Source organism: Gasterosteus aculeatus, chromosome 16, assembly GCF_964276395.1.
Source record: "Gasterosteus aculeatus chromosome 16, fGasAcu3.hap1.1, whole genome shotgun sequence".
NCBI lineage: Eukaryota > Metazoa > Chordata > Actinopteri > Perciformes > Gasterosteidae > Gasterosteus > Gasterosteus aculeatus.
The window spans coordinates 20028127-20303536 of NC_135704.1; the positions used below are offsets into that span (position 1 = coordinate 20028127).

The 275410-nt window shown below is 45.8% G+C and overlaps 5 protein-coding genes and 3 long non-coding RNA genes across 21 annotated transcripts in view; 3 read left to right on the forward strand and 5 right to left on the reverse strand.

Moving 5' to 3' along the window:
* Positions 1 to 7569: 7569 nt before the first annotated feature.
* On the forward strand, positions 7570 to 25308 carry LOC120833691 (bone morphogenetic protein receptor type-2). 7 transcript variants are annotated; one of them, XR_013453060.1, is made up of 21 exons: positions 7570 to 7799; positions 8474 to 8635; positions 10138 to 10326; positions 10406 to 10615; positions 11068 to 11169; positions 11244 to 11356; positions 11917 to 12147; positions 12499 to 12613; positions 15444 to 15604; positions 15683 to 15830; positions 15920 to 16056; positions 17619 to 17755; positions 19515 to 19704; positions 20251 to 20335; positions 20416 to 20513; positions 20588 to 20692; positions 22446 to 22637; positions 22843 to 22905; positions 22975 to 23911; positions 24013 to 24798; positions 24945 to 25308. XR_013453060.1 is itself a non-coding variant. In XM_078091033.1 (20 exons), exons 2-20 carry the CDS (start codon positions 8569 to 8571, stop codon positions 24291 to 24293), a joined length of 3561 nt encoding a protein of 1186 aa, XP_077947159.1. In that variant the 5' UTR covers positions 7570 to 7799; positions 8474 to 8568; the 3' UTR covers positions 24294 to 25308. The 7 variants fall into 7 exon arrangements, 5 of the variants coding, with proteins under 5 accessions (XP_077947159.1, XP_077947160.1, XP_077947156.1 ...); XR_013453059.1 differs by having other exon boundaries at positions 22843 to 23911; positions 24945 to 25080; XM_078091033.1 differs by having other exon boundaries at positions 24013 to 25308.
* LOC144388807 (uncharacterized) lies at positions 8650 to 10519 on the reverse strand. Its single transcript, XR_013453068.1, has 2 exons — positions 10380 to 10519; positions 8650 to 10273 (listed from the first exon to the last, which is right to left on the reverse strand). It is a non-coding gene; the product is annotated as an uncharacterized LOC144388807 (long non-coding RNA).
* A 2664-nt stretch (positions 25309 to 27972) lies between the features above and the next one.
* Positions 27973 to 29078, reverse strand: LOC144388808 (uncharacterized). Its single transcript, XR_013453069.1, has 2 exons — positions 28941 to 29078; positions 27973 to 28068 (listed from the first exon to the last, which is right to left on the reverse strand). It is a non-coding gene; the product is annotated as an uncharacterized LOC144388808 (long non-coding RNA).
* Positions 29079 to 30894: 1816 nt separating this feature from the next.
* LOC120834350 (titin) lies at positions 30895 to 195362 on the reverse strand. Its single transcript, XM_078091003.1, is given in 213 exon segments — positions 30895 to 32159; positions 32758 to 33018; positions 33209 to 33362; positions 33451 to 33716; positions 33819 to 33975; positions 34072 to 39125; positions 39225 to 39830; positions 39950 to 40255; positions 40338 to 40913; positions 41053 to 41352; positions 41548 to 41850; positions 41935 to 42519; positions 42605 to 42907; positions 43095 to 43397; positions 43490 to 43789; positions 43950 to 44237; positions 44442 to 45035; positions 45173 to 45454; positions 47350 to 47652; positions 47776 to 48081; positions 48206 to 48505; positions 48589 to 48879; positions 49013 to 49318; positions 49405 to 49707; positions 49878 to 51944; positions 52034 to 52333; positions 52439 to 52723; positions 52849 to 53142; positions 53256 to 55019; positions 55155 to 55460; positions 55549 to 55851; positions 56025 to 56330; positions 56424 to 56711; positions 56805 to 57101; positions 57230 to 57532; positions 57857 to 58444; positions 58620 to 58916; positions 59009 to 76369; positions 76466 to 76768; positions 76893 to 77480; positions 77592 to 77888; positions 77969 to 78166; positions 78551 to 78655; positions 78756 to 79063; positions 79265 to 79547; positions 79763 to 80050; positions 80134 to 80424; positions 80531 to 80818; positions 81388 to 81693; positions 81819 to 82121; positions 82330 to 82632; positions 82756 to 83043; positions 83193 to 83492; positions 83620 to 83922; positions 84012 to 84311; positions 84397 to 84672; positions 84891 to 85128; positions 85318 to 85481; positions 85587 to 85892; positions 86012 to 86296; positions 87374 to 87694; positions 87776 to 90745; positions 90853 to 91146; positions 91388 to 91687; positions 91815 to 92096; positions 92215 to 92523; positions 92871 to 93173; positions 93418 to 93529; positions 93657 to 93844; positions 94085 to 94366; positions 94460 to 94762; positions 95105 to 95407; positions 95497 to 95778; positions 95864 to 96014; positions 96100 to 96248; positions 96329 to 96643; positions 97482 to 97781; positions 97943 to 98239; positions 98416 to 98567; positions 98706 to 98871; positions 100209 to 100356; positions 100445 to 100596; positions 100698 to 100827; positions 100925 to 101106; positions 101397 to 101702; positions 106723 to 107152; positions 107464 to 107654; positions 107730 to 107859; positions 108178 to 108362; positions 108453 to 108752; positions 109524 to 109817; positions 110198 to 110482; positions 110739 to 110916; positions 110996 to 111114; positions 111573 to 111872; positions 112161 to 112463; positions 112706 to 113008; positions 113011 to 113166; positions 113256 to 113558; positions 113869 to 114168; positions 114423 to 114701; positions 114781 to 115089; positions 115172 to 115368; positions 115530 to 115635; positions 115985 to 116284; positions 116715 to 117014; positions 117173 to 117288; positions 117373 to 117559; positions 117814 to 118110; positions 118274 to 118561; positions 119286 to 119407; positions 119486 to 119663; positions 119948 to 120095; positions 120384 to 120535; positions 120971 to 121258; positions 121375 to 121489; positions 121622 to 121809; positions 121895 to 122197; positions 122280 to 122579; positions 122664 to 122933; positions 123200 to 123466; positions 123554 to 123678; positions 123939 to 124347; positions 124462 to 124740; positions 124839 to 125105; positions 126490 to 126759; positions 127110 to 127278; positions 127366 to 127463; positions 127923 to 128189; positions 128384 to 128507; positions 131706 to 131848; positions 132605 to 132731; positions 132814 to 132953; positions 133163 to 133429; positions 133568 to 133834; positions 133922 to 134188; positions 134519 to 134645; positions 134729 to 134868; positions 134964 to 135227; positions 135778 to 136044; positions 136149 to 136415; positions 136573 to 136699; positions 136806 to 136945; positions 137049 to 137318; positions 137845 to 138123; positions 138926 to 139324; positions 140019 to 140069; positions 140750 to 142408; positions 142577 to 142612; positions 143100 to 143189; positions 143352 to 143390; positions 143553 to 143615; positions 143743 to 143829; positions 143984 to 144064; positions 146696 to 146785; positions 147142 to 147285; positions 147972 to 148028; positions 148305 to 148376; positions 149181 to 149448; positions 154063 to 154143; positions 155789 to 155972; positions 156066 to 156348; positions 156567 to 156692; positions 157115 to 157402; positions 157762 to 158052; positions 159914 to 160192; positions 160319 to 160606; positions 160690 to 160968; positions 161055 to 161336; positions 161418 to 161696; positions 161775 to 162056; positions 162260 to 162826; positions 163047 to 163325; positions 163914 to 167606; positions 167749 to 167799; positions 168289 to 168792; positions 169058 to 169549; positions 170940 to 171128; positions 171460 to 171579; positions 171781 to 172065; positions 172309 to 172540; positions 172994 to 173162; positions 173281 to 173422; positions 173586 to 173846; positions 173974 to 174234; positions 174392 to 174652; positions 174737 to 175000; positions 175890 to 176150; positions 176248 to 176508; positions 177188 to 177451; positions 177537 to 177809; positions 178164 to 178430; positions 178834 to 179112; positions 179199 to 180892; positions 181082 to 181250; positions 181343 to 181507; positions 181596 to 181828; positions 181912 to 182153; positions 182237 to 182464; positions 182642 to 182775; positions 182928 to 183070; positions 183466 to 183675; positions 183827 to 183896; positions 184061 to 184319; positions 184408 to 184470; positions 185486 to 185692; positions 187253 to 187481; positions 187924 to 188138; positions 188236 to 188321; positions 191638 to 191925; positions 192027 to 192230; positions 192526 to 192629; positions 195149 to 195362. Coding segments are annotated over 212 exon segments (86487 nt in total). The 5' UTR covers positions 192617 to 192629; positions 195149 to 195362; the 3' UTR covers positions 30895 to 31866.
* Positions 195363 to 218046: 22684 nt separating this feature from the next.
* On the reverse strand, positions 218047 to 234922 carry gtdc1 (glycosyltransferase-like domain containing 1). Of its 5 annotated transcripts, none has more exons than XM_040200813.2 (11): positions 234606 to 234922; positions 232467 to 232648; positions 230534 to 230701; positions 226625 to 226798; positions 223343 to 223408; positions 222868 to 222996; positions 221186 to 221295; positions 220289 to 220430; positions 219248 to 219318; positions 219076 to 219167; positions 218047 to 218664 (listed from the first exon to the last, which is right to left on the reverse strand). In XM_040200813.2, exons 1-11 carry the CDS (start codon positions 234615 to 234617, stop codon positions 218590 to 218592), a joined length of 1221 nt encoding a protein of 406 aa, XP_040056747.2. In that variant the 5' UTR covers positions 234618 to 234922; the 3' UTR covers positions 218047 to 218589. The 5 variants fall into 5 exon arrangements, with proteins under 5 accessions (XP_040056747.2, XP_077947177.1, XP_077947176.1 ...); XM_078091051.1 differs by having other exon boundaries at positions 222871 to 222996; positions 226670 to 226798; positions 234606 to 234727; XM_078091050.1 differs by having other exon boundaries at positions 226670 to 226798; positions 234606 to 234727.
* On the forward strand, positions 234518 to 236021 carry LOC120833587 (uncharacterized). The gene is made up of 2 exons (XR_005714353.2): positions 234518 to 234676; positions 234824 to 236021. It is a non-coding gene; the product is annotated as an uncharacterized LOC120833587 (long non-coding RNA).
* zeb2a (zinc finger E-box binding homeobox 2a) overlaps positions 235450 to 275410 on the reverse strand; it is a 42076-nt gene continuing 2115 nt past the window's right edge. For 2 of the 4 annotated variants that reach the window (XM_078091035.1, XM_078091036.1), the window contains exons 3-10: positions 247640 to 247867; positions 247024 to 247074; positions 246757 to 246945; positions 246319 to 246539; positions 244068 to 244173; positions 241830 to 243721; positions 241192 to 241294; positions 235450 to 238498 (exon numbers count right to left, since the gene is read on the reverse strand). In XM_078091035.1, the coding sequence (XP_077947161.1) occupies positions 237909 to 238498; positions 241192 to 241294; positions 241830 to 243721; positions 244068 to 244173; positions 246319 to 246539; positions 246757 to 246945; positions 247024 to 247074; positions 247640 to 247867 (3380 nt within the window). In that variant the 3' untranslated portion in view covers positions 235450 to 237908. Of the gene's footprint in view, positions 238499 to 241113; positions 241295 to 241829; positions 243722 to 244067; positions 244174 to 246318; positions 246540 to 246756; positions 246946 to 247023; positions 247075 to 247639; positions 247868 to 275410 lie in introns of all 4 variants that reach the window. The other 2 variants (XM_040200810.2, XM_040200811.2) reach the window with 1 other exon arrangement.
* LOC144388805 (uncharacterized) lies at positions 238498 to 240776 on the forward strand. Its single transcript, XM_078091053.1, has one exon. It carries the CDS (start codon positions 239897 to 239899, stop codon positions 240455 to 240457), a length of 561 nt encoding a protein of 186 aa, XP_077947179.1. The 5' UTR covers positions 238498 to 239896; the 3' UTR covers positions 240458 to 240776.

Here is a 275410-nt window from a genome sequence, read left to right on the forward strand (position 1 = left end):
ACACACACACACACACACACACACATCGGAGGGTAAACAGTGCAACCAGCTGGGAGAGGAAATACTGACTGTGATTGGTTTGGATGATATGAACGGATTAGAGGAGCTTTATGGGAATCTGTGGAGACAGAGAGACAGACAGCCAGGGAGACAGAGAGACAGAGTCATGGAGACAGAGAGACAGCCTGACTGGGAGACAGAGTCAGGGAGACAGAGAGACATCAGTCTCAATCACAGTCTCATTGATCTCAAACATCAGGGCTCGTCCTCTGAGGAGCATGAATATCTGTAGAGACATGATGCTAAGTGCTTATAACAAAATAGGTCTCACCTGACCTCGTCTTCTCCCCGTCCTCTCGTCCTGTCTGTCCCTCCAGTGCCCCACATTGTTCCGGACAGACAGAAAAACGGCAGCTTATACTTCACTTTATACTCTGTGTCGTACTGCATCATTACATTACATGTCATTAGACGACCTTTTATCCAAAGCGTCTCACATTGCTTTTTGCATTACGTTACATTGGTTTTACATTTGTCCCGGGGAGCAGGTAGGGGTTGGGTGTCTTGCTCAGGGTCACATCAACATGGGACATGGAGCAACCGGGGCTCCCGGTGCACCTTCTCTACTCCACGCACCACCGTCGCCCATCACACACTATACAATACTGATACTCACACGTGTGACTCCTAATAAATACTTCCAGTGAGCCTTTAGAATGGAGACAGGGTGTGGAGGATGGATTATGGATAGAGTATGGGTAGAGTATGGGTAGAGTATGGGTAGAGTATGGGTAGAGTATGGATAGAGTATGGGTAGAGTATGGATAGAGTATGGGTAGAGTATGGATAGAGTATGGGTAGAGTATGGGTAGAGTATGGGTAGAGTATGGGTAGAGTATGGATAGAGTATGGATAGAGTATGGGTAGATTATGGGTAGAGTATGGCTAGAGTATGGATAGATTATGGGTAGAGTATGGATAGAGTATGGATAGAGTATGGGTAGATTATGGGTAGAGTATGGATAGAGTATGGATAGATTATGGGTAGAGTATGGGTAGAGTATGGATAGAGTATGGGTAGAGTATGGATAGAGTATGGGTAGAGTATGGGTAGATTATGAGTAGATTATGGGTAGAGTATGGGTAGAGTATGGATAGAGTATGGGTAGAGTATGGATAGAGTATGGGTAGAGTATGGATAGAGTATGGGTAGAGTATGGGTAGAGTATGGGTAGAGTATGGGTAGATTATGGGTAGAGTATGGATAGAGTATGGATAGAGTATGGGTAGAGTATGGGTAGAGTATGGGTAGAGTATGGATAGAGTATGGGTAGAGTATGGGTAGAGTATGGGTAGATTATGGGTAGAGTATGGATAGAGTATGGATAGATTATGGGTAGATTATGGGGGGAGACCAGTGGTTCCTCTTTTAGTTTAATCCTCACTTCTGTAGATCATAGAGGAATATTTCACCATGTTTCTGTCCACTCAACATCCATTAATACTCCTACTATACAGTATATATTTAAATATATACAGTACTACTTCTACTCAGTCAGTATGTTGAATACTACATGTATGTACAATGTCCTGATCAGGTCTCCAGCACGATGCCTGAGGGGTAGAAGAAGGACTAGTATTCGTATTGTTTTTAGGGGGTGTGGGTGGTCCGGTCGACAGTCATCTTCAAGCAGGCGCCAGCATCGAAAAGGTCTAACACAGGGGTCCCCACACTTTAACGCCTCGTAAGCTCCTCATGGCGGTCTGCCCCCCCTCACCCCCCCCCCGCTCCGCCCCTCGTTGGGTTTGACTCCTCCTTTAGATGGATGGATTGTGTAGAAGGTGGATCTGATCAGCAGGGGTTTGACATCTCCTTTCTGTGCCATGTTTTATCATGTGCCCCAGTGCATGATGGGTAGAGGCTGGACTGGTTCCGGTCCTCTCCGTACTGGTTGCAGACTGGACATGAGTGAGTCCCGGTGTCCTCGAAGAACACCTCCTGGATCAGAAGGATGCAGCGGTTCTCCTCCTGAGGAGCTGCAAGTCCTCCGACTCCATCACTTCCTGTCCGTCATGGGGGGGGGGGTAACCTGGGGCCCACAGCACCTTCATCAATACCGGATCAATGGAGGAGCAGAGTGCTGATCACTGGTTATCGATCAGTGAGACAGAGCAGCTCCTTGATAAAGTGATGAAGCAGTTTGGTGACAAACTGATTTCAGGTAGCAGAGCTTATAAGGAGAAAAAACCTCCGTGGAAAATAGTTATGTAACACACACACACACACACACGCACACACACACACACACACACACACACACACACACACACTCTGCTGGGTTCATAATGTGAAGCGTTCAGATATAGTTCACTTCTACAGCACTAACACACAACTTTAAACTAAGCAACTGCTCTCAGATGAGTAGAAGAAGAAGCAGAACATGAGCACACACACACACACACACACACACACACACACACACACACACGCACACAGGAAATGAAGAGGCTACACTCACACAGAGTAAATCTGTCCTCATCTCATCTCGGACGTCTCCCTGGAGATGTGACAGGAAATACCACAGCTAACACACACACACACACACACACACACACACGCCGGGACCTACCGGTCAGCTTCACCGTCATGGTCACTCTGCTGTCCATCACCTTCAGGTCTGCGAGGCAGTGAAGGAAGCGTGGAGCTTCTCACAGGCTCTGACCTTAGCGACCTTTGACCTGCGTCTGCCTTCAGCGCACAAAGAAGAAACTCGTTATTTTTTTACAACAAAGTGACGCTGATTTCTTCACTGATGAACTGACTGAGACAGAGTCCTTCTTCTTGTGTGACTTTATTAAGTATGTATCTGGTATTCCTGACATGTACACAGAACACACACACACACACACACACAATATCTTCACACATGCACACACACACATGTTAACACACAAACACACACACACACAGATGTTGGCGGAGAGAAAAGGAAATCCAAACTCCATATAAGGAGAAGAACGAGTGAGAATCAGACTGGAAACTCTCTCTCTCTCTGACACACACACACACACACACATTTACATGCACACTCCTGCGCACACACAGAGACACACACTCCTATCTAGGCCTCAGGGTTCCACTGAAGTGTTCCATTGATGCTTCGTTCAGACCATCGGAATCAGGGAACCAATGACAGGCAATCAAAATGTAGCCAATCAGAAAACATCACTGAACAAAGAATGTCCAGGTCATGTCCATTATATGACCTACGCAAAGTACAACATGTAGAAAAACGTATATTTATAAAAAGAATAATGATATTAATAACAATATATGATTAAGAATTCCAATGAAAATGAAAAAAGGGTAATAACAACTATGATGTCAATAATTAAATTGATAATAACAATAATAATAATATGAATTGCCATAATTGTCATAATAATATTGATATGAACAATCATGGTAGTGGTAAATAATGGTAGTAATAATAATAACGTTTTGGGACGGACTGGGATGGGCTATGTGGACCACATGGGGAGGATGACGGACGACATCTCTGAATATATCAAATTCAAACCACCATCCCAGCCAGTACGCTGCTTTCCTGATAACAAGCCGTGGATACCAGTGACTTGAAAGCTCTTCTTAACAAGAAGAAGGCAGCTTTCAGGTCAAGAGACAGCGAGGAGCTCAGGAGTGTCCAGTGAGACCTGAGGGTGAAGCTCGGAGAGTGCAAGGTCTCTTACAGGAGGAAGCTGGAGACCAAACTCCAGCAGAACAACGTAAGGGAGGTGTGGACTGGGATGAGGCAAATAACTGGCTTCAAGGTTGGAGTAAGACCACCGGGGGGGCTCCCTTGGAATGGACAAGGAGCTAAACTGCTTCTTCAATAGGTTTAGTTCAAAGTCTGGCTGTCTCCCCCACACATCACACCTCCCAAACACCTCCTCCCCTGTCCTCCCTGATGAGCAGCACAAGCACTGCTGGAACAACTGCTGGAGAGACTCCATCAAGGCAAAGCTGAAGGACCCGATGCCATCAGCCCCAAAGTACTGAAGACCTGCGCCACCCAGCTGTCTAAAGTCCTGCAACGTCTCTTCAACCTGAGCCTGAAGCTGGAGGACGTCCCGGTGCTGTGGAAGACGTCGTGCCTGGTCCGTCTACCAAAGAAGTCAACTCCATCGACCAGTCGCCCTCACATCCCATGTGACGAAGGTACTGGAGAGGCTGGTCTTGGCCCACCTTTGAAATCAGTGAAATCATCACTTGACCCTCTGCCGTTTGCTTACCAGCCTCGTGTGGGGGAGGACGACGCCATCACCTACCTGCTGCAGCGAGCCCAGTCGCATCGGGATGCGACCGGTGGCTCTGTGAGAATCACTTTCTTTGACTCGCATTCACCACCCAACCACTGCTGCTGAGTGAGAAGCTGCGGGTGGGGTTAACACGTCCACCATCTCCTGGATCACTGACTACCTCACAGTCAGACCGACTGTCTGATGTGGTGGTCAGTGATATTGGAGCCCCACAGGGAACTGTCCTGTCTCCCTTCCTGCTCACCTTGTACACCACTGACTTCCAGTACAACTAGAAGTTCTCTGAGGACTCTGCAGTGGTCGGGTGTATCAGGGACGGACGGGAGGAGCACAGGGCCGTAGTGGAGGACTTTGTGGAGTGGGCCGGTAGAAATCACCTAACTTTGAACGGCCAAGACCAGAGAGATGGTGGTGGACTTCAGGAGTAGGACGACGTCTCCACAACCATTGAGAGTTCTGGGTGAGGAAGTGGACACAGTGGTGGAGTACAAGTACCTGGATGTCTCCATTGACAACAGACTGAACTGGAAGGCCAACATCAACATTAACTTAATTTTCTAATTTAATTTAATGTAATACATATTCCACTGTACATACTCCTTTCACTTAACTTAATATGTTCTGCTCTGGTATTTTATTTTATGTTATTCTTCTGCACTCTGTATATATTATGTATATTTTTAATTTCTCATTTTACTTACTGCTGCTATTCCCCCTTGGGGATTAATACAGTTTATATCTTTCTATCTATCTAAAGTTGATGATAATAATAGTGCTAATAATGCTCATAATACTAATAATATGGATAAGAAAAATAATAATAGCGATAATAATAATATCCACAAAAATAATGGTGATGTTCAATGATAATGTGATGTGATGATCCTGGTGATCCTTCACGGGTTCATTGAGATCGATCACAATCAGACTCACGACTGACTACATGGTAACGCCACACTTTTCATCCCCCAGTGCATGATGGGACCTGTAGTTTCAAACCGTTATATTAATTATTTACTGTTGATCTTTTTCGAACTACTTTATGATGAGCTCAACTCAGATTATTTACCTAGAAACTAAATAGTAAGGGGGCCCAGGACAGAACCCTGAGGAACGCTGAGAAAACCTCCTGCACACAACCAACTTGCTGCCCTTGATTTTGAAAGATTATGAGGCAAACAAAAGTACTTGTGTTGTGTAGCATAAGTATGTAGTAAAAGCGTAGTATGTGGGTAGTTTAGTATATGTCTAGTACTTGTGTTGTGTAGCATAAGTATGTAGTAAAAGCGTAGTATGTGGGTAGTTTAGTATATGTCTAGTACTTGTGTTGTGTAGCATAAGTATGTAGTAAAAGCGTAGTATGTGGGTAGTTTAGTATATGTCTAGTACTTGTGTTGTGTAGTATAAGTATGTAGTAAAAGCGTAGTATGTGGGTAGTTTAGTATATGTCTAGTACTTGTGTTGTGTAGTATAAGTGTAGTACTCGTTTTATATGTCTAGTCTAGTATAAGTGTAGTACTCGTTTTGTATAGTACTTGTGTAGGTTGCATTGTGTGGTAGAGGTGTAGTACTTGTGTTGTGTAGTACAAGTGTACTACTTGTTTTGTCTCCTCGTAAAATGTGAAACATTTGGTTGTCGTTGGAGGAGAGGAGTCCCCACAACGTGTGCACGCACACACACACACACACACACACACACACACACACACACACACAGGGTGGATTCCCTCATGCCCTTAATGGGTCGGCTTCAGTGTGTCTGTCTGTCCGCTGCAGCAGCATGTTTTGTCTTTATATGGATTCCAGCGCTCATATTTGTTTAACAGTCGCACAACACCAGAGAGCCCCCCCCTCTCTCTCCTCGCCCCCCCCCCCCCCCCCCCCCTCTCTCTCTCTCTCTCTCCTCGCCCCCCCCCCCTCTCTCTCTCTCTCCTCTCCCCCTCCCTTCTTCTCTCCTCCCCCCATTCCTTTCTGTCTCTCTCTCCCCCCCTCCCTCTCTCCCTCCCTCTCGACTCTCTGCTGCCTCCTGCTGGTGACGTCACAGCTTCACAGCCTCCTCACGTTAAACAGAGGACCAACTGAATGAAACCAACTTCACCAAAGACGTAAAACATGAACTGCACAGGAGTAGCAGCCCATGACGTCATAACTAAAAAGCATTAACTAAGTCAACAAATAGATATTCAATTCTGTTGATTTAATCTTGTTGTTTAACATCTTCTTGTCCCTCAACATATTTCTAGGCGGCGCTTCATTCATTCATTGCTCAGATTCATTAATCAGAATAATTTAAACTGTGATTGAAGACAATATGGTGGTTATTAACGTTTACATCCTCGCTGCACTTCATGTCCTTATAATCTGGCTGAGGTTAAATTAGACAGATAATTGAATTCAGTCATATCTTTATTTACACATTTGCTAATTTAATTTCAATTCAATTGGTCCGTCTACCAAAGAAGGAAGTGGACATAGTGGTGGAATACAAGTACCTGGATGTCTCCATCGACAACAGACTGAACTGGAAGGCCAACATCAACGCTGTGTACAAGAAGAGGATGAGTCAACTCTCTTTCTAGAGGAAACTTCGGTCTTTTAATGTATGCAGCAAGATGTTGGAGATGTTCTACCAGTCTGTTGTGGCCAGTGCTCTGTACTTTGCCATTGTCTGCTGAGGGAGCAGCATTGGAGCTGGTGAGGGCCAGCTCCATCATTGGCTGCCAACAGGAGCGAGAGGAGGACACTGAAAAAACTGTTGTTGGACAACTCGGATCACCCTCTTCCCCACCCACTGCAGGGACACGGAGAACCTTCTCCAACAGGCGGATGAAGCTCCGCTGTCACAAGGACAGATACAGGAAAACATTCCTGCCAACGGCAATAAGACTCTACAACAAAACACAACATAACACCTCTGGATAAATCCTCGTTTACTTGAACTACAACACTACTGTCTTAATTTAATTTTCTAATTTAATTAATGTAATACATATTCCACTGTACATTCTCCTTTTACTTAACTTAATATATTTGCTCTGCTATTTTATTTTATTTACTGTGTATATATTGTGCATTTTTCATTCTCACTTTATTTACTGTACTGCTGCTATTGCACACAAATTTCCCCTCGGGGATTAATAAAGTTTATATCCTTCTATCCATCAATCAAGCAGCTCCTTGGTCCGCCTCCACCAGAAACCGGATACGGGATGCTGCGGCTTTTATTCTGACAGAGACCGCCGGAAGCTCAGTGCGTGGTGGCGTCAACACTCTGTTGCGTCTCTGTTGCTGCAGACGAACCCAGCCTCATTCCGGTCTCTGGACCCTCTGGTTCTGATCCACAAACCTGCTGCTGATCCGGAGCCAACACGCAGAGGAGAGTCCGAGCCGAGCCGAGCCGAGCCGAGCCACACCGAGCCGTAAGAGGCAGACAGCAGACAGGCTGCTTCATCTCATAGCCGCCCGGAGTCTTCCTCCCGGTAAGAACGCGCGCGCACCGGTCAGTCGGTCGGCGGTCACACGTTGACCGTCCGATGAGCCACGCCCTTCCGCCCTCAGCTGTCAATTCACCTGCTGATCAATAATTCGATATCGGTGCTGTGATCAGTGACTCTAAAGGGCGCACACGCGCCTCCACATGTATGATGCAGGTGTGTTGGAGAGAGAGAGCATGGAGCATGAAGGTCACACTGAAATATTACAGTCACAGCTGATTAACGGTCAGCCCATTTGTTTTATATTAAATATGATAACTGTATATATTTCACAACCAGAAGCCATTTATTGCCACATATGGTACAGAGAGCAATTTGACTTGGTTCCTTAGTGTAATATAAGAATGAAAAAGAATAAAAATAAAATGGGCCCTTACATAAGCCCGCTCCTCTTCCATAGGTTACATTACATTATTACGTAGCGTAGCATTGTCAGTTGGCACAAGCATGTTTGTGCTATGCTAGCTGCTGGTGTATTTTAATGATTGTAAGTAACAGTGGACAAAATAACCTCAATCGAGGAATAGTTTAGGGAAATGTGTAAATAATTGTAATCATAGATATTAAAACAAGTGATTAGCCTATAGATGGACGTTTAATTAATGTAAAAAGCTTTTAATTACTATTCTATTATTCTCTGTGTTTTCTCTCAATATTAGTGTGATTTTCAGGATAATCTGAGCGACGATCAGTGACGCTCACCTGCGTTTCAGTGAGACGTCGCTGGGACTCGAACCAGCGAGGTGGATCCATCATGGCCGCTGTGGGCGGAGCTTTGTTGACAGTGCGTCTGTGTTTCCTGCTTCTGCCCGCCGTCAGTGGTCAGTTCAGAGGACATTTTCATACTGTTTATTTCACTATACAGTACAGGCTCATTTAGCCTAGCTTAGCACTGACTGGAAACAGAGGGAAACTATTAGCCTAGCTTAGCACTGACTGGAAACAGAGGGAAACTATTAGCCTAGCTTAGCACTGACTGGAAACAGAGGGAAACTATTAGCCTAGCTTAGCACTGACTGGAAACAGAGGGAAACTATTAGCCTAGCTTAGCACTGACTGGAAACAGAGGGAAACTATTAGCCTAGCTTAGCACTGACTGGAAACAGAGGGAAACTATTAGCCTAGCTTAGCACTGACTGGAAACAGAGGGAAACTATTAGCCTAGCTTAGCACTGACTGGAAGAGAGGGAAACTGTTATATGCAATATGATCAGTCTCCTCGGGACACACCTACATGAGAGACTCCAGATAGGGTTGCCACCCGTCCCTTAAAATACGGAATCGTCCGGTATAATAATAATAAATAAGTAATAAAAAGTAATAGATAATAAATAAAATAAGAATGAAATAACGCATCCGGGGTTTTCCCGTATGTTCCGAGCTGTCTTCAATGCAGCATCCTATTGGGCCGTATTGGGTGACACTCTGCCATCGTTGGTTTGATTGGCCCTGAACCTGAAATTAACCAATCAGAGTCAGAGGAGGTCGGGACTCTTGATGGAATGTCAATTTGAAAGAATGGAGGCCGTAGCGTCCCTTATTTTTCTGTACTAAAGGTGGCAACCCTAACTCCAGCTCCCATCATGCACTGCTGTGAGCTCACAGCACGTGAGTTACAAGAACACGGCTCACATTCCTGTTTTATCCAACTAATTCCTTCTGCAATTATCACACACAGACACACTCTCACACACACACAGACACACATTGACAAACAGACACACTGTCGTCAGCCAGTTTGTGTTCATCATGTGATTTGTTTGATAAGACACACACACATTCCACCTTCCTGTGTGCGTGTGTGTGTTACAGTAGACTAAACAGCGGTTGGGAGGGTCAGTCAGATTCCTGAGACGCCGCCGTGAAGGACTTTAGGATTCACCGCAGACGTTTGATCATTTGCACATCTGAAGCCAGATAAATGAGAGTTAATCCTGAAGGTGTGCTAGAGGAAAGATCCGGAAGGGTTCATCCTCTGGAGAGATGATCTTGACCAAAACACATTGTTTAAAATATGTTCATATGAAATATTTAGTGTGGATGCGGGGGTCTTGGACTTGGGTCTCTGTGGAGCTCTGAGGCCCGGGTCTTGGATTCGGGTCGGGTTCATAGTCAAAGCTCAGATCAGCTGTGAAGAGTTTGTGTTGCTCAGACTGGAAATCAGTGGAACAATGTCTTGAGAGACGAGATGTTAGGACATTGGAGTAATAGAGAGAACATCGGCCTGAGGCAGCTTCTATCATGTCATCGTCCTCTTGAAGAGAAGAGGCGTTCTGGTGTGACCCTGTTTCCAGAGACACACCGGTTAACCCTCTGTGTTCAGGCCTTCAGGAGGAGGACAGACACTGTGCCTTCACTGACAAGCTCCAGGGGGTGGAGCCTTTCAGCGGACCGGCCAATGAGCTACGAGGAGCTGTGCAAGACAACGGCACGGTCCACTGTGTCCCCGGCTCCCGCTGCTATGGATTGTGGGAAAAGAGAGCAGACGGGGAAATGCACCTGGTCAAGCAAGGTGAGACACACACAAACACACTTGTATCATAACATATGCTTTCAGATACTTACAGCATGCGGTTTTTCCCGTCCTCCAGGTTGCTGGACTCGCATTGGCAACCAGCAGGAGTGTCATGGCGACCGCTGCCTAGTAACCGCAACGCCCTCTCAGGTCCAGAACGGCAGCTACAGGTTCTGCTGCTGCAGCCGAGACCTCTGCAACGGCAACTTCACCGAGGCCCCGCCGACCGCCGACACCCCGGCGCTGAGGCTGCTGAAGGCAGACGGGCAGAGCGACAGACAGACAGGTGAGATGCTTCCCGTGCTAAGGTTAGCTTAGCTTGTCTTTCTAATAATGTTAACGTTAAACACCCCAGAAACATGTTGCTTAGTGGTTTCTCTCACCATGGAAACATGGACATACATGCTTGTTTTAACGTACTTATCTGTTTGTATTGTTAATTCTTGCATGTATATCTTTATCTTATTTTACTGTATCCTTCATTTTATAAGTCAAATTCCTCATGTGTAACACATGTGGCAATAAATGGCTTAATAAATGACTGTGTGAGCTTTGCTTGTGTCCCTGACAAGATCCAGATTTTCCAGGCTAACGTTAGCTTAGCGGGTTTCTCTTCTCTTAGAAACCTTTGGAAAACATTTATAAAAATCTAGTATGAAATGATATTTTAAGGAGACAATATAGTAAACCGTTAGTAGAAGAAAGATGAAGCTTAGTGATGTCGTCGTCATCCAACAGAGCGCGAGCGGCAGGAGGAGACGGCGCTCATCGCTCTGGTAATCGGTGCCATAGCAGCTGTCGTGATTGTGGTGTTGTTCCTGGGATACCGCACAATGAAAGGTGGCCTTGCGCACACGCACGCGCACACACACACACACACACACACACACACACACACACAATGAATTAAATAGTGCATTTGTTTGTGTATTCAGGGAAGCAGAAGCTTGGTCTGTCGGCTCTGGATGTGATGGAGGCAGCAAACACACACGGCGCTGTGGACCTGGATCATCTGCAACTACTGGAGGTACACACACACTCACACACTCAGTACCTGAACAGCTAGTCTGTAGTGTAGACATCATGATTAAATCATCCGGTTTTTTACGTAGACTGGCTCAAACATTATTTTCAAAGTTTAAGAAACCGATAAAAACAACTTAAATGTAAAATTATATAAGATTATAAATGTAACATAACACAGAAAAAAGCATATAAAGAAATATAACAAAATATACTAATGTAAAATGAAACATAATGAATATAATATTGTAGCGTCGGGGGGTCGAGGGTCACTCAGCACACGCGAATGGACGTTCTGGAATCCTTCATTTGGTTCTCCAGCAGCAGAGAACTTATCGGTACACTCCCTCGATACTCACAGACAGCAATAACAACAACATAGAACTCTTCTAGCCCCCCAAAACACGGGAACACCCGCCTCCCCCAATCACTGGCATGGACCGCAACTCCCCCCTGATTGGCCAGCGTGAGGGGAACGACGTGACACCGTACAGAACACCCTGCTGAACACATAAGGAACCACAAGCAGCTTTTCTCTGACGGCGCTCTCCTCCCTCCTGACAGCTCATTGGTCGAGGGCGTTACGGCACGGTGTTCCGCGGCTCTCTCAACGAGCGCTGCATTGCCGTCAAACTCTTCAGCTCAGCCCACCGGCACAACTTCTGCAACGAGCGCTCCATCCACGGCCTGCCGCTGCTGCAGCACCCCCACCTCGCCGGCTTCCTGGGCGCCGAGGAGCGGGCGGCGGCCGACGGGAGGCCCGAATTCCTCATCCTCATGGAGTTCTACCCACAGGTGAGACCCTCGAAGGCCGAGGATGTACACTGGAGGGCCAGAGGTTGAAGTACTACAATTAACTGCTCGGGGCCGTCTGACTCCTCCCATCCTGTTATTGTGATGGGAGTCTTCAGCCCCACTTCCTGTCTGGAGCCACTGAATCACAAACACACATATGGGCACACAGAGACACACACACACTCACACAGGGAGACACTCAACTACACACACATACACAAATTAAATCTTCATTATCACTACGCGTCATTCACTTACATAAAGAATGCTTGTTTATAACCACCTATGTTTATCTATACACACACAGCATTATTTATCTATTATTTATAATATACTGTCTCTCTGTCTCAGGGCTGTCTGTCTGGCTTCCTGTCTCACCACACGGTGGACTGGTCTACCTGCTGCAGGATGACTCACGGTGTGACGAGAGGACTTGCCTTCCTGCACACTGAACTCTACAAAGGAGGTATTATTCTCCTTGTTAGGGCCTGAGCCGACTATTGTGTTTTGAAGAATTCTTCTTCTTCTTATTTCTCCACTTTAATTTCACTTTTGAGGCCTTTATCATATACAAAAACTTGGCGTGCGAATCAGAAGTGCAAAAATTGGGGATAAAAAAATGACTCTCTAGTGCCCCCTGGAAGTGCTCCCTTTAGAGAGATTTTTTTCCTAGTTTCAGTGATTGACTTGAAATTGTACTCACCGGTTCTCTTGGATGTGCTCTACAAAAAAGTCAATCATGGTATGCAAGTGCGACTAACTAGATTTTCCACCATTTTGAATTTTTGTGAAAAAATGCGAACTCCTCCCAGGCGCTGGGTCCGATTGTCATGAAATTCTCAGGGAATGGTTGTTGGCTCAACGCCATCTGAAGTTAAAAGCTTGTTGATATCTCATTTTTTATCAAAGTTATGGACCAATGAAGTTTGTAAGAGGTGTGGCCTAATAGACATATAACTTCAAAAGTAGTCATAGTTTTTGCTCACCAAATGTCTAGAATATGTTCACATTAAGTCTACCCTGATTTCTTCAGAATATTTGAACACTAGGGGGTGCTGCAGTCATATGTCCCTAGGTCCCTGAGGGCTGTGTTGTCGGGAACCTTGTGCTCCTGGTAGGGTTACCCTTGGCAAAGTGGTCTCAGGCGAGGGGCCAGACTAAGAATGGTTCAAAAGACCTTATGAAAAAACGGAAGAGGGAAGGAGTTACCCGGCCCGGAGGAAGCCCAGGGCCCCCATTTTGAGCTGCTACAAGGGTGGCAGTGACAGTGGGGGCTTAGAAGGAACAGACCTGGGCGGCAGATGCTGGCCGACATGGAACGTAACCTCTCTGGGGGGGAAGGAGTCGGAGCTTGTGTGGGAGCGTTACCAGTTGGATCTAGTGGGGCTTACCTCTACGCACAGCCTCGGCTCTGGAACCACACTCCTGGATAGGGGATGGACATTCTACTCCGGAGTGGCCCATGGTGTGAGGCGCCAGGCGGATGTGGGGATACTCATAAGTCCCCGGCTGAGTGCTGCTACATTGGAGTTTACCCCGGTGGACAAAAGGGTCGCCTCCCTACGACTTCCGGTGGTGGGGGGGAAACTCTTGACTGTTGTCTGTGCATATGTACCAAACAGCAGCTCACAGTATTCTGCCTTATTGGAGACCCTGAATGGAGTCCTGCATGGGGCTCGAGTAGGGGACCCCATAGTCTTACTGGGAGACTTCAATGCGCACGTGGAGATGGACATAACTGGAGAGGCGTGATTGGGAGGAATGGTCTCCCTAATCTGAACCCGAGCGGTTGTTTGTTACTGGACTTCTGTGCCAGTCACAGATTGTCCATAACAAACACCATGTTCGAACATAAGGATGTTCATAAGTGTACGTGGTACCAGAACACCCTAGGCCAAAGATCAATGATCGATTTTGTAATCGTATCGTCTGATCTGAGGCCGCATGTTCTGGACACTCGGGTAAAGAGAGCGGCAGAGCTGTCAACTGATCACCATCTGGTGGTGAGCTGGGTCAGAGGATGGGGGAAGACTCGGGACAGACCCGGTAAACCCAAGCGTGTAGTGAGGGTGAACTGGGAACATCTGGAGGATATATGTGTCTACACATGGAACGACGGACTAGCTCTTTACTCTTTCTAGGATCATGGAGGGGGCTTGGGAGTATGCTCATCCAGTCTACATGTGTTTAGTGGACTTGGAGAAGGCGTATGACCGGGTCCCCCGAAAGAAACTGTGGGAGGTGCTGCGGGAGTATGGGGTGAGGGGGTCCTTGCTTCGGGCCATCCATTCCCTGTATGTCTAAAGCGAGAGCTGTGTTCGGGTGCTCGGCACTAAGTCAAAGGTGTTTCCGGTGGGAGTTGACCTTCGCCAGGGCTGCGCCTTGTCACCAATCTTGTTTGTGGTCTTCATGGACAGGATATCGAGGCGTAGTCGGGGGGAGGAGGGTCTAGAGTTCGGTGCGCTAACATGGCGCTATGCTAGCTAACATGGTGCTAGCTAGCATTGCACAAGCAATAACAGGACCAAAAGGCTGACAAGTGGCTAAAACAGCCAGTGAAAATCTCTCATGTCTTTAGATAGCTAGCTAGGCTGTCTTTGATTGCCTTTGTGGCACTGACTCATGCAGACATAATACTACTGGTATTTCTACTGCTATTAATACTTCAACAACTACTAATTGTACTACTACAACTAGTAGTACTACTACAAATGATACTATTACTATCACTTCTACTACTAGTATTTCTACTGCTATTAAAATGACTCCTAGTAGTAGTACTAAAATACTACTTCTAGTAGCGACTCTGCAACTGACACTACTAGGAAAAAGTACTACTAGTATTTCTACTGGTATTAATACTACAATTACTACTAATGTTACTACAAATACTACTATGACTAATAATATTAGTATTACAGCTGTTTCTACTGATATTGATACTAAACTAGCTACTAGCTAGCCTTTGTGGGTAGGCTTCACTTGCCTGCTTGGCCGTTTCATGCACAGGCACCTGCGGGCAGTCTAGGCCACACTCTTAAAATTACTGCAGAATTTTCTAGTTTATGTATATCCTCTCAGACCAGTATATATTGGTTCCTCCTTTCACAGCAGTATAAATACTGGTCACCCTCTCAGAACCAGTAAAAAGACTGGTCTCTTCTCTCAAAGTAGAAAGACAGGCCCCCCTCTCAGACCAGTCTGTATACTGGTTCCTCCTTTCTCTAGCCTCAGACCAGGCTTGTCTCTTCTCTTGGACCAGTCTATATACCGGTCTCTACCGCCTCTCCCCTCAGACCAGTACAAACCGGCGGTGGCCCACAGGGACGTGACCAGTAGGAACGTCCTTGTCCGGTCAGACCTTTCCTGCGTCCTTGCTGACTTCGGCCTGTCAATGCGGCTGACTGGAAGCCGTCCCTGTCACCACGGAGACGAGGACACCGTGGCTATTTCTGAGGTTAGGAGATGCGACAGCTGCAGGGGATGACTCCCGCGGGCTTAAGGGGGGGGGGTTCACCTGTGTGTGTGTGTGCAGGTGGGGACGGTGCGCTACATGGCCCCGGAGGTTCTGGGTGGAGCTCTGAACCTGAGGGACTGCGAGTCGGCGCTGAAGCAGGTGGATGTTTACGCTCTGGGGCTCCTCTACTGGGAGAGCTTCAGGAGGTGCTCTCACCTGTTCCCAGGTGGGTCTCAGCAGCGCAACGCAGTACTACAAGTACTCTGTGTGTAGTATCAATACTACAATAGTATTTTGAACCTGGTGTGTGCTCAGGTGACCCGGTACCAGAGTACCAGCTGGCCTTCCAGGAGGAGCTCGGGAACCATCCCAGTTTTGAAGAGATGCAGATTCTGGTCGGCAAAGAAAAGTTCAGACCCAAATTCCCCGAAGCCTGGAAGGACAACAGCCTGGTGGGTGTTCCTGTCCTCCCCCCACCCGTTCAGGCCTGTCCTCACCTGTACTGTCCTTAACTCACCTATTTGGACCCGTCCTGTCCTCACCTTTGCTCACATTTCCTCATATGAGATGACTCCGCCTGTTGACATGATGAGGCGTTTCTTTCTCAGCAGTTGACTTTTCCTTTGGGTGAACTTGTGGTACCTGGAAAACTATGTACACTCAAAAAAATAAGTCATTGGAAGAACTCAATTTATTTGTGTGCAGGATTTCCATCCAATACATATGTGTAGACCCGACTCAATCTAAGAACATTCACAAAATAGGATTAAATAGATTTAGTCCAACTCATTTTGATCAAATTCATCTCAAATGACTAGATACCATTAATCAAATATAAAAAAATGTTGTTCGTTCAACTCAATCTAAACTCAAAAAGTAAGTCATTGGATGATCTCAATTTATTTGTGTGCAGGATTTCCATCCAATAAATATGTGTAGACCTAACTCAATCTAAGAACATCCATGCAATATGATTACGTTGAATTAGTCCAACTCATTTTATCAAATACTAAAACAATTATTTTATTAAACATTTCTTATTTGATCCCCTATTAAGACACATGAAACATAATGTAGTTAAAGCGTTTTTATTGCAAATTCTCAGTCAGAACTGACCATCCAATACAACAAATACAAAATAATAAACCATCTCATCAGGAAATTAATTAACAAAAGTCCAAAAATGATCAAGTGCATTGTGTATTTCAATGATTGACAATGTAAATTAATATCAACCTCAAATCCAGATCCAAACCGCATTCCTTACACATCTGCGTGCAGAATCCTATAAAGGAGAACGGGATAATTAGCACACATCCAACTAAACAAATGACAGTGAAAAGCATTGCGCATACAGACTATTGCTTACTATCATACAGAGGTTTCCATCAGAGCCATGGTGATGCTGAGCAAACTACAAAAGATGAGATACATGTATTAGAGAAGTGGAATGCTGGAATACTCCAAATGTCACAGAGAAGTCAATGTTTTAAAAAACTTACAGGTGAAACATGAAGACTGAACTTACCTTAAGAAACATGCGCTGCTCTAGCTAGCGCTAGTCAACGTTAGCTAACGTTAGCTAAAGCGGCGAATGTTGGTCTTGCTCTGAAGCCGTGGTAAGTGACAGGGAAGGACGCTGACAGGGACTGACTCCCCTCGTGGTTTTGAAGATGACTGACCTCTGGTCATGATGCTAAACACGCTCAGCTAACTAGCTTGAATGCTGCCAAATCAGACTTTAGTAAAATGGAGCGGAATTTCCCTGGTTTAACTTATTAAGAACGTTTCACAACTTGTGTGCAAGCGTTATTTAACAACGTAACAGTTGACGTTACTTACCGAATACGGATTTCCACCCGAGCCATAAAAAATGACGTTGCAGCCAATTTCAGTCAGCAGAACGACGCTAAAAGCGCAGAATGTGGCACATGTATCGTTTTTTTGAGTGAAGTCGTAGTAATGTCAGTGGTACTCTGTGTACTTGTGAGCTTGAGTACTCGTGTACTTGTAGGCCTTGCGCTCCCTGAAGGAGACGATGGAGGATTGTTGGGATCAAGACGCTGAAGCTCGTCTCACTGCTCAGTGTGCTGAGGAGAGACTGTGTGACCTCACACTGCTGACTACACACAGCTTGGTACACAACCAGAGGTACACGCAGACACACACACACAAAAGGGACACACACTGTCAGTGGCGGCTGGTGGAATTATTTTTGGGTAGGGCCAGCTAATCAATTTCAGTAAACATCCCCAGTATGATTCAATGCAAAAAGGTATAAAAAGGTATCACCACTTCACACAATGAATTATTTTTGATAAAATGTCCCTGTTTTCATCCATGTGCTCTATTTGTGTCCTCACCGCAGTCCTGTGTGCGTTGCAGCTGGGTAGCGATGTTAAGTTTAACACGGCGACGTGACGGAGTTTATCGCTGCGGTCAACCAGCCTTCCAAACACAGTCAAGCCCGCACGTTATTCACGCTGCGCCTTTATACTGGAGCGTACGGTAGTGGTGTAATCCGTGTGTCTCGCTATTCTCTGTAGTTTTCTTCGGACAAGAGCTTCATGTCCCTTACTCGCGTATCTGTCCATGCTCGATTCTGTCCCCGTTGATTTAAAAAGGGAGCATGGAAGCTGAACATGGCGTTAGCGCGTAGCTAACTAGCTAGCTAAACGTCCGGGCTGCTCGTGGTTGCTCTTATTAGGTTGTTAAAACGGCGCCTCTCGAGACTCGATCCAGCCCCAAGAGCGCCGCGTAGGGCGGCAAAGGGCCCTAAACTGAATGTAATTCAGGACTCTAAAATTATATTTTAAGTCACTCATTAACTGCTTCTTATGGTACGTCCACACCGAACAGGACTACGTACAAAGTCTATGCACAGAAGTCAAACGCCCAAACGCAGCAAAACGCAAAGTTGAAATATTCCATCTTTGCCAACAAAACGCTGGGACGCTGCGGCGCGATGCTCCCCATCGTCCTGCAGACACCCGTATCCCGAGCTGTACAATACATCCTCGTACCTTTATTGCGACCGGTCCGGGAAAGATCTCGCACTTTTAACAAACAGCATACAGCCATATATGCATTTTTACAGCATCCCATCACTGCACTGAATTTAGTACAATAAAGTGTAGGGTAATTGTATTGTTAAACGACACACTGCTAAATATTAAGTAATATAAAGGACGTTTGCTCAATGATTTGTGTGTCTGGCTCTTAAAAGAGCCGTTTGGTTGTGCTTGAGCATACGATGTCTCTCCAGGGGACAGTTCCGTCGGCTTGGAAGTATAATGTGAAGGGGGTGAAGTCCGGTGCCCAATCCGAGCCAAGGAGCTATCAAATGGGCTAACGGCTAGAACCATGAACCGGCAGTCATCCAGACGCAATTCCTGTAGAAGCTGTCTGCGCCTACGGATGCTTTAATGGAGGAAAGTAGATCTGTTTCAGGGTGATAAACCACGCCCCCTCTCAGTCGCCTTGGCCGCGAATACGCGATACATGCAAACTGACCACACATGTACTCCGAGAGTCCTGCGGCGCGTTTAGAGCGTTTGAGGTGACGCGACACATTCGCGTCATGTTCGGTGTGAACGTAGCATCGGACCCGCCGTTTTGGGACCTGGCCTGAGCTCAGTTGAGACAAGCGGCGAGGTGGACATGCAGGAAAAGCCTATATTTTGCACAGATATCTTACAAATATTACTGGGTATATTCCATATTTCAAATACACAAATATTAACTATTTGTTAAATGTACTTTTATTATAATATATATATATTTTTGTGGCTCAAGGTGGGGCCACGACCCATGGCCCTCTATGGACCAGCCGCCACTGCACACAGTGCACTAGACAACCAGAGGTACACGACTACACACCCATATACAGTAAAACTGATATCTCTCTCAGGAATCGGTCTCAGGTCCGGTGGCCTTCTCCGGTTGGCGCCGCCTCTACCGACATTGAGGATCTCAACGTGGGCGTGGCCAACAATCTCCTGGGAGACGGTAACACAGCAGCGGTTGTCAAGACCACCATGAGTGCAGCAGAAGGCTGTGAAAACCGAAACGCCATCAACTATGAGCGACTGCAGGCACAGGTACCACCTTTCATCATATTTATATTCATCCATTGTCAAACCGCTTATCCTGCAAACAGGGTCGCGGGGGGGCTGGAGTCCATCCCAGCCAACTTCGGGCAAGAAACGGGGTTCACCCTGGATTGGTCGCCAGCCAATCGCAGGGCTACACAGAGACATTCACACTCACATTCACACACCTCCGGGCAATTTAAAGTCCCCAATTAACCTGATCATGTCTTTGGACTGTGGGAGGAAGCCGGAGAACCCGGAGAGAACCCACACAGACACGGGGAGAACATGCAGACTCCACACAGAAAGGCCTCTGGGCGGAGTGGAATCCAGGACCTTCTTGCTGTGAGGCCACAGTGCTGACCACCACGTCACCGTGCCGCCTATCATATTTATATATTTAGTGATATTAAATCATATCTATTGTATTTATTTTATGTAATTGTATTTATATATAGTAAACTATATTTATTAAAATACATTGTAGACTTTATTATACTTTATTATCTAACTATATTTAACCTTATTTATTATATGTCTCTCTATCTGTCTCAGACTCGATCATCCACATCAGATATCTATATGTTTTCCAACACCACCCTGACACCTGCCTCCAACCTCTGCTCGATTTTTGAGCCTGGTAAGTCTCACACACAAAAAAGCGCATACACACACCAACATGGATGTGTCTTGTTAATCTAGAATGGACGTTTTCCACAGGAATTGAATGTGCCCCTGATGCAGGTGTCCCCGGGTCCAAAGTCCTGGTACATCTGTCCGAAGAAGACCTGGAGGCCGTGAAACTGAAGCCAGAGGAGGTCTCCATCTTCATGGTCTACTGAGCAAGCTAGGTGTCCCCACAGCCATTACACATCTTTCCCTGTCTCCATAGGTCCGGAAGAACCTGAGGGAAGGTTCTGACGAGATCCTGATGGAACATTCACAGAAGCAGTTTGGCCCAACTGAGCAAGAGACTCACAGCCTGTCGCACAATCAGGTCTGGAGGCTTATAGCACTACTACTACTTAAAGTACTAATACAGTTATGATCAAAAGTTTACATACACTTGTAAAGAACATTCAGATTTTTCTCTGATAGTGATTGGAACAGATACTTCTTTGTCACAAAAAACATTCATGAAGTTTGATTCTTTTATGACTTTATTATGGGTTAACAGAAAACGTGACAAAATCTGCTGGGTCAAAAATATACATACAGCAACATGAATATGAACATGAACATGACTCAATGAAATGAGCTTCATAGCATGGCCTCTTAACTTCTTGTGAGTGACTACAGCTGGTGACTTCTCTGAGGCCATTTAAATAGGGCTCATTGGACACAAACGCCCACAAACGCTACAATGGGAAAGTCAAAGGAGCTCAGCATGGATCTGAAAGAGCGAATCATTGACTTGAACAAGTCAGGAAAGTCACTTGGAGCCATTTCAAAGCAGCTCCAGGTCCCAAGAGCAACAGTGCGAACTAGAAAATACAGCAGAGTGTGGCCTAGACTGCCCGCAGGTGCCTGCGCATGAAACGGCCAAGCAGGCAAGTGAAGACTAGCCACAAAGGACAAAGGCTAGCTAGCAAACTAAAGACATGACTCATTTTATTCTGGCTGTTTTAGCCACTTGTCAGCAGTTGGGTCCTGTTATTACTAGTAAAATGCTAGCTAGCACCATGTTAGCGTCATGCTAGCGCCCCCCCCCGCCGTCGGCCGTATCGTCGCCTCAACCCCCATCGTAGCCCCGCCCCCCGCCATAACGTCCGCGCTTTGCCCCCCCCCCACCCAGCGTCTGCCGTATCGTCGCCCCTCACCCCGCCGTAACGTCCGTGCCTCGCCCCCCCCCCACCGTCGGCCATATTGTCCTCCCCATCCCCGCCTGTCGGATAGACTTGCATTACAAAAGAAAAAAAGAAAGCAGATAGGTACGTGTGGGATTCGAATCCGGGTCCTCCGGGTGCATGGCACTGTTTTGTCACTGCCACGATCAGGAAGAACATCATGCCTACCGTCAAGCACGGTGGTGGTAGTATTATGCTGTGGGGCTGTTTTGCTGCCAATGGAACTGGTGCTTTACAGAGCGTAAATGGGATAATGAAGAAGGAGGGTTACCTTCAAATTCTTCACGATAACCTAAAATCATCAGCCCGAAGGTTAGGTCTTGGACACAGTTGGATGTTCCAACAGGACAATGACCCTAAACACACATCAAAAGTGGTAATAGAATGGATTTAGCCATTCTATGGGGTTTTAGAATGGCCTTTCCAAAGTCCTGACTTAAATCCCATTGAGAACATGTGGACAATGCTGAAGAAACAAGTCCATGTCAGAAAGCCATCAAATTTAACTGAACTGCACCAATTCTGTCAAGAGGAGTGGTCAAAGATTCAACGAGAAGCTTGCCAGAAGCTTGTGGATGGCTACCAAAAGCGTCTTATTTGAAGTGAAAATGGCCATGGGACATGTAACCAATTAAAAAATGTATATTGTTGACCCAGCAGATCTGATCACATTTTCTGTTAACCCATAATAAAGTCATAAAAGAACCAAACTTCGTGAATGTTTTTTGTGACAAAGAAGTATCTGTTTCAATCACTCTTATCAGAGAAAAATCAGACTTGTAGAAATAACGGAAAACTCAAGAGAGCCATGACATCATGTTCTTTACAAGTGTATGTAAACTTTTGATCCCAACTGTACCTTTCTGAATGTGCCATGTAACATTGCTCCTGTCCTACCTATAGGTGAACTCGGTCCTGGATCTCCAGGGTGAACATGGGGTCGTAGGTTGGCTCGACTCTCCCCCCTCCTCCTTTCAGCCCTTTTCCAAACAGCAGAACCCGCCTCACAGGCCCACCAGTCTCCAGCTGCTCCCCAGAACCAGTGACGCCTCTTCTCGACTTAACCTGGGAAAGCTCAAGTCATACCACAGACAGGTATAGGAGGATCTACTAACACATGAAGCTCTGACTTCACTTTGAAGAACTGAAAGGTGGATAATTGATTGAAACCCAAATCAGGACCTTACTAGAGTTCTAGAGTTATTTAAGGCTTTGGTGTTTTTTTGGTTGATAATCATAGCTTCAAAATAATTAACTTATGTTTAGTTGTGTCACTAATCCATAACTTCCTGTATTTCAGGTGGAAACAGGCGTTGCTAAAATGAACACTGTGATGGTCGCCATGCCTGTAGCACCCATTCAGGTAACCACGGTGACCAAAAACATCAGCGCAAGAGGCGCCCTCTCCCCTAACGGTCGGGTTTACTCCAAGGTGGACCAGAACAGCTACAGCGCCAGTGTTCCCACCTTGGTGACGAGCGGCATGACGGGAGAAGGTCAAACCAATCAAGCCGGTCCACAGCTGGAGGAGGAGGAGAAGATGGAGGACCAGATGGTCGGATGTGACAACCTGAACCTGCTCAACTCTTTGGACGAACACAAACCACTGTTGAAGAGAGAGCATCCACTGGCCGAAAGAGAGCTTCTTCTCCTTCCTTTTCATCATCGTCATCATCAGTCACAAATGGGCATAATAGGGTCGGGTCAAGGCTCAAACTCCAACAACAACAACAACAGTGCGGTGCCGGCATCCAATGTGACAATCCAGGGTTTGAAGGTCACACATAAGAAAATGATTGGTTCAGAGGTCCACCAAGGTCCAGAACCAGAGCTACGCCCAGCAAGTCAGCAGATGAGTGAGTCTCCGGTTTCAGCGGACCTTGACCCAACAGCAAAGGATAGAGGTCTTGATGCATTCCCATGTGTCCAGACAGCCTGTTTTGCACAACCAGCACCGAGCCCTGGATCATCCAGAAGCCCAGAAGCTCACCTGGTCCGCTCCATTACCACTGCACTGGTTCCAGACCGTAGAAATCAAGATTCTTGCTCAGCTCCAGTGCCGGCACCAGAGGGCCCGGGATCTCCAGTTTCACAAGACCCAAACACCTCATCTTCAACAGCTCTGTTTCTGAATGCCTTGACCCATGGTCCAAAACTTCAAGCTCTAAGACCTCCAGTTTTACATCTGGAAGCTCCAGTAGTGAATCCAAAAGCTTCAGTTTTTGAGGTTAAATTTCCAAAACCTGCGGCTCCACATAGTCCCGTCTCGGATCCAGAAACTCCAGGTGTGCTGCGGATCCAGATGGGAAAGGCCCGAGCCAAGAGGCCTGAGCGTCCCCTTTCCCTGGACCTGTCCTGCATCTCCTCAGGTGAGTCCAGATGAAGTACTGAAGAACCAATTAGTTACTCACATCCCTCCTTAAACATGTTCTACCTGTGACTTTAACTCATGTTGCGTTCCCCTCGACAGATGACGGCAGTCTGAACTCTTCGGGAGAGAAAATAAAACGTCGCGTCAAGACTCCGTACACCCTGAAGAAATGGCGTCCCGCCTCCTGGTTCGTCTCTACAGACACAGCTCTCGAAACGGATTTTGAGTTCTACCATTTACCTTCCGGTCCTCATGGAGCAGGAAGCCTCCCCAAGATCAATCAGTCCAAATCCAGCATGGCAGTGTTTCTGGTGGGAGGCGGAGGCACAGCGTGCACAGCGACCACAACCTCCGAACCCGACGGAATGACCCGCTTCTAAAAGAAGAGCACATTTTGTTTTTTTCTTTACTTCTTTCCTTCTATTTTATGGTAGAAAATTGAGTGAACAGGACACCTCCAGTAGTTTGGGGGCTTTACCCGGGAAGAGATTTGGGGCTTTTTGAGTTATCAACCAATCCAAACCAACCTATCAGGCCAAAATATCCACACAATGTGTTGCAGTAGGAGGCCAGACATCTACGAGAGAGGAACGCACGTTATCAGCCTCATGGGTAAAGTTGTTCCCCAGGAAGGGTCAAGGCCTTACCTGGAGCCAGTAAGCCACGCCTACTAGTAACAGCAGCCAATCACCTAGGAGCATTTCCTGGACATCATGGGCCTTTACGCTACAGGATCCAAGCTGAAAGTCAAGAGGATCAATAGAGCATCAGACACAGCCTCTCCGTGATAGGCCTTCCTGGGATGCCAAATACAGCCACTTATAGGTTTGACCCCGATAGTGTCAGTAATCCGGGCCAGGTGGCTCCTCCCAGCTAGATGTTCAGGTAAAAGCCATCAGTAGCTTGTTGGTGAAGATCAGGTCTTCCACTGTATTTTGAAGAACTTTAAACAAAAGTTAGCATTATCTAGAGTTTCTACAAACCATACTATATTAATCTGGGTATTTATTTTGGAATCTGTTGCTTTCAAGCTTTCAAGCTCTACTATGCAGTCAGCTCATATCACCACGTTCTTCACCTGCTGGGAGGAGAGAGGAAGTGGAGAAGATGGAGATGAGCCACGTTCCACCGGCCTTGTGACCTGCGTGACCTGCTCAGGAACCATTGGCAAGAGCGCTCTCACGTTTTAAATCTTTATTTAGTGTATGAAAAGATGAGATTATATCAGAAGAAAGATGGAACCCAGAGTTAAAGCACTCATATATTCTCAGTGGGTCTAAGAAAGTACCACGAGAAGAGAATTAAAGATCCTGATCTTCGAAAACTTACTATAACTTACTGGCTCTACCTGCTTGCCATCCAAAAGCTGTTGGACCCAAAACAACTTTACATAAATTAAAATCTAAACAAGTGATTCTCTTCTTTGAAAAGTGGATCCATGAAACTTATAATTGTATGGGTGTAACACCGGTGTGTTGGTCTTGTCATTTCCTGTCTTATGTTGAAAGTCTGTTCCCTCCTCTCGTTTCAGATCGCTTGCCCTTCCTCTCGTATCACCTGTCCAATTACCCGGATCCCTGATTGTGTCCACCTGTTTCTCATTATCCTCATGTGTTTATTAGTCAGCGTCTTCCCTCGTCTTGTGCCGAAGTGTTTTCGTTCCCATCGACTTCGCCAAAGCCATTCTCGCCACGATCACGCCAAGATTAAGTTAAGATTATTGTTGCCTGTTGTTTGATCTTAGTTTTTGTAGACCGGGTTATTTCCTCCGGACGGAGTGATTTTGAGTTTGTTATATTTCCCCTCCCCTTCTTGAAGGACCGTTTGCCCAAGAAGTACTTTCGTTAATTATTAAATAAACCTCTTTTTTTTGAATCCTCTGCATTTGAGTCCTGCCTTCCATCACCCGCCTGACAATGGGATTATTTACGAATGCATTCAGATGCAGATTTCTACAATATCAAAGTTTGGCTTGACATTTTACAAAAGAAAGAGAAAATAAAATAGACTAAAATAAAAAAAAGACTAAAATAAAAGTTGCATTTTCTGCCTTTTCATATTTATGTTCTGAAATGGGTTTTTTTAAATGCTAAGTTGATCTTTTGAAGTTATATGTGTCAAAGCTCTAACTGATTCTTAAAACGTGCAATTACAGATATTATACTTAATATTTTATTATATTACACACACAACTTCTGTATCAGGTCATGTTTCTCCTTTACCTCAACATACATATAATCATTCTTTTGTTTTACCTTTAGTGTATTTTAACATACTTTTTAAAATGTATTTGTTTTCTTATTTTTGTATTTTCTACCGTTTGTACTGTTTTTAGATATGCAAATGATGTACATACAGATGTTTCACATGTGTGAAGGCAGATATGTTGGTTTAGCTGGTTAGCTGGCTCTGGTTCATCTAGTCGGTTGTCAGCTAGCCCTGGTTTAGCTATCCAAGCCTTTCTAGTCTTGCTCTGGAAGCCGAATGTTTAATCTTCACAGTATCGGAGTACACTTTGTGTGATCAGATATTCAGCTTGAGAGTGAATCACATTTTCTCCTTGAGGTCAATGTGCAATATAACAGACAGCATACATAGCTAGCTAGCGATTAGCTAACTAAGTATGCAACCAGCTTAGCGGGACTTCTCTTATCGTCATATCTAACTAATCCCAAATCTAAAGTGTGTGTGCTCACATTTAGCTTCCTGCTAACTGGTTCTAGTGAGTGGTCTGGATCGTCCCTTTAAAGTCACGGCCTGTAGCTCACATAGCCATCAATGCAGAGGACACATTTAGATATAACCATGTTCAGCATGGTTATATCTAGGAACACACTTGCTTTTAAGCATTTTATTTCTGACATCTCTTTGTCTTCTAAGCTCTGCTGCTCCGTTACTGTTTAATATTCATTAATACATATTTATCTATGTATGTTGGTGCACATTGTTGTTGATAAAACATTGTAAGTGATATAAGTCTTCTGGGATCTTGTTGAAAATGTTGTGTATTACTTCAGTATAATGTAGATCGTTTAGACTTGATGCAAAGACTCATCACAAGTTACGCCTTTATTATAATGTAACTATAATGAAACTAAACTATGAAATTAAAAGTTCAGAAACAACATGGCCAAGTTCATTAAGAATTCTGTGTTTGTGGCCCATTTGTATGAATCTTTGGCACTTCACTTTCAGATTCTGTAACCAGATCTGGCTCTGAGTCACTTGAATTGGGATAGTATACCTGAAATCAGCTTGATGATTCTTTGTGTAAAGGGAGTCAGTTTGCACAGAACCCCCCTCACGTGCACATTCCTCTGGTCAATGTGTTTATTCCAGTCAAATCATTTAAATTTTGTTCAGCCCAAAATCAAAAATAAGAGAGTCTGTAAGCATGCGACATCCTGTCCCAAAAGCATCACATCGCATCCCATCACAACTCCCCCCAAAGTGAAGAACAAAAAACCTTCAACTGGGAGAAACCAGCAGAGAAGTTAGGATGTACAGTATGAACAACTTAAAGCTGTACAGTGCATTCAAATCCTATGACAGAAATAATCCTAATATTGAGAGTAGTAAGCCCGGTGTAATGGTATGTTCACACCAAAAGCGAAGCAAATTTTCGCCGCGCATTACTCGCGCAAGCAGGTGAGGTCGACGGTGGTGCGTGGAGTAGAGAGGGTGTGCCGGGAACCGCAAGGTTGGCGAATCCAACAAATGTAAAAACTGTGGGTTCAAAATGTAATGTAAGTGTCATGGCCCCTCCTCTCCTGGCAGGGGCGGTTCCTACTGCAGGCAGAGGAGGGTGGTTGGTGATTGGAGCCACCTGGGCTCAGGGTATTTCAATCCGGAGAGACTTGTTGAAATCTGAACAATACTTTATTATAACAGGTATAATATGATATTGCAAGTTGTTTGGGGCTTGGACTCCATCCTGCCGCAGAATAGACCCGGGGCCGGGATCTCGAGCCGAGACGAGGCATATCCCCCCCTTGGGAGTCCAGACACTGGTGGTGGTGGTGGTGGTGGTAGAGCCCAAGTTGCATAACCCTCCTGCTATGCCAGGTTCTGCTGTAGATTGGAGGTGTCAGGGGTGGTGGCGGGTCACCTTTGGGGGTGGTGGCGGGTCACCTTTGGGGCGTGCTGAAATGACAACTGACGGCAAAAGAGAAGAGAACAGTTTTTTAACGTTTGCCTGCCCCAATGCGATTGGTTTACGGTAACGACACCCACGTCTGATACTACCCGCCCCCGCCCCTAATCAGCTGGCCGTGCGCCCCCAGGGAGAGAGGAGGCCCCCAGGGAACGTCCAGTCTTCCTGACTGAATTTTCGCCTAAGGTTCATGTAAACTGCTTCACTAACCGTGCTCTGTCTCTCTGCTCCTCCAGGTATGATCCTGTTTTGTTTGTTCCTTTGTAGTTTTACACACACAGATTCCCGCATCCCTGCACTTTACCTTACATTATGACATTTTCACACCTCATTCCTTTTTCTTTGTTTAAAGTTAATAGTTTTGGTTTACAATAAAGAAAACCTTTTTGATTGGCCTATACCTTTTGTTCGTGTCCCCACATTTTTGCCACAGGCTATGAGCCGGCCTGTGACATAAGTCACTTTGGATAAAAGCGTCAGCTAAATGACCTGTAACGTAATGCCGCTTCATTCGCGTATGAATCAAAGGACAGGACGCGTGGGAAGCAAACAAGCGAAACGAGCGAATAAATCGCTGTGATTTAAAAAAATATATATAACATAACAGTACCGGGTGTGTTAGAACCCTCATTTATAGATGTCTCAGAACCCTTGTGTGTAAAAGGTCCCTCTGGTTCATTAAATGGGTACAACAACCACGCAATCGCAAAACAAAACACACGGAAAATATTCATCACGCTGAACGCTAGCATGCATACAAGCTAACGTTATGCTAACTAGCAAACTACCTGGCTAACAGCTTTGAGTTGGCACCACATGTAACACAACTGGTTATAGTTCCAGGTGTGCTTCATTCAAACACTCCCGTACTTACGGAGCATTGGAGCCGGTAGTCGTGGTTCTATCAACCCGTTCATGTCGCTCTGTTCCCGTAGAAACTTCGCCTCGTGCTGCATTCGGTCGAAGCTCTGCAAGCGTCTAAGAACTAGTTACAGATGTGAGCAGAGTTACGTGTTTAACAGAAGTGTTTCAAACTACCTGCATTACTATGTCAAAAAAACATCTTTTTAACAGCACATAGTCCGTAGTTTCAGATTTATAACATTTTAAGTGAAATATTAAATACATTGAAATCATGTCAAATTTCGCCGACCAGTTCATTAGTTATTATGAAAATCTTAATGTTAATATCGTCTCTCTTTCAACCTTACTTACAACATGACACATTTATCAATAAATTGACGTTTTTTGGCACGTTGATGTTTCACGGTTGAACAGACGTAAGTAGACCACGGTATCCATCACAGATTTACTGATGCAGAAATGGAGAAGACGTGCGCAGTATATTTTATAACTAATTATAGAAACTTATGAGGAGGTGAAGCATATAAGGGAATACGGCAGCTGTAATTAAACAGAAAAAGCCTGGCAGACAATCGCGATCCGACTGAATGCGGAAGGATTTTGAATTGCTTTTAATGATTGTTTTATGCAGGGGTCTTCAACGTTTTTCAGGCCAAGGACCCCCAAACTGATGGAGCAGGGACCCCCTATTCTACAGAGTTTCGTCCGCCATCTTTTATTTTTGAGCTTTGCGCTTTTACGTGAGCATGAACGTGATCTGATTGGCTGGTGCCTGTGCTGTCGTATCAGCATGAAAGGAGCTTTGAATGAACCGGTGCCCAGCTTCTCCATTAATTTATCCATTCGCTACAATATGTTGGATTTATGTTAATGTGTAACAATAAAGACAATAAATACAATTCTGATTCTGAAGACATTTAAATTTGTAGAAAAAAAATTGTCTCATCAACCAAAAATTTCGCGACCCCCCTGCAGTACCTCCGCGGACCCCCTGTTGAAGACCTCTGGTTTTATGTGTTGGTTTATTGCTGTGTTTGTGTGCTAAATGTGCTGGTTTTACTGTAAAGTGTCTTTGAGTAGCCTAACATGTAAAGCACTATACACATAAAATGTATTATTATTTTGCCTACTTTGCCTTAAAAGTGAGCAGAGGGAATTAATGTTCCTCTGGAAATTTACTCAAAAGACTAATTTCAAACACTTATTCACGATGCGAGAATATGTTTTAGAACAAAATATCTTTCTACAATTAATGTTCATACAGAACAAACAAGACTGGACAAAAAAGATCCTGGCAGCAGGTCAAGATAAAATATAAAAACATTTTGCAGGTTCGTAGTTTGAAGATGGTGTGGAAATGACTTACAAGATGCCTGCTCACATATTTTAACATATATGGCTGTATGCTGTTTGTTAAAAGTGCGAGATCTTTCCCGGACCGGTCGCAATAAAGGTACGAGGATGTATTGTACAGTTCGGGATACGGGTGTCTGCAGGACGATGGGGAGCATCGCGCCGCAGCAAATATAATTTTAGAGTCCTGAATTACATTCAGCTTAGGGCCCTTTGCCGCCCTACGCGGCGCTCCTGGGGCTGGATCGAGTCTCGAGAGGCGCCGTTTTAACAACATAACAAGAGCAACCACGAGCAGCCCGGACGTTTAGCTAGCTAGTTAGCTACGCGCTAACGCCATGTTCAGCTTCCATGCTCCGTTTTTAAATCAACGGGGACAGAATCGAGCATGGACAGATACGTGAGTAAGGGACATGAAGAAAAAGAAAACTCTTATCGCATTTCACTTTGTAATTGTATTCATGTAAATATGAAATATTTTTGGGAATTTTGAAACTCGAGCCAGTTGATTCTTTCGGCTTGGACAAAGAGAGAAGGGAGCTGAGCCTTGGTTCTTCTGATCGACCCACACATTTAAGGAGTAGAACACAGAAGGATAAGGGGAGAAGGTGAATGGTGCTGAAATCATGCTTTATTAAATCAGAAATACATTAAACTCAAGGAGGATGAGGTACAGATATTCAGATAAATCAAAGTGCAGGGCCTCTCGTCTTCTCTCAGGAGATGGTGTCGCTGTGGAGAACAAAGACTACCCTGAAACCACTAAAAGCTACACACACAACACTCTGAACACACAAACTCAAGATTAGCTAGCTAGACATCCTCCAAGAGGCAGCGCCGCTTCCTCTTCACTTCTTACTCATTATGGCCAGGAGGAAGCGGTGCTCCTTAAACTAAAATAAACCCGCTGCTGGACGGCGGCGAAGCGACTTGTGCCGCTCGCGCCCCGCCGCCGTCCTGGCGTCAGTCGGTTGGAGCTCTAGACGCCGCTAAACGTGAGGGTACGCAAACGGCGCCTGGGGCCTTAACACTAGCGGTGCGACTCGTAGGAAAGTTTAATAAATATGTGTGCCGCTCGCGGGGGAGCGCGTGGGGACCTTTGTCGTGGTGTAACGTCGTCGGGGAGCCTCTCGACCCGCCGAGGCAGCTTCAGACTTCAACGTGTGGTTGAGGCGCAGTTTAGTTTCTCCGTCTGACGGGGTATTCATTCCTTGAGGAACTTTCTCCCGTCAAACTACACTTAGTTTCACTTAGTTTCAGTTCATATATTATTGTCATAAATAACAATGCATACATTTCCCATAACCGTTCAATTCGGCTATATACATTATGTACATGTCAGAAAAGTTGTTTAAAAATCTTTTAAAAGCCTTAATTGTCCAATATAACACATTTTATAACAACATTAGACTTGAGTCTAGTTTGGCATAAATTAATGTCAAGTTTGGTGCAAAAATAGTTCATATTTACAAGAACAGGAATCCAGAGCTTTACTATGTAGGTTATCGTTGCTAATTCACTAAATAAAAGGTTCTGGTTGAGGGAGAAAAACTGGGGGGGAATAATAAATTCTTTTTTTTTCTTCACATGGAGCGGACGTGCACATTGACAGTGGCGGAGGCAGAGCCGAGCTCGTTGGAGAGCCGAAGGGTGTAGGCGCCGCCGTCGGCCTCCTTCACCGCAGAGATCACCAGGGTGGAGAGGTCGGTGCCGGTCTCGACACGGCACCGGCCGTCCCTGTCAGGGAGGGGCTGCCCCGAGCGGACCCACTGGACCGAAGGTGCGGGATCTCCAGAGAAAACCCCAGCCACGCTCAGGGGCTGGCCCGGCTCGGTGCTGACGTCCCGCGGGAGGTTCTCAATCTTCGGGGGGGCGCCTGGAGACGAGGAGGAGGATGAGGTCAGAGGTCAAGAATTCAAATGTGTGAACAAGAGCTTAATTAAAATAATCATAAGAAAAAGATAATTATTAACCTTATTATTAACTGTCTTTAATGCAGTCTTATCGGTTATCTTACTGTTGAACACTATAATTTAACATGTAATGAATCATAAGAATAATAAGAGTAATTTTCTCATCATCACCTGCAAATTTGGTGGCATTTGGATAACTGGAGAAAAAAAAAATCTTTCTGGCGGCCTTTTTTTTGGTTTGTTTGTTTGACCAGTTTCTTAACTGTTATCATAACTTCATGTTCACTGAGTCCCATCTTATGGAATGAGTCAATAACCTACTACATTAGCATTGCTTATTGTTTATAATTCTTCATAACCATCACTGAATATTTATTTTTAAAATATTACAAACATTTATTTTTTATGACTGGAACCCTTGATGCAAAAGTTTCAGAATCCAGTTGATGATATGAGCCTTATTGTTAAATGAGCAGGACTCATTATCACCTCTTTACTCACAAACATCTCTACATCCTGTTATTTCGAATCAAAGTAACCATACACATGGAAGCATCTCACCTCGTTTGAGCCTCAGTGAGGAGGAGGAGGAGGAGGAGACATCGGCATGCGAGTGAGCAGACATTTCCATGACGTGGCTGCTGGAGCTCATGGACACCACTGACTCAGCCGTCATGGCCGACATGCTAGACGCAGACATGCTTTGATACGAATACTCGGCCGCCCCCGTCAGAACGGAAGAGTTCGATATACTTTCCTGCATACTTGCAGCAGAAACTCTTTGTTCCACAATTAGCATTTGTGTTGGTTCTTCAACAAGAGCTGCAAGGATGCAAAAGGACAAACACATTTCTCACATCACAATGTCCACGAGTTCACGGGCGGATCGAAAGCTAGGGGGCTCAAGCTCTGTCCTTTGAGTGGAATGTTAAGGGTTTCTTTGGTGTAGGGCAGACGACATGTTAGACACAGAGTGTGTAACCGTGTTAGTTTAGACGCAGCAGAAACTCACTGGTTACGCTGAGAGAGGACGTCGCGGAGCACTGCCCGAACTGATTGGTGGCTTTTATGGTGTATTTCCCACTGTCTGCCACCGTGGCTTCACAGATCTCCAGAGTGTGCACAGCCAGGGACGTGCTCAGTCTCACGTTGGACGACACAGATATCTGCAAAGAGAAAGTTGTGTTCACTATTTCTCTTTAAATAAATTTACCCAATAAATAGACCACAAATTACTTTCAGTAGACTACTCACCGTCATGTTGTCTTTTAACCACTCCACCTTGGGGGAAGGATCTCCTACAAGTTCACACGTGAATTTGACTCGTTGGCCCTCGTTGACGTTCTGGGATCTGGGCCGAACCAGGATCTGTGGCGCGTCCGACTGCTCGGACACGACCGTCCTATCAAATGGACAATGGACCTTCGCCTCCTCCACAGCGGACAGGACCTCATCGTGGACTATTTCCTGTTTCATGACTTCCTCTGAGACTTCCGCTTTGGTGTTGCAGCTTTTTGAGCCTGAAGAGGGGAAATAAATGGAAGCGTTAGGAAACAATCAGAATGCTTTAAGCTGCAGGGTTTATTCGGGCTACTTGCTTCCACCAGCAAGTGTGTTCCTACCTTGTACAGTGACTGTGCAGCTGGTCGACACTACTCTAGCACCATTGCTGGCGGTGCACTTGTACAGCCCGCTATCAGAGACCTCCATTTCATAGATCTCCAGATAAGCTGAGCCATGCTTCTCAAAAATGTCATACTTTCCTCCCTGAGACAAAGCCTGTAAATCGTGACAATATGATTCAGTTACTCACCAACTCAAATGACACTTTTGTATATGAACAGTAGAACATTTTAAATGGTTATAATCAGTTACCTCTCCATCCTTCATCCATGAGATGGTGGGTTTGGAATCTCCTGTCACCTTCACAGAGAGCTTGACGATGGAGTTGGAGGCGGCAGTGACGTCGCTTAGCCCGACGGAGAAGGACAGCTTCGTCTCGAGAGTTGGTGACATCACGCTCTTTGGTGACTTGATTGGAGAAGTGCACCATTCCTTCTCGGTTGGAGTTGGGGATTTGGGAGTTGGGGACTTTGGTGAGACCGGTGACTTGATTCTCTGAGGTGACTTAATTGGTTCGGGAGACTTGACCCTTAGAGGAGATTTCACCGGTTCAGGGGACTTTGTAAGAGGCGACTTTGCCTCTGGGGAGGTGATCCTGGGAGGGGCGACCACCTTCTCCATGGACTCAGACTTGCGAATGGCCAGAGAGAATTGGGTCTCTTGTTTGCCTCCGGCATTTTCCACCAGCAGAGTGTAGCTGCCTTCATCTGACGCCTCAACAGCTGAGATCTCGAAAGAAGAGTTGTACTGAGTGGAGACAATGTGATGTCGGACAGAGGAACCAATAACTTCTCCTTCGTGCAGCCAGGTGATAGAAGGTGCTGGCTCGCCATCCACATCGCACTCAAACCTGGCGAGACTTCCCTCCTCCACAGTCAGGGATTGGGGCTTGCTCAGGATCTTGGCAGGAACACTAGACTTTTCAACAACGGTGGTGGACTTTTTCAAAGTTTCAGTAGAACTTTCCTTAACCATTGTCTGAGAGGAGGAGACGTGATAAACCTCTGTTCTGGTCATTTCTGGCAAGTGGGAGGATGGAGGCTCCTCGTCTTTGCGGAATGAAGAGAAGGCAGCATATTCTGCTCCTGCTACATCCAATGTGGCATAGTCAGAAGTTTCCCCTTTGGCATTCTTGCAAACCACGCGGTAAGTGCCGGAGTCTTCAGTCTCACAGTTGCTGATCTTGAGAGTCAGAACCCCATTGATGTTAGTCATGTGGTATTTGCTGGTCTGATGGATCTCTTTGTCATTGTGGAACCACTTGACCTGAGGCTCTGGTTTGGCCTGGATATTCAGGGTGAATTTTGTGACGGAGCCGTGAGGTACTCGATGAGATCGCAGCCTGATTGTAATACGTGGGGTGTGGTCAAGGCTGAATGGAGGCTGTGTCCCCACCTTAATGGTCCTCTCCACCGATCTTCTCTCTAATCTTAGAGCCTGCTTTCTCTCCTCATACCTGGAGGCAAAGTCCACCTCAGGAACGGTCACTTCAGTCTTGGCAGCCTGATCTGGGGTCGTAGTTCTTCTGACAGGTTCAGGTATTTGGAGCTTCTTGATTGGTTTAGGAACATATTCGCGGGTGAAAGATGTCAGGTGCTCAGATTCAATGGCCTCAGAGAATTTTGCTAAAGTGTTGGTTGATTCTTTTTTTAATGTCCGAGTCTTCTCCTCAAACTCCATGCGCTTGATTTCACTCTTGTAAGCGGACATTCTCTGAGCGGTTGTGTGTGGGCGCAGCAGCTCCTGTTCCTCCCTCTCATCATACACCTTCTGATTCTGTCTTGGAGCTTTGTATGTGGCTTTGTCGTGACGCTGGCGGAGGTCAACAAAACTTGTGCCAGCATCGTATTTAGACGGAATCCGGTAGGAGTCATATCTGTAGATTTTGTCTTCCTCTGGGTCATCACTGTAGACCTTTCTCGGAGAGGAAGGACGCAGGGCGGACAGTTCAAAGCGAACAGGACTGTGCCTCGGTGGAGAAGCCGAGAAACCAAGCTCCAGCTCTTCCTCCAGACGCAGCCTCTCCTCCTCAGTTCTCTTCATGGACAGGTATTCATTCACAGGAAGCAGTAGCTCCTCGTCCGACAGGTCGCCCAGGGACCTCCTCCTGATCCTGTGGTAGGCCTCCATCTCAGGGGAAGGGGTGCGATGCCTTGCAGGCCTCACAGTCTCCAAGTCATCCTGAGTCAAGAGCGAGATGCGCCATTTAGGCTTATAGTGGTCCTTAATCCGGATGGGCACCTCGTAGAACTGCTCCCACCTGGAGAGGCGGATACGCTTCATTCTCTTCTGCTTGATTTTATCCATAGGCTCAGGGAACTCGTACTGATCCCGCAGTGTCTTGTACCATTTCATGTCAGAGAGTGGCTGGAAGTGTTTTATTTCTATATCCTCCTCAAGAGCCGCTGGGTTCATGACCCGAGGAGGCGGCACGTCATAGGGCATACGCAGCCTCTTCTCATCAGCCCGTTTCTTCTTCTCCTGTTTTTCTTTCTGTATCTCAGCCTCGGTCTTCTCGCCCTTCTTAGTCGTCACAGCGGGTTTGAACATGGTGGCTGCCTCCCTGACAGCTTGCACTGCTGCCGGTGGTAAAGGTATGAAAACGGTGTCGGCCAAAATCTGTGACAGACGAACCTTCTTATCTAACTCCATCTTCCCAGCCATTAACTTCTTCTCCTTTTCACTGGGCTCATATTCCTTCTTCACATGGGTGACCCGTTCTACTTTGAGTGTTGCCTGGCAACTAGCAGATCCAGCCGAATTGGTCGCAGTCACTCTGTACACACCAGAGTCCTCGGAGAGAGTATCTCTCACATGAAGGATAAAGTAATCCAGACCCTCGTGCACAACCTCAATAGATGGTCCGAAGGCTAAAGGCATGCCATCCTTCTCCCACTTCAGGACAGGATGGCCCGATACTCTAATCTCAAAGCGTACATTCTGGCCCTCTCTGCACTCGACATTTGCGAGCAGACGTTTGAACATGGGCCTCAGGGTGAGGTCTGCCGGTTTAGGTCGAGGAACAACGGTAAGGCGGGCCTTGCAGCTGTCGTCCCCAAACCTGTTACGGGCCACAACGCTGTACTCTGCATCATCCTCATTCTCAAGTTTGTGGATAATCATTTGGTACAGACCCTTGTCGCTGATGAAAGTGTATTTTTTGTCATCTTCTCCAGGGATGAGCTTCTGTCCGGATTTGTGCCAGACGACACGCGGTTCAGGGTGAACGGTGATGGTTACGCTAAAGCGCACATCCTCACCAATGTAGGATGTGCGATTGACCAGAGGAAGGGTGAACTCCGGTGGCTTCTGAAGCATTCTGGCAGTGTCGACTCTGCGCTTTGTCTTTTTGACGACTCGGGTGGTGAAGAAATCACGGTAAGATCTAACGCCGTTGACGAACAGCTCTGCATAAGCACTATCCTCACCATACTCATTTACGACCTTACATCTGTACGTGCCGTCATCTGCTCTTGTGACCTTGTTGATGGTGATCACAGCCAGGCCATCCTCATACTCGGTTTCATACTTGTCACCAGCCTCAAGCTGCCTGACGCCACAGTACCAGGTCACTTCAGTCGTGCTATCGTAGTTTTCAATGTTGCAGATGAATTTCACAATGTCTCCCTCATTCCCCACTACATGACCGACCTGGCCTCCAACAGGACCGTGTTCAAACGGCGCGATCTTCACCTTGGAGACGAAGACGCCACGCTGGGACCTGATGGAGCCTCCGCTGGCCAAGCGAGCTGCAGAGACAACAGTTTTCCACTCTTTCCTCACCATTGTCTGGTAGTACCTCTTGTGTCTTACGGTCTGGATGGCCCTGGTGCTGATCTCCTCTGCGGGTTTGGTTAACCACGCATGTGCCAGAGCCTCAGCAGCAGACATACGATGCTTTCGTTCCTTTGTCATCAAGCGATCGGTAAAGTCTAATGCATCAACACTGACCTGCTTGAAGGACTCATCGTCGTAGCTATAAGCAGCGTTTGAGATGTTGTCAATCATCTGTTGGTTGGTCTCAGCTGTGAATGGATTCAGTCCACTGAGGAGCACATAGGCGAGGACACCAACCGACCACATGTCAGTAACGGTGCTAACCATGTCAGACTGGTGGATCTCAGGGGCAGCATACTCTGCAGTGGTATACTGGATCTTTATTTGGTCTCCAGGAGTCAGGTGTCTGGACTGGCCCAACTCAATAATCTTTACATTACAGCTGGTTCTAGTTGTGTACACAATGTTTTCTGGTCTGATATCAAAGTGACCAAAGCTCTCAGCATGCAGAAACTCAAGCGCTGAGCAGATCTGCCTGATGTAATTAGTAATCTCCCGCTCATTAAGCTCAAAATCAGCTGTGTTGAGGCGCTCGAAAATGTCAACGCCAGAGATAAAGTCATAGATCATCACCAGCTCCTCAGGGCTTTCGAAAGACTCGTGGAGGAGAAGGTAGTTGGTATGTTTGGCAAGATTCAATGTGGCGATTTCCTTCTTGACAATTGCTTGATCGGCGCCTCTCACCTTGAAGAATTTAGCCATGTAGGTCTTCTCAGAGCTAATGTTAACACAGCGGTGGACAATGGCAAACTGACCTCTGCCCAATTCCTCTGCAATGGCATATTTGTTGTGCATGTTCTTGGCCTCAGAGTGAACCTTGCCCCTGGGGACGTGGCCACTGTCGTCAACCTCCCTATCATAGAGCAGAACTCTTGATTTGTCCTCTTTGGTCATCACTGGTCCACTGGACTCAGATGGAGCACTTTGTCCAAATTTATTCTCGGCGATAATTCTGAACTGATAGCTGGTACCTCCAAAGAGATTGATCACTGTATAGTGGGTGTCACGGGACTGGGCAACACGCTCCCACCGCTCGGCAGTGGTGGGGCACTTCTCAATGATGTAGCTAATGACCCTGCTGCCTCCGTCGTTGGCCGGGGCCACCCAGTTCAGCGTGACCGAGTCTCTGGAGACGTCACTGGCTTGGACTCCACGCGGAGGATCGGGAACGTCGGCTACGTCCAGCTCGACCGTTTGCTGGTCAATGCCGAATCTGTTCTTGGCGCAGACAATGTAGAAACCGGCATCCTTCTTCTCGACTCCATTGGTAAACACCAAAGAGGTAAACGATCTGGTGACAATGACCTGGTAGTGGCCATTGCTGTCAATAAGATCTTGTCCCTTCTGCCATGTGATGACAGGATCTGGTTTGCCACTGAAAGGAATCTTGATGTTGATCAGCTCTCCACGCAGGGCAGGGATGGCTTCTTTGTCCTTCAGGTTCTTCGGGAGGTGAATCTTGGCAGGGACTGGAAATGAGAGAAATTGTTTGAGTTTGATATGTATTGGTTTCACATTTCAGTATTAGAAAAGATTTAGTTGGAAAAGGTGGGTATCTTTGTGCTTACCTTCCACATCCAGAGAGACTGTAGCACAAATGGAACCTCCCTGATTGGTGGCTCTGATCTGGTACACAGTGGAGTCTTCCTCATCAGCCTCAGTGATGACCAACTGGTGGTAGCCTCCCTTGAACTCTTGTATCTTAATCTTCTTGCCATCAGAGGGAATCTCCTTTCCTCGTCTAAACCATTTAATCACAGGCTTCGGCTGCCCTATGATCTTGCAGACGAGGGTAGCCTTGCTCTTGTACTTGACGCTCATGTTCCTCAGCTCCTCTTTAAAAGCAGGAGCACGAATCTCTAAAGCTGTGGCTGGAACAATAGGAGCAGTCTCCTCACTGTAGTTGCTCTGTCCACCAAGGTTCTCACACTTTACACGGAAGATGCACTCGGCACCTTCGGTCAGATGCTTGACGGAGATCACCGTCTGTTTGATCTCATCAGTGGTTACCGGAGTCCAACTGCTCCATTCCTTCTTGTCCATCTTGTGCTTCTTCTCAAGGCAGTAGCTCTTGATCTTGGACCCGCCATCGCTAAGTGGAGGCTTCCAGGAAACCACACAGGAGTCTTTGGTGATTCCAGAAACAACTGGTGACAGAGGTGGTGATGGTTTCTCTGTGTACCGGAATATAGAAATCACAAACCATTGTCAAAACGTTTGCATCTTTTAAAATTGTCTTTGATCTCACATTGTGAAACATGACATTATAAAGTATTCTGAAGCATTTATTTACCAGGCTGGCTCTTGATAAGGATTGGGGACGCAAGTTCCAGTGGTTCACTGTTGCCATAGCGATTCTGGGCGTACACACGGAAGAAGTACCCTGCGCTGTCAACGAGGTTGGGTACGCGGCAAGATATGCCGTTAATGGATGACGACACTAGTTCCCACTCAGTGCAGTCCTTGTCCTCCCGTTTCTCCACAATGTAGTTGGTGATCATGCAGCCACCGTCGTCCTGCGGGGCCTTCCAGCTGATTATGACGGAGTTCTTCAAGAGAGCATCCAGCACAATGGGACCCTGAGGCATCTCAGGTTTGTCTGGAAACAGTATTGTGTAATTTATAAATCTATCACTCTATCACTCTTAGGCACGTACTTCAATTAATGGACACCAACATACCGTAAATCTCGACATTGAATGCGGCGTCAGCTCTGCCAAAGTGGTTGTGCAGTCTGATCCTGTATTTCCCGCCGTGAATTCTGCGCTGCACATTCTTGATCACCAGGTGTGTGTAATATTCAGTGGTCTCGATGCTGAGGTCCTCTGTGTTCTCCAGGGTCTTTGCTCCATGCAGCCACATGATCTTTGGCTCTGGACGGCCAATGTAGACGGCATGGATACGCAAAGTGGACCCCAGGCCGGCGAAGTAGGTTTCCTTTAGCGGGTAATCAGGGTGAAAGGATGCAGCAGCCTCCAGCACCAGAGGGCCCGTGGTCTCGGCTTCTCCGGCGTCGTTGATGGCCTTGCAGGTGTACTCACCCTCATCTTCCTGCTGGTCCGTCATAATGGAAAGCGAGTGGTTGCGGCCGTCGGAGCTCATCTCATACTTGCGGGACTCAACAATCTCCTTGCCGGCATGGTACCACTTGATATCGGGGAGAGGTCTGCCAATAATCTGGCACTTCATGACGGCAGGTTGGCCAAGCTTGGCAGTCACTTCATCCATTTCCTTTCTCAGGCCTGGTTTAGTTTCAACTGCACATACAAAACCAGAATGAATATTTGGGGAAAGTGTGCTACATTTTGTAATGTCTCATAGTAACGGTTACTTTAGAAGAGCAGGTTGGGGAAATGCTTACAAAAAGATCCCCCCAGTATACTTCAGTGTACTCACCACTCAGTTTGGTCTTGATGCACGTGGCAGTCCTACGAGGTCTACTCATTCCGGTCTCATTCTCAGCAAACACTCTGAATTCGTACTCTGTTGCTTCAGCCAGTCCAGGCACGGTAAACTCTTTTTCTTTCAGCCTCTGCTTGTTGGACTTCTTCCAGTTACTCTCAATGGACTTCCTGTACTCCACCCAGTAGCCCATGACCTCCTTTCCACCATCGCACTCTGGAGCTTGCCAGCGGATGGTGATGAAGTTCTTTGTCACGTTCACTGTGTCAATTTCGCCTGGTTGACTTGGTTTGTCTGGAAGGAAAGAAACAATTCAATTTCGTGACTGAATGACATCAAAAAACAATTTGCCTTTTTATTCTGATGCTGTTTTTTAAAAACGTTCTGAGCGAAAGTGAAAGAGTGACAGTATAGGTCTACTTGATTAACTCATTGATTGGAGAAAGTCCCATTAACTGTAGCAAAGCTTTTAATTAAGTGGAGACTCACCAAATGGATCCTTGCATGTGACCGGGTCAGACACAAGACCAGCCTCGCTCTCACCGATGTTGTTGACAGCAACAATGCGGAACTGGTATTCTGCATCGGGGGTAAGTCCGGGCAGGGTAAACATGCTGGAAGTGATCTTGGTCTGGTGTCGGGACCATGTTTCAGCGGACACAACCTTGTACTCAACAAAGTAGCCAGTGATGGCAGAACCACCGTCTTCCTTTGGTCTGGACCAGGCCAACGCCACTGAACTCTTGGTGACGTCCATGATCTCTGGTTGGGTGCTTATAGGCTCAGGGGGAGCTAGTTTAAAACAATGGTGAGGGTTTTTTTTAGTCTCTAATACTGATCAAAGGAAACTTAAGAATGACAAAGAGAAATACTTACAGAGAGGAGTCTTGGGTACCAGTGGCTGCTCTGACTTCAGAGAGGCGCTGATACCAAAGGAATTTTCGGCTGTGACCTTGAAGTGGTACTCCGTACCCTCCTTCAGGCCCTTGACGACCAGCTGAGTGTCGGTCACTCTAGAGTCCACAGTGTACCAGGCATTTCTGGCCGCCTCGCGTCTTTCTACGATGTAACCCAGAATCTCTGAGCCACCGTTGTCTGCGGGCATCTTCCAGGTGACCTTGACAGAGTTGGCCTGAATTTCCTCAAAGACCATTGGTCCCTCCGGAGCACATGGGCGGCCAATGACCTTCACCTTGATTTGGGCCTTTTTCTTGCCAACCCTATTCTCCAACAGGAGCTCGTACACTCCAGAATCACTCCTTTCGGCTCCCTTAATCACTAACTCACTCGCGTCCTCCGTTGAGGCAATCATGGCCTTGGTGGAGACTGCACTGCTATCCTTGGACCATTTGCAGGATGGATGAGGTTTACCCTTGATGGGCACGGAGAGTCTAACCACACCTCCGTGGCGTACAACGTACACATCTTTGTATTTCAGCTCTAGGTCGTAGTCAGGAGATTCTGGAGGATATTGACAGATATAAAAGTTAATTCTCTGTGATGTTGAAGTACAAAAGACAGCAGTTAATGTAACCTAAATTCTTACCAAGCATCTCAGTCACAGACACAGTTCCAGGAACTTCAGCAGGTTCTCCGGAGCCGCCGGCATTACAAGCCATCACACGGAATTTGAACTCCTCTCCTTGTGGCATTTTGGTCAATGTGTACTCGCAGATTAAAGATGGCGTGGTGTTGCACTTGATCCAAGGTATGGTTCCCACCTTCTGCATCTCAATCAGGTAACCATCCAGCCGGGCATCTCCCTCATCATCTGGAGGACTCCATGCCAGTGACACAGAAGACTTGGTGGTATCTGTGATCCTCGGGTTCTGAGGACAGCCAGGTGGATCTGAGCGGGGAAGAGGAGCATGTCAGTTTCACTTTCACAAAAGATGTAGTGAGTCTGTGTCTCGCTACGGTCGACAAGGGAGGTGGGGGGGCTGAGCTGACCGAGCGGGCACTCATAGAGTCCCGGTGCGTTTTGCTTAACAAGCGGTTCAAATGTAACTAGGTTGTCTTTGAAACGTTTGTCTTACCGATGGGATCTGTTGCCACTGCTGGTTTGGAGACCAGACTTGGTTTGCTGTGTCCTCTAACATTGATGGCAATGATTCTGTGTTCATACTCCAGGCCCTCGATGAGCTCTGTTGACCTGTATCTGGTCATAGTGATGGGATTCTTGTTGGCACGCACCCATCTGTCTGACCGGACTTCTTTGCGCTCAATAATGTATCCAGAAACCTCAAGACCACCGCCTTCTTCTGGCGGGTTCCAGGCCACGGTCATGCCGTCACGAGAAACATCGAAGATGGTTGGACGGCCGGGAGGTCCGGGAACATCTGCCGGGGGAGGAGAAAGAGAAACATGTTACCATACCTCTGTTGACACGGTGTCTATTATAATAATTCTGTAACCTTTTTAAAAGTCTTACTCTTCAAGCTCTTGCAGGTGATGATCTCAGATTGAAGGAATTCTCCAGTGCCATAGCGATTCATGGCAGCTGCACGGAAGACGTACTCATCTCCCTCAATCAGTTTCTCAAACTTGAAGGTGGGTCGGCTGACAGAATCGCAGACAGGCACCCAGCCGGGTCTGTGAGCATCACGCTGCTCTACTGTGTAGCCACTGATGGGAGCTCCGCCATCTCTGGCTGGAGGATCCCAGCTGCAGCTGACGGTGGTTGCGTCGATTTCATCAATCCTGAACGGTCCGGTTGGTTCATCAGGTTTAGCTGGTAAAAGGGGATTTACAGGAGTGATTGTTATAGCCGATGTGGTGGCCTGAAACCTTAATGTTGTACATTTAGAAATGACTTTATTGGAAGCAGCAGCATTGATGAGCATCAGCAATTTTTTATGAAACTAAGAAACAAAAGATGGATAGTTCCTTACAGAGGATGATGATCTTGATGACCTCGGTAATGACACCCACAACATTCTTCACCTCCAGCGAGTAGTCACCAGAGTCGTCGATGGTGGTTTCAGACACGGTTAGCTTGGAGAACTTGCCGGTGCTCTTGATCTTGACGCGATCTGTGTTTTTCATCTTGTTATCTCTGAAGTACCAGGAGCAGACTGGAGGAGGCCTGCCAACGAGAGGCAAGTCCAACTCCAGAGTCTTGCCGGCCACAACCTTGACAACCTTTTGAGGAATACTGGAGAAGTCCACCATGGGCATTACTGGAGAAGAAAAGGAGATAGAAATTGAACTATTAGTTTACATTGTACTTGTTGTTGTATATCTGCAGACCAAAGTAGCAGCTTCCCGGTTTCCTTGATAAGCGTGCATTTTGCTCTCTTCCTCTTTCACATCAGCTTGATTAAAAAGAGGGCAATGTTTTTACAAAATGTTTCTGCTTGAAACAGGCTGTGTTTAACTGTTACCTCTCTGTTCTTGTACAGTGATGGCAGTAACCAGCTCTTTGGGCTCGCTGGCTCCTCTACTGTTGATTGCTTTGATTTTAAACAAGTACTGCTCGCCCTCGTTCAGCTTCTCGATGGTGTGTTCAAAGTCAGTGGTCTTCAGTGTGGCCACCTTCATCCACTTGTCGGTGCCAAACTTGCTGGCCTCGATGGCATAGCCCGTCAGTCTGCTGCCGCCATCGTGCTCGGGCTTTTCCCAGCCCAGGGTTACGGTGCTCTTGGTGACGTCCATCATCTCCAGTTTGCGTGGCGGCAGAGGCACCTCACACACCAGGATGACGTCGGGAGTCTCGCACGGCTCACCGATGCCATAGATGTTCTCTGGGAGGACCCGGAAGTAGTACAGCATGCCCTCCATGAGGCCGTCGATCTTGTAAGAGGTCTTACTGCACTTGGAGGTGACTGTCTTGTAGGCCCTCATGGAGGCCTCACGCCTTTCAATGATGTAGTTGTTAACAGGAGCACCGCCATCAACAGTTGGGGCTTCCCAAGAAATGGTTGCAGACTCTTTGGTAAGCTCCTTAATCTTAATTGTTCCAGTTGGTCCAGGAGTATCTAACAATGAAATAATACTTTGTCAATATATAACACTTCCAAAAGCTCCTGTGTCAGATTATATCTTAATGTTCTAGAACAAGTCTTAAAATCGAAGCCCCCATGTATGTATGTATGAATTCAATCCATTGACTTACCATAGACCTTCACCAGAATGTTGACTTCCTGTTTCCCGGCAGAATTCTCCGCCACCAATGTGTACTTGCCGGCGTCGTAGCGGTGGACCCTATCGATGATGAGTGTGGTAGATCCGGTTGTGATGTCGATGAAGCCTCTGTTGTGGAGGTCAGCACCTGGTTTGCTCCAAGTGATGGCGGGAACGGGACGACCGCTAACATTCACGAACAGGCGGAGGGATCCACCAGCGCGTAGGCAGATGGTCTTCTTCAGGTCATCATGGAGCTCGAAGTCAGGAATTTCTGGGGGAAATAATTAATATGTTATTTTCAATGTTTTCCATAGTAAATGCTAACAAACAATGAAATACGTATGTTCAATTTATTGAAAATAGTAAACCTAGTGTACATGTTAGCTTTTTAGCAGTATTATGAATGAATGACTTCCGCCTGGCAGAAAGAGTTCTACTGCAGATTTGCATAGACAATGTCCTGACTCCATCCCCACAGCTCCACCAACCTGCCCCAGCCCCCCCTCCACCAGCCCATCAGGGGCTCATGCTTCTGTATCACCTTCGCCCCCCGCCTCACCAGCAACAACCCTCTCTATTCTGGAGAGAGATGTTAACCGGCTCTTTGAAAGACAAAAACCCTGTAAGGCAGCCGGCCCGGACTCCGTCTCTCCCCGCACCCTGAAGCATTGTGCTGACCAGCTGTCTCCGGTGTTCACTGTCATCTTCAACAGCCCCTTGGAGACATGCTACGTACAAGCCTGCTTCAAGGCCTCCACCATCATCCCTGTTCCGTCGCCCTGACCTCTGTAGTCATGAAGTCTTTTGAGTGGTTAGTCCTGTCCCACCCGAAGACCCCCACTGACCCCCTCCCAGACCCCCTGCAGTTCGCCTGCAGAGCCAACAGGTCTGTAGATGATGCAGTTAACATGGCCCTCCACTACATCCTCCATCATCTGGACTCCCCAGGAACCTACGCCAGGATCCTGTTTGTGGAATTCAGGTCTGCCTTCAACACCATCATCCCGTCTCTGCTGCAGGACAAACTACACTGCCCGACTCCACCTGCAAGTGGATCACAGACTTCCTGTCCGATAGGAAGCAGCACGTGAAGCTGGGGAAACATGTCTCAGCCTCCCGGACCATCAGCACCGGTTCCCCCCAAGGCTGCGTTCTTTCCCCTCTGCTCTTCACTCTGTACACCAACAGCTGCACCTCCAGTCACCAGTCCGTCAAGCTCCTGAAGTTTGTGGATGACACCACCCTCATTGGACTGATCTCTGGTGGGGATGAGTCTGCCCATCTGGTGTCATGGTGCAGTCAGAACAACCTGGAGCTCAACGCTCTAAAGACGGTGGAGATGGTTGTGGATTTCAGGAAGAACAGAGTCCCACCTTCCCCCATTACCCTGTGTGACTCCCCAGTCACCACTGTGGATTCCTTCCGTTTCCTGGGCTCCATCATCACCCAGAACATCCGCTCCAAGAAGGCTCAGCAGAGGTTGTTCTTCTGGAGGCAGTGGGAGAATTTCAACTTGCCAAAGACGATGATGGTCCACTTCTACACGGCCATCATGGAGTCCATCCTCTGCTCCTCCATCACCGTCTGGTACGCTGCAGCCACATCCAAGGGCAGGCTGCAGCGTGTCATCCGCTCTACAGAGAGGATGGGCTGCAATCTGCCGTCCCTGCAGCACTTGTTCGCTTCCAGGACCCTTAAGCGAGCTAAAGAGATCGTAGCCAACCCTTCTCACCTCGGACAAAAACTGTTTGTGCCCCTTCCATCTGGCAGGAGGATGAGGTCCATCAGGACTAAGACCTCCCGCCACACGACATTCCAACATTCCAACGGACACTTTCTTTCACACTGCACACGTCACTTTCACTTATCACTTTCTGTTCGCTGGTGCACTTTATTTATTAACATTTTTAACTTTTAGCTTTTATTCGTTTATTTTTAAACTAATCCATAGCCTTATATTACTAACCCCTAGCATTATATTTTATTTTATTCCTCTTGCACTGTTGTCTTGTCGTCGTCTGCTGTTATGCACTAACCACCAAGTCAAATTCCTTGTATGTCTGACATATTATGGCAATAAATGTTTCCTGATTCATGAAGGTACATATTTTCTATCTCATTCCTCTCTATCAATGTATCAGATGTTTGTTTTTCCAGTTTCCTTACCGATTCTCTCTACTGGCTCAGTTTCAGCGCATGGTTCACTGAAGTCTCCTGTGCCGTTGATGTTGAAGCCGGCCACTCTGAAGCAGTACTTCTTGCCCTCTGAAAGTCCAGTCACTACGTGCTCTGCAGCACGTAGCGTCTTTTCGTGGGCCTTCTTCCACTCCTCAGCTCCGGCCTCCTGCATCTCCAGGATGTAGCCCATCACATCAGCTCCTCCGTCGTCCACGGGGCGGGACCAGGCTAGGCTGATGCTGTCGGCGTGAGTGTCGGTGATACGAGGGATGGAAGGAGGAGCAGGGGTGCCTGAAAGGAGAGTATACAGGAATCAGGATTAATAGGTCTGGTATGTTTATAAGGCTCTACCTTGTTCGTAGACGTTTTTACCTATTAGTCATGTGACAAAAGACCTATAAAGATCTCACTTACATGTTGGCTCTCTGCAAACAACGTACAGAGAGACCTCGCTGGGTTCGCTCTCTCCGGCCTTGTTGATGGCCGTCACTCTGAACTGGTAGATGTTGCCTTCGGTCAAACCCGACACCTTCAGCGTGGTGTCTAGGAAAGCCCCATCCCTGTTCACCTTTACCCAGCGGGCACTCTTTCTCTCGCGCCTCTCCACAAGGTAGTGGACGAGTGGGCTGCCGCCATCACTCTCTGGCTTCAGCCACTCAATGGTGGCAAAGTCTTCTCCTGACACCAGGATCTCTGGAGAACCAGGAGGGGTTGGCACAGCTGGGGGAGGGGAAAGGGGTTTCAAGTGTTGGACAATATGAGTATTTAATTCACTCTTTTATCTTTAAGTCCATTGGTATATTACTTTTAGATTTTGGAAATATTATCAACAATAATCACTCACTGAAAGTGTTTCTGGCGACCATAGGCTCCGACTGCAAGTGGACTCCGGCTCCGTATTTGTTTACTCCCCGGACCCTGAACAGGTACTCTGTGTTCTTGAACAGGCCCGTGATGTTGCATGTCGGCTCTTTGCACTCAGCGTGCATGATGACCCAGTTGAGTCTGTTGGTGTCTCTCCTCTCAACAATGAAGTGGGAGATCTCGTCGCCGCCGTCCTCGAGAGGAGGCTTCCAGCTCAGTACACACGACTCCTCTGTGATCTTGCTGATCTCAATGCAACCTTCACAAACGCCGGGGGTGTCTGGAAAAACAGATATTTTTGAGACTCTTCAGATAACTACTGCAAACTAATACTTAAAGTATATTGCAAGCGATCTCTCTTACCAAGCACTTTGACGTTGACCTCAGCAGTCTTCGTTCCGCTAACGTTACGGACGGTGAGGATGTACTTTCCGGTGTCATCTCTGTCACAGAACTTGATGATGGCCATGGCCTTGGTGGCTGTGTACTGCAGGTTGTACTTTTCACACAACTCCAGATCCCTGGTGCCCTTCGACCAGGAAGCCTTGGGGTCCGGTCTGCCTCCCACTGCCGCATCCAGAACCAGGTCTGAACCGGCTCTGACCTGGACGGTCTCAGTCAGGAGTTTGCTGTCCAGCTGGGCCTTTGGAGGCTCTATTGGGTGGAAAAAGGCACAATTGAATTAATTCTATGTCTTAAGCCTTAAGGTGTTGATCACGCTAACTCAGCCGGACAGACTAGACTTCAATGTTATTGTTTGGTAAGTAATTCAAGTGGTGAATCTTACCAAAGTCGGTCTTGCACTGCACAGAGCCGGTGGACTCTGAGGGGATGCTGAATACCTGGTTGACATTCTTGGCGATGACTCTGAACTCATAGGGCTCTCCTTCTCCCAGGGCGGTAACCGTGTAGAAAGTGTCCATCACATTTGTGTAGTTGCACTTGAGCCAGCGGCCTTCACCGGTCAATGTGTACGGCTTACGCTCAATGATGTAGCCTGCAATCGGACTACCACCGTCGTTCAGTGGAGCCGACCATTTGAGGGACACAGTGGTTCTTGTGACATTTGTGACTTCTGGCTTACTTGGTGAATCTAAAAAACAGATCAAACATGTCAGATTTATGGAGTAATATCTAAAACACCTCTGGATAGTGTTATCCTAAACTGTAAATACTCACCAACTGGGTTTTGAGCAATTGCTCCCTTGGAGGCCTCGCTGGCTTTGCTTAGCCCGGCACTGTTCATGGCGTAAACCCTGAACTGGTACTCTAGGCCTTCAACAAGGCCTTCCATGTTGCAGTAGCACTCGAAACAAGGGATCTTGTTCTCCCTCACCCACAGGATATTATTCCTTTCCTTCTTCTCGATCCAGTAGCCTGTCACCTTGCTTCCGCCATCATGGTAGGGCTCCTCCCATTTTAGGGTCATTGTGTTGGAAGTGGCATTGAAGACCGAAGGCCTTGTAGGAGGTCCAGGAGGTGCTGTAATGAAATTTGACAATTTGTGAAATTGTCACAGTCCCTTTTAATGTCAGCCTGATTCAGTGAAATACTTTTTACAGATATTGACAGTCTGAGAAAAGCTTAAAATCTGCATCTATTATATAAAACAAAAGTCAATTTTCTTAAAAGGTTTGGGAAGTAGTACTTACTGAAAGGATGCTCTGCAACAATAGTCTCCGACTCGGTGTGCTTGCTCACACCGAATCTATTCTCAGCAGAGACCCTGAATGTGTACTGCATGTACTTGGTCAAGTGACTGACATTGAGAGATGTGCTCTTCACGCTGGAGTTGATCAGCTGCCAGGCAGTGGAGCCAGACTCACGCTTTTCCACGATGTAGTTGGTGATTTCAGTGCCACCGTCATCCTCTGGTGGTTGCCAGTCAATCACGCAGGACTCGGATGTAATGGATGAGATTTCGATGGGTCCGGTTGGAGGACTGGGTCTGCCAGTGACATTAACTTCAATAGTGAAGGTCCTGGTTCCTGCCACGTTCTCCAGAGTCAGGTAATATTTACCACCATCTCCTCTCATGGCCTCCTTAACTGAGATACTGGTTCTGTCCTTTGTTGTTTGGAGGGAGACTCTGTCTGAGTTCTTTAGCCTCATCTCTTCCAGCTTCCAGGAGACCTTAGGAGCAGGTCTACCACTAATGGGAACATCAATAATGAAGGTTCTGCCAGAACAACATGTGACAAGCTGGTTGGGGATCTCACTGAGGTCAGCAGCAGGCTCAATATGAGGCTCTTTGACCATCACTGGAGCCAGAGTTTCCCTGGGTGTGCTGGAACCCGATTCATTTTTGGCCTTCACACGAAAGTCGTACTCGTTGCCTTTGTTGAGCTTTTCAACCACATAGGTGAGATTACTGGTGTTTGCAACCACTACCCATTTGTCTGTACCCTTTGCCTTGGCCTCGATGATGTAGCACTGGATGCGGCTCCCACCGTCGTGCTCAGGTTTCAGCCAGCCCAGTGACACAGAGTTGTCTGTCGTGTCCAGGATGTCCAATCTCTTTGGCGATGCTGGCTCTGCAGTGGCAATGACGGGCTCAGTGAGCTCAAACGCTTCACCCATGCCATTCTGGTTCTCGGCCGAGACCCTGAAGAAGTATGGCACTCCCTCCAGCAGGTCCTGTATCTTCAGGAACTGCTGCTTGCATTTTCCACCAGACTGCAGCCATGTGCGACGGCTGGCCTCACGCCTCTCAACAATATAGTGATGGATTCGTGCTCCACCATCATTGAGAGGAGGCTCCCAGATAAGTGTGACCGAGCCTCTGGACACCTCCTTTAAGGCAACAGCGTGTGGAGGTCCAGGACTGTCCAGGACTTTTACTGTGAATGTAACGGCCTTGCTCCCACCAGCGTTCTCAAGGTTAACAGTGTATTTGCCTGTATCATTTCTTGAACAGTTTTCAATCATTAATGAACTGTAGCCATCTGTAGTGTTGACCTCTGACTTGACACCCAGCTCGCCTTCTTCCTTTACCCATGTGGCATTGGGAACTGGCTTTCCTCTGAAGTGGATGCCCAAGCAAACCGAGCCTCCAGGCTTGACAATGTGTGTCTGCTTGAAGGTGGCGTCCAGATCCACCTGTGGTGGTGTTAGTCTGTCCGCAGCCCGAGCGGGCTCTGGAATCTCTGTGGCATCGCCTCTGCCCACATGATTTACAGCTGCAATGCGTAACATGTACTCGGCTCCCGTCTGTAGACCAGTCACCGTGTAATTTGTTTCTGCCACCAGCTCCTCGTTTACTCTCTTCCATTCAGTTTCTTCTCCCTTCAACATTTCAACGATGTAGCCCATGACCACCATGCCTCCGTCATCTGCGGGCCTGGACCATTCCAGGCTGATGGAAGTGTTGGTGGAGTCAGACACGCAGACCACAGATGGAGCACAAGGAATGTCCTTTGGCTCAGCAGCCTTGATGGGCATAGAGATGCTGCTTGGAGCTCCGACACCAGCGTCATTTACGGCCATGACACGGAACTCGTATTCCATGTCCTCCGTTAGGTGAAGCACTTTGTGAGCACATTCAACGACGGGCTTCTTGGTTGTCACCTTATAGAATCTGACAGTCTTCTTTTCCCGTTTCTCCAGGATGTAATGCTGAATAGGGTTTCCTCCGTCACATGTTGGAGGAGTCCACAACAGTGTGATGCTCTCTCCTGTTGTCTCAGTGGCGTCAGGAGTGCCGGGAGCATCTGGAGTAGCTGAAGGAAAACATTTTGTTAGATTGGTAAATTATTTGCGAAATATAGAAAACTAGAAAATGGATATAAAAAGAAAACTTTCCACTTACTGTATTGCATCTGTGCAATGATGGGGCTGGACTCCAAAGGTCTACCAACTCCAAACTTGTTAACAGCCGAAGTCCTGAACTGGTACTCATTGGTCTTGATGAGCTTAGTTACATTGAAAGTGCACTCTGCACATTCGTCGGACACCAGAGACCAAGAAATCTTGGCGGTCTCACGCTTCTCAATGATGTAATGCGTGATCTCTGAGCAGCCGTCGTTGTCCGGTGGGTTCCAAGTCAGAGTGCATTTACCTTCTGAAATGTTGCTGAAAGTTATGGGTCCCACCGACTCCCCAGGTGTGTCTGCATCACACGGGAGTGTGAGGTTGAAGTTATAACATGAATAAATAAAAAAGTGGTGTACAACTTCACTGCGTTATAAAGCGTAAGTACGTCAAAACTGCGTACCTTGGACTTGGACAAGGATGCCCTCCTTCCTGCTTCCTGATCCATTAGTAGCCTCCACAGTGTAGTGGCCACTGTGTGTACGATCGGCGTCCCTCACAAACAGGGTGCTGGATCCAGCTACGTTGATGATGTCCATCATCTTCTTGGTGACCTCCACACCATCTCTAAACCAAACAACCTTGGGAACGGGGCGTCCGGTGATGGTCACCTTCAGCCGGATGTTGTCTCCTGCTTTCACTGTCAGACCCTCAAAGTACTCCGGTCCAAACTCAATGTTTGGAGAAGCTAGTTTAAAGGATAAGGGAATGGATAAGTACAGCATTTTGCCTTTAACTTGCCTCCTCAAAGACAAATGACAAAAGAATAGATTTAAACTGCTAATATTCATCCTCCAAGTTCTTCTTACTCACCGTTCTCACTTCTAACCACAATCAAACCAGAGGAGTTGGAGGGAGGACTGACGACCCCGATTGCATTGCGGGCGGTCACTCTGAACTCGTAGCGCTCGTTCATTGCCAACCCGGTGACGGTGTAAAGGCAGTCGTGCACGTCAGTCAAGTTGGCCTTGAACCAGCGTCCATGTCCTTGCCGTTTCTCAAGGTTATAGCTGGTGATCTTGCTACCACCATCGCGTTTGGGAGCATCCCATTTCAGTGTGACCGAGTCACTTGTCACATCCGTGTAGTCGGGCTGTCCAGGAGGATCTGCAGGACATTGGATGATTATTTTCATTTGCGCTTTCACTCTAGTCCAAAACTAAATTTGCTACGATACTTTATTGGACTCTCGCTTTTATAAAATTAAAATCTCCACTCACCAACAGGACTGACAGCCATGTTTGGCTTGCTCTCATCACTCATCCGACTGAAGCCAGCATCATTCTGTGCGTAGACTCTGAAGTAGTACTCCAGACCTTCTATAAGCTCCAAGATTCTGAAATTGGTTTCTTTGATTAACACAGTGTTAACCTTTTGCCACATGAAGCTGTTCTTCTCCCTCTTCTCCACATGGAAGCCCTGGATGGGGGTACCACCATCATAGATGGGCTGCTCCCACTGGATGGTCATGCCATCGTTTGTGACGTTGTACACAACGGGCTTGCCTGGGGGGCCTGGAGGACTGAACTGGTGCTTGGCAATGACCATCTGGGAGATGAGAGGGTCGCTGACTCCGTATCTGTTCTCAGCACAAACTCTAAACTGGTATTGGACACCCTTGATCAAGTTGGGGACCTTGAACTGAGTATCTTCCACACTTGAGCAGACCATCTTCCAGTTGGACTGGGTGGCATCACGTTTCTCTATGGCGTAGCAGGAGATATCTCCACCACCGTCGTCGTTGGGTTCATCCCAGGAGATCATGATGCTCTCAGCTCTCACTTCATCCAGGCGGATGGGTCCAACAGGCTTTGATGGAGGTCCAAGTGTGACGACATGGATGTGGAATGATTTCCTACTGATTGTATTGTCAAGAGTCAGAGTGTATTTACCCTCGTTCTCCTTGGTTACATTCTTGATCATTAGAGTGGCTTTGTTGTCGGTCTTTTTGAAGCGGATTACGTCGCTCTCCTTCAGAGGCAGGTTGTCCTTCAGCCACAGGATAGAAGGTTTGGGTTTACCTACGTATGGCAGCTCAATGTGCACATTGTGACCCAGACGAACATTGAGGCGGCCACTTGGGTACTCTGCAAGGTTTGCCTCAGGTGTGATGATGTAGTCAATAACCTTGATAGGCCCAATCCCAACAAAGTCACTCTTACCCTTCTCATTCCTTGCAGCAACTCTAAATAATACTTCTGAGTGCTCCTTGAGTTTCTTGACTTCAAACTCACACTGTCGGCTCGTTCCTGCCATTGACCAATCCCCATCCTTCAGCTTCTGCTCAATGACATAGTCAGAGATAATGCTGCCGCCATCGTAGTCAGGCTTAAGCCACTGCAGAGTGACAGAGGTCTTAGATGAATCCTTCATAGAAATCTCTTTGACTGGTCCTGGAGTCTCTGTTGCCTTCACAGGCTCAAGTGTTTCACACGGATCTCCAACACCGTTCTCATTCTCTGCCAACACGCGGAAGAAGAAGGATGTCTTCTCTGAGAGGTCTTCAATGGTGTATGTGGTGTCCGTGCATTTGCTTGTCACTGCAGAGTAGGATCTCTTGGAGGAGTCCCTCTTCTCAACAATGTAGTTTGTGATCTCAGCACCGCCGTCAAGAAGTGGAGCCTCCCAGCACAGAGTGACTAGCCCACGGGTCACATCCTTAAGGACCAGGTTCCTGCAGTGAGCTGGAGTATCCTGAACCTTCACGTGCAGGGTTAGCAACTTCGGCTCTCCGACACCATTCTCGATCTTCACAGTGTACTTTCCAGTGTCCAGTTTGGTCACCTCACGCATAACAAGAACCGTAGCAGTGTCTGAGTGGTGGAACTCATATTTGGGGTCATGATCAATGCATTCTTCTCCCTTACTCCAGGAAGCACTGGGAGCAGGTCTGCCCTTCAGAGGAACCGACAGCTCCACATCCTTGCCAGCCTTCACAATATAGTGTGTTCTCATAGCCACATCTGAGTCGATCTGGGCCTCCTCTGTGAAAACCATGAAAAATACCCATCGTCACACAAGGACTATTATATTTGAGCAATGTAAAAACAAACCAGGCATACATGTCACATACTGAACACATTTCACAATTTCAATTTCAAAATATATCCTTAATTTACCCAGGATATCCTTGGCTTGTGTTGGCTCCATCATCGCCAGAGACTCTCCATGGCCAGCACAGTTGACAGCAGAGACTCTGAAGAAGTAGTTGACGTTTGGTTTTAGGTCGTGGACTGTGTATTCTGTGGTCTTGACCTCTCCCCTGGAGGTAACCATGGCCCATTCTGTCTCTCCCTCTACAAGCTTCTCCACCATGTAGCATGTGACCTCACTGCCTCCATCCCATTCTGGCGTGGACCAGCCCAAGGTGATGGAGGTCTTGGTGGAGTCCATCACCTTCAGCTTGCAAGGCTCATCTGGTGGATCTGTAAGCAGGATTTGTTTGCTTAGTGGAAGTGTACCGTATTAATCTCTCGTTTATGATGGAAAATCTGTGAATGTTGGACCACTTACCCACTGGGTCGGCAGCCTTGTAGTAGTCTGACGCATCGGAGAATGGTCCCTCTCCGGCCTTGTTAATGGCACAGATGCGATATTGGTACTCGTTTCCTTCTGTTAGATGGTAGACGGTCTGTTTGATGCCAGTGACGGGGTCTTTGTAAACTCGGATCCAGCGCAAGCTCTTCTTGTCCCGTCTCTCCAGGTAGTAGCCCATCACATCGCTCCCTCCGTCTACACCTGGTTTGTCCCATTCCACCACCATGGTGGACTTGGTTATGGTGTTGACCTCAGGAGTACGAGGCTGTCCAGGAGTTACTATAGCAATGTACATCAAACACATTAAAAAAAATAGTTCTGCAGAATAGCGTATTTAGCTAACGCAGACATTCAAAGAACCAGAAAGCTAAAGACAATCAATCATAAGACTTCCTCTAACTAAAGCTGACATTAACAATGAAATCCACAGCGTCCTAGAGCCCAAAACTCACCGAAGGCGTTCTTTGCGATGACAGGTTCCGACACCAGTGGCTCTCCAACTCCGTACTTATTAACGGCCATCACACGGAACACATACTCGTTTCCACGCAGCAGCTTGCTGGCAGTGACGTAAGTCTCCACATGCTCCTCCGAAATTGTCGACCAGACTACTCTGCTGGTTTCACGCCTCTCAACGATGTAGTGGGTCACCTTGAAACCCCCCTGGTCGGACTCAGGCACAGGCTGCCAGCTGAAAGTTATCTTGTCTTCTGTGATGGAGTTGAATACAATGGTGCCAGCAGGAGGTCCGGGTTTGTCTAAGGGTCATATACGAACACGAATTAATGTAGACCAAAATTATGTTCGGAATTATGTAAATATTAAAAGGTGAGGCAAGAATTTGTAAATACCTAGGATTTCAATCCTTATAGTTGCAGATGCTGAGCCCAGAACATTCTTGATCTTGATGTCATATGAGCCGGTGTCAAAGCGAGCTGCATCCTTGATCAGCACAGCAGAAGAGTCAGTGGTGCTTTCAACAGACAGTTGAGAAGATGTCACAAGCTCCTTTCCGTCTTTGAGCCACTCGATGGTCGGCAAAGGTTCGGCGATGATTCCAACTCTGAGCTTGACTGAAACTCCTGCCTTGAACTGAACCACGTCCAGATACTCTGGAGGAAGGTCAATGACAGGGGCACCTGTGGGAAACGAGATATCGAAATAAGTAATGTATATTTGAATCCATGAAACTAAAAAAGAGATGCAAACTCAGATCTAAATCAAATACACACCACATGCGTCAACACAAGTGACTGGGCCAGCGATGAGAGATGGGTTGCTGACGGACCCGACAGCATTCTTGGCGTATACCCTGAACTCATAAGTCTCGTCCTGGTTCAGTCCAGAAACCTTGAAGCCCAGCTCAATAATGTTTGTGAAGTTGGCCTTCACCCATCTGCCACTGGATGCTTCCCTCCTCTCCACACTGTAGCCGGTAATCTTGCTGCCACCGTCGTATGGAGGCCTCTGCCAGGCCAGTTTGATCGAGTTCTTGGTAACTTCTGAGATGTGGACATTTGCTGGAGGCTCTGCAACATTCAAGTGTGAACGATACAATGTTAATGAAACAACAGTCTAGTTGTGGAAGCCTTTGTATTATTTAATGCTATGGGTCACAATAAATCTGGAGACTGAGATCTAAATTAAAAACACTTACCACAGGCATCAATAGCAAGAACCTCTTCAGAGGTCTTGCTCAACTTTCCAATACCGGCGGCATTTTCAGCTGCCACCTTGAATTCATAGATGAGGCCTGGGCAGATGTTTGTGACTCGCCACTGGTTTCCTGAGATTGGTGTCTTATTGACTTTCTGCCAGAGGATGCTGCTCCTTTCCTTCATCTGGAGATGATATCCAATCACAGTGTTTCCACCATCATTGACCGGCTCATTCCAGCAGACCGTGAAGCTCTCTCTGGATACAAAGTCGAGCCATGGTGTGGATGGAGGCCCCGGGATGGCTGCAATAATAATAATAATACTTTAATAAACTATACTACAATAAACTTTTATATAGCACATTTCTAAAATACCCAAATATGCTTTACATAGGGAAAAAACAACAGAAACAAAAAAAAAGAAACAAACAGAACTTTTTTTTTTAAACAAACAGAAACTGAAAAAAAAGAAATTATGCAGAATTTGTCATGTAGTGGGCTTTAAGGGCTTAATGGACAACGCTGATGTCTATTCAGAAAGAAAATCTATATCCTCGGTCAAAGGAAATTCATAATTAAAAGAGTAAGACCCCCCCACAACACACATAGAGACACACTATTACTCACTGTATGGAAGCTTGATCATGATTGGCTTAGTGTCAATGTGGTCACTGACACCGAAACGGTTCTCAGCCTTGATCCTGAACTGATACTCCTCTCCCTTGGTCAGTTTAGTCACCTTGATTGAACTTCTGGCAATGCTAGTTGACACCTCTGCCCAGTTGGGAGTGCTGGTTTCACGTTTGAGAACAATGTAGTTGGTAACAGGACTGCCACCGTCATACTCTGGAACCGCCCATTTCAGACATACTGTGGTTTCTCCGACCTCACCAACCTCGATCGGACCAATGGGAGGTCCGGGTCTGTCCATCACAACAAAGATCAGGAAGATCTTGGTGGTACCTCCGTCATTAGAGGCAGTGACTTCATATTTGCCAGCGTCAGTTGCAATGCTCTCATTTAGAGTTATGATTAGGCTGTCTGGAGTTACTACAGTTAGCAGCCTCTTGGATCCCTTGATGACAACATTGTTTCTGGACACAGTGACTTTAGCCATGGGCCTGGCATTAAGAGGAATCTCAAAGGTAAGGTTGGATCCCGCTCTCACATAGACTGTGTTCTTGGGGTAATTCTTCAGGTCAAATTCAGGAGCCTCTGTTTAAGAAGAAAACAGAAATGTTGAAATTCCATTGCTTTTAAGACCCATACATATACATGTTCAATACAAAATTGCCTTTGAAAGAAAATAAATCAATCTTCTTTTATGCACAAATTCTTGTTTTCTGGGGGCATAAATAATTAATCTTATCTAAAAGTCAAAAGATAGTACCGTGTATTTCCTTGACGATAACTGGTACAATCATCTCCTTTGGTTCACTGAGTCCCGCATGGTTCTCGGCACGGACTCTGAAATAGTACTCTGCACACTCCCTCAGGTTTTTAATGGTGTGGCTCATTGTCTTCGCAGTGGCACACTTCACCCACTTGGTCTGTCCCTTCTCCAGGGCATCAATGAGGTAACCGGTGACTCTGCTGCCGCCATCGTATTCCGGTCTTGTCCAGGCAATTGTAACGCTGTCCTTGGTAACATTTGCAACTCCAAGTTTCATTGGTATACTTGGTACCTCTGGAAAAGATAGTGGGACATTTCATTTGGACAATTTTGTCAAATGGTAAAGATTGTATGACATGAATTTTAACTGTCAGGTCATATATTACCTGTGATTTTTGTTGCAGCCTTGGCCTCCTGAGGAACACCAACTCCATGCTCGTTTTCTCCAATAACTCTGAAGTAATACATGGCTCCCTCCTGCAGGTCTTTCACTGTAAATGTCAATGCGTGGCAGTTGCTGGTCACTGACACCCATGCCTTCTTACTGGCCTCGCGCTTTTCAACATGGTAGGCCTTCACTGCATCACCCCCATCATTCTCTGGTGCTTCCCAACTGAGGGTTGCTGAATCCCTGGTCACTGCTGAAACTTTAACGTTGACAGGAGGTCCGGGCGAGTCAAGCACTGTGACGACCATGGGCAGTGTCGCGGATCCCAGTGGTGATTCAATGGTGACGCAGTACTGACCAGATTCGTTTCTGGATGACTTTTCGATGGTCAGTGAAGTGCTTGACTCTGTTGATTCAATGGTTCCTCTGACCTTTAAATCAACGCCCTCTTTTGCCCATGCCACCGATGGAACGGGTTTCCCCTTGAATGGTACCCTGAGAGTAAATGCTGTGCCATGCTTGACAATAAGTACTTTACGCATCTCTATGTCAACATCAAATGATGGCTCTGCAGTTCTGTCCATTGCTGTGGCTGCGTCTGAATACAGGCTACGCATACTGCTGCCAACTTTGTTAATTGCCTTGACACAGAATTCATATTCTGCATCTGTCTTCAGTCCAGTGATTGTGAATTCAGTGCTCTTGGTAAGAGGGATAGCCTCAACCCATCTTGCAAGTTCTTCGGCCGTTTCGGTTACCTCCTCTTCCTCCGCCTCCTCCTCCTCCTCCTCCTCCTCCTCATATTCCTCTTCATATTCTTCCTCTTCAACAACCTCTGGCTCTGGTTTGCGGATGTACTCTCTGTATTCTACACTGTATCCAAGGATCGGAGTACCACCATCCTGTCTGGGTAGTTTCCAGGCAATGGACACACTGTCCTTGGTTGAGCTGACAATCTTTGGCTTTGTTGGGCGGGAGGCAACGACCAGAGGATCGACTGCTCTGAACGATGCAGAGCGTTCACTGGGAGGACTCAAACCAGCTACATTCTCTGCATAGACTCTGAAGTCGTATTCACAACCCTTCCGCAGTTTGGTTGCGATTGCGGTACATTCAACCACTGGATTTTTGTTCACACGGATCCAGCGCATACCAGTCTTCTCACGGCGCTCAATCACATATCCTGTGATGGGGCTTCCTCCATTGCTGACTGGCTTGAGCCAGGTGAGGGTCATTGAATCACCGCTTATGGCAGTGACATCCACGTTAGTTGGAGCAGTGGGAAGCGTGTATGGATCTGTTATCTTTACAGCATCACATTCCAGAGCCTCACCAGGTCCGTGCTTGTTGACAGCCAAAACCCTGAAGATATATTCGTTTCCCTTGAGCAGTCCTGTGACTTTGAGGTACGTTTTTGTGACATCTCCTTTCACCACTGTCCATGCCAAGCGGCTGGTCTCACGTTTCTCAACAATGTAATGTGTGATTTCAGCACCGCCGGTTTCCTGAGGAGAACCCCATGACAGAGTGCACGTGTCAGCTGTGAGACTTGTGATCTGCAGAGGGCCTGCTGAGGGTCCGGGCTTATCTAGAATCATGCAGTTTATTGGCATGTTAACTGTTCCGCCGATATTCTGTAGAGTCAGAACGTACTGTCCGGAATCTTTTCTGATGCTATCCTTCACAATGACAGAAGTGCTGGTATCTGTGGAAACAATCTGGATCCTGGCTCTCAGCTCAATCTCTTTCCCGTCCTTGGTCCAGGAAACGACAGGGGCGGGACGTCCAGCAAGGTCTGCATTAATCTTCAGAGTTTCTCCTGCTTTCACAAGCAATGTCTCTCTGAACTTGACATCCATCATGATGCGTGGTGGATCCACATCATCCTTGACCGTGATGGGGCCAGTGTTGTCAGATGGTTCACTGAACAATCCAGCTGCATTCTTAGCAATAACACGGAAGTCATACTGACTACTCTCCGTGAGGCCCGTTGCATCATAGTGGGTCTCGGGCACGTTGGTGAAGTTGCATCTTGTCCACCGTCCTTCCGGAAGGTCTCTACGTTCAATGGTGTAGCCAGAAACCTTGGCTCCACCATCATACCCTGGTTTATCCCAAGACAGGGAGACAGATGTTCTGGTGACACTAGTGACCACAGGTGTGCCTGGCGGGTCACAAGGATCTCTGGCTGCCACAGCTTCACAGGCCTTGCTGCATTTACCAATACCAGCAATATTTTCAGCATAGAGACGGTATTCATACATCATGCCCTCTTCAATTCCATTGACTTTATATTCTGTGTCTTTGATCATTCCTCTGTTAATCTTTGTCCAGAGAATACTAGTACGCTCCTTCCTCTCCAGATGGTACCCCAGAACTGGGCTTCCACCATCAATGACTGGCTCATTCCAAGTCACCAACATGTAGGACTTGGTGGCCAACTTCACTATAGGTGTGGAAGGAGGTCCAGGTTGTTTGAAGTTATACTGAGCAGTGATTCCAGGTGAGTCCAAATATGTACTCTTTCCATAACGGTTGACAGCATAAATACGGAATTGGTACTCTGCTCCATGTGTCAGGCGGCCAGCCTTAAAAGACGTTCGGGCAACATTATTTGCCACCATCTGCCATTCTTGGCTATTTGTGTCTCTCTTCTCCACAATATAGTTACTAATGCAGCAGCCACCATCATAATCTGGAGGAGACCAGGACAGTGTGATGCTGTCGGATGTCACCGAATCCACCTTGACACCTTTAGGTGCACCTGGTTTATCAAGGACAACAACTCCAATATCCGCTGTGACAGTTCCTCCTGTGTTTGCCAGGGTGATCTCATACTTGCCAACATGTTCTCTACCAGCCTCTTTGATGATAATTTTGGACAAAGTCAGACTGTTTAAGATAGTAACTGATGATGTTTGTTTCAAAGGAAGGCCATCCTTCTTCCAGGACACAACAGGCTTAGGTCTGCCTCTAACTGGAACCTCAAAAGTAAGGTCACCTCCAGCCTTCACACTGTACGTGGTAAAGAGTAAGTTGACTGATGGTTCAATAGCAACATCCTTTGCGACCACAGGCAAACCAAGATCCCTTGGCTCACTCTTTCCCTTCTCATTGATTGCAACAAGTCTGAATAAATAGGTTTCATTAGGAGTCAGGTTAGGAATCGTTGCTTCAGTTACCTTAACTGTGCATGCTGTGCCCCATTTATCTCCACTTTTGGGCTTGAATTCTACATTGTAGCACATAACTTTACTTCCACCATCATGAGCAGGTTTGTCCCATGTCAGTGTCACGCTGGTCTTTGTCAAATCTACAACCCGAACCTTGCTTGGTGGCAGCGGTACCTCAGACACTTTGATTTCCTTGGTTTCAACCATCTGTCCTTGGCCATATTTATTAACGGCACAGACTCTAAAGTAGAACGTTCCACCTTCAGGCAGCTCTTCAATCTTGTATGAATTGACCAAGCAGTTGCTTGTTACAGTGGTATAGGCCTTCCTGACAGACTCTCTTTTCTCTACAATGTAGTTTGTGATTTTAGAACCACCATCAGTAAGTGGCGTATCCCAGACGAGAGTCACCGAATCCTTCTTAAGCTCCTTCACAGAAAACTTTTCAGGTGAACTTGGTGTATCCAAAATTCTAACTGCAACGATGGCAGATTTTTCCCCACTGCTGTTTGCTAGTGTGAGTGAGTATTTACCGCTATCAAAGCGGTTAACATTATCAATGACAAGCATGGTATATGAACTGGTAGTGTCAATTCCAGCACGCTCTGTAAGAGTACCATCAACTTTCTCCCATTTCACAGCCGGTTCCGGCCTTCCCCTGATGGAGACGAAGAGACGCAGAGTTCCACCTGCGCGGAGAGACACCACCTTCCTGAGATCAGCGTCCAGCTCGATCTCCGGTGCTTCCACCCTGTCAGAAGTAACCACGGTGCTTTGGACATTAGCGGCCTCCCCCACTCCCTCTGAGTTGATCGCACAGACGCGGAACTGGTACTCTCCGCCCTCCTTCAGAGTTGTGATGGTGAGTTTAGTGGCTTGTGTGCCAGTGGGTGGAGTACACATGGTCCATTTGTTTTCAACTGGTGCATCTATTGTAGGTGCTACCTCCGCCTCTTCTGCTTCGTCGGTCACTGGTGTATACTCCCTCATTTCAACGATGTAGCCCTTTACATAGGCACCACCATCAAAGTCGGGTTTGCCCCAGGACAGAGACACAGAAGACTTAGTGTAGTCCATCACTTTAGGATGGTGTGGAGGTCCAGGTGGTGTTGTGGCATCACAAGCTCTATGAAGCATGGACAATTCACTAACGTCTCCTATTCCAGCCTTGTTTTCAGCAGCGACACGGTACTCATAGAAGTGGTCGGTCATCAGACCTGTGACGTTGAAGTGGTTGTCAGTCAGCTTTTGTCTGTTGCATTTGGTCCACCTCACACTATCTTTGTCACGTTTTTCAAGGTGGTAGCCTTCAATTTCAGCTCCGCCAGTCTGTTCTGGAGCCGTCCATGACAGAAGCATGGATTCCTTTGTGATCCGACTTGCTTCTGGAGTTCCAGGAGCACTGGGTGGCTTGTAAGGATTGCGTGCAGTGATGGCTTCACTCTCGAGACAATCGCCCACACCATATTTGTTGACTGCCTTGACCCTGAAAATGTATTCGTTCCCAGGAAGCAAATTCATCATTTTATGGTACAGACCCTTGACATTTGGTGCAGCTACTGTCCATGACAACCTGCTAGTCTCTCTCTTCTCCAAGATATAGTGAGTAATACTAGCCCCGCCATTCAGAGTTGGTTCAGCCCAGGAAAGGACGCACCTGTCAGCCATGATTCCTGTCACTCGCAGAGGTCCAGCAGGTGGACCTGCTTTATCAAGGACTTTAACAGTGATAGGGAAGGTTTTTGTACCACCTAAATTTTTGAGGACGAGGTCATAGTGGCCACTGTCAAGCTTGGTCACATCCTTAATGGTCATGGCTGCTCGTTTCTGTGTAGTTTTCACTTCAATGCGTAGGGCTTTGTCCATTTCCTTTCCCTCTTTTAGCCAGGCAACATCTGGAATTGGTTTTCCATAGATGTCAGCATCCAGAAGCAAGTGTTCTCCAGCATTGATAACAATAACATCCTTGTATTTAGGATCCATTGAAGCTCTTGGTGGTTCAATTTCATCAGTAGCAGTAATAGGACCAGAGCTGTCGGATTGCACGCTGTAGACTCCGGCTGCATTTCTTGCAATAACTCTGAATTCATATTGTTCATTCTCTGTCAGGCCAGTGATGGTATACTCAGTTTCAATTATATTGGTGAAATTAGCTCTTACCCAGTGTCCATCAGGGGAGGAAAGATCTTTCCTTTCCACAATATATCCATTCACTTTGCTGCCACCATCATACTGAGGCTTGGTCCACTGAATCTTGATTATGGTCTTAGAAATAGATACAGCTTCAGGAGCACCAGGAGGATCACATGGGTCCCGAGCAACAAAGGACTCAGAGACTTTACTGCACCTGCCAATGCCAACAATATTTTCAGCATAAACTCTAAATTCATAGCCAATACCCTCCTCTAGATTGGAGATCTTGAACTGAGTATCGTTGATGAGGATCTTGTTCAATTTAATCCACATGATGCTGCTTCTCTCCTTGCTTTCTAGATGATAGCCAATAACTGTACTTCCACCATCATTTACTGGTTCATTCCATTCAATGATCATCATATCCTTTGATGCAGATTTGACATATGGTGTTCCTGGAGGCCCTGGTGGTTTGTATGGATACTGAACAACAACGGACTTGGAGTCAAGAGATACACCTTTTCCATATCTGTTTTCAGCTATGATTCTGAACTGGTATTCTGCACCAGTCTTCAGCTTGGTGACCTTGAACGCTGTTCTAGCAAGCTGCGTGGTGACTGACTGCCATGTTTGGGTGGTGGTGTCCCTTTTCTCCACAATATAGTTCTTTATCTGGCATCCACCCAGGTACACGGGTGGCTCCCAGGAGAGATGAACAAAGGTGTTGGTCACTTCAACAACCTTTACTGGACCTTTCGGTTGACCAGGCTTGTCCAGAATAATGATAAACACATCCTTAGTGATCGTGCTGGCACTATTGGTTGCTACGATGGAATATTTTCCAAAGTCGTCCTTACATGCCTCAGTAATTTGAATTCCAGTTGTTGTTGGCTTGTTTACGACATTGATTCTCGATGTCACCTTTAAAGGCTGACCATCTTTGGACCAGGAGACTCTAGGTTTGGGTCTGCCAAGCAAAGGGAACTCCAGCTTCAAGTCCTTTCCAGCTAATACACTGTAGGTGTTAAATTGCATGGTAACATTGGGCTCCATGGATATATCATTTGCAACAACGGGTGCAGCCAGTGCCATTGGTTCACTTTTGCCCTTCTCATTGTAAGCAATGATACGGAATAAGTATTCTGTTCCTGCTGTGAGGCCCGTGACAGTGCCGTCGCATGTCTTTGTATTTGTTGCAACTACCCACTTTTCTGTACCCTTGGGTTGCATCTCAATCAGGTAGCCTCCAATCCTACTGCCGCCATCATGTTCAGGTTTTTCCCAAGCTAGTGAGATAGTGGCCTTGGTGACATCAGTGACGGAGATTTTTCCAACAGGCAGTGGTACTTCGGAGGCCTTGAAAGCTGCCTTTGTTTCAACAGCCTGTCCGATTCCATAGTCATTCTCAGCCATTACCCTGAAGTAGTACATAGCACCTTCAACCAAGTTCTCCACTTTGAATGTGGTCTTGGTGCATTTGGTCGAAACATTTGCATATGTCTTTCTGGTTGATTCACGTTTGTCAATGACATAGTTCTTGATTTTGGAACCTCCATCAATCAGCGGTGCATCCCATACAAGAGTGACACAGTCCTTTTTGACTTCTTTGACCACAAGTTTCTGTGGGGATCCAGGTGTGTCCAGGACTTTCACAGCAACAAACTCGGATACAGTCCCACTGCTGTTGGTCAGGCTAAGAGTATATTTTCCAGAGTCGCTCCTGTCACAGGAGTCAATGGACAAGTGTGTAAAGTTGAGAGCTTTCTCAACCACCGCTTTTTCAGTCAACTCTCCCTCATCCTTAGTCCACTTAATCTCAGGGGTTGGCCTGCCCTTGAAGGGAATATGGACTCTAACAGATCCACCGGCTTTCACTGTGATGCCCTTCCTCAGCTCAGAGTCTAGGTGGATCTGTGGTGGCTCCAACCTTTCCTCTGGCCTAGCTGTTCCAGAGAGAGCTGCTGGCTCACCAACCCCCAACTTGTTCAAAGCACACACCTGTAACTTGTACTCCTGACCCTCAGTCAGTTTGGTAATTTCATACTTGTTGACGCGCAGGCCAGTGGCGGGTGTAACCATGGTCCATTCCTCCTCCTCAGCCTTGCAGACTTCAACAATGTACCCTTGAATGGTGCTGCCGCCGTCAGACAGAGGCTTACCCCATGACACTGTAATGGAACTATTTGTGGAGTCAATCACATTCACATATGCTGGGCTACCAGGCTTGTACTTAGGATCACTGGCCTTGTAGTATGAACTTGGAAGGCTTGGTTCTCCTGCTCCAACTACGTTCTCAGCAGCAACTCTGAATTCATATTCATGGTTGGTGGTTAGGCCTGTAGCTCTAAAGGAGAGATCAGTGACTTTCTGTCTGTTGCATCTTGTCCATTTTATTCCATTTCTGTCCTTCTTTTCAATAATGTAATTAGTAATCTCACTGCCACCATCAGTGTCAGGGGCGGACCAAGTAACGGTCATACCATCATGAGCAATGTTGGATACATCCTCAATATGAGGTGAACCAGGAGGAACAAATGGAGTCTTCATAACCACTCCACTAGACTCCAGTGGCTCACTGACACCAAAACTGTTGACTGCCATGACACGGAATATATACTCATTGCCTTCCAGCAGTTTGGTGACTTTGTAGCATGTAGTTTCACAGCTGTGGCAAACAACAGTCCAAGCTAGACGGCTGGTCTCTCGTCTCTCGATTAAATAGTGCTTAATAGGACTACCTCCGTCGTGAAGAGGGGCATTCCATACCAGTGTGCATCTATCTTGAGCTACTGCAGCGATGTGGAGGGGTCCTTTGCATTGGCTAGGCCTGTCCAGGACTACAACCTGGAATGGAACCGTTTCAATGCCAGCCACATTTGTAAGCTGGAGTGTGTAACAGCCACCATCAATTCTAACAGAGTCCTTAATGACAATCATAGCACGGTTATTTGTGTTTTTAATCTCTAGTCTGAGTGTATTCTCGATTGGTTTTTCATCCTTGTACCACTGGATTGTAGGTAGCGGCTTGCCGTGGACATCAGCATCCAGCTTGAAGGTCTCTCCGGCGTTGATGGTAATGGTCTTGATGAATGCTGGGTCAAAGGAGAATTTCGGTGCTTCCCACTCATCACTTACAGTAATTGGTCCGCTGTTGTAGGACGGCTTACTGACGGTGCCTACTGCATTTTTAGCAATGACTCTGAAGTCATACTGTGCCATTTCAGTCAGACCAGTGACAGTGAACTTGGTCTCAATCACATTAGTGAAGTTCGCTCTTATCCACCTTCCCTCTGGCAGATCACGCCTCTCCACAGTATAGCCAGTTATGTTACTGCCACCATCGTACTCTGGTTTGGTCCACTGGATAACAATTGTGTCCTTGGTCACACGGACGGCCTCTGGTGTACCCGGAGGATCACATTGGTCACGAGCAACAAAGCCCTCTGAGACCTTGCTACACCTGCCAATGCCAACGATGTTTTCAGCATAAACCCGGTACTCATACTCAACACCCTCTTCCAGGGGTTGACTCTTGAAAACAGTCTCGTGGATAAGTGTCTTGTTGATCTTGATCCAGAGGATGCTATTCCTCTCTTTCCTTTCGAGATGGTAGCCCAGAATAGTGCTGCCTCCATCTTGGACAGGCTCGTGCCACTCAACAATCTGGTGGTCTCTAGATAGAGATGAGATGAAGGGGGTGCCTGGTGGGCCTGGCTCTTTGTATGGGTACTGAGCCACCACACATGATGAGTCCAGCCCATGGCTCTTGCCATAGCGGTTCTGAGCAATGATTCTAAACTGGTACTCGGCTCCAGCCTTCAGTCTGGGCACTTTAATGGTTGTTCTGGCGTAGTTGATGCTGACATTTTCCCATGTTGTTGAAGTAGTATCTCTCTTCTGTACGATGTAGTTAGAAATCTGGCATCCTCCATTGTGCTTTGGTGGATCCCATGAAAGAGTGATACTCTGTGTTGTGATTTCATCGAACCTCACAGGGCCAGATGGAGGGCTGGGCTTGTCAAGTACAATAATTTCAACTGTTGTGTCTTTCTTTCCAGCTGGGTTAGCAACATGTATACTGTACATGCCACCATCATCACCTGCTGCCTCCTTAATGCTCAGGGTTGTATGCGTTAGTGTGTTGTGAATGTTGACTCTGGTAGTAAACTTCAAAGAGGCTCCATCTTTTGTCCATGAGACAGTTGGTTTAGGTCTTCCAAAGAAGGGAATGTCAATGTTCAGGTCTTTTCCCAATTTTACACTGTAGCTGCTAAATGCTGGCCGAACATCTGGCTCATAGACCAAGTCTTTGGTTATCACTGGACCAGCAAGGACTTTGGGGTCGCTCTTTCCCTTGTCATTTATTGCTATAACTCTAAATACATACTCCTCTCCTGGGTTCAGTTTAGTTACCGTAGTCTCCATTGTCTTAAATGTGTTGACACCAGACCACTTTTCCTGGCCCTTAAGTTGCACCTCGAGCAGGTATTGAATAATTCTGCTACCACCATCATACTCAGGCTTCTCCCAAGCCAAAGAAATGCTTGTTTTAGTTTGATCTGTAACAATCAAGGTCTTTGGAGATTGGGGCACCTCTGACACCTTAAGAGGATCGACAGTTGCCACAGGCAGGCCGACACCATGTTCATTCTCTGCAAGAACTCGGAAATAATAACTACAACCCTCCTGGAGAGAATCAATCTTAAATGAAAGAGCATGACAATTTGTTACGACAGCTGCGTAAGTCTTGCGTGTGCTCTCTCTCTTTTCAATAATGTAGTTCTTGATCTTGGACCCACCATCCAACAGAGGTGGTTCCCATACAAGTGTCACCGACTGGTTGGTTATCTCTTTCACTTTCAAGTTGACAGGGTCACTAGGTGTGTCCAGAACACGGACAACCACAAATGCGGATTTCGTTCCACTGGTGTTCTCTGCAGTGATGGTGTATTTTCCACTGTCATTTCTGCTCAACTTGTCAATTACAAGGGATGAGTAACTGCTGGTCACCTCCACTTGGGCTGTCTCTTTAAGTGCAGCTTCATCTTTGTCCCATTTTATGGTAGGAGCGGGCCTTCCTTTGATAGGAATAAACAGCCTAAGAGAAGCTCCAGCTTTAATAGTCACAATCTTTCTCAGTTCTGGGTCAATGTCCAGGTCTGGCTCCTCTGCCCTGTCCTGGGCAACAATAGCTCCAGAAAAATCAACATTCTCACCAATTCCAACTTTGTTGATGGCACATACTCTAAACTTGTACGCCTGGTTTTCTTTCAGGTTTACAACTTCAAACTTGGTCTTCTTAACACCTGTTGGAGGTGTACACATTTTCCATTCCTCGGTAGGGACATCCATGTCGGATGCCTCAGCAGCTAGGACTTCCGCCGGGGCTTCAGCAGGAGCCACTGCTTGCACCGGTGACTCTGTGGTAGGGCAACACTCAACAACGTATCCCTGAATCTCACTGCCTCCATCACAGACAGGCTTGCTCCATGACAGGAATACTGATGTCTTAGTTGTGTCAGTGACTCTTGGATTATGTGGTGGGCCGGGCCTGAAGATGGGATCAAGTGCTTTGAAGAACACAGTTGGGGAGCTTGGCTCACCAACACCAACCACATTGTCAGCAACAACTCTGAATTCGTAAATATGGCCTTCCATGAGTCCAGTGACCTTGAAAGTCAAGTCAGTGACGGTTTTCCTGTTACATCTGGTCCATCTTACCCCTTCTTTGTCATGTTTCTCAATTATGTATCCAGTGATAGGACTGCCTCCGTCTTCAGAAGGAGGCTCCCAGCTGAGCACCATTGAATCCTTCTTAATATCTGAAACTTCCAAGCTCTTGGGTGTTCCAGGCACCGTAAATGGATCTATAATTACTGTAGGTGCAGACTCAAGTGGTGCTCCAACTCCAAACTGGTTGACAGCCTGGACTCTGAAGATGTACTCGTTTCCTTCCAAGAGCTTTGTGACCTTCAAACAAATGTTCTCAACTTTTGGATCAACGACAGTCCAGACCAGCCTGCTTGTCTCTCTTCTCTTTACAACGTAGTGAGAGATCTTGCTGCCACCGTCTTCTAGTGGTGGTTTCCATGCAAGGCAGCATCGGTCTTTGGTTATTCCTGTGACAACAAAAGGTCCTTGTGGTTCGCTAGGTTTATCTAGGACAACAATATTGACCTGTACAACCTTTTCTCCTCCCGGATTTTTCAGCAGCAGAGTGTATGGACCTCCATCTGAAAGTTTAGCTTCCTTGACAGATATATAAGCTTTGGTGGGTGTGTTATTAATTTGTCTATGAATAGTGTTGCCCAACTCCTGCTCTCCCTTCATCCAGTGGATAGACGGCAATGGTTTGCCATGAACATCAGCATCAATCTTGAAGTTATCTCCGGCATTAACTAAAAGAGTCTGTGTGTACTCTGGGTCAATGCTGAAGTGGGGTGGTTCAATTTCATCCATGGCAGTAATAGGACCGGTGCTGTAAGAGGGCATACTGAAAACACCAGCAGCATTTCTGGCAATGACACGGAATTCATACTGATGGTTCATTATAAGTCCAGTTGCAACGTACTCTGTCTCAATCACATTGGTGAAGTTGGCCTTCAGCCATCGACCTTCAGGAAGCTCCTTCTTTTCCACCACGTAACCAGTAACCTTTGCACCACCATCATATTCAGGCTTTTCCCAGACAATGGTAATGGATTCCTTTGTGATATGTGAGGCTTCTGGTGTCCCAGGGGGATCACATGGATCTCTGGCAACCCTTCCCTCAGATACTTTGCTCGCTTTGCCGGTTCCGACAATGTTTTCTGCATAAACTCTGTATTCATATTCCATGCCTGGTTCAAGATCAGCAGTCTTGAAGGTTTGGTCAGTAATAAGAGACTTGTTAAGTTTGACCCAAAGGATGCTGTTTCTCTCTTTGCGTTCTAGATGATAACCCAAGATGCTGCTGCCACCATCATTGACAGGTTCATTCCAGGCCACCACCATGCTGTCCTTGTTGCAGACTGCAATGGACGGTGTACCTGGTGGTCCTGGGAGCTTGTATGGGTATTGAGCTACAATGCACTCCGAGAGAAGTGCTGGGCCTTTACCATATCTGTTTTCTGCTGTGATTCTAAATTGATACTCAGAACCAGTCTTCAACCTCCCTGCCTTTGTTTTGGTCCGAGCAAGGTTAGGAGAAACAACCATCCAAGCAGAAGCAGACGTGTCTCTCTTTTCCACAATGTAGTGTTTGATTGTGCATCCACCATCATATTCTGGTCGGTTCCAGGAGATGGTTACACTGTCAGAAGTGACCTCCTCCAACTTTACCGGACCACCCGGCTGTCCTGGTTTGTCTAGTACAACGATGCCAATGTCCGCCGTTGTCTCTCCAGCTGCGTTGCTAATGGTAATATGATACTTTCCAACATCAAATCTGGTAGCCTCTTTTATCTTGAGGTTCAACATTGTTTCTGTGGCACTAAAGTTTATTCTGGTAGTTCTCTTCAGAGGCTGACCATCTTTTAGCCAGGAGACAGCTGCTTTGGGACGGGCAACGTAAGGAATCTCTACTGTCAGGTCTTCTCCTGCTAACACACTGAATGTGTTGAACAACATCTTCGCAACAGGTGCAAACACAAGATCTTTTACAATCACAGGCACACCAATCTGTCGTGGGTCACTTGTTCCCTTCTCATTCCTTGCTGCGACACGGAACATGTATTCTTCACCTGCATTGAGTCCAAGAATAGTAGCTTCAGTTTCCTTTACAATCACTGACTGGGTCCAGTTATCGACACCCTTAGGCTGGATCTCAACAACATAGCAGCCCACTCTGCTGCCACCATCATGCGCAGGCTTCTCCCAGGTGAGGGTGACACTGCTCTTGGTAACGTCCTTCAGAGAGATTTTTCCGGGTGGCTGTGGTTTCTCAGACACTTTAACAGATTCACCAGATTCAATAGGCAGGCCAATGCCATATTCATTTTCAGCCAAAACTCTGAAATAATAGTTGCATCCTTCCAAGAGCTGGTCAACTATGAAGGTGGTGTGATGGCAGTTAGCACTGACTGTGGCGTATGCTTTCCTGGTGGACTCACGTTTTTCAACAATGTAGTTTTTAACCTTAACTCCTCCATCATTAGTAGGTGGCTCCCAAGTCAGAGTGACAGATTCCTTTGTAATAGCAGTAATCTTGAGAGTCTGCGGGGCACTTGGTGTGTCAAGCACCCTGACTTGAACTGTCACTGTCTTGGATCCAGAGCTGTTTTCGATTGTAAGATTATACTTTCCACTGTCAAATCTGTTGACATTTTCAATTACAAGTGAGGTGTATGATGTTGTGCTGTCAATTGTTGCCCTTTCGATGCGTTCACCATCTCCTTTGGTCCATGTAGCCTGAGGAGCTGGTCTACCTTTGATAGGCACAAACAGGCGGAGTGAGCAGCAAGCTCGAAGACTTACAACCTTGCGGAGCTCAGCATCCAACTCCATCTCAGGTGGCAGGAGCCTGTCTTCTGCTTTGGTATTGTCAGGTACAGATGCTGCCTCTCCAACTCCTTCACTGTTGAGGGCAGATATGTTAATCTTGTACTCCTGGTTCTCTTTCAGGTTAAGAATGGTGAATGAGGTGGCAGTGAGTCCTTCTTTGGGTGTAACAATGGTCCATTCCTCCTCTTCAGATGGGATGCACGTCTCCACAATGTAGCCAGTGATGTCAGAGCCACCATCATATACGGGTTTGTTCCAGGCGACAGTGATCGAAGACTTGGTTGTGTCCAAGATTCTTGGGTTGCATGGGGCCCCTGGTATATACAGTGCATCAGTGGCCGTGTAGAATGGACTCGAGACACTTGGAGCACTCACTCCAGCAGCATTCTCAGCAATAATTCTGAATTTATATTCATGTCCGACAACAAGTCCTGTTGCCTTAAATTGCAGATCTTTGACCTTCCTTTTGTTGCATTTGACCCAGCGGAGGCCTATTTTGTCCTTCCTTTCAATGTTGTAGTTGTTGATGGGAGTTCCACCATCACTCAGAGGCGCTTGCCACATAACAAACATTGAATCTTTAGTAATAGCTGTTACCTCAGGATTCCCTGGGGGATCAGAAACCACATATGGGTTGTCTGCAATAGTAGGTTCTGATTCGAGAGACTCGCCAAGTCCATATTTGTTTACTGCCATAACTCTGAAGATATATTCATTTCCTTTGAGCAGCTTGGTCACCTTATGTTGTGTAACTTGCAAGTCTGAAACAACATTGGTCCATACTAGTCTGCTTGACTCACGCTTCTCAATCACGTATCCTTCAATCTTGGCACCTCCATCGTCTGCTGGTGGAGCCCATGTGATCACACAGTTATCAGCGTTGATATTGGACACCTCAAGAGGTCCAACTGGTGGTCCAGGTCTGTCAAACACTTTAACGTTAAAGATGTGCTTAGCAAATCCACCAACATTAGTGGCAGTCAAAACAAATTCACCTCCGTCTGATCTAATAGAGTCCTTGTTGCTCAGAGTAGTTGTCAGTTCTGTGAACTTCACATCTAGTTTCATTGTGTTCTCAACTTCCTTTCCATTCTTGGTCCAAGTCATAGATGGGGTTGGTTGACCAGCAATGTCAGCATCAAGCCTAAAGGACTCTCCTGCCTTTAGTAGAACAACATCCTTAAAGATGGCATCAACCATAATGCGTGGCTCAATTATGTCATCTTTGCAGGTAATTGGGTCTGAGGACTCAGAGGGCAAGCTCACTGCCCCCAATGAGTTTCTGGCTATAACACGAAACTCATAGGAGACATCTTGACTCAGTCCACTGACTGTGAATGTGGTCTCAGTGATGTTGGTAAAGTTGGCTCTGATCCATCGCCCAGCAGGCAGTTCTTTCTTCTCCACTGTGTAACCAGTGATTTTGAAGCCACCGTCATACTCAGGCTTTGTCCACTGAATGGAGATGACATTTTTGTTGACAAATATTGGCTCAGGCTGACCCGGTGGGTCTACAGGGTCCAAAGCAAGTATTGGTTCTGAGGCCTTGCTAGGCTTACCGATTCCAGCCATGTTTTCAGCCATGACACGGAACTCATAGGCGGCTCCATCTTCAAGGCCTGAGGATTTGAATAGGTTTCCTTTCACAAGACTCTTGCTGATCTTCTGCCACATGATGCTGCTTCTTTCCTTCCTCTCAACATGATAACCAATTACTTCATTTCCACCATCAACCACAGGCTCATTCCAGCCAATTGTTATGGAGTCCTTGGTAAATGCAACAACACCAGGAGTACCAGGAGGCCCGGGGACTTTGAAAGGATAGGCAGCCACCACTGACGATGAGGTAATGGGAGGTCCGACCCCATATCTGTTCTTAGCCTTCACTCTGAACTGGTACTCTGATCCAGTGTTTAAGCGAATGGCTTTGAATATAGTACGGATGACCGTGGAAGACAGCTCTGTCCATGTTTGGGATGTGGTGTCTCTGATCTCAACAACATAATTGTTTATTGGAACACCTCCGTCATTCTCAGGAGTGTCCCATGCAAAGATGCAATAGGTGCGAGCTATCTCCACAATATTAATCGGCCCCTTGGGTGGACCAGGTACATCATGTACTTTGACAATGATGTTGTCCGTCACAGAACCAACAATGTTCTTTCCTGTTAAAGTGTATATACCACTGTCAGCTCTGTTGCATTCGCCAATGCCGAGTACAACTGTGGCAGCCGTAGTTTCCACATTGGTTCTCTGTGTGAGCTTCAGCGCCGTGCCATCCTTTTGCCAAGAGACAGTTGGTCTTGGACGTCCCATAACTGGAATTTCAACCTTGATATCATCTCCTGCCTTGGCAATAACGGTCTTCTGACACACACCACAGAGATCAAACTGTGGCAGCAAAGTGGAATCCTTGACAACGATTGGTTTACTCTCACGTGGAGCGCTTCTACCTGAGCTGTTGACAGCCATTACCCGGAAGCTGTACTCCTCCTTCTCATTAAGATTCTTCACTGTAAAGTCCATGGTCTTGACTGATGTTACATGGGCCCAGGGATCAGTGCCTTTCTTCTGGGCTTCGAGGACATATCCCGTAATTCTGCTTCCACCATCGTGCTTTGGTTTGGTCCAGGCCAGGCTCACGGAGGTTTTGGTGATATCGGTAGGAATAATGCTCTCTGGAGGAGTTGGTGCCTGTGATGCACGGATTGGATCAGCGGTTTCAGCCACCTCACCAATGCCGTACTCATTCTCAGCAGACACTCTGAAGTAGTACTCACAGCCTTCACCCAGATCACCAATCCTAACCGAAGTGGCTGAGCATTTTGTAATAGCGGTAGCAAAAGCCTTTCGCGTTGATTCTCTCTTCTCAATGATGTAATTGGTGATCTTGGCTCCACCGTCAATGAGAGGCATCTCCCACTGAAGGGAAATGCTTTCCTTGTCAATCTTGACTGGTTTTAGGTTAAGTGGAGGACCAGGTGAGTCCAGAACTCTCACTTGTATATCGGCACTCTTCTTTCCAGCTTGGTTTTCAAGGGTCAGGGTATATTTACCCACGTCAATCCTGGAACTCTCAGGGATGATCAGCATAGTGAATGACTCAGTGCTGTCAATGACTGCACGTGGGACAGGACCACAATCCTTTGTCCAGGTGACAGTAGGTGAAGGGCGTCCCTTGATTGGCACAAAGAGACGAATGGAGCAGCCAGCCCTGACGACAAGGGTTCTTCTCAGCTCAACATCCAACTCCAAATCCGGTTCAGCTGCACGCTCCACAATCTCAAACAGCTCCTGGGTTTCGGCAGGTTCTCCTGCCCCCTTAGCATTCACAGCGCTAATCCTGAAGTGGTATTTTCCACCAGTTTCCAGCCTGCTAACAACAAACTCTGTGATCCTAAGTGGAGATGATGGGGTGTCCTTCACCCATTCTTCTGCTCCTTCCTTCTTGTGTTCAATCACATATCCACTAACTTCAAGTCCACCATTATCAAGAGGTTTCCCCCAGTTAAGAGTGGCAGTGCTCTTGGTTGTGTCTGTGACTCTTGGATTGATTGGAGGTCCAGGCACATCTGTCAGGCATAAAATAAATGGTTAGGTTTCTTTAAAACAGTGGTGAATCAATATTCAGTATTGTATGTATTATTGGACTAACTGTGTTTACTTACAAGCAGCAACTATTGTTCTGACAGGCATAGATGGTTCACTAGGCTCTCCGAAGCCAGCTTTGTTCTCAGCAAGAACACGGAACTCGTACTCTAAGCCCTCAATGAGACCACTGACGTCATAGCTGAGCTCAGCAATGGATTTCTTTGACGCCCTGACCCATCGCATGCCCTTTTTCTCCTTCTTCTCAACACAGTAACCTATGATGTCACTTCCTCCATCCTCGGCCGGTCTCCTCCAGGTCACAGTGACCGAATGTCCATCAACTTTATCCACTTCTGGTTTAGAAGGTGGACCAGGAACACCTACAAACATAATTAGAAGAAACACATTCACAATTTAAAATAGTCTGACATTTTTAACTATATATAGATGAAGCACAAATACATAAAAGGATGCAAGATGAATTGAGAAACTAACTGCACATACCAAATCTGTCAACCATCTTGACGGCCTCAGAGTGAGATGCCTCACTGGCACCGTACTGGTTGACGGCAGAGACTCTGAAGAAGTACTCGTTGCCTTGGATGAGCTTGTGGGCAACATAGTGACAGTCGATGACCTTCTCTTCCAGAATAGTCCAGAGCAGGCGGCTGGTTTCTCTCTTCTCAAGGGTGTAGTACTTGATGGGAGCGCCTCCGTCCTCGGTAGGAGCTGTCCAGGTAAGAGTCACCTTTTCAGAGGAGACACCACTGGTTTCAATGGGTCCAGGAACTCCAGGAACATCCAGAACTGTGACTTTGACGGTTTCTTCCTTCACACCAAAGGGATTGCTGGCAGTGATGATGTACTCCCCAGATTCCTTCCGGCTGGCATACTTGACGGACAGAGTGGAGGAAGTTGCAGTGGTCTCAATGTGAACAAGATCAGAGGGTTTGAAATACTTTCCTCCCTTCGACCAGCATGAGGTTGGAGCAGGTTTGCCTAAAATGCTTGTGGCCGTGATGACAATAGTGTCTCCTGCTCGGACAGTCAGACCCTCCTTCACCTGAGCTTCAATAATAATGGTTGGGGCAGCTGTCGGTGGAAAGAAAAATGACTTAAATAATCATGCATCGGGCCAACATAATCATTGAAGGTATATTGGAGATGTGAGAACGACATCTTAGTGCTAGTTTTATATCTCACCATATTCATCAGCGCAAATTATAGTGTCTGTCTGTTCAGAAGGAGGGCTGATGGCACCAGCAGAGTTCTTTGCCCTGATTCTGAACTCATATTTGCAGCCCTCCTGCAAATCGGTCACAGTGTATGCAGGCTCCACAACATTGACGTTGTTGGCCTTCACCCAGATCTTAGAGGGAAGGTCACGTCTCTCAACGATGTAGCCTGTCAGCCTGTGGCCGCCATCGAACTGTGGCTCGGTCCACTGGAGGGTCACTGTACTTCTGGTGATGCTGACCACTTCAGGTTTCCCAGGAGCATCTAGTGATTCAGATATAAATATATTAATGCATCAGTGCATACATTCCACAATTAGTTTAACCCGCCACTCTTACACTTACCAATTGGATCCAGGGCAACCTGTGGATCCGTGGGACCACTTGGTCGGCCTATGCCAGCCAGGTTGTTTGCCATGACTCTGAACTCGTATTCCAGACCTTCAGTCAGTCCGGCGACCTTATGTTCCCGCATCCTCAGGGCGGACGGGCTCGCTCTCTTCCACAACATACTGTTTCTCTCCTTGAACTCAACATGGTAACCTGAATGATGCACCAAGGGGAGAAAACAAAATCCACGTCACGCTTACTTTAATGGCCGGGCTGGTAATCTTTTGTTCACATTCTCATTACATCCTAAAAGGAATCAATGTATCAAATGCATAGAAAATGCGTAGCTGTCGTTGCAGTGTGAGAATCAGTCCAACTATTTAATTCAGAGAGAGGGAGTGATAATTGGACGGGCTACCTGCCTGCACTTATTCTCCAAATGCACTCATTGTTCATCACTGCTAACTTTTTCAGCATCTAGATTTAGTTCATCATGATAACCCTTGCTTTAAAGTCACATAAGAATAAATGTATGTCAACTAATATAAGACAAAAGAACATGGATATTTCACAGGTAGTTGAAATGTTCAAGCTGACCTGTGATGGGAGACCCGCCCGTCTTTCTGGGGTCAGACCAAGCCAGGTAAGCAGAGTTGTGGCGCATGCTCATGATCTGAGGTGGAAGTGGAGCATCGGGAACATCTGAGGAAAAAAGTGAGATTGTAGTCAGGACAAGCTCAATTTGTGAGTTCAACCTTTAAACATCCGTCTTTTAAAATCTTAGTTTATCTTAGTCACTTACTGAATGGATGTTTGGCAATGATTGGCTCGGACTTGAGTCCCTCTCCAACGCCGTACTTGTTCTCAGCACAGACTCTGAAGATGTACTCTGTGCCCTCATGGAGACCGGTCACCCTCATGGTGTTGGTTTCCACACTGGAGCACACAGTCACCCACATGTTGGTGACGGAGTCCCTCTTTTCTAGGATGTAGTTGGTAATTTCGGAGCCACCGTCGTCCTTCGGAGTGACCCACTTCAGCGTAGCACCGTCGGCCGTAACATCTTTGAACTTTATGGGACCAATAGGAATGCCGGGCTTACCCACCACCCTGAAAGAAGAGACGTGACAATAAGTGCATTTGACCATAAGGATACAAACTCAAGAAAACAAGAAAGTGCAATTTCATCAAATAAACCAATTTACAACTTGCTATAGATAAGTTCCATTATAAGTACAATGTAAGTGCTACAATTTGTTAGTCTTTTAGTTAAGGTAGAGTTTGAGGAGTCTGTAACAGTTTGATTCCTACCTAATAAAGATGGTGGACTCCTTGCTTCCTGCGCTGTTCCTCAAGGTGATGGTGTACTTGGAAGCATCACTCCTCTGGCAATCCCTAATCAGAAGGGTGGTGTTGACTGCGGAAGACTCGGCACACACTCGGCCGGTGTCCGTCAGGTTCTCCTCTTCTCCCTTTTTCCAGGAGACCTTGGGAGTTGGTTTGCCGATGATCGGGATTTTGAGACGGACAGTGCTGCTTTCCTTGGCGATGTAACACATGTTGGGAAGCTCCCTTAAGTCACAGCTGGGAGGAACTGCAGAAAGAAGGAACACGTTTTACAAAACTGTACATTAAAAGGTTCTCTAAACAATATTTAGATCATTCATATCTCATCAAAGAACTGTTTTCTATGATTGACAGAGAGGACTCATCCGCCCAATCGATGAAATCGAATTGAATCCTTTGCCATGGTGAGAGCCGGGGGGAGGTAACCTCTATTGTCTGACTAGTTATTTCTCTGTCACTTACTGAGCTGATCCCTGGCGACCACCTTAAGCTCCTTGGCAGCACTCTCTCCTGAGTCATTCACAGCTGTGACTCTGTAGTTGTACTCTTTTCCCTCCACCAGATCCTTGGCACTGTACTGCATGTTTTTGGACCTCATTAGCTCCTTGTACTTGTCGTCGCCGTTGAGAACCTCCAGCACGTAGCAGATGATGCGACTGCCACCGTCAGTGAGGGGCTTCTTCCAACTTAGAGTGCATGAATACTTGGTAACAAGCAGAGTCTTGAAGTCCATGACGGGCCCGGGCTCCTCTAGAATATTTTAAATGAGTGCAGTCAGTATTTGCAAGAACAGAAAATGAAAGAAGCAACAAATGTGCCAACATTAAACCCACCACATGCTTTGACTGAGTCGGCTGTCTCACAGCACTCTCCAGCCCCAAGCTCGTTAACTGCCGACACTCTGAAGCTGTAGCACCGGCCGGCGTCAAGGTCTGGCACCTTGAACGATGTCTTGGTGCAGTTGTTGGCAACGATGGACCAGGCCTTCCTTTCAGTGTCACGCTTCTCCACGATGTAGTGGGTGACTTCAAAGCCACCGTTAATCAGAGGGGTGTCCCAGTAGATGGAGGCACTATCTTTGTTTGACTCCTTCACCATCAGGTTGACTGGTGGTCCTGGAGTATCTGGATAAATACAACATCACAGTCTCTTAAAACCACGAGTGGATGTCAGTCAGTTTCTGCAGAGAGCAATCAATGCAAACACACTGAGATGAATATATTTACGTACCAATAACCTTGACAACAACAGTGTACATCTTAATGCCAGCCAAACTCTCCAGGCTCAGGATGTATTTGCCAGCGTCGTATCTGTTGACATTCTCCACCAACACCAGGGAGTCAGTGTTGGTGGACTTCATGACCACGCCCAGGCGGTCCTTGATGTTAGTGTTCATCTTGGCCCAAGTGCTCCTGGGAATCGGACTTCCCTTGATGGTGGCATACAGCCTCATGGTGGCCCCGGCACGCAGCTCCAGAACTTCCTTCAGCTCCGCACTCAGCTCTGCCTCGGGAGGAACTGAGCATCGAGTTTCATGAGTGAGGTAACGGTCTCATGTCATCTTATTCTCTTTCTATTCTTGTCTTTAATTGATCATTTCCGCAATACGGAATTTCTAACCCACACTGTAAATGTTGTACTATTTTTACTTAACTTTTGTACTATTTTTACTTTAATGACTGTTTTTCTGTTATGTTTCAATCAATGTTGTTAACTGTTTGTATATCTCTTTACTTGGATGTTGGATGTTTGATGTTGAAATGTACTATACAAATAAAATTGCCTTGCCTCACCTCTAATGCCTCATATTGAACATGAAAATGGAGCAAAACCAGCTCATTATGTGCCCTTTTATGCTAAAAAAAACATCACGAGAAGACAATGCTTGGCTCAAGTGATATAGTACATTTTTACTTTTTGATTTAAAGATGGCCTACGTGATCGGGCTAACGTTACAGCTTACAATGAATGAGCTAAAATTCAAGAAGTGTGGGACAGTTTTTGACAATTGTGTATAATTGTTACGTCAATGATAAGTTGTTCTACTTCCAAATGAATGCAAGTGACGATATCTAAATCATACTTACTGATGATGTCCTTGGCAACATGCTTCTCAGGTACTTCAACCGGCTCGCCGAAGCCAACCTTGTTGACAGCAGTGATGCGGCACTGGTACTCGGCCTTGTGTATCAGGTTCTGGATGGTGTAGCTGGTGTCCTGCAGGTTCCTGGGTACGTTGCAGCGGATCCAATCCGTGGTGTCTGTCCTCTTGCTCTCCACCAGGTAGCCGATAACGGGGCTTCCACCATCGTTTGTGGGGGCGGTCCAGGTGAGTCTAATGGTGCTGTTGGTTGTGTCCGTAACACTAGGGTTCACAACAGGGCCCGGAGGATCTGGGGAAGAGAAAATTGACACATGTTAGTTTAAATACAGGTAATCTTTGATATTTGTGAGCAACCATAACAATCATTCAGGGGGAAAATAATTGACCACATTTTTCTGTGGTTAGAGGACTCACTGATAGGATTCTGTGCCGTGGTGCCAGCAGAAGGCTCACTGGGTTTGCCCACCCCAGCCACATTGACAGCACTGACTCTGAACTCGTACTCTGCTCCTTCCGTGAGGCCTGTGACGTCCAAGCTCCTCTCTGTCATTGGCTTCCTAGTCAACTTGGTCCAGTTCACCTCCTTGGTCTCTTTATTTTCCAGCAGGTATCCCAGGATGGTGGACTTTCCATCATCGGCAGGCTCCTTCCAACTCACCGTCACACGGTCTTTGGTCACATTGGTGATCACTGGGGCCTCGCAAGGGCCAGGGACAGCTACAGAGTTTAGAAGTTTGAAATAAGTCTGGACTCATTGTGATGAGATATTTCAGATGTAGACAGGAATCATGGTTTGGTTCAGATGTTAGTTGGCTAATTTACATCGCAGTATGAGACACACTTTAACCCGTAGCACTGATTTCTAATGTTTCTTCACTATAATGTTGTAATGCAAGACGCAGAGAAAATGGTGGTAATGACTCACTGAATGGGTTCTTGGCGATGACAGGGCCGGTGATTAGGGCATCTCCGACTCCACAAGTGTTCTCTGCACGGATTCTGAACTGGTACTCGTGGCCCTCAATCAACTTCTCCACATTTATCTCAAAGACATTGCCTTTGATCTTGGCGGAGATCTGGGCCCAGTTGGCCCTGCTCGTCTCACGCTTATCCACAATGTAGTTGCTGATGGGAGCGCCACCGTCCTTCAGAGGAGCCTCCCAGGACATCTTAATACTTGTGGCAAACACCTCAAGGCATTTGGCACTGGCAGGAGGGCCAGGCACATCTAAGGAGACACAAAACAATGACAAATCCCCCAACTGAGCACTGTGTGCTAATTGTGATGATGTGTGTCCATCATGCATTTATGTGAATACAGCTAATACACTTTAAATAATAGAGTACTTACCCAGAACGTTGACCTGGATTTCTGCGGTCTTGGAGCCGCTTGTGTTCTCGGCCAAGATGGTGTAGGTTCCTGTGTGGTCCTTGGTGACTGCTGTCATCTCCAGCTGGACGTGATTCCTTTCCTGGTTGAGAATCTGGCCTTCACCTGATTTCAGGCTGTCATCAGCTCTCTTCCACGTCACTTTGGGCATCGGCTTACCAAATATCTCAGCCTCTAGAAGGATGGTGCATCCGGCCTTCACCTTCATGCCTTTCTGCATCTTAGCGTTAAGCTCCACCCTTGGAGGAACTGCGTTTAGCAAGAGAAGACGAAGAAGCGTTAAGACCTGGATCAGAGTGGGTTTTAGTTTCAAAGTCTGGTGGTTTAGTTCAACAAACAGAAATGTTGAGATGGCAGTGACTGGTTAATCAGCTCAGTGTAAAATCAAAACCTCTTACCATTCTCAGCACAGACCAGCACAGGGTCTGTGGGATCGGAGGGTTTGCTGATATTAACGGCGGTTTTGGCGATGACTCTGAACTGATACTGCAGGTCCCTCTCAAGTCCGGTCACTGTGTACACCTCTCTGGGGACATTCTGGCTGCTGGTGTTGCAGCGTATCCAGGTGTCTCCTGGGAGCTGCATGGCCTCAACGTAGTAGCCAATGATCTTGCTCCCACCGTCATTCTTGGGACGGGTCCAAACCAGAGTAACTGAATTCTTGGTTACATCCAGGATCTCAGGTTTACCTGGAGTGTCTGCAAAACAAATAAATCAAATCAACAAACAAATCAAATGTGCAACACACTAAGGAACCCGGATTAACTGACTAACATGCAGGGTGTTACTTCATTTTTTATGTTGTTGTGTCAGGCACAAACGTACCAACAGGCGTTCTAGCCGTGACAAAGTCAGTCTTCTTGCTCGGTTTGCCTTGGCCGGCGCGGTTGATGGCGGACACCCTGAAAGTGTACTCCAGGCCTTCGATGAGGCCAGCACACGGGTACTCTGTTGTGCGTACTACAGTGTCGTTGGCCTTCACCCACAGAAGACTGTTCCTCTCCTTCCGCTCGATGTAGTAACCCGTGGTGGGACTGCCGCCGTCTGTGTCGGGCTTGTCCCAGGCAACAAACATACAGTCCTTGTTGGTCTTGTTTATACGACAGTTGAGAGGCTCACTAGGAACATCTGGGGAGAAAAAAACAGGGAAAAAATATATTGTTAAAACCTGTCAACTTTAGCCAGATGTTTATATGTCTAATGGTGACATCACTTACCGAAGGGGAACTTTGCAACCATCCTGTCGGACTGAATGGGGTCCGACAACCCGAAGCGGTTTTCAGCACGGATACGGAATCCATACTCTTTACCGGGGATGAGCTTCCCAAGTCTGCAGCTAGTTTTCTGACCAGAGGAGGTCGCAGTTACCCAGTCTCCTCTACTCACATCACATTTCTCCACCACATAGTTGGTGATATTGCTACCGCCGTCCTCCAGTGGTTTGTGCCAGGACAGAGAGCAGGCATCTGAGTCAATGTCACTGACTACCACAGGGCCTTCTGGAGCACCGGGGATGTCTGACACACAGAAAAGTCGGATTTAAACGTGAATAATCCCCACCATTAAGTCCTTTGGTCAGTAATTTGAGCTCCGAACACTCACCTCTAATGACCATTTTCAGAGTCTCGACCACCTTTGCAGAGCTGTTCTCAGCCACTAGGCTGTACTCTCCGCTGTCGGTCCTCGACACGCCTTTGATGATCAGAACACACATGCTGCCTGACTGGTGCACGGCCAGACGGCTGGACGGGACCACTACGTCCTCACCGCGCATCCACTTGCAAGTCGGGGTGGGTTTTCCGGAAACCAACGCCTCCACTCTGAGCTTGGCTCCGGCTTTGGCGCTCACCGTCTCTGGCATGACGATCTTTGGATCCACTGCAGATATGGACATTTCGAAACATTATTGAAGGAAGCTGAGAGCAGCTTGGAGATAGTAAATAGTCACCATATATCTATAAATCTATTCCTGCACATCACTGTTACAGCTACATGCTATCGGTGTCACCAGCTCCTAACCAGTAACAATTAAATCCTGATCATGAGAAAATTACCAAACAATTAATGATCTTTTTCAATATGAAGTAGAAACTTACACATCTGCTCCTTGATCTCGATTGGCTGCCTGGTCTCAGTGAACAAGCTCTGGCCCATGATGTTCTTAGCAGCCACTCTGAACTTGTACTTCTTGCCCTCCTTCAGGCCGCTGATACTGATTGTCAAACCTTTCACCGTAGTGTAGGAGTTCCATACTTCTTTTTCAGGTTCTTCATCTTCCTCCTCTTCCACTGGAGGCGGTGGAGGTGGTGGAGGAGCTTCTTCTCCCTCTGGTACCTGTGGAAATTGAGTGTTAAAGAGCAAAATGAAAAAAAAGCTTAAGTTTCAAATTCTATAAGATCATATTGTACTTGCAGAAAGGAGGACTGGGTTTTTAGCACAAGCATCTTAAATACTTAAATTTAAAATTAAATGGACAAATCTTTGCAGCAGTCAAAATAAAATCTGTTTGAACACAAGACAAACCTCCACAGGTGCTGGAGTCTCTGGAGAAGGTTTGACCTCGATATATTCAATGACATAACCATCAATCTTGGCACCACCATCTCTGGCAGGCTTCACCCAGCCGACTGCGGCACTGTTCTTAGTGATCTCAAGAACTTCAATCTTCTCACAGGGATCCGGCTTGCCTGAAAAAGTAAAACAGGCAGGTGTGTTCAAGTGGTTCTAGCAATGGATGAAAAAGAAAGAGGGTAGGGCTGAGTGTGACAGTGTGACCAGTAGATGATACGTACTGACAGGATCCGAGGCCAGGTAGGAAGTGGGTGACACCTTAGGAACCCCAGAACCATACTCGTTGACAGCTGTGACTCTGAAGTAATACTCGGTGCCCGGTACGAGGCCGCTGACCTTAAAGGGAATCTTATCCTTCCCTGCTTCAGCCTTAACGGTTGCCCACGTCTTGCGGTCCATCTCGCGCTTCTCAACAATGTAGTGAGTCACTTCGCTGCCACCATCGACATCCGGAGAAGTCCAGGAGAGCATAGCTGATGTCTGCTTGATGTCGGTAGCTTCCAAATTCATCACAGGTCCCGGAGTGTCTGTCAAGATAAACAGATCATAACATTCGTATTGCATTCTCATTCAGCGGTTACACCACTTTATCATTTCGTGATTATTGAACTGATATATGCATGACCAGCAAAAGACCAGGACTGACCCAGAACCTTAACGCTGACAAACACAGCTTTCTCTCCAGCAGGACTGCGAAGCGCCAGGCAGTATTTGCCAGAGTCATCGCGGGTGCTGTCGGGGATGACCAGGAAAGTCATGGTGTCAATGATGTCGACCTTTCCCTTCCTGACCACGTTGTCGATACCCATCCTCCTCCAAGTGACCGTTGGAGGCGGTCTTCCCCGGATGGTGGCGCACAGTCGGATGGGACAACCAGCTCTTACAGTCAGGCCTTGCTTCAGATTGGCGTCCAAGTCAATCTCTGGTGCCTCTGTTCGAAGGAAAAGTGGAGGTGTCAGTTTGATGTTGCGATTAAAGATGTCAATCCTTAATTCCTCATCATCATCATCATCAGCGTTGAGATACTCGTTTGTCATCAACGTCGTCCTGCTGCCCAAACATGAATATACTGCCAGTCTCCGGAAACAGACAGGCGCTCTGAACGGCTGTAAGTTAGTTGTGTCTAACCGAGAGACGCTGGCACCGATCCGAGCCACCAGGTCATCAAACTGGCTACTGGTTAGCATGAAGTAGCGCTGGAAGCGGCAGTTACTTCCTGGAGGAGTTGGTAAATTCACTGAGCTGTGTGCGGTGATGGATGATGTCATAACCAAACACAACACTGTTTGCGTTTCCGACGTTTGTGTAATTTCCACAACAAGTACAGAGCAGAAAAAGTGGTTATTTCCATCCTGGATAGGGGAAATATTAACAGTCTTCACTTCACTACATCAGCTTGTCCCTGGGGTTTTTGTGCTTCCCCGCCTTGCAGGTTTCCATGAATCATGGTTATATCTGGATTGTGGTCCTGCCTCATGCCGTGGCCCTGCTGCTGCTATCATTATTAATATTATTCACATTACGATTACTGTCATCATAATCCAACATTACCGACTATTCTTTCTTGAAGTCTTTGTGCTTTCGCTCCCTATAGGTTTCTGTGGATGGTGGTTCTATCTGATGGTGGTTGTCCCTTCAGTGGCCCTGCCTTACACCTGGTTTACTACTCTATTTGAATCATTTCAGTCATATGGATTGAATGTATTGTACATCTTTTACGTTGCTCATTCTCTACACATGACATCTTTTGAATTCTGTCCATCCTGATAGAGATCCTCCCAAGAGGTTCTCCCAAGTTTTCTTCATTTTTTCTCCCTGTTGAAGGGTTTTTCTTTTTTTTTTCCTGTGCCGATGTGAGGGTTTCAAAACGGAGGATGTCGCATATGTACAGACAAAGCCCTCTGAAACAAATTTGTGATTTTGGGCTATACAATACAATACATTGCATTGAAATAAATCACGTGGGACTATGAACTCAAAAGCAATCCACATTCACGAAAGTGCTCACCTAGAATCTCCCTGGGGATCACAGCACCGTCTAGGTCACAGGGCAGGCTCATGCCCACCTGGTTCTGAGCCGATACTCTAAACTCATACACAAGCTGGTCATCCAGACTTGAGACGGTGAACTCGCACAAGACCAGCTGAGCTGCAACGTTGCACCTCTTCCAGCTGTCTTCTCCTTTCTTAGCAGTCCCCTGTGCCTTCATCTCCACGACATAGCCAATGAGGGGGGCTCCACCATCTGACACTGGCTTGGTCCAGCCTAGGGTGATGCTGGACTTGGTGCTATCAAGGACTTTCATGTTAGTAGGTGGCGCAGGAGGCTCTGTAAGAAGACATATAGATTTTGCCCTATGAGTTATAATTGTTAACAAACATGTTAAGACTATGAATAATTGTTACATACCAACTGTGTCCTTGGCAGTGATTGCCCTTGAAGGTTTACTTGGGGTTCCAACACCAATTTCATTGACAGCCTTGACTCTGTACAGGTAGTCATGGAGAGGTAGGAGTCCGGTAACCGTGAAACGAGTTGAAGGGATTGCATCCTTGTTAACGGGGGACCACCTAACAGCATGCTCCTCCCTCTTTTCCAAAAGGTACCCTGTGATTGGCTTTCCACCGTCTTTCTCGGGCTGTGACCACTGCACAGTCATCTCTACCTTCGCAATCTTGGTGACCTCTGGTGCCTGCGGAGCGTCAGGTACACTGAACTGGGTGCCGGCTACGATGGCTTCACTCTGCACCGCAGGGCCAGGACCCATCTTGTTCTCAGCACGAACTCTGAAAATATACTCGTTGCCCTCAATGAGCCGGGTGACATTGGCTTTGTTGGTTATGACGGCATTTGAGTGGACTGACCAGACTCCCCTCTTGGTCTCACACTTCTCAATGATGTAGTTGTAGATGTCGCAGCCACCATCATCCTCTGGGACTTCCCATGCCAAATGGCACCTGTCGATGGTGATACCGGACACGTTGAGGTCCCTGATGGGACCAGGTCTGTCCAGTACATTGACCTTAGCATGAGAAGATCTGGTTCCTGCACTGTTTGAAGCAGTAACAATGTATTTACCACTGTCAGTGCGCCTAGCGCCAGTAATAAGCAGTTTGGAGAAGTCAGCACCAGTTTCGATCTTAAGCCTGGGGCCCCTCCTTATCTCCGCTGTGCTCTCATCTCTAGTCCATTTGACATCAGGCTGGGGTTTGCCCTTCACTGTTGCCTCAATAGCAATGGAGTCTCCTGCTTTGACAACAAGCGTTGCATCCAGCTTTATCTTGATCTCAGGCTCAACAAGCTGTTCCCTAACCAGGACTTCAGGTGTGGTAACCCAGTTACTCTCGCCTCCCTCATTCTTAGTCTGAACTCTGAATTGATACATCTGGTTTTCAATGCAGCGGTCAGCCATGAAGTATGTTTCCTTGATAGCACCCTTATGAAGTCTCTCCCACTCCTCAGCCTCCTTTGGTTTCTTCTCAACATGATAAGCCAGGTTACGACTACCTCCATCATAGTCAGGCTTCCTCCACTTGAGGAAGCAGAACGTCTTGCCGATTTCAGAAATCTGGAAGTCAATGGGTTCACCGGGCTTCTCAATGGGATCAACTGCCAGCACGGGTGTCTTGGTCTCAGTGACAGGACCAGCACCGATCTTGTTCTCCGCACTGACACGGAAGAAGTACTCACAGCCTTCGGTAAGCGGGGCTTTTATTAAGCGCTTGGTGCAGTCGTTGGACACCACAGACCATGCTCTCTGGCTGGGCTGACGGCACTCAATAATGTACTGGTTGATCTCAGTTCCTCCGTTGTCTTCAGGGTTCTCCCAGGAAAACATACAGGAGTTCTTGGTCACATAAGCCATTTTCAGGTTCTGGCAAGGCCCTGGTGTGTCCAGGACATTGACAATAATTGTGGCTTGTGCCTGTCCACTGCTATTTTTGGCATTGATAGCATATTTCCCGTAGTCTGACCTGACTGCTTCAGTGATGACCAGTTCACACAGGGGGTAGTTGTTATTCATTTCAGTGCGCTTGTCCCGGGATAATGCTCGGGCATCCTTGGTCCATGTGATCTCTGGGTCTGGTCTGCCTTTCACCCTAGTGATCAAACTTATGATCTGACCTGCTCTCACAGTCAGAGAGTCGCGGCAGGATGCGTCAACAACAACCTCAGGGGGCACCAGGATGTCCTTTGCCAAGATGGTCTCAGACAGCTCCCTGGGTTCACTGTCTCCAACCTTGTTAGTTGCTCTGATGCGAATTCTGTACTCCATTCCTTCAATGAAGCCTGGCACTCTATAGGCACACATTTTGATATGGTCCTTATGGATTCTGTCCCACTGGGCAGACCCTGACTTCTGTAACTCAACAACGTAGCCCAGGATGGGGCTGCCTCCGTCTCTTGCCGGCTTGGTCCAGCAGATATCAGCATAGGACTTGCTCCAGTCTTTCAATTTCAGATTGCCAGGCGGTCCAGGTTTGGTGATGGCACGAGTTGCCCTGACGGGGTCGGATGTAGGAGAAGGCCCGCTGATACCAGCAACGTTTTCAGCAAATACCCTGAATTCATAGGTGTTGCCTTCGAACAGGCCTGAGACTCTGTATCTGAGGTCCAGCACAGGAGTTTTGTTGACACGGATCCACTTTCCTGTCATTTCTCTGCGCTCAATTACATATCCACTGATGGGGCTGCCTCCATCATAGTCGGGAAGGGTCCATTCCACTGTCACAGCATTCTCAGTGATGTCTGAGCACTCTGGCAGGCCTGGTGGACCAGGAGGGTTAAACATGTGCTTGGCAATAGTGGGGGGACTCTCAAGGCCTGCACCAATGCCAATCTTGTTTTCTGCGCGGACACGGACAATGTACTCACGGCCCTTCTCTAGCCTGGATACTTTGGCCTTGGTGCTAGTGCCGCTGGAGCTAACAACAGACCAGGGCTCCCATGGCTTCTTCACATCCTTCTTTTCCACCACGTAGCTGATGATGGGTGTGCCACCATCATCCTTCGGTGCTCTCCATTGGATCATCATGTAATCAGGGGTGACCTCTGAGATATTGATGGGTCCAATTGGTGGACCTGGAAGATCCAGCACTGTGACATGCAGGGCAACGGTCTTGCTGCCTGAAGGATTGGCCACAGTGAGAATGTACTCCCCAGTGTCTCCTCTCTGGGTCTCAGGGATGCTGAGGATGGTAGAGCTCCCAGCCGTCTCAATGTGATGGCGGCCCTCAGATGTAATTTCCTTGCCATCCGTCATCCATTTGGCAGTGGGAATGGGAATGCCTGTCACATTGGCTGGAAGCGTAATAGCAGTACCAGCTTTTACAACAAGACCCTCAATAAGCTTCACATCAACGTCAATAGTTGGTGGCACTGAAAGAGAACAAAAGAAAAAACATTTTTATGATGTTTCTGAGGCTTGTGCATGAGAACATAAACAGAAATTCCAATGACAACTCCATGAGAATAAAGTTTCCTACGTGTCTTTTCCTGACAGGTGATGGGGACACTGGTGTCAGGACTGCTCACACCAATGGCGTTCTGAGCCTTGACTCTGAAGCGGTATGTCTTGCCCTCCTCCAGAGCGGTGACGTGGACATGGTTGTTGCTGACAGTCTTGAATGTGATCCAGTCGGTCTGGCCCTCTTCCTGGTGCTCAACAATAAAGCCGGTGATTTCACTTCCACCGGTGCGGTCGGGCCACTCCCATGCCAGCCACACTTCTGTCTTGTCTGCATCAGTGTGGTGGAGGTTCTTGGGGGGGCCAGGAGGATCTGAAACATGTCCAGGGTAGAACGAATGATTGCTGATATTTGAAATATATATATTAGCCCTCTTATAAACAACACTTTTGGAAATGAGATAGCACAGAACTATCTCTGACTTTCTCAAACCCAAAGAGCCATTATTACTACTCTCTGAGACCTAATTATAATGGCGGACACATTCTTGAGAATGAAATTGTGAAGCGCCAACATCGTTAATTTATTTAACATAGTATTGAATTTTACTCACAGAGAGGATCCAGAGCCTTGATGGGTGTCCTGGTTACTGCATAGTCGCTTCTACCAAACTGGTTCTCAGCAGCCACCCTGAACAAGTACTGGATTCCTTCCATCAAGTACATAGCCATCAGACTCGGCTTCTTGTTGGCTGGGGAGACCGGAACCCACTGCTCGGCAGCCACGTCCTTCTTATGCACGACGTAGTGGGAGATGACGGCACCGCCGTTGTCCTCGGGAATCTTCCATGTCAGGTAGGCCGACTCACTGGTCACCTCGGAGATCACCAGGTCTCTGGGAGGAGACGGCTTGTCTGGTGGAAACAAAAGAGTTCATGTCAAATTTAAGTTTTTCCAAATTCAAGTAACCTCTTAAGAAATGATTTCTTACTTCCAGGACTAAAAAAGTGCTATTTTTGTGTCGGTGGATGTTACACTCACTCAAAACAAGTACAGCAACGGTTGCTGATTTCCTTCCAGCAGCATTCTCCACGGTGATGGTGTAGTTGCCTGAGTCCGCACGAATGCTCTTGGGGATGAAGACTTTGCTACCGGTGGGGGTGACAGCAATGGTGATGTGAGAAGGAACGTCACCGTCATTCTTCTTCCAGCTAACGGTGGGTGTTGGCACACCCTTAATTGTGGCGCTGAGGGTAATATCGGTGCCCAGCATGGCCAGGTGGTCGCGGGCCATGTTGGCATCCAGCAGCAACTCTGGCTCCTCTGTAGAGGGAGAAAAATGATTTACAAAGAGTTATAGGAAGTGAGATTTACTATCTCTAAGAATGTTGATTATTTGTTTTAGATTAATTTGTTCTAAAGAAAACTTAGGAAGCCTTACCCAGTCTGTCATGGACTTTGATGGTCTGTCTTACGTATGCAGGGTCGGATTTGCCAGCAGCATTAACGGTGAAGATTCTAAAGTTGTACTCCTGTCCATCGGCCAGCCCCGTCGCCACGTAGTAGAGGTTTGGGCACTGCTCTGGGGTCTCATTGGCTGGATTCCACTCCACGCCACCCGGCACCTGGTACTCAACGAGGTAGCCGAAGATCCGGCCCTTCCCGTCATGACGGGGTAACTTCCACTTCAGGCTGACCGAGTCCTTAGTCTTATCGTAGGCCTCAGGGGTCACTGGGGGGCTGGGACACACTGTGAGGAGAACACATTAGAGACCTTGAATTTAAGGTCTTTTACTAATTTATTAAGAAGTTGGAGTAGGTTTTCATGTTGCTTTATATTTTTTATATAGCACGAAAATATGGTGACAGCTTTTATACAGTGTATATATGATAGTAAATATCAATATATGTCTTTTTAGCTATGCTGTTTTGATTATTAATGAAGATATGTGGTCACTCACGTAATTAGAGACAATAATAAATACTAAATGAAAATGCCAAATGAACACATTTGGCACATAAAAAAACTGGCTTCTAAATATAAAATAGAATCTAAGATACAAATAAAGAAGAAAACACAGTTTGCGTTGCACAAACCGATGGGGTCTTTGGCGAGGATGGGTTTGGAGGGAACACTGGGGTCTCCGGTTCCCAGCTCGTTCTCAGCCATCACGCGGAACTCGTACTCGCAGCCCTCCACCAGGTCCTGGACTCTGTACTGAGTGGCCGGGTACAACGGGTCCCTGGTGGCTCTGGACCACCTCTTTGCGTTGGGCTCCTTCTTCTCGAGGACGTAGTTGATGATTGGCTTCCCACCATCGCGAGGCCGGTTCCACAGCACCAGAGCGTTGGTGGCGTACACCTCCCTGACTGTTGGCATCTCAGGGGCCTCAGGAACTCCTGCAGGGGGGTCAATGAAAGAGTTATCAGAGCTTGTTTTATTGTTTATTGTTTTAGGATTAACTTTTTTTGTGGAAGTATGTGTTAGTATATTGTTGAATTAGATCAATTCTAAAATAAAATAAAGTCCCATTTTGTTGAAATGGGATATAAAACTAAAGTCAACCCCGATTCAAATTCAATTGATCAATAATGAAATCTCCTGAAAAGCATTGGGGAGAAGTGAAACATGAGCAGAACCTACTGAAGAGATCTTTGGCTCTCATCTCCTCGGACTCCAGAGGGTCACTGATGCCGTACATGTTCTCTGCTAAGATCCTCATGACATACTCCCTGCCCTCCGTTAGCTTTGGGATCTGAGAGGAACAAATGACATCTCTGAATTTCAGCAAAACCTTCAGAAAAACCTTCCTTGGTTAAAGTACACGTTGATGGACTCCTGAATGACTAAAATGAAATAACAGCCAATCCAGCTGGACCGACCTTGCATATGGTCTTGGTGGAGGCTGACGTCACCGTGGTCCAGGCTTCTCTGTTGGTGTCTCTCTTCTCGATGATGTAGTTGGAGACGTCAACACCGCCGCTGTCCAGAGGAGGCTTCCAGGAGACCACCATATATTCCCTGTGCACCTCCTCGAACACCACTGGGCCAACAGGAGGAGTCGGCCGGTCTGCAGGGATTAAGGAAACATTGTGAAAAAGAAGTCAACTGCAAACAACAGGCAATATTCTATTCTTCTAGCTTCACCTATACATCTACTGCATTTTGCTAATGACACTGACTTCCTGTCATGGTACCAATGCCAGAGTTGACCGCTTTATATTCACCATTTAGTTAGAAGACTTAGTTGCTGAATCTTCCTCTATAGTTGCATGATTCTCCGCAGAGGATCCAAGCCTTTTCTACTTACCGACCACTGTGATGTTGCAGACTCCCTTCCTGGATCCAGTGCTGTTCTCCACCACCACCACGTATCTGCCGCTGTGTTGCCGCTCCGCCTTCATCAGGCCAAGCGACATGGTGGTCAACGTGTTCTTGAACATGACGTGCTTGTCGGCCTTCAGCTCATCGTCGTCTCGGTACCACATGATGGAGGGAGAAGGTTTACCGGTGTAGCGGCCCTGCAGCAGGCAGCTCTCGCCCACGCGGAAAATTATCCTATCGCGGAAGTCCAGCTCAATGGTGGGCGGCTCTGTGAGAAGAGAACACAAGGACAAAGTCAGATTCTGAGTTCACTTCGAGGACTCTCTCGAAAGACAAAACAAAGAGAAGCATCGGTCCTCACCCAGCTCGTCCTTGCAGGTGATGGGTTTGGTGGAGAACGACGGCTTGCTGGGTCCGACTTCGTTGACGGCGATGACCCTGAGCTCGTAGCTGTCTCCCTCCCTCAGGCCGTCGTAGTTGTACTTCCTCTCCATCAGCTTCTCTTTCGTCACTCTGGTGAACTTGTCTTTGCCAATCATACGCGCCTCCAGGATGTACATTGTGATCTCCGAGCCGCCGTCAAACTTTGGTGCCTTCCAGGTGACGCCGATCAAGTCCTTAGTGACCTTGGTGACCTCGAGCTCCTCGGGGCGGTCGGGCACACCTGAGACGAGCACAGATTGCGGATGGTTACTTATATTTGGTGATCGATAAGGGATACATTTCTGTTCACTTTGTTGGATAATGTTCATTTCTTATGTGAGGGCTACGTTAAAAATGATACTTAGTTACTTACTTACTTAGTTTACTTATGTTACTGAGAAATTAAATCCTCCAAAACTCCATCTAAGTTAAAATTCCTACTTTATCTGCAAAATTTTGACTTGACTTTATTATCGTGTAATTCTGAAGATTCGTAATGTTTCTATCACATACCTTTAATACTGAAACAAACTTTCAAAGTTCAGAACCACAGAGACCAGCGGTCGCCATTATTTAAACTCACTGATCGGTTCCTTGACGATGAGCTCGGCTGCGGTCTCCATGAAGGGTCCTACGCCGATGGCGTTCTCTGCAGCTACTCTGAAGAAGTAGGATTTTCCGATGGTGAGGCCGTGAGCCACGGCGTTCTGTCGGCTGGCGGTAAAGTGCAGTGAGGTCCAGGCCTTGCGCTCGGCCTCGCGCTTCTCAATAACGTAGTTGCTGATGGGAGAGCCGCCGTCATTCTCAGGAAAGAACCAGTTGAGCTTGCAAGAGTCGCTGGTGAGGTTCTCTGCGGTGAAGGGGATGCCGATGGAGCCGGGGACGTCTGGGTGTGTCATTGGGGACCACAGACGGGTTTTACTTAAAGAACAAAAATAACCCAAGACCTGTTTTGACACAAAAAAAAAATCTTACCCAGAACCTCCACGGTGATGTTCTTGGTCTTCTCCCCTCCAGCGTTCTTGGCGGTCAGAGTGTAAACGCCGATGTGCTTCCTGGTGCAGGGTTTGATGACCAGAGACGAGCTGATGGCGGTCGTCTCAACTTTAGCGTCGGGGGGCAGCGCCGCTCCGTCTCGGCTCCAGGTAACCTCTGGGGACGGCTGGCCTGACACATAGGCGATGATCCGGATCACGCCGCCGGCGTGTACCACCATCCGCTCCTTCACTGAGGCATCCAGGTCGACCTCGGGGGCAACTGTAGGGAGGAAACTCAACGTTACAGCCTGTACTGGATGGGATCAATGGGCTCATAAAGATCAGGTGACGAATGTGTAACTCACTGTTTCTGTCGTTGACCTCCAGCACCTCTGGGACTTCCCCCGGCTCGCCGTTACCCGCAGCGTTAAACGCAGTGACCCTGAACTTGTATTTACCGCAAGTCTTTAAACCGGCGATCACCAGTCGGGTGCCTCGAATTTCCGTTTCCTTGGCCTGAAAAACCAAAACGAGAGTTCCTGAAGTTGTTCCCTCTAAAACCAGTTCCTGTTGACCAATTACAATGTTAACATCCGGTCACCTTGACCCAGGCCTCGGTGCCCTCCTCCTTGTGCTCCACCCAGTACCCGATGATCTTGGAGCCTCCGTCTTTAAGAGGAGGGATCCACTCCAGTTCCACCGAGGACCTGGTCCAATCGGAAACCTTCGGTGTTGGAGGAGAGGGTGGAGCTAGGGGGGAGACAGAGATTAACCCCCCTGCTCTGTGTGTTAAAACATTAACCTGTGTGATTTCAGGGTGCAACTCTTACAGATGGGGTCTCTGGCGAAGATGGGTCCCGTGGGGGGGCTGGCGAGCCCTGGTCCTGCGGCATTGATGGCGGACACCCTGAAGAGGTACTGCGAGCCCTCGATGAGCCCGCTTACCATGAAGGACTCGCCCATGCCTGTGGGGCGGATGGGGTCCCGGGTGACGCGAGTCCAGCGCTTGCCCGTGGTCTCCTTGCGCTCCAACCAGAAGCCAGTGATCGGCGTGCCGCCGTCGTCCTCTGGCTCCTCCCAGCTGACCGTCATGGAGTCCATGGTGACGCCAGACACCGTGGGCTTCTCACACTGACCGGGGGCGGCTGCAGGAAGGGCCGAAGGTTGAATACATTCAGTAATTAGTCTAGACCAGGTGGGCCCAATAGGTCGATTGCCAAGGCACTGCCGGTAGATCGCCTGCTAATAGAAAATAAATCACGTCGGGTCACCACACATGCGGCGTCGACCGTGGGAGCTAACGGAAACCTTAGGGCCTGCTTAGCTTGGTTAGCGACCCTTGCTTATTTTGAATACGTCCGTTAGTAAGCAAGGATTGCTAACCAAGCTAAGCAGGCAATGCCAATTCATTTTTAGATTCAAATGCAAGTGCAAGTCATCCGAGTAAGTTAATGACCAAGAATGTCTGTGACGTTCCCTCCCTATAGTCCAACAGGAGTGGGGGGGGCATGACTCGCCAAAAAAAGTGTGGGCACCCCAAGTCAAGACCTTCAGTATCTGTGGTGCATCCTTTAGTATTAAGTATTATTGCTTCTATGAGATCTTGATGATTTTCTCCCGAGTATTGAATTTGCTGAATTAAAAAAAAATCTCCCATTCTAGTGATATTTTACCCGTAACACAAAATGAAAATGTTATAATGAAGTAATGAAGACAGACTTACTTCTTACAGTTAAATCACAAAATAATAACTCTTTATAACTACTTTATTTTGAAATAAAATGTATATATATGCAAATGTTCACATTCGCTGGCATCAACATTTCTTTGATTATTTATTCTTATTACATATAAACAATATTGTATAATTTCAATATCAATATCAATTAAAAAATCATGTGATGATGATTTTACACAAATCTATTTACTCAAAGAGACACGTTTTTGACATTATATTCATCTTGCCGGTCCGGTAGTACTCACTGTAGAGGTTCCGGGCGACCTCGGGCACACTGTCCAGCGGCTCTCCAACTCCGTACTTGTTCTGGGCCATGATGCGGAAGACGTACTCGTGCCCGGCCATCAGGTTCTCCACCGTCCACACCCGCTCTCTCGGCTCGCTGGTGACGGGCACCCAGTTTTTCCTGGTGGCCACGCGCCTCCAGATGACATAATTCGTGACCTTGGAACCGCCGTCGTCTTTGGGCGGAAGCCAGGACAGTGTGATCCTCTCTGCACCGATCTCCTCGAACTTGATGGGGGCAGAGGGAGGACCAGGTCGGCCTGAGGAGGGAACAGGGTTACGGGGAGGTTAATTGGGCGTCCGCGGTCAAGATTTGATATCGAATTGAACAGATGAACATAATGAGACGTGTCGGGATGTTTAATCTGTTACTAAGATTAATGAACACACATAAACCAGTCACTGAGATTAACATTCCTACCGAGCACGTTGAGCCTCATCTCCCTGGAAGCCTTGCCCACGCTGTTGGAGGCCACCAGGGTGTAGAGGCCGGTGTCGGGACGCTTGCCCTGCTGGATGAGCAGTGTGCAGCTGTCGTCGGACACTATCTTGTTGATGTGCTCGTCGTACTGGAGCTCGACCTTGTCCTCGGACCTGTGGGGCGGAGCTTTGTACCAGGTGAGCGTTGGGAAGGGACAGCCGCGGACAGATGCCACGATGCTGATGTCGGCGCCCTGCTCAGCCTCAATGAACTCTTTCAGCTCGATGGATGGAGCGCCTGCAGCACAGAGGGGGAGGGGTTTTTCACAGGTTTTTTCATGTTGTTCAACTAGTTTAATAGTAGAATACTGGTAGGATGCTGAGAGTTCCTATAATGGGCTGAAATTAAACTGAAAACAAAGAAGTGTCTCTTAAAGCAGCTGGACACATCTCTCACAATGCGGCTGGTCTTACAGGTCTGGTCTTGGACGACAATGGGTCCCACGGTGGAGGAAGGTCGGCTTGATCCGGCCTCGTTGTGCGCCACCACTCTGAACTCGTACTCGTCTCCCTCTGTCAGGTCCTCCACCTTGAAGCTGGTGGTATCCACGTCCCTCCGGTTGCACCTGAAAAAAGAAAAAGTTCTCCAGAATGGCTTTTGATCTGAAGTAAACCGATCAGAAGCCAGAACTTATTGTAGCTTGGACCTGGTCCTACGCATCCCCCCTAGTGGACTTATGCAGGCCTCCGGGGTAAAGGTTTACCTCCTCCAGGACTCCTTCTGGGCACTGCTGGCCTCCCAGCAGAGCAGGTCCACGCTGTAGTGGGTCACAGGGGAACCACCGTCGTTCTTCGGCGCCTTCCAGGTCAACTTCACAGCACCCTTCCTCACAGTCTGGATCTTCAGCCTGGTAGGAGGATCAGGAGGATCTGCCGACAGAAGAAGACCAGGGGCCTCATTTATAAAACCTTGCGTAGGATGAAACGTAGGACGTGCGGACGCACAGAAACATTCAGACTTATAAAACGTCCTACGCAGTTTCCCCTTAATAAATCACAATCACTTCTAAATGCAGCGCAGCTTTTGCGGCTTCCTGTCACGCCCATAGTCGCCCATATATAGTCTGTGGAACGCCCACAAATGAATATTCATCGATTGCGAAATCATGACAAACACTCAGAGGAAAACAAAGAAACGTAACTTCACTCAGTGTGAAGTGGAAATGATCATTGGGAGGTGGAATGGAGAAGTCTAATGCCATTTGGAGGGCACAGTGTGGATCACTGATGCCAAAAAGGCACCTGAGTGGCAAAAGGTTGCAGAGCAACGCTGCAGCCTCACGACCTCGGACCGTGGCCCAAATAAAGCAAAAATGGTCTGACATCAAAGTGGGTGCAAAAAAGCGTTTAGCGCGCCATCGCCAAAGTGTGTCCCCACGGGGGGAAGGGGACACCGGAGCTGTCCCCTCTGATGACAGACTGGGGGCAATGATTGGGGTTCGGGGACAGGGTCTGGGCCAACATCGGCGTCAGGGGGTCGAGGCACGTTTGGAAGCTGTGCCACATCATGTAGCACAGCACATGCAGCACGATGTTTCACACCTTTTCAGGAGTAAACAATAACCTCCCTCCAGTGCAGTCGAGGCGGCGCCATCTGCCCTTAAACAGGCCGATGGTGCTGCACTACAGCGCGAATCCTTCCATGTGCCACGTCTTCTAAGAGCGAAGATCAGCCATCAGCGCCATTACGCATTGTGATGCATCATGGCATTTTATTACCGTCCAGCTGTGTTTTGAGGATGAATTTAATAACATGCTGATATTATTGCAGAACATATTTCACTTTTCTTTTTGAAAATGTTTTAATTTGTATTTCTGTTTGTTTTACGCTGCAGATCGATCAAACCGGTGTTGGTGTTATTTATGAGAGGCATTTCTTTTACAACAGTATAGTTTTACACACACGTTTGCGTGTTTCTTGCGTTTGCCGACGGTTCTCATTTCACCCGTTTTTGTGCGTACGCATCGGTCCGAGCTTGCGTGAAGGACGGCACATTTTTCCGTCAAGTTTGCTTTTTATAAATACCAATTATTGCGTAGAGAGCGGCGTACGCCTTCTTTTGTGCGTACGCAAAGTTTATAAATGAGGCCCCAGGTGTTGAGAAGAAGTGCGGCTGGTGCTGGTTGAGTTAGTCAGATCGGCTGGATCCAGATCAATGCTGTAGCAAAGAGATATAAACGGTCATAAATCATCTGAACAGACTTACGGATTGGATCTCTGGCCTTGGTGCCCTCTGTGGTCTCGGCTGGCGGGCCGAAGCCGAAGCGGTTCTCAGCACGGATGCGGAACAGATACTCCTGACCATTGATTAGGTCCGGAACCACCAGGGACTGAGCGGCACAGGCCGGGTTCACCTGGAAGCACCAACAGAGATATTGTCAGTGGTTGTTTGTTTCAGAGAGCGAGAACGACTGTGAGCCGTGGAGGAGGGGGGGGGCGGACCTTGGTCCAGGCTTTGCCATCCACAGTCTTCTTCTCGATGAAGTAGCTCTTCACCCTCTCTCCTCCGTCGCTCTCCGGAGGTTTCCAGGTGAGTCGGCAGGTTCCCCTCGTCACGTCGCTGACCTTCAGGTCTCTCGCCGCTCCGGGCAGGTCTGTAGGCGGAGAAGCGAGAACAGGTCTTCATTTTCTAATTCGGTTTCCTAATCGTTATTCTTTATGGAATACCCGTAATTGAACTCCATGATTTACGTACCGAGCACGTTGACTCTCACTTTGACCACCTTGTGTCCGGCCAGACTCTCTGCGTTGATGATATATCGGCCGCTGTGGCTCAATTTGCTCTCCAGGATAAGGACAACCGAAGTTGTGTCGGTGGACTGGATCTGAGAGGAACCACATATGTTTAATTTAGTTAAACAGACAATCAGAATGGTACATGCAAAGAGCTGGTGCTTAAAGCAACATTAACATCCATCTGACCTCGGAGTCAGTGGGCAGTATGTGTAGGTCGTTCTTTTTCTCGGTCTCTGCGGTTCCATCGAAGGTCCAGGTGACTTTGGGAACGGGTCGGCCTGCAATGCAGGCGGCAATCCTGATGGGGGTTCCGGCTCTGCAGTTCAGGAGGTCCTGGGCGGTGACGTCCAGAGACACAGAGGGCTCGACTGGAGAACAGACACCAATAAACCAGTTTGTAAAAAGGACGTGCTCTGAGATGTTTGTTTAGGTTCACTGAGAAAACTTGATGCAGATTCAGTCTTTAGTCTCTGAACCAGATCCATCAGAACCCAGTTAATAAAGCATCTGGTTAAAAATCAATAAGCTTAAGATGTGAATCTCTTGGAGCTCCTGGTTCAGGCACTTGAACGATGAATGACTAAGTACTGCCTGAGGACAATAATACATTTTCATTATTCTCAACAACAGGTTTCTGCACTTGGAGCCGCTCTCTTACTGAGAATGTCCTGAACCAGGATGTCTCCCGTTTTGGCGGGCTCGGAGTTTCCGGCAGTGTTCACCGCGTAGATCCTAAACTTGCACTTCTTGCCCTCCTTCAGGTCGGTCACAGTGATTTCGGTGGAGGGGTGGAGCTTGTCGACCGGGTTGACCCGCCTCCAGTCGGGAGAGCCCTCCTCGTGGACCTCGACGATGTAACCCTTGACAGGGCTACCGCCATCTCGGTCTGGTGGGCTCCAGGTGAGCGTGATGCTGCTTTTGGTCTTGTCTTTGACCTCGGGGTGTCCGGGAGGGGTGGGAGGTTCTAAGAGGAGGAGGGGTGGGGGTGCGGGGGGAATTAAGAACCAGAGAAAAACCTTCTCATCCCTTTGTACAATCATTTAAAATACCCCTAAACTTTGTTTAGACTAGGCCTGTCGCAATATGCAATATATTGACTTATCGCACACTATATGAAAATAAGTGTGATCATTTGTGGTGGTGCGATATTTATTTTACATATATAAATTAACGTCACCAACATGTTAGTCGATTCCCTCTCTTTTGCTTTCATTGTCGGGGGCGGGGCTTAGGCAGCGCCTCCACGTGCAGAGCGGAACCGACAGGTGAAGGGAACGCGTGAACCCACCGTGTTATGAAGTGATATTTTTTGTGACATCTACAGACGATTCGGATAAACAGGTCGAAATGGAATTTGTTACGCTGCTGCAATCTTCAGCTCGGCTGTGGGAACATTTGAGCTTTAAGCCGAATGAGAGAAGAGAGCCGGCAACACAACTAAGCTAAAATCTCCCCTAAAACAACAACCATCCGCCCGCCTTCAACCTGAACTACTGTCGCTTCCTCCGGACTGCTCGTTTGCCTCTTTGCCCTCCCCGGCTGCAGCGGCGCTTTTTTACTGGACACATTTTCTCAAACCCGACTGCATTGCACCAAACCCGATGCAGTGCATCCATCCCACTTTGGACGGAGCTGAACTTCTTTCTAAGAACCTGACCCAGTTTCTTAGTGGACTTAATCCATGACCCAGAGTTCAGACCAGGGAGCAGAGTCGCAGTCTTACACACTTCTCTGCGCTTCCATCTGAGCAGTCACTCAGCATAATGAACCTTATAGAGACCTTGTCTGCCCCACGGACACACTTATCTAAGTTAAAGGTAAACAACCGAGGAGTTGAAGTAAATAACTTAATTAAAGTTAAAACTAATAATGCAATAGTGCAACAAAATAGGAGAATTAAAGGGGGTCTTTTGAATATCACATCTCTGTCATCTAAAGCTGTTTTGGTAAATGAACTAATATCAGATCACCATGTCGATGTATTTTGTCTTACTGAAACGTGGTTGTTGAATGGGGAATATTTCTGTTTAAATGAAGCGACTCCTCCGAGTCATGTTAATACTCATATTCCCCGAGGCACAGGCCGAGGGGGGGGAGTGGCAGCTATTTATGACTCCTGCCTTTTAATAAACTTTAAACCTAAGGTGGATTATAACTCATTTGAAAGCCTGGTTTTCAGTCTTTCGCAACAGACCTGGAAAATAATCCAGCCGGTTCTCTTTGTAATAGTGTATAGGGCCCCAGGTCCTTATTCAGAATTTCTTTCTGAATTTTCACAGTTCTTAACGAGTTTGGTCCTTAAAACGGACAAGGTAATTATTGTGGGTGACTTTAACATTCATGTGGATGTCGACAACGACAGCCTTAGTACTGCATTTCTTTCATTGTTAGATTCAATTGGTTTCTGTCAGTGTGTAAATAAACCAACTCACTGTTTTAACCACACTCTCGACTTGGTTCTTGTGTATGGGATTGGGAATTGAAGATTCAACAATTTTTCCACAGAACCCTCTCCTGTCGGACCATTGTCTGATAACCTTTGAATTTCTACTATCAGAACCACCTCCTCCTGCCAAAGGTTTCTACAGTCGACGCTTATCGGATACCGCTGTAGCCTTATTTAAAGAAGCCATTCCTTCTGCTCTAAGTTCAGTGCCCTGCCTCAAGATACCAGAAGACTCCTGTGAGAACCTCAGTCCGTCCAGATCGATAATTTTGTCGATACTGCTACAGGCTCTTTGAGAGTGGCGCTGGACGCTATTGCTCCTCTGGAAAGAAGAATAGCAACAAGAAGGAAGTCTGCTCCGTGGTATAACCCTCAAACACGGAACCTAAAGCAAACTGTGCGGAAACTTGAACAATTATGGCGTTCCACCAAATCAGAAGGATCTAGGCTAGTTTGGCAAGACAGCCTTAAAACGTATAAGAAGGCTCTCCGTAACGCAAGAGCATCTTATTACTCATCATTAATAGAGAAAAATAAAAACAACTCCAGGTTTCTCTTCAGCACTGTAGCCCGACTGACAGAGAGTCACAGCTCTGTCGAGCCGTGTATTCCTTTGGACCTCACTAGTAACGACTTCATGAACTTCTTCAATGATAAGATTCTGACTATCAAAGAGAAAATTGATGGTCTCCTGCCTTCAACCAGTGCCGACCTGTCCTCCGATGTAGGAACCTTGGATGCAGCAGTGGGCCCTGATGCCTGTTTGGATGCCTTCTCTTCCATCAACCTTGATCAACTGACTTCTTTATTTTCAAAGTCTAAATCTTCTACTTGTCTCTTGGATCCGATTCCGACCAAACTGCTTAAGGAAGTTTTTCCTTTAGTTAGCACATCCTTATTAGATATTATGAATCTGTCTTTGTTGACAGGATATGTACCACAGTCCTTCAAGGTAGCTGTAATTAAACCTCTTCTTAAGAAACCTACTCTTGCTCCAGAGGTGTTGGCTAACTACAGACCTATCTCTAATCTTCCCTTCCTCTCTAAGATCCTTGAGAAATCCGTCGCAAATCAATTATGTGACTTTCTACAAAACAATGCTTTGTTCGAGGATTTCCAGTCAGGATTTCGAGTGCATCACAGTACAGAAACCGCACTGGTGAAAATTACGAATGATCTTCTACTTGCATCGGACCAAGGACTCATCTCTTTTCTTGTCTTGCTGGACCTCAGTGCCGCATTTGATACCATAGACCATTGTATCCTGTTGCAGAGACTAGAACATTTAATTGGTATCAAAGGAACTGCACTCAGCTGGTTTAAATCCTACCTATCGGACCGATCCCAGTTTGTGCTTGTAAACGGTGAATCCTCAAAGACCACCAATGTTGGTCACGGAGTCCCACAAGGTTCTGTACTTGGACCGATTTTATTTACCCTCTATATGCTTCCTTTGGGCGATCTTATCAGGAAACACCGCATAAACTTCCATTGTTATGCAGACGATACTCAACTGTATCTGTCGATCAAGCCAGAAGAGACGGACCAGTTAGTTAGACTTCAAGAATGTCTTGGAGACATCAAAACTTGGATGACCGGCAACTTCCTGATGCTAAACTCAGAAAAAACGGAAGTTATCCTGATAGGCCCAGAGCGCCTTCGAAGCCAGCTGTCACGTGATACAGTTTTTATGGATGGAATTGCTCTGGTACCCAGCAGCACCGTCAGGAATCTGGGAGTTCTCTTCGACCAGGATATGACCTTCAACTCGCATATAAAGAAGACTTCAAGGACTGCCTATTTTCATCTACGTAACATATCAAAAATCAGGAACTTCCTGTCTCAAAGTGATGCAGAAAAATTAGTTCATGCGTTTGTCACTTCCAGACTGGACTACTGTAATTCTTTGTTATCAGGCTGCAGCACGTGTATTAACAAGAACTAAGAAAAGGGATCATATCACTCCTGTATTAACTTCTCTGCACTGGCTCCTTGTTAAATCAAGAATAGATTTTAAGGTACTTCTCCTCACCTACAAGGCCCTTGCTGGTGAGGCACCGTTGTATCTTCAAGCGCTTGTAACACCGTATTGCCCTACAAGGCAACTGCGCTCCATAGATGCTGGGTTACTTGTTGTTCCTATGGTTTTAAAAAGTAGGCTGGGGGCCAGAGCCTTCAGTTATCAAGCTCCTCTTTTGTGGAACCAGGTTCCACTTTCAGTCCGGGGGGCAGATTCGGTCAGCTCTTTTAAAGTAAAACTTAAAACGTTCCTCTTTGATTCTGCCTATAGTTAGGGCTGGCTCAGGTTAGTCCGGACCGGCCCTTAGTTAAGCTGCTATAGGCTTAGAATGCCGGGGGAATTCTTAGGACACACAAAGCTCCTCTCTCACGCTCTCGTTCTACCATAATTCAAGTTTTATTAATGCACATGACTAATTCAGCTTCTTTCGGGGAGTTTTTTTGTGTGCTTTCTCCCCTATCAGGTCTCCGTAGATCGTGGTTCCTTCGGGACCCTGGTCCTGACACCTACCGTGGCCATGCTGACGCCTGCTGCTGCCATCATCATCATTATTTTAGATATTAATCATATTACTTTACTCATAAACCGACATTACCCTCTACTAAAATCTCTGTGCTCTCCCTCCCCACAGGCTTCTGTGGATGGTGGTTCTATCTGATGGTGGTGGTCCCTGCAGTGGTCCTGCTGTGCGCCTGGCTTACTACTCACAATTACTTGAATCATTTCTGTCATAGGAATTGCATGATTATACATTGTTCATTCTGTACACATGGCATCCATTGTAGTCTGTCCATCCCGGGAGTGGGATCCCTCCTCTGACGTTCTCCCTAAGGTTTCTTCCCTTTTATCCCTCTTGTAAGGGTTTTTTTCATTTTTTGGGGAGTTTTTCCTGTGCCGATGGTGGGTTTTGGGGCAGAGGATGTTGTATGTGTACAGACTGTAAAGCCCTCTGAGGCAAATTTGTAATTTGCGATTTTGGGCTATACAAAATAAAATGACTTGACTTGACTTTGCCTGCTCCGTGTCCCTTGCACTCATTATTTTTTACATACAATAGGATACAATGTTCTGTTGTATGAAAGAGCGTACTTGTATTAATATGCTATTATATTTTCATGTATATGAATGTTATCAGTGGCACAAATCGTCTGGAAATTGCAATAATATCGTCTATAGCAAATAAAGTTGGTGCACAACACAAATTTGATATTGTGACAGCCCTAGTTTAGACGTTGTTTATAATATCTTAGTTAAGACAAAACAATAATTCCCCACTAAGTCAGACAGTATCTGAAGAATCGTAGTAATAATAATGATATTAGCAGTCAATCATGATATTTACTTCTTTATAAGTGACGTCTCTGTGTGTAAAATAAACTTTAACAGCTTGTTACTTCTACATACGAATATTATTTAAAGTATTATGCCCCCTGTAGGCGACATTAGATTTAAACAGTTTGAGACCATGTGGTAAATAAAGTGCCAGCTGGTCTACTCCGATTCGTCTCGAACACTCACTGCTTGGGTCCAGGGCAAAGCGGCACTCGCTGGACTCGGACGGCGGCCCGACACCCGCAGCATTGCTGGCAGCAATCCTGAACTGGTACTCGGATCCCTCGATAAGCTTGAGCACAGTGTACTGTAGGCCCTTCACAGAGGGCCTTGTGACGGGGGCCCGGTTGACGCGGCCCCAGTAGACGGCGCCGCGCTCCCTCTTCTCCAGCCAGTACCCCTGGATGGTGGAGCCGCCGTTGTTCAGGGGAGGGTCCCAGCTCAGGGTCATGGTGGTGGCCGTGGCTGCGATGATCTTGGGGTTACGAGGAGGTCCGGGGAGGCCGAACGGATCCCTGAGCTGGACTTTCTCTGAGTCGCAGCCGTCGCTCAGGCCGTACTTGTTCTCGGCTTTGATCCTGAACTGGTAGAGTCCGTTCAGGTTCAGCTTGTAGACCTGAAGGATCAGAACCAGTTCAGTGGTCTGTGTCTTTGGTTTAGGCGTTGAGATAGGAACACATTTCTATACTAATAGAATACTCCTACTACTACTACTTAAGTCATTCGGTTGAGTTAAAACTTACTTACTTCCAGAAATTTCAAAGGAAGTTATCCGGGAATTGTTTGGTTTCAGAGGGTTGAATACAATAAAACTTTATGATTAATTGAAGATTACATTTAGATTTTCAGGACCAATGTGTATCCTACGGTATGATGCAACGGTATGATGTTGTCACCATGAATGGATGAAAGGAGCCAGCGACTCACCCCATATCTCCTGTCCACAAGGTTGATGGTCAGGACCTCGAAGTCAGACTTCTTCTTGCTGGCGTCCCGGCGCTCCACCACGTAGTTGGTGAGCTCGCTGCCTCCGTTGTCCTCAGGGGCATCCCAGGTCAGGTAGCACGAGTCGGCCTTAATGTCTGAGACCACGATGTTCCTCGGGGGAAGGGGACGGTCTGACAAGGCAGGGGTTGTGTTAACGAGACGCTCCATGCGAAAAGACAAAAACACATCAAACGACTTGTTCTCACCGAGGATCTCCACGTGGATGACGTGCTCAGCTTTGCCGAAGCAGTTTTCAGCCACCAGCTTGTAGTTGCCTTTGTCCTGTCTGATGGTTTCTGGGAGAGCAATCTTAGTCCGCATGGTGGTGCGGGTCACCTTGGGACGAGAGGGCAAATATATTCATAAATATAAGCAAATATACCCATTTCTTGATTCACACACAAGGCAGTAAAACTGTGCTTTACTTTAAAGCAAATTAAAAGAAAAGTACATATGAAGAGGATCTCAACACAAATCATTTAACTGTCTTGAAGAATCACAGAGGTCAAGGGTCATCCAGACACTCCAGAGAGTGTACAATGAGTAGGAGTTAAGTTAAGTTAAGATCAATCCACGATGTCCACCGAGTTGACCACACCTCCAGTTCAAAAGCTGTGTGAGTGATCTGTCCTGTGGATGTTGAGATGTTCTCACCTCTTCGGTCTCCATCGTCATTTTGTCATCGTTCTCGGGCTTCTCGATCACCACGCCATCCTTCAGCCACTGAAGCGTCGGTAGGGGAAGTCCCTTCACCTCTGCTGGGATGTCGATGGCCGAGCCTTTCATCACGTTGATGGCGTTGCTCTTGAAGAACTTCAGAATGCTTATGACTGGAGGAACTGTGGGGAAACAAACATCTGTAAATAAACTTTTCACTTTGAAAACCAGATCGGTCTAACAATCTCAGTTTTTCAGAGAGAGCTTCATACTTTCATCGTCTTGGATCTTAGCGGTGATCGGCTTGGAGACGTCGCCATCCCCGACCTCGCTCATGGCTTTGACGCGGAACTGGTATTCCTGGTTCTCCGACAGGTTCTCGATGGTCCCGCAGCACTCGGTAAAGAGTTTGCGGTTTGCCACCTCAAACTCGCTGCCGTCCGACCTCATCTTCTCTACGTAGTAGCCGAGGATGGGGCTGCCGCCGTCGGTACGAGGCAGCTGCCAGGCCAAGGTGATGGTGCTCTTGCTTCTGTCGGTGTAGTGCAGCTTCTCAGGAGCAGATGGAGTAGCTGGAAAGATGGGGAGGAGCTCAGTCAACAGTGAACGGATGATCCAACAGACCTTGAGGGGCCACATGTACCATTTCGTTGATATAGTTTAAAACTGAAAACTAAAAAAATGTGTTATTGCAAATGTTCACTTTGGTAGTAATTTTCCACTTTTCTTCCTGTTTAACCCTTTTTATGCATTACATTACATTTACATTACAGGTCATTTAGCTGACGCCTTTATCCAAAGCGATTTCTAACGCATATTTTTTACATTTTTGCCCAGGGAGCAATTAGGGCTTAGGTGTCTTGCTCAGGTACACTTCGACGTGGGACATGGCGAAGCCAGGGTTCAAACCACCAACCTTGCGCTTTCCCCATGTACCACCGTCAACCGCTTTTAGGACTCTTTTCCAACAAGATAAAGAATAAAGGGGAGGGGGGGGGTCCTTTCAAGTTGATAAGCAGGGTGCGTCGTGGCGCAGGGGTTAGAGAAGGTGTGCTGGGAAGCACAAGGTTGTTGGTTCGATTCCAGGCTGCCCCATGTTCCATGTCGAGGTGTCCCTGAGCAAGACACCTAACCCCCAATTGCTCCCTGGGCAAAAATGTGAAAAAGCCAGGGGTTTAAAGTGTAATGTAATTCGCTTTGGATAAAAGCGTCTGCTAAATGACCTGTAATGTAATAATAAGCACATCTGTGTTGAAGGAGGAGATGAATGGGAGGGCAGATGTTTGACCAGGCCCTTCATAAGCTGCTAAGTTCCTGCCGACCGCAGGAGAGGTCAGGTTTACCTTTGGGGTCCTCTGCCAGGATGGGTCCCAGATCTGCCGGAGCTCCGTCGCCGTACTTGTTCCTGGCGATGACCCTGAAGTCGTACTCCTCACCGGCCAGCAGGCCCTGAATGTCACACTTGCAGGACGCCGTCTCAATGGGCTGGCGGAACAACTTCATCTTGGCGTCCTTCCTCAGCACCTCGTAGCCGAAGATCTCACTGCCGCCATTGTCCAGAGGGTCGGACCAGGTGAGGGTGATGTTCTTCTTGGTGACCACTACTGTCTTCAGGTCGACCACCGGTCCAGGGACGTCTAAGGAAACACATAAAAGTAAACATGTTTTCTATCTATCTACATATCTATGTGTTGCAATTATTCACAATAGGAATAACTCAGCCCAGCTAAGTCACTCAGTGGTTCTCTGGATGGATCGTGAACACAGCTTATCTTTAGAGATGTGATAAGACCCCAAATGATTTCATGTCACCTTGAAGTTTTAAGATCCTCCAATATGAAGAGGAATCACCACCAATCGTTACTGAGTGTGTCCCAATCAGTCCATACAGCAAGCAACAAACTTCTGAAGATCACATGGCGCTTGCTCGCTTCTGCCCACGAACCAGTTCCCTCTCAGTCAGTAGTTAGTCCTCCTACTTCTGAAACAATAAACTGTGGATTCATTCAACACTGACCCATAACGTCCACTTTGGTCTTGGCGGTCTTGGTTCCGCTCCCGTTGGTGCCAGAGACCTGGTACATCCCGTGGTCTGCCCTCACGGCCTTCTTGATGAACAAAGCGGTGTTCTTGCCCTCCGTCTCCACCACCACGTGGTCTATGTCGATCTCGGCCTCGTCCTTGGCCCATTTGACCTCGGGCTGCGGTCGGCCCGTCACCACGGCAGGGAGCCTCAGCAGCTCACCAGCCTTGATGATGACGCCGTTCTTCACAGAGGAGTCAAAGTCCACAACGGGAGGTTCTGAATGACGGGAAACAGCAGAAAGTGTTGAAATCTATCAAACGTCTCAGAACCACAATAGGCAGAATGTGTCAGGCTTCCTGTGGCTCCTCCAAAGTAAAAGCACAAGGCTGTTCTCCTGATTTGACAAGCTTTTACTGTAAACAGCTGTATGAAGTGTTGAATTAGATGGCAAAAACTATACATTCTTCTTGTTTTTATAACTATAAAGTAACCTGACATAAACAGGTGAAGTAATTAACAGAACGGTCCGTACCTTCGGGCTCCTTCACGGTGACGGGCTCGGTTACACCCGGAGCTCCGGGTCCGGAGTCGTTGATTGCGATGACACGGATGTAGTAGTCGGATCCCTGGGTCAGCCCAGTCATAGTGTACGTCAGCTCTTTGCACCTGAACTCAGTGCTGCGAGTCCATTCCTTCTCTCCGGCCAAAACCTGGGATCAGAAGAACAGAGTTTAACCTCCCGGGTCCACCCCTAGATGGAGGAGAAGCTAGTGAAGCAGCTCCCTGCACCTTTTCCAGGTGGTATCCCAGGATGTCCCCGCCGCCATTGTACAGAGGTGGTTTCCAGGCCACAATGACAGAGTCATTCCCAGTGTCCACGATCCACGGAGTAGGGGGGCCAGGAGGCACTGCATGGGGAAGGAGCAGAGGTAGACTAATGATCTGAATCCATCACATAAGATGAAATTTGAATGGGCTGCATGAAGGTAACTTAACTGCTTCTTTGGGAGTTTGGTATGTATTCATGAAACCAAATAGTATGACAGAAAAGACATGAGATGAGTAGTTATCTATCTATATTTCATTAGAATTTGTGGAATAACTTTTATTTGATTGATGCCTCCCTCATTTGAATTTGAATGTAAAAACATCTATTTGTTCCTGTCATGATGAATGATGAAAACAATAAGAATGTTTGTTTAAGCTGATATTTTTGTTGTCACAGTGAGCGATGACAAGGGCAAAATAAATTCTGATAGGGAATGGCACTACGTACCTATCAAATAAAAAGACATCTCTGAAATACAATGTTTCACTTTATTGGCCATCTGCTCCATGAGCTTGTGGGTCCGGACTGAGAACTTACGGATGGCGTCCATGGCCACGGTGCGGTCGGTGGGCTCGCTGAAGGGCCCGGGACCGGCCAGGTTCTCGGCAGATACTCTGAAGATGTAGGTGAGTCCCTCCATGAGGCCACTGACCCTCACGTCCAGAGAGTTGAGGAGGGCTCGGTTGACCCGGGTCCAGTGTTTGCTGTTCACTTCCTTCCTCTCGATCCAGTAACCCAGGATCGGGCTGCCGTTGTCCTTGGGCTCATGCCAAGAGATGTGGGCAGAGCTGGCCGTTACCTCGTGGACTCTGGGGGTGTTGGGAGCGTCGGGAGGATCTGGGGGAGGGGGGGCGAGAAGTTACGAGCCAGTGACTTAACAAAGGGAGACATGTACAACCAAGATAAACATGTGGGTTCTAACTTTTAAACAATTTATTTTGCAATATACATGAAAATCATCTTTAACCAAAATTAAGGTTAGAAAATCATTGTAGTGGTGGTTCAGTTAACAGCATTACATTTATTTAATTAATTTGATATAATATCTAATATTCTCATCTCATCACTATGTCAGATAACTGTCTGAGCTCAAAGATTTTTTCCGTCTCTTCCATCTTTTCTTACCAAACTGGTTCTTCGCAACTAGCGGCTCAGAGACGCAAGGCGGGCCGCAGCCAAACTTGTTCTCGGCGGTGACCCTGAAGATGTACTCCTTCCCCTCGATGAGCTTGGTGATGGGGCAGCTGGTGCCCTTCAGCGTGGAAGTGACGGTGATCCAGCCGATCTCCTCGTTCTTGTTGTCCTTCTTTTCCAGCATGTAGCTGAGGACCTCGCTGCCGCCGTCGTCCTCCGGGGGCTCCCAGTTACAGACCACCGAGGTGTTCCGGACCTCGTCGAAGGAGAAGTTGATCGGAGCGCCAGGTTTGTCTGCGGTAGAACGGAGTCGGGTCAACGATTAGTCTCAGGACGAGTAGAGTTCAGATTGTGTTCTTTTTTCAATTTGATTTTTTTAAATTTTGACAAAACTCTTATGTCGCCTTATTGGATAAAAATAACTGCAGCTGATTTGATTCAATGGTTTTAATTATATTTAGCAGTTTAAATGTAAATGAGGAGCGTAAGTCATCTGACTGAACTCTCCAGAGGTGCAGTGGAGATGAAAGTCTCACCGAGGACATTGACCACGCAGCAGGCGGTGGCCACGCCGTGGGTGTTCTCCACCTGGATGGTGAATGTGCCGTGGTCGGCTCTTACGGCGTCACGAATCATCAGTGCCGACTGGCCGCTGGTGTTCTGATCCAGGCCCAGACGCTCACGCATTGGAGTCACAAACTCCTCCTCTGGCTCAGGAACCTGAGGAGAAACATGTATTAACTCCTTCAGTAACATGTAGTGAGGCATTGAAATGTTTGAGTCGCTCTGAGGACACTGACTGCCGTCTTGTTCTTCTTCTTCTTGATCACGGCCACCACCTTCTTGGTGGGCTCTTTGGTGACATCCTCGTTGTTTCTCAGCCAGCTGACTTTGGGACATGGCGAGCCAGAGAAGAAGGCGTCAATGCGGATCTCCGCACCCTTCTTGATGCACAGACCAGACTGCACGCGTGCGTGGAGGGTGACCTTTGGTTTTTCTGTTAAAAGGAAGAAGTGTTATGAAGTGTAGCTACTTCTTATCTGACGTTTTGGATCTCCATTGTGTCAAGGCTAGAATTTCCCTTACCGACGGGGTCGGCAGCCTTCATGAGCTGGGTGCTGCGGGACGGCTCGCTGACTCCGGCGGCATTCTCGGCCCGGACCCTGAACTGGTACTCCACGTTCTCCGTCAGGCCCGTCACCACGTGGGAAAGACCGGGCACCAGGCTTGGGGAGACCCGCTCGTAGCGGTCGCCATCTTTCTCCATCTTCTCTAGGATGTAACCCTGGATGGGACAACCACCGTCAAAGTCCGGAGCCTTCCAGGTGACTTTGATGGACTTGGACGTCGGGTCTTGAGCCTCCACCTGGATGGGCGGGTCTGGTTTCTCTGTGGAAGTGATTTTAAGAACAGATGGTAAATGTCTGGGCGGCTTCTGTACGTAAGACAACATGGTTTGACATAATATATAAGTTTCATCTCATTTAATTAATAGCATTTTCCTATTAGATTATTTGGAAATGGCTGGAAGGATAAGAACATGAATAAGTGTCTAAAGATATTGATAATTGAATGAACCTCAGGTCTTTGATGTATATATACATCCTTTACAGAGTGATACATGCTAATATCAGGTTGCTCACATGCTCCCAATGACACAACTGATTATGCCTCTGAAGTCCTTGAGCTGTGAACCTACGTTTGACGTCCTCCGTGATGACCGGTTGGCGTAGCTCCAGGTATTGTCCGGCTCCAACCTGATTGATGGCCTTCACTCTGAAGTAATACTCGCAGTTGACGTAGAGGTCTTTGACGGTGCAGGTCAGGACGCTCTCTCCCGAGCTGACGGGCATGTAGGTCTTCTTGGAGGCCTCGCGGCGCTCCAGAGTGTAGCTAAGGATGGGGGTTCCGCCGTCGTCCTCCGGGGCTTCCCAGGTGATCTGGCAGGAGTTCTTGGTGACGTTGCTGGAGATGACGTCTTTACACTGACCGGGAAGTCCTGAAATAAAAAAACCTTGTCAGAGGATGCGTCTTCCTTGTCTGTCTCTACTGAATTACGTCCATACAAGAATTACGTGCCAAGTCATGAAGTCCAGCAGATTATTGGTGTTGAATGTTAAACTTGATTGGTGGAATCTCTGAGTGGAACTGACTGGTTTATAATAAGGTATCGCTATTGGACTGCACAACTTGAACAACCTTTAAACGAAGTGTTATATTTCTAGAAAGCAGTTGCACGAAGCACAGTCCTACCGATGACTTTGACGTGAACGTTCCCACTGGCGGTTCCCAGGCTGTTCTCCAGGGTGACGACATAGGCACCAGCATCGGCGCGCGTGCACCTGAGCAGCTCCAGGTGAGCGTTGCTCATCTCCACCGTGAGGGAGAGCCGGTCGCCTGCCTTACACTCCACCGCGTCCTTCTGCCAGACCATTTTGGGTGTGGGTATTGCCCGGTAGGGGACCTTCAGGTGTAGCTTCTCACCTTCAACCACGACCATGTCCTGCACCGCCAAATCCATGGTTGGAGCACCTTGTGGACGGAGGAGAGGATTGGTATTTAAAACTGGTACTTTTTTGTTTTGAACAGTTCAACTTCTGTTGATGCTTACAATCGGGATCCTTGGTGAAGACTTTGTCAGAGATCTCGGAGGGGTCGCTCACACCGATGGAGTTGATGGCACGGACCCTGATGACGTACTTCTTCTCTGGTTTGATTCCATCCTCGATTCTGAAGTTGAGCTCTTTGATGGGCCGGTTGTTGACTCTGAGCCACTTGAGCTCCGGACGGGCCTCGGCCACCTCCACGTGGTAGCCGGTGATTGGGGAGCTGCCATCCTTGGCCGGAGGCTTCCATGTGACATTGATATGCTCTCTGCTGGCGTCGGGGCTGGTCACTTCCAGGGGAGGAGATGGAGCGCCTGGAAACAGAGGACGAGGTCCGAGTTTACTTCTGAAAGGTTCCTGAATAAAAAAACAAACCCATATGGCCGTGTCTCTTACTGGTCGCATCCTCGATGGTGAGGATCTCAGTGGGTTCACTCGGGTCTCCGACCCCGGCCTCATTCTCAGCTCGGACCTGGAACTGAACCTCGGAGCCTTCGTCTACGTCCGTCACCTTGAACTGAGTCTGTTTGTCCGGAGTCTTGCAACTCTTCAGCCAGCGTGTTCCCAGCTTCTCTTTCTTCTCAATCACATACCTGTGGAGCAGGTTACAAAGTGTGGATGGTCACATAGCTGTTGTTTCATGGCCTTTGAATGCCTATCTAGAGACTATCTCTGATAAGCACATTCAGAGGTTCAACATCCCATTTCACTTATAATGAACATTACCTCACAGCGGTCTACACAGTAGGCTTACTTGGTTATGGGTCTTCCACCGTTGCTCTTGGGAGCTTCCCATTTCAGATCCACATGTCTCTTGGTGACCTCCACCACCTTCAGGGCATAAGGAGGTCCAGGAGTTGCTGCACAGAAGTACACAACAAACATTAATATTTGTCTTAAACCGGTTGTCTCTGCATGGTCTTGAAATTAAGATAAAAATCCCCCCAAGCAGCAACAACCAACCTTAATGTGATAAACCCCTTTACAATGACTAAGTTTAAGTCTTAACATAATCAAAAAGGGCAGCTTGTATGAAAATTGTTCCTGTTGAAACTGTCTTTTGAACCATGTAAAATAAACCTGGTTTATCTACGGAGAGTATATTTGTTTGGAGCCTCCAGTGGCCATTTGAGTCATTTTGGCCTCTTCTCTCATTACCGCATGTTTCCACTTGTTAATCCATGATACAGGTAATTGTTGAGAGCTTACTGAAGGTATCTTTGGCGAGCACAGCGTCCTCCAGCTCGCAGAATTCTCCTGTTCCCACAGCGTTCTCAGCGGCCACACGGAACACGTAGAGCGATCCCTCGTTGAGCGGTGTCACCGTGTACTTCAGCTCCTTCACCGTGGTGTCCACGGCCTGCCAGGCCTTCCGCCTCACGTCCCTCTTCTCCACCACGTAGTTGGTGATGGGTGAGCCTCCGTCGGCGCTGGGAAGCTGCCACTTCAAGGTGGCGTTGATCTTGGTGATGTTGGCCACCTCCAGCCACTGAGGAGCCGACGGAGGATCTGTTGAGTAGAGAAAGGTGATTGAAACCCCAAAGACGTACAACATTAATTAAGTAATTATCTTAACCTACAGTACATGTGCCAATAACAGGACCAAATGTGATGCAGCAGCATTGATCCCATATGTTACTAAAGAATGCAAACTATTTTTCTGGTTGACAAATAGAATTTAATAAAAAAAATGTGCTTCTGCTTTCATAAGTTCTTTCGTTGCCTGGTTTCTCAGCATAAGAATTTCTTTGGCTTTTTTAAGTAAACGGTAAATTGTGGTCTGTACTTTAGATAAGAAGATGTTGCTGTCTTCGTCAACACTAGACAACATATTAAAACGTCGGGTCAGACAAAGTTATCATATTGTGTGTTTTGATCATTCTTTCCAACTAACTAACTGTGCAGAACAACTCCTCACTGCCATCCATTGTGAACTTACAAAGTCTCTCTTTGCAGATCACGGGGTCACTGGGCTCACTGGGTTCGCTCTCGCCTGCCTTGTTGACGGCCTTGACCCGGAATGAGTACTCCTGCTTTTCCATCAGGCCCTGCAGCTGGTGCTCTATCTGAGGCACGTCCTCCGCGATGCGGATCCACTCCTCGCTGCCGGTCTTCTGTAACTCGATGATGTAGCCTTCGATCTTCGCCCCGCCGTCATGCTCTGGCCGTGTCCAGGCCAGCAGGGCCGTAGTCTTGCCGACGTCCCTGATGACCGGTTTCCCGGGAGCCCATGGAGGATCTGAAGAGGGTTAATTGATATTATAAACATCTGATTACTCTCACCTCCAGTCTTGTCACTCTTACAGTATAGGAGTAGGATGTAAAGATCCCTTAAAAATAGTCACACACATTGACCACAGCAGTATGTGTATCAGCCCTGATGGAGATGTGACATACCAATGGGATCCTTGATGAGGACTGGATCTGTTTCAACACTGGGTTTCCCTGATCCAGCCAGATTCTCAGCCAAAACCCGGAAGCTGTACTTCTTCTTGGTGGGGAGTCCTTTCACCCTGAAGCATGAAGGCAGGGTGAGAAAAACACTCCGCGTCTCTCCTTCACACACGAACACCTTCCATCTCGCCGTGGCGGTTTACCTGAAGGTTGTGTCCTTGATGGGAAGTTTGTTGCACCTGATCCACTTGTCGCTCTCTGGATCAAACTTCTCGATCCAATACCCAATGATGGGACTGCCGCCGTCCTCATCCGGCTCAAACCAGGTCAGGGTGACGGCGTCCTTGGTGATGTCGGAGGGAGTGACTCTGGTCGGAGCACCGGGGGGGTCTAAGACCAGTGGGAAATAAACACGCTCAGTAAAAGCAATCCATTTCTATTGAAACCTATTCAAATTCCAAAGTACAAGGCATGTCATACTGCCTGCATAATGCCTTTCCATCCATCTTTTCACGTGTTGATTGTAAAATAGATATTTATTTAATGTTTAATGTGATCAATATGAATCCCCGTTCTAATTTTAGAATGATATTGTATATCCGATTATATTTCAATATATATGGCTGGAAAGTGGAATAACTTACCGAAAGAGTACTTTGCAATGATAGGCGAGTGCTGTGCAGGCGCACCGATGCCGTACTGGTTCTCCGCGCTGATCCTGAAGATATACTCCTTCAACGCAATGAGCTTGCAGGCCTTGAAGGTGGGGTGTTTCACCGTGGCAGACAGCTTCACCCACTCTTCTTTCTCCGTCAGGCGACTCTCCACAATGTAGTTGGTGATGGGCGAGCCACCATCGTCCCTGGGGGGGTTCCATGCCATGAGGCACGACTCGTTAGTGACCTCGGAGATATCGAAGGCGGCCGGTGGGCCAGGTTTGTCTGGAGAAGAGGAGACACACCATGAAAAGATGGCTAAAGTTAATAGCTGGTTGTTGCTCGATTGATGCGATATTAAACTGGATGTTATAGCTATAGACAACACCGCTATCGTTTGGGGCGGAGTGATGGTTTTACAGAGCAGACAGTACACTAGCATCTGTACCCAGGATGTTGACGTCAATGGTGGCGGTGGCGCGCCCACAGGGGTTCACCGCCTCGATGATGTAGGTGGCGGTGTCTCCTCTGGTGGTGTTGGCGATGGTCAGCTTGGAGTGTCCTGGTTGGGTGTCAATGGCGATGCGGTCATCAGCCCGAAGGACCAGATCGGCCTTGGTCCACTTCACCCGGGGATCCGGCTTCCCCTTGACGTCGGCCGGGAGCTCGATCTTGGTTCCAGCCCTTGCGGTCAGACCAGCCAGCAGCTTCACATCCAGCTGGATCTCTGGAGGCTCTGTGGGAGATGTTTAGAGGTACAATGTCAGAGAGAACAAATGGTTGGGGAAAGTTATACGGGATCCTCCCGATCCCATAATTGATAATCCTTGTTCCTGTACTTTTACTTAATGTTCTATTTTATACCCTTCATTGGGCTGCACGGTACGGCCAAAAATCAGCCGGCGAGTTAGTTTGTTAGCATGTTAACTTGTTTTGGCTGCTAGTGTTGCCACCAGAGGCTCGAGAGACTTTGTAATAAATCTTTTTCTGATCTAATTTACGTCAGATTCTCCAAAACCAAAAACCCTCCAAACAGACACGGCTCCTCTCTGGTCTCTCATTGTTCCTCCTGTATCGCTCTCTTCTGTGTTTTCATGTAACAAAAGAGTTAAACGTTACTTGCTGTACCCAGCATGCAATTTGGCGGAGTCATTTTACTAAATGGACAATTATTAGTGTAACAAATTGTTTATGTGTCACAAGCCGTTGTGTCGTGGTGTTTTACCCTGTTAATAAGTAACTGTTGGGGGTTATTCATTCTTGTCATAAAGTTATAACCATGACTCAATCTCAACACATGTAAGATAAGTAGCTCTGACCGCCGAGCGCTCCTTAAAGACGTGTAAGAATAAACTCTGCCGCCTGCTGAAGAGCAATGTCAGTTGTTGTGGCGAGACACCGGTATGAATGGTAAATTATTCTGAGCCAGAATCTAGTGTGAAGGACCAGTAGCTTCTCACCTCTGGCATCCACGGCCTGGATCTCATCAGTGGCCCTGCAAGGCCGGCTGGCTCCCAGCTTGTTTAAAGCTCTTATTCTGTATGCGTACCACTGACCCTCAATCAGTCCGTTCACCTGGAACCTAAGAGTGCAGAACATGTCTCATAAAAGCCTGTCCCATGATATTGGCTCTGAGTAGAGTCAAACTACCGGGTCTTACTTCAGCTCGAGGATGGGGTCTCCGCAAGGTTCCCACTTGTCGGTACCACGCTGGCACTTATCCACAACGTAGCCTTTGATCGGGGCGCCGCCGTCGTATTTCGGAGGCTCCCAGGATAGGAAGATGCTCTTTCCACTCTTATCGCGCCACTTCAGGTTCTCGGGATGATCAGGTATGGCTGGGGGGATAGAGAAAGATGGGACTTGAATCTGGTTTCATCAAAAACAAGGAAATTAGAGCCTGGTGTGGTGAAAACTGTCTACAGATAATTGATTATTTTACTCCAGGATTAAATTGATTTTACGGTATGGTAATTTATACATTCCAATGCTACTTTTCTAGCACATTTCCTGGTGTCTGGTAAACTTCCACTCGACTATTGTACTCTCCCCTTTTCTCAGTGATTTTCCATCACATGGGTCCGATGTCAGCTCCACTCGGACTGAAAGAATAGGTACTCACTGGCAGGCGAGGAGACGTTGACGGGCTCGTCGATATATGCCGGCTCTCCGGGCCCACACTTGTTGCAGGCGGTGACACTGAACAAATACTCCTTTCCCTCAATCACGTCGGTTATGGTGTGCTCCAGGTCCAGGATGCCAGTGGCCACCTGGACAAAATATCATCGCGATGAATAAACATCCAAGGAAGGCTTGTTGATACACATGTTTTCCACTTTTTGTGGCCTCAAACTGAATGGAAACCTGCAATTTTGATTTTATCTGCTTTTAAACCTACACAATACTTTTATTTTTGATTATTTATAATATATATAATTTTTTACAAGAACAGAAAGATTTAAATGCTGAATTTGAGAGCTTTTAAGTCCACGAGAGAAGCTGTTAAAGTTGGACCATGTTCATTCTCTGACCACCATGAAGGGAAAAAACAGGAATACCTTTGCCCAGGTCTTGCGAGACACTTCTCTCTTTTCGATCTGGAAGTGGGTGACTGGACTTCCTCCATCATGCTCCGGAGTCTCCCACATCAGGTGGACGTGATGTCGGGTAACCTCGGCAACCTTGAAGTCCTTAGGAGCACTAGGGCATGCTGGGAGAATAAAGGTGGCAGGACATAAATTAATAAATGGACTGTATTTGTGACCACTGAAAGCACTTTAACAATTGTCATCATTCACATCCTTATGACAGCAGCTACCACACATAGAGCGACCGCCCCATCTGTCACGGTTTGGGTTAATGTCTGGTTTTATTTTGTAGTTTCTTGCCTCTGTTCTCCCTGGGTCATGTCACTTCCTGCCTTGTCCTGTCCTCCTCTGTGATTGTCTGTCATGTCATGATTGTTTCCACCTGTGTCCAATCACCTGCACCTCCCTAGTGTATTTAAGCCATGTGTGTCTTTTATCACGGATGTCCCTGTCTATCGTCCTGGATGTTCTTCGTTCCTGCCTGTCCAAAACATTTTGTTTGAAACGTTGTATTATCATGAGATATCTAGTCTACATGAAAGAGAAGCCGCTGTTACCGATGACGGTGACTTCGATGTCGCCTGAGATGGACGCAACGTCGTTCTCCAGATGAAGGGTGTAGGTGCCTTTGTCAGGACGGACGCTCGGTGTCACTGTCAGCTCCGTGAATGTAGGCTTTGTCACCATGGAGACGCGTTCGTCAGCCGGGGTCAGTGCCTTCTCCCCAAAGGTCCACTTGGCGACGGGGGTTGGGTACCCGGTGATGGGGACTCTGATGGTGAGGGGCTGAGGGACGATCACCTCCAGGCCGTTTCTGAAGCCGCTCAGGTCAAAGGTCGGACCGACTGCCGGAACAGAAAATGTTAAAAATCTAGTTTGCATAAACGGCCAATGTTTGATTGTTTCAGTCAGCCGGACAAATTATGCAAATCATTCTGATGTTCTGCTGTTCGACTCTTACCATGAGGGTCATCAGCGAGAAGCGGTCCGAGTTGCTCGGCCGGATCAGATAAGCCAGCGGCGTTCTCAGCACAAACTCTGTAGAGGTACTTCTGACCGGGTTTCAGACCGGATACCTGAAGGACAACAGGAAACCGGAACAAACAACCGTCAGCTCTGAACCCACTCGTGATCTCTCAAAACTGAGAGATCACAAGTGGGGAAACAGAATCAGATCCAAATCTAGCTTAAATGAAAGATCTCCGCACCCGGTAGGAGAGGTCAGGACATAGTCTGGCGTTGCAGCGGAGCCACTTGTCGGCACCATCGTCGCATTTCTGAATCACGTATCCAGTGATCAAGCTGCCGCCGTTGCTTGTGGGGGTCTCCCAGGTCAGAGTGACCGCCGTCTTGATTTGGTCGCCGTAGTTCAAGTTCAGAGGTGGACTCGGTTTCTCTGAAGGGACAACACAAGAGGCAGAATAACTTGTCTTTTGAATCTTAATGGAAAACAAAGGTTCAAAGAGCTGGTTTTCTCTTACCGATTGGATCCATGATCTTGACGGGCTTGGTGGCAGCGCTGGGCTTGCCGATACCGGCCTTGTTCTCAGCCCGGACCCTGAAGATGTACTCCTTGTTCTCCACCACGTCGCTCAGCGTGGCCGAGTGGTCGCTGGCAGCACAGACCATGGCCGCCTCCCACTTCACGGCGGTCCTGTCGCGGAGCTCAATAACGTAGGCAGTGACCTCGGAACCGCCGTCATGCTTGGGGGGCTCCCAGGTGATGGTGACACCGACCCTATTCACCCCTCCAACAGCGACATTCTCCGGAGCGCCTGGAACATCTGAGGATAGAAAACACACCCCATAAGGGATCAGAGTTCAGACCGTGTACGAGTGTAGATGAGAGTTTGGGCCCTTTCTTACCAAACTTGTTCTTGGCCTGGACGGGGTCCACGGTGGCAACGATGGGTCCGCTGCCAACCCGGTTCCGAGCACAGACCCTAAAGAGGTACATGGAGTCCTTCTGGAGGCCGCTAACGCAGTACTCAGGCGCGTCAGCACGGTCTGTAGCCAGCGTCCAGGTTTTCCGCTTCAAGTCACGCCTCTCCACCACGTAGGCCACGATCTTGCTCCCGCCATCGCTCTCAGGCTCATCCCAGGCCAAACTAACCTCCCCGTCAGAGGTGTCCACCACTCTCAGGTTCTTCACAGGTGCAGGGACGTCTGGCAACAACCAACATGACATTTAAAAACTGCTCCGACTAGGTTTACTTTGGGTTCATAAGGTGGTCTGATCCCCGGACTCACCGATCACGTCCAGGTTGATAAATGCCTCTCCCTTGCCATGCTTGTTCTTGATCACCACCTTATACTGGCCCCGGTCCTCCTTGCTGGGGCTCTTCAGGCGGAATTCGGTTTTGTCGGTGGAGGTGTCGATGTTCTGGATGGGCAGAGCGGTGCCAGCGAGGAACCACTCGGCATCGGCACGAGGGTAGGCGTCATAGGGTACGCTCATGAGGAAGGGCTTACCGGCGTCCGTGACCAGATTCTGATCGGTGGTTTTGATCTTTGGAACAGCTTCAGAGGAGATTGAATAATTTAAGTTGTTACTTAAATATTTAGGTTTTTACCAAAGGCACCTCAAACCTGAAGCCCTTAAAAGTCACTGCATCTGACGATTCTTTACAATTAGTTTCCCCAAATCCTTTTCATCTTCTCTTCAGAACAAGAGTTTACGTTGTTGAGGTAAAACATTACCGTCCACCTTATACTAGCTAAAGGGTTAGTGAGCATCTACCTAATGGTGCTACATTGGTGACTCAAGTATCTTTACGGCAACTCACCTGCCAGCTCCAGCTTGGCTTTGGCGTCCTTGTCTTTTGCCACGACTCTGTACTCTCCCTGATCCCGAGGTCGGATCTCACAGACTTGCAGTCTGTGGACTTTACCCTCGCTAATCATCTGGTATTTGTCTCCCTGGATGATGATCATGTTGTTCCTCATCCACTTTACCTCCACCCTGTCCTTGTTGAGCTCCGCCTCGAACACTACGTCGGAGCCTGGAGGCTCAAATGCATCCTGAGGAGGTCGGACGATCTCCACCGGGGTCTCTGCGTATGCGGAGACAAATTCTCGAGGATTCAAATGGGGAACATTCCCCTCAATAGAACAATAATGAGAGGAGAACAACAGTTTACCTTCAACAAAGAGCCTGGCCCTGGTCCTCATCTCATCCACACCACAGGCGTATTCACATTCATCATCCGGTCTGCACACCTTTACCATTAGTCTGCACGTCCTGCCTTCTTTTTCCATATGATATCTGCAGAAGCACAAGGGGTCAAAAGTCACTGAGCAGGTAATTTACTGGCAAATCGGAGGATGTGCTTGTTATGTAAATGGTCGTCGCTTGTTATGTAAATATCTCCTTTATGAAATATGAGCCGGCGTGTTGGTCTCTTTTCATTTCCTCAGAGTCACATTTATCTCAAAAAGATATAAGGAAGTAATGTTTAACTCTGTGACTGACGGTTTGAGAAATGTCTAGGAGGAATCCAGAAAAAACAAGAGTGTTGTTTTTACCTCGCCCCTTCTCTTATCTCCCGTCCGTTCCTGTACCACTTCACCACAGCCTTCTCTTTGCTCAGCTTGCAGGTGAACTCTGCTTCCTCAAACTCGGTGATGGTCTGGTCCTTGAGCTGCGCGGCAAAGTCCGTGGGCGCCTCGCTAATGATCAGCTCTGCGGCGCACTTGTCGTCCCCAACGACGGCGGTGTACTCGCCCTCGTCCTCCATGGCGCAGTCCTTGATGATCAGTGTGTGCTTGAGCCCGTCGGCCCGGTAGACCACGCGCTTGCTTAGCGTCACCTCCTGGCCGGCCTTCATCCACATCACCGTCACCTCGGGCCGGTTCACCTTGCACACAAAGCTAATGGTCTTCTTCTCCTGGGTCTCCACGTCTTCGATGGGATCCAGGAACCTTAGCTTTTCCTCTGTGGAGAGAGAGGACACAGATGATGGACAGAACAAAGAAGAACTTTAGAGACCACGTAGACACTAAAGGTGTGTTCGACTTTCACTGAGGTGAAATGCATCCTAGTCCTCACCGGCCACTCTAGCACTGGCGGTGCTCTTTGCCTGCTCCGCCCTCTGATTGGTTAGGCTGATGGTGTAGTTTGACTCGTCTCCCTTCTGGGCGTCTCTGATCCTCAGAGAAAACACGTTGTCCCTCTGGACCATCATGTACTTGCTGCTCTCAAATATCGTCTCTTCGTTCTTCAGCCACTTGGCTTTCGCTCCCTCTGCATTTGTCTCGCAGTTAAACACAATCTCACTTCCCTCCTTCACCTCCGTGTCTTTGATGGGTGTGACGATCCTCAGTTTCTCTGCAGTGACAAGCGAACTTTGTTAAAACCAACGGTCGCTCTGAAATCACTAGAGCGAGATATGGAAGACGAGACTTGGTAGAGGACATTTTTCTTACCAATTACAAACAGGTCGGCAGATGCCTTGACACTCCCAATGTGGGCGACGTAACCACCCTCGTCCTTCATCCCACAGCTTTTTACAATAAGAGCTCTCCTCTTCCCCTCGCTGACCACGGTGTACTTGTCCCCGGCTTCCACCTCCTTGTCTGCTCTGAACCACTTCACCTCGTAGGTTTCCTTGGATACGGAGCAGGCAAACTCTGCCTTCTCGCCCTCCACCACCTCCTGGTTCTCAGGACGGGCGATGAACTCTGCCGCCAGCTCTGTAGGGAGGAAGAGAAGAAAAGAGGAGTTATTAATGCGCTTTGTTTTGTAAAAAAATATTATTAAATGAAATAGACAAACTGTTCATGTCACAATGAAAGGTAAAATCAAACTGATCTGATATGAACTGAGATTCTTGTTCATACTAACACTATACTCTAGGGGTGTAACGATTCATCCACTGAATCGATTAATCGATTTATATTCCTGCGATCCAACTGAATCGATCTGTGCTCCGCAAATCGGCATTCCGGACGACATATATCGATTACAAATCGCTTGAAATGGTACATAATCGATTGTATCGATACTTGGAAACTGCACATTGGATTTAAGTACAAAAACGGTATGGATGTTTGTTTGTTTGTTAGCACTTTAGACGCGTTAAACGTTACTGGATTCAGTCTGCCTGTCTGTGATGTCATCAGTACGCAGCAGCAGCCGCGCGAAACTCGGAACAACAACGACACACAGCGTGGAGGAGACGACTGCGAGCGAGACATTTACAAACCAACTCATCGATCCAGCGCGTGGAAACATTTTGGCTTTTGCAAACACGGAGGTGTTCTAAATAAGTCGCTCGCTGTTTGTAGAATATGTAGAAGCCAAATAAAAAACCACAGAAACACGCCGAATCTTTCCGTCCGTCTACTAAGGCGCCGTGGGATTAAACAACGCCAACAGTCAGGACCTCGAGCAGCGTCACCGCTGCAGCAGCAGCAGGTAACTCCAGCTCTGCAGACGCCTCAGGCCTCGCCAGCACCAAACTCAACACAGTAACAAGTTCATCTGTAAAGACATGCGACCCTACGATGTGGTTGAACAACGGGGTTCTGTGAATTGATCCAAACATTGTGTAATTATTGTGTAATGTTTACATTGAAAATGGTTGCACAATAAAAGGTTAATACATTTGCCATTAATTGTTGTTTACTTGTTTATAATATCCATAATTAATTTAAACCTGATTTCCTTACAAGAAACAACAGGGATCTCAGAAACTTTGCCTGCACGGTCCAGTAAAGTTACTGAATCGATTTCAAGTCACTGAATCGAATCGAATCGTTCTAAATTAACCCAGATCGTCAATCAATCGAATCGGCAAGCATGAATCGCGATTCGAATCGAATCGTTGTTAAAATGAATCGTTACACCCCTACTATACTCTGTTCGCTAAGCATGAAGCTCTGCTTAGCATAAAGAACGAAAACTCAACGTCAAAAAGTCAAAGTTTTTAAAACTCAAATGAAATAAGATACCAAGTGTTAGAGGATGTCGTTTTGGTTGGACAGAACTTTCCCTCCGGTTTCCAGTGTTCATGCTAAGCTAAGCAATATTTGGTTCATTGGAGGCAAACGTCCTTTCAACGGGTCATCCTCTCACCGTTGAGCTTGAGTGTGGCAGAGGTCTTGAAACCAGTGGTCAGCCTGCAGTTGTAGTCTCCGGCGTCCTCCATCCTTAGGTCCTGGATGATAAGGATCCTCTTGCGTCCGTCCACCACATGCTCGTAGCGCCCCCCTTCGGGAAGCTCCTCCTCCCCCCGGTACCATGTGACCTCGGCGCCGGCCTTTGACACCTCGCAGATCATCTTCACGTTGTCCGTCTCCGTGCCCTCCACGTTGAACAGGTTCTTGGTGAACCGGGCTGCCTCCTCTGGGAGCGGATAAAAGGGTTTAATCTCTCCTGATCCTTGACTTTCAGGCGTTAACCTTTAACTCAACTGTTTATCCCCTTAAATCAGTGGTGGATACCCTGGGTGGGCCGACAGGGGGTTACAGCTTCATTAACAACTTTAACACAGCCACGAGAGGGAAAAAAAGAGAAAGCTAAATTTGTTGCCCTTGCTCAGGGTACAAGCGAAAGACATAGAGGGAGAGGGAGGTAAAGCGACAGGGAGAGAGAGAGAGAGAAAAAAAGAGAGAGGGGACAGAAAACATTTGGAAACCACTGGCCTAAAGGAAGATAATACCCATTTCTTTGTATATTAAGCAAGAAGTCCTCACCGATGACCGTGAGCATGCCGGAGCTCTTTGAGGTTCTGGCGTCGCACTCGTACTCGGCCTCGTCCTCGAAGGCAGACTTGTGGACAACGAGAGTCCTCTGGACCCCCTTAGCAAGGATCTCATACTTCTTACTCTTCCGGATCTCATTGCCGTCTTTGAACCAGCGGACCTGAAGGACACAAATTACGTTTCACAGCACTGAGGTTTTGGGAGTCAAGCGGCAGCAAAGCCGGCTGCTGATTGGGGGGGTTCTCACCTTGGCCATCTCACGGGACACTTCACATTCAAACCTAGCGGATTCCTTCTCTTTGACTTCGACGTCCTGCAGAGGCTTGGTGAACTCCACGAGAGGAGCTGAGGAGGAATCAGACACGACAGATTAATGATTATTAAAAGATTCAACAGATTATTGTACATTTCACTAAGCTAAGGCTAAGGAGGGATAAAAACCCTTTTAAAAGTACGGAGGCTCAATATGAAGTAAAACATGAGAAAAGTTAAGAATCATAGAAATAAAGTTACGCAGTTAATACTTTTGTGTGAGCTTTAACTTTTAATAAAAAATGGTCTTTTATGTATTCAAGTCTTTGTTAGCACTATTTATGTAAAACTAACCTCCTGTGTGGAGGTTTATAAATAGTGCATAAGGAATTATAATAATGACTTTTTAACACATTTACCGAACTTTTCAAAACGAAGTTTTCATTTAGATAATACTAAATAACATAAATCTTCATTTAATCATTTGAGTGAACATTTTAAATCAAAGATTCTGTGACTCTGAAGTCTGAATTAGAGCTCAACTGTACTCACGTTCCACGTTGAGGAAGCAGGAGGTCTTGAAGCTTTTGGCGTCACAGGTGTAGGTCTTGGAGTCGTCCGGAGAGCAGTCGTGGACCAGTAGCGCCCTCTTGCACCCGTCTACGATCATCTCGTACTTCTTGGTCTTCCTGATCTCCTGTCCGTCCCTGAACCATTGGACCTCGGCGTTCTCTCTGGAGACTTCACACTCCAGCGTGGCGGTGGCTTCCTCCTCCACCGTCTGGTCCTCCAGAGGCTTGGAGAACTCAACTGCCGGCTCTGCAGGCGTCAAGACACAATTCAGCGCCAGGACAGCTTTTTAAAACGTGATAGGAGTCATCGCAGCCCAGCTTTAAAAGTCGGGATCGTAGAACCAGTGGGGTCCCCAAAGTCTAGTTGAATTAGTAAAGACTAGTAGAACCAGTAGGGTCCTCACAGTCTACAAAAAACAGTAGAACCACTACTGTCCTCACCTCTGATGATGAGCTTAGCCTGAGTCTGGAAGTCTTTGGAGCTGAGTTTGACTTCTCCGGCCTCGCACAGCGTGACGTCTCTGACGGTCAGGGCGTGAACTTTTCCCGCCACACGCGTCTTCACCTGAGAACACAGAGATCATATAGTTAATATTCGGACGGATCAGCTTGTGTTTACGTTGCTGTTAAAGACCTCCGCTGTTGTTTTTATGAAGTAATGTTCTCACTGAGAGCGTTTGATAAGCGTCTGAAATAATTAATTAAAATGCTCAGAGATTCATCTGATGTCCTAATCATCTGTTGGGAATTGACATCGAGGAAGACTCAAAACAATTAGTTGCCGTCATTTTGACTTTGGATTTTGTGAGGGTTAACTGGTGTAGTGATGTCTGCTGCGCAAATGTCCAGTAATATCTTGATTTTAATTGGTTGATATTTGATACATAATGTAGATGTTTATTGGCATAACCTATTTAGGTGCAGCAGAGTGGTGCTTTTTGCCGTACATGTTAAAGATTATAATACGGGTAGATGAACTCCAGCGAACACATTGACCCGAGCGTTCCATATCACTGTGCGCTCAAAGTAACAGGTTAGATTTTGGCGACCGTTAGATGTGATTTCAGTTTTTAGCTCGGTGGCGATCGCCAAAAAAAGACAGTAAACTTCACAAATGATCGGAATGCGGACAATTCAATTCAGGTGGACGTCATGAGCGATGTGAATGAATGAGATGGTGCGACACCGAATGCTGTTTGCACGCACGTAAGGGGACTATTTTCTCTCTGGACTACTGAAATGTGATACACAATGTTTTGTGCTGCTGTACTATTTATAATGTCGCTGGTAACCGTATTGTAAAAGCAATAAAAGCAGTAATGTACTTGAGGCTGTACTTTATCTTCTATTCAAGGGTGTTGTTAGGCAACCCTCACACTGTATTATTATTATTGTTATACGTTTGTCGTCCGCAAAGAATGGACAGTAAAAGCATTGCTTATTCTACCATTTCTTTTGTATTTGATTGTGCGTATTTGCTACCTTTGTCATCATAGTGTCTAAACCACACGTTTTGTATGTTTGAATTTTGGCAAGGTAGTCAGTGCCTACCTTGGCTACCCTGACTGCACGTCACTGACCACTTCTCTGAAGCCACTACAGTTATTGTATAAATGAAAAAAGCTATTCGTTCTCATCACTGCCCTATACTAAACAAATATAACTTGTTAAAACATATTACAAAGTGGACTACAAAGTAATTCCATGCCAGTTACCATTAGAGACAAACATAGTTCATTTGAAACTCATTTTAAACATGAGGTGGAACTGCACGTCTCTGTCTGTGTTGAACTTCATCTTTCTGCTGTCACCCGTCTGTGTGTGTTGAAATTGCCGGTCGAACCTTGTCTACCTGCATACGTGTCCTTTTCCACATATTCTGCATGCTTTTATGTTCTGTGCTTCTGACATGGATGTTTTCCTATTTTTTCCTTTTCTTCTTTCCTTAACAACTGCAGCATCGCATTGTTTTTAGTCCATGTTCCTGTTTTAACACAGTCATTCTTTATTTATTTAGCTGGGTGTTCACTATGAGAGCCCCTGTGTTGCATGTCTTGTTTGTACTTGACAATGAGCAGTTTTATTCTCACTTTTTTCATTTTTTTGTGCATGCATTGTAAGGCGCCAATATTATTTAACATTTTAAATGTAGTGTTGTCTTTTGTTTTTAGGTTTGAAACACCTGTCACTTAGGAATACAGATGAATTGGTTTAGCACTTTGGCTAAAACAAATACACATACACATTTACAGCAATGTTTTATTAATGTGCACGGTTCCTTATCAAATAAACCAATATATAAAATAATCAATCTATGTATTGATTACATGATGACATTTTTAGATTCGTAATTAATAAATTATTTACACTTCTCATTCTTATATCCTGTTTCAACACTAAACTTTCTTCTTTTTAAATAAAACAATCGATTAGCTGATTGGCATAAAATTAATCAATAAACTTTTTTTTTTCAGGGCTACGACCTTTTTAGAACTTCATGGCTATCGTGCCATGACTTTGTGACATGAGGGCCCTCTGTGGCTTATCACTCAGGTTCTGCAGGCCGATGCTAACATGCTAATGCTACCTGCAGCTCCTTCTACTTATAAGGAGTTCAAGATAACAAAAGATTATTTTTAACTGCTGCTTTAACGCCGTAGTAAAAATACATCCAGCTCCTTGAAAACCTTTTGGTGGATGCCATTCTTGTTTGGGGATTTTCTTTTGTTCAATAACTTCTGTCAAGCACATATTAAAGATTCTCCGACCCAGGACGTGACGGTTAACTTTGGCAACTCCGTGTTAACGTCCACTTTGACCGCTAAGAACCTCGGCGTGACATCGACAGCCGACTCTCCCTGACTCCAACATCACTGACACCACCATCCTGTAGATACTCGCTCTACAACATCAGGAGAACACGTCCCCGACTACTGTAACTCTCTCCTGCAGGTCTCCTGCTACCACCATTCCACCTCTGCAGCTCATCCAGAATGCAGCAGCTCCACTGCTCTTTAACCTTCCTTTTTCTCTCCCTCACTCCTCCACTCCTCCGATCTCTTCACTGATACCGGTGGCTCATCCAGTTCTAAACACTGGTGCTCAGGTACCATGCTGTGAATGGATGGGGTCCAGCTTACATCCAGGACCTGGTCCAACCCGACATCCCGACCCGCACTCTCCACTCTGCATGTGATAAACTGCTTGTTCCTCCTCACTGAGAGCAAAACACTCAACTAGATCTCCACTCTTTGGTGTCCTGCTCCTAAATGGTGGAAGGAGGTCTCTGAAGACACCAGGACCACAGAGAGCCTTCACATCTTCAGACTAAAGACACACCTCTTCAGACTCTACCTCCACTAACACACTAACTAACTGTAGCACTTACATTGGACTTATAATGGTTCTTATCTACAGCAAGTTGTAAATTGGCTTATTTAATGAAATTTTATTTTCTTGTTTCTTGTTGTTTTGTGTTTGTATCCTTATGGTTGAAATGCACTTATTGTAAGAAAAAACAAAACACTGCACCTATAGCATTAATTAATTATGCAAAGTACAATTTATATTTTATCCTTAAAATATATATGGGTATATAAATCCAAATCCATCGTAATCACGTGTTGGGACAGGAAGCAAAGTCAAATCATTCAATCATCATCATTTCCCTCAGGGCTGTGTTCTTAGTTCTGCACCGTTTGTTGTTGTGAACTGCCCCAGCAACACTGGTTTGAACTGGTTTTACTTTGAAAGGCGGACTCACCCTGTCGCTGGCCTCCATCTTCTGACCCCCCAGGAACCAGTCCACCACGATACCTTCGTAAGACAGCTCGCACTCGAAGGTTGCCGTCTCCCCGGCCGTCACCGTCACGTCCTTCAGAGGACGCAGCAGCCCAATGGACCGAGCTGGGGGAGAAGAAGGAAAAGACATGTGTTAACAGACCTGTCTGGAATCTGATCGGACGTAAATCCAGCTCCTCCAATCAGACAGCAACCGCTGACTTGAGATAAAGCTCAGAGCGTCTAAAATAAACTCAGCAGCTGATTGGCTAAAGACTGGAAATGTAAAGTTAGAAGATGAGATATGAACCTCCGACACACTCTCAGATACATACTTGCCATTCTTCAACTGCCCTTTTTGATTCTAAAGGATTAGTAAAAAAGAAGTTTTTACTGAGTAAGTAAGTTTTTCATTGATCTGCAAAATTTTCAAATGTTTAGTCTAAATATTTAGAACAATGGTGGTGGTCAGCACTGTCGCCTCACAGCAAGAAGGTCCTGGGTTCGACTCCGCCCAGTGGCCTTTCTGTGTGGAGTCTGCATGTTCTCCCTGTGTCTGTGTGGTTCTCTCCGGGTTCTCCGGCTTCCTCCCACAGTCCAGAGACATGCTCTGGGGATCAGGCTGATTGGTGACTCTAAATTGCCCGTAGGTGGATGGATTTAGAACGAAATATATATATGAATTGTTTATTATAATCTGAGTAAAAAGTTCTGGCCAAGCTCAGAATTGCTTCAAAATCACATGAAAATGTTTTTTTTATGTATTTTTCTGAATGAGGAGTCTTTGTGAGGCTTTAAGGAAAGCTGAGCTTTTTTGTATTCTATTGAAAAGGCTGTGGATGAAAAGGTGAAGAGGATGAAGAAGAAGAAGCAGTGTCTCACCTTTTACTCTGAGCTGAGCGTTGGACTTGGCGTTGGCTGCTGAGAAGTCAATGCCTCCGGCCATGTCCATTTGGACGTTGTAGAGGATCAGCATATGCTTGGTTCCCTCCTCCTTAATCTCCACATCCTGAAGAAAGAAGAAGAGGTGCAGGGATGAAACAAGCCTCACTATGAACACCCCCGATCGGTCAAATGCTCACAAGACCTACGGGACACGGGTGCAGAGCTTCTCCCTTCAGCTTCCAATTTCCGTGGACGTCGTCTTCTGAAATCTCCGTCTCAAACTTGGCTGTTTCTGTCTCTGTGACCTCCACGCTGTACAGCGGTCGAACGACCTTGATGTCGCGCTCTGCGTGCAGGGAAAGAATAATAATAAGAAGAAGACGGAATCTTTTCCTTTTTCTAGACTGAAATCTCTGTCAAAGGAGACAATTTAACTCCTGTTAGTTGTGATTCAGTGAAGTTTCAGCTGCTCTAACCTCCGACACTATGTGGATGATGCTCTCCTTTATACAGCAGATCATCACCTCGATATTGAAATCTAATGTCACAATTTACCTTCAATGTTGAGGCTGGCTGTGGTTTTATCTGAGCCACAGTCGCAGGTGTACTCTCCGATGTTGGCCTTCTCTGCCTTCCGGACCGTCAGGATGCGCTTCTTCCCATCGGTGCTGACGGCCATGTTCTTGGAGGGAATGATCTCTTTGCTGTCCTTGAACCATTTCACATCAGCAACGGATTTGCTCAGTTCGCAAACCAGCTTCACCTCGTCCTTCTCCACGGCGGTATAGTTCTGCAGCTTGGTGGTGAAATAGAGGTCGCCCTCTACAGAATACAAGGGAAGAGTCATCATCTTTAATTAGTGTCCAAACTGAGACACTTGAGGTTCCTTCAACAGCAGACTTTTCTGAATCAAAGGTACATTTCAAAGGTACATTTAGCTACTGAAGAGTCAACACTGACCGAGCACGGTGAGCATGGCGGTCACGCTTTTGTCCATGGCCTCCACTTTGATCATGGACGTGTCGTCGATGGTGACCTCTTTGAAGGCCAGCATGTGGGTCTTTCCGTGATCCGACATGTGCACCACCTTGCTGGGGTGAAGGCGGACGTCGTTTTTGTACCAGACCACCGGGATATTGTCGTGGGAGAGCTCGACGCTGAACTCGGCCGTTTCACGCTCCTTCACGGTCACGTCCTTGATCGGTTTGGCAAACTCCAGACGAATACCTGCAATCAAAGATTCATTGCATCACGAAAAAAAATGACTTATCCTTTAAAGGTTCCTTCACAGCTGTAGAGGGACACCAGAGCTACCTTGGATGACAAGCTTGCCCGTCGTCCTCTTGTCCTCAGCCTCAAACATGTACTTGGCTTCGTCGTCGTAGGCTGCCAATCGGACCACCAGAACATACATGTTTCCCTCCTGGATCATCTCGTACTTTTCGTCGCTCTGCAGCTCCTGAGGACCTTTCAGCCAGCGGAAACTCTTTGGGGGTCTGGACAGCTCCAGCTCGAACCTCGCCTCGTCTTTCTCGTACACCTGAACGTCACTGAGCGATGTCAGGAAGTTCAGAGGAAGTTCTGAGGGAGAAACACAAGGAGACAATTTCACTTCGATCCAGTGCGCAGGTCAAGCCCTAATGCGGGAAACTAAATCAGTCAAATTAAATAAGGTATACTATATGTAGATACTGTTTTCAATTATTGTTCCCTAAAAAGACTAAAGCATCTTAAAAAGCAGAGATTTAAAAAGTCCCAATAAATTAATAAATATATGTATATATATACACACATTTTCCGTACGTAATGATAAAAGAATCATTGATGACTGGAATAAATTCAAAAGGTCTTCCCAAACAATAATGTCTTCAAGAACAGAGAAAAGATGAGGTAACGTTGATGCTGGCTCACCTTTGACCTTTAGGTTAGCAGAACAGGTGGCATTGGCAGCGGTGTACGCCACCTCACCGGTCATGGAGAGCTTACAGTTGTACAGAATCAGCGTGTGTTTGCCGCCCTCCTCGATGATGTCCACGTCCTGTCCAATAACAAACATTAACCGTTACTACCGGAGAAACCTGCGAGTCGACTTAATGAAGACCCAGCTGCTGAGGCGCTCACAGAAGAAGGGCTGAGGACTTCTCTGTTCAGCTTCCACTGGCCGTGGACGTCTTCCTCAGAGATCTCCACCTCGAAGCGAGCTGTCTCTCCGTCAAAAAGCTCCACACCATAAATTGGCCGGACCACCTTGATGTCTCGAGCTGGAGGTGGGAAAAGCAATAAAGAAGAAAAACTTTAGATATGAACTCAAGTGTCACCTCCATGTTCAGAACATGAACAGTTTCACCACGTATACCTTCGATGTTGATGTTGGCCGAGGTCTTGTCCGTTCCACAGTCACATACATATTGTCCTCTATTACTCTGCTCTGCTTTTTTCAGGATCAGAGACCTGCGAGTTCCCTCCGACTTCATGACCATCAGCTTGGAGGCGATGATCTCCTTCTCGCTGTGGTACCAGACGACGGGCACGTCTTTGCTCAGCTCACAGTCCAGGCTCACCTCCTCCTTCTCTGTGGCCGTGTAATCCTGCAGCTTCACCACGAAGACGGCATCGCCCTCTAGAATAGAACCGGGACCCAGTTAGTCCCCTAAGGTTGACTTCCCAGCTGTGTGTTTGCGCACCAAGATGCTAGAGAAAGACTCCCATTGAGAGTCATACTCATATGAAGAGAATCTATAGGACTGATGGTGTGTCTCAGAATAAAGTGTGAAAGTCAAAGCTAAAAAAAGTATTGCTATAAGACTATGAATACAAAGCCAACACCAGAATGATCCTTTAAGCCAGGGGTCTCAAACTCAAATGGTGCAGTGCCAGATGCAGCCACGTCGGTCGCCTGGGGGGGCGGCACTGACGGTCCGACCAGCGAATGGTACGGCCGACGGGGGGGGAGGGGTACGCCAAAGTCGGTACCCCCCGGCGGGCCGCACCGATGTGGCCCGCAGGCCGGAGTTTAAGACCCCTGCTTTAAGCCATGTGATAACTTAAACTCCAACTTTAAAGTAGTTCATTCACTGCAGATGTTAACTGTATCTTTCTTCTCGTAATGACATGAGTCCATTATGTTTGTACATGTGCAGCTGCAGAGAAGACAGGAAGAGTATTGTTACCTATGACATTGAGCTTTGCCGTGGAGTAAATTCCTTTGGCCTCTGCCTTTATCTGGCAGGTATCATCTAGAGACAACATCCTGATTTCTAGAGTGTGTTTCTTTCCTTCCACGTGCATGAGCACCGTTCGGCTCACGTGGAGCTTCATCTCGTTTCGGTACCAAACAACTGGCACGTTGTCGTGCGTCAGTTCCATTTCGAACCGAACTGCTTCACCTTCTTTCACTGTTTGGTCCTGAAGCTGCCGCACAAATTTGAGCCTCATGCCTGAAATAAACGAGGTCGGTGCACACAGAGCGGGTTGGTCGCCGTCAGACACTTTAAAGCCAAAGACATCAAAAGACAGCAAGCATTTCTCTCGGCCCACTCACCTTCCACCGCCAGCTGAGCGGACGACTTGTGTCCCAACACTTCCACGGTGTACTGAGCCTCGTCGTCAAACTCACAGCTGTTTACGATCAGCATGTGTTTGGTTCCGTCATCCATTATTTCATATTTAGGGCCCGGGGTAACAATCTCCGTCCCCCTGAACCACATGACCTTTGACACCTCTTTGGTGACAGTACATTCAAACTTGGCCTGTTTCTTTTCAGGCACGTTAAGGTCCTTCAGTGGGTCAACAAAGCCCATTTCGATCTCTGGGAGGTGCGAAGGATGGGTTCAATTATTGACAAAAGCAGAATCTCAGCAGTCCTTTTTCTTACGGTTCTCCCTCTGAAAGTCCTCTAATGCGTGACCCCAACAGACAGTACAAATACAAAGTACAAATAAAGTGTATCCACGACAGATTTGTACCTTTGACAGTGAGCATGGCGCTGGTGATGGCGTTCAGGGCCTGATAGGACACTTCCCCCGCCTGATCCAGCTGCACGTGTTTCAACGTCAGGAAACGTTTCTTGCCTTCAGCTTTGATGTCACAGCTCTGAGACAAAAAGAACAAATGAAGTTTTAGGAGGAATAAAAAGGCATTTCTTTGAGCAATGAGTGTTTGTTAGCTGCTGTCTGATCAGGTGCATCTGATATCTTACCGGGGACCTCATCAGCACCTGTCCCCTCAGCTTCCATTCGCCAGCCACATCCTCCTCAGATATTTCAGTGTCGAAGTTGGCTTCCTCCTTCTCGACCACCTCCACGCTGGAGAGGGGTTTCAGAACCTCAGCCTCACGCTCTGAAACATCATAAAAAGGTTGTTAACAGGGAACAGTTCATGGCATGAGAGGCCTTTTTGGGTCACACGCTATTTGACGAGAATCTGTAAACGTTCCACCAACCTCCCAGAGTGAGTTTGGCCGTGTATCTGCGATCCTCCACCTCGAGGGTGTAGTCGGACACGTCGTTCGGCTGGCAGTTGTTGATGGTGAGCGTCATGTCCTTTCCATCTTTGTGGATGTCTACCTTGTCAGAAGGAGCGACCTCATTGTCTCCTTTGAACCACTTCCAGTTGGGGGTGTCCTTGAACAGCTCACATTTAAATGTGGCCTTGGCCCTCGGTTTCACGTGCTGGTCCCTCAGAGGCTTAACCAGCCAGTCTTTGATGATTTCTGAGTAGGGAGAGTTCGGTAAAGTTTTACAGGGACAGAGGCTGAGAGCAACAAAGCATTGCATTGGAGCAGCAGAAACGATGGGGATGCCTCCGTCTGAGTTAGATAGACCGCCACATCCCAAATGTTATTACTCTCAAATCTTTTCGTTTTGACAACCGGAAGATCGAGCGTCACGAAAATAAAACGTCTTTTAGCTTCATTGGGTTCAATAAACAAGACGTTGTATCTGACTGCAGATAGTGTGGCAGAAATACAAATACCCATGGTGTGAGATTTTAGTTAGATACAAACTAAAGGTTACCTCTGGATTTTTCACAGTCACTCCATTGGCTTATCTCCACAGTTACAACGTACCTCATCTTACTCATCAACCATGACAGAACTAACCACAACTTTGTAGATATGCAGAAAGCACAAAAAACTCCTTCTTTATTAGCATTAGCAGCTCTACTCTAAGAAGGACGTTGACTTTCCAAATGAAAATCCTTCATCAATTATCTCGTCTCTTTTTCTGACTGCTTACCGATGACTTTGACATTGGTGGTCGTCTTGACATCTTCATTTCCGGCCACCTCGCATGTGTAAGCGCCGGCGTCCTCCTCTGTGGCGTTCTGAATGGTGATGGCGTGCTGCATGCCGATGATGTTAACGGCTATTTTTCCAGCCTGTTTCTTCAGGAGGGCGCCGTTCTTCTTCCAGATGACGTCTCTCTCTTTGTTCAGCTCACAGGTTAGATACATGGGCTGACCCTTCATACAGGAAGTCTCTGGTTTCAACTCTTTCAGCCATTTCACAGGCAGCTCTGCATAAAGATAAAAGTAAATTAAAGAACCGTCTGTGCTCTCCAATAAAAGCTGGGCACCTCCATTGTCCTTCCGTACAAAAGTTTGGTGCACTTCTCTTCCCGTCGTTGCCAACACGAGTCACAATACATTGCAATGTGCAGGACTCACACTTTTCTCAGTGATTTGACTATGTCCAAAAATCACAAAAAGTAGAGCAAAACTGCTCCATAAAGATTTTTAGTATGTTGCTGGTCTCAACTATGGAATCCAACTGACTTACACATTGGTCCACCAAAACCCTGAAAGAGGGACAAACAAAATCTAGGCAGTGATGTTTAATGTGGTGACAAATTTCTCAAAGAAAGTAGACTCAAGTTTTGGAAACTGTTGCAAGATTCCTGTTATTGACCGCACAGACATTTAAAGTATATCTGGGTCTCTGACACTATCCTTATTTTTGCGATTGGAATCATGGTTTTGCATTTAGGGGGAATTGTGTGATTAGTGTTTCTGTAAAGAATCCTCTCCCGGTTCTTTGATCAGTGTGTCACGATGCCAGGTGCATCATCACCACGATGACCACACACTTACTCTACCTGCCTTACAGAGGTGATTGGTATTAGCTCATTACCCCAGTCTGACAAAAGACCTGGAGATATACCTCCTTTTCTTGTCGTATCTTACCCCTACTCCCCATCCCTCCCTCCCCCATCCCCTGCACTCCAGCTACAACTGTTACCAATGCTGCTGATATAGTGCGGTGTCTTCAGGCAGTCTCAGCCCCACTGTCAAAATTTCTTGTGAAATGTTCTAGTTTACCTTCTACAATGAGCTTGGCTGTGCAGGATATCTCCTTGCCGGCGTTCTTGGCTATACAGGTGTATTCGCCGGTGTCGGACAACTGCACATCGATGATGTTCAACTTTCGGTCTTTGCCGTCGGAGGTGAACTTGTGCTTGGGCCCCTCACGCAGGTTGCTGCCGTCTTTCATCCAGGTGGCGATGGCGGTGGAGGGCGAGACCTCGCACTCGAACACGGCGGCCGAGCCAATGGACTCGGCCTCCTGCAGCACGATGTCCTGGATCTTTTTGATGAACTTCAGGGGGACCGCTTTCAGTTTGAATCCTCCGAAGGGTTCCTCCGGCGGCGACGGGCCTTTCCCTCCAGGCCTCAGGCCACGGCCCCGGCCTCCGTCACCAGGTGACGGGGTTTGTCTCGCTGCAACGCCACATAGAAAAACTCATTGACTTAGTTTCAGAAAGGATGGAGTGTGAAGAAGAGTCAGACATTGGACTATAGGATGTCATTAAGACTTGTGCCCACCCGTGGACTCAGTAAGTCGAGGTAATGACACATTAAAGAAATGTCTGTTCTAAACAAGGTTAGAACATAAGATTCTGTTAAGACAATTAACCATGCAAAGTCACTTTATGAGATTCAAATCAGGATTCTCTGAAGAAAAAAAGGACAACAAACCACACAAACAACACAGAGGGAAAGACGTTGCAAATCCAACGACTATAAAGATGAATGACAAAAAAACATCAAGACCAAATACTCCAAATACTCTAAGATAAGTGTGCTGATTTCAGAAAAAAACAGTGCTTATATTGGCTGGAATGGAGACTCTCTGTAGACAATCTGGGTAGATACTTTTTAAAATACTACGAGTTTTGGTCTTGAAACACAAAAAACACGTTAAGTTAAGAACTTTGCCTGAAAGGCAGCAAGATTAAAGATACCCAGCTCTTCTGTTTCCTCTAAACCTTTCGGGCAAGCTTTACAAAAGACATCTGTTGAAAAGGATAAGACACTCAACAACACATACAATGAAAAAGCTTCTGACATTACATAGCACAAGGAACACAAAGAGCAAACCATTAGTACACGCAAGCTCTGGATGATGTCATACCCCCAAGTCCTCGACCTCTGCCTTTTGGTGGCTCTTCGGTCGGTTTTCCATCTGAACAACAAATGATAAGATGCGTTTTAAGTGTATCTATTTGAGGTTTAAGTATACAAGAAGAAATCACGACCTAAATTTGAGAAATACTAACATGATAAATCAAATAAAAGAACATACAGCGAACGTCACAGAGATGAAGAGGATGAAGATGGAGATGAGCACAAGTAAAACACTTGGCTGATGTGGAGGACACAAGAGGACAGATACACGATGGGCAACACAACATCAACTCAGTAGATGGATGGTGGACAGACATATCACGGACAACATGAAAAAATCTCAGTGGGTTGATGGTGGATGGACAACACAATATAATCTCAGTAGATGTATGGTGAACGGACACAGTATAGACAACATAAAATCATCTCAGTGGATGGATGGTAGACGGACACATGAGGGACAAGATGAAATCATCTCGGTGGATGGACACATGATGGACATCTTTACATCATCTCGGTACATGGATGTTGGACGGACACATGATGGACAACATGAAATCATCTCAGTAGCTGGATGGGGAATGAGCTCCAGATGATCCGATGATCCGGTGATTTAATGAGATAGATTGATGAGATAGATGATTGCTTTTAGATGGATGAGCGGGGGGGGGATGGGGGGGGGGGGGGCAAGGAGGTCTCCAAAGTCATCAAATGGGGAGCTTGGCAGCCACGTCTCACCTCTTTTGCCGCCGGGCATTCCTGGAGTTTCCAACGCCGAAGCATGTGCTTCGCCTTCCCAGTCATCCCTGGGGACCAGTTCCCAGCCCCAAGCTTCATCTTCCTCGCCCTCTTCAGCCTCCTCCTGTGGCTGGGTGGGCACCTTCTTCATCTGCACGGGTCCAGGAGAGACCTCCTTCACCAGAGGAACACTGCCTCTCCCAGGTTGTTCTTGTTGAAAAACCTTGTCTGCCAACGGCTTCTTCGGGAACTCAGTTTCAACCGAGTTGTTTGCCGAAATCTGTTCACTTGGCTTCTTCTCAGTGGGGACATGTTCAAGTTCTTTAGGTTTTTGCTCATCAACTAATGGTGACATAGTCTTTTTTAGCTCCACCCTCTTCAGTTGCTCCAAATGTTTGAAGGGCTTCTCGTCTTCCGCCTTGTCTTTAGCCACTTGAGGCGAAGGGGTCTTTTTGAGTTCAACCCCCTTTTTCAGGATATTAGGTGGGATCTCCCTTTCGGTGTTTTTTTTACGTGTTGCAGTGTTTTCGACTTTGTTAAGTTGCTGCTCCTTTGGTTCTTTAGGAATTTGATCTCGACTGGCATTCTTTGTTTTCTCTCCCACGGCTCCTTTAGGTAGCTTTTCTTCAGACTTGGTGACTTTGGGTATCTCTTTCTGGTCTTTGCTGGACTCAAGTGTTTCCTCTGGAGTCTTAAAAAGAGCATCTTTTTTTTGTGTTATAGTAGAGTTTAGTTGGTCTCTCCAAGGCATCTCTAGTCTCTTAAATGGATTGTGTTCTGTATACGTCGTCTTCTCACTATCTTTCTCAACTTTTGCAGGTCCGGCTTGCTCAGGTTTCTCTAACTTTTCAAATGGTTTACGTGTCACAACTCCCGGCTCTTCCGCTTTCTTTGGCATCTTCTTTATTTTGTTTTTTGTTATATCTGGTTCAGGTTCTTGACTTTTTGGCGATTTGGGAGTTCTTATCGATTTTGATTTCTCATCTTCTGCCTTGGGCTTTTCATCCATGAGACATATTTCAGATTCCTCTTTGGCTGCAGTATAAAGTTGAGTCCTTCCAAGCGTTAAAACCTCTCCATCCTGTCTGTTCAGATTCTGAACAGTCGTTTCTGTATTGTAATGCCTCGCCACTTCAACTCTATGAGTTACAACTTCCTGCTCGGGCTCTTTGGGCTTTGTTGGCACTTTTTTCAGTTTAAGCTTTTGTGGTTCTGTTTCTGGTTTTGCTGACTTTTCAAATGGTTTTAGTTTGGTTAAGTCTTTTTGCTCATCTGACAGTTTGGTTATTCTCTTTTCAAGCTTTGGGACCTGGCAATCTGCTTCCTTTTCAGCCTCCTCAAAGTAGCCCAACTGGGCCGTCTCGTCATCTGCAGTGAAGACTCGCTCAGTTCTTCCCAGGGATATTATTTCTCGATCTTCTCTGTCATGAAGTGTATGAACCGCTAGTTCTTCATCTTGGAGCATCGTCACTTCTGCTTTCTGAGTTTTTACTTGTCTCTCAGGTTCTGGAACTTTCACTGGAACATTTTTCAGCCTAACAACCTCTGGTTTTGGATCCGTCTCTTTGGGGAGGCTGCTGAACTTACTCTTTTTCTTTGGTGATTTGGATTTTTTTGCCTCCTGTACTGGGATTTGACCCATTTTTGTAAGAGGTTGTGCTGTGTTTGAGGTAACAGATACACTTTTATAACACCCACATAGAGATATACAAGAAACAGCACAAGATTCACACCTTACAAAAGAGATATATTTGTCCTTTATAAGAATATTTAACATAATAATTTTCAATTGCTGTCCTTTCAAAATATAGACTACTATTTGTGTACCTTTGGTTGGTCCAGGTGCTGAAACCGGTCCCTTGTCTGCAGGAATTTGAATTAGATCAACATGAGTTCACACAATGCAAATAAAAGAAGAGGTTGATTTTTATTTAGTGACAAGTTAAGAGTTAATAAAGTTTGGCATGCCTTGGTTCCTTGTTTCCAGAATTATTTGCACTTAAAATGTTTTAGGATGCAATGATGTCATCAGGTGTTCAACAGGATGTTACATCGTAGCATGAAAGTAATTTAAGTAAGATGCACCAAGAGATGTTTTAAAAAACGTGTTGATGGTTAATTGGATTAATTCAACAGATACCGTTAGAAGGGAAAACTCATCAATTGGATTAGAGGACCGAGTTTATACAAACATCAGACCAACAGACTCCGACTGAACGGGACACTAAGTTTATTAGACCCAAGCTCAGATTTCTTTGTATGAAGACTGGAGTGGTTACAAGAAATCTTTTTGAAACAGGAGACAGGCAGAAGTGAGCAACACGAATAACAGCTACAGAAGACGTGTTACCTTCAGGCGGAGACATTTTCTCTGATACAGGAGACGGTTCAACCTTTTTCACTGTTGGAGACAGTTTCTTCTCCACCGGAGCAACTTGAACTACAAGAATGCCAACTTAGTCAAATGACTGGCAAAGATGTGATAGATGATCATAAACAAGCAACCAACAGGAAGACAACTTGAAGAGTTCACAACAACAACTCCTCGGAGGCAGGAGGAAGAGGAAGCTAAACAACACATATGACAAACAGAGTACACTACCTGCAGGAGGTTTTGGTTTCTTTTCTTCTGGCGGAGACACTAAGAACAAGTTATCAAAGGTCAAGACCAAGAGACTACATTAAACCGATTAAGATTTTACGTGTGATGACAAGAACAGATTCTGTGAAGACAACAGAACAAAACAAAATGGAGGGGTTTTATCTCCAAACACAAGGAATTAGTCTTTAGAGACAAAAGTACCTGCAGGAGAAACAGGTGCTGAAGGCTTTGGTGCAGCCAGTTTGTTCTCCTCTGGACGAGACACTACAATACAAGGTGCCAAGATCACAACAACATAGTCAATAAGGAGAGGCCGATTGAGGGCACAGTAGACTGCAAAACGAACAGACAGTTACTTTACAACGAGATAAAAACCAAGGAAAGAAACTACCTTCACGAAGAGCAACTTTCTCTGCAGGAGCAGGAGGATCAGGTGAAGGCTTTGGTGCAGGAGGTTTCTTCTCCTCAGGTAGAGAAACTTTGGGAACACAAGATATTAAAGTCACAGCCAGGAAAAAAGGACGTTACGACTTAGAAAGAAACGACCACGGCAACCCGAAGACCAGTAAGAGAAGAAGAACACAAACAACATGGCCGATTCTCGATGAGCCAATCAAGATGAGACTGACTACCTGCAGGAGGAGCTACTTTGGCGGCAGCAGCAGGAGCTGAAGGCTTTGATGCCGTTGGTACCTTTTCCTCCAGAGGAGACACTTTAAAATACGAGACAACAAGATCAAGACCAAGACAACAATGCGGTCAATCAAGACAACAGATAATTAAGAAATGAATTCACAGCACAAACAAGAAGAATAAGATGTGAAGAAGCTTTAGCCAAAAACTCGCAATTGTAAGATGTTAATAGATCAAGAAAGGCTCGTACCGCATACAGAACTCACATTAAAACACATTTCAAAGACAATGGAGGAAGACCACTTGCTGTGAAAATTAGTGTTGAATGCAGCAGATTTAAAAGGAAAGCTGTGGAAGTGACATTAAACAGAGGGGACTTTGGGAGCCTTCACGGCTCTATTAATAAAGACAAAGAATACCTTTCAGAGGAGTTTGCAGTCGCATCTCCTGTGTTCCCTTCTTGGCTTTCTTGTCATCTTCTCTTGTTGCTGGAGGTCTAACTACTTCTTCGAGTGAATCCACCTGAGTTGTGATAACGTCTTGTGCCGGAGAAGACAGCTGCTTTGGGGGTAGAGTTTCTTTTTCAGGGGTCGGAGCTTTTTTCTGCTGGCGAACTTGAGAACTTTTGGTTGGGGCAACCTTGGCTTCGGCAATGGCTTTCCTTGGAGCCTCTTTTGGTGGTAAAACGTCTTCTTCACAACAGGCTTTTTTCTCAGGTGAAGGACTTTGTGCTGGTTTAGATGTTGTTGCTGGGTCTTCTTCAGGAAACATTTCTTCCAACACAAGAGTTGGTTCCTCGAAAGGTACTATGTCTTTAATACACATCTCTCGTTCAGCTTCGGGAGATTTCATGATTGTAGGCTTTTTAGGGATTATTACTTCTTCTTTGGGAGAAACTTTTGTCATTGGATGAAAAAGAGGAACTTGTGTTAAGTTTTCAGGTGGAGGAGTTATGGATCTAATCAATACAATATCTTCCTCTTCAACATACTCTGCTTGCTTAAAGAGAGAGACTTCTTCATGAACTCTCCACTTCTCTTCTACGGTGATTTCTTTACATGATATCTCATGTTGAATGAGATCATCCATTGGAAGTACTGATGATTCAGTGACCTCTCTCTGCTTCGCAAAAGTTGAAGGAATATCAGCTTCCACCTGTTTCTTTACTACAGAAGTTTTCTTTAAGGCTAAATCTTTTTGGGACGTGAACCCTGTGTCTGGAGGAGGAACTCCTTTCTTCGTGAGATGAGTCTTTTCAGGTAGAGGTGCAACATCTCTATTTAATTGAAGAAGGTCTGCTTCCTTTAGAAGAGGAGAGATGGACCTTAGAGATGATCCTTCACTCTGGTCCACTGCTTTGTCTTCTGGAAAGTCTGCTACACAACAAGGTTGGGTTTCCTGCAGCTCTGCTTCATGTTCAGTGCTTACTGGCTCAATGTGCTCTAGTGGCTCAGAGTCTTTCATTTGTGGACCTCCACTGTACCATGTCGAAACCACGTCCTCCTCCTTTGCAGAAACCATTTGCTCTCTTATCTGGCTTTTTGAAGTAATTTCTTTAACAGTTGACTCCATGACCTCTTCTACCCTTTCATAAGTACTGAATTTCTCTTCTTTTTGTCCAACTTCTTCTGGCAGAGGAATCCTCATTCTCAGAGTCGACTCCTTGCTGTCTTCAAGCACTGCTGCTGTTTGCTTAAGAGTGGTCTTCAGGAGAACTGGAATAATTTTAAGAAGATTGAAGATTTGCATAGTGGAGCGGTGGCCAAGGGTAAACACAAGATATAAACCATCAGGACAGAAAAAAACAGATTTCAGTCTGAGCGTGACTTAGATTTAGACTGTATGTATTAAGATTCATTACTTCTCGACTGTGCAGCAGTTGGTCAAACTACAAGTAAATGACTTTTGAAAGCACCTGAGAAAGATGCCGCATACCTTTGAAGGGTGTTTCCGCCTCCAGCTGTGCTTTAGCTCGGGAAGTTGTTTCCTGTTGTATCTCGCTGTGTTCTAATGTATGATCATTAACATGATGTAGTGAACAGACAACACACATACACCACATGCACCAGGACAAAACTTTTTAGGATTTAGCTCAATAGCTGAGAAGGAAATATCTAGAGTGTAAATTAGATTATCAAAATGTAGAAGGATTAGTTAAAAAACTATGTGTTGAGAGGTATGTACCTTGTTGTGAAGGCTTTATAGCTGGTGTAGGATCTTGGTGGCTCTGCACTGGTGGCTTTGTTTCAGCTGTTGGTTCAGTCACAAGTTTGTTTGCCTTCTTTGTCCCTTCTGGTACCTTCCTTTGCACTTTTGGTACCTTCTTCAACACTTCGGGTACCTTCTTTGGCTCTTCTGGTACCTTCTTCGATCCTTCGGGGACCTTCTTTGGCTCTTCTGGTACCTTCTTCGACCCTTCGGGGACCTTCTTTGGTGCTTCTGATACCTTTTTTGCTTCTTCCAGAACCTTTTGGGGTTTTCTTTCAGACCTTGGTGCAGTTGGCTCAGGTTTATCGGCCAGTTTACTTGCAAGCTCAGATGTCTTTGGTTCCAAGACGACTTTGAAGAATATTTATGTACATAATTAAATATCTTTTACCAAAAAGTCACACTCTAACGAGCGCTTATTATTGCACATAATAAAACATTACACATACATAAAACATAAAACCGAAGAACAAAGAAACCTGAGAAGAAAATTGCTGCAATACCTTCAGCTGGAACAGCTTCAGACTTGGGTGGGGTAGCCTGCGGTGCTGTCGGCAGAACTACAGGTTCTGCCGGTTCTGGTAGTTCTGACACTTTAAAGAACATCGGACATGTTTAGTAACCTGCTGGTAACCACTAAGCCTTTAACAGTACAAACCAATCAAACTGGTTTATATCACATGTCATCACAGACCAAAGAGTTTAAAGATGAGACACTTGTCTTTGGTGGTTGACTCCAGTTCATAACATTAAGCTTTCATTTACATCTGTGATAAGATTATTCTTATTACACTACAGCATTCGTGTACTACTTAGATTGTTGAGCAGTTGAATAGAAAACAAACACTGTGAACCTTTATGCTGTTGGATACTAAGACAAAGTGTGAAGAGGTTAGTGAGAAGAAACACAACAACAAAGAAAAGATGTCTTAAAGCTGAACTACTTTACCTGCTGGTGTTCTCTTTGCAGGTTCCACTTGAGGTGCCTCCGGTTCAGGCATCAATTCAGGCTTCTGTTTCTGGAGAACTGACTCAGTCTTCGGCTGAAGATGAACCTTCACTTTCTCTTGTTCAAGTTCTGGTTTCATCAGAACTGGAGAGAAATATTACTGTGAGTCAGCACTGCTTCAAGAGTCGAAGAGGCGAGCAAAAGACAAGACAACAGAAAGAGACGAAAGAGATGGAAAGAAAGAACTTGATGCTCCGAACGCAGCAAGCTCACCTAAGATTTCAGACACAAAAGTAAACTGACAGGCTGACAGAACATAAATCTAAAATACCAGCTTTACAAGCATATAACGTATGGATGAATACTAATGTCATAGATTAACATCTATTAAAGATATAAAAGTGAAGGTGATTGAACGAAAATGAAATTCCTGAGTGCAACATTTCGTGTAAATAGTCTTTTTGATTCTTATAAATTCTTATAGTATACATGAAAACTGAGACCATCAATAGGAAATACATTTAAGACTGTAAACATGTGTGGTTAGTTTGCTGAAGAATAAAGAATGTGGGCCGATAGAGACTGTAAGATTAATAATAATAATCTCTTTTGATATGAACATTACGTTCTGGTTCTTCTTTGTGTGGACCAGTTCTTTGAGATGCAGCTTCTTCGCGTGAGGTTCTTTAACATATTATCATAGAGGTCAGTTTTACCACATCAAGAGTCTGTCATCATTCAGGTCTTTAGGAGCAAAGCGTGAATAAAAGAACAGAAGTACATAAAGGTCAATCAGGAAGTGGTGCCAAGAGGAAGAGGTGAGCAGATACCTGTGACTGGAGGCGGAGCTCCAGGTTTCCCGTCTGGTCTACTGTAAACCTCAGGAACTTAAAAGATCAAGAAAGTTCACATTAGAACTCTGAAGGCTGAGCTCTACTTCCTTCTTTCTTCTTCCTACTATCGAACACAAAGCTGTGCTAAGCGTTAGTACGAGCTAAATAACAGCAGGAAGAGTCAAAGGAACACTGACACGAAGGAGACAGACGAGACAGGAAAAGGATCTAAAGTGACACAGGAAAAAAGGCTCCTAGAAGCAGTTAGGCTGGAAACAAACATGCCGGCTACAAGCAGCATCAATCTGTAGCAGGGACGAGTGTTTGTACCTGCTGGGACTTCTTCTATGGTCTGCACCTGAGCACTCTCTACCGATTCTCCCACAGGTTCTCTCTCTTCTGCTGAGGAACAAAAGTGAGCTGAGACAGGAGGAACGAAGGAGATTCACAGCAGATGAAGGGCCAACATGTTCTTATGGAGATGAAACCACGTAGGACCAACTTGTTCTCATGAAGATAAAACCATGAAGGACCAACTTGTTCTCATGACGATGAAACCATTAAGTGCCATCATGTTCTCATGAAGGTAAAACCACAGAGGACCAACTTGTTCTCATGAAGATAAAACCACGTAGGACCAACTTGTTCTCATGAAGATAAAACCATGAAGGACCAACTTGTTCTCATGACGATGAAACCATTAAGGACCAACATGTTCTTATGAAGATTAAACCATGAAGGACCAACATGTTCTCATGAAGGTAAAACAATGAAGGACCAACATGTTCTTATGAAGATAAAACCATGAGGGACCAAAATGTTCTCATGAAGATAAAACTACAGAGGACCAACGTATTCATATAAAGATAAAACCGCGAAGGACCAACAGGTTGAGACCTCCAGGGTGGTCATGAAGTGCCGTCGTCCATCGGCCCTGAAAGAATATTTGGGTCTTTCCATGAGCTCCGGTGAGTTTTTGTACCAAGAGACAATGGTGTGGTCGAGGACATCTGGCACTAAAAGGCAGTACAGTAGCGTTCACTGGCCACGCCGAGGACTTCAGTCAGCTGTATGTGATCTGGTAGAAGCAGACCGTCAGGGTTACCTTCCGAGAGCCAGAGTAGTGAGAGAAACACAGAACCAGCAGGTTCTATGAGGGCAGAGGTCTCTGGAGCTGCTAAAGACACAGAGAACACACGGACTGACCTGTGACGGTGAGCTTGGCGTTGGAGATGTGCGGCCCACACACCACCCGGTAGCTGCCCTCGTCTTTGGCCTGGCAGCTCTTGATGCGCAGACAGTGCAGCTCGCCGGCGCTGATGATGTCATACTGGTCTCCGGCGTCCAGTTTATGGGTGCCTTTGTACCAGGTGAGACTGATCTCCGGATAGTTGATCCGGATCCGGCACTCAAAGACGGCGCTCTGGTTCTCCGCCGCCTTCTGGTCGCTGATGTCCTCGATAACTAAGACAGGCTGAGGAATCAAGACCTGATTTAAACTCCAGTGGAGACTGAGGGGCTGAAATAATTTTCACAATATATAAATAAATCACATTCAGTCATTTTAACCTTAAAATAGGAGGAGACTGTTAAAGTACAGCGCATGAATTCAGCCACCCAGAATTTCAATTAACCAACTTCCTGTTGTGTTTAGAGCATTGCACCAAAAGTCTCCATGTAATACATGTGACTACCAATCTGGATGGATGGATGGATGGATGGATGGATACCAATCTGCCATCTGACTTTTATCTGCAGGTCTTCATCTCAAACCGCTTAAAACCAACATGAGACAGCGAAAACACGAAGGGTACGTGAAGGGAACGTGACATTTTGTCTTACTGAAACGTGGTTGTTGAATATGTTTCAGCTTAAATGAAGCGACTCCTCCGAGTCATGTTAATACCTAGTGGGGGAGTGGCAGCTATTTATGACTCCTGCCTTTTAATGAACTTTAAACCTAAGGTGGATTATAACTTATTTGAAAGCCCGGTTTTCAGTCTTTCGCAACCGACCTGGAAAATTCTCTTTGTAATAGTGTACAGGACCCCAGGTTCTTATTCGGAATTTCGTTCAGAATTTTCACAGTTCTTAACGAGTTTGGTCCTTAAAACGGACAAGGTAGTTATTGTGGGTGATTTTAACATTCATGTGGATGTCGACAACGACAGCCTTAGTACTGCATTCCTTTCATTGTTAGATTCAATTGGTTTCTGTCAGTGTGTAAATAAACCAACTCACTGTTTTAACCACACTCTCGACTTGGTTCTTGTGTATGGGATTGGGAATTGAAGATTCAACAATTTTTCCACAGAACCCTCTCCTGTCGGACCATTGTCTGATAACCTTTGAATTTTTACTATCAGAATCTCCTCCTCCTGCCTAGGGTTTCTACAGTCGACGCTTATCGGATACCGCTGTAGCCTTATTTAAAGAAGCCATTCCTTCTGCTCTAAGTTCAGTGTCCTGTCTCAAGATACAAGAAGACTCCTGTGAGAACCTCAGTCCGTCCAGATCGATAATTTTGTCGATACTGCTACAGGCTCTTTGAGAGTGGCGCTGGACGCTATTGCTCCTCTGGAAAGAAGAATAGCAACAAGAAGGAAGTCTGCTCCGTGGTATAACCCTCAAACACGGAACCTACTTCAAACTGTGCGGAAACTTACCGTTTATGGCGTTCCACCAAATCAGAAGGATCTAGGCTAGTTTGGCAAGACAGCCTTAAAACATATAAGAAGGCTCTCCGTAACGCAAGAGCATCTTATTACTCATCATTAATAGAGAAAAAAAAAAAAAACTCCAGGTTTCTCTTCAGCACTGTAGCCAGACTGACAGAGAGTCACAGCTCTGTTGAGCCGTGTATTCCTTTGGACCTCAGTAGTAACGACATGAATTTCTTCAATGATAAGATTCTGACTATCAAAGACAAAATTGATGGTCTCCTGCCTTCAACCAGTGCTGACCTGTCCTCCGATGTAGGAACTGTAATGGGAAAATGATATGTAACCCTTTTAAATGCGTCATTTGTATAACCAGTTTATTAATTGCAAGTGCTTAGATGACAAAGGCCCTGACATAAGAACTGACGTCTCCCACTTGGATTAGATGTTTCCAGTGTCATAGCTGTAGAGATTGAACAAAGTGTTTGTTATGTCTATGACCACATTTGTTTTAGCATGTTGGGAGAGCAAGGACATGGTCAAAGAACTGACGTGTCTTACATGGATAAGATGTTCCCAGTACCCTGGCTGTAGATACTCAACAAGATGGTCAAAGGTTTCTGTTGACGCCACTGATATCTAAACTTAGGTATAAAAACTGCCTCGATGTGGGCAGAAGGAGGTTCTTGACAGTCTACTGACCACGTAGCTGTTGTGACCCTCTTTCCCTTGCAAGGAAATAAATGGAGAAAAGACATACTCAGAGCCTTTGTTTCTTACTTAACGATTGTCTGTGCAAAATCTTCCACCACAGAACCTTGGATGCAGCAGTGGGCCCTGATGCCTCTTTGCATGTCCATCAACCTTGATCAACTGATTTCTATAATTTCAAAGTCTAAATCTTCTACTTGTCTCTTGCATCTGATTCCGACTAAGCTGCTTAAGGAAGTTTTTCCTTTAGTTAGCACATCCTTATTAGATATTATGAATCTGTCTTTGTTGACAGGACATGTACCGCAGTCCTTCAAGGTAGCTGTAATTAAACCTCTTCTTAAGAAACCTACTCTTGCTCTAGAGGTGTTGGCTAACTACAGACCTATCTCTAATCTTCCCTTCCTCTCTAAGATCCTTGAGAAATCCATTGCAAATCAATTATGTGACTTTCTACAAAACAATGCTTTGTTTAAGGATTTCCAGTCAGGATTTCGAGTGCATCATAGCACAGAAACAGCACTGGTGAAAATTACGAATGATTTTCTACTTGCATCGGACCAAGGACTCATCTCTTTTCTTGTCTCGCTGGACCTCAGTGCCGCATTTTATACCATAGACCATTGTATCCTGTTGCAGAGACTAGAACATTTGATTGGATTTCACAAATGCACTCAGCTGGTTTAAATGCTACTTGTCGGATCGATCCCAGTTTGTGCTTGTAAACGGTGAATCCAACGGTGACACCGTGACCAATGTTAGTCACGGTGTCCCACAAGGTTCTGTACTTGGACCGATTCTATTTACCCTCTATATGTTTCCTTTGGGTGATCTTATCAGGAAACACTGCATAAACTTCCATTGTTATGCAGACGATACTCAACTGTATCTGTCGATCAAAACAGAAGAGACAGACCAGCTTGTTAGACTTCAAGAATGTCTTGGAGACATCAAAACTTGGATGACCGGCCAACTTCCTAATGCTAAACTCAGAAAAAACGAAAGTTATCTTGATAGGCCCAGAGCGCCTTCGAAGCCAGCTGTCACGTGATACAGTTTTTATGGATCGAATTGCTCTGGTACCCAGCAGCACCGTCAGGAATCTTGGAGTTCTCTTCGACCAGGATATGACCTTCAACTCTCATATGAAGAAGACTTCAAGGACTGCCTTTTTTCATCTACGTAATATATCAAAAATCAGGAACTTTCTGTCTCAAAGTGATGCAGAAAAATTAGTTCATGCGTTTGTTACTTCTAGACTGGATTACTGTAATTCTTTGTTATCAGGCTGCTCTTGTAAATCTCTTAAGCCTCTCCAGTTGATTCAGAATGCTGCAGCACGTGTATTAACAAGAACTAAGAAAAGGGATCATATCACTCCTGTATTAAGTTCTCTGCACTGGCTCCCTGTTAAATCAAGAATAGATTTTAAGATTCTTCTCCTCACCTACAAGGCACTTGCTGGTGAGGCACCGTCGTATCTTAAAGAGCTTATAACACCTTATTGCCCTACAAGGCCGCTGCGCTCCATAGATGCTGGTTACTTGTTGTTCCTATGGTTTTAAAAAGTAGGCTGGGGGCCAGAGCCTTCAGTTATCAAGCTCCTCTTTTGTGGAACCAGCTTCCACTTTCAGTCCGGGGGGCAGATTCGGTCAGCTCTTTTAAGATAAAGCTTAAAACTTTCCTCTTTGATTTTGCTTATTGTTAGGGCTGGCTCAGGTTAGTCCGGACCAGCCCTTAGTTAAGCTGCTATAGGCTTAGACTGCCAGGGGACTTCTTAGGACACACCAAGCTCCTCTCTCACGCTCTCGTTCTACTATAATAATAATTCACGTTTTATTAATGCACATGACTAATTCAGCTTCTTTCCGGGAGTTTTTTTTGTGCTTTCTCCCCTAGCAGGTCTCCGTAGATCGCAGTTCCGTCTGGACCCTGGTCCTGACACCTACCGTGGCCCTGCTGACGCCTGCTGCTGCCATCATCATCATCATTATTATTTAAGATATTAATCATATTACTGTACTCATAAACCAACATTACCCTCTGCTAAAGTCTCTGTGCTCTCCCTCCCCACAGGCTTCTGTAGATGGTGGTTCTATCTGATGGTGGTTGCCCCTGCAGTGGTCCTGCTGTGCGCCTGGCTTACTACTCACAATTACTTGAATAATTTCTGTCATAGGAATTGCATGTATTATACATTGTTCATTCTGTACACATGGCATCCATTGTAGTCTGTCCATCCTGGGACTGTGATCCCTCCTCTGACGTTCTCACTGAGGTTTCTTCCCTTTTTTCCCTCTCGGAAGGGTTTTTTCATTTTTTGGGGCGTTTTTCCTATGCCGATGTGTGGGTTTCAGGACAAAGAATATCGTATGTACAGACTGTAAAGCCCTCCGAGGCAAATTTGTAATTTGCGATTTTTGGGCTATATAAAATGAAATGAATTGAATTGAATTGACATGAAAATCAAGGAGACATAAAGGAGACATGATGGGGACATTAATGAGATATGAAGAGGACATGAAGGAGACATGAGGGAGACATTGTGGTTTGTTTTCGGTGGATATTAAAGCTGTTGTGACAGACGTCCTATATTTTGTGTCTCTTTCCCCCGTGATGGAAGCAACTCTGAATGAGTCTCTATGCTTCCTGTTCAGGATCTAGGATCTGATCTAGCATCTAAATGTTGATGGTGAGCCATTGTCGTTGTCGGGTACCTCTGTGCCGACGCGTCCCTCCAGATCCCGGAGGAGTCGGGTCATATCCTCCTCCTCCACCCGGCCGCCATGTTCCACCTCCTACAGTGGGAAAACCATGTTAGCTCACAGCGTTAGCCTCAGTCCAACAATAACACAATAGTACGCTTCCTGCTGTGATAGGGATACAGTGAACTCATTTAAAGTAGGGAGAACAAGTATTGGATACACTTCCGATTTTGCAGGTTTTCTCACACAAAGTATGTAGGAGCTTGTCATTTTTATCATAGGTACTCTTCTGTGAGTACCTATGAGTACCTCTGTGAGTGACAGAATCTAAAACAAAAATCCAGAAAATCACATTGTATGATTTAAAAATTAAATATTTAGCAGTTTATTGCATGACATAAGTATTTAATTACCTACCAACCAGTAAGAATTCCAGCTCCCACAGACCTGTTAGTTTGTCTTTAGGAAGCCCTCTTATTCATCACTCATAATCTGTATTAACTGCACCTGTTTGAACTTACCTGTATAAAAGACACCTGTCCACACACTCAATCAAACAGACGCCAACCTCTCCACAATGGCCAAGACCAGAGAGCTGTGCAAGGACAACATGGATAAAATTGTAGACCTGCACAAGGCTGGGATGGACTTGAGGACAACAGGCAAGCAGCTTCGTGAGAAGGCAACAACTGTTGGCACAATTATTAGAAAATCAAAGAAGTTCACCTCGTGGGGCATCAATGATCATGAGGAAGGTGAGGGATCAGCCCAGAACTACATGGCAGTACCTGGTAAATGACCTGAAGAGAGCTGGGACCACAGTCTCAAAGAAAACCATTAGTACACACTACGCCGTCATGGATTAAAATCCTGCAGGGCATGCAAGGTCCCCCTGCTCAAGCCAGCGCATGTCACATCTGGATGATCCAGAGGAGGTATGGGAGAAGGTAATGTGGTCTGATGGGACGAAAATAGAGCTTTTTGTCTAAACTCCACTCGCCGTTTTTGGAGGAAGAAGAAGGAGTACAACCCCAAGAACACCATCCCAACTTTCTGCAAAGGGGAAAGGCCGACTGCACCGTATTGAGGGGAGGACAGATGGGGCAATGCATTGCGAGATCCTGGCCAACAACTTCCTTCCCTCAGTAACAGCATTGAAGATGGGTCGTGGCTGGGTCTTCCAGCATGACAACGACCCGAAACACACAGCCAGGGCAGCTCAGGGTCCTGCAGTGGCCTAGCCAGTCTCCAGACCTGAACCCAATAGAAAATCTTTGGAGGGAGCTGAAAGTGCGTGTCGCCCAGCGACAGCCCCGAAACCTGAAGGATCTGGAGGAGGGGGCCAAAATCCCTTCTGCAGTGTGTGCAAACCTGGTCAAGAACTACAGGAAACGTATGATGAATGGCAAAGGTTCCTGTACCAAATATTACGTTTGGCTCAAATACTTTTTTTAATAATCCAATGTGATTTTCTCTTTTAGATTCCGTCAGTCACAGTTGAAGGGTACCTATGATAAAAATTACAGAGTCCTACATGCTTTGTAAATGGGAAAACCTGCAAAATCGGCAGTGTATCAAATGAGTATACCCTTGTGTGAATAGGTACATACAAGCCAGATAACTAGCGTAGCATAACAACTGGAAACAGCTAGCCTGGTCTGAAGCTAACAAAACCCCTTTATAAATAAATGTTCCTCATCGTGAGGATCGGTCAAACCTCCGCTGGTTTCTCTCTCACCACCTTTCCGGATTCCATCTCTTTCTCCCTCTTGAGGAACTCCACGGCCTGCAGGATTGCACGGAAGTCGTGGATGCCATGTTTCTGCAGGATCCTCTCATACTCTTTGGGGTCGTGACCTCGGAGCAGCTCCACGATGTTGAGGTCTTCGTCTTTCTTGGGACTCTTCTGCTTTGAGGGAGTCCTGATGAATACCAAAAAAACGTTCAGATCTGAGATCTGTTTCATCCTTCCTCAACGTCCTCAAATCCCATCAAGAACTCTGTCTCCGTCTTACTTCTTTAGCTTAGTCCGAATGTCTCCCATTCCGGCCACCTCTTCCTTCTTGGTTACCTCTACCTCGGCGCCGCACTCGATCTCTCCGCGCCTGCTGGTGGCGACGCACCGGTAGAGGCCGGAGTCGGACTTGGTGACCTCCCTGATCTCCATTTTGGCGTCTTGGCCTTTGTGCTCAATGGAGATGCGGCCGCCGGGGGTGATCTGCCTCCACTTCCCCTTCATCCACTTCACACTGGGAATCGGGTCGCCGCCAATCTTGGCAATGAAGGTTGCGGTGCCTTCTGCGGAAGGAGAAAAAGAGAACGTATGAGTCCGCGTGGAATTTGAGTGAACCTCACGTCCTTCAACTCAGGAGCTCCTGATTCCTCAAATAACACAATAAACTTTACAAACTTCACATCCAGATTCAGTCACTGATTGAGGGGTTTCCCTGATGAGTCTTTTTAAGGGATGAATATACGGATGGGTCAGGACACACGTCCTCCAGTGGTCAACTTACTCTCCGTCACAGAAATGTTCTGAAGTTCCTCGATGAAGAAGAGGTTGTCGAGCCTTTTGACCGGAGCAGCAGCAGCAGCAGCCGGGGGGGCGGCATCCTCGCTGGGCGAAGCTTTTGATCCTTTATCTGGAAAAAATGATGGAGTTGAGTCCAGTAGCATGATACCACGGATAACTAAAAATCCAACACCAACAAGGGAAGATAGAAGCTTCCAAACTCAACTCCATTTGTTGGCTCAGATGGAGACTTTTATTACAAATATTTCACCTAGGATGTAATGAAGTGAAATAATAGTTCTGTCTGATTGTATCAGTCACCAGTTAAGCTCAGTGGATCTGAACATCAACTGGAGATGCAGAGTTCATCTGAATAAAACTTGAAGCTTCATTTTGGGTATAACTAGGTCTAGAATACAAAATTGGCCCAAAATACATTTGATGTAAGAAGGTACATAATCTGGCGGGGGGCTGGATCAGTGAACTATCCCACCCCCCATACTGTGGAAAACGGTAGCTGAAGTAAAGCAATCTGTAGTTGTCGGACGTCACCTTTCACCATGACCCTTGACTTGCAGAAGTTGCTGCCAGCGGCGTTGCTGGCTTTGCAGAGGTAATCTCCCCCGTCGCTCATGGACACTGGGTTAACCTCCAGAGAGGCTGCCCCGCCCACAAACATGATCTTGGTATTTCCGCTGGACTTGAGCTCCCTCCTGTCCTTCATCCACTGGATGGCAAGAGGAGGAGAACCGCTGACCACGCATTTCAAGCTCAACTTCTCACCCACGCTCGCTGTCAAAGGCTCCAGAGGGACGTCGAATACAGGAGGCTGGCCTCCTTCTGAGAGGGGAGGGGAAGCAGCTACAGACATTTGCTCTTAACACCTTAACCTTAACACTTGAGCCCTGATACAGACTCAATAACATCAGCTTTTAGAGTCAGAGGTGCAAAAAATACAACACATAAAAGCTCAATGAAAAGTGTCTTTATATCTGAACGGTTTAGGAGTAATATCCTGTTTCAGGTGAAGGTCTGTGAGATATGTAGACGTCCTCCATCAATCAGTTCAATTCTTAATGGGTTTTGTCATCAATTAGTGTGTTAAGATTTATCAAAACCTGGAGACAACAGTTTCTCTAGTTTCTGCATATGAGCCATATTGTTAGCATTGCTAAAGAAGAAAAGCCCTCCACTCATACCTGAGATGGACAGAGAGACCCGACAGAAAGCTTCTCCAGCTTCGTTGGAGGCCTTACAGGTGTAAACGCCCCCATCAGAGCAACTGGAGGTTCTGATGCTCAGCACCGCCACGTTGTCCATGAAGCTCACGTCGTAATTGTCGGAGCCATAGACCTCCCGGTCATCCTTGTACCAGGTCACCTCCAGCGGCTGGGATCCTGACACCCGGCCCTCCATCTTCACCGTCTTACCCACTGAGTCCATCATGGACTCAGACGGCCTTTTGGTGAAGCTTGGAGGCACTTTGCGCTCTGTAAGTTGGGACAAAGAGAAGAGAGTAAGGCCCGGTTGTGACTTTGGTAATTGGTCCGCATTGAACTCTTCATTTACCAGGCCACCGGGCCTTTGTCCCTGCAGCAGTACAACGAAGACAGCCAGACAACATTTGAAACCCACAAAAGCAAACAAAGACAGATTATCCTTGTTTTGAACAAACTCTATACGAATCTATTTCATGAGCAAGCAATTCATCTAACCCAACCATGACAACGTGGACACATTCTCTGAAGGACCTCAAACAGTATTTTTCTCTCCCAACGGAGCTGGGAACAGTCAACCCTAAATTTGAGCCAGGGCATTGTTACCAAGGAGCACCGGATCCCAGGAGGCTGAGTACAACAAGGTTAAAGTTAACGTGAGCCTGACAGGTCTCGGCTCCTTCCGTATTGGATATTTCACAATTATATTTCCCCGCCGGCACGGCTCTGTTGCTGTAGAAGACCTCCAGAGTGCAGGAGGAGTCGTTGGTCTTGACATTGTACTGGTACGTGGGCCAAATCAGTTTTTTTTCCTTCTTCCACGTCACATAGACCCTCTGGCTGCTGGCATAGGGGCACTCTAGCCAAGGAGGTCTACCTAGCTTGTGTCCTCCAGTTTCTTCACAAAGCGAACAGGTTCTGAGAGAAGCGATGGTGGAATAATCCACGGTCTTCACATGCAGAGGGACAATAAACAGAATAAACAGTTTGACAATACAGAATCCAAAGGACCCCGAGGATGAATTTAAGGAAGATTTACCGGTATGTGAACATAAGAACTTCTTAGGGCATGGGAGAGACGTGAATGGCCCTGCTAGTTTCTGGTAACTGGCCCAGAGGGGCCTCCCGTCCTTCCTCCAGCTCACGTTCAGTCTTTGGCTGCCGGCAAATGCGACTCTAAGGGCCAGCGGCCCGCCGACCCTAAAAGAAGTGCTTTGCAGCTTCCTAATGAAGCGGGCCAGTTCTGTGAGAAGCAGTGATGGAAAGGTGATGGACCACTGATTATGTCACTGGCCTAGTATTGATAAGTGGAGAGTGCTACCGTGCTCCCAGTCAGCTTTTCTTCCATATGTTCTAACTCCTTTGAAGGTTTCTTAAATTTGTCTTTCCGACTACAATCAGCTTCATTTTCTTTTTTTAATTGTCACAATCGAAAGAACAATAGCTTTGGGTAGATCCAAACTGCTATCTTAAAGATGCTCTTTGAAAAGGCAGATGGAAGAAAGTCGAGAAGGAACCCAGGGGAAAAGAAACCAGTGAGGGAGGGAGGTTGATTGCGACGACACATCGGAGGTCTCTTTACCGACAAAGCCGAACCATTAACAACCCTCAATACGTTCTATTGTCAGAAGTTTCTCTGTCTGGTTTTCCTTTTATAATTATACTTAATACCTGTACTTTCTATGTTTTGTTCTCCCAAAGTTAAAGTTGAATCCACAAGTTAGGTTGATGTTGAATGTGTTTGAGATTTGGTTTAAGAACCATCGGGAGGCACAAGTTTAAAAAGGGTATGATCCCTCACTGGCTTTCGAGCTGTCAAAACAGCGTTTGGTAGATCAAAAAAAACGCCATAATTCCCTGCTTATGTTGGCAGCTGTCAACATGCCGAAGACCTTTTTTCTTAGAGTGTGTGTGTGTGAGATTTCTGAGCTGTTCATGAACCATTTGATGCTCAAATTTGGGGTTCCCTGCACTTTGCTGGACACTTGAGAGGTTGCCCAGTTTTCAGCAGCTGTGGGCTTAAGCTTCATTTTCAATGTTGGGGCTTCTGTAAATTAACAGATACAGTAAATACAAGAGTTCAAGTGAAGACTACAACACTTCAGCTTAATTAAAGCGAAAGACTGAAATGCACCTTTCACAGAGAGGACCGCGGTGCAATCCACCTTCCCGGCATCATTGGACACTTGGCAAGTGTACTGGGATGAGTCACTGGGTTTCACAGAGTTGAGCTCCAGAGAGCTCGAAGAGGCATCTTTCTTTATGAAATATGAGCCTCCACTTGTGATCTCTTCCTCATCTCTGAACCATTTGACAATCAGAGGAGCTGATCCTGTAAAGGCTGATTTTATGACAACACTTGATCCCTGTGAAGCGTCCTGGGATTCAGGCTTCACTGTGAAGACGGGAGGTTCTGGAATGTTCGGGAGAAAAACAGCATTCATGTACAAAGCCTCTCAATAACGTCTGATCACTTGTAATGTCTGTTAAATTCCTAATTGATCTCAGGTGAAAGATAAGGCATTTCAACCCCTCTGACCTTTGACGGACAAAGTGCCGTTGGTCTCTTTCTCTCCAGCTTCATTTGAGGCCCGGCAGGTATAAACTCCACCATCACTTTGCTCAAGGCCTCTTATGGAAACAGAGGCTGTGATCTCACTGAAATCAAGTTCATATTTGCCATTACTGTGGATTTGCTGCTGGTCTTTGAACCACGAAACAACAATCGGCTGAGATCCAGCAACAAGGCATTCCAAGATAACATTGCTACCAACACTCGCATCCACTTTCCTTAGAGTTCTGGTGAAGGATGGTGGAATGGCTCGATCTGTGAGAGGAAATATATACAACATAAACCAAGGGCTGCTCCTCTAGCGTGCTGTTAAAAATCTATCCTGTGCTCAAACTAACCTATAACAGTGACTGAGCATGTGCACATGTCTTTTCCCACTTTATTGGACACCTCCATGGTGTACTCTGAAGTGTCTCCTTTGTCTGCTGAGAGGATTTTTAGGACGGCAGTGTTCTGCTTGAAGCTCATCTTGTATTTACGGCCACCGATCACCTCCTTGCCATCTTTGAACCACTTCACTTTAAGATCTGGGCTTCCAGAAATCCTGCACTCCAACGTAGCAGAATTTCCTGTAGTCACACTGATTGATCCTGCTTTCTCTAAGATCTTAGCAGGTTCTATAGTAAAACATACATTTTAGAGGTCAGGGACATCTGCATCTGCATTTTAGAAAGAGTTCTTACAAAGAGGAATACGTTCTAACCTTGAACTGTTAAGACAGCTTCACATTTCTGCTGTCCAGCCTCATTGATGGCAAGGCAAGTGTACTTGCCGCCGTGCTTTATCTGGACAGATGAGAAGGAAACTACAGCCATGTTGCCCTCAAATATCATTTTGATGTTAGGATCATCATCTCTGAGCAGCTCAGAGTCTTTCATCCATTTGATGGTGATGGGAGGTGAGCCTTTCAGGGTCGCTTGTAGTTTCACTGTATTTGCCAACACTGCCGTAGCACTCTCAACCCTCTTTGAGAACAAAGGAGGCTCTGAAACAACAGTGATACGAATGTAAACAGTAGCCAGGAGCAGAACAAGATCTAATGCCCTGTATCTCTATGAACACTAACCTTTCTGTTTAGCCAATGACTTTGAGGTTGCGGACCCAACCTCGTTTGATACGATACATTCGTATTCTCCAACGTCAGCACTCTCAAATGAGTGGATCTCCAGAGAGGCCAGAGACCCCTGTGACACAATCCCGTACTTCTTATTTGCTGACAGGTGTTTCTTATTCTTTCTCCAGACCACCTCGAGTGGCATGGAGCCTGCAATCTCACAGTCCAGTAGAGCCACAGATCCTCTGACCACCTCTAAAGAGGTTAACGCCTTTCTGAAAGAAGGCGGTTCTAAAGGAGAACACACAGCTCAGTTAGACCGGGTTGAATATTTGCCTCTCTACCATAATGCTCATAAAGTCTACACACCTTTCACTGTTACTTTAGTGCTGCAGCTTTCACAGCCAGACTCATTAAGAACCTCACAGGTAAAACTCCCACTGTCACTCAACATGACCTCCTTTATCTCAAGAGTTGTGACACCTTCCTTTAGCCCGATCTCATATCTGCCACCGACAGACAACAAGCTGCCGTTGAAGAACCAGCAGGTGTGGAGCTCGGGGGACCCTTTGACAGAGCACTGGAGCCGGGCAGTGCTGCCTTGCTTCCACACTGTGGAGGCTTCCAGCCTCTTCACAAAGGCCGGCGGCTCTGGAGAGGTGTGTGGTTAAGAACAGTCAAGATGAAGTCAAAGAACAGATTAACCCAGCATTGAAAGAGAAAGAAGTTAAAGAACCAGCATTTACACCATAATTAGAAATTACAGAATCCTTTTATGTTCATTTTCATTACTGCTGATCTGCAATGTCTTCAAATGCTACAGCAGCAAAGGAAATTAACTAAACACCTCTTACCTTGAACCTTCACCGAGGTGGAGCAAGTTGCACTCCCAGCGACATTTGTCACTGTGCACACATAATTCCCACAATCTTTCAGTGTGGTCTTTAGGATATCAAGAGTGACCATCTTATCCCCAAAAGACAGTTTGCAGTCTGGAGACTGGTGGACCTTTCTACCATCTCTTGTCCAGGAGACAGTCACTCCAGTGTCCTCATCCACCTGACACATCAGTTGCAGTGGAGCTCCAACCACGGCCGCCACGGGACCCAGGGGCTTCACAAAGTTGGGTTGGTCAATGACACGCAGCTCCGTGCTGCACTCGGTGGTCCCAACATTATTAGACACTTTGCACACGTGAAGCCCCCCATCGGCCAACTCGACTCTGGGGATCTCAAGAGTGTGCTTATTCTTGTCACAAGAGGTTTGGTAGTGTGCAGGCTCTTTGGGTAAGGCCCGGTTGTCTCTGAGCCAGACAACATTCAGTGGAGCAGATCCTGTTACTACACACTGTATTATTGCCCTATTTCCGGCATACACAATCTGAGGCTGAGGTTTAGTTATAAAGGCAGGTGGGCAGTGCTCTATGAGAGTTAAGAAAAATAGAGACACGTTAGTGGTAATATGTTGTACCTTATTGATTCAACCAAAGAGAAACCGGCAGCAAAACAAACCAGCAATTCACAAATAAACAAATTAAATGCAAAGTGTTGATCAGCAGAAGGTGACCCGATGAAGGAAAGAGAAACCCAAAACAGCTCCCAACACAACAGCGTAGAAAAAGGTAACGTGCATTGGTCTTACCTGTCACGCTGAGAGAGGCGGAGCATTCTTCACCACCGTGCTGATTGGATGCCTTGCAGGTGTATTCACCGCTGTCGTCCTTGTTTGGGCTCAAAAGCTCTAGAGAGGAAGTACTGAAGCGACTGATGATCCTGTACTTTTCGCCTTGTTTGATGGAGTTTCCGTCCTTAAACCACTTGAAGCTCACATTTGGAGCGTCCTCAGTTTCACATTCGAACTTGGCTGTGTTGCCAATGTTGATCTCTATCGGGACGATCCGGTGCCTGAACACGGGTTTCACTGTGTGTTGGAAGGGAAGGGAAGGAAGGGAGAAAAGACCAAGTGAATAAACAGAAGTAGATGAAGTGGAAGCAACATGTAATGATTCTGCTGGAGATGGAGGTGAGGAGTGAACCTGGGATGTAAAGTGACAATCAGAGTTATTCTGAGGTAGCTGTGGAGGAGAAAATGGTTTTAGGTGTTGACAGAGTGGTAAGAAAAGTAGAAAAAGCGTGCACCAAAGGACCAGGAATGATAAGAGATGGAATCTAAAGATATGAAGTCAAAGGTTCATTGAAAAGACAAAGGGATGGATAAAGGGGAGATGTGCATTTAGAGGAATGTATGAACTTGAAGGAAGTGAGGATGCCACTGCTGTCTGGCGAAAACCTTAAACATACAAATTTTATTTAGCTTTAAAAATAAGTAAAGAGGTCTTACAGGACATTATTTTATTTTAGTTCTATGATGAATTTCAAGCAAATTCAACACAATAATTCTATATGAAGTACATTTAAGGTTTAATTTATGGTTGAGGTCTGCAGACAGCGGAATCCTAACAAGGTGTGAGGTTAGTAGATGATATCAAAGAATTGTCCATCATCAAACCTCTTGATACCACAGTGAGATGCGCCGACGTTGTCGTCCTGCCGGCTTCATTCTCGGCCTCACAGACATATTCTCCTTGATGCCTCTCCTTCACTACTTTGTCGATAACTAGTGTGAAAGTGTGCTGGTCTTTAGAACACTTGAACTCTTTGCCAGATGTCACCAATTGGCCATTGAAAAGCCAGGTGACCTGGGTGACGTACTTAATGGTGGTAGTAAAAACAACCATGTTCTTTTCCTCAGTGCAAACGTCCTCCAGAGGATCAATGACTGCAGGATAATCTACCAGACCGTCAGAGGACTCACTGATCATGATTGCCTCCGAGAGAAATTCCTCTCTGTTTTTGCTGCGGACAGAAATTTCCATACATTGCTCAACAGGACGGTCAACCACTGGCACCATGATAGTCACCTCAGTAGCTCCGGTATTCTGCTCCAACCTGACAGTTGTCCGTTTCACCTGCATGGACTCACAGATCTCAGGCCGACTATGAACGGATGTGCTTTGGAAGGACGCTTCAGTCGGGAACACCACAGACTGAGATTCAGCAGGAGGAAACCCAGCTGCAGTCTCTTCTACCATCTTGGTTTCTACCACAGATGACAACACCCCTTTGGAGGGCGCTGAGCCGAGCAGCGCCCTCTGAGGCTGGTCCTTCTCCACGGTACCCGGGAGCTCCGACGTAAGACTCTGTTGCTCCTGAAAAACCATTGCATGTAGAGCTACCCGGAGTTCAGACATGAGGCCAGCTGTCTGATGGTATTGCCCTTCAAAAGACAGAGTGATCTCCATAGGGGATCCCTGGGTTGTGATAAGGTATGTGGCAGTGGCTTGTCTGGGCTCTTTCTGAACCCTAACCTCCTGAACCTCCACGGCCTGTAACCCTCTTACGACATCTGCCAGTAACACCGGCTGATCCCTGGCAACGGCCGACTGAAGAGCGGCGCTAAGCTGTCGGTGGATGTTCACACTGGACAATTCGGGGATCTGAATTACAAAATGGAGTTCTTTAGGAAGAGTCAGACTGTCCCGAGACTCGTGAACAGACAGAACATCTTTGTGCTGCATTACAATACTGACAGTTGAGCTGCCACGTTTATGTATCTCACTTGACTGTTCTCCCATAATGACCTGCATTTCCTTAAGCAGCGCCGATTGTCGGACTGACTGGCCTTCCTGGATCTGGACTGCAAAGTCCTGCCGTGCGGCTTCTAAAATGGTACAGCTGTCATTGGCAATAGCCTTCTTCTCTATAAAAACTGTTCTTTTTGGTATCTTAGGTTCAACTTTGGTCTCAAACTGGAATTTCTCATCGGTTTTTAGGATAGTAGTGTGACCCTCCTCGAGGCTATGGGTGTCTGTGACGTTCAAGGAATGCGTGATGTTGCAGTAGTCCTCTTTCTTGACCACTGCTCGCTGCTGCTGGACATCAATAACGAAAGGTGTCTCCTTCTGCAGCTGCATTGTCTGCGAGAAGACTGTGGGCATACTCGAAGGCTTGGGCTCAGTGCAGACCTGTGGCCGAACCCCGGTCACCGACACATGTAGATCTTGAGAGTGAGAATCTGCCGTGATCACTTTTCTTTCTTCTGAGGTAGCTGCATGCCTTTTAGCCGTATATTGTTTCTGCTTTGCCATCTGTTGGTCAGGTTTGGTGACAGTAAGTACACCTTCCTTCGATAGAACTGATACTAACTGAATAGACTGGATGTATTTTGTCGGCGGTAACTCTTTCTTCGACTGAACCAATGTGGCTGCGTTTTTTGCTGAGAACTCTGAGGTCACCTCGCAAATTGTAGTTCTTTGCTCTGCTTGAGTAACCGAATGCAACAGAGTGGGACTTTTCCTTGCTTCTGCATGCTCTACAGAAGGGTTCTCGTTACTGAACCTTCCCTCAGACTGTAAAACGTCCTGTTCACTTATAACCTGCAGATTCAGGAGTGTTTCTCCCTCATGTTGAGGCTCCAGACACATAGTAGTTGCTAACCCTAGGGGTTGTCCTGCCGGTTCGGCTCGGACCTTGTATTTCTCCTCGGCAGCTACAGCTGACTTATAAAACACGTCTTTCTTAAAGGAGATACTTTCCTGCTCTGGTTGCTGTATTTCAAACATCTGCTCTTTGGATAAAGCCACTGTAGTTTCACTAACCGGTGCTACCACTGGTTTGGACTGCTCTTTGTCAATCAGGGGCTGGGTGGCTGTATCTAAAGGCTGCAGAGAGTCAGAGTGTCTCTCTGTGATTGCTACTTGTCCTTCAGACTGAGCTGAGTATAAAATCTTGACCCCCTCTTTGACATTGAAACCCCTCTCTTCCTCTGGCCTGTGGGTTACATCTGAAGCGGCATCGAGGATCGGCAGAGTGGACTTAACCTGGTGACCACTAACGAGCTGCCTAGGTTCCTTCATTATGTTCCCATGCTCCAGATTCTGGTCCGTCAGAGCCTCAGCCCTCACTATGCCGAGGAGGAGAACCTCTTCAGACGTGGCCGACATGACTTTAGACGTCTGCTCTGTGGCTAACCGGAGTTCTATAACCTCTGGGCTGAGAATGCGCTCGGAGTGCTGCTCGGGGATCTTTTGTCTCTCCTGGACTGAAGATAAGAAAGTGGCCATGTGAAGCTGTTTAACTGGAATGGCTAAGACCTGAGGTGGCTGAGAGGAAGCAAGATAAACATTCTCCTGTAATTCATGAGCCTGCAGGACTGCAGCCTTGTGGGTGAGCTGTTCACGCTGGAGGGTTGCGGCAGAGATGTCAAGCTCTCGGAGGGTTCCAACCTCCTCGCTGGGGATAATCTGCCGGTCCTCAGTGCTGATGGTGTAAATCATCTGATCAGACAGAGTTCTTTTCTGGTATTCAGTGGTTTGTAAGGTCATGAATATTTCCGGAGTTTTTGTTTCCTTTACGAACGTCTGCTCTTTCTGGACCTTCACAGGGAACACCAGCAGTTCTGCGGTACAAGAGGCTTCTCCATGTTGGTTGGAGGCCTTACATGTGTACACCCCATTGTGCTCTTCCTTGACACTCAGAATATTTATAAAGCCTGATCCATCTGGGTTGCTCACAATAATCCAGAACCTACTCGGCTGAATGGAAAAGCTACCATTGAGCCACTGAACTTCAGGGAGAGGATCTCCGGTCACAAAGTACCTGAAGAAAGCCTGACCTCCCTCACACAACTCAAGGGACTCAATAGTTTGAGTGAATTCAGGGGGTTTGCCAGTCAAGACCAACGCCTCACTGTCAACCCGTTGATTCTTTTCTGGCTCCTTCACCTGAACATGCAAATACGACGTGCATGTTGAGTGGCCAAACATATTGCTGACCGTACACGAGTACTCTCCCTCTAACTCCTTCTGGACTTTGTGAATGACCAAGCCATACTCATCCCGCTCGTGAACCAAGGTGTAAACGGACGAGCTGGTGATAGTCTGCCCGTTATGGAACCACTGAATGGCAAGTTTGGGGAACCCGGAGACCGCAACACTAAACATGGCTGTTTCTCCGACAATCGCGGCCACCGGAGAAAGTTTGCTAAGGAAAAGTGGTTTTTCTTTTTGCTTCACCAAAGAGCTGGAGAAGCGTTTAGACTCTGACTGGAGTTCAAGTGTTCTGGTTTTATGTGCTAACTTAACGCCGGTGTAGTATGAGTCCTGGGTCGCCTCCTCCACTGTGATCGTTGAGCTAGAGATGGCTGGGTGGAACAATCACAGTGAGACAAGCACCCTGAATACAGAATGACTCAAACATTGAAAGTAAATCCAAATACCCACAGATTTGAATACAAAGTCAAAACAATAAAATAACTTCTCTGTGAAATAGACATAGATATTTACCTTTCACTTCCGGTTGGACCTGAGTCGGAGGTTCCTGCTCCACTGCCGTTACTATAAAGACACAAACGTCTATGAATTAAAAACACACTTAGAACTGCACAAGAGTTTCATATGGTGCAAGACTGTTAGAATCAGTGACAGGTCGTGCATCCATATAACTGCTTTGACAGTTTTTTCCTTCTAACTGGAATTGTCACATGCATCCTTTTATTACATGTCATTTAGCTGACACTTTTATCCAAAGCATCTTAGATTGTATTTTTAACCCAGGATTTTACATTTATAATCCTAACCCTAACCCAGCACCGCTGGTTGATTGTAAAATGATGCGGCGTGGTGTGAGTATTGTCTTAAACTCCTCCAGTGTTTTTAGTCAGTAAAGCAGGACACAGAGGTGAGCGTCCCCTCCTAAATGCAGAGGTTAAACCTGTGGAAGAAGCCGTGTCCCTGTCTGAAAGAGTGTGCCTTTGCTGGCTGTGTGGGAAAGCAGTAAGAACGAGCCCGAGCGAGCAGAATGACCAGAAGCATGCAGATGCCAACCTGTCGTCACCGTGCGGCCCTCAGCATCCACAGCTGAGCTGACATTTTTGAAAGAGTAAGAGCCCCCTTGTCCGTATCCCAGAGTGTTAACGTTTACGGGGCACAAGGGGCCGTCGTGTTTCAGAGAGTAAGTAATGGAATCCACAACATTCAACCGATTGTAAAGCCAAATGACCAAAGGACTGGGCGCCCCCTTCATTGGGCAACACAGGGAGCTGCCGTTTCTACTCCGGACCAGCAGCTCTGGAGGGAGTTTGACCAGGAACTCGGGGCAGCCGGAGAGGCAATGACCTCGCTGCTCATGAGGCACCACGTCGGGGAAATAAAGGTATCTGATGAGGCTGTGGGTTCTCCGGGAAGATGGAGGCGACAGTCCCGGCTTCTCCGTGGGCTCCTGCTGGTCTTGGTTGGGAGGACCTCTAGAGGTCTCCCTGTCTGTCTGACACACTTTAGGCACAGAGTCGGTAGGGATTGGGGTTTCTGCTTTGATATTCGCTTCTTTTGCTGGGTGAGGATAAAGTTATGGAGAGGAATTAGGGCTCAGAGTGAATGAAGCTATGACTCCCAACACTCAAGGGGTTAGTAGGATGGGGGAATGGGGTTAGCAAGGCAGAAGAGAGACGACTAGACTACTGCGTGTTATTCCATTACATTCTAACGAGTTACAAGATGAGGACATATTAAGTATGAGAGAAAGGGAAGAAGCAGGAAGAGCAGGTGAGGTGGATGGACCAGATGGAGAAACAGACTGATAAAAACAAAGATTAACCTTCAACGGTGAGCTGGGCGGAGGAGCGGTTGTGGCCATGCCGGTTGGTGGCAGTGCAGCAGTACACACCCTGGTCCGCCACACCAACTCCCTGGATGACCAGGGATAACAGCCCCCCTGTGGCGGAACTCCTCACCCGGTCCGTTTCCGCCAGACTCTGGCCGTTATGATCCCACTCCACCACGGTGAATGGCTGTCCTTTGAACAAGCAGCTGAACTCCGCCTTGTCGCCGCTTTTCACTCGGACATCGCTCATTTCCGTCAGCAGTTGGGGGCCCGCAGGGGGTTTGAGGTCGCAGTGGCTCTGGGAGCACGTCTTCACAGAGCTCACGCTCTCCATCTGAACCTCAACCGTCCTCCAAGACACAGAGGACCTCTCGGAAAACTCTGTTTGCCCCACTGACACCGACCTGAAGGTCTCAGGCTGACCCTCCAGATGACTGAGTTTAGTCTCAGCCCCAGGGCTCCACACACTAGCTAAGGCTTTTTCATCTGGGCAGTAAGAAAGAGTAGAATAATTAGGTCAACACATCATTCTGGTGACTTCTTCAGCTCACAGCTTGTTTGCCAAGAGAGCATCTGGAGTGGACCGTTGAGGATCAGTCTGATCAGCAAGCTAGAGGAGAGTGGCTGGTTTCCCATGACAATCATGCAAGCTTGACTGGAGCCAAAATTCAAAAGAAATCTGCTATGAATTATTGGCGAGATCTAGAGGTATGTTTCCATGTAAGCTCAGCTCAGTTTGGACCCATGCTGCATTCCTCTGGAATAAAGATTTATTTCATAAGAGCTCTTTATGTCGGGAGAGAAGAGTCATGCTCCACCTGAAGGAACATGTAACATTAACACCTGAGATGAGGATGCCGTAACCCAAGCCACCCAAAGCTACCTCCTGCATGCTCACAGAAAATGTTAACAGTCAATTAAACTGCTGTTGGTTAAACACAAAAGACGGACAGTTTCAAAGATGTTGTTGACGCATAGTGAAAGAAAAGCCTCTTCATTTTAAGAGACAGAAGCACAGAAATAAGACACTCAAAAAGACTTAGATATAGAGACGTGTCTCATTATTAGTTCCGTATTCTTTCACTTTACAGAGATGTAAATGAGCTAATAGCTAACTCTAACTCTCAGCTCAGACGGTGTAACTGTACCCGTCACTTTAATATTTCAAATACCTCACATAAAGTTCATCAGTGTGATGTTGTTCAGTGAGTTTTAGAATCAGATGCTAATACAATTAAACGTTATTGTTTGAGTTTTAGGATTTTAATCATTTTTAATATCCAAAATAAACTTTTAAAATAGTTTATGGTATTTTACACCAGTGATATTTGCCATGTATAGTTACCATTGTTGAGCATGACTGTCATAATGTCATTGGCTCTTGAGTTTATTAAGTATGTAAATGAGTAAACCTTTTTATACTTTTAGTTTTAAAAGAAGCTGTAATTTCCCCATTTTCAGTCTTTGTGCCAAGCTAAGTTAGGTTAAACCCTGACATAATTTCTTATGATCAGACTATGTAATTGAAGGGCACAATAGGACAAATCTTAAAAGTTGAGCAGCAGCAGATGAACACAAAGGCCTGAAAGATCGCCAGTGCCCCATCAGCAATGCTGCTTCTTTGAGTTATTTTGGAACATGCTTCTTTTTATATTTGACAGGTTGTGTTGGGCTCTATCCCTGGAGATGTTTTCATTAGCATCTCTGGGGTAAAATCAGTCGGTTATACCGTTAGCGGGATGGCTAAAGCAAAATTCCAGGTTATTTTTCCAATGAAAATGGACACTGAAGCAGTTTTGTTTTTATCGCCTCAATGTAGATCAACATGTCAGGTGTTTAGCTGTTAATGGTCTTGTCCCATCTCTGAATTACTCACCGTCGATATTCAAAGTGGCAGAGCATGTGACCATTCCTGCTGAATTTGTGGCCACACACGAGTAGTCTCCATCGTGGTCCGGGAGAACTCTGGAAAGGTCCAGCTGGCAGGTTTCGCCATAGCGAGACATCCTGAACGCGTTTGACTGTCGGACTTCTTTGTCGCCATGGTACCAAGAAATCTGGAGATCTGGAGGCAAAGAGGTAAACTCAGGGTTGTCGCCACCATTGGTACCACAACTCCCATATACCTCCATCTGCACTAATTGCACAGCTTGCAATACATATTTATATTGTACATACTAGTAAATGCTTATGATCATCTTTTGTGTTCTAGTTTGTTGTCTTTTTTCATATTTCTGATATTTCTGTTGTTTATTTGTATATCTATGTACGATTCAAAGCAACATATAACCGGAGACGAATTCCATGAATGTGTAAACATACATGGTCAATAAAGCCGATTCAGATTCAGATTCTGATCAACTATCGCTGAGTCAAGGCAAATGTCTGTTCACTACCTTCTCCAGAGACAGTGCAATGGAGCTGGGCAGGTTGTCCCTCTGTGACCAGGATGTCCTGCATGGGAGCGACGAGGACCGGAGCAGTCACACGAGCTGCGGTTTCGACCACCTCAGGGACTGTTGGACAGACAAAAAAAACAGAACACAATCAATGGCCGTATCGGTATCTTTTCTTTGGTTCATAAAAACAGCTTATAAACCAGTTGCTAACCTTAAATAAATCTGGGCTACATAATCTACATAAACATAAGCCTGAGAGGAAAAAGTGAAACAGGCCTTAAAATCTGAGCTCATCGCCTACAATCTGTTTAACGGTACCTTGCACAGTAAGAGGGGCAGAGCTTATCGCCTCTCCAAAGTCGTTTGTGGCCTCGCAGCTGTATACGGCAGCATCCTCGGGGAAAACCTCAAGCAGCAGCAGCGTGTGCTCGTCCTCATCGTGGAGGAACTTGCACTTGTAGCTGGTGGAAAGTGCCTGCGAGTCTTTGTACCAGGACACCTGAGGCCTTGGGAGGCCGCTCACCTCCACCGAAAAGCGAACCGATCGACCCGAAGTCACCGACTGGGCCTGAATCTGACGGACAATCTGTGGTGCCTCTGGTACTGAAGGCAGAGGAGAAAGAGATTAGAATGTTGCTTTAAATGTTCATATCTGCATCGGCTGGTTTACAAACGGCAGGATTGATTCCTACAATGTTTAGCTTTATTTGTCAACTCATTCGTCTGGTGCATTATTCTTGGATACAAACACATGTTACAACTAATAAGCATCCAATTACTGTTTAAGACTCCGATGAAATGGATACCGAAAAGAAGAACGGACCGGCCGCTCGGCTTATTGCTTACGTCTGACGAGGAGGTTCACGGTGCTCCGGTTCTTGCCGGCAATGAAGGTGTACTCGCCGGCGTCGCTCCGGTAGGTCTCGGTGATGGTAAGACGGTGCAGTTTCCTGATGGTGACGTAGTTGAACCTCTCCTCTGCCGATAACTGGATCTCAGACCCATTCCTCAGCCAGCGGCCCTCCACCTCGTCCTCGTTCACGTCAAACTCAAAGGTGGCTCTTTGTTTCTCAACAACCTGCCAAGAGGTACAGTTAAATACCAGGAACAATAATTCTAGAATTCTAGAACTTTAATCAGATTTTTAATGGGTTAAATGTGTTATTTACATTACATTACATTACAGGTCATTTAGCAGACGCTTTTATCCAAAGCGACTTACATTACATTTTTAACCCATGGCATTTTTACATTTTTGCCTGGGGAGCAATTAGGGGTTAGGTGTCTTGCTCAGGGACACTTCGACATGGGACATGGGGCAGCCAAGACTTGAACCACCAACCTTGCGGTTCGCAGCGCCCCCTCTCTACCCCTGCGCCACGTCGTATTTAAACTTTTAAAGGGTAAATCAAACATCAGAAATACTGAAAACAATGCAAAGCACTTCTGTGGTTCATGGGGAGAAATCTGTGATCATTTGTAGCCCTTGGTTCAAACTAAGGGTAATCTTTGTGTCTGGATAATCACTCACCGTGATGTCCCGGCTAGGAGGCTCTGAGATCTTGATGTCTCGTCCTTCCACTCCTAGATTGGCCTTGGACATGCTTGACCCAGCCACGACGGAGTATTCTCCGGCATCCGACAGGCGGACCGATGGTAGAATCAACTGGTGCACATACTTATCTGAGGTCATTTTATATCTGAAGAAAACAGAAGAGAACATAGAAGGTTGATGAAGACATTTAATTGATTTATCTGTTGTCTTTATTTATCGGTATAATTCTTAAGGGTACTTTAAGTTAATACGAGCTGCACTACCTGTCACACATCTCCAGCTCGTGAATGTCCTTCATCCATATCACCTGAATGTTCGGTTCAGAAACCTCACATTCAAAGGTTGCTCTCTTCTTCTCCGTGATTTTTAGGTCCTTCAGTTGTTTGGTGAATTCAACCACTCGGGCTGAAAAAAACGAAAGGGTTTGTTGAGATAAGGTGAGATTTTACTCTTCAACACGTTCTACTGGTAATAGGGGGCATTCTAAGGGTTTCTGAGTTTAGAGGTCATCGGGAAGGGTCTGCTTGTCCACCTGAGCTAAAAGGAATACAGCTGGTTCAAGTCTTACCCTCCACGTGGAGTTTGGCCGTAGCGACTGCTGAACCGGACATGAAGGTGTACATGGCGCTGTCTCCAAAGTGAACGTTCCTGATGCTCAGAGTGTGACTCAGCTGTTTGCAGCGAGCCTGGCATCGGTCTGTGGACCGGATCTCCACGCCGTTCTTCAGCCATTTGTATGTGATTCCCTCGTAGTTGACGTTCACCTCAAATGTGACAGTGTCTTTTTCCTGAGCATTCATGTCTTGCAGCATCGTTGTGATGAGGATGGCTGGAAAACAACAACAAAACATGACAATTGCTAACATTCCACTGGAAATACTGTGGGAAAGCGATTCCATTCATCACAATGAAACTGGTGTTGCCATCAGTGATGGCAGATAAGGAGAGGAGCTTACGGCTGACGGTGAGTGTTGCTGACACTCGGTCGTTCCCACAGACGAAGGTGTACTCTGCAGAGTCATCTCTGCTGGTGTTCATGATCTTCAGCTGGTGAAGTTTCCCCTGAACTACGATCCTAAACTTCTCGCTCATCTCAATCTCCACGCCGTCTCTCAGCCAGGTGGAAGGTACGTTGAAGTGAGAAACCTCGCACTCCAACGTGGCCACCTGGGTCTCTGGGAGCTGGACGCTCTTCAGGGGTTTGGTGACACGCAGGGCTGAAGAGAAGAAGTCAGTGTCAACACGGTTCATCCAGCTACCTGACGAAAAGCATCTTTGAACGCGTTCAATATACATCCTTCCGTGTTAATGTGACACGCAATCACAATTTGAGCTTCTATTCCAGTGTGCAGTGCTGCGCTAATGAACACTTACACTCCACGATGAGGCTGGCGCTGCACTGGAGGTGGCCCACCACCACTGTGTACTCCCCCTCTTTGCTGCCGTCCACGTCCTGGACAATGAGCTTGTGGCTCTTCTTCTCGGAGAGCATCCTGTAGCTGCCGTTGGGCCTCAGCTCCGCCTTGTTGAACATCCACTTCACAGGGATGTCGTCCTCAGAAATCCCCACCTCAAACACGGCAGTCGCACCTAGCAGCGACGTCACGTCCTTTGGCTTCTTCAGGATCGTGATGGCTGTGGGAAAAGTGCTGTACAGTTAAGATTTTCCTGTGTTGATGTATTTACTTTGGAATAGTGAAAGAATCAGCAGTCGCTCACTTTCTACGTTCAGCCTGGCATTTGCAGACAGTTTTCCCAGCTTGAAGGAATAAACAGACTCGTCCTGTGTGCTGCAGTTCTTGATTTTCAGGGTGTGGACTGTGCCTTCGCTTATGATCTCCAATTTATCGCTGGAATGCATCTCAATGCCGTTCCTGATCCACTGCGCCCCTTTCACGTCCTTGTGGGTCAGCTCCAGGCTGAACACGGCGTCCTGAGTCTCCACCACGTTCAGGTTTTTCAGGGTCTTCTTGATCTTCACAGCTGCAGAGACCAACATAGTTGTTAACCCAGGGTTTGGTTCTTTGTCTCTTTATCACCTGTACGCAGCCATCGCTATGGAGAGGTATTTGACAAATATCAGATCAGATTTGAAAAAGATTCATTTAATTTGCATTTAAGCATCTTGAAGATATACAAACATTTTGGGAGATATGTTTGATAAATATCTCATTATTTACCTGCTGATGAGCTAACCGTTCCTCAGAACAATAAACATACACCTTTAAAGTACGTATGCAAATACAAAGCTGCCAACTCTCACGGTTTCGCCGTGTGACACACACTTTTGCATGTTTTCACACGCACTCACGCCTCACATCCAATTTCTCACGGAAAAAAAAAAATCGGATTTTGGGCCGAGATGCCTTGGTTCCCCAACGGTAGATGGGGCTAAGGAGCGCATCCGTAACGCTATTCACTGCATAGATATCCTCTTTATCCCAAAGTTAGCGACAGAAGAAGAGTTATAAAGAGAGACAACCGCGGGAAAAACTCAGGGAGAGAGAGAGAATCCATTGTTGAAGAAAATCTCCAATCTGAGCAGACACGTATGAGGTATGTTAATGACGTGGATGAATTAAGAACTCACTTCTTAAACTTTAATTCGTGAAAGAAATTATTCATTTGTGTTTGTCCGTGTCAACTTGATGCTGTGAGGTGAATGTAAACTCAGCTGTCATAACAAGCAGCAGCTTATTTTTTATCTTTATTTATGTGTTGATCCATTGTATTGCTTAAAATACTACATATACATAGGTACTAATAAGTACACAAATCTAAGTGAGTTCCTCAACTGTCTGCTCAACAACAGCACCTTTATCACCAACTAGATGTTTGATGTTGCTTTTGTTCTCATAGAAGCGGGACTTACCCTCCACCCTCAGGGTGGCGGAGGTCTTGGAAGTGGCGACCTGGTAGGTGTACTCCCCCACGTCTGTGGCCTTGGTGATCACGATGACGAGGCGCCTGGCGGCCCCGTTCACCTCACTCAGTGTGTTCTCGTTGTAGTCCACTGGGTGGCCGTCCTTCAGCCACTTGCCCTCGGCGGAGGGGTTCGCGACCTCACACTCAAACACAGAGGTCTGCGAGTCGGCCACCACCAAGTCATGCAATGGCTTCTTGATAGCGCCACCTAGTGACAGGAAGTAGTTCCAGTCAGTTAATGCTGATCCACTCAGCGGTGTGTTGATTGCTACAAGAAGTCAACCTTAATGCACAGTCCAGCTTACCTGATACGGTGAGTGAAGCGCTGCACATCTTCTCACCGGCGGCGAACATGTACTCGCCCTCTTCGTCCTTCATTGTGTTCATCACGGTCAGCTTGTGGAACTTGTTCTTAGACTCCATCTTGTATTTTCCGCCAGCTTTGATCGGCTGCCTGTTGAAGGTCCAGAATGCGTCGATGCCGGGGTGAGAAATCTCAACGTCAAAGGTGATGTTCTCAGACTCGGAGCACTCCTTGTCCTCGATGGATTTCACAATCTGGACCGCTGAGAGACAGAAGAAGAGTCAGTTCATGTGACTAATGCTCAACCAGTCCTCTTTCACATTTATGATGCTTAACGTAAGTGGTCACAAAGAGTGGTTATTGTTTGCCAATGGTGCTGTTTGAGTGAGATCAACTGTTTCTTCTATGCTAACTGTCCAGGTAGGACAAATCTATTTAATCAGTAAAGTTCTTTCTTCAGAACAAGGCTTCAAGGTCTTATTTCACTCTTCTCTGTCTGTATGGAAGTCCCTCTTGAAGCAGAGTGTTATAACTGGCACCAAATGTCTTTCATGTATTATTGTAGTCTTCATTAGGAAATATATAATACAAGATAAGATCATCCTTTTTAGGATATTCCACTGCTGAACGATCCTGCAGAGAAACTCAAAGTAGGTACTAGGATTCAATTTCCTGCTCCTCTACACTGTGGTTTCCCGATTAAATATTCTCTTTTGAATTTAGCATCAATCTAAACAGATCTCCGGCCCGCCGACTGGAAGAGACGGACGAGATCTTCTTTCTTTTTTGGTATCTTTTCAACGTAGCAGAAACTGCGTTACTCACTTTATTAATGCCATCCTATAATTCTCATACATACTAATTGAATGAAGCGATGCATGATTCTGTTTGTGTAGTCATCGTACTATGTATGTAGGCTGTAAGTAGTGACACATTCTTACTCTGAACAGCAAGTCTGCAGCTGGTTTCAGCAAGGCCGACCACCAGTTTGTACTGCCCCTCGTCTGAAGCGTAGGTCCTGTTGAAGACCAGGCGCTGCTTGGCTCCCTTTGCCACCATCTGCACTCGGTCGCTGGCCTTCAGCTGCTCATCGTTGTGGAACCATTTGACCGACATGACGTCTTGGGCGGAGATCTTGGCCTCTATAACAGCTTTGGTGCCCTCAACTGCGCTTGTGTCCTTCAGTGGGATCAAGATGCCGATGGCTACCACAAGGGACAAACACTTTATATAACACTTTGGTTAGGAACACAAAGTTGTTCTAAAAAGAAGACATGTACGGAGCCTTACTCTGAATGAGCAGCTTTGCAGAGGTTGAGATTGACTGAGCGGGAACCACAAAGGAGTATATGCCGGCGTCATCCTTGTTGGTGTCTTCAATCAGAAGTTTGTGGGCCTGTCTGTCGATAACAATGTGCACCCGGTTGGAGGCTATGAGCGGCTGGTCGTTCCTCATCCAGGTTCCTTCAACATTCTCCTGGGAGAACTTGATCTCCAGTTGAGCGATGTCGCCCTCGCAGACGGTCAAATCAGTCAAAGGCTGCATCAAGGTCACGGGACGCACTGAAAGAACCAGAAAAAAGGTCACACTGGAGCTCCGTATAAGCAATAGTAGTCCTCACACACCAATATATGAAATTATTGGATAGAAAAATACAATATAAAGAAGATTTATGTACGTTTTTCCATTATTTATGAGGTTTAATTAAAAAAGAAATGTTCAAACTTTTAAGTGAAACATTTGGCATGAGGGTTTTCCTAAATGTTCACCTACACCTACTTCTGGGGATCATGAACTCTGATTGTATGGAAATCTGACCAGAAATGTATTTTCATTTTTAGTCTGCTTGACGGTTAAAGCTGCAAACTTAACACAAAACTATGGAACTTTAAGATTTAAGACTAAGGATCACTCACATTTCATCTTCAGCAATGCACTTGTCTTGAAACTGCCCACTTTGAAGGTGTACTTTCCCTGGTCCTCCTTCTTGACGTCCTTGACGGACAGGGAATATCTTCCACGGCGGGAAGAGATGACATACTTGCTGCTGGGAGAGAGCAGCTTCTCTCCAAGGAACCAGCTGCCTTCTGCGTCCTCTCGGGACACAACACACTCAAATTCCCCAGAGTAGGTCTCGGGAACCTCGGTGCTCTCCAGCTGCTTCAGGATCTCCAGAGGAGCTCCTGTTTACGACATAATGTAGCTCTTACATTACTGTTTAAGGATTAATCATCTCACACTTGGAGAATGCCTCATCCAACCTGAGCAAATGCACCACGGAGAAGATCATCTTTATTACAGTTCACCTTTATGATTGTCTATCAGTGGTGTTTTAATAATGTGTGTGTGTGTTCACTGTAAAAAGAGATGAAAGCTTGGTGTTGATGTATATAACCAAATGGTTGCATATTTTTCAACTATGCCTAAGAAGAAGCTTTTAAAGTGTATATCTGACTCAACCTCAGAATGCAAAGGACCAATTCAAAGCTAGCAGCAAGTGTACAGATACGTGTTTGCGCATGTGTCCTTCATCCGTGAAGCAAAATTAAGGTTTGGGTATAGTCATCTTTTACTGAGTCGCCCCACCTTCCACGTTGAGCTTTGCCGTAGTGCTGATGTCCTCGTCTACCACCTTGCAGGTAAATTCTGCATCATCCCTCATGTCAATCATCAGCACGGAGAGGAAGTGGACCTTTCTGTCCGAGTGCATCCTGTATTTGTCTCCGGTGAAGATCTCCACGTTGTTCTTCAGCCATTTGACCTTGACAAAAGGCTCGTTGGTTTCACACTCAAAGGTGGCAGTTGTGTCCTTCTCTTTTGCATTGATCTCCTCTAGTTTCTGCGTGAAGGAGATGACCGTCTTGGCTGCAACAATAACATCAAATTTTTTACAAAACATAGAATTCAAGCGTAGAGTTACAAGGACATTGCTGGAAGTCCAGGTTTGTTACCTTGCACCAGCAGGAAAGCATGGCTGGAAGTCTCTCCGGCAGTGCTGGTTGCTTTAACCATGACGCTAGCTGAATCCTCGGCTCTGACGTCTCTGATAACCAGTTCGCACACATGATCTTCGGGCCAGAACCAATTAATGCGATCAGACTTCTCAAGCAGAACACCATTTTTGAACCACTGGCACTCAGGTTCTGGTCTGCCGACAACCCTGACCCTGAACTTGACTTCGTCGCCCTGTGCGACTGTCTGGCTGGTGATTCGCTCCAGGATCTTGGGAGCTTCCATGCTGGCTGAGAGCTTGACTCTCTCTGGTTTTGGAGCTTTAGCTGTGAGCTTCCTTTCCTCTTCCTTTTTCTTTTCAGCCTCCTCCTTAGCCATGGCCCGGTGAAGCAGCTCCTCTTTGGTTTTCTTCAGCAGTCCCTCGTAGGACTCGTCCTTTTTACGTGACTTGAGTTCCACGGCAGTGATGGACTCGTAGTAGCCTTCCTCTGTCCTACGCTTGAACTTGCCCCTCAGCTCCTCTGACTCCTCCGTGGCTTTCTCGCGGACGATTCTGTGAGCCTTTTTCAGCTTGACCACCTCTTTTAGCTGAGAGTCATCTGCAGGGGTCTCAGACTTCACTACGTCAAATTGTACCTTTCCTGGTTCGGGAGCTGCATCGGCTGCCTTACCCTCGGGGGCACGGCGCAGATGAGTCCTGAAATCCTCTTTCTGCTGAATCTCCAGCTTCACGGTGTGTTCAGCCGATCCCAGGTTGTTCTCGGCCACTAATCTAACCTCTCCTGAATCATAGGATTTGATTTCAATGATCTCCAGGTAGTAAATGCCGTCGTACCGAAGTCTGTATCTCTTGCTCTTGCGGATCAGTTGTCCGTTGATGTACCAGTTAACCTTGGGGGCCGGATAGCCGGTCACTCTGCAGCGGAATCGCGCTGTGTCACCTTCCAGCACTCTGGCTGGTTCGGGAAGGAGCACGATCTCAGGTTTCATTTTATCTGTATCTTCCTCAGCAGTGACTCCATAGGGTCCTCCCTCATGAGCCATGCGTTCAATCTCGTCGATCCGGTGTGCTCCCTTCCTGCCATCGGGAAGCTGCGTTTCCTCGACCAGACCCTTCTCGTCCTTGACCACCAAGGTGGCCGAGGTCTGGTCGACTCCGTACTTGTTGGTGGCTCTGCAGGTGACGACGCCGCTGTCTCTTGCGTAAGCTGCTTCGTAGTCCAGGCTGCAGTAGCCAAATTCATTGACCATGCGCAGCCTGTTGGCGGCTTCCAGGGGTTTGCCGTCGTGCAGCCACTCCACCACCATGGTGGGGTCACCGATTGGGGTCAGTCTACACTCGAAGTGAGCCGGACCACAACGCTTCATTCTAATGGAGGTCAGCTTCTTCCTGAACTGTGGTTTCTGCTGCTTCTCTTTGTCGTAGAGGTCGCCCTCCTCCCACTGGTCCTGGCCGTAGCGCAGATGAAGGGGCTCCAGCTCGGGAGGGGCGATGTCCTTGGCTTTGTAAGTTCCTTTGGGGATGATGAGCTTCCTCTCTGGTTCAGGTTCAACAAAGTCCACCTCTACGTTGACTCTGCAGCGTGTGGTGTCTCTGCCGGCCTTGTTGATGGCTGTTGCAGTGTACCAGGCACTGTCTGAGCCAGTTGTCGAGGGAATCTGGAATTTGGCCTCTCCTCTTGTTCCTTCAACTCTGAAAGATGGATTTGTCATATGTTCAATATTTGAATTTTTACTTGTAATGGACATTTTTTGATCTTATGTATTCTAAAAATTGGATGTGATTTAATTAAAAATACAAAATAACTGAGTTTGCTGTAATATGAGTAATATGAGACAGGGAAACAAATAATAAATACTGATAGGCCGGATGGAAACATGCCTGATGTGTGGGTGCTTGTGTGGGGAGATGATATCACTGTTTTTCAGCCACACAATGTCAGGAAGCGGGTTTCCAATGGCTCTGACAGCCAGTTCAACCAGAGTTCCCTGCTTCACACTGATGTTCTTCAGCTTCTCAATGAACTGTGGCCGCACCAAGGTTTCTTTTGCTGAAAAATAATGAAAAGAAATGAAAACCACAAAGTCAATGTGTGTTTATTAGTACAAGTGTTCACCTAAAGTCCATGGTGAGTTGTCGTACCATCAACTGTAAGAGTTACCGAGACCGAAGCCCGTCCCGCTCGGTTCTGAGCGATGACCGTCCACTCTCCAGAGTCTTGTGGCAGGGCGGGGACGATGATCAGGGACTGGGTGCCGTCCTCTTTGACCACAATCTTGTGGGTGTAATCGCTAACAACTTGTTGTCCTTAGGAGGTGATGTGCAGAATTTCTTTATTCTGAGGCCAACATTTCTCTTGCACCACCTTAATGAATAGCTACTATGTTGTACTCACCATTATGGAACCAGTATGTGTCAGGCATTGGTCTGCCAACGACCTTCAGGTCGAATCTGGCGGTTTGCCCCTCGGAGCATTTGCACGAGGAAGGCTTCATGACAAACACAGGCTTGTAGAGTCTTTCCAGCTGAGCCTCGTCCGTCTCTTCCAGTCGGCGGGCCGGAGAGCGTCCGGGGGAACGACTGGAGGAACGTCCAGGTGAGCGGCTCAGAGAGCGAGGAGAGGTGGATCTGAGAAACACAGTCGTCAGTATTGAGGTCTAAAAGCAACTGTTGAGCACAGGGGAGGCTCCAGGCCAAAGCCTGATCCTCACCTGATCCTCTGCATTGCCGGCTGCGGTGTGTATCTCTGAGGAATCACGGCGCCGGACGGCTCCACGTAGAGCTTCCCGGAGCTGACGGCGTTTCCCTTCATGTTGGTGGCGAAGGCGGTGTACACGCCCTCATCCTCTGGCAGCACCACGGGCAGGCGGAGGCTGGCTCGGCCATCCTGAAGGACCTCCATGTGGTAACGGTCGCCGGCTCTGATGCGTTGGCCGTCTTTGTACCAAGCAATCTATGAGAAGACATATAGTCATTATCAGGCCGCTCTGGATACACATGAACAATTTCTAAGTTCAATCTTTAAAAATGAAGCACCTTGGGGAGTGGTGTTCCAGCCATCTTGCAGTGAAAAGTTACACCCATCCCCTCCATGATCCGGTAGTTTTTGACGAGCGTGTCAAAGGTGGGCATCACAGCCTCGGCGGGGGAAGCAGTCACCATCAACTCCCCGTCCTCTGTTACTAGCTCTCTGTATGTAAACCTCATAATGCAGAGCTCATACTCATGCAAGATCCTCTGCTCAATGGTAGAAAGATGGAATTCCTGCAATTGAAATGAGACATTAGATATGACTTGAAATGTTCAGGTACTCAATGGTAATCTCAATTCAACTCAAGGAGTTCAATGGTAGTAACTTAATTGTTTTAACCGTAAATCAACAGCTCAACCCTGATAACATGACATCTATACAAAGTGTGTCCCTGGATAATGATCTCGTACCTGTCCAGAAATGACGGTGGTTGTCATTTGCTTCATAGTCGTAACGACATTAGGAGGAATGTCTCCTACTGCCGTGTCTGTCACTTCGGGCTTAAAGGTTGCTTCCTGTTTCTTTATGTAGACTTCGTATTCATCTGTCGGCCAAACAAAGCATTTAATATAACGTAGGCTCAAACATCCTTCTTCTTTGACTGGATCCACACTGACATCAGAAAGGGAAGACTGTCCACGATGTTCATGCATATGGACATGCGTATGGAGTTCATCTATGGAGATGTCTAGGTACCTTCGTCCAGCAGACTGGAGGAGGCCGAGACCTCTCCAAGCTGGTTCTTGACAAAAACAGAGTATTCTCCAGCGTCATCAGCGAAAGTCATGGAGATCTCTAACTTACATTCTCCTGTCTCCTTCTTGTAAGTCACTTTGTATCTGAAGGACCATGAGGAAGAAATAGGATCTTAAAGGCAACACAAAGATGTTGTGCAGAGTTCATTTCAGTCAACACTCAAACATTTTATCTTCCCTTACAGGGTTATCATGTAACATTTGTCTTGAGGATCAATCAAGAGAAAATCACAGGTCTAGCAGCAATAGGAGAGGGAATGCTATCACAATATGGGTTACAATGGATTAATATGTCATACTATTGGCACCATAAAGGAACAGTGGTTTCCCTTTCAGGTCACTTGAAGAAGTTTAATCTTGCTCCACACTGTCAATTTACAGTTGAAAAGCAAATGTGCAGAATCATTAATAAATCAAATATTGATGTTCCTCTTGGGACCATGAAAACCTGGCTGGTGCTGTTTGAAGGCATTACATACCTGTATCCGGTAGTGAGCGGTATGCCGCTTTTCTTCCAGATGATGTGAGGTTTGGGGCTTCCCCCAACCTGGCATTCAAACAAGACACTTCCTCCTTCCACCAGCTTCTGGACGGTGGGCTTGCTGATGAAGAAGGGTGCGGTGGCCTCGGTGTCGGGCTCAGCCCCGCTCACCGGAGACATGGTCTCCTCTTCCCTTTGTTCGGTTACTCTGAAAATAAACATCTAGTCTTTTAGAATCACCAAGCTACAATGCACAAGTCTTTAGACTCTTGAGTTTACATTCACTGAGACTATGTTAAGAATGAATAAATCCAAACATATCCATTCTTGCAAAATTTATACAGGCCTGATTGACTCACAGTTTCTCAGCCACTTCATCTTGTTTGGAGACGACAGCGATCTCCTCTCTGCTGTCGATGTCCTCAGACACTGAAGAAGAAAGACAGACATTACTGTCTTTACAGAAAGATCAGATCTAGCATAGCAACAAAAGAGACCTGGACAGTCAGAGCACAATAGAAAGGTCTTACTGGACTCAATAACTATTAATTATCGGTGAATGACTGCCTTTCTGTCTGGCTAGATGTACTGACCCTGGACCAGCAGGTAGCAGGAGGTGCTGACGGTTCCCGCCTCGCTGGTGGCGGTGCAGGTGAAGCGTCCGCTGTCTTCGGCGAAGGCCTCGCGGATTACCAGCCGGGCGAACCCGCTCACGTAGCTGATCTGGAAGTCGATGGAGCTCTCAATCTTGTAGTCCTCTCTGAACCACATTATGGCAGGCTCAGGATGACCGCTGATCTGACATTCCAGGGTCACCGACTCGCCCTCTGTCACGTTTGTGTTCTTCAAACCCTGCACACAAAACAGCGTTTAGGAGAAGTTATCTTCCCAAAGGGCCATGAGTACATTTAGCGGGTTAGGGGGAAACTAGTCCTCTTACCGACAACAGCGTGGCCGGAGTCACGGCTCCTTCTGCAGAAGGTACGGCTGCTGCCTCGATCACCTGAGGAAGAGTCATAGTGTGGTTAGCACTCTGTACAAACACATGGGACAAGACCCCAGACTGGTTGGAGACGTTAAACACAGACTAGATGACAGATATGGTGGGATTAGAGGAAGGCTCGATGGGCTCAAGAGGTTAGAATTAGGTCATCCGTGGGATGGTTTTTTTTAGAGAGAAATGAAATCAAAACCTGACTCTAAACCAGGCTGATGGCGGAGGCCATGGAACTTTTATCAAAAGGGTCAGTCCAAATAAAAGGATTCAAGCTCTGGTGAAAAGGAAGATTATAATATTATTATATTTATTGTGCTAAAAGGGTATTATTTGTGGTTAGGAATCATCTTTTGGTCAGGTCAGGTCATGATTCTTCATTGGCGGTTTGATAACTGAGCCGGCGATGGAGACCTAACCAACCAAAGGGAACAGGCACACCGGGTCAGCACCACATGGAGGCGTGTATTAAAGGTATAAAAGGAACAGGGAGGATCCTGTCACTAAAGAGTAAGTAAAAAAAAAGAAAAAAGTAAGAGTTTTAAATAAGGGCAGATCTATTAGTGGTTTTGGAACTGCGCTTATAGAATAAGGAGTTGGAGAAAAACATTGCTACCTTATTTATTTTTTTGATATTATTTAATATAATATTAAAGTTTGCATAGGTCAGACATATAACCAAATAACCGTTCGTTAAACCCCTCCGTTAAACAGCAGCCGTCCAGTCACAGCTTACTAACAGTAGCTACTAAATCAGTAATTAATTAATTAATCTCCACATTGTTTACACTTTACCCTTCCATACCTTCAACTGGTGTTGATGAACACTGTTAGCTTCAGCCTCGGGGTTAAGGCTAACCCTGACCCAATTTAAGAGCATGTTAAAGAGGATTATAAAATAGCTTCTCTGAAACATTTAAAATTTCTCAGCAGGTTAAGACGAACAAACCAGCGTCCGACCAACAGAGCCGATCTCATAATCTGGTGCTGTGTCTTTAGTTTCTGCTCCAGAGGCCCAGCTGACCTGAGGCAGTGGGGGGGTGGGTTCAGGTAAGAACGTGTGAGCAGCGGTCCAGCCGGCTCCTGGCTGTTGTGTGGCCTGCTGTCTGAATTCGGCTTCTACGTCTTCTTCAGCCCGACCACCCTCCCCATGCAGCGGCAGCCGGACGCGAGCTAGGTCCACGGCGGCCATCACTTTGGCCACGGCCCCGGCTCGTCCCCCTCCCTCGGCCTGGAGACACAATCAGCAGCTTATAGAGGTTTTCTCCATGGCATGGCGCACATGGGGGGTGGGCTCTGTTTGGTTTGGCTGGTAGCTCCCTCACTAAAACCCAAACTTCATTCCATTTGTCCTGAAGATCATTCTCACTCAAAAGATTAGTTCAAGCCTAGCTGTCTGACAGAACACTTTGCACCTGCAACAGAGAGGCACATTGCTAAATATCAATCTAATAACTAATGCTCGATGCCTTTGTTAGTCGGTTTGTTGAGGATGAGTGACATTGATTAGAGATTTTGTGTTAAAGGATTTGTGCTGAAATATTTCATTTTGAGTTTGAAAAAAATGAATGAAAAGAAAAGTATAAGATGTTTAAATACATTTGAAATTAATTTGAAATGTTTAATTTTAAAAGGTAATTTCTGTTTTGTCTTTAAAGGTTTACAACCTAATTCACTGAACACCAAAAGAAAAATGTTATTGAGTCGGAAATTTGAGTTGACCTTGTATCCTTTGGAACGGCGACGTGTGTGTGTCAGAAACTCTGAGGTTGCTGAAAAGTAAAGTGGCACTCTGAGAAGCCTGGTGATGATGAGCTCCCTGCTCGTCCAGGCAGACAACTTGGTAAAGATCACAGATCAAAGAACTGCCTTCATCAGACAAAGCGTCATGTCTACGGTTTATTTGTGGGTAAAGACAGGTTGGTGATGGACTCGTGGCTCCACATGACCTTTTGGTTCTTCTTGGAGTGAAGACAACTCGTCTCGGGTGTCAAATGGGTCCCAGCCCCGTAATTTGAGCTGAACTCATAACCGGAGTGACACCACCCACTGAGCTAAACATTGGTGGTGTCCGATGATTCTAACTCCATTTCAACGGTCTAAGGCTAATAAACAAATTAGAAAGATACACTCTCTTTCATTCGACTGTTCAGAGCCAACAAAGAGAATTGTACAAGTGCACGAAAAAAGAACGACATTTTGACCCAATATGGTGCAATCAGACGGCTGGACAGTTGGAGGAGACTTCAACTGCATCACTCTCATGAACATATGGTCCTTTTGAAATACATGATTTAATAAACATGTTTAATCGAAATGGTTTGCAGGCTGTTGGGACACTACTGGTACTCTTGGGTTAATAATTTACAGAGAATAAAATATTTAACTACAAACAAACAACCCAATATAAGAATATAGGAAAACTAGGTTGATGAAGAGGTGAAAATGTACTTAAATCCAGTCACACTCTTTCAATGACGGACATGTTGGTGACATTTAAAACAATGAGACAGGAAACCCACAAACCTCTTAGGAACTCATGAGGAACGGATATCACACATAAAACTCCTCCCTCTTATGTTGTATCACACACATAGTTACAGACAAAACAATGTTCAACACTCAATTTGTTCAAGAAGAAGTTGGGTGATTTAAAGTTGTTTTTTTTTAGCTTCAGTTACTCTTTCAAAAATGTTGCGTTAGGTGTATAAGTGGAATGTGAATTTTATTAAGTAGCATAACTGTTATTTATTGACCATTAACATTTCACCTCTCAGGTAGCCTGACTCACCTCTTTGACCCCGGTGACTTGCTGCTCCCAGTCCTGCTCCTGGCCCAACTGGGTGACGGTGCTGCTGCTAATACTGGTCATGCTAGTGTAGCTGGTCTCGGCCACAAAGTCTCTCCGCTTCCAGGGTGGCAGGACGTCACCAGAGGCCGTTGCCAGCTTACGTGCAGTGATGGGGGATTTGACTGACCTGATGGGGGAGACTAAGAATCTTGAAGTGGGAGAGGCAGGCCTGGTGACGGGGGACGGAGGTCTTGTTACAGGCCTGCAGAGGGCCAACCTCAAGTAACATCACCACTCCGCTCACTAACCTTCACAACTAACCCCTTTTCTACCACAGTGCCGATTTAACCTTTGAACATTTTACAGTTAGGCCTGTCTCAGCAGTCTTTGTTTTTTATTTTCTTACAGGTTCCCTAGATCATGGTCCAGGATGACACCTACTAATACTCTTATTATATCAATCATATTACTTACTTGATTACTGATTTTTTATTTATCACTGGTCTACTTCATCCATTGCTATTTTTAGAAGTCATACATTTCCAATCATCATTCGGCTCACCGCTGCATACATTAAATATATTGTTACTTTGTCATGTTGTTCCTTGTGTACAAGGGATATCTAGCAATCAGCAACATTGATTGAAGGAACCACTTATAGCTCCACTCACCTGACAGGGGTTGGCGTTGGTGCCTTCACGTGTCTCACGGGTGACGGCGACTGTTGGCGTCCACCTGTCACTTTGGTGATCAACAAGGACTGGGGTGGGGACTTTGACATGGGTTTGGGAGGAACTTTGGGTGGAGTCTTGTGAGTCAGCCGCGGAGTCAGCTCGGGTCCTTCCACCTCCATCATGGCGCTGGCCTGGAAACTGGCCTCCATCCTCTGAGAACCACAAAAAAAGGGAGTAAAATACAGAGATTAAATTACGTTAATAGCTTTATGAATAAAATAAAAATCTTATTTGAAGATTCTTTTGTACCTTTTCCGTTCTGGTCTGACGGGTCTGTGAAATTTGAGATGTGGAAATAACTGTCTTGGTTTTCTTTGCTGGAATGGCTTCTTCACCTGAACACACACGTTATGATCAGTGCATTTAAACTAAAATAATTTGAGCAACATTATCATTAAAATTATTATCTCAACATGTTCATCCATCCATCCATCCATCATCAAACCGCTTATCCTGCACACAGGGTCGCGGGGGGGCTGGAGTCTATCTCAGCCAACTTCGGGCGAGAGACGGGGTACACCTTGGATTGGTCCCCAGCCAATCACAGGGCTACACAGAGACATACAACCATTCACACTCACATTCACACATCTACAGGCAATTTAAAGTCCCCAATTAACCTGATCCCCACAGCATGTCTTTGGACTGTGGGAGGAAGCCGGAGAACCCGGAGAGAACCACGCAGACACGGGGAGAACATGCAGACTCCACACAGAAAGGCCACTGGGCGGAGTTGAACCCAGGACCTTCTTGCTGTGTGGCGACAGTGCTAACCACCACGCCACTGTGCCACCCTCAACATGTTCATAATATCCAAAAACCTCAAAGGCATGAACATGCATGTGTCATCCCACCGATTTAAATATGAGCATTTAATTCATGGATTTATTATCATAATGTCATATATGCCCTAAACTGGATTATAATTCATTTGAAACCAGACTGACGGAGTCACAGATCTGTGGAGTCCTTTCGACCTCAGTAGTCACGACTTCATGAACTTCTTCAATGATAAGATTCTGACTATCAAAGAGAAAATTGATGGTCTCCTGCCTTCAACCAGTGCTCATCCGTCCTCAGATGTAGGAACCTTGGATGCAGCAGTGGGCCCTGATACCTACTTGGATGCCTTCTCTTCCATCAACCTTGATCAACTGACTTCTACAATTTCGAAGTCTAAATCTTCTTCTTGTCTCTTGGATCCGATTCCAACTAAGCTGCTTAAGGGAGTTTTTCCTTTAGTTACCACATCTTTACTGGATAATATGAATCTGTCTTTGTTGACAGGACATGTACCACAGTCCTTCAAGGTAGTTGTAATTAAACCTCTTCTTAAGAAACCTACTCTTGCTCCAGAGGTGTTGGCTAACTGCAGAGCTATCTCTAATCTAAGAAAATCAATTTGCAAATCAATTATGTGACTTTCTAAAAAACAATGCAATAGAGGATGTTGTATGTGTACAGACTGTAAAGCCCTCTGAGGCAAATTTGTAATTTGCGATTTTGGGCTATACAAAATAAAATTAATTGAATTAAATGCTTTGTTTGAGGATTTCCAGTCAGGATTTCGAGTGCATAATGGCACAGAAACAGCACTAGTGGAAATTACGAATGATCTACTTGCTTCAGACCAAGGACTCATCTCTTTTCTTGTCTTTCTGGACCTCAGTGCTGCATTTGACACCATTGATCATTGTATCCTGTTGCAGGGACTAGAAAATTTGATTGGTATTAAATCAACTGCTCTCAGCTATCTTAAATCCTATTTATCGGATCGATAAATAGATTATCAGAAAACACTGCATAAACCTCCATTGTTATGCAGACGATACTCAACCGTATCTGTCGATCAAGACCGAAGAGACCGACCAGCTTGTTAGACTTCAAAAATGTCTTGGAGACATGAAAACTTGACCTGCAACTTCCTGATCTTTATAGGCCCAGAGCGCCTTCGGAGATAGCTGTCATGTGATACAGTTTCTATGGATGGAATTGCTCTGGTATCTAGCAGCACAGCAGAATGTCATATAAAGACAACTTCAAGGACTGCCTTTTTTCATCAACGTAATACATCGTAAATCAGGAACTTCCTGTCTCAAAGTGATGCAGAAAAATTAGTTCATGCATTTGTTACTTCTAGACTGGATTACTGTAATTCTTTGTTATGCTCTTGCAAATCTCTTAAGCTTCTCTAGTTGATTCAGAATGCTGCAGCACGTGTATTAACAAGAACTAAGAAAAGGGATCCTATTTAAAATTTTAAAATTCACCTTTTGGGGGGATTCTGCCAAGCAGAACTCAGCATCACGCCCCCTTGATTATCCCGGTTTAGGATGGAGTCCAATCGCCAAAGATTGTGCACAATTTCAATAGAATTGAAGGTACTTCTCTTCACTTACAAGCCACCGTCGTATCGTCGTATCTTAAAGAGCTTGTTACACCGTATTGCCCTTCTAGAGAGCTGCGCTCCATAGATGCTGGGTTACTTGTTCCTAGAGTCTTAAAAAGTTGCCAGAGCCTTTAGTTATCAAGCTCCTCTTTTGTGGAACCAGCTTCCACTTTCAGTCCGGGGGGCAGATTCGGTCAGCTCTTTTAAGATAAGGTTTCCATGGATCATGGTTATATCTGGATTACTCGCAATTGTACTTTTACAAACTGGAATTCAAAAAGACTTTTTATCATTTGATCAAGCCAATGTGCACAGTACTTTGAAGGTGCAAAATACCTTTTATTGTGAAACAAACACTAATGAGAACAGAAAGTACCCTTCTTAATTGGATTATGGTGTGTGCTTCGACCATTTTATAACATAAATGCTTTAATCTTTCCATTGTAGCTCTGGCTGTTTGTTTGGGGTCTTTGTCCTGATTGAAGATAAAGCTCGGGCCCAGTCTCAAGTCTTGCAGAGCATCCCCACAGCATGATGCTCCCACCACCATGTTTCCCTGTTGGGGTGGTGTCCTCAGCGTGATGGGTGGTGTTGGGTTTCCTCCACACAGCGTTTTGCACCACGGCCAAAAGGTTGTGACCTCTTCTGAGCAGAGCACCTTCTTCCACCTGTTGGCCGTGTCTTCCACGTGGCTTGTGGAAAACAGATTTCTTCTTGCCACTCTTCCATAAAGCACAGATTAGTGGAGAACATGCTAATAGTGGTCCCGGTCAGCTGTGCATCTCTGCAGCTCATCCAGAGTTCCCATGAGCCTCTTGGTTGCTCCTCTGATCTCCTCCTTGTCCGGCTGCTCACTTTTGGTGGACAACCTTCTCTTGGTAGGTTTGTGGTTGTGCCGTATTCTTTCCATCTTGTGATGATGGGCTTTATGGTGCTCTGTGAGATGTTCAAAGCTTGGTATACTTTTTATAAGCCAACGCTGCTTCATACTTAGCTACAACTTTATCCCTGAGCTTTTTGGTGAGCACCTTGGTCGTAATGCTCTTTATTAGGTAACGCTTTCTAACAATTCTGAGACCTCCACAGAAAACGTGTATTTTTAATTAATTCAATTTTAAATTTAACTAAATGGCGGACAGGTGGACCCTATTCATTAATTATGTGACTTATGAAGGTAATTGTTCCGCCAGCTCTTTTTGAGAGGTTTTACTCACACATGTATAATTAGGTTTTAGAAAGCAGAAACTTTAAATGAGCCTCACCCTGAACCAGCAGCTCCGAGGTGGAGGTAGCGCGTCCACTGCTGTTGGTGGCGGTCACAGAATACGTCCCAGAATCCTCTGGGAAGGCCTCGGCGATCAGCAGGCTGTACAGGTCGCCCTCCTGGAGGATCACAAAGTCGGCCGAGCTCTGGATCTCGGCTCCCTCCCGGTAGAACTTCACCACGGGGGTCGGGATGCCGGAGACCCGGACGTCCAGCTTCACCTGGCTGCCCTGTCTCACTGTGGAGCTCTGCAGTCTCTGGAGGAAGTTCGGAGGGGCCGTCTCGGCTGCAGAGAAAAAAATTATAATTATTGATGTAAACGGAGAATTCTCAGTCAGAATCTGAATCAAAATATTGAACATGTCTCTCTGCTTGTTTCAGTCTCACCGGTGACCAGGAGCTCGGCGGTGCTCGTGGCTTGTCCGGCGCCGTTGGTGGCTCTGACTGAGAACCTCCCACTGTGTGCGGCGGTCACAGCGCGGATCCTCAGGACAGCGCGGCCGTCGCTGAACGAGATCTGTATACCGGGTAAAGCTGCGGAGGAAAGAACCTGGCCATCACGAAACCAGCTCACCTCAGGAAGTGGAGAACCTGCAGAGGAGAAAAGAACCAGATCTTCTCATCAGAGAACCACAACCAAAGAACCTCCAGATCACCGAGACTCAGTTAAATTGTACTCAAGTCTCACAAGACCTCAGGTACAAAACATTGTTTTACTTATTTATTCTCAGGACTCAGGGAAATCAGATTGAAGACCTAATTTTTACAATGCCCTCATTTAAATAAAAGTTGCCATTTTGTCTGAGATGTCAAATGGATGTCAAATGTCCATGGAAACCACACAAGAGAGTTTGTGTTCCAGCTAAATGAAAAGAAGCTTTCTTACCACTAACTTGAGCCTCGAACGTCGCGGCACTTCCCTCTAGTGCCACGACGCTCTGCAGCGGCTGCGTGAACGTCGGCGCCCGTGTTGACATGTTGGTCGGCACCCTGCAGACAAATAAACAAACAAACAAACTACCCATTAATATGCAGCTTCAAGTCTGAATGTCTCAGTTTCTCAAACAACAATCATATAGATGACCCACAATTCCTCTCCTCAAGAAAAAAGCCAGAATGATTCATCTGTTCATTCAATAATATCACTGAGTTATAAAATCTAAAACCTCGACTGTGACTCTGAACTACCAGTTAGTTATAGAATCTACAACCTCGACCAACTACAACTATTGAGATTTTCCCAAAAATTTTTTTGAACAGATTTACCATTTGCTGGATGGGAATGTGCCGAGTGTCTCTGAAGGTTTGAGTTTCAGAAAAGAGAGAGCGGAGCTATAAATGTGAGGAGGCGGAGCCTGTAGCAGGGCCGATGATGCTGATCGACAGCGGCAGCTGGATGTCCGTCGGAGTCATCAGAACACAAGAAGTTATTTCGTGGGCTGGTTTTTCATGTGAACATTCCGTAAGTCCCAACAACACAATGATGCAATCAATACCAATTAATAACAACTAATCAACTAATACAAATAATATTTTCTCATATTCAAAAGAGCATAATTGGAAACTTTTAACAATAAACTAACCAGTTTTATTCAAGAGGAACATTTTCAATTAACAAAATTGCAACAAAAAAGTATGAAAAATAAACGAGGAAGAGGAATAAAAGAACGCATAATATAGGGAAGTCATCAAAGAATGGAAAGAGAAGAACAAGTTCAACTGAAAAGGGATCAAACAGACAATAAAATAAGATCTACATATGAAATGCTTCCTGACTTCAATAACTAATAATAAATTCATTAATTAACAGGAGATCAGCTGCTCTCAGACAAATGAAGTCAGTTTGTTCTCATTCTACTTATTATGTAAAATCTGAATAATTTTATGTAATTCAACGTCCCTTCAACACACTTCTTCAGACTCTACCTCGACTAAAAACACTAACGAATTGTAGCACTTAAATTGTGGCTCTTGTGTATCCTTATGGTGAAATTCACTTATTGTAAGTCGCTTTGGACAAAAGCGTCAGCTAAATGACATAATGTAATTTCTCATCTCTCATTCCAAAATGTCCCATTTTCAAAATTGGTTTTTAGTTTTCATAATCCATAATGATGTCATGAGGATCCTGCTCTAAGTCTATTAGAGTGGTGTTTTTGTTTCTGTTGACCATGAAGTTATTTAAATAAGTTTCTGAAATCATAAATCTTGATTTCATATATTTGATTCTGTTCTGACAATTTAAAGTCAAATAAAGAGATACATTTCTCTTTGTACGACGTCTTTACGACTTCTTTATGACTTTCTACGACTTCTGTACAACTTTGTACAGTTTCAGAAAAGAGAGTACAACTTTGTACGGAAGTCATACAGAAGTTATGAAAAAAGTTTTTAACCATCGATTACAAGAGATCCTCTAAATGCTTTTATGTGAACATTTTACCTGTTTTTATTTATTTGTTAAAACATGCATTATACCTATTAATTACTATAGACATATTGTTGACATATCTTAATGATTTAATAATTAAGGACTAACGCATCATAGAAATGATGCAATAAACTATAATAAACATACCAGTTTTCTGACTAGCGACAGGAAAGATTATTTGATTGTCATTAATGCTCAGAGCTATTTATTATCATTTAAGTAAGATAATTTACATTTGAAGTGTTTTTCTCTCGAAATGTGTGTTATTGATCTCTGATTGAAATAAAAATGTAAAGTCAAGAATAATGAATCAGATTATTAGATATAAATAAACTATAATACGTGACAGAAATAAGTTAAAAGAAGACAAAACCGTGACGCTGTAAATAAAGTCATGGAAGCAGCAGTAATCATAAACTATATTTATATTTGATGTTCATGAAGATCTGAATGTGTTCCAACAAGCTTATGATCAGTTATTGGTGAGTTCTTTCCTTCTCTCATGTCTTTGAAAGTATCACAAGGACAGCTAATTTTTTCATTCTGCATCATCAGCATGAAGATGAAGATCAATCAGTGGCCTATATATAAGTATACATATGTATATATGTATACATAAACAATTAAAACATACACATGTATAATACATGTGTATGTTTTAATTGTCTTCTTCTTGAAGCCTTTAGAGAGCCAGAATGGAATGGAGCGATGAAAACAGTTTGAAGCTGCCACAAAGTGGATGAGCTCTATTTACAGGGATAGTCCGATAAGGCAGTAGTCAGAAATACCCCCCCCCCCCCTCCCACACACACACACACACACACTGGTTGATTGACAGCCACCATGTGGCACATAGCTGAGCAGCATCTGATACGGGTGCAGCTGATTTCCTTAAAAAGCCATCGGTCCTCTCTGGTGCTCTCAGCGGCTATTCTGGGCTTCCTCCTGTCTGCTGCTGCACGAGGCCTCCGCCTCAATGCACCACACAGTGTAAACACACCCAAACACCAGATTCACCCCCAAAACACTCCAAAGAACCCCAGTGACTGACAGGGGCTGCCCGGCGCAGCGTACTCACCGTGTGCCCCGAAGAGCGTCGCACGGATGGGACGGAGCCCAGCTGACAGACAGGAAACCGCTTCTTATCCACCAAGAGGGTCAAAATCCAAGATGAGAACAGTCAAGCCTCGAATCCCCCCAACTCAAACAAAACCACACTCTGATGGTGCAGTCCTGTCTCCCTCCGTGCTGTCCCTCCACCCGAGGCTGCAACTGCTCAGGAGGGCCGGCCTGGTGCCGTAGGGCTTTATACCGGGGGGGAAGACCAGCATCATCACAGCTCCAAGGCTCCCCATTGGCCGGCCTTGCCCCTTAGGGGGGTATGATGGAACATGGCAGCCATTTATGCAACCGCCACCGTGCTGGTGGGCCGGCTGGGGGTCTGATGTGAATGGATCTGTGATCATGAGCCATCAGATCTGTGAGAAGTCTCTCTGGTGGGATCATAAAATCAGTCAGAGAAGATCAAAGAAACGCTGGTCTGAGTCCTTAAAGAGCTGCTGACCATAAGGAGGCCTGGGCTGCTCCTGTCACTCAACCCCCCCCCGCCCCGTTACAACACAGAAACCAGCTCTCTGTTTACACACTTCTTCTTCTACTGCTGCTTTTATTCGTGCACTCCGCCATGCAGCTGCTTGGTGGTTTGGTAAGAACCTTCTGTAACCATCACCTAGGTGTCAATCACCACCAGCTGACTCAACTGCTCTTCCTTTACTCTTTATGACTAAAGCCAGGAAACTCCAGCTTCAGTGAAAATGGATGCAGCCCTCTGATTGAGGCTGCATGATATAGTTAATAATACTATAAATAATGAAGAATAAAAACAGCAGTAAAGAACCCTGGGATGTTTGTGTGTGAACTAAAGATTCTTTGAAAAAGGCAAAAGTTTGTTTTCAAATGAAAACAACCTTTTTCAGGATCTTCTTCAGAAGAAGAAGAATTCCTAAATTTTAGAAGGAATATCAATTCTAAACATCAGGACCAAGAGCTCACTTTTTTAGTAATATTCTGTGTCTGTCACGAATTCTCCATCCTATTATTTTCTTATTATGTTTTCCTCCTGCCTGCCTGCTTGTCAATTAACTTATCATTCCAGACTGTCATTCCAGATCCCGTCATCAACATGAAATCATCTCATTCTTTTCACCTGGTCTTCATGCCCTTCCCACCTGCAGCCAATTCCCTCATTAGTCCATCCATCCATTTTCAACCGCTTATCCGGGGTCGGGTCGCGGGGGCAACAGCTCCAGCAGGGGACCCCAAACTTCCCTTTCCCGGGCCACATCTACCAGCTCTGACTGGGGGATCCCAAGGCGTTCGCCGGCCAGTGCAGAGATATAATCTCTCCACCTAGTCCTGGGTCTTCCTCGGGGCCTCTTCCCAGCTGGCCGTGCCTGGAACACCTCCCAAGGGAGGCTTCCAGGGGGCATCCTCACCAGATGCCCAAACCACCTAAACTGGCTCCTTTCGACGCAAAGGAGCAGCGGCTCTACTCAGAGCACCTTGCGAATGGTTGAGCTAAGGGAGACGCCAGCCACTCTCCTGAGGAAACCCATTTCGGCCACTTGTACCCGTGACCCAGTTCTTTCGGTCATGACCCATCCTTCATGACCATAGGTGAGGGTAGGAACGAAGATTGACCGGTAGATCGAGAGCTTTGCCTTCTGGCTCAACTCTCGTCACAACGGTGCAGTAAAGCGAGTGCAATACCGCCCCCGCTGCTCCGATTCTCCGGCCAAACTAACACTCCATCTTCCCCTCACTCGTGAACAAGACCCCGAGGTACTTGAACTCCTTCACTTGGGGTAAGGACACATTCCCTACCTGGAGTAGGCAATCCATCGGTTTCCTGCTGAGAACTATGCCCTCAGATTTAGAGGGGCTAATCCTCATCCCGACCGCTTCACACTCGACTGCGAAACGCTCCAGTGAGAGTTGGAGGTCACAGACGGAAGATGCCATCAGGACCACATCATCTGCAAAAAGCAGAGATGAGATCCGCAGCCCCCAAACTGTAGACCCTCCTCCCCCCGACTACGCCTCGATATCCTGTCCATGAAAACCACAAACAAGATTGGTGACAAGGCGCAGCCCTGGCGAAGGCCAACCCCCACCGGAAACGCCTTCGACTTACTGCCGAGCACCCGAACACGGCTCTCGCTTTGGGCGTACAAGGATTGGATGGTTTTCCCGCAGCACCTCCCACAGTTTCTCTCGGGGGACCCGGTCATACGCCTTCTCCAAGTCCACAAAACCCATGTAGACTGGATGAGCATACTCCCAAGCCCCCTCTATGATCCTGGAAAGAGTGAAGAGCTGGTCCGTTGTTCCACGACCAGGACGAAAACCGCATTGTTCCTCTTCAATCCTTGGTTTGACTATCGGCCGAACCCTCCTTTCCAGCACCTTCGAGTAGACTTTACCCGGGAGGCTGAGTAGTGTGATACCCCTGTAATTGGCACACACTCTCTGGTCCCCCTTTTTGAAGAGGGATACCACCACCCTGGTCTGCCACTCTTTTGGCACTGTCCCAGACTTCCACGCAATGTTGAAGAGGCGTGTCATCCAAGACAACCCCCCAACACCCATTGCTTTTAGCATCTCTGGACGGATCTCATCAATCCCCGGGGCTTTTCCACTGCGGAGTTGTTTGACTACCTCAGTGACCTCCACCAGGCCAATTGACGATGATCCCTCCTCCGCCTCCAGCTCCGCCTCTACCAAAGAGGGCGAGGTAGTTGGATTCAGGAGTTCCTCAAAGCCCGATAACCTCCTTAGTCGCGGTCAACAGGGTCCCATCCCTACTGTACACAGCTTGGATCGTTCCCCATTTCCCCCTCCTGAGGTGCCGGATGGTCTTCCAGAAGTACTTTGGTGCCGACTGAAAGTCCTTCTCTATAGTTACCCCGAACTCCTACCATACTCACTGCTTCGCCTCCATCACGGCAGAGGCTGCTGCCCTTCAAGCCTGTCGGTACACTGCAACTGCCTCCGGAGTCCCACCGGATATCATAACCCGGAAGGCCTCCTTCTTCAGTCGGACGGCTTCCCTGACCACCGGTGTCCACCATGGGGTTCGAGGGTTACCGCCCCTTGATGCACCTAAGACCTTGAGGCCACAACTCACTGCCGCGCCTTCAGCAATGGAGATTTTGAACATACACCACTCTGGTTACATGTCCCCTACCTACCACAGGAATGTGAGAGAAGCTCCGCCGGAGGTGTGAGTTGAAAATCTTTTGGACCGGGGCCTCCTCCAGATGTTCCCAGTTCACCCTCACTACACGCTTGGGTTTACCGGGTCTGTCCCGAGTCTTCCCCCATCCTCTGACCCAGCTCACAACCAAATGGTGATCAGTTGACCGCTCTGCCCCTCTCTTTACCCGAGTGTCTAGAACATGCGGCCTCAGATCAGACGATAAGATTACAAAATTGATCATTGATCTTTGGCCTAGGGTGCTCTGGTACCACGTACACTTATGAACATCCTTATGCTCAAACATGATCTTTAACCTTCCGAAATTCTCCCACAATACTCCACTCCTCCGCTCTCTTCACTGGCTACCGGTGGCCGCCCGCATCCAGTTCAAAACATTGGTGCTCACGTACCATCACTGCATGAAAAGTGGGATTTTCGGCAGTATGCGGCACTGTAAATTGTCGTGGAATTTCAGGTTTGCGGCAATTTGCGGGCAACGCCGAAAACTGCCGTTAATTGTCAGAAATTCATATGGGCCTCTCTTGGCAGTTGTCCCCCCATGACCCCCCTCCTCCTAATTCTAGGGGAGGCTTTGACATGTAAATGACAATGCTGTGAGCTATACAAATGCAAATCAGGGTCGCAGAGGGAGTTTTAGCCGAGGTGACATTTTTTTAAAAGGTAAGAAAATCTCTGGTACAAATAGATCAGGCTCAGTAGCCTAATTATAGACTCTTAAATTGTAGCTTTAATTGATTTATTTAATTCAAATATGCTAGATTACTGTGTATGCCATTAGCAATGGCAAATGTTATGTAAAAAAGATACACAAAATAACTTCTTTAAAAAATTAGTTTTAATCAAGGTAAAATGAGCATTCCATGCAAACAACATTTGAATCAGCATGAGGGGTCTGCAAAGATCACAGTCTCCTAGAGCTCAACTACAGTGCATAGTGGCAGGACTACAGTGACCTTTTCTTTGGTCTTACTTAAATGCACAGAGGATGTATTAACCACACATCTTCTAGCAATGCGCTCAACTGGCAGAAATGATGCTGGGTATGACGTGTCTGTTCCCTGCAAGCCCCAAACTTCTATTGGCTTTCAATAAAAATGTCTGTCCGGGTGGGGATGAAGCCAGGAAACGTGTGCACGAACATGTTTAAATGCCGTACCCTTTGACACAACATTAACAACTATAAACTGCTTTATAATGGCTGGTCGTAGTTCTGCTAGAGGGTCAAGGACGGGTTCCTCAAAACTGTTAGTGTTTCCACACCACTTAGCATGAACATATGCTGACCTTTATGCTCTGCATCTATCGATTGAGTAAGTTACATTCATATATGTTACCCGTTTACATGTCACGGCAAAACATTCAACCTCAGTGACACAAGGGTACATCTGATGATACATTGTCAACATTGCATGTATGTCAGACTCAAGATTGTCTGGTGGAATGGAGAAAGAGGCACCACTGTACAGATTTCTAGGGAAAGTCGTTCTGCTGACACCAAAACACTGCTTTACATAAAGCATATCAGCTGTTTCAAAGTCCCAACCATTTGTCTTCCTAAAATACTGGTCCTTCTGTATAACAATAACCTTGTATGTGATTGGAGGACCCTTAGACTCCTCGTCCAATCACGTGTGAGGTCATAGGCATGACTGATACAGCAGTACTTGCAAGACGAGCATACAAACAGACACGTGTGTTACTACGTTCAGAAGAACTGTATCTCCAGTTCCTTTGTTTGGTTTTTGCTGCTTCGTGAATAATGGCTGGACGACGTCTCGCGTTCAACTCGCCTTCAACTCCTCTCCGCGGTCACCAACTTTCGGCCAGTCCGCAGACAGACGAGAAGAAGCTGCTGAAAGCTCTCAGTGGATCGTCTCGTCAACTCCAACAACAAACCGCCGATATCAACGAGCGGTTCGCTCCACTGGAGCGTTCGGGACTCTGCGGGTTTCTGTCCATGGAGGAGAGGAACTGACTCAAAGAAGAGGAGACGGTAAGAATACGTTCGATGACTGCAGGCTAAGCTAAAAGTAGCGTAGCCTCAAGCTAAGCTAAGAGTACCCTAGTAGCCTTACAAGTGAGCAGAAACAGCTTTATTAAAGTGTGTTTTCTTTGCCGTGTCATTTACAGGAAGCGGTGCGTCGTCTTCACAACTCCGAGACGAACTACAGGCGCCACGAACCGGAGCAAGGGTAAGATTTAAAGAATATGCTTTCATTCTGCGCTATAAGGAAATATATACGTATGGATACCGATCATAACTGTACATTTTGTTTTCACAGACTAACCTCGCTTCATAATGAGGCGGTGACCTCGTATTTGCTCCGGGAAAAGTCCAGATTTAGACGACGTCATTGTGTGTAAGTGACACTGTTTCTCCTTCCTTGTTAAATGTTACTGTGACTTGCGTTTGATTTTCTTTTTGTATTCATACCACACTCATTTAATTGTTTTCCAGCCGCCTGTGAGACGTATTTTGAGACGGGACGCAGGAGCTTCAGGTTCACCCGGAACACTCATTGCGGGCGGAAGCTGCCAACGATTCAGCGCGGAGTCGAGCGAGAAGAAAGAGGGTCAGAGTTTATTTGCTGACTTGTTTCAGGTGCATTGATCGATGTGTTGTGTCCGTACGCATCGCATCGCACAGTACTGATTCATTGTTGTTTTTACAGCTGCTGGAATCGAGACAAAGTGCGCTGGCTGATGACGAGGTGGAACGCTGGAAATCCGCCACCGTAGAGCTCACGTCGGACGGAGGGGACGGCGTTGTTGGCGGGGTCTCGGGGTGGATTGTACGGTCGCCACACACACGAGGTGCCTGCACAACAGACCTGCCTCGGAAAACACGGCGCCAGTGACGGTCAACAACCCCGAGGAGGCAAACGGACAGTTTACTGAGCTGTAGTTTTTAAACCGCCGTTACCCAAGTGCGGGCAGATTCTCACTTTGTATGTAGTTGTTGTTTGTGTGTTGTTAATAAAGCTTTTTCTTTGCATAAACATGTGCCAAATGTTCATTTTCTCTATAAATTCATTGATGTTCTGGTTGGTATCCTAATAATATGATGATGATGTATATTCATTTCATGGTTATCCTATGTAGGCTACTACAGCCTACATAGGATAACCATGAAATGAATATACATCATAATATGAATATATAAATAAAATGAGGCGGGTGACCAATAGCGACAGATCTGCCAACCAATCACGAGTGATTGAAAGTTGTGGTTTCATCCAATCATGAACAAGGAAACTCAAGCCTGGTCTGCCCACGTGTGGTTATGCTGCCAATCACGAGTGATTTTATTTGTTAGTAAGTTGTGGTTTCCTCCAATAAGGAGTAGGGATATTCAAGCCCGCTCGGCCACCCGCGGTTTCGCTGCATTTATATGCTAATTCGGGCCATTCGCACCTCCGCCAGCTCTCCCCCTACGTCATGGTTCGTTTCCGACAATTTGTGGCACAGACAAACGCGACGTGCGCGGGTTGCAAATTGTCGGAAATTGTCGGAAATTAGGGAGATTTCCGGCCGTTTACGGGGACGAAAATCTCACTTTTCATGCAGTGGGTGGACCCAACTGTCCGCAGAAGAACGACAGCGGCATCTGCAGGGGAATCTATGCCTGTACCGCGGCCAGTGTGGCCATTTTGTAACCTCTTGTCCGGTAAAAGAGAGGGCTCACCAGTAATCCGGAGGGCGCTGGTGGGTCGGAATGTGAACTTTAAGATGCCCTCTAGGCCTTTGATTAAGGCCCAGCTGCTCTTCTCAGGAAATAATCACATTGTTTCAATTTTCATTGACTCTGGTGCAGATGCGAACCTCATGGACATGACTCTGGCTTCTCAGCTGGGGATCGGGCAGGTGGCCCTGGAGGAACCATCAGTGCCACAGCATTAGACTGTCATGTCCTCTGCAGGGTTACCCATCAATCCCTCCCTCTGGCTCTGACTGTGTCAGGTAATCACAATGAGACACTCACCTTCCATCTCATCCATTCACCACAGCAACCGGTCATTTTGGACTATCCATGGCTTAGAAGGCACAATCCACACATTGACTCGGCTTCGGGAACTGTATTACAGTGGAGTGCCCATTGCCATGCTGTGTGCCTGAGACCTATCTCATCGTCAGCTCCCAGTCTGTAGACCGCCTCGGAATTGACTGATATCTCCCTTGTTCCCAAGGAATACCATGATCTTTTTTTTAGCAAAGCCCGGGCCAAATTGTTGCCACTGCATCGTCCGTATGACTATGTGCTATTAACCTTCTTCCAGGAACAGCTCCTCCCAGAGGTATTTGAATTCTTGCTCTCCTATAGACCAGGCTTAAAGAACATCAAATCCGACTCCTTGTCCCGGCAATTCCAGCCCGAGAGCTCTCCTCCTCATCCTGAAGGTATTCTTCCTCAGGTGTGTGTTATTGGTGCGGTAACCTGGGAGTTGGAGGACAGGGTTAGACGCTCCAATGCTGAACATCCGGCTCCCAGTGCCTGTCCAGTTAACCGGCTGTTTGTTCCTGCCAACCTATTTCCGCAGGTTCTCCAGTGGGGTCACACGTCCGGCCTGGCTTGCCACCCCGGGATCCGACGCACACTAGTAATGATCAAACAACGCTTTTGGTTGCCTTCCATGGAGGAGGACGCCAAAGAGTTTGTCGTTTCTTGCCTGGTCTGCTCCCAGCATAAGAGCACATGCAAACCTCCGTCCAGACTTCATCCTCTGCCTATTCCTAGTCACCCTTGGTCCCACATCGCCTTCGATTTTGTAACCGGCCTGCCCCCCTTCTGACAGTAACACAGTCATCCTCGTGGTCATTGATTGATTTCAAAGTCTGCTATGCTAATACCAATACCAAAGCTACTCACCGCTGCATGGTTTACCCATTGACGTTGTCTCTGACCGGGGACCACATTTCACCTCTCGCTTTTGGTCAGAGTTTTGTAGACTGCTAGGCACCACGGCCAGTCTGTCGTCAGGGTACCATCCCCAATCTAATGGGCAGGCTGAGCGGATGAACCAAGAGATGGAGACAACGTTACGATGTCTCATCTCGCAGCCCCTCCCCCTGGTCGGAGCACTCCTGTGGGCAGAGTATGCCCACAACACCCTACCCAGTTCAGCTACCGGGCTCTCACTGTTCCAGTGTGCCAGAGGGTATCAACCACCATTGTTCCCAGAGCAGGAACAGGAGACCAGGGTCCCCTCTGTGCAGGCATTTGTCCAGAGGTGCCGGGGTACTTGGAAACCTGCTCCGCACTGCTGCGCTCCTCAAACCGCTACCAGAAGTCCGCCAACAGACGCCGTGTCCCTGCACCCCGTTATGCCCCGGGATAACATGTCTGGCTGTCAGCACGTGACCTTCCACTCAGAGTGGAATCTAAGAAACTGGCCCCTCTCTTCATGGGATCATTTCCTATCCCTTGGGTCATAAACCCTGCGGCCATCAGTCTTGGACTGCCATCATCCATGAGGATCCATCCCACGTTTCCAGGATAAAATCTGTGAAGAAAAGCCGGCTAGGGGCCCCTGGTCGAGGAGGGAGAGGGGGAGGACCCCTTAATGCAGAGGAGGGAGAGGTGGACACCTGGTGGAGAGGAAGGACTGTCTGAGGACACCTGGTGGAGAGGAGGGAGAGTGGAAGGACACCTAATGGACAGCAGCGAGAGGTGGAGGACACTTGGCGGAAAGAAGGGACAGATGGAGGACTGGGAGGCCGCATTCTTTCCCCTCTGCTATTCTCCCTGTACACAAACAGCTGCACCTCCAGTCACCAGTCCGTCAAGCTCCTGAAGACTGCGGATGACACCGGCTGCAATCTGCCGTCCCTGCAGGACTTGTTCGCTTCCAGGTCTCTGAAGCGAGCTAAAAAGATTGTAGCTGACCCCTCTCACTCCGGACAAAAACTGTTTGGGCCCCTTCCATCTGGCAGGAGGCTGAGGTCCATCAAGACTAAGACCTCCCGCCTCACAAACTTTTTCCTGTCGGCAGTCGGGCTCATCAACAGACGCTGACTCTGATATCCCACTGGTCACAATACAGTGTTTAGAGTATCTGTGTGTAGATACATTCACAACGCAGTGTGTAGAGTACGTGAAAGTGCCATGTGTATGTGCATGTGGAGTGTGAAGGGAGTGACCGGTGGGATGAAGAGTTAAAAATAAAGTGATATAACCATACTGGTTATTGCTTGTACACTTTATTTTTAAATTGTCTATTCTATACCCCCCTAGCCCATAGCCCTATATTTTATTTCGTCTTGTTGTTCATTGTCTTACTGTCTGATGTTATGCACCTACCACCATGTCATGTTTTAAGCCCTGCTGTAATCAAGTGGCTTAAGCACCTACAGCTCGATGTGCTGTGAGGCATTCTGATCACCCTGATCTCAACCTCATTCTGCAGTGGAATACTAAATGTACACCACCATGGTATTGAACGTGTACTTATGTTACTCTTGTATATACTTCTACAAAATATATGTATGAAATATATAATATAGGCAGGTTGGATGGACCGTGGGGCTGGTTTGAGGCTGAAGACAGACAGAGTGATGGACATCCTTGTGGAGAACAAATAACAGAAAAAAAAGATCTTGGCCGAACATTTTAAGGGCTGGCAGTGTTTGAGTTGTTGTATTGTTTTGTGGCATTCCCCTGTCACTGTGTTTGTTTTGGTTATTGTGTTGAAAAAAATCCTTTGTGTGGATTTTTGAGCCTGCCCCCTTTCCCTGGAGTGGCTGCGGGGAAGCACTCGTTTCTGCCAGTAGGTGGCAGTAGCGGGTTAGTAGGCATGACGGGGCCTGTAACAAGTGACTCAGACCAGCGTGTTTTGAGCTTATGTCTTTTTGACTATCTGCTGTCTTCACAGAATAAACCCATCTGGAATACTGAACAGAGACTCGTCTTTCAGTGTATAACACAGACAATGCAATGTATTTTAAAATACAGTGTGTATTATGCGTATACTTTATGTACTTTATGTGTACTCTGTATGTACTCTATGGTCAGACATCCTAAAGAGGGAAGAGAGAAGCAGCAGGACAGATCCTCCCACCCATCAGGGCTCTTTATACTAATTGAGGAACGTGGCACGAGGAGACACCTGGCGGGTGGGGGGACGGGTCATAAATCTGAGATGAGTCTGTTGGCCTCCAGGCTGCTGGTAATTGTGAGGGAGAGCTGATGGACCAGGATTCTGGGGGGGGGGGGTTAGCCACATAGCCCTTTAGCCTGATAGGGGCCACAAGAAGAGTCACTTCCTGCTGCCTCAGACTGCTGATCTCAGGTCAGCAGAGGCTGCCCTCCACCAGTCAGGCCCTCATTCTGCTGACAGCTGACTGACTCAGGATTACTATGTTTGTGTGTGTGGCTGAATGTATGTGTGTGTGTGACACACACAGTATGCAAGGTGTGCGAGTGAAAGTGTGGTGGCCTGTCTTGTATTTCCTGGACTCCACTTCCTGACTCACACATTTGTTCCAATACAAAACCATCCAGACTAGTGTTCTCTTTTACTTTGTTTATTTCAAATGATTTGTTTCTTTGGTCCACAAATACAATCTTGTTTTGAGGCTAAAAGACTGTGTCGATGTCCCGTCCAATACAAAAGGAAGTCCCGTGGGCTGCTGTTGCACTTCATGGTTTCGGTGGCCGGGACTCCGCTTCCTGACTCTCCCATAGAAAACACTCAATACTCGTGTTCTCATTCACGCCGTTTTTTTAATTTTACATATTTATACTTTTACTTTTATTTTGCTGCTTACTTTGGTCAAAACACAGAGAGCTCCCGGCATCTAGCTCGCTCGTTTGGCGGCTCCCTTCTCTTCCCGATCGTCCTTACTGCGTTTTAATCAACAAGTCAAAAACAATCAACATTCAGTTCAGCTGAGGCCAATTGCCTCCACCTGGCTCCGTTCCCTGAGCCGCCCCCCTCTGAAGCCGAGCCAAAACCACACTGACGTTCTTTTTGAACTGCTGTGATAAATCTTAATTGTTCCGAGAGGATTAGATCTACATTAACTGCTGTGTATTGTGTAAAAATTGAGAAAAACATCATAAGTCTAACATGCAGTGACGTGCAGTCTGGGTAGGCCCAAGACCCGTCAAGTACATTAGAAACCATAACAGACCATTAGAGACTAGTCAGGTACAGTATAAACCATTAAAGACCAGTAAAGTAAATGTTTGTTTCAGAATACCGTGTATGATGATGACGACCTCATGCTGATGACACTGCGCTGAGAACAGAGAGGTTTCGGAGGACGAAAGTGATGCTGAAGGAACCAACAGGACTTATATCAAGCAGAGGAGGGTTCACAACGCTTCAGAAGAGTCCTGGACCATGAGCTGTATGAACCAGATCCATATTCAATTCATCCATCCATCCATCCATCCATCCATTGTCAAACCGCTTATCCTGCACACAGGGTCGCGGGGGGGGGCTGGAGTCCTATTCAATTCAATTCAATTCATTTTATTTTGTATAGCCCAAAATCGCACAAATTTGCCTATGAGGGCTTTACAGTCTGTAAACATGGACCTGGCCAGAGGATCCTACAAGAACCAACCATACACAATTAATTGGCAAAATGAACAAAGAATAATTGTTATGCTAATATGTGGAGACAGTGGCGACTGGGCCCCAGGCTGCCCGGAGCACCATCTTAGATGGATCTGAATTAGAAAATCTAAGACCTGAGACAGCCCCCCTTCACCTACAGCTGGAAACACCTTTACCTGCTGAGATGGAGAGCATCATGGAAAATATTCATCTCATACTCCTAAAAAACGTGATGAACAGGTTCCGGATTGGCTTCAGGTTGGGGGGGTCAAACGTCCACGATACCTGGAAGTACCTGGAAAAAAAACTCCAAATGCAGAAAATATGTAAAACACAGGAAACCCCTCTCACTACTTCATAATTATTCCTCCAGTAGCTTTCATAAATACTTTGCAGCAGGGCAGCACAGACAGTAATGTGAATTATTGTTATTAATGTTCTGCATTGACTGTCAGATTCCTGGGGCATCCAGATACAGAGTGACTGGGAGCAACGTTGGCATGCTAATGCTGTCTTTTCATTTTCCCTGTGCCGATGTGAGGCTTTCGGGACAGAGGATGTCGCATGTGTACAGACTCTAAAGCCCTCTAACGCAAATTTGTAATTTGCAATTTTGGCCTATACTAAATAAAAATGAATTTCTCCCTCTCTCTCTCTCTGAGTCCCCCAGCGCTGGGATGATAAGAGTAGAGGGGTGGGAAGTGGGAGGGGGAGAATCTCTCTCCTGCAGGAATTTAAAGCGCCCCCCCGTTGCCCGGATTTAATTTGCATTGAGAGCAAGGATGGCGCGGCACGAGGCAACGTGCCCGCCAGCCCCCCGCCCCACAGAGGACGGTCCGGGGGCCACCTGCCCGTCTTTCTAATCCACGTCAGGACGTCCTCTGCCTTTGATGTGGGTTTGTCCTGTGGACACAACATTAAAGAGTCTCCTCCCAACCGGGGCTAATTCAAATACCGTTACCTTCTTCTAAGGATCGCAAATGTGCTTAACTTTGCCCTTTAATGGTGGAATTAGTTCCCCTGTGAGGGGCCGCCTCTGATTGGGGGCTGAGCCGAGGAGAGAAGCAGTTTTGTTCTTTTAGTTCAACGGGGACGAGTTCACATAGACAGTGACATCACCGGGGACCGGGGTCACCTAGAAAGGGGCTTCTTCACCTGTCAGGTTCTCCTCCACCTGTAAGGGTCTCCATTATTCAACTTGTATTTAGTATATTTATGTGCTAAGGACAATAAAGCTGAACTTAAAGTCTGAAATATTCTTTTTTTAAACAGAAGCTTTTCTCTGCGTCGCTGTGATAAATATGAGGATGAAGATGGAGCTGTTGATGTGGGCCTCCAGCAATGTCTTCTACCCAGCGCTGAAGGTGACGAGCTGGACTTGAACTGCTCAAAGTAATTAACATAATTGCGGCCTGACACACTAACATGTTGCTAATTAGCATGTTAGTAGGAATAATGGTAATCAGCAGAGTTTGGCGCAACACCCTGGCAAACAGAAACCCTTGAACGCGTGTGTACTGTTCAGGGTGAGTTAATGTAACTCGGCACCACTTCTACTATACATTCACACATATACAGTACATACATATGCACATAGGCTGGATTGTCAAAGAAATGACCTCCTAACCACTGTTCCTTGACCCTTTATGGAAAACATCACAGGGTCAAGCAAACGCGGTTAGAAGAATTCATGAGGAGTTAGGAAAAGACTCCGCTTTCACTAAACTACGTAGTAATAATTCGACAGGAGTCTTTAGAAGAAAAATGAATCCAGAGTAATGCATTTCAAAATGGGAGATTAATTAGTTAATATTTCTTAATCTATTGACCACCCTAATATACAAACATATTTCATTTATTTTTCATATTTAATTCGGAATATATATACAAAAAAAGATGAGCGTAGTTATTTTGTAAGGTCAGAGTCAGTCTTCATCTTCCTCAGATCTGACCTAGGATAAGCAAACAACAGACTTTCGCACAATGATGTTCACTTCATCTCTAAATCCTCTTACATCTTAAAGGAAGCAGCAGCTGTGTGAGAGATTAAACTACATAACTCATACAATGTATTAAACATCAGGATTTCTTTATTTGGCACTTAATGAAAAGTGGAGCTCAGCAGCCACATGACAGCCAGAGGTCACATGACCTGATCCCGTCAGGGACAAAGGTAGGGTCCAACATGCCAAGAGCACGCTAGTCACACGGCAGCATGTTGATCTAACAGGATTGTCATGATCCGCTCATCAGAGGATGAAAGTGACGAATATTATCACTGCTAAAATCTCGTATTTGATGAAACATGAGGTTCAGTTGAAGGTACTAATGTGTACAAAACATATAGGGGAAAGTGGGGTGAGTTGTGCAAAGTAATATATTGTTCAGAATGATGCATGTCATTTGATACAAACAATAAAAATACTTTACATTCAGATTTTACATACGGTAAAGTTATATGCTCTAAATAAGTACCCAATTCTGATTCTCTGTAGGATGTGCATGGCGATGACTGATACTGAGCATGTCCTGGGAAAGTAATTATCAATGTTCCCTATAGCTTACCATTAATAAATGCACACTTAACCTAACTTGATTTCTTCTCTCTGATCCAGCAGGCAGGGATATCTCTGCCATGTCTTATACTCAAAAGCCAGCTCACAGCATTTCATGGCACTTATGCCTGGAAACATTGCTGCTAGTGCCTTTACATGATCTGCATGTATTCTTTGAAGAGGTTGGCAAGTCCTGTTGTCTTATACTCTGTCTTTGTTACTTCTCCAGTCTTTTTCTTCTTCATGAATCTTTTCAAGGTCACCCTGCAGATCTTCATCTCCCTTGCCACCTGATGTATGGTTTTTCCCTATTGCACGTCTTTCACTGCTCTGTCCAACTCCACAAGAGGAGTTGGAGCCCGGTCTGTCTTCCATTTATTACCGGAGAGGGTGATCGGCTGCAATCTGCCGTCCCTGCAGGACTTGTTCGCTTCCAGGTCTCTGAAGCAGCTAAAAAGATCGTGGCCGACCCCTCTCACCCCGGACAAAACCGCCAAAACAAATCCCTTGTATGTTTGACATTTTTTGGCAATAAATGTTTCCTGATTCCTGATAAGTGCTTGGCATGATGGGTGTGTCACATAGTTCAAGTGCTAAAATGTAGGAGTACAATGTTCATCACATGTGGGCCACTGGCACATTTTAACCCAGGCCCTTTGGCACAAATCACCCCAGACCCACAAGTTAAAAAAACTAGCATGATTCAGCAGTTAAGAGCTACCATCATGCTAACTCTATAGACTCATTGTGTAGCCTGCTAAAGCACTAAAACATGTGTGAAATGTTTTCTAACTCGTTTAAGATTGTTTAGACACTACAATCAAAAAATCTTAATAACTTAACTTTTACTTTTAAAGAAAAAATACCGTTTTTTTCGAGTGAAAATGTGCCTAACTCCATGTATCTCTCTTTATTTGGAGGATGAGATATGGTCATATGACCAATTTCTTCTATGGTTTTCCAGAAACGGGGAGTGGCTCTTCTTCCCCCCTGGCACAAATCCCCCCCACTCTCCCCACAAAAAGATAAATAAATAAAAGTAGTGTAATGTTTCACAAGATCGATACAGAATTCTATAATCTAATCTATATTCTACTCATTTTTTACTATTAATAAGTATTGAGTCAAAAAGTCATACAAACATATTAAATAACTTAATAATATTAAATGAATAATAAATAACTTCTGACTAATTACTCTTAATTTCTTCTTTCTTCTAACAATGCAAACTGGCATCTGCCATTAAGCACTATTAATCTAAATTAACACATTTAGAATAAAAAAATTCCCACATATGTTTAGAGGGATGACATCATTAAACATGGCCTCATTAAACATGGTGTCAGAAGACAAGATGTTGGGAGTATTGAAGTCTAAATATTCACATACAAAATCCTAAAGATTCCAATGCTTGACCTGTAGGAGCAAGAATCAGAATGTGAGGATCAATCAACTCCAAACCATCTGATCAGTAACTGTACAGGTAAGAGAACACTTACGGGTCAGCTGTTCCTTTAAAACATGCTTATTATAACCATGCTAATAGGGTGAAGGAATACATGTCCTTAGAGAGAGATGAAGCAGTTTGAGGTGTACAGAAGACTGAGTACTGCTTTAGAATAAAAGCCTCCCAGTTGATGAGAAGTTTGTAATCTGCGAGTCAATCTGAGAGTAAATCCGCTCTCTCTGTTTCTCTCAAGAACCAAATGAAAGTCACTTCGTTCTGTAAGCTGCTTTCAGGGAGAAGCACAAATACCTTTTCTCTGCTGAAGATCAAGGGCTTAACTTCCTGTTGGAGGATTTCACCCCGTCTAGATGCTCGAAAGGTGTGGATGAAGAGGAGGAAGAGTACACTGACTAACACAATGAGACAAATACGTTCAGCGGATTCATTTAAATGTTTAATAATCTGAAGGTCAACGCTAACACGCTTTCGGACTAAATAAATAAACGCATTAAGAAATCAGTTATTACGTTTTTCTAATAAATAAAAGTATTGAGCCAATGATGTCACGAGGAGGAATGAATCAAGAAGTGTATCATACTATAACAGATAGAACACACACACACACACACACACACACACACACACACACACACACACACACACACACACACACACACACACACACACACACACACACACTTTACTTCACTATTAAACAGTTAATGTGATGGGAATCTTTTCTCTGCTGCAGTACACCGCTAGATAAATCAGGAAGTAATCAGCCACCAGAAGTTAAGACGGATTTCATTAAAATGCTCCGGTCAGAGGCTTTTGGCGATTACAGCATGCAGGATCAGGGCATCACACGGGACATTCTCGACCCTGGGAACATGGACCGAAACAGCTCCAACCTCCAGCCACCTACAGATCAGCTGAAGCCCCAAAACCAGGTCCAACCTCTAGCCACCTCCAGAACATCTGGAGCCCCAAAACCAGGCCCAACCTTCAGCCACTGCAAGAAATGGTGTAACCCCAAAACCAACTCCAACCTTCAGCCAAGTCCAGAAAATCTGGAGCCTCAAACCCAGGTCCAACCTTCAGCCAATTCAGAACCTGTGGGGCCCCAACACCAGGGTCAACATTCAGCCACCTACAGAACATTTGGAGGCCCAAAACTAGGTTCCACCTTCAGCCAACAACCAAACTTGTGGACCCCCAAAACCAGGTCCAACCTTCAGCCACTACAAGAAGCGGTAGAACCCCAAAACGATCTCCAACAGCCACTTCCAGAACAGCGGAGCCCCAAAACCTACTACAACCTTTAGCTACCTCCAGAACTTTTGGATCCCCAAGACCTGGTCCAACCTTCAGCTAAACCAGTAGGAAGTGGATGATGAGGGAGAAGAGGGTATAGAGGAGTAAAATGAAGTCAAGAAAAGTAAAGTTGTCCTTCATCTTCTTCACTTTGAGTCAAATATAATTTATAAATATATGTGTCACAATTTAGATTTTAAGATTATTATCATTCAGAACTCCTTAATTGAAGCTTAAAGGACCCATCGTGTGCCCATTTTACCACAAGTTGATGGTTCCTTGGGGTCTTAAAGAAATGTCTAACATACTTTGGTCAAAATACTAGTTAGTCTAATATTTGTGATGATTGTGATGAAAACACTGATAAGGTGTCTCCCCTGTTTCCACGTTAACCTGTATCCGCAGATCCTGAGAGGCGTCTGTGCCGCCGTGCCCTGATCTCAGGTCTGCAGGTGGCTCATGCTGACTTGAAGCCACTCCAATTCTGTTGGCGGGTTAGGACTCACAGAGGGTAAGCAGTTTCCACAGAGACCAGGTTCAGGAGGGATGATGAGGAGGTGACACACCTCAGACAGCAGCTGGGTAAATACAGTCATCTTTCTCTGTTTCCCATCAGCCATCTCTCCAGCTGCTTGGATCTCACTTCTATTGTTCAACTGTCTGCATCATGTTAGTGTCACACAGAGTCCCCCAGTTGCTCTGTGGAGGACTCTGACCTGAGGTCTGTGGAAGAATCTGAGGAATTTTCAAGGTCCCCAGTGACTTCCTGTGAGGACCTGATGGTAGATGTGTTTAATCACAGCTCTCTTCGTCTAATCGTCTTCACACAGCGTTCTCGTGCTAATTTGAAGATTAACTGGTTGAGTGTCACAACCTCAAAATAACTCCGCCTGGATTATTAAAGATTATGTTGTAATTCCACTTTTAATCTGTAGCGCTTTGAGATTGGAGAGTCGCACTCTGTGATGAAGTGTGAGTGATGAAGAGAGATGAGGAGGGACGTCCTGCTGCTGTCGAGAGAAACCTAGTCCTCGCATTATCTGATGCTGTAAAGAGAAACCATCCGAGTGGATCTCTAAAACGATCCGGTCTGTGAACCATCACTAACCCTCAATGAACTGTCCCTTCTCTAAGATGTCCTCTCACTGAATGCTCCTCACTAAACCGTGTGAGTACCCCTAGACTTTATAGAAATGTATAATGATTTAAATAAATGTTTAAATTAGAAACCGTTAGCTCAGCATTAAGACTGGATGAATTTAGGTGTGAATAGAACATAGTAAATCACAGATATGATCAGTGTACTGATCATATCTGTGGCTTCATGTTCCTCCTTCATTATCTGTCTCCAGATCCTCATCGAGTGGATGATCCTGACCCAATTAGTGGGAGTCTTGCAGGCAAGGAGGGGGCATCATAGTCCAGCTCTTGTCATGCCCCCCCTGCTCAGGAAAAGAGATGCTAATTAGTTATCAGATCATCATTAGTTATCACATCAAGCACCCTGTGGGCTGCTAGAGTCCTAATCCACCACACGGTAAAGTTCTATTCTTTAAGACACACTTCCTGTTTCCGGAGCTCTTCCTTACTGTCTCTAATGGAAAGCGTCTTGAGAGTTCATAATAATGATAATTATTCGTAATAACATGTCGGGGCAGATGAGCATCAGGGCGGAGGCTCGGTAATGAGGTGAAGGAATATTCAGGCCCATGATGACATGTGACAGGCAAAGATGTCGGCCATCAGGCGCGATGACCCGTCTGCGAGGTGACGAATCCATAGTGATGCTGACCTTATTACCCAAAACCCACCAGACACACGAAAGCCTCTAAATGGGTCGCTTAAGTGGAACACTTAAATTCAGCTCCATTCAGATACATGCACACATATGAGTAAAGGATCAATAAGTAAACTGATCCTGTTAATTATCCAATTGATTTCAATATTATTTCTGATCTTTTCTCTTTTCTGAACGTAATCAAACTAGATAATAGATACATTTCAAGTAAATAAGACATGTACATCATCATCTAACAGACCAGTATTTATAGAAAACACTGATCCCTAACGGTCAGGAACCTGGCTACACAAGTGTACACATACATATGTACTTCTTATATACGTGTATACATATGTATGTATATGTAATGAACCCACCAGCTTTTTTTCGTCCTCTTTCTCTTCGTAGTCTTTTGGGCTGTGTTCTGTGACGAGATTAGAGACGAGTAAATAAACCTTTCCACTAGTCTTTTTGTTACTATGCAATGCAACGTACAGGGGTCTGGGGGCTCACCGCCAGAGATGACTTGCTGAGGGGGAAGGAGCCTAATGTTACACCACACGTGGAAACACAAACTAAACATAACTGTTGACACCGAGGTGCACTACAGAAAAATGAAGGGAACCAGAAGCACCACCGCCGAGATGAGCCAGTCACTCCTACCAGTGGCACCAACAGAACAGCAGTGGGAGGGTGCCGCAATATTTAGAGGCCCGCTTCAGCAGGTGAGCCACTGGGGGACATAGAAGCTTTAGCGCTCCAGCGGCAGAGTGGTGCAACCACAAGGACGCAGCTTTGACGTAGGAATTAAATGCTATGCATAAGGAGCTATGCACCGGCTTGAAGGCCACGCTCTCCCACCCCCAACCTGAGTCGGCAGTTGCCGTCGATGACGCGGAATGGAGAGACACCACACACACAATGCGGCAGCCACGCTCCCTCGGCCGCAATCTCTAGCCAGACAACTCTAAAAGTCTAAAACCACCACGACCTGACAAGTTGAGCCTCACTGGACCCTGCAAGAGCCACGCCAGACCCGCCACGCTGCCGACGCCAAAGTTTACCCCCGAGAGCAGACACACCTGAAGTGGATGATCCGCTCATACATATAGTCTCAGCGGCCCCGCCCTGTGATCAAAACGATGCACAGTGGGATGGGGAGCATAGATGGAAAGCCACCTGATTTAGAACACCCCAAAAATGGAGATCAACCACTTGGAAGAGGAGAGGAGTTCAAATACCTTTTGGTTTGGGTTTGGTTTGATGATAAACTCTCATGGAAATTTCATATTGAATATTAGAATCAAAGTGTAAAAAAGTAATTAACCTGATGAGGATGGTGACTGGTCAAAATTGGGGAGCAGATGATCTTTGATGAATTGATATAAAGCTTTGATTAGATCAACTTTTGATTATGGTTGTATTGTATACAGTTCAGCTTGTGAAACTTCCCTGGAGAAGCTGGATAGAAAACCGTTTAAAGCTCTAAGTTTAGCCTTAGGGGCCATGAAAACAACACCCACAAGTGTGGAGGCAGAGGAAACGCCTCTCAATCTAAGATTTATTAAACTCTCCTCTCATACATACTGGGTCAGATTATAGGGAAGTACTAACAATCCAGCAAAATCGGTACTTAAGGATTGCTGGGAATACTACTACAAATGTAGTGGGTTTGGATCGAACAGAGATAATATACAGCAGATCAGTATGGAATGAAAAATCTAGAATAAAGCCCAGCACTAGCTCTGTGTTCCTCCATGGACACTTCCATCCCCAAATACAGATACACAACTGTTAAATCAAAAGAAAGCACTTCCAGATGAATGTTTTTTTGCAGCGTATTCCCAAAATTACCTGAATTCTTCATACTATAGATTCCTTAAAATTTTCACAGATGGATCCAAAGACCCAAGCAGCGGTCACTGTAGTATAGGAATCTATATCCCAGAATTCAAAAGAAAGTATGAATATAGAATAACTAATTATTGATCTGTTTACTCAAGTGAAATTGAGTAATGGATCAAAGAAATAAAAACCCTTAAATCAATTATATGTACAGACTCCATGTCAGTATTGCAAAGTTTTGAGGAAACATCCTCACAAGATGACCATACACTAGAAATAAAATACCTGTTATTAGAAACCTAGGGATCATAGCTCAGTTTTGCTTGGTCCCAGCACATATTGGATTAAAAGGAAATAAAATGGCTGATAAAATAGCAAAAAAGGCTCATATACATGCTCATATAAAAACATATAGGCATTAAGGTTCCATTAGGAAAGGGAGAAGCTAAAAGTTTAATAAAGATCGAGACCATTCAATGGTGGCAAGGTGAATGGGAATCTGACCCTGAAGCTGGACAATACCATAAAATACAAAGCCAGGTTGGAGGGAAAAGAGTGCCCGTACTGGGTCTTGACAGAAGAGAGGATGTGGTGTATTCCAGATTAAGACTAGGTCATCCAGGTCTCAATTCCACACTAAAAATGATAGGAAAGGTGATGGATTAAGTACTGAATGTAAAGAAGATGTTGAACATGTTCTTTTTAACTGTAAGAAAAATAATAAGTTCAGAATGAAATTGCAAGAGGTCGAAGCTGGAAATGAGAGGCTTATAAATTATATTCTAGAAGAACAAGGAATGCAAAGAGACAGAATCAAAGCTTTAGTTGTGTTTTTAAATGAATCAGCTATTGAAAAGAATTTAAGTTATTTATATATATATATCTCCATCCATCCATCTGCAAACCGCTTATCCTGGACACGGGGTCACAGGGGGCAGGAGTCCATCCCAGCCAATTTAGGGTGATAGACGGGGTTCATCCTGGACCGGTCGCCAGCCAATCACAGGGCTACACAGAGACACACAACCATCCACACTCACACCCACCTACAGGCCATTTAGAGTCACCAACCAACCCGATCCCCTGAGCAGGTCTTTGGACTGTGGGAGGAAGCCGGAGAACCCGGAAAGAACCACGAAGACACAGGGAGAACATGCAGACTCCACACAGAAAGGCCACTGGGTGGAGTGGAACCAGGACCTTCTTGCTGTGAGGCGACAGTGCTGACCACCACGCCACCAGTGAGAAAAAGGTCTGGATCTTGTGTCCTGCTCCATCCAAAGGGCTCATAAGAAGATTCGTCCATCAGAGGTCTCAGGCAGCAGGACTGGGAATGATGGGAACGAGTGGCAGAGACTGGCTTTAGTGGTTCCAGAGTGTCACTAAACATTACCTGTGCAGGACCAGAGTCTCTTTGAAAGATCAGTAGTTGTGAAGGTCCAGATTCACAGTGAAGAGCCAGTCTCTTTAATGGTTGAGGTCTTCCCAGAGATGACCCGGTGAGGATGGCAGTGCTTTGAGAGCATATGACAAGTCCCACGAAGACACATCTCCTTCCTACTTCTGTCCCTTTGACATATCAGCTAACATGTGGCAGCAGTGAAAAGCTAATTATGCTACCTTTAGACTGAGACCGGCCTTTATTTAAAAAGGATCTTTCAAGTGCTGCATTCTAAAATAAATACCAAGGTCTGTCATGAAACTGCTCTGAAGCTGAACGCTTCTCATTTAGGGGTGTTTACGCTAACTTATCAAAGACTAGGGGGCCGGTGTGACAATACTATGCAGTATTGACATGAGATGAGACAGCTTAGCAAACGCTAGCAGGGCTGAGCGACTCAATCAATGATAACAGAGCACTAAGCTAATGCTAGAAGACACTTAGCTTATGCCTCATCTTCAAATAACCAGGGCATCTATGTTAGCTGCTAACGCTAAGCACGTTAGCTTCTGATGCTAACTGAAATGCTACATAACGGAGAGATGATCTGACTATAATAACATTCATGATTGACACATTCCCTCACTTGTGTGTTTCTGTACCTATGTGATGCTGGAGGCGTGTGAGGTTCAATCAGAACCCTTCAGAGACAACAGGAAGTTGAACCAGCATGAAATTAGTCATCAGGTTTTTCAGAAAAGGCCATAAACCAAACTAGGCATCTTCTTTTCTTCTCTAGAAACAATGATTTACATTATATCTAAATGTTTTGTTTTATTCAATTATTTGTCCTTTTATGGTTTTTAATCTTGTTCATTACTGGGAATATTTAACAATATTAATGAATGACAATGTACTCTTCTGACCATTAAAAAGGGCATGTCATCATCCAGTGTCAAATGCCCTGTTGATGGTCATGATGACATCTCGAGGTCACATGGTTGGGCGCGAGGTCACAATATGATGACATCATACAGAGTTCATAGAAGGCCGAGGCATTACAGCTCGTCATGTGGGTGAGCTGCTCAAACAGCCAGACTGACTGTTTTAACAAACCTAAGAGGTTGTTACTCAGCGAGTAGTTCTTATAGTCATTGTTGGGTTTCATAGAAGGTCTGCTCTTGTTTTACTTTATTGGACTTAACAGATATTTTGGTAGAAACAGTCCCAAAGCTTTCCAGCGTCTGGTCTGGGAGAAGACCTGAACCTGGGCAGAGAGGAACTACGAGTGCGTGTGGTGAACACGCGGGTCCAGACTCTACGTCCCCAGCCCGCTAATGGAGGCCGAGTGGTGCGTTCAGGGACACCCAGCTGACAGCAGAGCCTCGTAGTGCGCCTTCAGGGACGTCCAGGAGTAGGAGGAGGTGTCTACCTGCAGAGGAGAAGATCCAAAAATATCAACTGCAGTAAGTTATTTATGAGCTTAACATATAACAATAACATATTTGAATCATCTGTTATAGGAATTGAATGTATTGTGCATCTTTCACATTGTTCATTGTGTACACATGACATCATTGTAGTCTGTCCATCAGGAGACGGATCTCACTGAGGTGAAGGGGTTTCATTGTTGCCGATGTAAGGGTTTTGGGACGGATGATGTCACATGTGTACCGACTGTAAAGACTTTGCGATTTTGGGCTCTACAAAATATAATGAATTGAACATGTTGGGGGACATTAGGTACAGCGTGTTAGCTCCACTTAGCTTCTAGAGATAGGAGGTAACTCTGAGCTAACCGTTTCCCTGGCTCGTCCCGATGCATTATGGGAAGCGTAGTTACCTTGACGACGTGTCTTCGGACAATGTCTGGCCTCCTGCAGAGTCGCTGAAGCTGTTTAAAGAGCTGCTCAGGTGTGGAGTACAGGTACTCTGCTGCATTGGAGAGCAGTAAAGGAGAAAGTGACCCGGGGCGGAAGCTCTTTGGTGTCACTTAAAAAAGGAAATTGAATTACCTGGAAATATCTCTGGGTAGACTAAGGCCTTGGGACACAGCGGATAACATCCACAGTGGACGGCTTCCAGCCTGTAAAACATCACACACATCAGCTCACACAGCCTCTATTTCAATACGATGCTGATTAATTGAGGACTTTTCAGTCTTTGTGCTCAAAACATTAATGTCAGAAACAAGAGGAGGTTCAGGCTCATGTTCCCTCTGGTCTGGGTTATTGAGGTCAGACCTGAGGTCAAATCTGTCTCTCAGCAGAGCGCCGAGGGGGGCCGAGGGTCCCTCCTAGTTCTGGATCAAAGCCCAAACCAACATGACCCCCCCAAGGGACCACAATTCCTCTCCTCCATAATTAGCTCCTGCCTCCATTATCGCAGTGTGTCGTCTCTTATTAGAAAACTATTCTTTGATTCTTTGATTCTTCCATTCTTCAGACTCTACCTCCACTAAAACACTAACTATAACAGTTCTTAGCTACAGCAAGTTGTAAATTGGCTTAATTGAGGAAATCACACTTTCTTGTTTCTTGTTCTTCTTGGTTTGTGTCCTTATGGTTGAAATGCACTTATTGTAAGTCGCTTTGGATAAAAGCGTCACCTAAATGACATGTAATGTAATATTATTCATATTAATTAGGATTTGTTATTAAATCTTTATATTATTTATCTCATATGTGCAGAGTATTGTTTTGGTGCGCAGCTTCACATATAATAATACTGGAGCTACCAACATGAATCGGGTGCATATCTGAGATCAGTGCTGCCGGCCGGTGGGTTGGTTCACAGAGCGGAGCGTGTGATTGGCTGTTGGGCCTGCGGCTGCTGCAGAGTGATTGAAGTGTGAACACACCTGCAGGTTCCTACCAGGTCTCAGTAAAGACCACCTTGATGTGATGACATCACCGGTTAACAAAACATATTCAAGCTGCCGCTGAGGAGCAGAGTTCACGTATATTATGAATATACATCTTATATTATTAATTAAATATCTATAGATCTATATAGATATCTAGAGAACCAACCGGCTCGGCGTCACTCAGACTCACATGGCGACTCCAAAGAACTCATGGCGTGCGGTGGAGACGACTACGTCGGCCTGGAGCAGAACCTGCAGGTAAGCTCCCCTGGACAGGAAGCCCCAGTTCAGGATGTGGGGGTCCAGTCGGAGTCTGGCCTCTGAGAAGATCCCTGCAGAAGAAGAAAATGGAGGCATATAATGAAACTATTCATGCAAGGAAAAAGATGTTTCATTATTATTATTATTATGTATTTTTATTTTAGTTATTATCATCACTGTTTTAATGTCATTTTTTCATTTTTTATATTATTATTGGGGTTTTTCAATCAATATTATGATTTAAATATTATGGCAATAATTCCATCTCTTTTGTAGTTTTACTTCTTATTATTTTAATTGTCAGCAAGTGGTGTTAGTCCTTTAAGTAGGATTGGAAGTAGGATGTTATAATAATATCAACAAGTAAAGGATGAGTTAAACAAGGAAAATGATATGTCATAAACCATAACTTAATAAAAATAATGTAAAAGTTTGTTCCGTCTGAAGATAGATAACGATAAAGCAGCCTGACGTTTGTGAATGTGGAACAGAAGAATAAAAGGTGACCGTTGACCCTAATCAATACTTTGACCCTATTAACTAAATAAGAGGCCATTCGAATGGGCCTAATGGGATTAAGTCCTCAGGCTCCCATAAAAAGAATCACACAATACGAATCTGGATTTACAGTCAGCGTGTTTATGAAGCTGTAAAACGTAACGGCTCAATATCTCAGAGTGTGTTGATTACCTAAACACCCACGCACACATTATAGCATCATCAGCTGATCATGCAGAGTGTTTTATCGATTAAAGCAGTCGACCTTCACATGTCGTACACACACACACACACACACACACACACACACACGTATAGATGTGTGTACCTGGAACTTCACTGAATGTCTCTCCGAGCACCGACAGATTGAAGTTGACTTCTTTTTCTTTCAGTTTCATCAAAGTGGAGAAAAACTGTTCAGGATTTTTATCATGCTCCCTGAAACACACAACAGGTGTGTGTTTAAGTATGTTTTTAAACAGTTGTGTTAAAGATGGATACGTGTGTGTGTGTTCTCCACTCTTTGCTGTCCTGCTCCTAAATGGTGGAAGGAGGTCTCTGAAGACATCAGGACCACAGAGAGCCTTCACATCTTCAGACTAAAGACACACCTCTTCAGACTCTACCTCCACTAACACACTAACTACCTGTACCACTTACATTGGACTTATAATGGTCCTTATCTACAGCAGGTTGTAAATTAGCTTATTTGAGGAAATCACACTTTCTTGTTCCTCTGAGTTGGTGTCCTTGTGGTTGAAATGTACTTATTGTAAGTCGCTTTGGATAAAAGCGTCAGCTAAATGACATGTGATGGAATGCAATGTGATGTACTCCCATGCATGTATACACATATATGTATGGATGTATACATACATATATGAATACATACATCCACATACATACATAACGCCACTGGGTCCTAAATCGGTTGTTTTCTGATCATCTGATCCTAGTGGCACTGTTGGAGCCACATATACAAGCATATTATGTAATGTATTTGTATGAATGAAGTGAATCCCCTTGGCATATGAATGTACATCCATATGTCTGAAATGCTAACTTTCCTTGAGATTTATTAGATAGAGCTTTGGTTTCCTTTGCACTGAACAGTTCAGTACGTTATCCACACTAAAACTCATTTAATTATATTTTGGGGATGAAAAGAAACAAATAATTTTGAATAAAGAATGTAAAGAGAATACAAATCTAGAGTAATCATTTGGAACAAACGTGTGAGTCCTGGGCACAGAAACAAGGAAACACTAAAGCAGCCCACCACAGTGACGTTGATTAATCTCGTTGAAACTCTCCTGGTGTCTTTTATTGTGAAGGTTCTGATATGAGATGAGTATGTGAAGCAGCAGTGTGTTTGTGTTGTACTTCTTCAGTGGTATCAGTGACTGCAGCAGCCACCATGTAATCTACTCGGACTGAGGAAAACACAGATGGATTATTGCTTTTATTCTGATAATCTTCTTGCCTGGTTTGTGTTTTAATCTGTGTGTGGCCTGGATCCTCAGATTACAGCTCGTCTTATTGCTGCTGCAGCTTCTGGGAGGTGGGGGTGGGGGGTGAACAGCTGTTTCAGGTGAAGCTGAAGGGGGGGGGGGGTGTTGACAGGTCCTGTGGCTCTGAAGCGTACATTATATTCAGATTTTTCCCTGCAAAGTGTATTTTACTGACATTATCTGTTTGATGAAACAGCACTTTCTTGTATCCTTATGGTTGAAATGTACTTATTGTAAGTCGCTTTGGATAAAAAAGTCAGCTAAATGACATGTGATGCAATGAGCCCTGTTTGCCACTGACCATGCTCAGTCCTTTTTATGCTAATGAGCTCTCTGCCCAGGAAACATCCTCACATTACTACCAGTCAAAATAATTATTCAATGCTTTTAATGTGAAAATTGTGCGGGAAGAACTTAGTTTATTGACAGCAATTTAACATCAGTAACAAACCAAACCACTATCATCAATGAATATATTGTATAAATAAATGGGACTCACCACCTGTGAGGCCACACAATGTGAAGAGGTTTCATCTGGTCTCCAGGGTCCTCCCTACTAACTGGTCTCTGGTCTGTTCTGGACTCGTGTAGATCCTCCTGGTGGTTCCCCGATGATGGAAACTCTCCACTAAACACAGATCAACACCAACAAAGCAACTTCAAAGTCTGAAGATTTGACCCGTTAGTGGTATACAGACTGAAGGGGGCGCTGCTCCATCTAAACCTGCTATACTGCCCCTTTAAAGGGTTCAGCCTGCTTAAACTGCAATCAACTGGATGTACTTATAGTAGCATAACAGAATATATATATATATATATATATATATATATATATATATATATATATATATATATATATATATATATATATATATATATATATATATATGTATATATATATATACAAATAATAGTATAGTACACAAAAGCATTTATCCGTAAAGAGTATTGAGAGCAGTAGTGGTACATTTCACCTTCCAATCGGAGCTTCATCAAGCTTCTCTTCCGGCCTGCTGACGACTTTGTATTCGACCCTCGGCCTGAAAACACACAAAAGAAAGTTTGACGTCATTAAAACATGGATTTAGTCCCCAAGGTCCCTGAACGCCTCGTCCCTACTAAAGCAGGAACTGCAGCTTCATCAATCCCCAAAACACTGATCTAAAAGAGAGGAATTGACCCGAGTCCCACTGAAGGTTCTGTCTCAGATCTGGATCCGGTGGACTGGAGGAGACTCAGCAGGTCATCCCAGCACAGATCCACATTAGATGGGCGACGGCGGCGCATGGAGTAGAGAGAGTGCGCCGGGAACTGCAGGGTTGGCCGTTTGAAACCTGGCTGCGCCATGTCCCATGGCAAGTGTCCCTGAGCAGGACACCTAACTGCTCCCCAGGCTACAGCTGCTCACAGCTCCCACTGTGTGGGACGGGTTAAACGCAGAGAACTATTTCCTGTTTGGGTAAAATAATACTTCCTGTTCTTATGAAACAGCTTGAAGATCTGAGGATCTCGTGTCTTCAAGCTGCTAGTTTGGTTAACCGTTTATTCCCATTCAACAATCTTGAACAAACTTTTACTTCCTGTTACTTTTAACCTCCCCCTGGTCCCAGGGTTACGCCCCTTTCCCTTAAAGGGGTTCTCCTGCAGTACCCTATAGCTGACATACGCTCCTCCTTCTCTAACCCACCTCCTACTTCTCGCGTCGCACCGCCCTCGCCTCTTTCGCCCTCACTTTCCTCTTTCACCGCCCTCTCTCCTAACCAAATTCTTACCCTAGTAACCTCTGCCTGTCCGACCACCTGCCCTCTTGACCCCATTCCATCACATCTTCTACAATCTATCGCACCTGACCTTCTTCCGTTCCTCACCTGTCTCATCAACAACGCTCTGTTATCTGGCTGTTTTCCCAATTCTCTGAAGGAGGCAAGAGTCAACCCCCTCCTGAAGAAACCCACCCTCAACCCTTCTGAAGAAAACAACTACAGACCAGTCTCTCTTCTTCCCTTTTTGTCCAAAACCCTTGAACGTGCTATCTTTAATCAACTCTCCTCTTATCTCCACTGTAACAACCTCCTTGACCCCCACCAGTCAGGTTTCAAGGCAGGCCACTCCACAGAGACTGCTCTCCTTGCTGTCTCAGAGCAACTCCACACTGCTAGAGCCGCCTCTCTCTCCTCTGTCCTCATCCTTCTGGACCTCTCTGCTGCATTTGACACGGTCAACCACCAGATCCATATTTCCTCCCTTCAGGAACTTGGTGTCACAGGCTCTGCTCTCTCCCTTCTCTCGTCCTACCTCGACGGCCGCACCTACCGGGTAACCTGGCGAGGATCTGTGTCGGAACCTTGTCCTCTTACTACTGGAGTTCCTCAGGGTTCCGTGCTGGGTCCCCTCCTGTTCTCGCTTTACACCAACTCTCTTGGCGCTGTCATTTGCTTGCATGGCTTCTCTTACCACAGCTATGCCGATGACACCCAACTAATTCTCTCCTTCCCTCACTCGGACACCCAGGTGGCGGCTCGGATCTCTGCCTGTCTAACTGACATCTGTCAGTGGATGTCCGCCCACCATCTGAAAATCAACCCCGACAAGACTGAACTACTTCTCTTTCCCAGAAAGGATTCGCTTACCCAGGACCTGACAGTCAACTTTGGAAACTCCGTACTAACGCCCACTTTGACCGCTAAGAACCTCGGCGTCACACTCGACAGCCAACTCTCCCTGACTCCCAACATCACCGCGACAACGCAAGTAGATGTAGATACACGCTCTACAACATCCGGAGAATACGTCCCCTTCTCACTCAGAAGGCAGCGCAGGTACTGATTCAGGCTCTTGTCATCTCCCGCCTGGACTACTGCAACTCCCTCCTGGCTGGTCTCCCTGCCACCGCCATTCAACCTCTGCAGCTCATTCAGAATGCAGCAGCTCGACTGGTCTTCAACCTTCCGAAATTCTCCCACACTACTCCACTCCTCCGCTCTCTTCACTGGCTACCGGTGGCCGCCCGCATCCAGTTCAAAACATTGGTGCTCACGTACCATGCTGTGAATGGATCGGGTCCAGCTTACATCCAGGACATGGTCAAACACTACATCCCAACCCGCACTCTCCGCTCTGCATCTGCAAAACTACTCGTCCCTTCCTCACTGAGAGCAAAACACTCGACTAGATCTCGACTCTTTGCTGTCCTTGCGCCGAAATGGTGGAACGAGCTCTCTGAAGACACCAGGACCGCAGAGAGCCTTCATATCTTCCGCCGCAAACTAAAGACACACCTCTTCAGACTCTACCTCGACTAAAGACTAACAAATTGTAGCACTTCAATTGTACTTGTAACGTCACTCATCTATAGCAAATTGTAAATTGGCTTATTTGAGGAAATTGCACTTTCTTGTTTCTTGTTCTCCTGAGTTTATACCCTATGGTTGAATGCACTTATTGTACGTCGCTTTGGATAAAAGCGTCCGCTAAATGACATGTAATGTAATGTACCCTACAAGTGGATTATTATAGCATAACTGCAGGTTATCCTCACGTCTGACCCTCACGTGAGCGGAGTCATAGCATTCTGGGTAATTGTCCCTTGTTTCCATGACAACAGTTTAGAACTAAGGTTCCCTCTGTCTAGCTGGAGATGTGTTCTGTCCATGAGCTATGAGAGTATATCAAACCAAACTCCAAACCCATCCAGGTGCGGCTGGATGGTGATATGCTGGCTGGGATACGTGTCTAAAGCTTCCTAGTGAACGGGGGGGGCTCTGATGATTTGTCCCCATCAGAATCAGGATTAATGTGATCCTCCTGATCACAAGCTGACCCCCAGCTGCACTCAGTCTTACCACAGAAGAAGAAAAGGCTCATAGGAGAAAGACAAACCTGCCAGTCCACATTGATGTGGTTTGACTCGGCGTGATGAATGAAGGTCTTAGTGAGCCTGCTCTCTGCCGGCTCAGTTCAATGGCTATTAAATTACAAATTAAGATGGATGGATGGATGGATGGATGGAGACTCCACCCCAAAGAACCGTCCTGATGGGTCCAACAACAAAGCTTGAGTTTGAGCCATTGAAGAAAGGAAAACTGAAGTTATATGTAAAAATATATAAAGAATCTTTATAGAAGAAGATGACCTCTGACATGAGGTCATCTTCTGATGACCTCATGTCAGATCTTACTTATTTAACTGACATAACAAATAATGACTATTGGTTTATCTCCAAAAATGAGTTAACATTATACTGTGATCTCATTGACCTGCTGACGTCAGGGAACTGGATCGGGTAGTACAGAACCACACACTTTGGCCGGATCAGCTGGTCCAGGTCTTTGGGTCGGTGGTCTGGAATCTTCTTCATGAAGGAGGAGATGGAGGAGAGGAAGGAGTCCATGTTGAAGATGGAGTTAAACACCACCACGTCTGACACCAGGCTGCAGCAAAACAGAATATAACAACAACAACAATAATAATAATAATAATAATAATAATAATAATACATTACATGTCATTTAGCTGACGCTTTTATCCAAAGTGATATACAATAAGTGCATTCAACCATACAAAAAAAGAAAAAGTGTAATTTCATCAAATGAGCCAATTTACAACTTGCTATAGATAAGAACCATTATAAGTCCAATGTAAGTGCTACAGTTAGTGTGTTAGTGGAGGTAGAGTCTGAAGAGGTGTGTCTTTAGTCTGTTTTGCGCTCAGTGAGGAGGAACAAGTGGTTTATCACATGCAGAGCGGAGAGTGCGGGTCGGGATGTCGGGTTGGACCAGGTCCTGGATGGAAGCTGGAAGAGCCTGAACATTTATTGATAGCGTGCCCGGGCCTGAGCACAGTGCGTCAAAGTATAGCCCCAGGAAATAGTAGTAGTTCAGATCATGGTCCCCAGACTTACTTTAAAGTCACATGTAATCACCAAATGTTATATATATATATATATATAGGGCTCAAACGTAATGCAATGGCTACTCTTTTGAAAATCCATAGGATATAGAAATAGAAATCTGAACCTGCCCCGATTATGCACCTGAACCAACCCTACCTATTAACTTGATCCAGACCCAACTAGAAACCTCAGTCAGCCACAACTATAATATACATACTACCATACATATATATATATATATATGTGCATATATATACATATACATATATATGTGCATATATATATATATGTGCATATATATATATATATGTGCATATATATATATATATGTGCATATATATATATATATGTGCATATATATATATATATATGTGCATATATATATACATATATATGTGCATATATATACATATATATGTGCATATATATACATATATATGTGCATATATATATACATATACATATGCATATATATATACATATACATATATATGTATATATATATATGCATGCATATATATATATATGTATATATGTATATATATATAATATATATATATTATATATGTATATGTATATTATATATGTATATGTATATTATATACATATATTATATATATATACATATATATATGTGCATATATAATATATATACATATATATACATATATATATGTGCATATATAATATATATACATATATATATGTGCATATAACACAAGCTATATTAAGGGCAAGCAGCTCTCTAGTGGGGTAATAGGTTCCTTAAGACAGTGGTGCCCAACCTTTTTTACCTCACGGACCGTTGGCTCTGTGTTTGCTGGTGGGCGAAACTGCCGTGCACGGTAAGAGGACAATTGTAAACGGGAAGAAAAACGCCTGGTGACGCGTGGGGAGTCTGTCAGAGGGACGAGCGCACATAATTAGGAGAAAATCCGGTCAATTTTCAAAATAAAACATTTTTCAGAAAAAAAAATTATATAAGCTTTCTGTGGTGCGGCCCGGCGGTTGGTGACCACTGCCTTAAGATATGATGGTATCTGATTATTTAGAGTAGAATAAAATTCTACTTAATCTGGATTTTAAAAGAAAGAAGTACAAGCACACTGCTGTAACTCTCCACCCCTCAGCTGCTACACTTGAATTAGTCTTTGGTGAGATGTAGACACACCTGGGTGGAGATCTGCTCTTCCCTGAGAGATTCTTTGCAGCTTTGATGCTAAACACTGACGCACTGAGCTTCAGGTGGCTTATCTGTGTCTCATCTTAATGAAATGAGTGCAGCATTGTGGCTTCAATCCAATCAGTCTCTTAATGATCAGCTGTTACTTAATGCTGCAGTAATGACATTAGTGGACTGAGACTTATCACATGCTGCCCTGCAGATCAACAACAATCGGTCTTCTGCTCTTTACTGTTAGTGAGATTAATGACAACTCAACCTACTTTAATCTCACAGAGCAGCACATCAGAAGAGCTCGTTAACCAATCATGAGTACTCGGACTTCCTCACTAAGGAAAAAACGTTTCACTCAGGACACCTAACTGTAAAGGTTCTCTTTTTATATATCGTAGTTTGAATATGATTGCATTTTGTCATTTATAGTACTTATGTGAGAAACCTCAAGCAGCAGTCACATCACAGAAGATCAGACTAACAGTAATACAGATTCCTCCATGAATGTAAGGTAGATGGATGGATGAGAGAATTGTTGAGTGGATGGATAGATGGGTGGGTGGACGGATGGACAAATGAGTGGATGGATGGATGGATAGATAGATAGGGCGAGTGGGCGGGCGAAGGTGGCACATGGAGTAGAGAGGGAGCGCCAGGAACCGCGAGGTTGGCGTTTCGAACCCTGGCTGCTCCATGTCCCATGTCAAAGTGTCCCTCAGCAAGACACCTAACCCCTAATTGCTCGCTGGGCAAAATGTAAAAAACACCATGGGTTACAATTGTTAAAAACGTAAGTCGCTTAGGATAAAAGCATCAGTGTTACATGCCTGCAGAGCTTTTCTTGTGTGTTGTTCTGCCCCTCCCCCTTGTCTTGCAGGTGCTTCCCGGATCCAGAGGTAATGGAGGTGATGGGAGTCCACCTGTGCAGTTTGCCAGCTGCTGAGTGGCTCACACTTGCGCTTTCCAGCCAATGGCTGTCGTGGGCTGCACACAAAAGAGGCACACTCTGGGCGCTCAAGGAGGGGGCTGTCTCATTTGTAAAGATGTATTTGAATTGGGAAGACACTTGGTTGCAGGGGGAATTGACAATTAGGTGTAGTAAGGAGCTAGAGGGCATAGGTAAGTCGGGGGTACCCTGTACACTTTTGCACATAGGGTCTTTTCCTGTCTAGAAACACCAGGTTTAGTGGTTGTTGCCCCCCCCTGTATGTTTTGTAAACTGCTGTTTGTAGGTAACTCAGTCAGCCTTTTGTTTTGTTGCGTTTTCAGAAGTCAGATTTAGTTAGGCCTAGTTTTGGTTTATTAATTTTTGATTATTTGGCACAACTTTATTGTCCCTACCTCCACCATATTTGTGAATCTTCAGTTGTCCGTTAATAAACAGTTAATTTATGAAAATCACTTTGACTCTGTTTAATTTGGTTGTTGTTACGGTTACTGTCAGCTAAATGACATGTAATGTAATGTAATGTAATGAATAGATGGGTGGACAGATGGAAGGGGGAAAGGGCAAGTGGATGAAAGGATGGATGGTAGATGGGTGGGAGGATGGAGGGTGGATGAAAGGATGGATGGTAGATGGATGGTAGATGGTTGGGAGGATGGAGGGTAGATGGGTGGGAGGATGGAGGGTAGATGGGTGGGAGGATGGAGGGTAGATGGGTGGGAGGATGGAGGGTAGAAGGGTGGGAGGATGGAGGGTAGATGGGTGGGAGGATGGAGGGTAGATGGGTGGGAGGATGGAGGGTAGATGGGTGGGAGGATGGAGGGTAGATGGGTGGGAGGATGGAGGGTAGATGGGTGGGAGGATGGAGGGTAGATGGGTGGGAGGATGGAGGGTAGATGGTTGGGAGGATGGAGGGTAGATGGTTGGGAGGATGGAGGGTAGATGGGTGGGAGGATGGAGGGTAGATGGTTGGGAGGATGGAGGGTAGATGGTTGGGAGGATGGAGGGTAGATGGTTGGGAGGATGGAGGGTAGATGGGTGGGAGGATGGAGGGTAGATGGGTGGGAGGATGGAGGGTAGATGGGTGGGAGGATGGAGGATAGATGGGTGGGAGGATGAACCCACTCACACACATCGTTATTAGTATTTACCATGAGAGGACCTGGTTGTATCCGTACTGGAAGTCTCTCTCCTGGTCTTTGCGGACCGGATAAACCAGCTGGTTCTCGTGGAAGTACAGCACCTTCTTTAGGTGAGCCAGATCTGGTCTGAGGGCCACCAGCTCACACAGGTTGAGGACTGAACTGCTGAACAGGACTCTGGAGGGATAGATCACACAAATAATAAAACATAATAGTGTACCAGGAAGCAGGACTTTCGTGATAATCAATATATTCACACAATATATAGAAATGAGCGCAATCATTTTTCCTGCTGCAATATATTACATTCATTTTTACATAAAAATAAATAAAAATTAAAGTCCTCAACATTTTAGTCGATGGCGCTGCCTTGGTTCACTTGCCTTTCTTTGTCTAACGCGGAGGCGGGGCTTAAGCCCCCGCTCCTCGCACTTATTAGGGCCTGGGCCAACTGCAAGTCGGGCGAAGAATCATTCTTATTATTTTACCAATTCAATCACACTTTTGAGGCCTTTATCATATTCAAAAACGCTTGCATTTTGGCATACCCATCAGAAGTGCGAAAAATGTTGATATTTTATCCTAATTTTTCCAGAATATTTGAACATTAGCAGTCATTCTCTGAATTTTTGCTTGTTTTTTTTCAATTTCCATCTTATTTTGGATTTACAAACTAAGAGCTTTAACCCGATAGTGCCACCTATTGACAAAGGAAAATGCAATCAATACTTCTCTATGGAGAAGACCTGTGATTAGCTGACTGAATGAGGCTATCCTACCTATTTTAGTGACTTTTTGCAGGTCTTTGTACAGCAAGGCAAGTAGCCCAGTGGTGAGGTATTCTGTTCACGAAGCCAGACTCGGGTTGGAATCCCACACTGCACTGATTATCTTGTCTTTTTTTGTCTTTTTGACCACGTGTCCGGCTGACCGCCGATTCTAATGTCTAAATATTCTGAACAATAAAATGTTCTTTGTTCTTTGAAAGAGCGTACTTGTGTTATTTGCTATTGCATTGTCATTATGTAATCCGTTGCATTAAATGGTCCAACAATTACATTAATATCGTTTATCGCAATTCATTTTAGTGCAATATATGGCACAACAAAAAATTGTTATTGTGGCAGCCTTAAGCAGGACTTCCTGATACCTTTAACTCTGAAGTACTCTAGTTCTCATCTATCTGATACCAGTTTACAACTCATTAATTATGTAACATCTCTTACCTTTTCACTTAATTAGCTTTGTCAGCATGGTTCGTAGGTGGGTTTAGAATCATCTCATTGTTTTGATAACCTCTGGTAGCCGGATTCGAACTCAACATAAAGGCAGGTCTGGCTCAGATTCAACTTTATTATGATTGCACACAAGTACGGACAACCACAAGCAGTTTAGCATCTGACCACAAGTGCACAGAAAGGGATCTTCAGTCCAAAGTCCAACGCATAGATAATATACAGTGGATATGTATGAATATATATATATATATATAAACACTTGTTAGGGTACCTGTGTGAGGGGGCAGATGGGGAGGGGATAAGTGCTGTAAACGTGGTTGGGGTACCTGTGTGAGGGGCAGATGGGGAGGGGATAAGGGCTGTAAACGTGGTTGAGGTACCTGTGTGAGGGGCAGATGGGGAGGGGATAAGGGCTGTAAACGTGGTTGAGGTACCTGTGTGAGGGGCAGATGGGGAGGGGATAAGGGCTGTAAACGTGGTTGAGGTACCTGTGTGAGGGGCAGATGGGGAGGGGATAAGGGCTGTAAACGTGGTTGAGGTACCTGTGTGAGGGGCAGATGGGGAGGGGATAAGGGCTGTAAACGTGGTTGAGGTACCTGTGTGAGGGGCAGATGGGGAGGGGATAAGGGCTGTAAACGTGGTTGAGGTACCTGTGTGAGGGGCAGATGGGGAGGGGATAAGGGCTGTAAACGTGGTTGGGGTACCTGTGTGAGGGGCAGATGGGGAGGGTCTGGCTGAAGTGCAGCGCTGCCGTTCGGGCCCTCCAGTGCCATTTCTTGGCGGGCAGCGTGAAGACGGAGCAGCCGCTGATGTTCTGCTGAAGCAGGTCGATCAGTTGCTTGTGAGAGCCGCCGTAGAACGGTTCCACCAGCAGAACCCTAGGACCCTGAGAGAGAGGAGACAGGTATTCATTATTTTACTGTTCAATATTAACTGATCTGTAAGTGTAAAGGACTTTCTGTTCTGACATGCCTCTTTCGTGAAAACAATGTGGTTGAACTTTTTTTGTATACGATATATTTCTGTACAGAAACATGTTTAGCTGCAGCAGTACAAGATAGTAATGAGTAACAAGAGTCGACATGCCGTGTCTGTTCGTGTTATATTTACTTGGTCAGAGCTTCTGTTGCCACTTTTTGAAATGACGGAGGAACTAGTTTAAACAAAAGATAAATACTACAAACAGTAAACTGCCAGATCGTGCATATTTATGACATGAACAGATTTCTTAGAATAAACAGATGAATTAAAGGCTTTGACTAAATCAAACTTTCTGAGAAAAGACGGAATAAAATAAATGTTTTATTAATATTCATACTAATCTTGTTTGTTGTTAATGAGGTTATACGACAATATAAAATCATAAACGGTCATTTAGTTCACAGAATATTATTCTATTTTATGCAACAAAAATAAAATGTCAGAAATGCAGAAATGGTTGTGTTCCATAGAAAAGGGAATGTATGGGGTGGTAAATTGCTGATATGTCAACATCTGACCCTGTGGTTCCCAACCTGAGGGGCAGGACCCCTAAGGGGTCTGCAGATAACAAATATGAACGTTGATTCCAATGTGCAGATGGAGGAAGAGTAGCTGAGAGATGGAAAGCTATTGTTGCAGAAATTTAACTCTCCCGCAACAAACCACAATGAATGAGGGAGTCCATCATGGCGTCAGGAGGTGGTGTACATCTTTCTGTCTGCGTCCATTTAGCGGCAACAAAGGGAGCTAATGAGCGCTAACACGTAGACCGGGCCCACAGTTCATATCTGCTATTCCCATCAGCCTGAGGAAATAAGCTGCCGGGGCGAGGGAGTCACAGCGGAGGGGGATTGTCTCCATTGTGCTCGGACATTCCTACTTCCCCAATGATGCCAGTGGCCTCAGCAGGTCCTCCTGGGACTCTCTGATCAACATAGGACCCCTCAGAGGGTCCTGAACCACAGGTCGAACACATTTCACCAGCTCATATATGCCTTTCCTGCACGTCCTCTCCGTTTGTCTCAGCTGGGTCCGTGTCCCAAAGCGGCGGCTCTAAGAAGCAGTTAGCCAACCACTGGAAGTTAATGAGTGACATCATCATTTCAGCGTCCTACAATACAGTGAGATTCTGGCTCATAAACTCTGTCACGTCGCCGTGTTAAAGTTAATATCGCTACCCAGCTGCGACACACAGGACACAATAATATATTCATTAATATACTGAATTGTTTGAATTAGATGCCCTGATTATGTTAAACTGTTGGTTAAATATTTAACTGCAAGGTAATAATGCGTGTTTGATACCTTTTTTTGCATTGAATCATTACTGAAAATGATTGGCTGGCCCTAGAACTACAGTTATACATAACTAACAACATACAGAAGTATCACATACATGTATTAAAGTATTACTCATTATATAGCATCACATAACAAATATACTAACAAGTATTACTAACAATATATTGTATTACTACTAACATTAATCTGTAGTGCAGTATACTTTGTTTTCACACAGTACACAGTTTAATGTACATCTAACTCAACACTGTCCTCAACTAAACTAAAAGTACATCTAGGCGCTGAAGTAAAAGTACATCAATATTAGTTGTATTTAACGTTAACTACAGGTCGCGTTCAGTTTGCTGTGTTTAGCTCCGTTAGCTTTCTTGCTAACGTTAGCTTTTAGCTACTAGCTGCGTTAGCTGTCAGCTCTGTAGACCAATCGGAGAGCAGAACAGCTAACCGCTAACTAGCCAACCACGGCCCCTCCAGGCAGCTCTGTTCCGGTAGTTCACACAGCAGAAGCCGGAGCACCGGGTCCTCCACGGACGGCTCATTGCACAGGAACGGGGACTCACCTCTGACTGCATCGACCCAGCGTCTGCAGCGACAAACACCCCACGTCACCACGTCACTACTTCACCCGAGGGTGAGTGTGACGTCACCCAATATCAGCCAGTCGCTGACATCCCTTATGTTTATCTTGTGAATTTAATCAAATTCAGTATCGCAAATGACACATTCTCCACAGAGAACTTGACCATTCATTCTCATGTGTCCATTTAACGAAGCGCAGCATTTCACAGAAGTCTGGCCGAGAACAGGCTGCTCTCTGCGGCGTGAGATGAGACCAACCGACCGCAGAAGTGTTGCTTGAACAACTAACTTCTCGTCTGAAAATGTCCTAAAATGACATGCCGTGACTTAAAATATGGTAGTATTTATGAACTTGGACCTACACATATAAAGGAAGGGCGTAAGATCGGCGCTTTGAAAACCTGCCCTCGTTGCTTTAACTGTGAGATTTCATGTATACACACTAGTGAGTGTTTCAGATAGATACGTATAAATGTTTCACTTAAATGCATTTTTTAAACTAACCCATAGCCTTACATTTTAAGACATAGCCTTATATTTTATTTTATTCCTCTTGCACTATGTTGTCTTATCTGTCTTGTTGTCCATTGTCTTAACTGTATGTATGTCTAACATATTTTGGTAATAAATGTTTTCATTAGTGTGCAATATTAACTTTGATGTCTACGAAGTTAAAGTTGTGTCAAAAGAGTCCCTTTAGAAAACCTCTCATCTAATCTTTAAGAGTTCAACTGGATCGGAGAGAAAAGAAACTCGGGTTAGCTTTAAGCAGACACCATCATCATCACTGAAGGTGTGTATGTGTGTCAATGAATCAAACAGAAGTACAAGAAGAATAACATGGTTTTATTACAATTTAATTTGGCTACATTTATTCGAGCATGATCATTTCCAAAGAAATTAAAAATTCAATAATAATACTTAAGACATTATCGTCATCGTCATTCGTCCTTCTTAGTGGGATGAATAATGTGGATTTAACTCTCAGAAATACAGTGTTTACACAATAATCATTGTATCAAAAGTTCACCAAATTCTCCAAATTTAGAATGTCCAGTAGTTTCAAAGAAAAACAAGCAAAAGACAAAAAGTAAGACAGAACAAAATAATTGAAATGTTCTAAACAGCATAAACGCTCTACTCATTTTTTTGCTCCAATAGTCAATGATAGAATATTGTTTATTAAAATATATCTATTTGTGAGGAACTAATACTGTACACTACAGTATGGAATAAATACAATTAGGAATTATAAAATGACCCACATAAATAAAATGGTAAATTCTCAAATAAGAATCTCAGAAAGGAAATTTATGTTGGAAAATTCAACAAAAACAAAAAATACTGAGGAACAAACAAGTAGAGAAAATTGCACAAACATATGTAAACTAGCAACCTGCGGTCTACCTACGCCAACACTGGCAAATGAGAGCGTGCCGTAGGGGCGTTAACACTGAAGAGAGGGATGGCACTTTGCAGAATGACAGGTGAAAAGGTTTGAATATAAGGCTTTCTGGAGAAACAAGTCAACACACAAAGGCTCCGTCCTTTTTTATCTTCATTACAATAAGCTCCTTCCTATTATTTTTAAGACTTATAGCAACATTTTATTTTGAAAATCCTAGGTTAAATTGTTCCTTCACAAATACCAAAAGAAATCTTTAGGAACCGGTTCAAAATAAAAAATGTCAAAGTAAAAGACACAAAGTACAACAATAACACTGACAGGACGTGGTCGCGTGTTCAAGGCTTTTTCCCATATTTTTTTAATTCCTTTTTTTCGTTGTAGTGATTAGAGGATTTGAGAAGTGCAATTTTCCTGATGCAGGGTTTCAAACACAACGAGACACAGGAAGTTAAGGACATTATAGCACCACACAGCGTTTAGGCGTTTAAAATACTGTACATTAAAAACAGCTTCAACAGTAATTCATCTTCAATAATTACTTATTCTTTTATTTTTGCATAATGTGGCTTTTTAAACAATTCCACCAGCATGGCGTCATGCTCCGTCTTCGGTCGAGGACTGAACACAGATCATTTGAAGGTGAACTTGATGTTTTATATTTATCAGTTTCTTTGTTATTTGACTAACAACCTTAATGTGTAAATTAATAGGAATCAAAGTTGTTTCACATTTGACATTTTTGTAATGAGATGTATATCTTATAAAAACCTTTTAAAGAAGCAGCGTCATCATTTATGTGCGTTTTTCTTCCCTAATCATATGGGTAGTTGATCAACCACTGTAGCTGGAGAGCTAACCGCTGACTTGTTTGCCAGGCACATGCTCGCACAGTTAGCAGCATGTTTAGCATCTGACCATCTCACTCAAAACTAGCAGTGGGAAATATAAATGTGTTTTACAGGATTTTCCATCTTTAGTTGAGACTAAATTCAGTTGTGCTGCTAATAAATGTTAGTATTAGCTAAGTAGCTGTAATTCGCAAGCAGGCTGTAATTAGCAAGCAGGCTAATGGTAGAAATATGCTTTTAGGGTTCAGCTTGTATAGAAGATGTTTGGACACATTGTAGGAGACATTATGTACACATGGCATCCATTGCATTATGTTCATCCCAGGAGAAAGATGGACAGAATGATGTTCTCCTTAAGGTTTCATTTCTTTGGGTTAGGGTGTAAAGAGAGTGTAAAGGTTTCAGGACAGGGGATGTCGCATGTATACAGACTGTAAAGCCATATAAGGCAAAATTTGGAACTTACAATTTTGGACTATATAAAATAAAATTAATTAAATTCAAATAAATTGTAAGGTTTGGACAAATTGGAAAAGATACATTGTTAAATTTGGACATGTTGTAGGAAAAATTATCTGGACATTTTGTACGATTCATTGTTGAGACACGTTGCAGGAGACATTGTTACTGTTGTACATGTTGTAAAATACAATGTTTAGACCTGTAGTGGACAAGTTTCAACCCATTCAAGGTGACATTGGTTAAGTTTGGACACCTTGTAGGAGCCATTATTAAGGTTAGACCCGTTGTAGGAGACATTGTTACATTTGGACATGTTGTAGGAAACATTATCTGGACATTTTGTAGGAGTCATCGTTAAGTTTGGACACGTTGTATAAGACGTTGTTTCGACAGGTCGGTTGCTCAGCCGGATGTGGACGTGCTGCCCTGACAGGGAACAGGATTGAAACACCTTTGTGATGCTTTTTTTAAATAAACCTCAGTAACATGTCTTCGGCCCTTCCAAATAAAAGCAGTTTTTGAGAAACAGGACAAACCGATTGTTGGTGAGCGTCTGTGTCTCTGCTTCAGTCCTCCTGGTGTGGCTTTCTGTCTGTCTTCCCTTTTTGTGAGCTCTGCTCCATCAGCTGTATCCTGTCTTCGCTCTCGTTGTCCCTCGTTGAGTCCATCTGGTTCCCACTGTGTTCTTCTTCCTCCACTTCCTCTTCTTCCGTGAAACCGGCCTCCCGTCTGTCTGTCACCTCCTCGTACATCTTATCGTCTTCCCTCTCCTCCCGTTCTCCGTCCTCGCTGCCGTCCCTCAGAATCGTCCCACCGTCCTCCTGCTGGTCCTCAGGATCAGAGTACCCCAGCGGGCCGAGCCCCTGTAAGAAGGTCCTCTTCATCAGCAACTCGGTGGGCTCCTCCTCCAGACCTCCTCCTTGTCCTCCCTTGTCCCTTGCCTCCCTCTCAGCTGCCTCACGCTCCTCGGCCTCCCTCTTGCAGTACGAGTAGCGGTGGTTCATGTGCTGCGAGTACGAGCCCGAATGGGAGAAGCGCTTGCCGCACTTGTCACACTGGTAGGGTTTCTCTCCGGAGTGCAGGCGCGAATGCTCAATGAGGTGGTGCTTGTGCTTGAAGGCCTTCTTACAGATCTGACACTGGTGAGGACGCTTCCCTGCAGACAGATAACAGACAGCAGATGAAGAGTGAGGATGCTGGAAGACCAATCAGCGGAATACTTTTTTCTTTTATTCATTCATCGGTGGAATTTAGCTAAATTCTGTTTTTTGTGAGTGATTTTCTCTGAATTTGAATATTGTGACATTTAATAAAACAACAAAGATATAAATAGAACTTAAGATGTGAGTCTGACAAAACATGATGACTGAAGTGTTTCAGTCTGTCGAGGTGCTGCCTTTGATATACAAATCAAGTGTATATTCCTGCACGTCAGTGTACGTTTAGATATCAATTTTCACAAATGTAATAGATAATTCAGAAGTGTGTTTTACTTAGTGTATGGCACCAAATTTAAACCTGAAGAGGAGCATTTGTAACACACAGACACACACAAACACACACCTTTGACTCAAAACAGGGTTCAGGCTGCTGCAGACCACCAACCCCCCCACCACACCCAAACACACACGCGCACACTAACACACATGCAGGCAGATCATAGCCACAAATAGACCTGGAATGTTTGTGACATCACCCATCGCTGGCATAGTTCATTGTAACCCCCCCACACACACACAAACATAAACACATACACATGCTACACACATAGCAAAATTAACCGAGCCGGCCCATTCTTGTTGGAAATGAGGGGGGAGTGCTGTGAACGAGCCGTGATGCAACAGACTGCAAGAGACGGTAGTGGAACAGCTCTCAGCTCGTTACCCGGGTAATGGTAACAGCAGCGGCTCATCTTACTTTATTTCAAAAATATCAAAGTAATCTTTGTTATTTTAATGCAGCAAAGCAAACCAGAGAAGATCAAAAAATGATTTGATAGTGAAGTGCAATATTCTTCTCCATCATAACCAAGAAGGCTCAGCAGAGGTTGTTTTTCCTGAGGCAGCTGAAGAAATTCAACCTGCCAAAGATATTGATCTAGTAATCTGCAAAAAAATGTTTTTTACAAATCTTCGAATAGGAAGCTTCGTTATTATTAGTCATTATTTTAATGCAGCAAAGCAAACAAGAGAAGATCAAAAAAGGATTTGATACAAAGTGACATCTTCTTTGTGTCGTTTGTCAAGGTTCATAAAGGAAGTTCAGATCTATGAAAAAGGTTCAGGTTCATGAAGGAGGTCCAGGTCTATAAAGACTGTTTAAGTCTATAAAGGAGGTTCAGAATCATAAAGGATGTTCAGGTCTATAAAGAAGGTCCAGGTTCATAATGCGGTCCATGTTCATAAAGGAGGTCCAAGTCTATAAAGGTGGTTCAGGTCTATAATGGAGGTCCATCTGTGGTAGGGATGAGTCCTCCTACAGGTTGACGATTGACCAACTGGTGACGTGGTGCAGCCAAAACAACTTAGAGCTCATTACTCTAAAGACAGTGTAGATGGTTGTGGATTTCCAAAGGAACGTGTCCCTTCCTTCCCCCATCATCCTGTGTGACTCCCCCGTCACCACTGTGGATTCCTTCCGTTTCCTGGGCTCCATCATCACCCAGGACCTCAAGTGGGGGCTGAACATCAGCTCCATCACCAAGAAGGCTCAGCAGAGGTTGTTCTTCCTGAGGCAGCTGAAGAAATTCAACCTGCCAAAGACGATGATGGTCCACTTCTACACGGCCATCATGGAGTCCATCCTCTGCTCCTCCATCACCGTCTGGTACGCTGCAGCCACAGCCAAGGACAAGGGCAGGCTGCAGCGTGTCATTCGCTCCGCAGAGAGGGTGATCGGCTGCAATCTGCCGTCCCTGCAGGACTTGTTCGCTTCCAGGACTCTGAGGCGAGCTAAAAAGATGGTAGCCGACCCCTCTCACCCCGGACAAAAACTGTTTCTGTCCCTTCCATCTGGCAGGAGGCTGAGGTCCATCAGGACTAAGACCTCCCGCCACAGAAACACTTTTTTTACGCCAGCAGTTGGTTTCATAAACCAAGTACATGTCCCCCATTGACCCAATACTCTATCCCGGAAACATTTTGCACAGTGGTTTCTCTCACCATGGAAATATATGGATATATTCTTGTATATTTTTATCTTATTTTACTTTATCTTATTTAATATCTTATTTAACTTTAATCTATTTTATTCTTATATTTCACCAATTCACCAAGTCAAATTCCTTTATGTGTAGCATATTTGACATTAAATGGCTTCTGATTCTGATTCAGGTCTGTAAAGGAGTTCCAGGCTAATTTGTGGAGAAACTTATCTTAGGACCGTCTGAATGAGACCTTCATAACACTGTTATTCATACCACACAATATGAAAAAACGGTCAGTCCCTCTGCAGTAATTAATATTTCCTTTTGAAATTCAGAGCTGACACATAATGCACCCCCCCCCCCCCCACCCACCTACACAACAACACAAAAACATCTCAGCATGAAATGATGCCAATCCCCTGCTGTGAAGAAAGGAGCATGTTAAAGTCCACAGAAATCACAGATAGGAGACAAAGGGAGCTAAGTGAGCCAATGAGGGGAAAGGAGACAAAAGGACTAGTGGGGTGGCTAAGTGAGCCAATCCAAAACAAAGAGGAGAGGAGGAAACCAAAAAGATGGAGAGGGCACAGGGGTAAATAAAAGAAGTGTCCAAATGTTATATATACCTGTGTGCTCATATTTGTGTCTTAGGAGGGAACTGGTCTTCTGGAATGTTTTGTCGCACAAGTCACACGCGTACATACCACTTTCAGTCTTCTTCATCTTCTTCCTGCACAGCAGCGATTCGCTGTCTGTGAGGTCGTCCAGGCCCGACAGATAGTCCACTGTGGCATCCAGCAGCTCACCCTGCACAAAGAGAGAGCTTCAGGAGGTCTGCTAATCCCACACCTGTCGGCCACGGGCCCAGACACACCTCCTGCTCAGACCCCTATGATCCGAAGTCTGGACAGGGCTTAAAGGCCCAACCTGGGTAAGTCCCCTTCATCCAGGAAACACTTAGGAAATGTGGACATATGGGACAAGGAAGTTCTGAGCAAAGAGGCAGGGTTGTTTTCGGGAACAACTTGCGGCCATTCAAACAAGAACCAAGTTCTAACATCTCATTAAAACCACCTTAGTTCTCATGAGTGAGTTATCCTTTAACTTCTCCCTCCTTATTGCATATGTTCAAGTGCACATTTTGTTCAACGCTGTGGGCTTAAGGAAGTTGATGTAGGGTTAAGGCTTCTAAATACGTTCACTCATCTACAATCCCTACAGTGAACAGCTTCTAATAGGCTGTGACTAATGGTTTGGAGATCAATGTTGCACCACCTCTCTCTTCATTTATATTTGAGGACTTGTAAAGTATCACAGACAACATGGAGATCACTGATTTTACCTGGAAACCTTGTTTCCGCTGGTACTTTCTCTTCTGCTGCATTTCAACGCATGTGGCAGCCTCGTTGGCGTAGGTGTAGGCCATGTGGGGCAGGAAGCTGATTGGGTCCAGGCCAGGGTAGGACCTGAGGCCCGCGATGGAGGCCCGGGGAGCAGACATGAAGGTGGGAGGAGGAAAGGCCCCGTGAGGTGGCAGAGAGGTGTAGACGTGACCGCCAGAAAAGGGATTGATCCCAAAGATGGGACTGGTGCTCTTCTCCATGTGGTGGATGGAGTTTCCTCCACCATCGGAGTTCTTGATGTTGATCAAATCCATTGGCCTGGAGACCTGTTCCCGTCCGAGCACCTTGCCACCGCGCTCTATGTTGAAACCGTTTGGCCTATGGTGCTTCTCCCGTACAGCCATTAGCTTCTGGGCCATGTGTTTGGGAAGCGACAGATCCAGTGGTGAATCCTTGTGTGCCTCCTCAGAAGCTAGGCTGTTGGGAGTGTAACAGCTGCTCTGAGAGTTCTTGGAGGAAGCAGAGGAAAGGTTGAGGGGTGAAGGAGTGTTGCTCCTCAAGTGGTCTAAGGGGTTTAGTGGTTTGTCGGCTGTTGTCTGCCGGTTGCCTGTCAACTTGATGGCCTTTGTAAGTCTGTGGGAAGCGTCGCCGTTAGCGAATCCTTGGTGTGAATCTACGGTCTGAATGGTCTTTGATGTCCGGCTCAAGCTGTGGTTAACAAACAAGCCGCTGCTGAGTGGAGGAGGCGACTTCTTCCTCAGACTAGCTCCGTGGTGGTTCCGGCTCTTCCACTGGACAAACCACTCCTTGACAAACTCCTGAGGAAGGCCGACCGCAATTGAGATCTTGAGCAATTCCTCTGAGTTGGGGTCAGTGTTTATGGTAGAGTAGGCCTTGAGCACCGACACGTGTTCCTTGAAAGGGTTGAGGGGGCTGGTGGCCCGCTCATTAGAGCACCGCTCGCTGGGCACCGCCCCCTTGCCGTTTGTTGGCTGCAGGACCGCTTTGATCTCCTCGTTCATTTTGCACAGGTAGCGCTCATGCTGATGCAGAGGGATTGGACCTGCAAAGGTCTCCATGCAGTACTGGCAGGAGAAGGGGAGGAACTGGTTTTGGTCATTGTGAGATTTCTCCTCCCCTCTGAGATCAGTGGAGTGGTTTGACCTCTCCTTTTTGATGTCCGCCTGCCTCTTGGAGTCGTCGATCAGATTCTTGGCCTCGTTAACCTTCTCAAGCGTGTAGTCGATAATGCTCTTTGTAGGGCTGCCGTTGCCCACAGCCTGAAAACCAGCCTGGACCAGCCTCTGCTCCTCCATCTGGGCCCCCAACTCCTTCATGTAGGCCCTGAGCTTGGAGATCTCCTCCGGGTTCCCATCCACCTTCTGCCTGCACGCTGTGTTGTCCACAATCTGAAGCACCTTCTGCACCTCACTAAGGTTGTTCGCAAAGGACCCCGATAAACCCAGCAAGGGAAGCTCCAGCCCCAGGCCTCCGAGGTGTTGAAGGGGGCTCTGGGAGGAGCTGTGGATGCCCATGGGGCTTCCCCCACGACTGCTCAGGTAGATCCCTGATCCCCCAAACCCGTGCTGAGCAGCCATCAGCAGCCGATACTCGCTGAAGTCCATCGGCTCAGCTTTGATGTCCAGTTGACCCTGTTGTTCTGGAGGGCTAAGCAGGTGCCCATTTTCCAGTTTCTGGCGGAGCTGTGCGAAGGCGGGGCTTCCTGGCGACGAGGTTGTTGAATTAGGGGACGAACCGGGTTTGTTCCTGTTGCGCAGTCGTCCGTTTACAGCGACCAAGCTGATGCATTTCTTGCTGCTGATGTGTGAGCTGTAGGAGCCGGAGTGGGAGAACCGCTTTTTACAGTTCGAGCACTCGTAAGGCTTCTCACCTGCAAAACAACACCAAAAGGCTTAGATTCTGATTCTACCTTCGAATGATACAGCTTTAGCTTGTGGTTCAGGATAACATCTGGATGTAATTAGACGGGCCAACATCACGTTTAGCCCTGTTAGCATGTAAGCAGCTGTACGTATTCTAATGTGAGTCCGGCCACATAAGTATTATTACTATACAATATTTCATGTTATTCTGCGGGAATTATTTGAACAAAATTAAGAATATTGAAGAAAATGTTAAGATTAATGAAGGAATGGTTGTTTGATGTGTGCTGATCTTTGAGCAGGCGCTCGGATATGAATCAGATGATGAGCCATTCAGCAGAAAAGTTGACTCACCGCTGTGAATACGCAGATGCTCCTTCAGGTGGTGTTTGTACTTGAAAGCTTTTCCACACTCGCTGCATTTGAATTTGCGGTTTCCAGCGGTGTCGCTGACCTGCGACTGTAGACAGAGCGACAGACGAACAGGACAGGAGGAAGAGGGACAGAAGAGATTAAGGTGATGAAGGAGGATGAGGGACCGAAGAGAGCGAGGCGGATCTGATGAAGACTGAAGACTCAAAGATCCTCACATCTCAACCCAGTCTCACAGCAAAACGTGTAATAGCTACATTGTGGACCAACGTGGTGTTGTCACGCTTTTTGGGAAGAAAGCGTGACAACACAAAGTTTGATTTGCAACTAGGTCACGTGACTATCAACTTTCCCTCAGCTAAAAAAAAAGAAAATGGCCGACTGTCGGTCTATTATCTGTGAAAAACACAATATTTTAAGAAAGAATCAGCATTTGTATGCATTTTGATTTTCATTTCTAGTGAGAAGTATGCGTTATATTTTCATAATCTTCTATCAGAGAATGTAGAAGACCTTCATTTATTAGTTTCTAGTGACGTAGTTGCAAGGCAATGTAAATGAATTGGCCAAAATAAAATGTAGTATTGTCACGATTTTGGGGAGAAAGCGTAAGAATACCACGTTGGTCCACAACGTAGCTATTACACGTTTTGCTGTGAGACTGGGTTGCACATCCTCATCCTCAGAAACATGTGGGCTGTTGAGAGGAAACGATTTCTCATGTTGCTGCACATTCCCCACACAAGAAAAGAGGGAGATAAACTCAGCCAATGGGGGGGTGGGGGGTGGGACATTCAATTCAATTCCATTAAATTCATTTTAGTTTGTATTGCCCAAAATAAAAAAAATACTAATTTGCCTCAGAGGGCTTTACAGTGTTTCACAGGAAATACATAATCGAAAAAAGTGGGGGGAAAATGACAGTAGTAAGCCATGCGTACGGCAGGACCACTGAAGGGACAACCACCATCAGATATAACAGACAAATTTAATGAGAAAGTGTATCCAAACCTTGGACTGGTACTATATAGCTGCACTACATATTTGTATAGCCTATTATAGCTGAGGCAATTCACACTTTTATGTATTATTGTTGTTACCAGTTCTTCATGTATGAATGGACCTCTTAATAATTGTCTTATTTGAGATGAGAAGGAATCAGCGTTTCACAGTGGATTGTAGACTCTAAAAAGAACATTTAAACATGACTTAATGATAATAAAGTGACGTGGTGGATTGTTCGTCTCTCTTTAAGGGTTTAACCCACTGGATGTACACAAATAAAGGAGCACTAAAGGCATTTGGGGATTAAGATTGTTGAGGGAAACGACCATCTGCTGCCTGATTGAGGGAGTTGGGGCGGTGTGGGGGCACAGGTATGAGGAGTTCCTCTCTGAAGCTGATCTGAGGTATGAAGCTGAGGAGATTGAAGCTTAGATCATGAGGGGTTTAAATAGATTACTTATTAAATAGTTAGCTAACTCTGGGTTTTTAGGATAATGAAATTGAGTTGTGGAGCAGCAGTGTGATGAGCGAGAGCATTAAAAAGCCTCCTTCCATCCAGCACCTCGTCTGTGTGAGGCTCCTCAGCTCTGGTTCTGCAGACTAACCAGAGGAACTCACTCGACATTGAGATGACCTCATCTAGCCTTCTCAAGGAGAACTCAGGAGCAAAAAGCATTCCAAGCTCTCCGAGAATTCATTCTTCTTACATCATTTGAGTCATTTTTAAACTACTTATCAGTAGTTGGCTTTTTTATTTCATGTCTGTGTGTGAAACACTTTTGTGTGAGTTACTGTATATATATAATATAGATACGTTTTAGCAATTTATCGCAATTTTCTTCTAACTAGACTAAATATTTTAAATTGACGCGTAACCACTTTAGAAAGCTTGTATATTACAACTATGTTGTTTGATTATAATTTAAACACAAAACTACACCCTACACACTGAGATTCAAAGGAAATCCAAATTCTTTACAGTCCTTTTTTTGTGCTAAACTACGTTACCTCAGTAACTCAGTACTACATTACGGCATTATGTTGTTGTGATAACATTACTTTAAAATACGATCGTGCAATAGTTTCAATGTTTAGTTAATTTTTTTTTTTAAAAAGCCATGGGTTTAAAGTGTAATGTAAGTCGCTTTGGATAAAAGCGTCAGCTAAATGACATGTAATGTAATGTAATTAATTAAATGAAACTAAATGCATCCCATCTGGGGCTCACCTGGTCTCTGGCGGGTCCGTGCGTGGTCATGTGACGCTCCAGCTGCGAGCGGAGGCCAAAGGAGTCGGGGCACAGCAGGCAGGAGAAGCTCTCCTCGCTCCTCTCATGCCGGTACTTGATGTGTTCCTTCAGGGAGGAGAGCCGCTTGTAGCCGCGTTCACAGTACGGACAGGTGAGCAGCTGGGAAAAGTCGTCAGGTGAGCCGGACAGCAGATCTGCAGCTGGAAAAGGGCGCGGTCACAGGGTCAAAGGTCGGGGAGCGCCGCTGCTTTAAGTCAACTTTGAACTTTCATTGTGATCAGTATGACAGCATTAATGACATAATGCTTGTATTATGTAACACTGAGTATAGACATGTAGTGCTACTAACAACACACACAGTAATATGTATATATTTATATATGTGTGTGTATAAGACTTTGAGGTACTCAGCGTTACCGTGCTCGCTCTCTTCCTGGCCGATGGCTTCGGGGGTTCCCAGCCGCATCACCTCCTCCGGGGCTTCTGGGTAAATGATGGCAGTGTCGCTGCGCTGCAGATACTCGGCGATGGTCGCAGGGTGACCATCGCCGTGTTCACCATTCAGAAAGTACTCGTCCAGGACGAAGACGCCCTTCAGCCGCTTCCCTGAACACACATATATAGATATAAAGAGATATACAGTATATATAGATATACAGTGTGTGTGTACATATGTACACTCACCTGTTCCGTTTCCTTCTGGACCGACAGCTTCATATTCATCTTTCCTGTCCTCTGTTAATGAAATAACAGAAAACATAAATATAGAATTATTTTCTCCTCTTCCTCACTTAAATCAGTTAAATAATAAATCACCTTCATGTGAAGAAAGAAACGATTGTCACGAGACAAACATGTGGAGTGATGACGACCAATCAAATAACATCAAGACAATAATAATAATCATACTAATGTCCAAATATACCGTATAGTCATACAGTTATTTAAACCAGTAATACTGTCTGTTTTCCTTTGCTGGGAATACTGGGACACGTTTCTTCTTCTGTGTGTGTGGGCTCAACTCTGCTTCTTCTTCTACTCTTGTTGTTGTTGTGGTTGGTTTAGTTCAAATGGAGCTCTGTGGGGTTTTTCCTCTCTCTGTAGATGTACATGTATACCTCAGTGTTTGCCCCTCAGGGAAACTACCCCCCCACCCTCCTAAAAAAGTCTGGAATTATTATTATAGTTCCCCCCGACACGTTGCCCTGATATAATGGCAGGGGCAAACACTGAGGTATACACACATTTATAGATATACCTATATATATATATATAAAGGCACACACATTACTTGACTTACCGCAGCCTTTCAGGTGGGAGGTGTTCCTCAGCCTCCAGGTGTGATGGAGGTCCTGAGGCCCCTCCTCCTGCTCCTCCTCTTCCTGGTCCTGGTAGGACAGCAGGGCGTCGGCTGACGACTCCAAAGGGAGAACATCAGCTTCTTTATTCTCTCCCCCTTCTTCTCCGCTAACCAGGCCGTCCTCCCCCGTCTCCCAACTCGTCTCCACCACATTCTCAAAGTTCACCACTGAAACACAAACAACAACACGTTAGAACACAGTAAAAGTATTAATACTACTACTCCTCTTCTCTCTAACTAGTAGTATTAATACAACTATACTCTACACACACTTTGTTATAGTTTGATGGAATAGATCAAACTCTTACGCTTTGTAGCTTGTTAGCATAGCTTAGCATAAAGTAAACAGAGGGAAACGGGAAAGAGACCCTAAAAAGAGGAAGTGAAAAGACAACGCGCACCGTAACCATGACAACATGAAGAGAAAAGCTTCGGATTGAACAGAAAAGCCACGTGGATCCACGTGGACCATGACATCATAGGGCCGAGGTCAACAGCCTTCACGCTTCTTCAACTTTAAATGTTAGTGTCCATGGTCCCAGGAGAACAAATTAAACTATTAACTTGGCGTCTAAGTTACAACTTGGAGTTCATGCTCCTAAGAGGATGAATGAAACTATTACACTTTACATCTCAGCTTCCATGTTCCTAGTAGAAGAAATAACGCTATCCATCTTTACATCTCAGGATTCATTTTCCGAGGTGGAAAAAAACCCTTTTAAACATTTCGGCTTTGCGTTCGTGTTGCCAGGAGGATAAACGGAGCGGATGGATTTTAGTCCGTTCATATCTCTGTAGTATCATCTTTGTCTGCAGCCTTTTCCTCCCGACAACTGCACAACAGGTGCAAATGAAAAGGGGGAGCCGGGTTGAATCTGCTGACCTGGGGTGAATACCAAGAGCAGGATGGGGGGGTATGTGTGTGTGTGCGTGGGGAATGGAGGGGGGGGGTATGTGTGTGTGTGCGTGGGGAATGGAGGGGGGGGGTATGTGTGTGTGTGCGTGGGGAATGGAGGGGGGGGGTATGTGTGTGTGTGCGTGGGGAATGGAGGGGGGGGGTATGTGTGTGTGTGCGTGGGGAATGGAGGGGGGGGTATGTGTGTGTGTGCGTGGGGAATGGAGGGGGGGTATGTGTGTGTGTGCGTGGGGAATGGAGGGGGGGGGTATGTGTGTGTGTGCGTGGGGAATGGAGGGGGGGTATGTGTGTGTGTGCGTGGGGAATGGAGGGGGGGGGTATGTGTGTGTGTGCGTGGGGAATGGAGGGGGGGGTATGTGTGTGTGTGCGTGGGGAATGGAGGGGGGGGGTATGTGTGTGTGTGCGTGGGGAATGGAGGGGGGGGGTATGTGTGTGTGTGCGTGGGGAATGGAGGGGGGGGGTATGTGTGTGTGTGCGTGGGGAATGGAGGGGGGGGGTATGTGTGTGTGTGCGTGGGGAATGGAGGGGGGGTATGTGTGTGTGTGCGTGGGGAATGGAGGTGGGGTATGTGTGTGTGTGCGTGGGGAATGGAGGTGGGGTATGTGTGTGTGCGTGGGGAATGGAAGGGGGGGGTATGTGTGTGTGTGCGTGGGGAATGGAGGGGGGGGGTATGTGTGTGTGTGCGTGGGGAATGGAGGGGGGGTATGTGTGTGTGTGCGTGGGGAATGGAGGTGGGGTATGTGTGTGTGCGTGGGGAATGGAAGGGGGGGGTATGTGTGTGTGTGCGTGGGGAATGGAGGGGGGGCGTGGGACAAACTGGGCCTCTAATAAGAGGTGTGACCAGCAGGATTTAGACGGGTAAACCCTACTGTGATGAGAGGGAGCAAAGAATGAGCTGAAAAGTGAGACGTGGATGCTCGTTGTGTGGTCGGAGGTTTGTGCCCCCGACCCCTTCTAAAAGCCCCCCACCAAAAACCCGCTGCCATTGTGCCTTTTGGCTTAAAGAATCTGACCTGAAGAAGTATTCACATCCTTCACTGCAATTTGATCCATGTATATATGTGTATATATACACACACACACATATATATATATATATGTACACACAGACATACTTGAATACATACTACATGTCAACATGTCACAGACACGACATCTGTCTGATCAACAGAGATCAGAGAACTAGAGAATAATAAGATTTAAATGTGAATCATTAAATCTTCAGTTAGGGTTACGGCCGAATGTGTGAGTGTGTGCGTGTGAGCGTGAGTGGGTGAGTGAGTGTGTGAGTGTGTGTGCGTGTGAGTGTGTGAGCGTGTGAGTGTGTGAGTCTGTGAGTGTGTGCGTGTGTGAGTGTGTGAGTGTGTGCGTGTGAGTGTGCGTGTGAGTGTGCGTGTGAGCGTGAGCGCGTGTGTGAGTGTGTGAGTGTGTGTGCGTGTGAGTGTGTGAGCGTGTGAGTGTGTGAGTCTGTGAGTGTGTGCGTGTGTGAGTGTGTGAGTGTGTGCGTGTGAGTGTGCGTGTGAGTGTGCGTGTGTGAGTGTGTGTGCGTGTGAGTGTGTGAGTGTGTGCGTGTGAGTGTGCGTGTGAGTGTGCGTGTGTGAGTGTGTGCGCTCTGATTGGTGGGTTGGTCTTCGTGTCAGTGGGTGACCTCCTAAACAAAAGCCATTCACAGCGCTGTTTGCCCGCCAGGTCACATGACTGTGGCAGAGTGGCAGATGTCACCAGGGGCAACGCAGCCAGCATGTCTGAAAAAACTGTCCACCATTTTGTGCCTCCACTAACACACACACACACACACACACACACACACCTTCAGCTTCTTAAAAGTCCAAACTGACCGTCCTACATTGTTGAACCTGCTGCTCTCACAGCGTCTTATTGTCTGCAGCCGTCCGTCCTTTGTGCCCATTGAGGGAGACGAGGACAAAGGACCCCGTCCCACTTATCGAACCACAAAGACATATTAATCTCCTTCAGTCTCTCCAACAACAAACATCTCCAGCTGTTTCTGTGGTCATAAGAAGGTATTTAACATGAATCGTACGTGTATGTTTATGAATGTTGTCTGTAGGTGATATTTATGTTACTTGTATGTTATGGGGATGGGTTTATGTATGTTACACGTATGTCACATGTATTTAACATGTATGTTAAAAATATGTTACAACTAAGTTGCAGTTACATATTTGTTATATGTATTTTTCATTCTGTGACATGTACGTTACATTTATGTGACATGCATGTTGCATGTACATAACGTGCATTTACGTAATTTGTATGTTTATTATATTTCATGTAATTATTACATACCATACGTGCATGGTTATTGTATGTTACACGTGTGTAAGGTGTATGTTTATATATGACAAACCGCTTATCCTGCACACAGGGTCGCGGGGGGGCTGGAGTCCATCCCAGCCAACTTCGGGCGATAGACAGGGTACATCCTGGATTGGTCGCCAGCCAATCGCAGGGCTACACAGAGACACACAACCATTCACACTCACATTCACACATCTACGGGCAATTTAAAGTCCCCAATTAACCTGATCATGTCTTTGGACTGTGGGAGGAAGCCGGAGAACCCGGAGAGAACCCACGCAGACACGGGGAGAACATGCAGACTCCACACAGAAAGGCCACTGGGCGGAGTTGAACCCAGGACCTTCTTGCTGTGAGGCCACAGTGCTGACCACCACGTCACCGTGCCGCCCTATACATGTATTATACATGTATGTCTAATATATGTTAAAATATGTCACAAGTACATTACATTTTATGTATAAGTTATGTTTGTTAAATGCTTGTTACATTCATTTTACATGCATGTAACATATATTTTACTTGTCAGTTAAGAATATGTGACTATGTTACAGTCACGTATATGTTACCTGCATGTTGCCTCATGTAACATGTATGTCATGTGTATGTTACACATATATTATGTGTATATTATACATAGAGTAGTTGTTTTTTAGTAAGTCTATGTTATGTGTATGTTACATGTATGTCACCTAAATATGACCTATATGTTATATGTACCTTACTTATATACATTCATTTATATGGAAATATTACAGATGTCTTATTAAAAAGGTAAATATATGTATATATACAGTTCATATATATATCACAAAAGGTACGCATATATGTATGTGTGTGTGTATGCGTGTATATATGTCTGTCTGTCTTTAGTTTATGTTTTCATCCACCAATACATTTCACTATTTAATATTATTTCAATATCTGAAGACTTCAAAAGAAAAACTATTCAGAAATTCAGCAGATGATAACTAAACTGAATAGAAAGTTCTTCTCAGGAATGTTCTCACAAGGATGTTCCAACGTTTATATGAGAACATTCATGTGACAATGGCTATAATCAACACATTCATCAGACATGTCAGTCAAACCTTTCCTCTGAGCAGCCAATCACAGCCGTCCGTTAGATACTGAATACTCAGGACGATAAATTGAACGTGATCAGAACTGAACGTACCTGAAAGGTTTCATCTGGTCGATCAGCACATTAAAGATCCATAAGTCCAGTCAACATGCATCCAATAAGAATCATTAGAATCATAATGATCCAATGAGAAAATCATCGAACAGAATCCGTCTGTTAACAATCCAGATCAGACTGATTGTCCTCGTCCAGGTGCTGTGTCCACATCCTGCATTTCACTAAAAGGGAATGAGAGATGAAAGAAGATCTCTCTCTTTCTCTCTCACTCTCTCTCTCTCTCCCGCTCTCACTCTCTCTCTCTCACCTGAACCACTGGAGGGAGACGAGGGGGGGGTATAAGACAGCCATTGCTGTGGATAATGAGGTTGCTGCCTCGCGGCAATGGGTGAAAGTGATTTATCCCACTCAGTCAGGTAACACACACACACACACACACACAGACAGAAGCATGTGACGGCTAAACGTTCATGCCCATGTATGGATATGGATCCCAGTAACATCAATAACAACATCTCACAAAGCAGATCTCTAGTAGATCTATATGAGTTAACTATTTACTATTTCCACCAGAATGAAGTGTTCCTCTGCTTCCAGTCTTTGTGCTAAGCTAGGCTAACCATATATACATGCACACTTGAAATGCTTTAAAGGAAGTACTCACGAATTACAGGATGCTCCCTTATATAAGAAGTTAAGGATTATTATTAATTATGATTAAAGTTAAAACTTAACTACGTAATTCTTAAAGTTAGTGTGCATGCGTCGCAGACATGGACACAAGTGCCATGCAGGCTAGTGAAGGCTACCCGCAAACGCTAGCTAGCTAGCTAGCTAAACACATGTGATGCGAATTTGCGATTGGGCCACGCGTTTCTCGCATTGAGTTTGCAACGAAGTCGACGCGATTCGCGTCAAGCCACCAAATGCAACGAACAGGAAAGTCGAAATATTTCATCTTCGGCGACAGAACGGCGAGATTGCTGCTGCCGCGGTAGCCTATCAGTGCTGATGTTCCTATCAGTGTTGATGTTCCTATCAGTGTTGAGATGTTCCTATCAGTGTTGATGTTCCTACCAGTGTTGAGATGTTCCTATCAGTGTTGAGATGTTCCTACCAGTGTTGATGTTCCTACCAGTGTTGAGATGTTCCTACCAGTGTTGAGATGTTCCTATCAGTGTTGATGTTCCTATCAGTGTTGAGATGTTCCTACCAGTGTTGATGTTCCTACCAGTGTTGATGTTCCTACCAGTGTTGAGATGTTCCTTTCAGTGTTGATGTTCCTATCAGTGTTGATGTTCCTACCAGTGTGGATGTTCCTACCAGTGTTGAGATGTTCCTTTCAGTGTTGAGATGTTCCTACCAGTGTTGAGATGTTCCTATCAGTGGTGATGTTCCTCCTACCAGTGTTGAGATGTTCCTACCAGTGTTGATGTTCCTATCAGTGTTGATGTTCTTACCAGTGTGGATGTTCCTACCTGTGTTGATGTTCCTATCAGTGTTGATGTTCCTATCAGTGTTGATGTTCCTATCAGTGTTGATGTTCCTATCAGTGTTAAGATGTTCCTATCAGTGTTGATGTTCCTATCAGTGTTGAGATGTTCCTATCTGTGTTGAGATGTTCCTATCAGTGTTTAGATGTTCCTATCAGTGTTGATGTTCCTATCAGTGTTGAGATGTTCCTATCAGTGTTGATGTTCCTATCAGTGTTGAGATGTTCCTATCAGTGTCGATGTTCCTACCAGTGTTGATGTTCCTACCAGTGTGGATGTTCCTATCAGTGTTGATGTTCCTATCAGTGTTTATGTTCCTACCAGTGTGGATGTTCCTACCAGTGTTGAGATGTTCCTTTCAGTGTTGAAATCTTCCTATCAGTGTTGATGTTCCTATCAGTGTTGATGTTCCTATCTGTGTTGATGTTCCTATCAGTGTTGATGTTCCTATCTGTGTTGAGATGTTCCTATCAGTGTTAAGATGTTCCTATCAGTGTTGAGATGTTCCTATCAGTGTTGAGATGTTCCTATCAGTGTTAAGATGTTCCTATCAGTGTTGATGTTCCTATCAGTCTTGAGATGTTCCTATCAGTGTTGAGATGTTCCTATCAGTGTTGATGTTCCTATCAGTGTTAAGATGTTCTTATCAGTGTTGATGTTCCAACCAGTGTTGAGATGTTCCTTTCAGTGTTGAAATCTTCCTATCAGTGTTGATGTTCCTATCAGTGTTGATGTTCCTATCTGTGTTGAGATGTTCCTATCAGTGTTAAGATGTTCCTATCAGTGTTGATGTTCCTATCAGTGTTGATGTTCCTATCAGTGTTGAGATGTTCCTATCTGTGTTGAGATGTTCCTATCAGTGTTGAGATGTTCCTATCAGTGTTGATGTTCCTATGTGTTGAGATGTTCCTATCAGTGTTGATGTTCCTACCAGTGTGGATGTTCCTACCAGTGTGGATGTTCCTATCAGTGTTGATGTTCTTACCAGTGTGGATGTTCCTACCAGTGTTGAGATGTTCCTTTCAGTGTTGAGATGTTCCTACCAGTGTGGATGTTCCTATCAGTGTTGATGTTCCTACCAGTGTTGATGTTCCTACCAGTGTGGATGTTCCTATCAGTGTTGATGTTCCTATCAGTGTTGATGTTCTTACCAGTGTGGATGTTCCTACCAGTGTTGAGATGTTCCTTTCAGTGTTGAAATGTTCCTATCAGTGTTGATGTTCCTATCAGTGTTGATGTTCCTATCTGTGTTGAGATGTTCCTATCAGTGTTAAGATGTTCCTATCAGTGTTGATGTTCCTATCAGTGTTGATGTTCCTATCTGTGTTGAGATGTTCCTATCAGTGTTGAGATGTTCCTATCAGTGTTGATGTTCCTACCAGTGTGGATGTTCCTACCAGTGTGGATGTTCCTATCAGTGTTTATGTTCTTACCAGTGTGGATGTTCCTACCAGTGTTGAGATGTTCCTTTCAGTGTTGAGATGTTCCTACCAGTGTGGATGTTCCTATCAGTGTTGATGTTCCTACCAGTGTTGATGTTCCTACCAGTGTGGATGTTCCTATCAGTGTTGATGTTCCTATCAGTGTTGATGTTCTTACCAGTGTGGATGTTCCTACCAGTGTTGAGATGTTCCTTTCAGTGTTGAAATGTTCCTATCAGTGTTGATGTTCCTATCTGTGTTGAGATGTTCCTATCAGTGTTAAGATGTTCCTATCAGTGTTGATGTTCCTATCAGTGTTAAGATGTTCCTATCAGTGTTGATGTTCCTATCAGTGTTGAGATGTTCCTATCAGTGTTGAGATGTTCTTATCTGTGTTGATGTTCCTATCAGTGTTGATGTTCCTATCAGTATTGAGATGTTCCTATGAGTGTTGATGTTCCTATCAGTGTTGAGATGTTACTTTCAGTGTTGAGATGTTCCTATCAGTGTTGATGTTCCTATCAGTGTTGATGTTCCCATCAGTGTTGAGATGTTCCTATCAATGTTGATGTTTCTATCAGTGTTGATGTTCTGCAGACAGCGGTACCCTGAGTTGTACAATACATCCTCGTACCTTTATTGCGACCGGTCTGGGAAAGACACTTTTTACAAACAGTATACAAGCATATGTGCCTTTCCCATCACTGCACTGAATAACAAAAACATGACACCGTTTGGTGGTCCGGCACAGCACAGACAGTCGCTATGTCTTCCACGGTTGATGCGGAGGAAAAACAATGGCGGAAAGTTGATCTGTTTCAGGGTGATAAACCACGGCCCCTCTCCGTTGCGTCGGGCGCGAATACGCGATACATGCGAACTGACCACAGATGAATCACCAAGAGTCCTGCGGCGCGTTTGAGTCAACGCAAAATATTCTAGGCAGTTTAAGGCTTTTTTTTTAAATGATGGGATTGGGGGGTGGAGTAGACCGAATCCTAATGTTTGTTTAGCAGGAAAGGAGAAGTGAGGGGCGGAGACATGGGAGGACAAGCATAAGATTTCCTACGTTTGATCCATCAATGTGTATTAAGAGTAAAAATTGTGGCACTAAAGACAAAAAAACTTTCTGTTGCCACCTCTCACTCTGAACATCCCGTGCCATACATACACCCATTATAAACTATAAACCATTAAGAACTAAAACTGAACATGAACAAAGATTACATGAAGATGAAAGATTTCTCAGTGGTAACAGGCAGTAGTGCTGTGCAGTTTACCAGTTCAACCGACAACAAACACTCTTTAACAAGGTAAGACACTACGACACAACAGTTTGTGACACACAAACAATTTGTACCACTAATAATTGTACATTTATAAATTTAAATATTAAATGACCCCGCCAAACTGCATGCTGGGTACAGCACACCCACTATAACAAGAAGAAGAAACTCGCTACAATAAAACACGGGAAAACGGCGTTGCACGAGCAACAACAAGAGACCAGAGATGCACCGACACAACTTGTGCCCAAGAGAAGACCTGCGTCTGTTTGGAGGATTTTTGACGTAAGTTGGGTGACAAAAGGACTTTGACCAAGCCACTAGTCTGCACACTGCATGCATGCATACTTCACTGAAGTCAAACGGAACAAATTCATTGAACTGATGACTGTACCCTAAAGATAAAATACGGAAGTAAACAGGTGAGAATGAGACCTGAAAGATAAGGTCTTCATTAGCCGTCAGACTGTGGATATGTGTGCGTGTGTGCGTGTGTGTGTGTGTGTGTGTGTGTGCGTGTGTGTGTGATCAGTCCACTCTTGAAGGTGTGACAGTGGTGGAAGAACAAGCAGCAGTTCCTCTTTGAATGAGTTGAGTCATTGCATACTTTAATCAGGTTTTAACACCTTGAGGTTTTGTAGGTTGGTTAAAAAACGAAGCATGTGTGAAGTATCAGACGACAGCAGATAACCTCACAGGTCGTCAACAAACTGTTAACATTTCAAAGTGTTTGCAGTACTACAGCACCCGTATACCTCAAGGGCCTCTGATGATACATTATTACGGCAACGCTAATGGTATCATCAGCTCTTTAATCACCTCTTCTTCTGTGGTGAAGGTGAGCTGCATGAGGTGGAGCTGAGGTGCAAACCTGAGACTAACGGTCCTCCTATCAGCAGCCCAGGGTGCTGTTTAAGCCCCGCCCCTCTCTGATTACAGAAACTATGTTGATAAAAAAAACCTTCTGCTGCTCTCTGATAAGACCTGACTCACACACACACACACACACACACACACACACACACACACACACACATACACATACACCCATATACAGACACACACATAGACAGACACCCACCCACACAGTGTGTGGGTGTGTGTGTGTGTGTGTGTTTGTGAGTGTGTGTGTGTCTGTGGGAACACCCTGAACAAGTTATGTATAAATGAGAAGTCTCTCTTGAACTCCGGATCTTGTTCTACATGCGTTTTGAAGCGTATCAAACTTAATCTTTTTTTGTAAGTGTTCAATTCATCATCAGCCTCTGTCTAAGCTGATGGGGGGGGGGGCTTGGTAACATGCTACCCACCTACTGGATCAGGACCAGCTCCGACCAGGAGACCTCCCCCCTTAGGGCTGTCTCTGCTGCAGCCCCACACAGTCTGCTCTGGCTCTGGATATTTCTAAATAATAAAGCTATAAAGTCCAAATTCATCTTTGGTGAAGCAGAACACACACAGTCAGGTGTTGCTTCACAGCAGTCTGACTGCTATTCGGTATTTGGGATCTGTTCCTGGAAACGTTTGAAGAAGTGAAACTGCTGATGGAGTCATTTCAACGTGCACTCACAAGACCTCGGTGCACCCGAGCCTTCCTCAGGACACAGCGAGAAGACGTGGAGTCTTTCTCCATCTGAAGAGCAGATGTGAAGACAACCAGATGTGAGGAACCTGAACATGAACGGACCATGAGCCAAAGTACTCATATGTAGGTTATAAGGATGGGGAGCCAGTGGAGGTGAGTGGTAGAGGTGGTAAGGAGGTGAGGAACCCGAACGTGAACGGCCTCCAAGTCAAAGCACTCACAGGTTATAAGGAAGGGAAGCTAGTGGAGGTGAGGGTGTGAGGAGGTGAGGTACGTGAAGGCACCCTGAGGACTCACAGGTTATAAGGAAGGGAAGCTAGTGGAGGTGAGGGTGTGAGGAGGTGAGGAACGTGAAGGCACCCTGAGGACTCACAGGTTATAAGGAAGGGAAGCTAGTGGAGGTGAGGAGGTGAGGAACGTGAAGGCACCCTGAGGACTCACAGGTTATAGGGTGGAGGAGCCAACTGTGGAACTCATCCGGTGGTCTGCAGCCAAATACAGAGCAGAACATGCTGTCCTTCATGTGAAGGGAATCCTTAATAACGAACAACAACTCGCGCTCCGGGGGGGCTGCTCATGGGGAGTGAAGGACAACCAGGAGGTGAGGTGTTGGCGCCGGCAGTCACACATGCGGACAGAGTGACAGGCTTCCCCAGGTTGAAACTTTCCAGTCACTGTGGGAATGTTTCAAATTCCACATATAAGTAAGAGTATGTGGCCAATTAAGCTTATTCTGGTTTTGGTGATTCTGATATATGTGAGGAGGCAATGAGACCAGATGTATAGTGCTATATGGAACATGAATATATGTGGGAATAACCCCTAAGCCATCACCATCACCATCTCTATCTTCATATACGTCCTCATCTTCATCATCAACATCATCATCTTCATCAGATGGAAGATTTTTTTCTCAATCTGTCACCAAGTATCTCAGTAGGCTTCACTGTGAGGGGGGTCTCTAGATGTGTGTATGTGTGCAGCAGTTTGATTAGAAGGAGACGTCATACACATCAGACTGAAATAGAAGCTCAACATCGGGTTTCATTCCTGACTCATGCTGCCATCAGTCTGCTTTTGACCTACCTCCACACACACACACACACACACACACACATCAGCCCTACCCTGTCGAAACTTGGTTGGAATGTATCCACGAGGTCACCAAAGTATTTCAGTATGACCGTGTGTGTGTGTGTGTGTTCTGTTAAACAGCTGACAGTTTCAATAATTAAATAGCAGCCCTTCCCCATAACAATAATGGATTAATGAATTCACTTTTGTTCATAAAGGTTTGGTCCAGAATCTCAGATTCATCTTTATCTGTAAACTCTTCATGGTCGCAGCGTGCTGCAGGTTTATTACACTAATAAATCGTTCTATTATGTGCAGATTAGCCCCCCCCCCCCCCCCCCCCAGCCATTCACAGTGAGTAGGGGTGTGGGGGGTTAAACACTTCGAAACCCAAATCCGTCCCTCTGCAGTTGTAGTGTGGGACATTTCTAATCCTCTCCAGACACACTCTCACAGCTCTTCAAAATAAAAGCATTTTATCCTGCAGACTCTCAACCAATTAACTCATTTATTGAACTTCTTCAGATGGAATTTTCTTAAGACTCTTTTCTTTCACGAGTGTGAGAGAGGGAGAAGAGGAGGAGGAAGTTGTTGCCGTCAACAACGTGAGGAGCTCGTTCACACACAAACCTTGAGAGGATGGAGATCAGGTTCAATCATCAGGCTTCATTTAAAGGTTTTACTACAACATCAACTCTGGAATCTCAACCTAGAGCATAAAGTGAAAGCCCTAAATCACGAGATGTTCTAGTGAGGAGGCACTGAATCAGTCACCCACTCACTGGTTCCCCAGAACCTCCAAAGGACAACAAGAAGCACTATTCAAACTTCCTCCAAAAACCAAGTAGTTGGAGCAACCAGGATGAGGCATCGCACCAGTCAGCAATGAGTCCGAGACACTCCACCGTAACCAGATTCATATGTTTATTTGGAACGAGAGACTTTTGGAGTCCCACAGATGTTCATCCTGGGACCCCTTTATTCCCCATACACCTCCATGATGTTCTTACAATATATATATTGTAAGTAACTCTGCAGATCTTCTGGTAAAAGGGAATTGTACCTTTATTTTGAAAGGGTAAAAAGAGGATGTTTCTGCGTTTTGAATGTGAGCTTAACGGAACTTGTTACTGACAAATGTGAATTTTATTCAAAACTATTCGTTTAATGGACCCGTAACAATAATGGCAAAAAGCTCTTACGGTGGTGTTTTTACGCTGACGTTCAAGGATGGTATTGCATGGAAAGGAAGAAAATAAAGCAGTAATTTCACCAGCAGTAAGTGCCATGTCTCTTTATATGCGGGATCCGTTACAGTAAGAGCTTTACCTCGCCAGCTAACCTGCTGCATCAACGGACTATAACGGACTTTAAGGACATTTTTCACGGATATAAAAGAACGCTCGTACGGAAGAATGGACAAGGGCAGCGGTGAAAAGAAGACGGCGACGTGGTAGGAAAGAGCAAGAAGAGGAGTAAGGCTAGCAAAATGGAGGGAAACGAGACTACTCGGCGCAGCAAGGATAAAGAGCAACAGATCGAAATCCTTCAAAAGGTAATTCAGGAATACAAGGAAATGATAGAAAAGGAAACCGAACAAGGTGCTGTTAGACAAGAACTAAAAGAGTCTTTGCTTAACAAAAAGGAAATGCTTGCTGAACTGTTGAACGATGACGATGAAAATGCTACAGATTTAGCTAACGTTAGACGTTCGGAACGCGCGCGAGCTCCCACGGAAAAGATGCTAGCTTATCGTAAACAAGAGCAGAGCAAACGTGCTAAAAGACTTGATAGCCTTTATGAACAGTGGAAAGCCCAAGCTCGACAAACACGGCAAGAACTAAAATCTGAACTAACAGAAAGTCGATTGGCATGTCTCGCAGACAATCTGGAAATAAGGAAAATCGAAATCATGAAAGTGTATGAAGAATTGAGAGGGTGCGGCCCGCCCGACACTGAGCTAAGGCGCAAAGTTGATGCTTGTGCTGCAGTAACAGGTGACATTATTAAAATCCTGAACGAGAGGCTAACTGGCGTAAATGGAGAATATGATGCAGAATATGAAGGACAGCGCTTGCACGAGCTACTCGAGCCTGACTATGCCCGGTCCATTTACGGCTCCTCTGCCTCAGCGCTAACTGGCAGTCATCGCTCCACACGTTCAAGTGTAGCAGCCAAGCGAGCAGAAGCAGCGGCGGAGTTAGCTGCTAAGGAGGCTGAATATAAAATGCTAACGGAGGAAGAGAGTCAACGGGAAAAGATCCGAGTTTTAGAGGAAGAGCACAGGAGGGAATTAGAAAAACACAAAGCAGAATTAGAACGGTTACAAGCTGAAAAAGACTTAAAGGCTGCCCAAGCCAGACTTGAAGTATATGACAGAGAAGTGAAAGAGGAATCTGATGCTCAGTCCTTTCAGTCATTTCAGAACCCTATTCGGAACATTCTGCCTGTCGCAATAAATTGTCCTCCTCCTACAATTGTCACTCCTTCTGCTCCCATTGATGTATCCGGCCTAGCACAAGCTGTTCAGGACAGCATCGCTATTAACAGACTTCCAATGCCAGAGCCCCCAGTGTTTAATGGCAATCCCATTGACTTTGTTGAGTGGAAGGCTTCCTTTATTTCACTTATAGATAGAATGAACATTCCCACTACCGACAAGCTGCACTACCTAAGGAGATATGTAGGTGGCTCAGCTCACAAATGCCTAGAAGGGACATTCTATCGTAGTGACAATGAAGCTTACAGCGACGCTTGGAAAAAGCTCAATCAGAGGTACGGCCAGCCATTTATCATTCAAAAGGCTTTTAGAGAAAAGTTATCCAACTGGTCAAAAATACAGTCAAAGGATGCTGAAGGATTGAGAGACTTCTCAGATTTCTTAAATGCCTGTCTGCAGGCCATGCCCCATGTAAAAGGTTTAAACATCCTAAACGATTGTGAGGAAAATCAGAAGTTGGTGCGGAAACTGCCAGAGTGGCTAGCCTCACGATGGAACCGGCAAGTAACATTGCGTCTCACGGAGGGAAAGGATTTCCCTAGCTTCAAGGACTTTGCCAAGTTTATGTCTGTGGAGGCCGAAACCGCCTGCAATCCAGTCACCTCTTTCCTCGCTCTCCATCCACCTGATGGTTCTGGTCAAGAAAAGTGGAGCACAAGGGTAAGCAAAAGAAACAAAGCCAGCACCTTTAACACACAAATTGTGGTTGAAAACAGTAAGCAGACCACAACAAAGGAAAAGGTCAAGGCCCCTTGTATGCTTTGTAAGGATATCAGTCATCAGCTTTGCAAATGTCCAGACTTCATGCAAAGAAAACTGGAATACAGAAGGGCATATGTCAAAGATAACAGACTGTGTTATGGATGTCTAAAACACGGTCACAGCGCGAAGGAATGCCGACATCGGCACACATGTGACTCATGCAGAGGACGGCATCCTACATGTCTCCACGATGATGGCTACGGAAAAGTTGAAATCAAAGAATGGACAAATAGGGAAATGTCAGCGCAACACAGGGAAACGGAACCAACGTCTGCCGTTTCTCTCAATGTCACCAGTCAAGGTCAGTCAGAAAACACCTCAATGATAGTGCCAGTGTGGGTGTCAAGCGACAATAATCCATCCAGAGAAAAACTTGTGTATGCCCTGCTGGATACACAAAGTGACACAACATTCATTGAAAATGATGTAAGTAATGAACTTCAGCTGACTACTTTCCCTGTTAAACTGAAACTCACTACGATGATGGGTGAAAATATGGTCCTTAAAAGTGAACGGACATCTGGTCTGCGTGTGAGAGGTTTCAATTCTACTGTGCACATCAAACTGCCTCCTGCATACACCAAGGACTGCATTCCTGTAAACAGACAACACATACCAACGCACGAAACGGCAAAAGGATGGCAGCATCTCCAAGCAATTGCAGATCAAATGCCGCCTCTTCTTAACTGTGAAGTGGGGTTACTCATAGGATACAATTGTCCAGGAGCTCTCATACCCAGGCGTGTCATAACAGGAAAGGATAACGAACCCTTTGCTATTCTCACAGACTTAGGGTGGAGTATTGTCGGCTGTTCAGCAACTCACTCTGATGCACAATTGTCAAACGGTCACTGTCACAGAGTAACTGTGAAGGAGCTGCCCGCAGTGACTCCATTGGATGCAATAAGAATGCTCGAGACTGATTTCAGAGACACTCAAGGAGATGACAAAACAGTCAGTCAAGAAGATTTGATTTTTCTTGACAAATTAAAGGAAAGCATAAAAACAAACAAGCAGGGACATTACGAAATGCCCCTCCCTTTCAGAGAGAGGCCCTTCCTTCCTGATAACAAGCAACTTGCTGCTGTAAGATTAAGCCACCTGAAAAGGAAGTTCATTTTAAATGAAAGCTACAAGAATGACTACATGAACTACATGAAGGACATCATTGAGAGAGGTGATGTCGAGGAGGTATGCGATGTGGGCACTTATGGAGAAAAATGGTACATACCTCACCATGGTGTTTATCACCCCAAAAAACCCGAAAGGCTGAGAGTGGTTTTTGACTGTTCTGCAAAGTACAAGGGAAGTAGCCTCAATGAACATCTTCTCCCTGGCCCAGATATGATAAACAGTCTGACAGGTGTTCTCATTCGCTTCCGACAGCATCGCATTGCTCTGATGTGTGACATAGAAAAGATGTTTCATCAGTTCCATGTCTCAGAAAATGACCGTGATTATCTACGCTTCTTATGGTGGAAAAACAGAGACCTAAGCACACCTCCCCAGGAATTCAGGATGAAGGTCCATCTTTTTGGAGCTGTATCTTCACCGGGGTGTGCAAATTATGGATTGAAGCAGCTCGCCAAAGAACACAATCACACACACCCATTAGGGTCACAGTTCATTGCCAGAGACTTTTATGTGGACGACGGCATCATTAGTGTAGAGTCTGCTGAAAAAGCCATTCAAATAGCAAAGGAGGCACGCGAAATGTGTGCAAATAGAGGTTTACGCCTTCACAAATTTGTGTCCAACAACATTGCCGTTTTGCAAAGCATCCCCGCAACAGAACACGCCATGGACATCAAAACAAAAGATCTCAGATTCAATGATCCAGCTTTAGAGAGAGCATTGGGGATATATTGGAACATCGAGAGCGATTGTTTCACTTTCAAAGTCTCTCCAAAGAACCAGCCCGCAACACGTCGTGGCATCCTGTCATCTGTCGCCTCCATATACGACCCGCTGGGCTTCGTAGCTCCCTTCCTCCTCAAGGGAAAGAAAATTCTCCAAGAAATGTGTCATCAAGGAACAGGATGGGATGATCCAATTCCAGAGCGGTTGAAGCCACGGTGGGAGAAATGGGAAGATGATCTTGTTAAGATGGAAGGAATACAGGTAGCTCGCTGCTATCAGCCTCCTGGCTTTGGAAAGGTGATGAAAACTGAATTACATCACTTTTCAGATGCCAGCACCACGGGCTACGGCCAATGCACATACCTGAGACTGAAGAATGAAAGAGGAGACATTCACTGTGTTCTTCTAATGGGAAAAGCGCGAGTCTCGCCGCTAAAGGTCGCAACTATTCCAAGGTTAGAACTTGCCGCAGCAGTTGTCTCAGTCACAGTGAGCAATATGCTCAAAGAAGAATTAGGCTACTGTAATGTAGAAGAGTTCTTTTGGACAGACTCAAAGGTTGTATTAGGCTACATTAATAATGATGCTCGCCGTTTCCACACCTTTGTAGCAAATCGAGTGCAGAAAATCCGTCGTGGCTCAGACCCGAAGCAATGGTTCTATGTACCAACTGATGAAAACCCAGCAGACTATGCATCAAGAGGGAAAACAGTAGATGAGTTGCTCTCTTCTGATTGGTTCACCGGCCCTAGCTTTCTGTGGAAAGGAGAAATAGAAGTGCCAACAGAGGTGCTTTTGGAGCTACCTGTTGGTGACCCAGAAGTTAAAAGGGCTCAGACATTCCAGACAAAGACCTCAGAGCAAGTTGATCTTGTAGGAAGATTAAAGAAGTTTTCATGCTGGTCTCGGGCCGTCGGGGCAGTGGCGCGTCTCTTGCGGCGTGCTAGAAAGGTCAAATCGTGTGACCTTTCAACAGTCAGCGAAAGACAAAGTGCAGAACGACTTATCATCAAGGACATACAAAGCCAAGCGTACGGAGAAGAGATTAAACTATTAAAAAAGAGACATCAGCTTCCAAGACACAGCAAGCTGTATCACCTCGATGCTTTCCTGGATGCAGAGGGTGTGCTCAAGGTGGGAGGTAGGCTCAGTCGCTCACCTTTTCCTAACTCTTTTAAACATCCAACAGTCATTCCTCCAGGACATCACATGACTAATCTGATCATCGCCCACCATCATGAAACAGTAAAACATCAGGGCAAAGGCTTCACCATGAATGAAATTAGGTCCAATGGCTATTGGATCTGTGGACTCAGCAGAGCAGTCGCAACACACATCCGCCACTGTGTGACATGTCGAAGGTTGAGAAGACCAGCTGAAAGCCAAAGGATGAGTGACCTGCCTGTTGAAAGAACAGAACCCACCCCACCCTTCACTTATTGTGGGATGGACTGTTTCGGCCCCTTTTGGACAAAACAAGGGAGAAAACAAGAAAAAAGGTATGGATTGCTCCTTACCTGCTTCTGCTCTAGAGCCATTCATATTGAAATGTTGGAGGACTTGTCCACAGACACATTCATTAATGGATTGAGATGCTTTATTGCTTTAAGAGGTGCTGTACGACAAATTCAATGTGATCAAGGCACCAACTTCATGGGTGCAAAAAATGAGCTGAGTGCTACATTAAAGGAGTTGGACACGAATAGATTGAACGTATTCCTCACAGAAAAGCAGTGTGACTTTGTAATGAATGCACCTCATGCCAGCCATGCAGGTGGTGTGTGGGAAAGGCAAATCAGAACTGTCAGAAGTGTTCTTAATGCCACTCTGTTACTTGCCTCTGGTAGGCTAAATGATGCATCATTGCGCACCTTCTTTTATGAAACCATGGCTATAGTGAACAGTCGTCCGCTCACAGCTGATACCTTGGACAGCCACAACAGTTTGGAGCCACTCACTCCTAACCACTTGATCACGATGAAATCCACCACAGCCTTGCCTCCACCTGGCAAGTTTGAAAGAGAGGATCTCTATGGACGAAAGAGATGGCGTCAGGTGCAGTACCTGACAGAGCAGTTTTGGAGTAGATGGAAAAGGGAATATCTACACAATATCACAACAAGACAATGCTGGCATAGCACTAAAAGGAACCTGCAGGTTGGTGACATTGTACTGGATGCTGAGGACACTTTACCACGAAGCAAATGGAAACTCGGGACAGTCTCAGACGTCATTAAAGGCAAAGATGGACTTGTGAGACGGGCCAAAATCTTGTTTGGAGAGAAGGAGCTGAATCACAAAGGAGAGCGCACCAACAGGCCTGTTTTGGAGCGCCCTGTCCAGAAATTAGTTCTATTGTTAGAGGCTGTTTAAGCACTATTGCAGTTAAGAAATGCTATATTGTTTTCTGTGTAGTTTTAGCCCATACCTTTGAAAGGTTATTCTGTAATTTGAAATTGAGTGTTTTAAGGTTTCTATTTTGTAAAAACACTAATTTGGTGGGAGTGTAAGTAACTCTGCAGATCTTCTGGTAAAAGGGAATTGTACCTTTATTTTGAAAGGGTAAAAAGAGGATGTTTCTGCGTTTTGAATGTGAGCTTAACGGAACTTGTTACTGACAAATGTGAATTTTATTCAAAACTATTCGTTTAATGGACCCGTAACAATAATGGCAAAAAGCTCTTACGGTGGTGTTTTTACGCTGACGTTCAAGGATGGTATTGCATGGAAAGGAAGAAAATAAAGCAGTAATTTCACCAGCAGTAAGTGCCATGTCTCTTTATATGCGGGATCCGTTACATATATAGTTTTATAGAATAAAAGTAGCTGAAGGATCATAACCTTCTTGATAAATTGTGACATTATTTAGTGTAAAACACACGGATAGTTTGTAAATTGTCAAACAGTCACTTTGTGAAAGACCTTCTTAGCTTCTATTTTAACTCGTGAAGGAAAGCAACAAGAAGTAGAGAGCAAAGAAGAAGAAGAAGAAGAACTACTTAGATTAGAACTACTTAGATAGATTCTAGCTAGATATAATTCCTAGTTAGATAGAACTTCTAGTCACCACTGGAATCCTTCAGTTTGAATATGAAGTAGAATACAGTACTTGTGGAAATATATCATTCATTAACATGTAACAGATGTATTTAAAATAAGAGATGAATCCGAGATCGGGTTCCGCTCACGTGTAGTCCTCATTCATAGAGGTGCTGACGTGGTTCAGGTCTGATCTCTGTGCAGACCTGAACCGCATGAGATCGCTACTGGGGGGCTAGTTTATTTAAGGTCCTGCTTTAGGTTCATTCAAACCAGAAACACAGTAAAACAAACTGGACCACAATCACAACGCAAATAACAGGAAGCTATCGCCAAAATAAGAGCTCGGAAACATTCAGTAACTTAAATCTTTAGGCCATTACAAGAAAAGTTGAGAATACGTCATATGAGGACAGATATGAGTCCAGAAACACAGACAAAGTAGATGTGTGTCCACCAGGGACACCGGACTCTAAACTCTGATGGAAACACTGCTTCGCCATAGGGCAGGAGGATAAATACTCAGGTAAGTAATACTACATAATGTGGTATATGTAGCGAGGAGGATAGAGAAGTGAGGGCAGAAGGGGAAGTGACTGAAGCCAGTCAGCACATCTCAGGAGGAACTGGAGGACACTTGGGTGTCGACACTCTAAACAGGAAGTTGCTGCTTTCTGTCTTACCTGCTTTTTAGGGCCGAGGTTGTTCGGGTAGAAGCCGCAGAGGGAAACAGAAGAAGAAAAACAAGAATTAGTGCAAAAAAACACATTTATATCGCTTTGCGGCTGGTAGGCGGGAAACAAGTTTAAAGGAGTAAAAACACTATGATAAGTCATCTTTTTCATAATTAATCAATTCAAGTTGATGTAGCCTGAGGGAGCTATTTAACACCACATAAATAAATACATAGGGTACTTTAGATGAGTACTTAGGTATCCGGGTACTGCATATGTTTATTTATGTCAGCTGAGTATGTAGATACATACATCAGGATAGTGTAAATATTCATGTTTATAATACTCAAATAAAATCGATATATTATGTAGAAAAGGCATGCTTATAGCTTTATGTAGTATAAATTGTGTAGTTTATATATTTATCTGTATTTATAGCAACAGGGAACACATTGTTTTGACTATATATATTCACATGTATGGCTCATAAAGAGAATCCTGTTAAATAAGATGAATCAGCTTTGTTCTCTGTAACTATTTACACACACTTTTACATATTAAAGTACATGTGGGTTTTGGGTCATTCCTGGTCAAAAGTATACATGGGGTTTGGGCCTCTCCTGGTCTCCTCTAGTACATTAGAGGACTAACGTACACGGGGCTGCAGACACATGCAGGTCTGATTGGATTCCTTTCTGGTCTGATGCACGTATACAGAAGTCAGATGGTAACTATTGTCTGGTATTGCTTGGATCAATTTGCATTTAACCCAGATCTGGGGACCAAAGAGGATTGTGTGGCGTTGAGCCGGTACGAGAAGCAGAAACAAGGACAGGAAGCCATCTTATCGTCTCTCTGATAAAATATACATGTTTTTGTATCAGCTTCTTCCTTCTGTCAAAGCTCTAGATCCAAGATTCACATTTTAGTTTCACTAAGGTGCCAAAAGCCCGGGACAAAGGGGGGGCTCCCAAAGCAACAACTACTCGTAACAGCCTAGTAGCCTCATGCCAATGGGGTCTATGAAAACTGGAAGCAGAAACTGTTAAACTAACAAAGCAGAAAGACTGAGCACAAAGGGCTCCAGGTCTGGGTCTCAGGGGGTCCTGGTCTTAGTACAAAGAGGTCATGGTCTGGGTCTCAGATGGGTCTTGGTCTCAGCACAAAGAGTCAAGAAGATGAAAACTTTTAGCATCACTTTAACCTACATGTGTGGCCCTGACGGACCGGTTCGGGGGGGTCATCGATTGACCCGGTTCACCAGGGTTGTTGTGGATTGATCCTTGTGTGAACCGATCCACAATCCAACATCTGTGTCATCGATCAGACTAGAGACTAGCATGCAGGCTGATGTGGACTGATTAGGTCACATACCAGTGACCTCCACTGGCCCTGTGAGCCAATCAAAACGCTCTGAGGTTGACAAAGTCATCACACACACACTGTTACCTAAACTCTCCTCTCAGAAGCTGTCTCCTCCCCTCGCTGCGAATGAATCAATTACAGAGCAGCCTAACCTTATTGGAGGGGGGGGGGGGGCATACCTCCCGACTGGCAGGTGCTGGCAGGCTGAAGGGGCTTATTGGAGCAGACCAAATCATATGGTGGGGGGGTTATCTCTGCCACGTTAGAACCAGAGACAGAGGCTGAGGATAACCCATACTTAAGTTAAAGCAAGCTAAACTAAGCTAAACTAGACTGAACTATGGTAAACGATGCTAAGCTAAACGAAGCTAACATATGCTACACTAAACTGAACTGAGCTAAACTGTATCAAGCAGATGTTCATGGTGGAAACTAGACCTGAACTCAGCAGCTTTAAACATGCTGTTATTAGGATTCTTCATTCTACATTCTACATACATTTACAGTATGTAGAATGTAGCCGAGATAAATGCGATAATTTGACCCGGAAACAAAAGTGCCAGTAGCTGCAGTCAGCTAGACAGGAGAGACCTGACGGTGAGTGGCAAACCGACCACTTGCACTGCCAGGCTAAGCTAGCTGCTAGGCTAGTCTGCGGAGGACCACCGCTGTGTCCCTAAAAGACAAAGGTTTTGAAAACGTCGTAGCTAAATGTGGGGAGATTGTTGGCACTTCAGACACGGCTGTCAAATGATGGAGAGTTGGAAGCCAAGTGCACAGCAGGACGGGTCCCTAGTTCAACACCGTACATCAACACCAGGTGGAATTCTGCCTCAGTGATGATCACATATGTGTAGTTAGCGTTTAAAATGCAATTAAACAACAATGTCTAAAATACACAATTTCTAAAGTGATTGCTTTAGAAGAAAAACAATGAATGAATTTCAAGCGTACGATTAATTAGTTAATTTTTATGTATGAACAGCCCTAATATAGTTATATATTGCTCGGGGGGGACCAACAATCCCCCATTGTTGTCTCTCTCTCTCCGATACATTCACAAGGTCCAATCTGTCTGGCAGCGGCAGGCGACATTCTGAAGCACCTTGTCGGATAACACATGAACCAGAGTAGGGGGGCCAGGGGGAGATAATGGGGGGGGGGGCAACCATGAGAGAAGGGCTGCATGCCGCCAAGAGGGGGGTGAGGGTCAGAGACAACAAGAAAGAGGGAGAGAGAGGAGCGGGAACAACTGAAGCCCCCTCATCCCCCGCTTTGCTCCCTCTCTCTACTGTTCTTCCCGCCCGCCGGCGGCCCCGGCTAACCCACACCATTGTGCTCTCGGGGGGTTCAGGAGATAAATGGCTGCATGTTAACCACGTTTGACAGGCTGCACAAAAGGGGACACCTCAGGTCCCATGACGCAAACGGTTTGCCCACCCTGCCCTCACCCGACTTCCCCCCAAGATCTCCATGGATGTACAACCCCCCCCCCCCCCCCCCCCACACACACACACCCCAACAGCACCATCAACATCTCCACCCAAACACAGGAGGCATTGGGTCAAGTCTCGACAGGAAGTAGGGTCTTATGCTTATTGTTTAACACACTTTCAAAATGAGAGCTTCATCAGAGTCAGAAAGAAGTGAATGATGAATGAGGAGGACAACGTGAGAGGATGTTTGAGTAGACAAAAACATGTTCTCAGATGGAAATGAAGTTTCTCATTATTTCTTTTATGATGTTTCTTTCGTTGACGACAGTTTGTGTCTCTTAAGCTTCAGTGACAGATAACAGTCTCAGGCGGGGGGGGGGGCGACCTTTTCAGCCCGGCCTGATTCTTTGATGGCTGACAGGACTCACAAAGGCACCTGCTCCATCCAAGAGTGTGTCTCCCTCGCTCTCCTTCCCTGACCTGACCAGCATTCCTGCACCATAGGGGGTCCTTCCCATGGCTACCTCTACAACCCCCCAACCAAAGTCTGTTGATCCCACAGCAGACAGGGCCGTGCAGGCTTAGAGGCACAAGACTCTTCGCAGCTGCTTGGCTGCAAGGTGGACCATCACCGTGGGAACCCACACAGGGACAGAGCCCCCACTGCAGAACTGAGACTCATTAGGTGTCAGGGTGAGTCTGAATAAATAAGTAAAATAAACGTCTGTCGTTTTTGACAAAGCTGATGAAGATCTTAGAAGAGAACAAATTTAGCTATTCTACAAGGTTCATTCTTAATCATGCTTAACCTTTAATCATGTAGTATAAATAGATGTTTGTTTTTGTTTTCTTTACAATCCTTGTGTTACTAAAGAAATACAAATACATATATATATATATATATATATATATATATATATATATATATATATATATATATATATATATATATAAATAAAAATATATTGTGTCTCTACAATAGTCTCTGAATGGTCTCTAGGTGGTCTGAATAATCCCCAAGGGTTTCTGGAGTCTTTACATGGTCGTTGAATGGTCTCTAGATGGTCTCTAAATGATTTCTGGGGGTCTCTAGATGCTCTCTATGGGTCTCTGTTAGTTCCTGGGGTCTCTACAATGTCGCTGACTAGTCTGGGGTCTCTAGATGGTCGCTGGGTCTCTACATGGTCTGTATGGTCTCTTGGTGGTGTCTATGGAGGTCGCTGTGGGTTTCTGGAGTGGTCTGAATGGTCTTTAGATGGTCTCAGAATAATCTCTGGGGGTCTCTGAATACATGGGCACGGTGGCGTGGTGGTTAGCACTGTTGCCTCACAGCAAGAAGGTCCTGGGTTCGATTCCGCCCAGTGGCCTTTCTGTGTGGAGTCTGCATGTTCTCCCCGTGTCTGCGTGGGTTCTCTCCGGGTTCTCCGGCTTCCTCCCACAGTCCAGACATGCTCTGGGGATCAGGTTGATTGGGGACTTTAAATTGCCCGTAGATGTGTGAATGTGAGTCTGAATGGTTGTATGTCTCTGTGTTGGCCCTGCGATTGGCTGGCGACCAGTCCAGGATGTACCCTGTCTATCGCCCGAAGTTGGCTGGGATGGACTCCAGCCCCCCCGCGACCCTGTGTGCAGGATAAGCGGTTTGACAATGGATGGATGGATGGTCTCTGAATACGCTCTAGATGCTCTCTATGTCTCTCTCTTGGTGTTTCTGGGATCTCTGAATAGTCTTGTATCTCTAGGTGCTCTCTGGAGTTAGTGAATGGTCTCTAGATGCTCTCTGGTGGTGGTGGTCTCGCCGTGGCCTCTGAAGAAGAGCAGCAGTGTCTCTCACAGGAGTGTCGGCTCAGATACCTCACATAACTCAAAGGTGCCCTAAGGCTGAAGGGTCCTCATTACTCTAATGTGCAAATCAGTGAGCAGGAAGTGGTGAAGCTCTGATCTGATGTATGGAGGTCTAACTAAGAGGACGAAAAGTCTGAGCCGCTATACTGATGACATCCTGCAGCTGATATTCAAGAATCCTCTTATCCACTTATTTTACCAGGATGTTGTTGTTTAATTTGAAAGCTGATCAAACGACTATGGGATGTATGATAATTTATGTTTTTTAAGCTGCTTCGCTCTCAAAACCGGTTATAATTATAATAATTGGAAAGCTAAGTATTTCTTAATATTTACAATGAGGAGGGTGAATGGTTTATTCATACACCACAAATGTCACGTGACTCGTCAGGGGTTTGTACTTGTACCTCTTCGCTGCTGCCATGAGAGGTTGAAAGGACAGCTGGGAGAAGACAGCGCTCACAATGACGAGCAGCTTCTCTCATTTAATGGATCTATCAGAAGTAGGCGGGGCTTGTGGTAGGAGTCCGGGCACAGATGTCATGACACCGTTATTGATTGTTCCACATGAGTGTGACCTTGCCACAGGAGCTCAACCAATTTAAAAAACGGTTTCTGTAAGGGTGGGGCCAATGGGAACAAGTGAGCAGATCTATATATCAAAGGATCAGTTACACCTGTTCACCTGTACTGAACAGGTATGTGTCAATCAAACTGACTTAATATGATGGGTTGTTTAAAAGACAAAAAGGAAGCGCATGTATGACAGAAAAATGTATGATTCAAGAAATGTGCAATAAAATATAGTTGTAAAGAAAATACTGTAAAAAGGTAAAAGTTAGAAAAACTGTGCAGTAAACTTTTCATTATGAGTATTAATATTAATATTATTTGAAAGTGGATTTAAAATTGAAATGTTGTGGTATTAAAACGTTTATTATAATATTAACAGTGTTAGTAATGTGTTTCTTAAAATATATATAAGTGTTAGTATACCCTGTATTAGTGCTATTAGTGTTTTCATTGAAATATTATTAATGTGTTAGGTAAAATACAAACGTTTTATTCAAAGGTTTATTTTCTATTATATTCAAATAATTCAGTTAATTTTGTCTAACCAAAATGCAACAGGTTGTGTGGTCATTAAAGTGCTTTTATGAATATAATATAAAGATACCTAATAATATTACTCATGCTCATTTAATACTACTAATATTTAATATATATAATACTACTAATATTACTAATACTATTCAGTAATCCTATGACTTATTAATACTGCTCATTTTTACAAATATTGAATCAATATTATTAATATTAATCATACTTATTAATGCTACTAAATACTAGTGATTTCCTTTATGCTACGGATACTAACACTACTACTATAAGTACTACTAATATTACTCATGCCCATGAGACTAACTCAGAGTATTTACACTAATATCTCTATTATCAAAATGTTCCAGTAATCTTTAACCAGAGCGGGGCCCCGGCTCCGCCTCTTAGACCTTTGATAAAGTCAATTTGCCTAAATCCTTGTGGGAGGGGGTTAATCTACTTTCCTTAGGAGGGGGGAATGACAGTTACATCACATGTGCATTTCAAACCTGATTCCCGAACTCTGAAGAAGCACAAAGCTGCCTCGGGCCTTAAAGGGCCTCCAGCCCCCTACAGGTACAAATATGGAACCAGGCCTTTACTCTCAAGTGTCCCAGGCATTCAGGGGCCTCCAGGCCCCTACAGAGAATATGGAACAACACCATTCCTCTTCATGGCCCTGGGCGTCCGGGACGTCCACCCAGACAATCATTTTCTTTCTGTATCATAAAACAATTAATTTACAATTTACTTCATAATTCTATGATTATGAACATTTTTAATTCGTGCAACCAAAAAAAACTAAATTCCTTTGAATTGTTTCAGGATCCAGAGAAGTGTGTTCGTCCATCTGGGGTAAAGGGGGGGGGGGGGGCACTCTTCCTCTGTGTTTTGTCCCAGCTCTTTTCACCGGAGACGAAGACGCCACGGCGGGGAGGACGCTCAGAATCGTGATTAAGAACAGGAGAGAGGAGCTTTTCTTTATTTTGCCTCCGGGGGTGTTTACTGCGGGGGAGGGGTCGGGGGGGTATGAAAGACATTCAGGTCAGTCATAATAAGAGCGACAGAGTACAGTAATCTGAAAAGTGGTGGTATACGAAAGGCACTAAACCTGTCTCCTACAGAGACATTAGACCTGTCTTTAGTAGAGAAATTTAAGATGTCTCCTAAAGGGACATTGGACCTGTATCTTCCTGGGGACACTAAACCTGTCTCCTACAGAGACATTGGACCTGTCTTTAGTAGAGAAATTTAAGATGTCTCCTAAAGGGACATTGGACCTGTCTTTAGTAGAGAAATTTAAGATGTCTCCTAAAGGGACATTGGACCTATATCTTCCAGGACAATAAACTTGTCTCCTACAGAGACAATTGGACCTGTCTTTAGTAGAGAAATTTAAGATGTCTCCTAAAGGGACATTGTACCTGTCTTTAGTAGAGACATTTAAGATGTCTCCTAAAGGGACATTGGACCTGTATCTTCCAGGGACAATAAACTTGTGCCTTTACAACGAGAAGAACCATGTTGATGGTGGATCATCTCTCTGGATTTAGATGATGTCATGGATTATAAAAGTAGTTTTGTTTCATCATCAGATGGTCTGTCGTTATTGATTACCATCAGAATTATTACCATTACTTAGATAGTTAGTATTATAATAAATAAACTGTTTTATATAGTGATGTGTGAGTAAACACATCGTCTCTGAGATGACAAAGACACCACTGTACGACATGAATGGTGCAGCAGGCAGCCTGGCACCTCCTCCTCCTCATCTTCTTCTTCCTCTTCACCTCCTCCTCTTCTTCTTCCTCTTCACCTCCTCCTGTTCTTCTTTCTCTTCACCTCTTCTTCTTCCTCCACTTCCTCCCCCTGTCTTACTCATCCTCTT

Coding starts and splice junctions, on each gene's coding strand:
- LOC144388805 (XM_078091053.1), top strand. CDS start 239,897: ATGGTTGTGGATTTCCAAAGGAACGTGTCCCTTCCTTCCCCCATCATC.
- LOC120833691 (XM_078091030.1), top strand. CDS start 8,569: ATGGCCGCTGTGGGCGGAGCTTTGTTGACAGTGCGTCTGTGTTTCCTG. Junction 10,616..11,067: donor GCAGAGCGACAGACAGACAG/GTGAGATGCTTC, acceptor GTCATCCAACAG/AGCGCGAGCGGCAGGAGGAG. Junction 19,705..20,250: donor ATGAGCGACTGCAGGCACAG/GTACCACCTTTC, acceptor TATCTGTCTCAG/ACTCGATCATCCACATCAGA.
- gtdc1 (XM_040200813.2), bottom strand. Junction 230,702..232,466: donor CCCATCTGCCCCTCACACAG/GTACCCCAACCA, acceptor CTATCCCTCCAG/AGTCCTGTTCAGCAGTTCAG. Junction 226,799..230,533: donor TACAACCAGGTCCTCTCATG/GTAAATACTAAT, acceptor GTTTTGCTGCAG/CCTGGTGTCAGACGTGGTGG.